This window comes from Oncorhynchus mykiss, chromosome 6, assembly GCF_013265735.2.
Source record: "Oncorhynchus mykiss isolate Arlee chromosome 6, USDA_OmykA_1.1, whole genome shotgun sequence".
Lineage (NCBI taxonomy): Eukaryota > Metazoa > Chordata > Actinopteri > Salmoniformes > Salmonidae > Oncorhynchus > Oncorhynchus mykiss.
The window spans coordinates 81689568-81911416 of record NC_048570.1 but is presented as its reverse complement, the minus strand read 5'-3'; the positions used below and the strand labels follow the sequence as shown (position 1 = coordinate 81911416).

The 221849-nt window shown below is 44.1% G+C and overlaps 7 protein-coding genes and 1 non-coding gene across 28 annotated transcripts in view; 4 read left to right on the top strand and 4 right to left on the bottom strand.

Annotated features, from left to right (window-relative positions):
• The first annotated feature begins 17251 nt into the window (after nt 1–17251).
• On the top strand, nt 17252–18408 carry LOC110519456 (cocaine- and amphetamine-regulated transcript protein). Its single transcript, XM_021596562.2, has 3 exons — nt 17252–17586; nt 17714–17797; nt 18044–18408. The coding sequence occupies exons 1-3, from the start codon at nt 17263–17265 to the stop codon at nt 18149–18151; spliced, it is 516 nt and encodes a 171-aa protein (XP_021452237.2). The 5' UTR covers nt 17252–17262; the 3' UTR covers nt 18152–18408.
• A 4309-nt stretch (nt 18409–22717) lies between these two features.
• Nucleotides 22718–28024, bottom strand: cdkn2aip (CDKN2A interacting protein). Of its 2 annotated transcripts, none has more exons than XM_036981132.1 (4): nt 27876–28024; nt 26770–27019; nt 26075–26190; nt 22718–25380 (listed from the first exon to the last, which is right to left on the bottom strand). In XM_036981132.1, exons 2-4 carry the CDS (start codon nt 27015–27017, stop codon nt 24839–24841), a joined length of 906 nt encoding a protein of 301 aa, XP_036837027.1. In that variant the 5' UTR covers nt 27018–27019; nt 27876–28024; the 3' UTR covers nt 22718–24838. The 2 variants fall into 2 exon arrangements, with proteins under 2 accessions (XP_036837027.1, XP_036837028.1); XM_036981133.1 differs by lacking the exon at nt 27876–28024 and adding an exon at nt 27287–27667.
• Nucleotides 28025–28153: 129 nt separating this feature from the next.
• LOC110506838 (tubulin, gamma complex associated protein 4) lies at nt 28154–50929 on the top strand. Of its 2 annotated transcripts, none has more exons than XM_036981128.1 (18): nt 28154–28358; nt 28725–28853; nt 30276–30398; nt 30489–30542; nt 31194–31289; nt 32432–32511; nt 32855–33056; nt 33651–33816; nt 34191–34315; nt 34523–34573; nt 34798–34903; nt 35289–35396; nt 38607–38751; nt 41839–42016; nt 42592–42726; nt 43073–43189; nt 43329–43468; nt 50581–50929. In XM_036981128.1, the coding sequence occupies exons 1-18, from the start codon at nt 28281–28283 to the stop codon at nt 50585–50587; spliced, it is 2040 nt and encodes a 679-aa protein (XP_036837023.1). In that variant the 5' UTR covers nt 28154–28280; the 3' UTR covers nt 50588–50929. The 2 variants fall into 2 exon arrangements, with proteins under 2 accessions (XP_036837023.1, XP_036837024.1); XM_036981129.1 differs by having other exon boundaries at nt 28156–28358; nt 31194–31250.
• trnap-ugg lies at nt 42094–42167 on the bottom strand. Its single transcript has one exon. It is a non-coding gene; the product is annotated as a tRNA-Pro (tRNA).
• LOC110506150 (TP53-binding protein 1) lies at nt 50919–96074 on the bottom strand. 7 transcript variants are annotated; one of them, XM_036981122.1, is made up of 29 exons: nt 96051–96074; nt 90346–90566; nt 89335–89422; nt 88680–88728; nt 88262–88329; nt 87945–88073; nt 87501–87561; nt 86450–86625; nt 86089–86215; nt 84129–84220; nt 83851–84032; nt 79837–81259; nt 75521–75637; nt 74921–75112; nt 74054–74120; nt 70517–70636; nt 66774–67131; nt 66398–66466; nt 65789–65941; nt 65449–65672; nt 64551–64721; nt 61507–61898; nt 60496–60765; nt 59374–59526; nt 55206–55394; nt 54425–54519; nt 52363–52559; nt 51690–51826; nt 50919–51377 (listed from the first exon to the last, which is right to left on the bottom strand). In XM_036981122.1, exons 2-29 carry the CDS (start codon nt 90526–90528, stop codon nt 51181–51183), a joined length of 5679 nt encoding a protein of 1892 aa, XP_036837017.1. In that variant the 5' UTR covers nt 90529–90566; nt 96051–96074; the 3' UTR covers nt 50919–51180. The 7 variants fall into 7 exon arrangements, with proteins under 7 accessions (XP_036837017.1, XP_036837019.1, XP_036837018.1 ...); XM_036981124.1 differs by having other exon boundaries at nt 90346–90563; nt 96051–96070; XM_036981123.1 differs by lacking the exon at nt 96051–96074 and adding an exon at nt 90947–91084 and having other exon boundaries at nt 90346–90563.
• Nucleotides 90426–95235, top strand: LOC110506149. 2 transcript variants are annotated; one of them, XM_036981131.1, is made up of 2 exons: nt 90426–90554; nt 92123–95235. In XM_036981131.1, the coding sequence occupies exon 2, from the start codon at nt 92524–92526 to the stop codon at nt 93778–93780; it is 1257 nt and encodes a 418-aa protein (XP_036837026.1). In that variant the 5' UTR covers nt 90426–90554; nt 92123–92523; the 3' UTR covers nt 93781–95235. The 2 variants fall into 2 exon arrangements, with proteins under 2 accessions (XP_036837026.1, XP_036837025.1); XM_036981130.1 differs by lacking the exon at nt 90426–90554 and adding an exon at nt 91164–91537.
• An 8582-nt stretch (nt 96075–104656) lies between the features above and the next one.
• On the top strand, nt 104657–168880 carry LOC110506834 (microtubule-associated protein 1B). Of its 7 annotated transcripts, none has more exons than XR_005052252.1 (8): nt 104657–104918; nt 106135–106236; nt 153490–153572; nt 153778–153918; nt 154208–162038; nt 162312–162538; nt 164099–167379; nt 167602–168880. XR_005052252.1 is itself a non-coding variant. In XM_036981085.1 (8 exons), the coding sequence occupies exons 1-8, from the start codon at nt 104666–104668 to the stop codon at nt 164252–164254; spliced, it is 8730 nt and encodes a 2909-aa protein (XP_036836980.1). In that variant the 5' UTR covers nt 104657–104665; the 3' UTR covers nt 164255–168880. The 7 variants fall into 7 exon arrangements, 3 of the variants coding, with proteins under 3 accessions (XP_036836980.1, XP_036836979.1, XP_036836981.1); XR_005052251.1 differs by having other exon boundaries at nt 167456–168880; XR_005052250.1 differs by having other exon boundaries at nt 167418–168880.
• Nucleotides 168881–176456: 7576 nt separating this feature from the next.
• The window catches only part of LOC110526974 (inositol hexakisphosphate and diphosphoinositol-pentakisphosphate kinase 2), a 53077-nt gene continuing 7684 nt past the window's right edge, over nt 176457–221849 (bottom strand). Inside the window, exons 2-32 of one of the 6 annotated variants that reach the window (XM_036981092.1) lie at nt 221503–221849; nt 219382–219577; nt 218843–218933; nt 218272–218357; nt 213148–213302; nt 208739–208840; nt 207470–207631; nt 206768–206889; nt 205778–205879; nt 205419–205505; nt 203421–203496; nt 202350–202462; nt 201718–201803; nt 200939–201064; nt 200735–200856; nt 200472–200654; nt 199633–199774; nt 198914–199137; nt 197387–197514; nt 197021–197135; nt 196806–196913; nt 196609–196725; nt 195992–196132; nt 195557–195650; nt 191648–191773; nt 189098–189160; nt 186327–186383; nt 185038–185217; nt 181761–181898; nt 181454–181567; nt 176457–180790 (exon numbers count right to left, since the gene is read on the bottom strand). The exon at nt 221503–221849 is cut by the window's right edge and continues 273 nt beyond it. In XM_036981092.1, the coding sequence (XP_036836987.1) occupies nt 180150–180790; nt 181454–181567; nt 181761–181898; nt 185038–185217; nt 186327–186383; nt 189098–189160; nt 191648–191773; nt 195557–195650; nt 195992–196132; nt 196609–196725; nt 196806–196913; nt 197021–197135; nt 197387–197514; nt 198914–199137; nt 199633–199774; nt 200472–200654; nt 200735–200856; nt 200939–201064; nt 201718–201803; nt 202350–202462; nt 203421–203496; nt 205419–205505; nt 205778–205879; nt 206768–206889; nt 207470–207631; nt 208739–208840; nt 213148–213302; nt 218272–218357; nt 218843–218933; nt 219382–219577; nt 221503–221658 (4353 nt within the window). In that variant the 5' untranslated portion in view covers nt 221659–221849 and the 3' untranslated portion in view covers nt 176457–180149. The remainder of the gene's footprint in view (nt 180791–181453; nt 181568–181760; nt 181899–185037; nt 185218–186326; nt 186384–189097; nt 189161–191647; nt 191774–195556; nt 195651–195991; nt 196133–196608; nt 196726–196805; nt 196914–197020; nt 197136–197386; nt 197515–198913; nt 199138–199632; nt 199775–200471; nt 200655–200734; nt 200857–200938; nt 201065–201717; nt 201804–202349; nt 202463–203420; nt 203497–205418; nt 205506–205777; nt 205880–206767; nt 206890–207469; nt 207632–208738; nt 208841–213147; nt 213303–218271; nt 218358–218842; nt 218934–219381; nt 219578–221502) is intronic. The other 5 variants (XM_036981093.1, XM_036981094.1, XM_036981095.1 and 2 more) reach the window with 5 other exon arrangements.

Here is a 221849-nt window from a genome sequence, read left to right as displayed (position 1 = left end):
TAACAAGTCTATCTATTCCAACAAGGCAGGCTCTTATGATATGCCATTCCATTCTTGACGAGTATTATTCTGAATAATAAAGCCTTGTCAAACACACAGCTATAAACACACTTTACCTACCCACACATTTAGTATCTCAACAGATGGTGTTTGGCTTTATTAGGCAGGCTTTAAAGATCTCAATGTTATCATTTAATGTCGGTAGCTGTCAAAGCTAAGCATTAATCATAGCCTCCACCCACTCGACTGTGAAAGAGGCCATCTTTTTCTTTCTTTCTGAATTATGCATCAGGACTGAAGACGTAGATAATGTCAAATATACAGAGGGTTTTAACGAGAGAGGGGAGAGAGAGAGAGGAGAGAGAGAACACAGAAAGAGATTACCAGATTTTGAGAGGACAGAGAGATGAGAGAGAAATTTAAAGCACAAGAAAAAAACCATCTCCAAAAAGTGAGGAGATTGGTTTTGACAGGAAGACCTTAGCAGCAGCCTGAGAACATGAAATGGGTCAGGATTCAAGGCAAAGTTATCTGAGAGAAAAGATAAAAGGGGCAGTTGGAGAAAAACAAGAGAGTAATAAACATAGTCGGGGCATGTTACGCAATCTAAAGTTTACCTCCCTCGCTTTCAAGGTCAGTTGTTGCAGAGCGCTGAGGATGTAATTGGATTAGTTCTGATGACGTCTTCTTCATGTTTTCTTTCTTTTCTTTTTTGAAAAGACGTTTGATGCTTTGTATTCAATCATTTGTTTACACTGAAGTTATTAATATCTTAAAGCCACAATCTATTATATGTTTTCCAGAAAAACAGGGGCCCCCACCCCAAAACGGGAGCCCCCATATTCTTCAGGAGTCAATGGGTATATCTTTATCATTAATTGAAATGACCATTGAACATCAGTAACTAATATAGATTGAACCTTTAATAACAGAACAATGTTAAAAATGTTGTCACTCGTCAGTAAGGTACAAGGCACAACAAACCAATCAGTCAGCAATAGTGGATGTAATCTTCTTCCCAAATGGCACCATATTACCTATGTAGTGCACTACTTTTCCCCAGGACTCATTTGGCTCTGGCCAAAAGTAGTGCACTATGTAGGGTGCCATTTGAGACACCACCCTTGTCATCATTTGCTGTTCATTAGCTATGTTCCAGCTGTTCATTAGCTAGGTTCCAGCTGTTCATTAGCTAGGTTCCAGCTGTTCATTAGCTGTGTTCCAGCTGTTCATTAGCTAGGTTCCAGCTGTTCATTAGCTGTGTTCCAGCTGTTCATTAGCTAGGTTCCAGCTGTTCATTAGCTGCGTTCCAGCTGTTCATTAGCTGTGTTCCAGCTGTTCATTAGCTAGGTTCCAGCTGTTCATTAGCTAGGTTCCAGCTGTTCATTAGCTAGGTTCCAGCTGTTCATTAGCTAGGTTCCAGCTGTTTATTAGCTAGGTTCCAGTTGTTCATTAGCTATGTTCCAACTGTTCATTAGCTATGTTCAAACTGTTCATTAGCTATGTTCCAGCTGTTCATTAGCTATGTTCCAGTTGTTCATTAGCTAGGTTCCAGCTGTTTATTAGCTAGGTTCCAGCTGTTCATTAGCTAGGTTCCAGCTGTTCATTAGCTAGGTTCAAAACGTGCCCCCAAGGGGGCTGTTTAAACTCAGCTAGTAGCCATACTGAAAACGCGCAAAATGACTTTCAAAGCTGAAATCTAAATTTAGTTTTCTTCCGTATCCGTTCTATTTGAACTACCATTTTATGGAAAAATAAATAAATATTTAAATGTTAATTATATAAAGCAGCCCATGTAATCATCTTGCCAGAGAGTAGGCACAATCGGCCCGAGCCCCAAGTAATACATTTGGGCCAGATAACTCGGCATGAGCTCAATCCCTGCATCCTAGCCATAACTAATGCTGCCGAAGGCGGGCCAGACTCTGGCCACATGACATCAGCCCAGTCTGACTCTCTGCTGGAATCAGCCCAGATCCACTGTGCTGAAACCGCGGGTTCAATGGAGAGCCAACGCGTGGCACACACCTTGGTTATCTGTAAAGGTTTCTCCCCACAGTTGATTGTCTCATATATGGTCTTGTAGGCCTCCCTGCGCTTTGGAGACACTGAAAAACAGTTATAAGTCTCTCGTACTAAGTACTCCACGCTACGAGGGATGGTGTCATTGGAAGCATGACTTACAGCAAGCTGCAGAGAGTCACACACAGCCAGATATGAGGCCATACTCCTCCTTCAGCACTTTATGGACCCCATTGTTAATCCCCGTCATAACAGAGGCATTGTCAGTCCCTCTCCCCAGGAGTTTCTCTTTTTTAAGACAACACTTCTCGAGGAAAGCCACAACAGCACGGGCTATAGATTTGGCATCTCCTCCAACTCAACAAGCCCCAGAAATGTTGATACAATTGTCTGCTTTGTGTCACTAAAGTACCTTATCACAACCCCCAGGTACTTAGAAACACTTACATCCGTGGACTCAGAGGCTGAAACGCTGGTCACCCACATCTGCGACCAACTTTTTCAGAAAGTATGGTGCTAGAACACCATTAATCATTTCTGTGCACTTTGTCCTGTGCATTTTGAAGTTGTAGCAGCAGTGGAGTCTGAGAAAGCAGGTCTACATGCTTCTCCAATATCTCCAATATCACATGTCAAGATGGAACAGTGTTCAATGATAGCTAATGCCATGGTGGCCTCAGACTTTTTTGCAGAGTCATTTTTTTTTAACCATAAATGGCAGCTTGTTTTGGGTGGAGCTGTTATAAGGCTTTGCCTTTTGAGTATGTTTTTGAGTTGTCATGTGTTTTTTTACATCACTAAGTTTGGCGTCGAAATCAGCCTTACAGTACAGGCAGTATGCCCGTGTATCATCTCCAATAAACGGCTTCAACCAGCCTTTGAATTCAGGGTTTGTAGTCTACATTCTTTTTTCTTTGTTGTATTTCTGTGTTTGGCCTGGTATGGCTCTCAATCAGAGGCAGCTGTCGATCGTTGTCTCTGATTGAGAATCATACTTAGGTAGCCTGTTTTCCCAATTTTTTTCTGTTTAGTGTGTCTAATTAGCATAATACAAAAATCCCCATAAAAATCTGTCAGCTCAAACTAGAGATACAGTATCTGTTTTTTTGGGTTGGATGCATCTCAATCCACCGCATCTGCCGATGTCGCACTTCTGCATCTGTGGTGAAAGTTGACAGTGGAGTTTGTCAAACCATGAGACATCCCGAAAATCGGTCTTCTCATAAAATCATCTGTAGAATTCCAACGGTTTGGCCTACAACTATTATGGAAAGAGGAGACTCATGAACGCGATGGCGTTCTCCGTTTTACTCTACAACCCCTACAAGCGTCTTGGGACTCGTCTGAAGTCGGTACAGATGATCTGTCAACTTCTGTCTGTAGGGTCCCAACAGTTTGGACTACACACTAATATGACCCCTCTGTGGAAAGGTGAAACTCTCACAAACATATAGAGCAGTCATTCACAGGGAGGATATGGGGGTGGGAGAGAGATAGGGAGAGAAATAGAGGGGGGAGGGAGAGAAACAGAAAGAGATGGAAAGGGGATACCTAGTCAGTTGCACAAATAAATGCATTCAACTGAAATGTGTCTTCCACATTTAACCAAACTCCTCTGAATCAAAGAGGTGTGGAGGGCTACCTTAATCAACATCCACGTCATCAGAATGAAGAGGAGGTGTGGAGGGCTACCTTAATCAACATCCACGTCATCCGAAAGAAGAGGAGGTGTGGAGGGCTACCTTAATCAACATCCACGTCATCAGAAAGAAGGGGAGGTGTGGAGGGCTACCTTAATCAACATCCACGTCATCAGAAAGAAGAGGAGGTGTGGAGGGCTACCTTAATCAACATCCACGTCATCAGAAAGAAGAGGAGGTGTGGAGGGCTACCTTAATCAACATCCACGTCATCAGAAAGAAGGGGAGGTGTGGAGGGCTACCTTAATCAACATCCACGTCATCAGAAAGAAGAGGAGTTGTGGAGGGCTACCTTAATCAACATCCACGTCATCAGAAAGAAGAGGTGTGGAGGGCTACCTTAATCAACATCCACGTCATCAGAAAGAAGGGGAGGTGTGGAGGGCTACCTTAATCAACATCCACGTCATCAGAAAGAAGAGGAGGTGTGGAGGGCTACCTTAATCAACATCCACGTCATCAGAAAGAAGAGGAGGTGTGGAGGGCTACCTTAATCAACATCCACGTCATCAGAAAGAAGAGGAGGACCCGAGAGACCATTCCGCTGCAGTCACAGAAACTATACACTGCTTTGTTTTCTATGTGTAGAGAGTGAGAGAAAGCAAGAGAAAGTGAGAGAGACAGAGAGAGAAAGAGACAGAGAGACAGAGAGACAGTGACAGAGAGAGACAGAGAGAGAAAGAGAGACAGAGAGAGAAAGAGACAGAGAGAGACAGAGAGACAGAGAGAGAAAGAGACAGAGAGAGAGAGACAGAGAGGAGGGGGATGATCCTTAAAACACTGTCTAAATCACAGCTCAAACTGGCACTAAGACAACAGGGCAGTTACTCCTATGATTCATTCATTCAGAACACAATAGACATGACAACTACTCAGAAAATAATACACACAGACACCAGGCTGTAGTTATTGCAGATGTCTGAGTAATTTGCCATCCCATTCTGGAAAAGGAAATTGTTGGCTGTCCATGTGAGCATGCCAACATAGTCGTCATTAGTGCATATATCTGCACTAATCTATCTGCACTACATCCGGTACCAACAGAGATGGCCGCCTCGCATCACATTCTTAGGAAACTATGCCGTATTTTGTCATATATATTATTTCTTACATTGTTACCCCAGGAAATCTTAAGTCTTATTACATACAGGAGGAACTATTGGATATAAGAGCAGCGTCAACTTACCAACATTATGACCAGGAATACGACTTTCCCGAAGAGGATCCTCCGTTTGGTCCACCACCCAGGACAATGGATCGGATCCCAGCAGGCGACCCAAAACAACGGCGCCGCAGAAGGGGCAGATGGAGCCGTCTTCTGGTCAGGCTCCGTAGACAGGCACATCGCCCACCGGTACCGAGTATACTACTCGCCAACGTCCAGTCTCTTGACAACAAGGTAGACGAAATCCGAGCAAGGGTTGCCTTCCAGAGAGACATCAGAGATTGCAACATTCTCTGCTTTACGGAAACATGGCTCACTCAGGATACGTTATCAGAGTCGGTACAGCCACCTGGTTTCTTCACGCATCGCGCCGACAGAAACAAACATCTCTCTGGTAAGAAGAAGGGCGGGGGTGTATGCCTTATGATTAACGAGTCATGGTATGATCATAACAACATACAGGAATTCAAGTCCTTTTGTTCACCTGACCTAGAATTCCTTACAATCAAATGCCGACCGCATTATCTACCAAGAGAATTCTCTTCGATTATAATCACAGTGGTGTATATCCCCTCCCACACCTCGACTGCCCTGAAAGAACTTCATTGGACTCTATGTAAACTGGAAACCACATATCCCAAGGCTGCATTCATTGCAGCTGGGGATTTTAACAAGGCTAATCTGAAAACAAGCCTCCCTAAATGTGATCAGTATATCAAATGTGCGACCCGGGCTGGCAAAATCCTGGATTATTGTTACTCTAAATTCCCGCGATGCATACAAAGCCCTCCCTTGCCCTCCTTTCGGGCAAATCTAACCACAACTCACTTTTGTTGCTCCCAGCCTATAGACAGAAACTAAAACAGGAAACGCCCGTGCTCAGGTCTGTTCAACGCTGGTCCGACCAATCTGATTCCATGCTTCAAGATTACTTCGATCACGTCGACTGGGATATGTTCCGGATAGCGTCGAACAACAACAATGATGTATACGCTGATTCGGTGAGCGAGTCTATTAGCAAGTGCATCGGTGATGTTGTACCCACAGCGACTATTAAAACCTTCCCAACCAGAAACCGTGGATGGATAGCAGCATTCATGCAAAATTGAAAGCACAAACCACTGCTTTTAATCAGGGCAAGGTGACCGGAAACATGACCGAATACAAACAGTGTAGCTATTCCCTCCGCAAGGCAATCAAACAAGCTAAGCATCAGTATATAGACAAAGTAGAGTCACAATTCAACGGCTCAGACACAAGAAGTATGTGGCAAGGTCTACAGTCAATCATGGACTACAAAAAGAAAACCAGCCCCGTCATGGACCCCGATGTCTTGCTCCCAGACAAACTAAATAGCTTATTTGCTCACTTTGGGGACAATACAGTGCCACCAACACAGCCCGCTACCAAAACCTGCGGGCTCTCCTTCACCGCAGCCAACGTGAGTAAAACATTTAAACGTGTTAACCCTCGCAAGACACGCCCGTCCCAGACGACATCCCTAGCCGCATGCTAAGAGCATGCGCAGACCAGCTGGCTGGTGTGTTTACGGACATATTAAATCAATCCCTATCCTAGTCTGCTGTTCCCACATGCTTCAAGAGGGCCACCATTGTTCCTGTTCCCAAGAAAGTTAAGGTAACTGAGCTAAACGACTATCGCCCGTAGCACTCACTTCCGTCATCATGAAGTGCTTTGAGAAACTAGTCAAGGATCATATCACCTCCGCCCTACCTGACACCCTAGACCCACTTCAATTTGCTTACCGCCCCATTAGGTCCACAGACGATGCAATCGCAATCACACTGCACACTGACCTAACCCATCTGGACAACAGGACTACCTATGTAAGAATGCTGTTCATCAACTGGAGCTCAGCATTTAACATGCTGAGCTCCAGTTGCATGCAGCTCAGGGGGATGCCCCCAGGTGGGTGGGAAACAACCCCCTCTGATCCTCAACACTGGGGCCCCACAAGGGTACGTTCTCAGCCCTCTCCTGTACTCCCTGTTCACCCATGACTGCGTGGCCATGCACGCCTCCAATTCAATCATCAAGTTTGCAGACTACAGTGGTAGGCTTGATTACCAACAACAACGAGACGTCCTACAGGGAGGAGGTGAGGGCCCTCGGAGTGTGGTGTCAGGAAAATAACCTCACACTCAAGTCACCAAAACAAAGGAGATCGTGGACTTCAGGAAACAGCAGAGGGAGCAGCCCCCCATCCACATTGACGGGACAGTAGTGGAGAAGGTGGAAGGTTTTAAGTTCCTCAGCGTACACATCACGGACAAACTGAAATCCACCCACACAGACAGCGTGGTGAAGAAGGCGCAACAGTGCCTCAGGAGGCTGAAGAAATTTGGCTTGTCACCAAAAACACTCACAAAATTTTACAGATGCACAATCGAGAGCATCCTGTCGCCCACAAATGTAAGGCTCTCCAGAGGGTTGTGAGGTCTGCTCAACGCATCACCCGGGGCAAACTACCTGCCCTCCAGGACACCTACACCACCCGATGTCACAGGAAGGCCAAAAAGATCATCAAGGACAACAAACACCCCAGTCACTGCCTGTTCACCTCGCTATCATCCAGAAGGCGAGGTCTGTACAGGTGCATCAAAGCTGGGACCGAGAGACTGAAAAACAGCTTCTATCTCAAACAGCCAGCTTCTATCTCAAACAGCCGTCACTAACATTGAGTGGCTGCTGCCAACATTCTGAGTCAAATCTCGAGCCACTTCATAATTCAAAATTGGATGTAATAAATGTATCACTAGTCACTTTAAACAATGCCACTTTATATAATGTTTACATACCCTACATTACTCATCTCATATGTATATACTGTACTCTATACCATATACTGCATCTTGCCTATGCCGTTCAGCCATCGCTCATCCATATATTTATATGTACATATATGTATTAATTCCTTTACAATTGTGTGTATAAGGTAGTTGTTGTGAAATCATTAGATTACTTGTTAGATAATACTGCACTGTCGGAACTAGAAGCACAAGCATTTCACTACACTCGCATTAACGTCTGTTAACCATGTGTATGTGACAAATACAATTTGATTTGATTTGATTTGGACATGGCTTCTCTTGTCTCACTTGCTATCTACCAATTAGGTGTCAGTCACAGCTGGTATCAACACAAAACCTGTGTGTGTGTGTGTGTGTGTGTGTGTGTGTGTGTGTGTGTGTGTGTGTGTGTGTGTGTGTGTGTGTGTGTGTGTGTGTGTGTGTGTGTGTGTGTGTGTGTGTGTGTGTGTGTGTGTGTGTTGATTGGCACTCTCATTGACAAAAAAAACCTTGAAGAAATTAGAGGCCTGAAGACATTAAAATTGGAGATAGAGGACGGGAGAGAGAACGGGAGAGAGAACGGGAGGGAGAGAGAAAGGAGAGAGTGAGACAGAGCACGACAGAGAAAGAGAGACAAAGACAGAATGACAGACGAGGAGAGAGATACGAGGAGAGAAAAGACAGACAGAGAGCGAGAGAGAGATAGAGAGGAAGAGAAAAAGTTAAGATCACAGACACAGAACAATTTACCGACCTGAGGAGCAGCTTCACCTTGCCCTCGTGTCCTCCTCCTCCCTCTCCTACATCAGGGTCCATTAAAGCGTGTTGTGGCAGTGATGGGCCCTGTACTAACGAAGCATGTAGGTGACAGTGGCATTGGCCAGCTGTAATTATAGCACTGGACAGAGATCACTTCTCCTCTCTTGATAAGACTAATGTTGTTTCTCTCTCCACCTCTCCCCTTCTTTTTCTCCCTCCCTCCTTTCTCCACCTTTCTCTTTCCTCTCTCCACCTACAGTGGGGCAAAAAAGTATTTAGTCAGCCACCAATTGTACAAGTTCTCCCACTTAAAAAGATGAGAGAGGCCTGTAATTTTCATCATAGGTACACTTCAACTATGACAGACAAAATGAGAAAAAAAATCCAGAAAATCACATTGTAGGATTTTTTATGAATTTATTTGCAAATGATGGTGGAAAATAAGTATTTGGTCAAAAACAAAAGTTTATCTCAATACTTTGTTATATACCCTTTGTTGGCAATGACAGAGGTCAAATGTTTTCTGTAAGTCTTCACAAGGTTTTCACACACTGTTGCTGGTATTTTGGCCCATTCCTCCATGTAGATCTCCTCTAGAGCAGTGATGTTTTGGGGCTGTTGCTGGGCAACATGGACTTTCAACTCCCTCCAAAGATTTTCTATGGGGTTGAGATCTGGAGACTGGCTAGGCCACTCCAGGACCTTGAAATGCTTCTTACGAAGCCACTCCTTCGTTGCCCGGGCGGTGTGTTTTGGTTCACTGTCATGCTGAAAGACCCAGCCACGTTTCATCTTCAATGCCCTTGCTGATGGAAGGAGGTTTTCACTCAAAATCTCACGATACATGGCCCCATTCATTGTCCTCTAAACACGACGAGTTGAGTTTTTACCAAAAAGTTATATTTTGGTTTCATCTGACCATATGACATTCTTCCAATCTTCTTTTGGATCATCCAAATGCTCTCTAGCAAACTTCAGACGGGCCTGGACATGTACTGGCTTAAGCAGGGGGACACGTCTGGCACTGCAGGATTTGAGTCCCTGGCGGCATAGTGTGTTACTGATGGTAGGCTTTGTTACTTTGGTCCCAGCTCTCTGCAGGTCATTCACTAGGTCCCCCCGTGTGGTTCTGGGATTTTTGCTCACCGTTCTTGTGATCACAGGGTGAGATCTTGCGTGGAGCCCCAGATCGAGGGAGATTATCAGTGGTCTTGTATGTCTTCCATTTCCTAATAATTGCTCCCACAGTTGATTTCTTCAAACCAAGCTGCTTACCTATTGCAGATTCAGTCTTCCCAGCCTGGTGCAGGTCTACAATTTTGTTTCTGGTGTCCTTTGACAGCTCTTTGGTCTTGGCCATAGCGGAGTTTGGAGTGTGACTGTTTGAGGTTGTGGACAGGTGTCTTTTATACTGATAACAAGTTCAAACAGGTCTCTTCACGACTGTGTGGGTGTGTGTGGACCATGTTAAGTCCTTAGTGATGTGGATGCCAAGGAACTTGAAGCTCTTGGCCCGCTCCATAACCGCTTCTATCCTCATCTCCTCTCCTTGATTGCTCTTATCTGAAAGGACTGACCAGGTGCAAGCCAGCCTAATGATGAGCAGCCACCATATTGTTTTCACCTGCCAAGTATTTTCCAATCAGTGCAGATGAAGGAGAGGAGAGGAGATGGAGAAGAGATGAGGATAGAGCAGATTTGACTTGGTGGTGCAGGTAATCACAGCTTCACCACAGCAAAGCTCAAGAGGTTCCACAGAAATAGACAGGAAGGTTATAGAGGAGACAGTCTAACTTTCTTACATATTGAAAGTCTACTTTTCCCAGAGCTTTCCAAACAAGTTGTAACTTTGGCAACTCTGCTTTTAGCTGCCATATACTACATAAAACTAAACTGAACTAAAAACTCAACTCACAGATCAGAGACGAATTGGACCCCGGCATCAGCTGATGGGGATCCAGATAAAGAAGTGTGTGTGTGTGTGTGTGTGTGTGTGCGTGTGCGTGTGCGTGTGTGTGTGTGTGTGTGTCTTTGTGTGTGTGTGTGCGTGCGCGTGCGTGTGCGCGCGTGTGTGTGTGTGTGTGTGAGCATACAGTGAACCTTCTCAAGAAAGACGTGAGGCGCAAGTCCAAGTTTATTCCCACGAAAGACCAGATTTGTAGCTTTGTTCCAACTCCCTCTGCCATGACGCAGCAGCTGGGTGCAGAGCAGGATGCTGTCTTCTCCTCTGCGTCCCAAATGGCACCACATTCCCTATACTGTATATATAGTGCTCTACTTTTGAGCAAAGCCATATAGGGAATAGGCTGCCAGTTGGGATTCAGCCATCTTCTTTGTGTTCATTTGAGCCCAGATCTTATGATTGCCCTCTACTGTGAGAGAGTAAACAACATTTAAATATCTGAGGTGAGAAGGACGTAATCATCCACTCCCACGTAGAATCAATGGCAGCATTGCAAAGTCCTTTTTGGCTTGATAATTAGACCCTACTGAAACACACACACAAACATGCACGCATGCATGCACACACACACATGCACACACACACACGCAAGCACACACACACGCAAGCACACGCACACACAGGGGAGAAAGGCTACAAAGGGAGGATTTGGGAGTCTCGATAAGACAAACAACAGCAGAAGTGGGATCTTATTAGGGAGAAAGGAGGAAGATGGGATGAAGAGAGGAGGAAGAGGGGAGGAAGAGGGGAGGAAGAGGGGAAGAAGAGGGGAAGAAGAGGGGAGGGAGATGGAAGGAAGAGGGGAGGAAGAGAGAATGAAGAAGAGAAAAAGAGGGGAGGAAGATGGAAGGAAGAGGGGAGGAAGAGAGAAGGAAGAGGGGAGGAAGAGAGAATGAAGAAAGGAAAAAGAGGGGAGGAAGATGGAAGGAAGAGGGGAGGAAGAAAGAATGAAGAAAGGAGGAAGATGGAAGGAAGAGGGGAGGAAGAGAGAAGGAAGAGGGGAGGAAGAGGGGAGGAAGGGATAATTAAGGGAGGAAATAATGAAGGATGAGATCTCCTACACAACAGCAGCGCCTTTCAGCTAGGAATTTTCTTCAAAGACAGGAAGGCAACATTGATACACAAGCAGGCAATAACACACACAGGCAGTAACACACACTCACACAAGCAGTAATACACACATGCACGCACACACACACACACACACACACACACACACACACACACACACACACACACACACACACACACACTCACACCACAGGCTGTAACACACACACACAAACAATTGTTATGGCCTTTTAATTTAGTATCTGCAACAAACATAATTATTGCTGGGTGTTGGAAACCTGGAAAGTTTTGGATTTCATTACAAGTTTTGGATTAGTGGAAAATTAACAACTTTTCTGTCAGGTCAGCAAAATGTGGACTATGAATGTGGATTGTAACTGGCTCCAGGGTGAAGTTTCCCCTAGGTACAGATCCAGTGTCCACTCCACCAATCTTAACCTTAACCATTAGTGAGGAAATGGAAAGCTGACCAAGATCAGTTTCTAGGGCAACTTCACCCTCCAACTTGGCTGCAGTTCTATCTGGAATGTGTGCATGAAGAACAGATGTAGCTATATATATATACTGAAAAACAGTAAACGCAACATGGAACAATTTCAACCATCTTACTGAGTTGCAGTTTATATAAGGAAATCAGTCAATTGAAATTAATGAATTATGCCCTAATCTATGGATTTCACAGGGCAGGGGCAAAGCCACGGATAGGCCTGGGAGGGCAAATGCCCACCCACTTGGGAGCCAGGCCCACCCACTGGGGAGCCAGGCCCAGCAAATCAGAATTAGTTTTCACCACAAAAGGACTTTATTACACACAAAAATACTGCCTAGTTTCATCAGCTGTCTGGGTGGCTGGTCTCAGATAAAGAAGCCGGATGTGGAGGCTCTAAAACGACGTTGGAGCCAGCTTATGGTAGAGAAATGAACATTCAATTCTCTGGCAACAGCTCTGGTGGACATTCCTGCAGTCATCATGCCAATTGCACGCTCCTTCAAAAGACATCCGTGGTACTTTTATTGTCCCCTGCAAAAGGTGCGCCTGTGTAATGATCACGCTGTTTAATCAGCCTTTGATATGCCACACCTGTCAGATGGATGGATAATCTTGGCAAAGGAGAAATGCTCACAAACAGAGATGTAAACAAATGTGTGCACCAGATTGGAGAGAAATAAGCTTTTTGTGCATATGGAAAATATCTGGGATCTTTTATTTCAGCTCATGAAACATGGGACAAACACTTCACATTTTGCGTTTATATTTTTGTTCAGTAAATATACAGTATATAGTGTTCTTCGTGTGGATGACAGCTGCAGTGTAGATGCATGGCTAGTGGTGTGGGGGCTGTGCTTTGGCAAAGTGGGTGGGGTTATATCCTTCCTGTTTGGCCCTGTCCGGGGGTGTCATCAGATGGGGCCACAGTGTCTCCTGACCCCTCCTGTCTCAGCCTCCAGTATTTATGCTGCAGTAGTTTATGTGTCGGGGGGCTAGGGTCAGTTTGTTATATCTGGAGTACTTCTCCTGTCTTATCCGGTGTCCTGTGTGAATTTAAGTATGCTCTCTCTAATTCTCTCTTTCTCTCTTTCTTTCTCTCTCTCTGAGGACCTGAGCCCTAGGACCATGCCTCAGGACTACCGGGCATGATGACTCCTTGCTGTCCCCAGTCCACCTGGCCATGCTGCTGCTCCAGTTTCAACTGTTCTGCCTGTGATTATTATTATTTGACCATGCTGGTCATTTATGAACATTTGAACATCTTGGCCATGTTCTGTTATAATCTCCACCCGGCACAGCCAGAAGAGGACTGGCCACCCCACATAGCCTGGTTCCTCTCTAGGTTTCTTCCTAGGTTTTGGCCTTTCTAGGGAGTTTTTCCTAGCCACCGTGCTTCTACACCTGCATTGCTTGCTGTTTGGGGTTTTAGGCTGGGTTTCTGTACAGCACTTTGAGATATCAGCTGATGTACGAAGGGCTATATAAATAATTTTGATTTGATTTGATTTGATGTCTCTTAGAAGAGCTGAGAAAGGAAGTGTGCCTTCATAACAGAATCCCTCACTCAGGGCAAACAAGTTGGATAACATTTAACCTGGATCCTGTCTCTCTCTTGTACTTTTCTACTGTATTTTCACTTGTCTCCTCCCTATTGCACTCCTAAACACAAACAAACATAAAATAAAATCAATCAATCAATATCATGGTCTGGAGCTCTTTATATGACATTGTGTGGTGTTGACTGTGTTTGTTGTGTTTGTTCTGTTTGTTGGAATTTTTGTGTTTTATGTGTGACAGATCAATACAAATATTGGAGTCTTGTCTAATGAAACTTTTCCATTCAATTGTAGATTTAAAAAAGCATATATGGAGTAACTACTGTTGTTGCACTAAAAAGTAGAGCCAGACTAAGTTTTGCAGTCAGTACCTGACGCCTTCTACATTGATGGATTGAAGTAGGCCCTATGTATACCACCAAGGTTGATTTATTTGGTCTAGACAGAAATCTGGTTCTAATTATCTGAATATCCCAGAATGTGGGTTGGCTTTGGCTGCCTCCATGATCAATAAAAAGCTTAATTTCCTTGACCCTCCATTTGTAGGTTAATTGGTGCTTTGTTGTTGGGTCTAGTTAGGAAATATATGAATGAGAGGAGAAGCTCTCCTAGCAGCTGATTTGTTGTTGAATAAGACCATGGCAACAACACAATGCAAAACATCACAACTCAACAGAAATGCAGACATCTTTGTGTAGGTCTACGTTCAATAAAAGCAAAGCAAACCGATCAAAAATAATAACAAATTAATTATTGAAATTGGCTTGAGTGGAACGGTAAGAAACCTGCACCCGACTGTCCCTGATTTTTTTTTAAACAACAAGAAAATTGAGCCAACTGGTTTGCTTATTTAAAACATTTGATGTAGCCAATATCATTTACTTTTTTCTCTTTTTTAAAAACTTTTACTCAAGTATGACAATTGTGTACTTTTTCCACCACTTTACTTAAGTACATTTAAAACCAGATACTTTTAGACTTTTACTCAAGTGGCATTTCACTGGGTGACTTTCACTTTTACTTGAGACAAAGTTGCCCATGACAAATTGGGTACGTTTCCACCACTGCTAATAAACATGTTTTTTTATCTGCTGTGAATAAAAATGTTTTAATAGGCCTATCGGCGTCTAAGTCGGTAATTGGAAAATGGAGTAGTGACTCACACAAACGCGCAGCAGCCCCAGCGCAATCAAAGCGCTCTAGTCCTCATCTCGGTCTCGGGCTGACAGACAGGAAACTGGGATATCGCGGAAATAAGAGATCAAAAGAGATGTCTCGGATGTTTCGTGAATAGCCAGCTCCGAACCCGGAGACACTTGATGCTGCCGTCAGAAACCGAGATGATCAAGAACAAAACATAATGTAACAGCAAGACAGCAACACAGTATATCCGTCTGTGATCTGTGTCAATATTTCTAATGACCATCTCTACACGATAACCATGCTTGTGTTATGGTTAATTGTCTTAATGCACCAGAATGGTTAAAGATGAGTAGGCTAGTGCGTCATGTGCAGTTCTGACCAGTTCAGTCTGTTTCCCAACCAAGTTTCTTCACAGAACGAGGGGAGAGGTGACACACAAAGACAGGGTCACATATTTGCCGTAAGATGATTTCTGAATGCCATGATTATTTGGCGAGAAAATGTGACAAACTTACAGCACCTGGCACCAGAGGTAACTAAAACTATGGTCCTACATTTTTTTTTCACGTGTAATCTGTAATGTGTCCAAAATACACTATAAAACTGGTGTAATCATTTGATAAAATCACCTACACTGATATAGCGTAACTATTTACGTACTTTAGCAGACGCTATTATTTAGGGCGACTTACAGTTGTGAGTACATACGTTTTGTACTGGTCCTGCGTGAGATTCGAACTCTCAACCCTGGCGTTGCAAGCGCCATGCTTTTTCTTCCGTCTTTCCTCTGCCAACAAATGACCCCTCTTCAAATGTACCTCGTCATCCCGCCCAACATGAATATGGGGGTGGTCTTTCTGGTACAAACAGTGGCTTCGGAAAGTATTCAGACCTCTTGGCCTTTTCCACATTTTGTTGAGCCTTATTCTACAATGGATAAATGAAATAAAAACATCTCAGCAATGTACACACAATGCTCCATAATGACGAAGCGAAAACAGGTTTTTAGACATTTTTGCAAATGCATTAAAAATTAAAAAAACAGAAATACCTTATTTACATAAGTATTCAGATCCTTTGCTATGAGACTCGAAATTGAGCTCAGGTGCATCCTGTTTCCATTGATCATCCTTGAGATGTTTCTACAACTTGATTGGAGTCCACCTGTGGTAAATTCAATTGATTGGACATGATTTGAAAAGGCACACACCTGTCTATATAAGGTCCCACAGATGGCAGTGCATGCCAGAGCAAAAAACCAAGCCATGAGGTCGAAGGAATTGTCTGTAGAGCTCCGAGACAGGATTATGTCGAGGCACAGCTCTGGGGAAGGGTACAAAAACATTTCTGTAGCATTGAAGGTCCCCAAGAACACAGTGGCCTCCATCATTCTTAAATGGAATAAGTTTTGAACCACCAAGACTCTTCCTAGAGCTGGCCACCCAGCCAAACTGAGCAATTGAGGGAGAAGGGCATTCGTTAGGGAGGTGACCAAGAACCCGATGGTTGCTCTGACAGAGCTCTAGAGTTCCTCTGTGGAGATGGGAGAATCTTCCAGAAGGACAACCATCTCTGCAGCACTCCACCAATCAGGCCTTTATGGTAGAGTGGCCAGACGAAAGCCACTCCTCAGTAAAAGGCACATGACAGCCCGCTTGGAGTTTGCCAAAAGCCACCTAAAGACTCTCAGACCAAGAGAAACAAGATTCTCTGGTCTGATGAAACCAAGATTGAACTCTTTGGCCTGAATGCCAAGTGTCACGTCTGGAGGAAACCTGGCACCATCCCTATGGTGAAGCATGGTGGTGGCAGCATCATGCCGTGAGGATGTTTTTCAGCGGCAGGGACCGGGAGACTAGTCAGGAACGAGGCAAAGATGAACGGAGCAAAGTACAGAGAGATCCTTGATGAAAACCTGTTGCAGACCGCTCAGGACCTCAGACTGGGGCGAAGGCTCACTTTCCAACAAGACAATGACCCTAAGCACACAGCAAAGGCAATGCAGGAGTGGCTTCGGGACAAGTCTCTGAATGTCCTTGAGTGGCCCAGCAAAACCAAGGCCTTGAACCCGATCGAACATCTATGAAGAGAACGGAAAATAACTGTGCAGCAACACTCCCCATCCAACCTGACAGAGCTTTAGAGGATCTGCAGAGTGCCAAGCTTTTAGCATCATACCGAAGAAGACTCAGGCTGTAATCCCTGCCAAAGGTGCTTCAACAAAGTACTGAGTAAAGGGTCTGAATACTTATGTAAATGTGATATTTAATTTTTTTTAAAGAAATGAGCAAACATTTAAAAAAAACTGTTTTTGCTTTGTCATTATGGTGTATTGTGTGTAGATTGATGAGGGGTGAAACAATTTAATCAATTTTAGAATAAGGCTGTAACGTTACAAAATGTGGAAAAAGTCAAGGGGTCTGAATTCTTTCCGAAGGCACTGTACCATCTCATAGAAAACATCTCATGTCGTCAATGAAAAAAAAGTGAGTAATCTGTGCCTTGTAGGAGCGCCCACAATTTTAAGCAATTACAAGCCATCCAACTTTACGTAATGACTCACCCACGCCATCTCTCTTACGCATGAAAAATCTATGGTTAAGGTGGCGCAACGGAAGTCACAGACTTCGGCCACGGCGGTACACAGATAAAAGGTGTTTGGATTGCGGTAACTGGAGTATTAGAACGGGACCTTTTTGGAGACGAAATATATCTTATACTGTGCGCAATCTCATTAGGACCATGGAGAGCTCCAGGCTATGGACCAGAGCGGTGGTTTGCGCGGTGTTGCTGTCCATCGTTCTTAGTGCTGAAATTGACTACTCGGATTCCGAACTGGACTTCGACACAAGAAGTGTGAGAGACTTCTACCCCAAAGATCCGAATTTGACCAACGAAAAGCAACTGGTAAGTTTCTATCTAGGCTAAAAGTAAAACCTGCGACTTTAATGGTTAATGAGCATTAGATTTTTGTCTATTTGAAAGGTCTGCTTTGGAAGGATTTCTCATTCTAATGTGTCAATATTTCCCACAGCTTGGAGCACTACATGACGTTCTTAAAAAGCTGCAGACCAAGAGACTTCCATTCTGGGAAAAGAAATTCGGCCAAGTCCCTACGGTAAATTTAACAATTTGAACGAACCTTCTAAACATGGAACGACCTATATTTCGAAAAACGGATTGCCTAAACTGGCGCGTAAAACTACATTTCAACATTTTAACTTTCACTAAATGCGTTCATGTGCCATGTTTTGGGAATGATGTGATCTGATGTGGTGACAGGTGGATATGGCCCCACAGACCTTTGCATCTGTTGGCAAAAATGTCACACACGGTCTTATTTTGTCTACCTTCTTTTTTTCAGTGCGACGTTGGAGAGCAGTGCGCAGTGAGAAAGGGCGCGAGAATCGGCAAAATGTGCGACTGTCCTCGCGGAGCTTTCTGCAACTCTTACCTGCTCAAGTGCTTGTGAATTGAATTGGTCTGAATGTAAGTTAGAAGTTGATGGCAAACTAAAACTGTTACATCAGAACGATATGTGATATAGGAATATTGTTATGATACTACAATATACGATTATCCGGAGAGTGACAGGTTGCATTCTGAGAGATTGTCCCCAAAAAGGCTTATTTTGAACTTATGAAATATTTTATTTTCAACTGGATGTTTCTGTAACCAAAAATGAGTTGTGCTATGAATAAACAGCGCTCTATCTTGTTTTGTAAAGCAGTCTGAGTGGTCTCTCTTTGCTCCAATAATTCCATGATCCACATGCATACAGATGATGCGCAATGCTGTGTGCGATAATGTTATGGGTTATTTCCTACAAACTCATTAAGTAAAAAATACCTACCGATAATATTAGTCATGAAGTACATGGATTCATGAGGGCTGAGTCTTGTCTGGACTGAGAATGAAATAGCATTTTTAGGCCAAATGGAGATATGGTCGGACAGAAACAAAACAGTAGTGTATGTACATTAGTTTAATCTAATACATAGTATTTACTTAGAGCAGTAGACATTTACACGACCTTCATTAAGATTAATACAAGTTATATAATCACAATAGTTCAACTTGTAGAGAATATTTTATGGTTTTCAAGTGAATAAAAAGTATGTTATTTAACTATTTCCCTTGTGGTGTTTTTCCATAGAAGCATTGGTGTCACTCCAGGCTTTTTTGGGGTGTCTTTGCATTGTTGTGAGGTAACCAACATTACTCGGTTAGAGGAAAGCAAACCCTTTTATTACAGTATTTCCTGAAATAACACAAAAGTAGCAGGTTTGAATTTTTCCATTCTGTTCCACCCAAAGTGGCTCACAAACCTGACAGTTGGTGTTTGCAAAACATGTTGTAAATCAAGTTGTTGTTGATGGGCTCTGGTCATAAGTAGAGCAGTGTATAGAGAATAGGTTGCCATTTGGAACACATGCTCTCACATATTATCACACCAAGGTGTGTGTATCTGATTCAAACATAGGACTGAATCGTAGGACATTGTTAGGCTGTGAGGTCATATCAGCTAATTACATAAATGCAATCGGTGACGCAGAGACAGGTGTTGTAAGGCAGGAGGTGGGATTGCTGTCATAGTTCATAGTTGTGGATTGCCTTACAACACCACATACCTAAATAGCTAAAATTTACCCATCCTCCCAGGCTCTCCCACTGCGGTTGATCTCCACCTCCATCCCTCCATCCCTCACTTCTCCAGGCTGTCTCTCTGATTCCTCTCCTCTCTCTTCTCCGATGGGCCCATGTCTCATTAATAATGAATGTGTTGCGTTCATACCCTGGTGAAGACAGTTTGCCTGTCGAAACGTTGGGCATCTGAGCTCTTAGAGTGCGGCTCTCCTTTATTTTCAAGTTTTCCACTCTGCTAGCCAGCACCTCGCCTAAATAGGTGTGTGTTTCTTTTTCCTCTAGATTGTGTTGCATTCTACAACACAGAATGTTATTTCGGTCTATTTGGCGCCTGCCTTTCAAACACACTGTCCGCCCTCCTGAATCGTCTTACCAGTCGCGCTACTGAAAAGCAAGCTCCTCAGCGGCACAACTTCAGGCTAAGGAGTGAGTTTCGACATTCACCCCCCAACTTACTCTACAGCAACCACAGTCCCCAGCATTGATCTGAGCGAAACTGCAGATCTGGGTCACCGCACCACCTGTAACGGACCTCACGCAGCTTGCCTAGCAAGTACCGCTTCCTCCTGAATCGGCTCATACCTAGGCTCAAGCCCAGGACCTTTCCTTGCAAACGTACGTGACCGCTCTGCTGAAGCATCTTACCAGTCGCGTCATAAGTGGGGCTACTTCAGTCTGGGGAGTGAGTTTCACACATACCATGTGATACACACACATGGTGTTACTTCTCTATGCGTTAGTTTCCTTTATGTTTATTCATATTGAATAGATCGCTGGAAGTGGGAACTCTCTGGTTGACAGTATAGTCTGATGGATGCACACACAGAGAAGCCCACTCGGGACAGTGATGATGAATGAGACTGGAAAAAGGACCATTATCTGAAAGTTACCTGCTGATGGCAATGTTAACAGCGTGCACTGACGCACATCAAACTTACTTTCCTGCAAAGAGCCTGGTCATAAACAACGTTAAGTCAATAGTGGAGACAAATAAAATCTAACTTCTCCAAAAAAGTCGGCCAACAACAAGCGTGATATCTGTACATGTCTCTATGATTGAACATGTTTGTGTAACAGACAGTAGCGGTTACAACCTATATGTTGTGATAATTGTGTTGTTTGCTCTATAATCTGTTGGTTCATATGCCTTGCGACCGTGATATACTGTATAGGCCTAAAGGAAAGGGACAATTTTAGCTAGCTAGCCGCTGGAGGGAATCAAAAGGAGGTGCAACAATTCAGGTTGTTTCTGTCAATGACCTATGCTCTCAATGCGATTTGATAGGAGTGAAGCCAAATCCTAACTGGCTTCCCTTGACCCTTTTTTGGAATGCCAAGACCATTCACAGTTGAGCTCACTCAGTTTAGCTCAATGCTGATTAGCTATTATTTGATTTTTTTTTATTCAAGGGTGCTCGCTGGCTTGCAGCAACATCGCCATACTCTTTTGGACCAGAGGGCATCAAATAGAGGGCCTACATATACCAAGACAGAGGGGCGCTGTTTCGAAAATTATGAAACACATAGAGACTCAAGATTTGTTTTATTTTTCTTGGTCCGTTTTTGGGGGAAGCCTGGCTTTCCTTGCCACCCATGAATACACGCCACTGGCAGCGTGCATTCAGTTCTGTCCAGGGCAATGCTCAAACTCTTCATCTTCGGTGAAAGAACACATGCCACTCAAAGCTCAAAAGTCTCACCCAACAGAGCACAGGAGTTGGCTCAGAGTGGGGAGTGTTGTTGTGCAGAAGGTTGTTTTTTGACTCCACTGGGCCTTTAAATAACTATTCGGCTGACACTTCAGATGTGAGGACAAACATGGAAGTTAATAATGGGCTGTTTAGAGCCAGAGAAATCAGGTCACATAGCAAATTATGCTGCAGCTGGCTTATTTACATAAACTTTACATAACCTAAACACAGCATTGTCTTTCATGCAGTATTTTGCTCTGTTGCTAGTTCTGGCATATCTCTTTATTTGATAGGGAGTGAGACAGGTACAATTAAAATATTTGACTCATCAAATTGACAAGGGTCAGATGCACTCATGTATGTGTGTGAGTGTTATCGCTATCTATGAAACACCATCTGTGGGTTGTACAGAAAACTTTCCCATCAGATTAAATTCCCCACCACATCCAATAATGTTCATTCCAAAGGACCCTCAACGCCTTGTTGTTACAATCACACTACATACATATGGTCTGTAACCATGCTGTGCTAAAACATCATTTTCCCTTCACTCATTAAGTATTATACACGGAGTATACCAAACATTAGGAACACCTTCCTACTATTCAGCAGGTGTTCTTAATGTTTTGTATACTCAGTGTATATCTAAAGGAACATATTCCACAGTTAACTAGCTGTGAGTAGCGTAAACACATACTAACTCTCCAGCAGTACTACAACAACCTGAAGGAAACACTATGATGGTGACACAAGACAGCGGCGGGTCAGGATGAGGTCAGCCACCAATATGCCAATTAAATCACGATTTATAAGGACTTGACTTGGCTTGTAAAGTAACTAACACCTATTAAGCGGGAACAAGAAGCTGACCAAGGGTGACTCAAAATGCATGTTGATGGGTGCATCTATTACATTATTATTACGGCTATTGAGAGAAGAACGTAATGAAGATGCCAGGGAGAGTGACTAGGCACAATTACTTGTAAATCAGTAGCAGACTCTAAGGACTGTAATGAGAAAGCAGAAGGCAAGAACATTATCTGATTATTATGAACTGGGTTGTTTCGAGCCCTGAATGCTGATTGGCTGACACCCGTGGAATATCAGACAGTATACCACAGGTATGACAAAACATTTATTTTTACTGCTCTAACTATGTTGGTAACCAGTTTATAATAGCAATAAGGCAGCACGGGTGTTTGTGGTATATGACCAATATTCCATGGCTAAGGGCTGTATCCAGGCGATGCGTCGTGCCTAAGATCAGCCCTTAGCCATGGTATATTGGCCATATACAATACCCTCTCGTGCCGTATTGCTTAAATATATCCTAGCATGTGTTTTCATTACCCTGAGTCATTATGCTTGAGACATACTACATGGGCGACAGGTAGCCTAGCGGTTAGGGAGACGATCCAGCAACCCTTGTGCCCTTGAGCAAGGCACTTTATCCCCTACAACAGCTCCCCGGGCGCCCAGTGTGGCAGGCCCCTGCACCTCTCCAAAACCTGTATGGATGAATTGAAATAATCTATCAGTCAATTATCAATAAGGCTACAACTATCAAAATTCAAACCCCAAAGACTTGATGGCAACCTAACCTTACCATAATTGGGACTTAATCTATGTTCTTGTCTTTGATAAATGTGTTTCACCCTCTTCATGTCAGTGTGGATAAGAGACAATCATTGGACGACAAACATTCTTAAATTATTTTTATTAACAAAAATATAGAAACAGGGACCGCTCATAGAAATGTAAAATGTCACTAAATATTGTGGCCATTTACACATCAATGCAACCCATTTCATATCATTCAGCTTTGAAAAGCAAAACATTACAGCAGCGATCTTCCATTGATGGTTTTTGAATGTAAAGACTCAAGCACTATCAAACATGTCATACAATTCTATGAACCTGGCTTAACGCCAATCATCTCCTTTAGAATTACTGAATCAATTCAGAAACATAACAAAAACTGACATTTTCTCAACAGCTTTCCTCACACAAAATAGAACACAGTGGTTTTAAATGAATGTCAAAGTTCCATCATCAACAAGATCTACATCATGCAGAACAACTAAACAAGATGCCTCCGTTAGTATTCAGACAAACACACTGAGTTATAATAGTGACAATGCATTCTACTGTGAACAGAAAACAACAGTTGAAATAATGATTCTGTCAGAGGACTTGTGCATTTTAAATACGAGAGCCGGTGTTAAATTATCAAAAGTATACCTCATTCTCATTCCATGACTAACTTTGTAACTTCATTAAACAAAAAAAGCATAACATTTGTAATGTGATCACTCAGGGAGATTTGAAGCATCAATAGAAAACTCGAATGACGAGCCACACAGGATTCATTAGTTGCATGTTATTAACGGTATTGATAAACGGTAGAAATGTCCCTCGTCTAGTGGTCGGGTTGTTAATCAGATAGCTGATTAAATGGCTTGAAGGTCAGACCCAGTGCAGCCGCACTATCCACCATAGTCCTGAGCTAGGTGTAGGGTTACGTTGCACCTAGAGGCTGATCCTGGGGCAGTTTAGCATTTTCCTGACTAATGGCTAAGGTTAGGATTGAGGGAGAGGAAGCTGATCCTAGATCTATGGGGAACTTCACCCCGGAGCCCTGAGCTAGAGGACGTAGAAGGAAAGTGCATGGCGTGACTATAGACCCAAGCAAAGGGAGGGAAAATGTGGTGACATTTTGTGAACCACACCCTTACGAAGTGTGTACATTTCTCCATTGTTGTAGGCAGCAGACAGGCACAACCGATACTAAAAGGGACTAAACTTCTTACCATCCCCACTCTGAAGGAATCCAAATGACCTATGGAACAAGAACTGGGTATACGCTCCTCAAGAATAATAAAAGCGTAAAAACGACTAAGTGGTGGTGATGCATTGAGTCCATCCATTCAGTGGTACTGTATGACTCATAGAGCAGCTCCATTCAAACCCACACAACTTCTAAATACCAGGGCCGTGTTCATTAGGGCACACAGTAGCAAAACGTTTCGGAACGAGAAACTGAAATTAGCATGTATTATTGGACCAGGAGAGGTAGTTCCTCCCAGTTAGGGATGTGCATGGTTATTCGAATATTCCAACAGAGTATTCGAATACTTGTGTGAGTATAACATTTTGTGAGAAATTTCAAATTATTAATTTAATAAAACTAACTTTTTTATGTTGTTTTTATAAAAAGACCGGTAGCCATGTGTAGCTTGTTGTTTATGTAGGCCAATCAACGTGGAAAAGAGGCCAAATGTGTAACAAGTGGAATGAAAGTTTACTTATGCAATGCAAGATGGAATAAAATTACTGAATTAAAATTTAGCGAAATGAGAAAGAATAACAACCAACAGGTAGGCTGTTGTTTTATCTGAATGGGGTTGGGGGAAAAGCTCAGCATGTGGCCTCAATTAGCCTAGCTAGCTATAGCTGGCTAGCTTCTCTAGGCTACTCCAGTCAAGACAGGCACTGTTATATAGGATAATAAATAACATTGAATTGCCTTGGTGTCTCTCTCTCCCTCCATCCATCTGTTCGCCCCCTCTGCAGCTGCAGCAATAGAGCGCCAGCCTCTCTCCCTCCCGCAGCAGTGCTCAGGTAAAAAAAACAACAACTAACAAACAAAATATAACAATAACACATGTATTTCGAATATCTGACAAAAATTCATTATACTATTCAAATTGTGAAATTATTTCAAACCCCCATTCCTACGTCCCTATTTTACTACATTTTGATGCCTACTGAACATGACCCTGGAAAGGCCCCCGGAGGATACTCTATGACCCATGGCTGTGCTACGACGGCCCGTCTCCCTGCTGCTCTGGCTGGAAGGGGTAGCTGATAGCGGGAGGGAAGCCCGGGTTCCTGGGCTGATCATCCAGCAGCACCAGATCCTCTACATCCCTACCATTGAACCGCCGCCGGCAGATCTTCACCATCACCTTGCGCCCCTGGAAGGCCTTGAGGGCCTCCTTGGATGCCATGGCCCTGGCGGCTGCCTCGTCACGCCCGTAGCCCGTGCCCAGATAGACTGTCTGGCAGCGCAGCTCGCACACCTGGCCCTCCTTCTGGGAGCGCGCCGCAGGCAGGTCGGGGATGTCCTTCAGGGGCACAAAGACGCAGCTCAGGCTCTCTTTGGACGACTCAGTGCAGGCACGCAGGATTTCAAAGTGGTCCAGGTTGGGGCCGAAGCCCCCTGCCGACACCAGCTTCCACGCCACAGCCTTGTAGAGGCGGTTGAAGAAGGGCTGGTGCTCGGCCGGTGCCTGCGGGGGAGGGCCTTGCTTGAAGGGGTTCCCAGGCTTGGTCCGCTTGGCGCAGCTGTCGTCGTCGCCCCCTGAGAATCAGCAAGATAAAAGACAACTGAGTAGGGATTCTTCCCGGCAACACTGGCTTCACCTGCAGAGGACAGATTCCAGCGGTGTGAGGGAGGCGTCGGATAGGCAGCGTTTACTTCAAGGCCAAAACAAAAGCAGCAGAAAAAATACTGCTGTATGATTAATCTAACCGTAACAATGTAGAGTATTTTGATGGAAAAATACAGAACTTTTCCCACTTTAATTGTCCCACAAATATACAGAAATGGATATACAGCATCACAGTAATTGCCGTTCAGTGTACTGAATCACTTCCATGAGTTAACAATACTGTACAACCCTGAAGCAAAGACAGGCCATTGGTCAAAGACAGGACATTTCTTTTTTGTAGGGCTATAATATTAGCGTCAATTAAAACGTTTAAAGTTGGACTCTCCAAACTATACAAGGAATCTAAACTTTAAATAGTTTCAAATTCAAATGAAATCAACATTTATTGATCAAGTGCACAGGATACAGGTGTAAACAGTAGAGTGAAATACTTACTTGCTACCTCTCTTCAACAATGCAGTACAATATCAATCAAGGATCAAATGTCAAACAAAGTCTTAAATAACAAGTAGTAATAAAAATTAGAAGGGGGAAAAAGTAATAAAAACTAGTTATGAGAAGTATGTACACAACTGAATATACAGTAGGATTTCAGCATCATACCTGCAGTCCTCTTTCCTTTCCCCAAGATTTCATCTCTGGTCTTTCGAACTGGAGCATCATTGACAACCACTCCCTCTGCCATTTCCTTGATCCTGTCCATGACAGGTTGAGGGTATCTGCAAAACAACACAGTCAGAAGAAGACTAAATTCCTTTTAGGACAGTTGACCCTTGTCTCCTGTTTTGTTTGTTTGTTTTTACATTGGTTTACTTTTTTGGAATACTGTAGTAGTTGTTCATTCTGGTTGGTCCAAACTGGAGAGTATATGTTCTAGTGTTGAACGATTTTAAACCAGATGCTATTGAAGAACACCAGCAGCACCCCCCATTATAACTCTAACTAATACTATTTTCACACTATCAACAGTGCAGACCCCAACCATATACTGTGCTGGCTCGGATATTTTCTTCTCACACTGTCCTTTCCAGCAGGTTTTCATGGATGCATAACCAGGCCATTGCAGCTCTGCTCGTCTCTGTAGTATACGCTAGTTAACAGATGCTTTTATCCAGATATACTTACAGTAGTATGTGCATACATTTTGTGTGAAGTGTGAAAATTATATTACAGTAACGCTCCACATCGAAATCCATAAAAAACGAAGTTCCTCTATCCATTCCTCAAACATCGCCTGTTTGAGATCTAGTTGACAAGACAGCACAAACAGATCTGGGACCAGGCTACAATACACATACCTGCAGCCCAAGAAGATGTGGTTGGCCCAGCATATGGACAGTGAGAGCAGCCTGTCCAGACTGGGGCTGGGGAAGCCCGGCTGGACTGTGGGGAACGTCTCCATGTTCCTCAGGAAAAACTCTCGTCTGGCATGCCACTGCTTGTTGGTCTCATGCCCTCCTCGGAGTGACTCCACCCACTCGACCAGGTGGGGGTTCTGGTCCAGGTACTCTGAAACAATGTCCTCTCCACTCCTCCCCTCCGCCATCACTGTAACACAGAGCAGAGACACAATGTGTTAGGCTATATCAGTGTTACAGTGACTAGAGGCAAAAACAGGCTACTCAAGACTCAAATCAAATCAGCTGATTTGATGGGAAATGATATACCACACTAAGTAAATCCAGTGTGTTTTGTGCTCTGTCTATCATGTTTTTCTAGAGGCACGGCATCAACAGATTTATCAGGCACTGGAAGCTGTTGCTGTTCTATGATAGTTATAACACCAGAAATATGGTTATAGCCAGAGTCCTTCACCTGCAATTTGTCAGCAGCGGCTTGTTAAGAGGGAATATTATAACGCTACAGAAGCTGAAGTAGTCGTCTTCTGACATCTTTTAAAGTCACTGCTGGCATCTATTCTTTGTGATTATTGTCCTCACTGCCTACCAAACAACTTCGAGATTGTGGGGAGAGGGCGATTTAGATATCATAACAAATATCACGTAACGTTAGTAGGGCCAAATCAGAAAACCGCTTGTTTACGGAAGTCAATGTTGGTTTGTTGCAATGCCAATTATCTAACATTACCGTCTCTGTTGTTACTAGCTAATTTATCATCAGACATATCATTCGGTGAGTAACTTAACATCAACCGGGTTAATATATTTTACATAGCTAGCCATCCTCCAATGTGGCTAGCTAGTTAGCTAGCATTGAATTAGCATAAGACTTTAAAACAAACGCCGGGTATTAGCCTAGCTAGCAAACACAACAAACGTATGTTGGTGGCTGCACTACGCCAACGTTAGCTTTATTTGAGCAACATATACCTTACTGGATAACTATATCAAAGAAAGTTGCAGAATATATTTTATTGATAGCAAATATACAGTTCAGAACGAACCTCAAACTGTCCAGGCAGCGCCGTTGCTGTATGAGTCATGACCAGTGATGCAAACAAGTTGACTGTCGAACTACAACTTCCACACGATTGCGCAACAACAGATACCACATGTTTTTGATCAAAGATATAGCTACTTCGAGATCATTTATATATATGTTGGGGGGGTTTAGATAGAAAAAATTGATCATTACAGTAGCTAAATCAATCGTACAAGGGAAGAAAACGTTTAATGAACTTATGTGGAAACCAAAGGAAAGACTACAATTTCCATAATTCTTCACTCTCGTCATTGAACGTCATCGGGTTGCGGCGGCGACAGAATCGGCAGTGTTGTGATTGAATGACAGGCTCAACAGTGCAATTTATGTAAACTTTGACCTGATATACGATTTTAAGTTAATTAAAATGATTCACGAGCTCTTGTTGGCGTTAAGTGGATACCCTGGGACTATATTCACATGGAACAAACGGACAGGTTTACAGGTATATCGGGATAACGTTACCTACCTAACTACAGTACAAAGCTAGCTCTACAAAGTGCAAACACCGCTGCAAGAAGCTGGCTAGCTATGTGAATGTTTTTTTTCCCTCAAGTAGCTAGTTGAGCAACAAGTAACCTTATGAATTGTTTTATTTTCTGCTTTTGTTGGCACCCATCACTATTTTTTTTCTATTGTTGCTGTATGTACACTTCACTATAGTTTTGTTTAGTGGCTGGTAGTAAGTGTGACATGCATCCTACTGAACCTTACTCCACGATGTACATATAGCTAACTGAACCATAGTTCAAGAATGCACTGTTAAGGAGTTATGAGTAAGGGGTTAACTGAACCTCTGCTACTCCTGTAGGTCTCCCAGGACCTGCCCTTTCTCCATCCCAGTGAGACCAGTGTCCTGAACCGCCTCTGCAAACTGGGATCCGATTACATTCGCTTCACAGAGTTCATAGAGCAACACACAGGCCATGTCCACCAGCAGGTGAGATAAATACCCAGAAGATGGAGTGCCAAAAGCATTTTCCTCTTCTCACTTCCTTCGTTATAACATCTGCTTAAAAATGTGAATGTGACCAATAAAATGTGATTTGATTTGGAATCGAGGAGACCGTTGAAGGATATCTGGGGTTCCGTCTCCAATGTTCTCCCTGCTTGTCTCTTACTTTTTAATAAGGTGAAGACTTGAGGAAAACTACGATTGAAGCTCGATATACTCAGGCTTTTATAAAACTAGCCAGCTTCAATTAGCTTCACATTCCAGCTCATACATCATCAGTACTACAACGGTGGATGTTGCTCGTCCGCATGCCGCTAACTCTAGCAGCGGCATGTCGCATGTTGCTGGTCGAACGCCAAACTCTTCATTGAGACAATGCTGAAACCATCAATCAATGGGAGAGTCAGTGCCACATTTTCATTTCTGCCGAAATTAACATGAAAGATAAGTTATCTTGCAAATTCAGCAGGCTATGATGTGAAATAGGCTAATAATGCTGTTTTTGATGTGCTTTGGTGTGCTTATCTATGCACACAAGCACCTTTTTTCCCCAATCCTATCAGTAAAAATGTTTTTGTCATGCAAAAGTTTTACTGTGGGTGAACCTTCAAATGCATCTTGTCATTACTAAATGTGTAATGTGATGGGTGTCTTAATATATATTTTTTTACATAAACGCTTGATTAATTACATATTTAATCGCTCAAAACAACTAGGAACTCGTAAATCTCCGACTTCAGTACATTCTAAACAACTGGAAAGTAAAAAAAATGTAGCTCCGACTGGGGAAAAATCGATTTGAATGATCATCCAACTCGGAATTCCAACTCGGGCCTTTTTCTAAAAGTCAGACTTTCTGACCTTTAGATCACTGACGTTATGATTTGACCTCATATTTATCCGTGTTCCTAGTTGTATTTAACGTGGCATCAGACACTTCATTCAGGATAAATATAGTAAGCCCTGAGTTATCCTACCCCAGAACAGGTTAGTTCTGAAGGATTCATTGCCATAGAAATGTACCTGGCTAAAAGGTGAGCCTCTTTCATCTTGACCGGTTATTCCAGGTTGAACAAAGTTACTTTGCTAACTCCTCAAACCTGATTCGTAGTATACCTCTCTGGACTAAAAAGCGAACTCAATGGAGAATCTCCATTGAAAATGGTTTTTAGTGCAGAATTACACTTAATCTGTGTCTGGGAAACCTCCCCTTAGATGGGTTTATATTTTTTATCCTGATTAACTGGTTAAATTCTGTGAGAGTCGGTGACAATGAATCTAAACCAACTTTAGAGTGAGTGCCATGTGTTGTTGTTTTTTAGATTAAGATGTACTAGTATTACAGCAAATACTAATCAGATATAGCTAAATACTATAGTCTTAACAAGCTGTGATTGTACTTTGCAGGAGCACCACTCCATTCAGACAAACCAGGCCGGACTCAATGGGGTTTACCTGCGGGCTTTCTGCACGGGACTGGACTCCATGCTACAGCCTTATAGACAGGCTCTCCTGGACCTCGAACAAGAGGTACCGAAGATCATTTACAAAATGCACTGTAGCACTAATTAATACAATGCACATTCATAATAAATCCCACTATTGTCCTCTTCATTGCAGTTTCTTGGCGACCCGCATCTCTCCATTTCTCATGTGAATTATATGTTGGATCAGGTAATGCCATGTTACTGTTTTTACTAGTTTTTCTGATTTAGATTTGCTTGTTGTACATTTGAAGTAGAATGAATTGTTTTAGACCTTTAAAGCGGTAATCCTTAATGGTGAAACAGTTTAGGATATTACAACAACAAACAAGTTACTGCAAGCTACAAACACTGTTTTTCCCCCTCAAACGTCTTTGCACGCGATAAAACAGAACAATATGTACTGCACGTTTTTTCTTTGACCACACTGCTCGACGCACCTCACCTCCATTTCATCCACAAGACAAAAACAATAACAAAGTGCTGGGGGTGTACAGTGGCGCTGCCACCCTTCCACCCCTCCCCTGATTGGAGTAAACTAACGGACAAAAATACTTAAACTGCTACTTTCGCTCACATGTACTGTACATGTAGTTTACTAATTATACATATATTCCTAATTTCCTCTTTCTCCAAGTGCTGGATTTTCATCCACAGCATCCAATTCAGACAGTGGTGCTGTTTCCTCTAATGTGGATTCCATCTTTAAATGTCAACTTCCACACCTACAGTCACAAGATCCACAGTATCTTTCAATATGTCATGAATGGAATTAGGAAATAAAATATTCATTTAACAATATACCCTAGTCATTTTATGTAATCATGTTGTTCTTCTCCAGTTTCAGTTGCTGTTTCCCTCTGTTATGGTGGTGGTGGAGACAATAAAGTCCCAGAAGGTAAGGGCATTACAATGGAGACCAATACAGTCCCAGAAGGTAAGGGCATTACAATGGAGACGATACAGTCCCAGAAGGTAAGGGCATTACAATGGAGACAATACAGTCCCAGAAGGTAAGGGCATTACAATGGAGACAATACAGTCCCAGAAGGTAAGGGCATTACAATGGAGACAATACAGTCCCAGAAGGTAAGGGCATTACAATGGAGACAATACAGTCCCAGAAGGTAAGGGCATTATAGTGGAGACAATACAGTCCCAGAAGGTAAGGGCATTACAATGGAGACAATACAGTCCCAGAAGGTAAGGGCATTACAATGGAGACAATACAGTCCCAGAAGGTAAGGGCATTACAATGGAGACAATACAGTCCCAGAAGGTAAGGGCATTACAATGGAGACGATACAGTCCCAGAAGGTAAGGGCATTACAATGGAGACAATACAGTCCCAGAAGGTAAGGGCATTACAATGGAGACAATACAGTCCCAGAAGGTAAGGGCATTACAATGGAGACAATACAGTCCCAGAAGGTTAGGGCATTACAATGGAGACAAGACAGTCCCAGAAGGTAAGGGCATTACAATGGAGACAATACAGTCCCAGAAGGTAAGGGCATTACAATGGAGACGATACAGTCCCAGAAGGTAAGGGCATTACAATGGAGACAAGACAGTCCCAGAAGGTAAGGGCATTACAATGGAGACGAGACAGTCCCAGAAGGTAAGGAAGGGCATTACAATGGAGACGAGACAGTCCCAGAAGATAAGGGCATTACAATGGAGACAAGACAAGAGTCCCAGAAGGTGAAGGCATTACAATGGAGATGAGACAATACAGTCCCAGAAGATAAGGGCATGATATGACTGAGAAATCACACAAACACAATTACTTTGGAGGAAATGATTTAAGACACTCATAAAGCACTTTTCATACACCCATAGCGCTCTACAAAAACTTTGTGTTCTCAAAGGTCAACACATTTCTGATGTGACTTAGTTTAGAATTTTTCTGTAACAATACCATCTTTCTACCAATTTAAAGTTCATCATGGTGGCTGCTGTGGTACAGGGGCGCAAAGTTGTCACAGCGCTCAGAGCAGAGTGCATCATGGGTAGGCACAGTTGAATCAATTAGTGTGGAATATGGAAATGAGGTCATATCCTGTATGTTCTAATTAGATCCACGGCTGTCAGATCCTGGAGACGGTGTACAAGCACAGCTGTGGAGGTCTGCCCCCTGTTCGCATGGCCCTGGAGAAGTAAGTTACGGCCACAACTTTTTCAATCAAATGTAAAGTTAGCCTCATATAGAAGCTTTATGCATTGTTTATGCTATTACTTGGATCTATGCTGCATGTGTGGTGTCATCCTGAAACTGATGCTGCAGAGTGAAATATGCATGCCATATTTCCAGGCAAAACCTGAAGGGGTTTTAAGATCCCAGGGTGTGTATTTTTTAAAATGAGTTATTTCTCCCCTGGATAAATCATTCCCATGACACATGTCATCCCCTCCTACACATAAACACTTGAATCTATACTGATACCTGGCTGGTGTTTCTTAGGGCAACACAACATAAATTATCTCTGTCTGTCTACACAGGATCCTGGCGGTGTGCCACGGGGTGATGTACAAGCAGCTGGCGGCGTGGATGCTGCACGGTCTGCTGCTGGACCAGAGTGAGGAGTTCTATGTGAAGCAGGGGCCCAGCGCTGGAGGGGCCGCCGCCAACCAGGAGGAGGATGAGGAGGACCTGGGGATTGGAGGCCTCAGCGGTAAACAGCTGAAAGAACTACAGGACCTGGTGAGAGCTCTTATGTTAAGATTCAGGATCAGCTTATATCTTCCTCAAATCTTAACTGGCTGATCTAAGGTAAGAGGAAAAACTGATTCTAGATCAGCATCTATTGTCAATTGCATCCATGTTTCCAGCTGAGAGAACTACAGAATCTAGCGAGATGGCGGGTAGAAGTTTCCTTAGGCACAGCTTCAGGTTCAGTTTATATCTTCCCCAAAATCCTAAACTTAAATATCGGGTGGGGAGGCAAAACTGACCTAAGATCAGTGTCTATGGGTAATTTCATCCTACTTCATACCTTGGCACTTTATCTGTCCACCTGGATTTGAAGTGCTTGCGTTAGTGTAAAGCTTGCACCACTACTGTTGGAGTAAAGATTGTAGGATGGATAAGATCTAAAAGTCTGTATGTACTTCCAGTCAGTTTCAGGAGGCTGATTTGGGTCATGTTCATAAGGCACAAAGCAGGGAAAAACTAACTGAAACAGGGAGTGAGTACCCAGACTGGTCCAATAAGACATGCTCATTTTGGTTTTCTGTTTGAAAATGTTTTCCATTGTGTTCCCTAATGAACGATGCTGTTGTCTGTATTCTGTTGTAGAGGCTGATAGAGGAAGAGAACATGCTGGCTCCGTCCCTGCAGCAGTTCTCTCTGCGGGCTGAGATGCTGCCCTCCTACGTCCCCATCCGCGTGGCTGAGAAGATCCTCTTCGTGGGGGAGTCCGTCCAGATGTTTGAGAACCACAACCACAGCCCGTCCAGAGCTGGTGAGAACCTGGTCCACACATGTACCTTTGTTATTAGCTGTAGCTACGTTTCACGTTGACTTGTTAAGGATTTAGCTACAGTAGGGAAACAGTAGAGGGAGGAGAAAGGGGGCGTTTTCTGTCTTTTCACCCTCACTCAGGTAAGCACCATTAGTACTATTGCTGATTTTGGCATCTATTTGGTTTGCTTTGGTTGCTACGCTTCTCTAAAAACTTCAACAACAAAAAAATCACGAACTATCTCGCCGAGCACTACTTCAATGTAACATATTGCGACAATATCACTTCAGGAGATCCACGTTCAACTTGGAATGAAAGATTTTGGAGGATTTGATGGATCATGTTTTCCTCCCTCTGTGTGTGTTTGTGTCCAGGCTCTATACTGAAGCACCAGGAGGACATGTTTGCAACAGAGCTGCACCGTCTCAAACAGCAGCCCCTCTTCAGCCTAGTGGACTTTGAGAACCTCATAGACGGCATCCGCAGCACCGTGGCAGAGGTGGGCTTCGCACTTCACCATATCTGAGGAAATGTCAGATATGTGTTTGTAACGTCTGCTGCAACTTCCCACTATCAGCTGGACAAAAAGGTCCTGTTCTATTCAGTTGATATTAGGGCCATATTCATCTCAATAACCCCATACATCAGTCGTCGGTATGTGAATCCAATCAACAGTTGGTGAATGAATGTATCCTTCTATTTGCAGCACCTGTGGACATTAATGGTGGAGGAATCTGATCTCCTGGGGCAACTGAAGGTTTGTATTTGGACTATCTAGCTGTGACAGTGTACAGTTGATTTCAGATTGTTAGTGGTCATGTTTGAGCTCGACTACATTGCTGTCGGACTGCTGAGAATCACGTATCTACAAATCCCCTTGCATCTCAAATAACTACTCCTTATGTGATCAAGATGAGTGATTCTGTGCCTCGCCTTGTTAAAGCTGACCCCTCAAACACGCCCGTTTCTCTTTCCCTGTAGATCATAAAGGACTTTTACCTGTTGGGCCGTGGCGAGCTGTACCAGGTGTTCATTGACCACGCTCAGCACATGCTCAAGACCCCGCCCACGGCTGTCACTGAACACGGTATGTTTACAGATCCAGGATCAGTTTACTCTAACAGACATCTAAACTTGATAGCGCATTCTACCTCCTAAGGGCCTACTTCATCTTATGGAAAATTCCCCCTTTATTCAATCACAAACCATGGTCCTTTTGGAATACTTAAAAATGCAGTTTAAACTGGATCCTAACTTCCTCCCTTTCTTGAAGTGATCACTGATCTAACACTGTGGCTAGGTCAAAGTAGGGGTTCCAGTAAATATCTTTCACCAACCCAGTCATTTCTGATTGTTGTTATTCCAAGGAAGGAAGGAAGGATGCAGTACAGAAGAATATGAACAGGTTCATGTGTATTGCAGTCATTCTTTGGATCTAACAGTGGCTGTTTTCTCCATCCCTTCTTCCACAGACGTAAATGTGGCCTTTCAGCAGGCTGCCCACAAGGTGTTGTTGGACGACGACAACCTCCTGCCTCTCCTGCACCTCACCATCGACTACCAGGGGAAGGAGAGCAAAGGTTTGTTCCTCAGAGTGGCTTTTCATTGGAGCAGAAACCCTCTACTAGGAGTCTAGGTGATCTAACTGTATGTTTAACTAGAGCTGCTTAGAGTTCTCTTTTCACTCCCTACTAGACCTGGGCTCAGTACATGTTCATATGAGTATTTGTTTTTGAAATACTTATTTTCAGTGTATTTTGTAATACATGCCAATACATTAAGTGTATTTCCAAATGCATTCCAATATTCAGCTAGTTGTATTTTCAAAGAAAAGATTTACTTTGAAATGTCTTTTGAAAGTCATTGAAATACCCTAAATAGTATTTGAACACAGGTCTGCTCCCTACTACCCCATGGCCTTAACTTAACTTCCATGTTTGCAGATCTGTAATGTGGCGGAAGGTCCACCATGACACTTCTTATACCTTTTTATACCATGCAGATCTGTAATGTGGCGGAAGGTCCACCATGACACTTCTTATACCTTTTTATACCATTCAGATCTGTAATGTGGCGGAAGGTCCACCATGACACTTCTTATACCTTTTTATACCATTCAGATCTGTAATATGGCGGAAGGTCCACCATGACACTTCTTATACCTTTTTATACCATTCAGATCTGTAATGGGGCGGAAGGTCCACCATGACACTTCTTATACCTTTTTATACCATTCAGATCTGTAATGGGGCGGAAGGTCCACCATGACACTTCTTATACCTTTTTATACCATTCAGATCTGTAATGTGGCGGAAGGTCCACCATGACACTTCTTATACCTTTTTATACCATTCAGATCTGTAATATGGCGGAAGGTCCACCATGACACTTCTTATACCTTTTTATACCATTCAGATCTGTAATATGGCGGAAGGTCCACCATGACACTTCTTATACCTTTTTATACCATTCAGATCTGTAATATGGCGGAAGGTCCACCATGACACTTCTTATACCTTTTTATACCATTCAGATCTGTAATGTGGCGGAAGGTCCACCATGACACTTCTTATACCTTTTTATACCATTCAGATCTGTAATGTGGCGGAAGGTCCACCATGACACTTCTTATACCTTTTTATACCATTCAGATCTGTAATGTGACGGAAGGTCCACCATGACACTTCTTATACCTTTTTATACCATTCAGATCTGTAATGTGGCGGAAGGTCCACCATGACACTTCTTATACCTTTTTATACCATGCAGATCTGTAATGTGACGGAAGGTCCACCATGACACTTCTTATACCTTTTTATACCATTCAGATCTGTAATATGGCGGAAGGTCCACCATGACACTTCTTATACCTTTTTATACCATTCAGATCTGTAATGGGGCGGAAGGTCCACCATGACACTTCTTATACCTTTTTATACCATTCAGATCTGTAATATGGCGGAAGGTCCACCATGACACTTCTTATACCTTTTTATACCATTCAGATCTGTAATGGGGCGGAAGGTCCACCATGACACTTCTTATACCTTTTTATACCATTCAGATCTGTAATGGGGCGGAAGGTCCACCATGACACTTCTTATACCTTTTTATACCATTCAGATCTGTAATGGGGCGGAAGGTCCACCATGACACTTCTTATACCTTTTTATACCATTCAGATCTGTAATGTGGCGGAAGGTCCACCATGACACTTCTTATACCTTTTTATACCATTCAGATCTGTAATATGGCGGAAGGTCCACCATGACACTTCTTATACCTTTTTATACCATTCAGATCTGTAATATGGCGGAAGGTCCACCATGACACTTCTTATACCTTTTTATACCATTCAGATCTGTAATGTGACGGAAGGTCCACCATGACACTTCTTATACCTTTTTATACCATTCAGATCTGTAATATGGCGGAAGGTCCACCATGACACTTCTTATACCTTTTTATACCATTCAGATCTGTAATGTGGCGGAAGGTCCACCATGACACTTCTTATACCTTTTTATACCATTCAGATCTGTAATATGGCGGAAGGTCCACCATGACACTTCTTATACCTTTTTATACCATTCAGATCTGTAAACATGGAAAGGTCAGGGCCAAGGGGAAGGGGTAAGGAACATATTGGGACCGGCGGCTGTGTGCTCCAGTATATTTTCTTGTAACCAGTTGCTGCCATCTGGTGGCTAACTGTAAGACAGTCTATGCATGCCTGTCTTGGTCATCTCTCCCTCATCTCTCCTGCTATAACCTGGGAACACCAGATGAGAGAAGGCAATCTGATGGATGTGTACTGGGAAGTCACCTGGTATCTTTTTAAAAGCAGACGAGAAAAGAAGGCTGTTGAACTTGGCACCCTAATCCACATAATAGTGCACTATTCTTCACAAAGTTCTGGTCAAAGTAGTGCACTTCATAGGGAATAGGGTGCTATTTGGGATGGTCATTCTTCTATGTCTTCTACCCAGTGTGTGCCATCTTGTGAACAATGTGATGGAGTGGATCAGAGTATGTGGAGAGAGGAATGGAGTGTGTTATTTGGCTGAATAAAAAAATAAATAAAAAATAAAAAATGTAGGATCGTTAGAGAGAATCCCAGTTGCGCTCCGGTACTGTTCAGCCACGACCTCCGGCCATGCTCTGTCCACCATTTTTAATTTCCTTCATCACCATTCTTTTATTAAGGTCTGTTCTGTTGTATTTATTTAGCCTACCCCACCACTAATGCACAGAGATGTTGATATGAGTCGACCAAGAAATCTGTCACAGGCTGTATAATTGATGACAAGACAACCAATGTGGCCATGCAGCTGCACCAGAGACGTTTTGGTTTCTATATAGGCTATTGTTAAGAAATAGTCTTAAGTTTTTAACATTACTAAAGTTGTCTATCAAGTGTAAAATTTGAGTTCAACAGAACCAGTTACAACTGACGTATCTGATCATCAATCGATTAGAGAAAAAGCTACTTGTTTTTAACACAGTGGCCACAACCTATGTTGAACCTTCTTATGACAGCCTACTTCAAAAACAAATGGTACATAGTCACAAAAGTATATGGGGTGTTTGTTAAATTCTTTTTAACCAAAAAATTAATGGGGTGAATTTGGAGCAGCAGTTTTATTTGTTTGTTCCTGTGAGCGTTTTAAAAATATTTTTTTAGCAGAGCAGGAGGAAGGATGTTGAGCGGCAGAGTGGTTAACTAAGACTCTCCTGACATACTCTGGTGTGGAGCCATCCTGTGGCTAACGGTATGATTGTGTTCTCAGATGCCACAGGGACCAGGGAAGGGGCAACTCCCCCACAGGAGTCCTCCCCCAGGGAGGTGCCCCCTACGGGCTGGGCTGCTCTGGGCTTGGCCTACAAGGTCCAGTGGCCCCTGCACATCCTCTTCACCCCTGCCGTTCTGGAGAAGTGAGTATTGTACAGCAGGCAACGTCAGCCTCCCAAATGGTCCCTTATTCCCTATATAGTGCACTACTTTTGACCAGGGTCCAATGTGATCGCTGCAGGACCCGTAACAGTGGAGAATTTTAGCCTCGTGCTTCAATGCTCTTAGTAGTTGTGGAAATCGACACAATATTGCTTTTTACTTTGTGCATTGCTGACTACCTTTAACATGAAGTGATATCCATTAGCAAATGTTTGTGCAAACAGACAATGGAATATTTAAACATTACACTCCCAACCTTATTAGGTTCACGAAAATGGATCTCCCTACAGACAGTGAGTCTGTGGCTTGCTATATAATGCAGGTAGACAGGCATTGAGGCATTCAGTTACTGTTCGATTGAACGTTAGAATGGGCAAAATGACTGACCTAAGTGACTGGTATGATCGTCGCTGCCAGGCGTGCCGGATCCAGTATCTCACAAACGGCCGCCCTCCTGGGCTTTTCACGCATAACAGTGTCTAGGGTTTACAGAGAATGGTGTGACAAACAAAAAACCATCCAGTCAGTGTCAGTCCTGTGGGCAAAAACCGCTCGTTGATGAGAGGTTGAAGGAGAATGGTAAGAATCATGCAATCTAACAGTCGGGCCACAAACAGGCAAATAACGGTGCAGTACAACAGTGGTCTGCAGTACGGCTTCTCGGAACGCAGAACTCGCCAACCTTTGTCACAGATGGGCTATTGCAGCAGACGACCACACTGGGTTCCACTCCTAACAGGTAAAAACAAGAAGAAGCGGCTCCAGTGGGCAGGCCATCACCAACACTGGACAATTGAGGAGTGGAAAAACATTGCCTGGTCCGACGAATCCCGGTTCCTGTTGCATCATGTTGATGGCAGATGTAGGATGAGTCCATGGAACCCATCCTGCCTGGTGTAAATGGTACAGTCCGATGGATGCTGGTAGACCATAGCCAATCTGCAGCAACTGCATGGTGCCATCATGTCAGCATGGATCAACATCCCTGTGGAACATTTCCGGCTTGTTTCAAGTTCAAATCCCCGAGCTGGCAAGGTACAAGTCTGTTGTTCTGCCCCTGAACAGGCAGTTAACCCACTGTTCCTAGGCCGTCATTGAAAATAAGAATTTGTTCTTAACTGACTTGCCTAGTTAAATAAAGGTAAAAAAATATACAGTGCCTTGCGAAAGTATTCGGCCCCCTTGAACTTTGCGACCTTTTGCCACATTTCAGGCTTCAAACATAAAGATATAAAACTGTATTTTTTTTGTGAAGAATCAACAACAAGTGGGACACAATCATGAAGTGGAACGACATTTATTGGATATTTCAAACTTTTTTAACAAATCAAAAACTGAAAAATTGGGTGTGCAAAATTATTCAGCCCCTTTACTTTCAGTGCAGCAAACTCTCTCCAGAAATTCAGTGAGGATCTCTGAATGATCCAATGTTGACCTAAATGACTAATGATGATAAATACAATCCACCTGTGTGTAATCAAGTCTCCGTATAAATGCACCTGCACTGTGATAGTCTCAGAGTTCCGTCAAAAGCGCAGAGAGCATCATGAAGAACAAGGAACACACCAGGCAGGTCCGAGATACTGTTGTGAAGAAGTTTAAAGCCGGATTTGGATACAAAAAGATTTCCCAAGCTTTAAACATCCCAAGGAGCACTGTGCAAGCGATAATATTGAAATGGAAGGAGTATCAGACCACTGCAAATCTACCAAGACCTGGCCGTCCCTCTAAACTTTCAGCTCATACAAGGAGAAGACTGATCAGAGATGCAGCCAAGAGGCCCATGATCACTCTGGATGAACTGCAGAGATCTACAGCTGAGGTGGGAGACTCTGTCCATAGGACAACAATCAGTCGTATATTGCACAAATCTGGCCTTTATGGAAGAGTGGCAAGAAGAAAGTCATTTCTTAAAGATATCCATAAAAAGTGTTGTTTAAAGTTTGCCACAAGCCACCTAGGAGACACACCAAACATGTGGAAGAAGGTGCTCTGGTCAGATGAAACCAAAATGGAACTTTTTGGCAACAATACAAAACGTTATGTTTGGCGTAAAAGCAACACAGCTCATCACCCTGAACACACCATCCCCACTGTCAAACATGGTGGTGGCAGCATCATGGTTTGGGCCTGCTTTTCTTCAGCAGGGACAGGGAAGATGGTTAAAATTGATGGGAAGATGGATGGAGCCAAATACAGGACCATTCTGGAAGAAAACCTGATGGAGTCTGCAAAAGACCTGAGACTGGGACGGAGATTTGTCTTCCAACAAGACAATGATCAAAAACATAAAGCAAAATCTACAATGGAATGGTTCAAAAATTAACATATCCAGGTGTTAGAATGGCCAAGTCAAAGTCCAGACCTGAATCCAATCGAGAATCTGTGGAAAGAACTGAAAACTGCTGTTCACAAATGCTCTCCATCCAACCTCACTGAGCTCGAGCTGTTTTGCAAGGAGGAATGGGAAAAAATGTCAGTCTCTCGATGTGCAAAACTGATAGAGACATACCCCAAGCGACTTACAGCTGTAATCGCAGCAAAAGGTGGCGCTACAAAGTATTAACTTAAGGGGGCTGAATAATTTTGCACGCCCAATTTTTCAGTTTTTGATTTGTTAAAAAAGTTTGAAATATCCAATAAATGTCGTTCCACTTCATGATTGTGTCCCACTTGTTGTTGATTCTTCACAAAAAAATACAGTTTTATATCTTTATGTTTGAAGCCTGAAATGTGGCAAAAGGTCGCAAAGTTCAAGGGGGCCGAATACTTTCGCAAGGCACTGTATATATAACTTGTTTTTATTTTCCTTATGATCAGTTGTGTCCGATTCAGTTTAGACTTAGCTAGTCTTCCTGAAACTGACACTATCGTCCTGTCCCCCAGGTAAAATGTAATATTCCCGACCGTGTCCTGTCTCCCAGGTATAATGTAATATCCCTGACTCTGTCCTGACTCCCAGGTATAATGTAATATCCCTGACTCTGTCCTGTCTCCCTGGTATATCCCTGACTCTGTCCTGACTCCCAAGTATAATGTAATATCCCTGACTCTGTCCTGTCTCCCAGGTATAATGTGATATTTCGTTACCTGCTTAGTGTGCGGCGGGTGCAGTCTGAGCTGCAGCACTGCTGGGCTCTACAGATGCAGAGGAAACACCTCAAATCCAACCAGACAGACGCTGTCAAGTGGAGGCTACGTAACCACATGGCTTTCCTGGTGGACAATCTGCAGTACTACCTACAGGTGATTATATCTCCAGGAAATAACAAGTGTCATTTAGCAGACACTGTCACAGTAGTGAGTGCATACTTTTTCATACTTGTCCCCCGTGGGAATCGAACCCACAACCCTGGCTTTCCAAGTGCCATGCTCTACCAACTGAGCCACACGGAACCACAACCACGTGTCATCTGTACACCCAAAGACTAAGTACTGTACAGTGCATCTGGTCTGTTTTTAAGAATAGAGAGCAGTAGTAAAGACAAGACTGTATAGTTTTTTTACCTGTTCATATTCAGCTTTGGGAGGAAATTTGAGAGGCTCAATGCACCACACTCAGTTTACCATGGCCATATTAATGCAAACAAGCATTCCTTTTTTTGTTCTACAACTACAATGCACATTTGTTTTTGCTGCTCGGGCCCTCTTTCAAAACTGGTCCCATATCTGTATAGCCAGCTCAAAGGTGGTCATAGTAGTTGGCAAGACAACACATCTATTCCTATGACCAGGCTATGAATGACCTTGTTGTTGGTGCCATATTTCTAACATGGGCTGTGCTGCTCCTCTCTCCTCCTCTCTCCTCCCTCCTCTCTCAGGTGGACGTGCTGGAGTCTCAGTTCTCTCAGCTGCTGCAGCAGATCAACTCCACCAGAGACTTTGAGAGCATCCGGCTGGCCCACGACCACTTCCTTAGCAACCTGCTAGCACAGTCCTTCATCCTGCTCAAGCCAGTTAGCGTCTCAATTTATTAGCATTTGATGTGAATACAATGTGGCAGTAATTTAAGGCCACTTCAACGTCTTCTTTATTGCAGTAACGTTATGCAGATGATCAGATTGCCATGTCACTTTGATATGGTTCCTGACAAGGTAACCACTTACCTGACCAGGTAACCACTTACTTGACCCAATGGCACAACGCGACTGAAATGAAGACAACCTTGAACGTGTTATTGTGTGTTGAGTGCTAATCATGCATAACAACACTATCAAATTAGGATTCAGCCTTGAATGACCACTTAGCTATGGTTTCCCATTCATTTTTGAATTTTGTCTAATGTCTTCTCTCCTATCCCAGGTGTTCCACTGTCTGAATGAGATCCTGGAGCTGTGTCACAACTTCTGCTCATTGGTCAGCCAGAACGTGGCTCCGCTGGATGAGAGAGGAACAGCCCAACTGGACATCTTGGTCAAGGTAAGGCTGTCTGCTAGAACTGCTAACAATAACCTTTCACCCATTGTCACGCCTATATTACTATATTATAGTAATTGCTTGTAGTCTTTGGTGCTAAATGGCCAATGCAAACAATGAAGTACTTCATATGTAATTTCAGGGTTTCAGTCGTCAGTCCTTCCTGCTCTTCAAGATCCTGTCAGGTGTCAGAAACCACCAGATCAACTCTGACCTGGCTCAGCTGCTGCTCAGGCTGGACTACAACAAGTACTACACCCAGTCAGGAGGCACCCTGGGCAGGTAGGGACCTGACATGACACTACACTACACCCTGGGCAGGTAGGGACCAGACATGACACTACACTACACCCTGGGCAGGTAGGGACCAGACATGACACCACTGCACCCTGGGCAGGTAGGGACCAGACATGACACTACACTACACCCTGGGCAGGTAGGGACCAGACATGACACTACACTACACCCTGGGCAGGTAGGGACCAGACATGACACTACACTACACCCTGGGCAGGTAGGGACCTGACATGACACTACACCCTGGGCAGGGAGGGACCTGACATGACACTACACTACACCCTGGGCAGGTAGGGACCAGACATGACACCACTGCACCCTGGGCAGGTAGGGACCTGACATGACACTACACTACACCCTGGGCAGGTAGGGACCAGACATGACACTACACTACACCCTGGGCAGGTAGGGACCAGACATGACACTACACTACACCCTGGGCAGGTAGGGACCAGACATGACACTACACTACACCCTGGGCAGGTAGGGACCAGACATGACACTACACTACACCCTGGGCAGGTAGGGACCTGACATGACACTACACTACACCCTGGGCAGGTAGGGACCAGACATGACACCACTGCACCCTGGGCAGGGAGGGACCAGACATGACACTACACTGCACCCTGGGCAGGTAGGGACCAGACATGACACTACACTACACCCTGGGCAGGTAGGGACCAGACATGACACTACACTACACCCTGGGCAGGTAGGGACCAGACATGACATGACACTACACCCTGGGCAGGGAGGGACCTGACATGACACTACACTACACCCTGGGCAGGTAGGGACCAGACATGACACCACTGCACCCTGGGCAGGTAGGGAGGGACCTGACATGACACTACACTGCACCCTGGGCAGGTAGGGACCAGACATGACACTACACCCTGGGCAGGTAGGGACCAGACATGACACTACACTACACCCTGGGCAGGTAGGGACCAGACATGACACTACACTACACCCTGGGCAGGTAGGGACCAGACATGACACTACACCCTGGGCAGGTAGGGACCAGACATGACACTACACCCTGGGCAGGTAGGGACCAGACATGACACTACACTACACCCTGGGCAGGTAGGGACCAGACATGACACTACACTACACCCTGGGCAGGTAGGGACCAGACATGACACTACACTGCACCCTGGGCAGGTAGGGACCAGACATGACACTACACTACACCCTGGGCAGGTATTGACCTGGCATGACACTACACTACACCCTGGGCAGGTAGGGACCAGACATGACACTACACTACACCCTGGGCAGGTAGGGACCAGACATGACACTACACTACACCCTGGGCAGGTAGGGACCAGACATGACACTACACTACACCCTGGGCAGGTAAGGACCAGACATGACACTACACTGCACCCTGGGCAGGTAGGGACCAGACATGACACTACACCCTGGGCAGGTAGGGACCAGACATGACACTACACTACACCCTGGGCAGGTAGGGACCAGACATGACACTACACTGCACCCTGGGCAGGTAGGGACCAGACATGACACTACACCCTGGGCAGGTAGGGACCAGACATGACACTACACTACACCCTGGGCAGGTAGGGACCAGACATGACACTACACTGCACCCTGGGCAGGTAGGGACCTGACATGATGCGATCACCTCCCCCTCTACCAATCCTAACCAATCGTGGGGAACAGAGCCGGTCCTGTCCTCCCTGGGGCCCTAAGCAAAATTCTGCTAAGGGCCCCTCCTACCTGACCTGTAAACCATTTGCCATTGTCACACCTGACACCCCAGTGCTCCCACTACAATCCTCCCTCCTTTAAAACAGTTTGCTCCATCTGTCAGTCTAAGAATAAGTAGACCTATACAGAACAGAATGAGGTATAAACAAACAATATTTAATTAATATATGTTCTATAGAATCTTATGATAATTGAATATTAACGTAAATAAGAAATTGTAGAAAATAATCCAATATAACAGTGACCTTTGGCTCTGCTGCCTGGTAATTAGTCCAGTCCTCACATGTAGCTTTGTCTATACAATGTAAACATAAGCCTATAGGCTCTGGCTGCAGCTATATGTCTTAAAATAGTCAAATAAAACCTATACAGCTGTGTGATTAACTTTGGTTCGTTCTACAGCCTGGGCATTTTCAGCATCAGCATGGACACCAGTCTATCTGGACTGTCTGGAAGACATGGAGAAAGTATGTCACATAGTTATGTAAGCAGTCATTTACACACATGCACTTCTGACATACAATCTGACAATGTTACTAAGTGTCCAAACATTTGAATTCAAATCTTACCATCAAAATATTCCTCTTCTGCTCATTCTTGATGCGAAGTCATCAAAGGACATGTGTTTCCCCACATCATGATGGCCAGACCACCCAAACCTTCCTGAGACATGGAAGACCTCAGGTAGCTTTCGATGAGCTTTTATTTTGAAAAGCTCCTCTCTGCCGATTCTACTGTTACTGGTAGAGTGACTGCAGTACTTAGGGCCGTCCAGAGGTTAGGATAGAGCTCCTCCAGGTTGTTCTCACAGAGAAAGGAAAGGCAGTCATCTGATGGCAGATCAGGTACATTCTGAATCTCATGTGCCAGATCCATTCCACTGATGTCACAGACATCTCTGAAGGTTAGAGAGTTTAACTTCCATGCACTGAGCCTTAAGATTCACTGGACATCTGAGAGGCAGTACTGAAGTTCAGCAATACTCCATATTTGGTTTTCACCTGGTTGAGTGTTTCAAATCTCTCATCCGTGGATGTCACAGCAGAGTCGATCACAATGTTGAAGTAGTTGACTTCAAGGTTTTTCAGTGCGTCAGTCACTGGTTCATCAGGAGCCTCGTAGCTGAAATATCTCTTGCTGTCTCTTCTCTTTCAGAAAAGCCCCCACATTAATTTCTTCACAAATAATGTTGTCTGGGCCTCAGAGAATCCAGTTTCCCGGTGTGAAGTGAGGGAGGCCTTTGCATTTGAGATTAAATTCACGGCGATATTCAACTGCATTGAGGCGGATTGGAGGAGGTTGTTCACTTTGTTTGTTATTGTCAGTATCTCACACCATACGACACAGCAAATCAAGAAGCGGTAGGACCCAACTTCCTCTGCAAGTGCTTGTGCCTCCACTTTGGCCATAGGATCGTTGATCGTCTGTCTGGCTTCCAGTAATGCCTCCCGAACCTCAGAAGTCTGATACCTGATTGCATGAACACTTTGGAGCCTACTCTCCCATCTTGTGAAGCCTGATACCTGATTGCATGAAGACTTTGGAACCTACTCTCCCATCTTGTGAAGCCTGATACCTGATTGCATGAAGACTTTGGAGCCTACTCTCCCATCTTGTGAAGCCTGATACCTGATTGCATGAAGACTTTGGAGCCTACTCTCCCATCTTGTGAAGCCTGATTCCTGATTGCATGAAGACTTTGGAGCCTACTCTCCCATCTTGTGAAGCCTGATACCTGATTGCATGAACGCTTTGGAGCCTACTCTCCCATCTTGTGAAGCCTGATACCTGATTGCATGAAGACTTTGGAGCCTACTCTCCCATCTTGTGAAGCCTGATACCTGATTGCATGAAGACTTTGGAGCCTACTCTCCCATCTTGTGAAGCCTGATACCTGATTGCATGAAGACTTTGGAGCCTACTCTCCCATCTTGTGAAGCCTGATACCTGATTGCATGAAGACTTTGGAGCCTACTCTCCCATCTTGTGAAGCCTGATACCTGATTGCATGAAGACTTTGGAGCCTACTCTCCCATCTTGTGAAGCCTGATACCTGATTGCATGATGACTTTGGAGCCTACTCTCCCATCTTGTGAAGCCTGATACCTGATTGCATGAAGACTTTGGAGCCTACTCTCCCATCTTGTGTCACTCGGTTATGTTCATGTGTTTCTTCAAAACACTCCATCTTTGTGTGCCAGCTGAAAATAAGATGAAGAGCTTTTGCACATGCCCAAATGTTTAGAGTAGGTGCGCCACATGGGATGAACACGACTCTGGGATTTTTTTGGAGCAGTCTGGCTTTACTCCTTGGTGCTTGCCCTTCATGTTGCCCCCATTATCATAAGCTTGCCCTCTGCAATCTTCAAATGGAATCTTCAGCTCGTTCAGCTTATCTAAGATGACAGTGCACAGATTCAAGCCTGTTGTAACCTCAACGTTCACAAAGCCAAGGAAGTGCACCTTGATCTCTGGCTTTCCCTTAAAGCCACGCTTCTCAGAATAATGGACATTTGCTCCTGGTGACTAATGTCAGGTTCAAGATAATGGAGAAGTACTTTGAGTCATCATTGCTTCTAGAATCTTGTCACTCACAATCTGTATCAGCTCATTCTGTGTGCGCTTCCCAAGGTAATGAACATGTGTCTCTCCATCTTTAATTTTGCTGAGATGATTTTCCATAACGGGGTCAAATTTTGCCAGTAATTCAACCTCCTTTTAGGAAGTTTCCATTCTGGTTGGAAGAGTTTGTCTGATGAACCACAGAATGCTAGGTTTCTTTCAGCCAGAGACTGGGTGATACTTATTAAACGTGTAAAGACATCTCGCCATCTCTTTCTTTCAGCCTCCAAAATTGTCATTTGTATCTGGTCAAGAGTCTGTCCCCGACTTAGGCGCAGATCAAGTTCTCTCCACTTAATCATATTGTTTGTGTTCAGGACTATCCTCACGGTGTTTCAGAATGGCGTTGATATTTGACCAGTCATTCACGCCTTCCTTTATTATTTTGTAGTCTTTAGTTAAAAAGAATTTACAGCTAAAACAATGCAGTGTTTTTGGTTATGAAAGCCAGCTCCTGGTAATCTTTTCCCCATTTAGCCAGCTCCTGGTAATCTTTTCCCCATTTAGCCAGCTCCTGGTAATCTTTTCCCCATTTAGCCAGCTCCTGGTAATCTTTTCCCCATTTAGCCAGCTCCTGGTAATCTTTTCCCCATTTAGCCAGCTCCTGGTAATCTTTTCCCCATTTAGCCAGCTCCTGGTAATCTTTTCCCCATTTAGCCAGCTCCTGGTAATCTTTTCCCCATTTAGCCAGCTCCTGGTAATCTTTTCCCCATTTAGCCAGCTCCTGGTAATCTTTTCCCCATTTAGCCAGCTCCTGGTAATCTTTTCCCCATTTAGCCAGCTCCTGGTAATCTTTTCCCCATTTAGCCAGCTCCTGGTAATCTTTTCCCCATTTAGCCAGCTCCTGGTAATCTTTTACCCATTTAGCCAGCTCCTGGTAATCTTTCCCCATTTAGCCAGCTCCTGGTAATCTTTCCCCATTTAGCCAGCTCCTGGTAATCTTTTCCCCATTTAGCCAGCTCCTGGTAATCTTTTCCCCATTTAGCCAGCTCCTGGTAATCTTTTCCCCATTTAGCCAGCTCCTGGTAATCTTTTCCCCAATTAGCCAGCTCCTGGTAATCTTTTCCCCATTTAGCCAGCTCCTGGTAATCTTTTCCCCATTTAGCCAGCTCCTGGTAATCTTTTCCCCATTTAGCCAGCTCCTGGTAATCTTTTCCCCATTTAGCCAGCTCCTGGTAATCTTTTCCCCATTTAGCCAGCTCCTGGTAATCTTTTCCCCATTTAGCCAGCTCCTGGTAATCTTTTCCCCATTTAGCCAGCTCCTGGTCATCTTTCCCCATTTGACATCTGTCTCTGTAATAAGCCTGATGGAAACCTCTTCTAGACTTGTCTTTAGGTTAAGAAAAATCCAGTCCTAGTTTGAATGGACCTCAGCGCACCAACTCAGTCCTCATAAAGTCTGTTAAGACTGGGGGCCAATCTGCTGGGTTATTTGGTGGAGCATCAACTGTTCTATTATGGTCTGAGCTGCTTGTATCTGATGCTGGCTGTACACCTCTGGTTGTGCTAGTACTGGCTGAGGCTGCCTGTACTTCACCTGGGTCTGTGTTAGTGCTTGTCGACGACGGCTGTATTGGGTCTGTGTTAGTGCTTGTCGAAGACTGCTGTATTGGGTCTGTGTTAGTGCTTGTCGAAGACGGCTGTATTGGGTCTGTGTTAGTACTTGTCGAAGACGGCTGTATTGGGTCTGTGTTAGTACTTGCAGAAGACGGCAGTACTGGGTCTGTGTTTGTATTTGCTGAAGACGGCAGTACTGGGTCTGTGTTTGTATTTGCTGAAGACGGCTGTACAGGGTCTAGTTCTGGCTGAGGCTGGATGTGGATCAACGGAGTCTGTGCTTGTACTGACTGATGATCCAGCATCTCCACTACTGACAAACTTAAGCATAGCACCTGTAAATTATAGATGAATACTATTCATTTTATCTTCTGCATCAGGCTCATTCAAACTGGCTTCCCCAGATTTCCTTTTATACATTTTCAAATAGAAAATACTATTTATACTATGGCTTGGCTGAATACTTGGTTATTATTACTGAGAGATGTGCATCCATATTGCCCAGTATATCAACTTTTAAATTCAATATATACATCAATAGTCCAGAGTTGTAACTAAACCTTGACTGAGAGACTAGATAATCATTGTCTTGTTTTAAAATTGTGTGCCTATGAGGAGTGCCATCACACCCATATATTGTCTGGACTGGCTTTTACAGAGGTTGCTGCTGGAAAGCGCAAGTTTAATTTCGTGCACATCTTTTCTGAGCTGCAGTTTATAAACACTGTTTTCCTTTGCATTTCACTCTCACATTTGTCAGGCACAAAGTCACAGAACACATTCCTGGAAGTGTCTGGCAAGCAACAGACAGACCAGGAGATGCACTGCCCAGCAAGGTTAGCAAGACAGACTAGAGAGAGATGCACTGCAAGCTAGTACATCAACGTTACTGTTATTTGGAGAGCACACAAGTTTACCCGATTGCTGATCCCGCAATTCACTCTCATGGTGTTTTCTCCTTTCGTGACCAGAAGGATAGTTCCACTTCATCCTCTCATCGAAGTTGTAAACATTGACACCCGCTTTGACACGAGGGGAGGCGGGGCCCTATGCAACTTGCGTAGTGCTGCTCGGCTCTGGTGGGGGAGATGCTAAACTGACCCAAGATCAGCGTCTAGGGGGAACTTAACCCTGCACACCCCTCAACACTGATACCTGTATTTTGCCTTCCTTTGCAGTTTCTGATTGGGAGAGAAAATGGAGGATGATTTCCAGATGAGGTCTTCAGTAACAAGCGTTCCAGACCATTTATCTTCAAGTCGGATGGAAGGACTTGAAAATCAGTATGTTGTTGCATAACCCCATTGTGTCCTGAAACGTCTTTGATTCTATGATTATTCTGTATGGTCCCAGATCTGTTTGCTCTGTATGAGTTGGCTATACAGCACAAACCGATTTGAGAACAGGCTGTTTCAATCAGATACAATAGGGTAAGTAACAGAGCTTGTATAAATTGTAAATACTGTATCATTAATGTGTGTGCCTTTTCATGAAGAAACAGACAAATAAACCATAATTAAAATGAAAGTCAGTTTATTATTCCATAAAAACAGACAGGTTAAAACTATATACAGTAGCATGCAATAGAACTGACACAATACATTTAACGTGGTTGACGGTGTGTATGTAGGTACAAGTTGCTCCTAAGCACTGACACAGGGTCAGATATCACCCCTCATAATGGTTATGATTGCGAGTTGGGAAACTGATTCCAGATCTGAGGATAAGGGCATCTTCTACCTACAATAAACCTGTATGTGCGCGAAGGGAGGCTTGGATTAGGATGAGGGTGGGGATGTGTAGTCATGACGATATTGGGGGTTGCTATGGTATCCCAGGCGCTCCCCACAGATCAGACTGTGGATTAGCCACTCGGGCGACACCATGGGTACTTCCTGTGATGTCACACTCTTCAGAACCAATGGCGGACAGGTGTGGTCTGTGACCACCACATCAAACTTGCCCACAGGAATGTCTGTTGACGCAAACATGACGCGTTATGAAAGCAGACATCCAGAAAATGCATTTGTCATCTTTTTGGCTTTTACTCTAGAATGTTACCTAGTGATCATCTTGAACTACTTGTTGTGTAGGGATCAAGATTAGAAACATTAGCTTGACAAAAATGTAATGCAGGAGAACAGAAAGTGGAAAAGGTGGATTGAACCCGTGACCTTCAGGGCTAATAAGTGTTAGGGGTGTTACCATACAGACACACCAACATGTTTGTTTTGATAGTTAATTTGCAAGCACAGTGCTGGGACAGGAGAACATGTATTGTACGTACCAGAGCTGTCCTTTTCTGCTTGATGCTGTCTCACAGAGGAAGCTCCACTCATCATCAGCAGCTCAGACCACAGCTCCGCCGGCTCCTCAAATACCAACAGGACCCGCAGGGCCTTAAACGGGCTGCAGCGCGGATGCCTGATCAAAATAAACAAAAGCACTCAATGCATTCCCCTCAGCACCAGGACCATATTCATTCTTGAAGTGTTTTGTTCAGTTTGAATGCAGGACTCTATAGCCACCGTGATTATTTGTTTTGACCTGCTGGTCATCTAGGAACAGTTGAACACATCTGGCACAAGTACTCTTAAAATCTCCACCTGGTACATCCAGAGGACTGGCCACCCCTCAGAGCCTGGTTCCTCTCTAGGTTCCTTCCTAGGTTCCTGCCTTTCCAGGGAGTTTTTCCTAGCCACGGTGCTTATGCATTGCTTGCTCTAAGGGGTTTTAGGCTGGGTATCTGTAAAGCACTTTGTGACAACTGCTATTGTTAAAAGGGTTTTATAAAATGTGGTTGATTGATAGACTGTGGATGCCATTATAATAGTAGACTACCAGTGTTTACATTTGTGTCACTTGAGAGGGCCGACTTAAATTGCCTGCATTAATATTCCTATATGATAGGGGCAGGTGTAGTCTGACAATTTTTGGACATAAACAACTACAATCCCCACCATTCCACTATGCGCTCGTCAGGGCCCACTCCGGCGGGCAGCAGGTAGTTCCTGTAGTTGAGCAGCTTGCCCTCCTTGCAACAGTCCCTCACCCAGATGTGAGACACACACGGCACACCACTGGCCACACACAGCAGGTACTTCCTGGTTCGGCTATGCTGGTCGGTGATCAGCAGGCTCTGATAGGCCGCCTTGCACTGCGGTGGGAGGGAATCACAAGAGAGGACACTTCACGATGGGCAATATTAGAAATTGTATATGTAGAAGGAAAGCTAAACATTGTATTCTTTTAGTGGAACAAGGGAAGAATGCTGAAATGGAACTTGAACCAGTGACCTTTTGTTTACAGAGCAAGTGCACTACCTCCTGTGACATATACAGTTGAAGTCAGAAGTATACATACACCTTAGCCAAATACATTTAACTCAGTTTTTCACAATTCCTGACATTTAATCCTAGTAAAAATTCCCTGTCTTAGGTCAGATAGGATCACCACTTCATTTTAAGAATGTGAAATATCAGAATAATAGTAGAGTGATTTATTTAAGCTTTTATTTCTTTCATCACATTTCCAGTAGGTCAGAAGTTTACATACACTCAATTAGTATTTGGTAGCATTGCCTTTAAATTGTTTAACTTGGGTCAAACGTTTTGGGTAGCCTTCCACAAGCTTCCCACAATAAGTTGGGGCAATTTGGCCCATTCCTCCTGACAGAGCTGGTGTAACTGAGTCAGGTTTGTAGGCCTCCTTGCTCACACACGCTTTTTCAGTTCTGCTCACAAATTTTCTATGGGATTGAGGTCAGGGCATTGTGATGGCCACTCCAATACCTTGACTTTGTTGTCCTTAAGCCATTTTGCCACAACTTTGGAAGTATGCTTGGTGTCATTGTCCATTTGGAAGACCCATTTGAGACCAAGCTTTAACTTGGTCTCTGATGTCTTGAGATGTTGCTTCAATATATCCACATAATTTTCCTGCCTCATGATGCCATCTATTTTGTGAAGTGCATCAGTCCCTCCTGCAGCAAAGCACCCTCAACAACATGATGCTGCCACCCTCGTGCTTCACAGTTGGGATGGTGTTCTTTGGCTTGCAAGCATCCCCCTTTTTCCTCCTAACATAACGATGGTCATTATGGCCAAACAGTTCTATTTTTTTTCCCCATCAGACCAGAGGACATTTCTTTAAAAAGTACGGTCTTTGTCCCCATATGCATTTGCTAACCCTATTCTGGCTTATTTTATGGCAGTTTTGGAGCAGTGGCTTCTTCCTTGCTGAGCGGCTTTTCAGGTCATGTCGATATAGGACTCATTTTATTGTGGATATACAGAACACGTCTCCTTCTTGAGCAGTATGACTGCTGCGTTGTCCCATGGTGTTTGTTCAGATGAAAGTGGTACCTTCAGGCGTTTGGAAATTGCTCCCAAGGATGAACCAGATTTGTGGAAGTCTACAATTTTTCTTCTGAGGTCTTGGGTGATTTATTTTGATTTTTCCATGATGTCAAGTAAAGAGGTACTGAGTTTAAAGGTAGGCCTTGAAATACATCCACAGGTACACCTCCAATTGACTCAAATTATGTCAATTAGCCTATCAGAAGCTTCTAAAGCCATGACATAATTTTCTGGAATTTTCCAAGCTGTTTAAATCCACAATCAACTTAGTGTAGGTAAACTTCTGACCCACTGAAATTGTGATACAGTGAATTATAAGTGAAATAATTTGTCTGTTGGGAAAATGACTAGTCATGCACAAAGTAGATGTCCTAACCGACTTGCCAAAACTATAGTTTGTTAACAAGAAATTTGTGGAGTGGTTGAAAAACAAGTTTATGACTCCAACCCAAGTGTAGGCTTCATCATAAACTTCCAACTACAACTGTAGGTGCAGAGGATGTAGTGTGCCTACATACAGTAATGCCTCCCTACTGTCGCTTCTCTCTCCATATTCCATGAGAACTGACATGGCTGTAGAAGTGTGCTCATAGAAATAGAATTGCAGTGAAATGAGAGGCTTTGTCCCTCTAGTAATTCTCTCTCTATGGGTGTTCCATGTCACCTGTTCCTCGTTGAAGTCGTTGAGGATGAAGCCTGCTCCGGCCTCCAGCTGTGTCTCAGTGTAGCGTTTGTGATAGGGGGCCGTCTGCACATACTCTATTGGAGGGAAAGGACAACATAAAACATGTTAACATACACAATCAGAGAGATCTTTAGCTGTCATTTAGATAAACAAAAAAGGATGTCGGTGTGTCTTAAATGAATTAAATACATTTCATTGAGGCTGCACAGACCACTGTGGAAGACCTTTGCCTAAAACTAACCAGATTCCTGGGCAGAATTTTTACTTGATCCACACACTCAGTCATTTGTTTCTTGGAAACTTCCCATTGACATCAATTATTAACACCAAAGTCTCAAAGTTAGGATTCCGCCGATTTATGAAGATCTGTCAAACTTTAACATTGGAATGAACATCAAATTAGAGACCCCATAATAATTCAAATATAAATGTGTGGCTCCCCCAAAAGGTCAAAGATTTCAATGTTGTGGACACCCAAAAGACAATGTATAATTTGAACACTGGAATGAACTATCACTTTAAGGGGTGTTCCACAGTCTGGGAATACACAAGGGTCCCATCCAGAATCAACCCCTGGACCCTATGCATGTGGAGATCTGACTGGATTTGAGAGGTGTTTGCAATTTGATAGTACTATAGCTCCACCCTGTCCTCTGATAGGGCAGATGGAGTTTCACCATATTGCTTATACCAATCAAATCCTCTCCCATCTCCACAAGGGTTTAGGGGTAGATTTGGGATTGGGCCATAGCCTTCTCACCCTCCTCGCCATCACTGATTGGCTGGTTGGTCTGGCGGTCGCTCTCTGATGATGCGGTCAGCATGAAGACAAAGCCCACGAAGAGAGATGCACTCTGGGGCAGCGGGCCGTGAGTCTCCGCCAGGTCACTATGGTCCCAGGGCAGGTCGGTGCCACTGCCTGAGGTGTTACACACACCAACCCGCTGACCTGTGGAGAAAAATGAATGGATGGACACATACAGACGCCCAATCAGAGACACATACACAGAGAGAGCGAGAGAGAAATAAAAGAGAAAGAGAGAGACGGCAGAAATTAGAACCCATCAATGAAACAGCTGGAATTGTGTATTTCAAGAGAGAAAAGGTCTATGAAGAAAAAGAGCTTTATAACAGACTGAGGAAGAAAACGAACACCACCGGTGCAGTAAAACATGAGGTTCAGCCCTTCAAACACCACCAGTACAGTAAAACATGAGGTTCAGCTCTTCAAACACCACCAGTACAGTAAAACATGAGGTTCAGCCCTTCAAACACCACCAGTACAGTAAAACATGAGGTTCAGCCCTTCAAACACCACCAGTACAGTAAAACATGAGGTTCAGCCCTTCAAACACCACCAGTACAGTAAAACATGAGGTTCAGTCCTTCAAACACCACCAGTACAGTAAAACATGAGGTTCAGCCCTTCAAACACCACCGGTGCAGTAAAACATGAGGTTCAGCCCTTCAAACACCACCAGTACAGTAAAACATGAGGTTCAGCCCTTCAAACACCACCGGTGCAGTAAAACATGAGGTTCAGCCCTTCAAACACCACCAGTACAGTAAAACATGAGGTTCAGCTCTTCAAACACCACCAGTACAGTAAAACATGAGGTTCAGTCCTTCAAACACCACCGGTACAGTAAAACATGAGGTTCAGCTCTTCAAACACCACCGGTACAGTAAAACATGAGGTTCAGCCCTTCAAACACCACCGGTACAGTAAAACATGAGGTTCAGCTCTTCAAACACCACCAGTACAGTAAAACATGAGGTTCAGCCCTTCAAACACCACCAGTACAGTAAAACATGAGGTTCAGCCCTTCAAACACCACCAGTACAGTAAAACATGAGGTTCAGCCCTTCAAACACCACCAGTACAGTAAAACATGAGGTTCAGCCCTTCAAACACCACCGGTACAGTAAAACATGAGGTTCAGCCCTTCAAACACCACCAGTACAGTAAAACATGAGGTTCAGCCCTTCAAACACCACCAGTACAGTACAACATGAGGTTCAGCCCTTCAAACACCACCGGTGCAGTAAAACATGAGGTTCAGCCCTTCAAACACCACCGGTACAGTAAAACATGAGGTTCAGTCCTTCAAACACCACCAGTACAGTAAAACATGAGGTTCAGCCCTTCAAACACCACCAGTGCAGTAAAACATGAGGTTCAGCCCTTCAAACACCACCGGTACAGTAAAACATGAGGTTCAGCCCTTCAAACACCACCAGTACAGTAAAACATGAGGTTCAGTCCTTCAAACACCACCAGTACAGTAAAACATGAGGTTCAGTCCTTCAAACACCACCAGTACAGTAAAACATGAGGTTCAGCTCTTCAAACACCACCGGTGCAGTAAAACATGAGGTTCAGTCCTTCAAACACCACCAGTGCAGTAAAACATGAGGTTCAGCCCTTCAAACACCACCAGTGCAGTAAAACATGAGGTTCAGCCCTTCAAACACCACCGGTACAGTAAAACATGAGGTTCAGCCCTTCAAACACCACCAGTACAGTAAAACATGAGGTTCAGTCCTTCAAACACCACCAGTACAGTAAAACATGAGGTTCAGTCCTTCAAACACCACCAGTACAGTAAAACATGAGGTTCAGCTCTTCAAACACCACCGGTGCAGTAAAACATGAGGTTCAGTCCTTCAAACACCACCAGTGCAGTAAAACATGAGGTTCAGCCCTTCAAACACCACCAGTGCAGTAAAACATGAGGTTCAGTCCTTCAAACACCACCAGTACAGTAAAACATGAGGTTCAGTCCTTCAAACACCACCACCAGTACAGTAAAACATGAGGTTCAGCTCTTCAAACACCACCAGTACAGTAAAACATGAGGTTCAGTCCTTCAAACACCACCAGTACAGTAAAACATGAGGTTCAGCCCTTCAAACACCACCAGTACAGTAAAACATGAGGTTCAGCCCTTCAAACACCACCAGTACAGTAAAACATGAGGTTCAGTCCTTCAAACACCACCAGTACAGTAAAACATGAGGTTCAGCCCTTCAAACACCACCGGTGCAGTAAAACATGAGGTTCAGCTCTTCAAACACCACCAGTACAGTAAAACATGAGGTTCAGCTCTTCAAACACCACCAGTACAGTAAAACATGAGGTTCAGCTCTTCAAACACCACCAGTACAGTAAAACATGAGGTTCAGCTCTTCAAACACCACCAGTACAGTAAAACATGAGGTTCAGCTCTTCAAACACCACCAGTACAGTAAAACATGAGGTTCAGCTCTTCAAACACCACCGGTGCAGTAAAACATGAGGTTCAGTCCTTCAAACACCACCGGTACAGTAAAACATGAGGTTCAGCTCTTCAAACACCACCAGTACAGTAAAACATGAGGTTCAGCTCTTCAAACACCACCAGTACAGTAAAACATGAGGTTCAGCCCTTCAAACACCACCGGTGCAGTAAAACATGAGGTTCAGTCCTTCAAACACCACCAGTACAGTAAAACATGAGGTTCAGCCCTTCAAACACCACCAGTACAGTAAAACATGAGGTTCAGCTCTTCAAACACCACCAGTACAGTAAAACATGAGGTTCAGCTCTTCAAACACCACCAGTACAGTAAAACATGAGGTTCAGCTCTTCAAACAACTAAAGGAAAACAGGTTTGACTTGACACTTCTCTCAATGTCATGAAACATTGTCTGCCGTCACTCAAAACAAGTTTTTGGGATCCGTGCGCGGTTCAAAGGAGTGAAAGGTTTATGGAGACACCCCTCTGATATTCAGTGGATAATACAAAAACACACCTTTACACATGTGGACCAACACCAAGTCTATTAATAGTTATTCACATACCAACTCAGCCTAAGGTCCTCTGTCGCTCCGTTGGTAAAGCATAGCACTTGCAACGCCAGGATAGTGGTTTCAATTCCCAGGACCACCCGTTTTAAAGAAAACATATTTTTACTTGACCTTTAACTAGGAAAGTCAGTTAAGAACAAATTCTTATTTTCAATGACAGCCTAGGAACAGTGGGTTAACTGCCTTGTTCTTGGGCAGAACGACAGAGTTTTTACCTTGTCAGCTCAGGGATTCGATCTTGCAACCTTTCGGTTACTAGTCCAACACTCTACCACCAGGCTACCTGCCACCTCGTACATAAAATGTATGCAGTATGCACGCATGACTAAGTGGCTTTGGATAAAAGCGTCTACTAAATGGCATATATTATTATATTATAAGGAGAGGGTGGTGGTTGCAGTGCACTGTAGTAGTCAAAAATGTCTGTGGGTCTGAATACAAACTCAAAGGCTTTATGACTGGTTATGTACTGTAATCTCTATAGAGAGCTAGCAATACTAAGAATACTCTTTACAGAAAATCATTTCAAATATCCAAATCTTTATTTAAAAAAATGGTGTTAAAAAAACCATTACATTTTCAATGCGTGCCCTGCTCTTATAGTTCATAATTACATTCATAAAAACGACCAATACTGACTAAAACCAATTGTATTAATAAATAGTTAAAATGTACATTGCAGCAGTCTAAAAATTCTGCACCCCACTGAGACCAATTATGTTAATAAATATAGAAATACATTTCTAGAATGTATAAAATGCCTCCACCTATCCAAACCATCACCAAGGGCTCTCAGTCCACGGTTCTGGGGTCAGGTCTGTATGGTTTGCTCAGTGATCTATGCTCCGAGGTTGAGGTTAGGGCTGTGGCTTAGTGTTACTGAGGTTGAGGTTAGGGCTGTGGCTTAGTGTTAAATAGACTGGGGTTGGAGGTGGGCATTTTAGGTTTTGGGTTGACATTTAAGTTGAACCTAAATGTTAGAGGTTACAGTTGAGAGTTTAGGCTTGGACACAGAGGTTAGGTGTAGGGTCAGGGTTAAGGTATGGTGTCAAATTTAGGGTGACTTGGTCTCCGTACCGGCTCTGGCTCCCCCTCTGCGGCCTCGCTTAGCCGGGGTCCTGTCCCTGTCCTCAGAGCTGATCAGCTTCCTCTTCCCAGAGGGGCCAGGGGTGAGGGGGCTGGCCCCCCCTGTGATCCCCCTGCGTCTCCTCTTCCCCTCCACCAGGTTATCTGTGGAAGACAGCGCCATAGAATGTACTCATGATATCTCTACTTCAATCTGTGGGGGCGGGCACAGCAATGTCACACGTCATCACACTTGACACGGAAATGACTAACATTTAACCCCACTTCTGTTTGATGAAACACTCAGCAGATTCTTCCTGTATGAAGGAATCACTGTTTTCACAGGGACTTGGGAGTCTTTATCAAGCTATGTGAAACGTAGAGATGACTCAACTCAAACTTAAGAGGAGTAATGTAATATATTTCCTTATTGGGCGGTGCTCACATTATACCATTTTAACATTATCATGCCAACCCAACCTGTACTGTTTTTATTTAACCGGGTAAGTTGACTGAGAACACATTCTCATCTACAGCAACGACCAGGGTAATAGTTACAGGGGAGAGAAGTGGAGATGAATGAGCCAATTGGAAGCTGGGGATGATTAGGTGGTCATGATGGTATGAGGGTCAGATTGGGAATTTAGCCAGGACACCAGGGTTAACACCCCTACTCTTATAATAAGTGCCATGGGATCTTTTAGTGACCACAGAGAGTCAGGACACCCGTTTAACGTCCCATCCGAAAGACGGCACCCTACACTACACAGGGCAATGTCCCCAATCACTGCCCTGTGGCATTGGGATATTTTTTATTATTTCTTTAGACCAGAGAAAAGAGTACCTCCTACTAGCCCTCTTACACCACTTCGTCGCATGTGGTCTCCCATCCAGGGACCACCCAGGACCAACCCTGCCAGCAGTGGGATGCTGGGTGGTATGCTACTGTGCTAGGTCCAATCATTTAGTTTCACACTGTCCTTTCCAGAAGAGTTCCAGCAACTATTGTGTTAGCGTAACCAGGCCAGTGGAGTACATCTCGGCTCAGTGTGGAAAGGGTACTTGTGGTTCTTGCCAGGGCACGGCTATATGGTTCTCACTTAGTCAATCCTCAAAGCTTTGTGGTTGTCTTACCCAGGCTGATATCAGAGGCCTTGGCAAGGGGTGTGGAGGGCTCGTAGGGTCCCAGGCCGTACTGTTCTCTCAGCCTGTTGCCTTGCTCCATGGTCAGGATGACAGAACTGCGGCTGTACCACTGCCTCTCTACAGCTGTAGTGGCTGTAGTCTGGCCCTCCCTCTCTACAGCTGTAGTCTGGCCCTCCCTCTCTACAGCTGTAGTCTGGCCCTGCTTCTCCACACTGTAGAACAAGTCCTCGCCCTCCTTCTTGTAGTCCTTCACTCGACCTGGGGAGACAACGCAAAGCCAGAGAAGGGTTGATAAGCAGTCAAATTTGCATCATATCAGCTACATGGAGAAAAACAACAGTCAATTGAAGAGAGACTACAGTACACTGACGTTAACATTCCACTGAAGATCCATTACATTTGTGGAGAGTCAGGATCACCAATTTATTTTCCATTTAAAGACAGAATTGGGAAAAGGGCCAACCACATGAAGGGAAATTAGTTTCCAGTGACAGCCTGACCTCTTCTCAGCCATGGGTCTGTGTTGAGACTCGAATTGTCTTATTTCTCTATCCTCCACTCCAAACCCATTCCAACCCCATTCTCTCTTCTCCTGTCCTCTCCTGTCCTGCGTCCAGATTCTCCACACGTGTTTTCACACTCCCCGTCATGCGTTTAACCATGGGAGAAAGCTTACACCAAACCAATCATATGCTTTTACATCCATGTCAGGGATTGTTCAAGTGGAAACTTTGGGAGTGCAAACAATCTGTCCTCTCTTTTCCCCTTCTCATGCCGCTTTCAAAACAACTGGGAACTCTCTGACTTCCGACTTTATTGCTTTCAAAACTACTGGGAAGGAGGAAAGAAAACGAGCTTGGACTGGGAAAAATCTATTTGAACGGTCATTCCAACTCAGGTCTATTTCTAGAGCTCCGACTTTCCGACCTGAAGATCACTGACGTCATGATTTGACCTCATATTTTTCAGAGTTCCCAGTTGTTTTGAACGCAGAATCACCTGTGCTGAAGTACTCGTCCTCCAGCAGTGCCGTGACCTCAGTGTCCAGGGGGATGGGGTCGCACAGCAGGATGTCCTTGCCCGTGACCTCGCACTCATAGCTGTCATCGAAGAGCAGCCGGTAACGCCCCTCGCCCAGGTCCTTGGTGATGCGGCCTGAGTAGAAGTAGCCGTTGCTGGACCACTTGGCCACCACGCGAAGCCCCACGAAGCTGCTCCCAGCTGGGCTGCTTTCATCTTGGGAAATGGTAGTGAGGAGAGACGTGGAGGAGTGGCTGGGGACCGCTGGGCTGTCTGGGATGTGCGGGGTGGGACACAGACGGGTGTAGGGCTCATCCTCGGAGGAGGACAGTGGTTGGCCGCGGGCATTGGTACGAGGGACGCCGGCACCCCTGAGAGAGTCAATAGGACAAAGAGCACCATCAACATTTTGAACATTACAGACATATGTTTAGAAACGTTATGTAAAGAATAGATCAGCGTTACTCCTCCAGTGGAACAGACCAGTCATGTTCTATATACTGCACATTTCTTCAAGTAGTGCTTTAAAGTCTGGGCTCCTTTTAGTCAATAAGAAACATACATGTTAGACAGGGACAGCTGTGTTGCATTGAGATGATAGGTGAAGACAGGAAAAGGAGACAGCTGTGTTGCATTGAGATGATAGGTGAAGACAGGAAAAGGAGACAGCTGTGTTGCATTGAGACGATTAGTGAAGACAGGAAAAGGAGACAGCTGTGTTGCATTGAGACGATTGGTGAAGACAGGAAAAGGAGACAGCTGTGTTGCATTGAGATGATTGGTGAAGACAGGAAAAGGAGACAGCTGTGTTGCATTGAGATGATTGGTGAAGACAGGAAAAGGAGACAGCTGTGTTGCATTGAGATGATTGGTGAAGACAGGAAAAGGAGACAGCTGTGTTGCATTGAGATGATTGGTGAAGACAGGAAAAGGAGACAGCTGTGTTGCATTGAGATGATTGGTGAAGACAGGAAAAGGAGACAGCTGTGTTGCATTGAGATGATTGGTGACGACAGGAAAAGGAGACAGCTGTGTTGCATTGAGATGATAGGTGAAGACAGGAAAAGGAGACAGCTGTGTTGCATTGAGACGATTAGTGAAGACAGGAAAAGGAGACAGCTGTGTTGCATTGAGATGATTGGTGAAGACAGGAAAAGGAGACAGCTGTGTTGCATTGAGATGATTGGTGAAGACAGGAAAAGGAGACAGCTGTGTTGCATTGAGATGATTGGTGAAGACAGGAAAAGGAGACAGCTGTGTTGCATTGAGATGATTGGTGAAGACAGGAAAAGGAGACAGCTGTGTTGCATTGAGATGATTGGTGAAGACAGGAAAAGGAGACAGCTGTGTTGCATTGAGATGATTGGTGAAGACAGGAAAAGGAGACAGCTGTGTTGCATTGAGATGATTGGTGAAGACAGGAAAAGGAGACAGCTGTGTTGCATTGAGATGATTGGTGAAGACAGGAAAAGGAGACAGCTGTGTTGCATTGAGATGATTGGTGAAGACAGGAAAAGGAGACAGCTGTGTTGCATTGAGATGATTGGTGAAGACAGGAAAAGGAGACAGCTGTGTTGCATTGAGATGATTGGTGAAGACAGGAAAAGGAGACAGCTGTGTTGCATTGAGATGATTGGTGAAGACAGGAAAAGGAGACAGCTGTGTTGCATTGAGATGATTGGTGAAGACAGGAAAAGGAGACAGCTGTGTTGCATTGAGATGATTGGTGAAGACAGGAAAAGGAGACAGCTGTGTTGCATTGAGATGATTGGTGAAGACAGGAAAAGGAGACAGCTGTGTTGCATTGAGATGATTGGTGAAGACAGGAAAAGGAGACAGCTGTGTTGCATTGAGATGATTGGTGAAGACAGGAAAAGGAGACAGCTGTGTTGCATTGAGATGATTGGTGAAGACAGGAAAAGGAGACAGCTGTGTTGCATTGAGATGATTGGTGAAGACAGGAAAAGGAGACAGCTGTGTTGCATTGAGATGATTGGTGAAGACAGGAAAAGGAGACAGCTGTGTTGCATTGAGATGATTGGTGAAGACAGGAAAAGGAGACAGCTGTGTTGCATTGAGATGATTGGTGAAGACAGGAAAAGCAGACAGCTGTGTTGCATTGAGATGATTGGTGAAGACAGGAAAAGCAGACAGCTGTGTTGCATTGAGATGATTGGTGAAGACAGGAAAAGGAGACAGCTGTGTTGCATTGAGATGATTGGTGAAGACAGGAAAAGGAGACAGCTGTGTTGCATTGAGATGATTGGTGAAGACAGGAAAAGGAGACAGCTGTGTTGCATTGAGATGATAGGTGAAGACAGGAAAAGGAGACAGCTGTGTTGCATTGAGATGATTGGTGAAGACAGGAAAAGGAGACAGCTGTGTTGCATTGAGATGATAGGTGAAGACAGGAAAAGGAGACAGCTGTGTTGCATTGAGATGATTAGTGAAGACAGGAAAAGGAGACAGCTGTGTTGCATTGAGATGATAGGTGAAGACAGGAAAAGGAGACAGCTGTGTTGCGTTGAGATGATTAGTGAAGACAGGAAAAGGATAATGTCAGCAGGGACCCTGTGGGATTGGAGAGACAATGGTCTGGAACAAATACCTGGGCTACTGCAGCTCTCTAGAAACAGCAGGATGGAGGATCCTTGTTCTAAAGCTAGGAACCCAAAATGTTCAATTTCTGTACTCAATTCTAAGGTTTCATTAAACTATCTCAGTGTCTCATCTCAGGTTGACTTGTTTTCAAAATGGAAGCATAAAGGTTGGAAAAAACGTACACGCACCCACACGTTTTAGAATGCTGAATGATGTCGGGAAGCAACCAACTCCCATGCGTTGCACACTGGTTGAATCGCGTTGCATTACTATTTTGGGAAGGCACAATTGGCTACGTACGTGCTGGCGTGGATGTAGTTGTGTTTGTTCATGCACCTAATGTCTGCTTTTGATGATGTCACTAAGTGTTTCTGAAACTCTGACCCACTACAGCTCCAGTGGCGTCCCTAGACAGGGCTCACCTGGACAGGGGTGAGCGGGACGGAGGTCTGCCCCTCCTGGCTCTTCCGCGGGGCGTCAATGGGGTGAATGCCCGTGACCCATGGAGTCCTTGAACTCTCTCGCTCATGAACTCTGACCCTGCCGTTTGACCCCTGTGGCCCCTCTGCTGTGGCCCACTCCCCCTCCTGGGGCTGCAGACAGAGAGGAAAGGGACAGGGAAGGATGAATCATCCCATAAAAGCTGAACTAAGGTCAGTTTTATATTTTTCCTTATGATGGTTGAGGTTAGGGTTGGGGAGGGTTAGCTGATCCTAGATCTATGCCCAGGCCAAGTTCTACCAAGAGAAGGACGGTCAGTACAGCAGAAATGGGGCAGCTGATGGATACCCCTATTGTGACCATATGGGTTGGTCCATCTAGGGGAGCAGTTGTGGATAGGGCCTTAGAATAACTTATCTGGGTGTTGGGTTGGGGGGTTGTGGCGGAGGGGTAGTTAGACAGTGGACAAAGTCAAAGACTGACATATGCATGCATACCTGTCAACACGTAAGAGTGGTTAAAAGCATAGACATAGAATGTCACTTCTAGTAATTCTATTTCTATGGTTAAGAGGGTACTTAGATACTGAACCCTTGTTAGTATAGGAATTATTTTGTTTCTCTGATGTTTGTTGTTGACAGGTGTGAAAATGTGCGTGCAAAGACAACAGAGATTAAGACTAAGAAATAAGCACAATAAATAGTGTTAGAGCATGGATATAGATAGATCATGTTACAGAAGACTAGACTGAGGGCCACTCATTACAAGAAGGCAGAAGGCAGTCACTAGACGGAAAAGGTCAATTCAGATCAGGAAATTAACTGCATGCATCATTTAAATAAAATACAATCCAATTCAAACCCATGTCCATTACAGTACCTGACAGACTTGGCCCCTCGGCTGGGTGGCATGACAAACTCGGGGCCCCTCTGGGCAGGACCCGTGACTATGCTGGTGCCCCCGGAGCTGTGCTGCAGGCTGGAAGCTTTGGAGGACAGAGAGCTGACATCACCCAGGTCACCGGAGGTCATGGAGCTGCCGGTGCGACACGGAGAGATGTCGCTTTCCAACACACGGCTGTCCACCACCGGCTCCTCCGACTCCTGAGGAAGAGAACGAACACACGAACACACACACACACACACAGCAACAGTGAGGCGTAATCAATGTCAAAAAGAAAGAGTTGAAAGGTCTATGAGCTAAATGGCTTGGTCCCCACCTCAGTGACCTTACAGTCCACCTCTCTCCCGTCCTCGTAGTACACGTCTGTGATGATGCGTGTGACCGTCGTCCGCACTTCCTGAATGGTCCGCACGTGTCTGCGATGGGCGGGACCAGCAGCTGCCCTCGAGGGTGGGGTCTCTGGCTCGCCCTGTCACACAGAAGGGGGTGGAGTTAACCCTTGACCCTCAGAATGCGTTCTTCGCTTACAGCCCCTGATGGGTGTATGTATCAAGTATCTCAGAGCAGAAGTGCTGATCTAGGATCAGTTGTGCCTCAGAGATCATAATGAATAAGATTACATGGGCAGGTTGGACCAGATCCTAGATCAGCACCCCTGAGACGTTTGATACATTCAGCCCTTGATCTGCTACAAGGTCACTCCAGTTTTATATTCTGTCAGAGATAAAAATCATAAAATACAATAAGCAATTGTCAATTTATGAATTGAATTTCAAACAGGATGCCAATCTTGATCTGCTAACCGTTAAGGAGTAGGGGCTAGCAGGAGGGACAATGGTTGTTTCTGTTATTCGGACATGTTATTATTGTTCCATTTTGACATTGTAAGAAGGACAGGAGGTGTGAGGTAACTAAGGACCCTTACGCTGGCTGCTGGAGACCTGGGGCCAGCCGCTTCAAAACTGGTCTGCTGAAACGCCACTCTCTGACAAAGCTAGAGTCAGAGAGGAGGAAGCAAAAGGACACATGAGACAAGCAAGTTTGGATGAAGAGAGTGTAAGAAAGAGGGAGGGGGGCGACAAAACAGCAGGACATGAGACAGGCAAGGTGGATGAAGGGAGTGAGAGAGAAACAACAAAACAGGAGAACATGAGACAAGTAAGATTGATGAAAAGAAAGAGAGAGAACAAGGGGGGGAAATGTTGGTTAGGCTAGAAGAATAACGGACAGGAATCTCATCACTTTCTATCCCCTTGCAATATGATCAACCATATCCTTGTAGCTAACCCAGTGGCTCTTACCTTACTGGGTGAACTGGGAGCGATGGTGTTGTCAAAGCTTGTCTGCTGGGACACGGCCCTCTGTCTGATGGCAGCGGCTCTGGTGGGGGTGGATGGCTCCGGGGGCCCACACGGCTCTCTATCCCCAGCTGCGGTGCCTTTTTGTGGTGTTTTCACTGCTGGACGGCCTGGGGTGGATGGTTCAGCAGGAGGCTCTTTCTCTCTGAGCCCCAATGGCAACGTATGCTTCACTTCCTGGCGGGGGCTGGAGAGGGGCTCGGATTGGCTGTTGGGGAGGCTGATGCATTCCAGGGAGAGAGAGGGGATGGAGGGTCTTTGGGAGCTTTTCTGCTGTGAGGGTGAGCTGAACAGTTCCCCTCTGTGAAAGGTGAGAGAGACATTTCATATGTCAATGTCACAATCAACCACTTTCATTGTGTGGTGAGCGTTCAAGAGCCAAAATGGCTGCCGTGCATCACCCAGAGGGGCGCTACACATGGATGGGGTGAGTCCCTACACTGTAAAGCACTTTCAGGACTAATAGAAATACATGTATGCACATATAAATATACCGTGCCTTCAGAAAGTATTCATATCCCTTAAATTATTCCACATGTTGTTGTGTTACAGCCGGAAATACAAATGGATTAAATACATTTGTTTTCTCACCCATCTACACACAATACTCCATAATGACAAAGCCCAAACATATTTTTTGAAACTTTTGAAAATTAAAAACAGACAGCTCTCATTTCCATAAGTACTCACACCCCTGAGTCAATACTTTGTAGAAGCACCGTTGGAAGTGATTACATCTGTGAGTCGTTCTGGGTAAATCTCTAAGAGCTTTCCACACCTGGATTGTGAAACATTTGCCTATTATTATTTTCATAATTCTTCAAGCTCCGTCAAATTGGTTGTTGATCATTGCTAGACAACCATTTTTCAGGTCTTGCCGTAGATTTAAGTTAAAACTGTAACTCGGCCACTCAGGAACATTCACTGTCTTCTTGGTAAGCAACTCCGATGTAGATTTGGCCTTGTATTTTAGGTTATTGTCCTGCTGAAAGGTGAATTCATCTCCCAGTGTCTGGTGGAAAGCAGACTGAACCAGGTTTTCCTCTAGGATTTTCCCTGTGCTTAGCTTCATTACGTTTATTTTTTATCCTGAAAAACTCCCCAGTCCTGAAGCATACCCATAACAGCCAGCACTATGCCTGAAATAGAGTGGTACTCTAATGTGTTGTATTGGATTTGCCCCAAATATATCACTTTGTATTCAGGACAAACAGTGAATTGCTTTGCCACATTTTTAGCAGTATTACTTTAGTACCTTGTTGCAAAGAGGATGCATGTTTTGGAATATTTGTATTCTGTACAGGCTTCCTATTTTTCACTCTGTCATTTAGGTTAGTATTGTGGAGTAACTACAATGTTGTTGGTCCATCCTCAGTTTTCTATCACAGCCATGAAACTAACTGTTTTAAAGTCAACATTGGCCTCCCCATGGTGAAATCCCTGAGCAGTTTCCTTCCTATCCGGAAACTGAGTTAGGAAGGACAGCTATATCTTTGTAGTGACTGGATGTATTGATACACCATCCAAAGTGTAATTAATAACTTCACCATGCTCAAAGGGATATTCAATGTCTGCTTTTTTCTTTATTTTTTTTACCCATCTACCAATAGGTGACCTTGGCGAGGCATTGGAAAACCTCCCTGGTGGTTGAATCTGTCTGAAATGTTATGCTCAACTGAGGGACCTTACAGACAATTGTATGAGTGGGGTACAGAGATGAGGTAGTCATTAAAAATTATGTTCACCACTATTATTGCACACAGAGTGAGCCCATGCAACTTATTATGTGAGTTGTTCAGCACATTTTTACTCCTGAACTTATTTAGGCTTTCCATAACAAAGGGGTTGAATACTTATTGACTCAAGACATTTCAGCTTTCCATTTTTAATGAATTTGTTAAAATGTAAAAAGTCAGAATTCCCCTTTGACATTACGGGGTATTGCGTGTAGGCTGGTGACAAAAAAGATACATTTAATTAATTTTAAATTCAAGCTGTAACACAACATAATGTGGAGAAAGTCAAGGGGTTTGAATACTTTCTGAAGGCAATGTATATAAACTTATAGAAGGGCTGATATCATCCTTTGCCAAACGTTAATAAAGGTTTCAATATTGCCTCTGTAGTCCTGTAATGGTAGGACAGAGAAGCAGGTCCAACTAGGGCTGTGGTGTGTTGTGTGGACACCTTGAAAAAGACCTTGTTATAACACCTCGACAGGACAAAACCAAACAGAGCCTCCATCTCTCTAAGGGGGCATGAATGGTACCCAAAATAGCAGAGAAGTAGGTCTCTCTCACACGCACGCACACACACTCAACCTACTTCCTGAATTCTAAAGATATACCAGGACAGGTAGAGGGTTGTCAAGGTCAAATGGACACAAGATTGGAGCAGACAATTAATGTCCCTTGTTTATCCCAATCGGACATACCATGAAACTCTAATTAATAGAGTCTAACCACTAGGCTACGGCAGGGTAGCCTAGTGGTTAGAGCGTTGGACTAGTAACCGGAAGGTTGTGAGTTCAAACCCCCGAGCTGACAAGGTACAAATCTGTCGTTCTGCCCCTGAACAGGCAGTTAACCCACTGTTCCCAGGCCGTCATTGAAAATAAGAATTTGTTCTTAACTTAACTGGTTAAATAAAGGTAAAATTAAAAAAATAAAATTATTTGCTTAAAATCACTCAACACAACAGGCGACTATTTGAGCTAAACAACTATTTCCTTAATAATGCACACAGCTTTTGCTCACTTGCATAGTTAATTCACTTCTAGCATTTTAATAAATGTTCTTCATTTTCTGCACTAATGTGTTATCATTTACACACTGTCACATTTCTGTCTTAGTATGCCTCTATTTTAAGAAAAAAAAAGTATAATTATTCTCCTATTTGACTGTGCAATTTTGGCAGTTCTTACTTTCGCCACTAGTGTGCGATCAGCCGATTTCTAGGGTTCTGTACTCCAGGAGTTGACTGTTTTTGTGTTTGCCAGTTAGCTAGCAGTTCTCAGCGGGTTGCAGCCAACGGCTAGCAGTTTCTTACTGCTGATTAAAACAGATGACTGACATAACTTTTTCTAGTCATTACTGAATTATTCAATGTAACAAATCAAACATGAAACCTTGTAAACAATTCATTTAGACCCAGCGTTCAGCGTTCATTTGAAACAGGCGTATATTTGAAACAGGCGTATATTTGAAACAGGCGTATATTTGAAACAGCCGTATATTTGAAACAGGCGTATATTTGCTGAAATGTGTGCCACTGCCCGGCTTTTAAAATGGACAAGCTGCTATTTGAGACTAGGTTTAATTGAAGTTTTACAGGACTTTAAAACAGAAGGGATACTCTGAGGCCACAATAGACATTTGGCTTGTGTTACTATAAGGCTCTCATTTCAGCCAGCAGGGGGAGCTATTATACTGGGAATCAACTGACTATACTTCAGGTTGGCACCAAATGCTCAGAGACAAACGTTAGATTTCGAAGGCGTGCTGAAAAGAACTATCCTTATCATGCAACCGAAGAGATCAGTCCGAAACTGGGAGGTAGCCTACAATCCAAATTTGTCCACTAAGAAACGCTCGTTTTAAGGTTTGCATTGCGCAACATTTTTTAAATGTTGTGCCACACTGACCTGATGAACACAACCCATGTCAGAGGCCATACACGTTGTTTACCTGACAGGGGTTCCAGGGTCACTGGGATGGGCCTCGGTCTGGTCCTCCATCACCTGTCTGTGGGCCTCCCTCACCCTGCTGAACACAGAGGGGCTGGGCAGGGGGCTGGGGACAGGGACACTGGTCATACAACAAGCCAATAGTATGTCATGAAATTGCCTTGCAATGCAGTATTCTCCATTTCCTTGGGGAAGAACGGAAATGTGTCTTTATACTAGAACCAAACCCCCTGAGACACACACGCGGAGACACCCTGAGCAGTCCCTTACCAGAAGGCAAAACGTCAGGAGTCGGCATCTAGGATACTGACACCAGCAACCCCCCAGCGAATTCAAAACTACTTTCGTAACCCGAGTGTCAACTCAACTGTGCATGGTAAAAGGATGAGCACTCACCACTCACCCAGAGACGGCGCTCCTAGTGGCTGGAGACTAATGCAGAGAAACTTAAATCAGTTCCACCAAATTTCTATCAACATGTTAAATGTGCAACCAGAGGGGGAAAAAAATTCTAGATCACCTGTACTCCACACACAGAGGCGTGTACCAAGCTCTCCCTCCATTTGGTAAATCCGACCACAACTCTATCCTCCTGATTCCTGCTTACAAGCAAAAATTAAAGCAGGAAGCACCAGTGACTCAGTCTATAAAAAAAAGTGGTCAGATGAAGCAAATGCTAAACTACAGGACTGTTTTGCTATCACAGACTGGAACATGTTCCAGGATTCTTGCGATGGCATTGAGGAGTACACCACATCAGTCACTGGCTTTATCAATAAGTGCATCGAGGATGTCGTCCCCAGTGACTGTACGTACATACCCCAACCAGAAGCCATGGATTACAGGCAACATTCGCGCTGAGCTAAAGGGTAGAGCTGCCGCTTTCAAGGTGCGGGACTCTAACCCGGAAGCTTACAAGAAATCCTGCTATGCCCTGCAACGAACCATCAAACAGGCAAAGCGTCAATACAAGGCTAAGATTGAATCATACTACACCGGCTCCGACACTTGTCTTATGTGGCAGGGCTTGCAAACTACTACAGACTACAAAGGGAAGCACAACTGCGAGCTGCCCAGTGACCCAAGCCTACCAGACAAGCTAAATCACTTCTATGCTCGCTTCGAAGCATGCATGAGAGCATCAGCTGTTCCGGACGACTGTGTGATCACGCTCTCCGTAGCCGACGTGAGCAAGACCTTTAAACAGGTCAACATACACAAGACTGCGGGGCCAGACGGTTTACCAGGACGTGTGCTCCGGGCATGTGCTGGCCAACTGACAGGTGTCTTCACTAACATTTTCAACATGCCCCTGATTGAGTGTGTAATACCAACATGTTTCAAGCAGACCACCATAGTCCCTGTGCCCAAGATCACAAAGGCAACCTGCCTAAACGACTACAGACCCGTAGCACTCACGTCCGTAGCCACGAAATGCTTTGAAAGGTTGGTAATGGCTCACATCAACACCATTATCCCAGAAACATTAGACCCACTCCAATTTGCATACCGCCCAAACAGATCCACAGAATATACAATCTCTATTGCACTCCACACTGCCCTTTCCCACCTCGACAAAAGGAACACTTATGTGAGAATGCTATTCATTGACTACAGCTCAGCATTCAACACCACAGTACCCTCAAAGCTCATCACTAAGCTAAGGATCCTGGGACTAAACACCTCCCTCTGCAACTGGATCCTGGACATCCTGACGGGACGCCCCCAGGTGGTGAGGGTAGGTAGCAACACATCTGCCAAGCTGATCCTCAACACTGGAGTTCCACAGGGGTACGTGCTCAGTCCCCTCCTGTACTACCTGTTCACCCACGACTGCACGGCCAGGCACAACTCCAAAACCCTCATTAAGTTTGCAGATAACACAACAGTGAACACCTGATCACCGACAACGACGAGACAGCCTATAGGGAGGTCAGAGACCTGACCGGGTGGTGCCAGAATAACAACCTATCCCTCAACATAACCAAGACTAAGGAGATGATTGTGGACTACAGGAAAAGGAGGACCGAGCACGCCCCCATTCTCATCGACGGGGCTGTAGTGGAGAAGGTTCCTTGGTGTCCATCCACATCAACAACAAACTAGAATGGTCCAAACACACCAAGACAGTCGTGAAGAGGGCACGACAAACCTATTCCCCCTCAGGAAACTAAAAAGATATGGCATGGGTCCTCAGATCCTAAAAAGGTTCTACAGCTGCAACATCAAGAGCATCCTGACTTGACTGGTTGCATCACTGCCTGGTACGGCAATTGCTCAGCCTCTGCCTGCAAGACACTTTCAGAGGGTAGTGCGTACGGCCCAGCACATCACTGGGGCTAAGCTGCCTGCCATCCAGGAACTCTACACCAGGCGGTGTCAGAGGAAGGCCCTAAAAATGGTCAAAGACCCCAGTCATAGACTGTTCTCTCTACTACTGCATGGCAAGCGGTACCGAAGTGCCAAGTCTACACCCCCAAGCCATAAGACTCATGAACAGGTCATCAAATGGCTACCCGGACTATTTGCATTGTGTGTCCCCCCCAAACCCCCTTTTTATGCTGCTACTACCCTCTGTTTATCATATATGCATAGTCACTTTAACTACAGTGGGGCAAAAAAGTTGTGTGTTTATTTTTTTTTCTTCTCCCGGAGAACTTGCACAATTGTTGGCTGACTAAATACATTTTTGCCCCACTGTATATATTCATGTACATACTACCTCAATTGGGCCGACCAACCAGTGCTCCTGCACATTGGCTAACCAGGCGATCTGCATTGTGTCCCGCCACCCACCAACCCTTCTTTTACACCACTGCTACTCTCTGTTCATCATATGTGCATAGTCACTTTAACCATATGTACATACTACCTCAATCAGCCTGACTAACAGGTGTCTGTATGTAGCCTCGCTACTTTTATGGCCTCGCTACTGTATATAGCCTGTCTTTTTACTGTTGTTTTATTTCTTTACCTACCCATTGTTCACCTAACACCTTTTTTGCACTATTGGTTAAAGCCTGTAAGTAAGCATTTCCCTGTAAGGTCTACAGTGAAATGTTGTATTCGACGCACGTGACAAATAAACTTTGGTTTGAGTTGATACAAACCATGGAAACCAAATGACCTGACAAAGTCAGGTAATACATGTATACGTAAATACATTTACATATATGCAAATAAATGCAAATGTCAGCCATGATCATTCACTGACAGTTGTAACATACTGTATTAAGCATCTTTGTATATATACACATTATTCTATAATATTCTCAACAGTGCTCTTATTTGGGGTACAGAGTTGTGAACAAAAAGGCATCCCAGTATGAAAAAAGTATGAAAATGTATGCACACACACTACTGTAAGTGGCTCTGGATAAGAGTGTCTGCTAAATGACTAAAATGTAAACTAAATAATATTAAATGAAGCTGAATCGTGATAATGAGATGTAGGAATCCATTTGGGACACAGTCAAATCCCAGGCAGGGGAAAAAGCCTGAAATCGGGCTGCTTTGCATAGAAACCAAAGCGGGTTACCTGGTTACAGCCTTGACAACGGTGGTAACCTTGGAGACAGAGCCTTCCTCGTCTGATTGCGGTGGCTCTGGGAGGAAAAGAAAAGTGTTTAATTTGGTGTTTTGGGGGGTTGAACAAAAGAAATCAACAAACAAACTGAGACGTCTATTCTTGCAGTAAAGGTGTGAGAGTCAGCAGATGTCACATTTCTATACATCAATGGATACGCTTCAGTAGTCACATGAAACCCTTTTAATTCTATGTACACAGTTGTTGGATATTGTTTGATGCTGTTTGCATTTTCTATGGACCACCGTACCATCTGAAAGATAGTCCCTTGTCCCTCCATGGTATCAACACACAGATTCACAAGAAAATAACATACAGATGTCTTGAACATCCATAGGCAAACAAAAAGGTCACATACGTGGTCATATCACGTTTATAAGCAGACATTGGAATATAAACCATTACAACAGCTATAATTCCTATTCCATTGGTAATAACGTGGTAACCCAGCAGGCCTTAATGAGGAATGTTATTTTTATTGTCTTTTGTAGGTTCTAAACAGGCCAAACACTTAGGCAATGACACCATAATGTCTTTGTCTTGTGGATCTTTATTTGATTGTCATGTTTCCCCCACAGCTCCCTCTGCTGGGATCTCCACTGGGCCAGTACTGACTGGCAATTTAGAATTACACCCACCTGTGTGGTCTTGTTGTGACATTGATTGCCATTGCCTTGCACGCTGAAGGGCTCATACCCCAAACGTTTGTGCGGCAATAAAAATGTAAATGTAAGTTTATTTACCGGAGTGCTGTCCTATTTCTGTTCTTTGAATAATGTGGTAACAACACATTAATAATCGGCCTATAACAGCTCTTACTCTGCAGGCTGAAGTGTTCTGAGCTGCCCTCCTCCACAGGGGTCACCAGCTTCATCCGCAAACTCAGTTTCCCATCAGCCCCGTCGGCCGTGTCCTCGCCACTCTCCCCCGCCGTGATTTCACTGGTCGCCATCGCCGTCTCCGTGGAAACATCACCCACCGCCGCGGACTTCTCAGAGAAGGAAGTCATGTCTGAGGAAAACAAAAAGAGCCAACAACCACCACGATGTAATCTGGCTCAGATTAGAGCCTCTCTGGGGGATCCTACTAGCGAACCATGATTTTGGAATGAGGTGAGGTGACTGGGAGAACAACTGTGTTTGTGTAAAGGGGGTGGGTGCGACAAAGAGAGAGAGTATGTGTGTGTGTGTGTGTACCTGAATGGGTGAATCGGAGAGAGAGGGTGAGTGTGTGTTGATGTATGAGGGCGAGTGTGAGTGTGAGTGTGTGTGTGTGTGTGTGTGTGGGATAGAGAGTGAGTGTGAAGTGATGTGTGAGACTATATAGGTTGGTGGTTAGAATACTTTGCTTCAGTTCACATGGTAAAGCTGGCTATGGAGAGAGCCAGTTGATAGTATTTCTTCAGGGGGAGGAACCCACCAATCGGAGTGCTGTGTCTTGGTGTCTGCTTCAACTGGCTGATCAGAGGGGGAGTGGCACTCACAGGAGGGCCAATCAGCTCGCCTTCTTTGGGGAGAGTGAAGTGGAATGGAATCTCTGCAGAGGACAAATATTAATACAAACAAAAACCATTACGATCTCTGAACAGACTGAAATTACGACAGGCTCCTGGTAGCCCAATGGATTTACTGCAGGGACAAAACACTTTGAATTCAATAGAGTTGGCTGAGTCTTTTATCACCACCTTCCCTTCATGGCCACTGATCTGAAGGGACTAGGACACATGAAAGCAAACTAGATGAAAATCTATCAAATCTTTCAGCTATCAGTGGTCAGCAAGCAAGCACATGGGGGGGGGGGAGTGTCTACTTATTTATGGAATCACTTCAAAAGCTGTTAAATCAATAAGCTAAAATACACGTTTTTGAACAACCCCCCCATCCCACACAGCAAGAGCAACACCCCATCCCACACAGCAAGAGCAACACCCCATCCCACACATACCCCTGGTGACCTACCCCACCCCATCCCACACAGCAAGAGCAACACCCCATCCCACACATACCCCTGGTGACCTACCCCACCCCATCCAACACAGCAAGAGCAACACCCCATCCCACACATACCCCTGGTGACCTACCCCACCCCATCCCACACATACGCCTGGTGACCTACCCCACCCCATCCCACACATATGCCTGGTGACCTACCCCACCCCATCCCACACATACCCCTGGTGTTCCCCGCCACCCCATCGAAAACATACCCCTGGTGTTCCCCACCACCCCATCCTAAACATACCCCTGGTGTTCCACCCCATCCCAAACATACCCCTGGTGTTCCACCCCATCCTAAACATACCCCTGGTGTTCCACCCCATCCTAAACATACCCCTGGTGTTCCACCCCATCCCAAACATACCCCTGGTGTTCCACCCCATCCTAAACATACCCCTGGTGACCTACCCCACCCCATCCCACACAGCAAGAGCAACACCCCATCCCACACATACCCTTGGTGACCTACCCCACCCCATCCCACACAGCAAGAGCAACACCCCATCCCACACAGCAAGAGCAACACCCCATCCCACACATACCCCTGGTGACCTACCCCACCCCATCCCACACAGCAAGAGCAACACCCCATCCCACACATACCCTTGGTGACCTACCCCACCCCATCCCACACAGCAAGAGCAACACCCCATCCCACACATACCCCTGGTGACCTACCCCACCCCATCCCACACATACGCCTGGTGACCTACCCCACCCCATCCCACACATACGCCTGGTGACCTACCCCACCCCATCCCACACATACCCCTGGTGTTCCCCGCCACCCCATCGAAAACATACCCCTGGTGTTCCCCGCCACCCCATCGAAAACATACCCCTGGTGTTCCCCACCACCCCATCCTAAACATACCCCTGGTGTTCCCCACCACCCCATCGAAAACATACCCCTGGTGTTCCCCACCACCCCATCCTAAACATACCCCTGGTGTTCCCCACCACCCCATCGAAAACATACCCCTGGTGTTCCCCACCACCCCATCGAAAACATACCCCTGGTGTTCCCCACCACCCCATCCTAAACATACCCCTGGTGTTCCCCACCACCCCATCGAAAACATACCCCTGGTGTTCCCCACCACCCCATCGAAAACATACCCCTGGTGTTCCCCACCACCCCATCCTAAACATACCCCTGGTGTTCCCCACCACCCCATCCTAAACATACCACTGGTGTTCCACCCCATCCCAAACATACCCCTGGTGTTCCCCACCACCCCATCGAAAAAATACCCCTGGTGTTCCCCACCACCCCATCCTAAACATACCCCTGGTGTTCCCCACCACCCCATCCTAAACATACCACTGGTGTTCCACCCCATCCCAAACATACCCCTGGTGTTCCCCACCACCCCATCGAAAAAATACCCCTGGTGTTCCCCACCACCCCATCCTAAACATACCCCTGGTGTTCCACCCCATCCTAAACATACCACTGGTGTTCCACCCCATCCTAAACATACCCCTGGTGTTCCACCCCATCCTAAACATACCCCTGGTGTTCCACCCCATCCTAAACATACCCCTGGTGTTCCACCCCATCCCAAACATACCCCTGGTGTTCCACCCCATCCTAAACATACCCCTGGTGACCTACCCCACCCCATCCCACACAGCAAGAGCAACACCCCATCCCACACATACCCCTGGTGACCTACCCCACCCCATCCCACACAGCAAGAGCAACACCCCATCCCACACATACCCTTGGTGACCTACCCCACCCCATCCCACACAGCAAGAGCAACACCCCATCCCACACATACCCCTGGTGACCTACCCCACCCCATCCCACACATACGCCTGGTGACCTACCCCACCCCATCCCACACATACGCCTGGTGACCTACCCCACCCCATCCCACACATACCCCTGGTGTTCCCCGCCACCCCATCGAAAACATACCCCTGGTGTTCCCCACCACCCCATCCTAAACATACCCCTGGTGTTCCCCGCCACCCCATCGAAAACATACCCCTGGTGTTCCCCGCCACCCCATCGAAAACATACCCCTGGTGTTCCCCACCACCCCATCCTAAACATACCCCTGGTGTTCCCCACCACCCCATCGAAAACATACCCCTGGTGTTCCCCACCACCCCATCCTAAACATACCCCTGGTGTTCCCCACCACCCCATCGAAAACATACCCCTGGTGTTCCCCACCACCCCATCGAAAACATACCCCTGGTGTTCCCCACCACCCCATCCTAAACATACCCCTGGTGTTCCCCACCACCCCATCGAAAACATACCCCTGGTGTTCCCCACCACCCCATCGAAAACATACCCCTGGTGTTCCCCACCACCCCATCCTAAACATACCCCTGGTGTTCCCCACCACCCCATCGAAAACATACCCCTGGTGTTCCCCACCACCCCATCCTAAACATACCACTGGTGTTCCACCCCATCCCAAACATACCCCTGGTGTTCCACCCCATCCTAAACATACCCCTGGTGTTCCACCCCATCCCAAACATACCCCTGGTGTTCCCCACCACCCCATCCTAAACATACCACTGGTGTTCCACCCCATCCTAAACATACCCCTGGTGTTCCCCACCACCCCATCCTAAACATACCCCTGGTGTTCCACCCCATCCTAAACATACCCCTGGTGTTCCCCACCACCCCATCCTAAACATACCCCTGGTGTTCCACCCCATCCTAAACATACCCCTGGTGTTCCACCCCATCCTAAACATACCACTGGTGTTCCACCCCATCCTAAACATACCACTGGTGTTCCACCCCATCCTAAACATACCCCTGGTGTTCCACCCCATCCTAAACATACCCCTGGTGTTCCCCACCACCCCATCCTAAACATACCCCTGGTGTTCCCCACCACCCCATCCTAAACATACCACTGGTGTTCCACCCCATCCTAAACATACCCCTGGTGTTCCCCACCACCCCATCCTAAACATACCACTGGTGTTCCACCCCATCCCAAACATACCCCTGGTGTTCCCCACCACCCCATCCTAAACATACCCCTGGTGTTCCACCCCATCCCAAACATACCCCTGGTGTTCCCCACCACCCCATCCTAAACATACCCCTGGTGTTCCCCACCACCCCATCCTAAACATACCACTGGTGTTCCACCCCATCCCAAACATACCCCTGGTGTTCCCCACCACCCCAACGAAAACATACCCCTGGTGTTCCCCACCACCCCATCGAAAACATACCCCTGGTGTTCCACCCCACCCCATCCTAAACATACCCCTGGTGTTCCCCACCACCCCATCCTAAACATACCACTGGTGTTCCACCCCATCCCAAACATACCCCTGGTGTTCCCCACCACCCCATCGAAAAAATACCCCTGGTGTTCCCCACCACCCCATCCTAAACATACCCCTGGTGTTCCCCCCCACCACCATCCCAAACATACCCCTGATGCCCCCCCATCCCCCAACATACCCCTGGTGACCCACCCCATCCCCCAACCTCGGTCTACACGTAATATATTGGACAAAAACAAACTTCTATCTAATTAATGTATTCTTAATAGTCTTTCATCGTTTCCTTGTGTCCTCGCTCCTCAAAACGCATTGGAGGTGAGGGAAGAAGGTCTGAGGTTCCTCCCCTCTGATCTTTTCCTACAATGTGTTTTGAGAAGGAAAGAAAGAAGAGAGGACACAAGGAATCAAGGAAATGCTATTGAGTCACCTGATATCTCCACAGGCATCTAGGCCTCTCACCTCCAGAGCTGTCACTGAGGCTCTTGTCTCGGAGCCCCTCTGCTTCCCTAGACCCTTCCTTATCAGCCTGGGTGAGTCCGATTGGTACCAGCTGGGTGTCCTTCAGCTGTGACCCTGTGCCATTGGACGACACTGACCCCCGCCGGCTTGCCACTGGCTGAGACGTGCCCATGTTAGACGGCGACTTCACTTCCTTCTCCAGTAGCTGGGAGCTCCTCTCACTCTCCTCCAGCACAATGATGCTGCTGCAGCTCTCCTCCTCTCCTACTCCTCCCTCGCTACTGGAGTGCGAGACAGGGAACTTCCCTATTTTTTCCTCCTCTTCTTCCTCCATGGGCTCTGGAGAAAGCACCTGGCTCTGAGAGAGAGACAGATAGAGGCCTGAGCCCTCGGGCCCCAACGTGCTGTCGTGCTGCTTCTCTCCCCCCTCCTCCATCCCTTCTTCATCTGCTTTGTTTTTCTCCTTTGGGCTGTTGGTAGCAGTGCCTCCATGCTCCTGCGATAAAGACTGTATGGATTTAGACGGGTCCCGGTTTTTCTGTGAGCTCGTCGGGCTTCCCCCTCCTCCTGCTTCTCCTATGTCTCTCCTTCCTCCTCCATCTCTTCTGGAGTCTACACAAACACCTGGACTCGGAGAGAGAGCCTTCACTGATCCCACGTGAGACCTCTGTGGGAAAACAGACTGGGATTGAGACTGAGACAGGGAGGCTAAACTACAGGCAGCGCTATTCGAGGAAGAAGGCGTCTCCTGCACACAGCTGCTAGGGGTGAATAAGTCTATGGTTTCAAGCTTCTGTTGGGAGGAAGGAGAGGGGGAAGAGGCCTTGGCATCCTGCTTCTGAGAACTATCTGTTTTGGTCACATTGATACCATCGTCGCCTATATTCACGTTGCGTACATTCAAGGTTGTCTGTTTGTGCGTGTCAGACTTCTGTGATGTGCTACATTCCTCTCTCCTGGTACTTTCCCCGCTAGTCTTCAGTAAGTCAGGCACCTGAGGAACTTTAGGCAAAATAGCAGGTGTTTTTGGGTCGGAGGGGACCCCGTTACTTTCCCTCTTCTGGCTGTTACGTGAAATCACAGAGTCACTGGTGTCTATCCGTAGGCGTCCGTCCAGACCTTCTATCTGTGTAGCCTGACTGTCCTCCTCGACATCCTTCCCCCCAGCCTGCATGGAAGCCTGCTGGGCCAGACTACAGCTCTGAGTATTCAGAGACAGCTCTAGTTGGAAAGAATCAATCACAGAGTGTTCTCGGTCAGTTGTTGTGGGTGCTTTGGACTGGGCGGGTGCAGCGGCCATCTTGGGTGAGCTTGAATCCAGGGCTGTGGGTTGGGATGATGATGTCACTTTCCTGCTGTGCGTCTCTTGTGGAGCTATGCTACTGCTTCCAGCCTCTTGGCTCTGGGTTGGGACAAATACATCCTTTGGAAAGGGAAAAAGAAGAAACTAAATTGGTGTTTTATGAACCTATAGGACTTAACCTGATTGAATAATGAGATTCTTGATCATCATAAAAAAAAAACATAATCCATAATAAGGGAAGAATAAAGAGAGATAAGGGTAGATCCCTGGTCTCCATTTATGTGGTACCATGTGGCTCAGTTGGTAGAGCACGGCACTTGCAACGCCAGGGTTGTGGGTTCAATTGCCACAAGAGGACTAGTAGGAGAAAAAAATTGTAGGAAAATGCACTATGCACTCAATACTGTGAGTCACTCTGGACAAGTGTGTCTGCTAAACCACTAACATTTAAATAAAAAAAATATATAGATATACAGATATACAGAAAGTATTCGCCCCCCTTGAACTTTGCGACCTTTTGCCACATTTCAGGCTTCAAACATAAAGATATAAAACTGTATTTTTTTGTGAAGAATCAACAACAAGTGGGACACAATCATGAAGTGGAACGACATTTATTGGATATTTCAAACTTTTTTAACAAATCAAAAACTGAAAAATTGGGCGTGCAAAATTATTCAGTCCCCTTAAATTAATACTTTGTAGCGCCACCTTTTGCTGCGATTACAGCTGTAAGTTGCTGGGGGTATGTCTCTATCAGTTTTGCACATCGAGAGACTGACATTTTTTCCCATTCCTCCTTGAAAAACAGCTCGAGCTCAGTGAGGTTGGATGGAGAGCATTTGTGAACAGCAGTTTTCAGTTCTTTCCACAGATTCTCGATTGGATTCAGGTCTGGACTTTGACTTGGCCATTCTAACACCTGGATATGTTTATTTTTGAACCATTCCATTGTAGATTTTGCTTTATGTTTTTGATCATTGTCTTGTTGGAAGACAAATCTCCGTCCCAGTCTCAGGTCTTTTGCAGACTCCATCAGGTTTTCTTCCAGAATGGTCCTGTATTTGGCTCCATCCATCTTCTCATCAATTTTAACCATCTTCCCTGTCCCTGCTGAAGAAAAGCAGGCCCAAACCATGATGCTGCCACCACCATGTTTGACAGTGGGGATGGTGTGTTCAGGGTGATGAGCTGTGTTGCTTTTACGCCAAACATAACGTTTTGCATTGTTGCCAAAAAGTTCCATTTTGGTTTCATCTGACCAGAGCACCTTCTTCCACATGTTTGGTGTGTCTCCCAGGTGGCTTGTGGCAAACTTTAAACAACACTTTTTTATGGATATCTTTAAGAAATGGCTTTCTTCTTGCCACTCTTCCATAAAGGTCAGATTTGTGCAATATACGACTGATTGTTGTCCTATGGACAGAGTCTCCCACCTCAGCTGTAGATCTCTGCAGTTCATCCAGAGTGATCATGGGCCTCTTGGCTGCATCTCTGATCAGTCTTCTCCTTGTATGAGCTGAAAGTTTAGAGGGACGGCCAGGTCTTGGTAGATTTGCAGTGGTCTGATACTCCTTCCATTTCAATATTATCGCTTGCACAGTGCTCCTTGGGATGTTTAAAGCTTGGGAAATCTTTTTGTATCCAAATCCGGCTTTAAACTTCTTCACAACAGTATCTCGGACCTGCCTGGTGTGTTCCTTGTTCTTCATGATGCTCTCTGCGCTTTTAACGGACCTCTGAGACTATCACAGTGCAGGTGCATTTATACGGAGACTTGATTACACACAGGTGGATTGTATTTATCATCATTAGTCATTTAGGTCAACATTGGATCATTCAGAGATCCTCACTGAACTTCTGGAGAGAGTTTGCTGCACTGAAAGTAAAGGGGCTGAATAATTTTGCACGCCCAATTTTTCAGTTTTTGATTTGTTAAAAAAGTTTGAAATATCCAATAAATGTCGTTCCACTTCATGATTGTGTCCCACTTGTTGTTGATTCTTCACAAAGAAATACAGTTTTATATCTTTATGTTTGAAGCCTGAAATGTGGCAAAAGGTCGCAAAGTTCAAGGGGGCCGAATACTTTCGCAAGGCACTGTAGTTACATTCAAAGGTGAAAGTTGTGTACAGAAAAATGTAAAGACTTCATTCTTGCCTAATACTCTCTAAAAGTATATAATCATACTATTTAGAACAAACTGTTTAGTAAAAACATACGCCGTAAGCAACATACTGTGTGTCAGACTTTGAGGAAACATGTACTTGTGGTTGTTCCACCTAGCTATCCTAAGATGAATCCACTAACTGTATGTCACTCTGGACAAGAGCGTCTGCTAAATGACTAAACTGTCAAAAAATAATACTAGGCTCATCCATACTGAGAAGACGTCATCTAATGCACAATTTGGTTGTTCCCCACCATGCTTTCATTTTGGTACAGCCCAAACCCTTACATGATTATCAGCTGTTGTCAAACACATTGTTCTGAGTTCCTACTACATGAAAAGCCATGCATATGACATCCAGGCATTTAAAGCAAACTACATTTTCGAAATGACTCATACTATAAAATATGATATTTTTCACATTCCCAAACAGCCTACTATTTAGTACGCAAAAACGGATAACCGGACACGGCCATTGAGTTCAGTGCTAACTGAATCTATTTTTTCCCCACTGTCTGGTCAATGGATTAAAGATACGTACATGAGATAACTCAGGCTGGGTAGGCAGAGAGAGGGTCCTCTCCAACACAAAACCTGGGGAGTTCTGGGATACTGGGGTGGATGCCGAGGGGTGTGACTTAGGAGCTGGGTCCATTGGCTCCTCCTCCTTACCATCCGATTGGTCCTCCGGAGGCATAGACGTGTCCATTGATTCGTCGGCACCTGCGGGGTTACCAGAAGTCTATCACTGAGTTCTATTTTTCAGAATAGAAACTAAAACAACTGACATGTCAACTGGATAAAAGAAAGTTTAGTTACCCAGTTCATTTTCTTGTCCTGTCGGTGAATTGGGGACGATGAAAGGTGTTTGGCTCAAGTTTTCCTGGGTGGGTGCTACAAACTCAGAGTTTCTATAGGAAGGGAAGGCAAAGATGAATGCAACAATCATTCTTCCTCTGATGAGGACAAAACAGAATCGCTGGCTGTGTTCAGTAGGGACAAAACGTTTTGAAATGGTAAAGTACTACCTCAACTTGACCAATTGGAACACAGATGTTCCTATCGTCCTACTGAACACAACCCAGGCCAACCCAAACAACAGGGCAACTGCTCCAGGGATGCAAACTCGTGATGGGCCCAAAAAGGTGACACTTTTTATTTGCACTGAAACATGCAAAAAAAAATCCCTGCCAGGGGGAAATGCAGGTTTTAACTAATTAAAAACAACAAATAATATGATCTACATGATCAGTATAAATATTGCACTTGGGAAAAAATCTGCTTAAAGTAGAAATATAATGCCTGTTTGTTTCATTTGATTTTTGCTCTATTATAGTGGCCAATATATACATCGATCAAGTGATCAAGTGCACAAGGTTATGTGTGCAAAAATAACTTTCACTGAGTAAAAAAATATAGGATCCTCCCTCACTCACACACATGTGTTACTGTCAAGTTCAACACAACAAAAACAATATCTTTGGGCTACACTGAATAGTGTTACATTGTACACTTTCTGCCTGTGGACATCTGTTCTACAATGTGCCAGGAAAAGTGAGAGGGAAAGTGTCGTGTTCCTTTCACCTCTATTTTCATTCTGAAAATTAACCACATACTGTAGAGGAGAAACATTAGTTAACATTTCACAGATTTCCAGGGTCCAGTAAGCAACTAACGCGTTATAATTTGAGGAACGGCAAGGAGTCGAATATCAGTTAATACTATAGCGAATTGGTTAGGTTACTAATGTTAGCTAGCTAACGTTAGCTGTCTGACTTTATTAGCAAGCTAATTTTCACACCATAAACTCAATTGCTTGATCAGATGAGTTGACTAATGTTTCTCAATATTTATCTGGCTAGTGTTGGTAAAGTAGGGATAGAGCTTTAAAACACAGACGTGCATTATGGGTAACGTAGTAAGTTAACTTTCGGTTTTCAATGCAATTGTGTGTGACGGGGATGTAGCCGGACTGTTTTGCTCCGTTTGCCCACTATTTTGTTTTGTCATTCGGACTACCTCAAATGATGTACAAGTTTTAATAAAAGCTAACTACTTCAGTGGAATTCCTGGCTAACACGTCATTAGCAGAGGATAAGATCCCCAAATGTGAGAATTACCCCAGAGCATCCATACATTGCTCTGGCCTTGGAGCTAGCAAGTGAAGGCTCCCCTGAGCCGTCCCGACTACGGTCTGGAGGGGAGGCAAGAAAGGTAACACTAGCTAACGGATAATTCGATCCAGCTAGCAAGATACATAATACTAATACTTATTCCACCACACTCTCTCCCTCACCTCAAACTTTCCAAATGCCAGTTGTTTTCCGGTTACAGCTCATGAAATACGCTTCATCACCTTCTCACCCCGTGATCAGGCTTCTTGCCTAACGTACCTCTTCTTTCTCGTTCAGGGGGCGCGCTGCTATAATTGACGCGCTGCTGTAACTGGCTCGCTGCCTTTCCAGAGCGCGCGCCGATGCTGTAACTAGTAAATTGTTTGTCTCCTCTTTCTTCAGTCGCGTGCTGCGCTGCATTCTATTGTTATGTAAACGATCTGCTGAGCCTTGGATACAGACAGTATTGCTCCAAACGCGCATCACTCGATCGTTACAGCCAGTAGTGATCCAACCCCCCCCAAACTTTTCTCATCTGATCTACATGAATCATGTAGGTCACCTATTTTGGCTTCAAAACGGCGAATTTCACCGAAAGGTGACTAGCTTGCATCCCTGCAACTCAGTGGGAGTGTGCAGTATAGTGTTGAGGCGAGAGGTCTTACTGGGAGAGGCTCTCCTGCACCAGGGTGCCCTGCCCAGAGAGGTGCAGCAGACGCAGGGTGTGGGCAGGGGTCAGGGTGGGCACACCTTGGTTCTCTGCCTCTGACATTGTGCTGTCCACCCCTGTGCCTACAGAGAGAGAGAGAACTCCATTATCATCTGTTAATTTTGTGATCAATTGTTCATGTCAACTGTTGATAAGTTGTGACTGCTCGCCTTAATTGTTTTGTGAACAACAGACTACACTTGTTTTAACCTCTTCCAACAAGAGCTGCTCAAACTGGAGAAGTGCTGTAAGCCCTGGCAGTATATGTCTATAACACAGACAGATAGTTTGGATGGGTGGATAGATGGATGGCCCACCTGTCTTGTCAGTGTCGAAGAGGTCCTCCTGAGAGGACAGCAGCTCAGAGTCTTCCCCTTTGGGATCCTGGTCCTCGGAGGCCTGCAGGCCCTGGGAGTGGAGCAAAGCCTGGACACTCAGTTCCCGGCCGGCACGACCCAGGGGCTCCGACGAGCTGCTAGAGCTCACCTCCGACCTGGGGCAAGAACCAGACACTTTATTTAACTCACGCACAATTCCAAATCAACGCTTAGACCTTTTATTTACTTCTGGAGATGTGAGAGAAGTTGATGTGTAAAGCAATATGGTGAACATTCCACCTAGCCTATTGGGCAACTTAGACTCATTACCATATTGCTTACATCTATCAAATCTTCCCAGAGCTCCACATGTGCATAAGATATTGTCTAGGAGTCGATTTGGGATTGAGCAACAGAACTAGCATGTGTAAATCTGTGAGGTATGGATCGATCATTTTGGGGCCGAATCCTAGCTTTATAAAATGACTACCAATGTCCCACTAACATCAATGTGTGATTCACGTGAATCTTCCAATTAAGGTGTGTACTTTTCATGTTCAGATTCAGCCCTTCTTATTAAAAGGCCCAATGCAGCCGTTTTGATCTCAATATCAAATAATTTCTGGGTAACAATTAAGTATCTTACTGTGAATGTTTTCAATTAAAATGGTCAGAAGAAACAAAAATGGCTTTTCAGAAAAAAAGCTATTTCCCAGCTAGGACTGTCTGGGCAGGGAAAACTGAAAACTAGCTGTTAATGGTAGAGAGGTTTGGAACTCTTATTGGTCTATTAACTAATTAACCGCCCGGTGATGTCACCAGGCAGGTGAAAACTCCATCCCACCAAAACAGGCAGAAATTTCAGGCGGCCTTTTCAAACAACTCTTACGCTAAAAGGGCATCATCATAATTTTCACAATCTCAGGATTATTCAAACCAGACAATGATGAAATGTATATAAAACACAGGAAATCATATTTTGGACTGCACTGGAGGCTTTATGACGAAATATGATCTTGTAGGTACGCATCCTGGATATGGATATTCTCACCTCTTGGATTTTCTGTCCTGACTGCCTGAAGTCAAGCCCCTGGTTGTGTTCTTCTGTTCACCTAGTGACAACAAAACAATGACAAGTCAACAAAATATGTTTCACTTTGGTCAAGATTTCAACTGGGTCCAATTCACTGTAGCAAAACATTTTGCAATGTAAAATAAAAATAAGTCTGTGTTCTTATTCTTCATGGACATGTTCAGGGTCATATTCATTAGGCACACTGTAGCAAAACATTTTGCAACAGAAAATGAAATAAAAGCTAATTTCTTACTGGACAAGTTCAGGTAGTTCCTTTCCTATTTCCTCAGAAGTTCAGTTTGTTGCCTAATGAATACGACCCAGGTAGTACCACCCTGTTTCTCCCCATTTAAAATGGTTTTCCACCTACTAAACATGACCATGGACTCAAGAGAAGTAAAGATAACTTAGTATTGGTACCTGGCTGGTTGTGTCTCTGGCTGTCTGTCTGGGCAGCAGTAGGGCCCTCCTCCTCCTGACTGTTCCCCACCACTTCACCCGGACCCTGGCTCTCAGAAAGCTCCAGAAAATCTAACTTGGACACTCCCCCTAAAATACACACAACATACAGCTCAAAATCATGATTCATAAAATGCAATACTGATCTGGTGATTCTGATCTCTTGTTTCCAACAAGAGCATTTGATGGAGCATTTCAAAACTTACACAGCTACAGTATATTATCTCAGAGACATGTCTCAGATGGTTATTTCTTTCTCTGTTAAAAACTGCTCATACCTTCAGGCTGGGCGCAGTGTGTAGTGGAGTCCGCCCCAGACTCCGTGGCCATGTCTTCTGTAGAACACCTGATGGTTTCAGGGATCAAGATGTCAACGTAAAGCAGACTATTGCTGAATTCCAAACCGACCCCTAGCCTGCCCCCTACAACCTAGCTACCTCTGTAGATTGGAGGTGATTGGAAAGATATAAGCGTTATAGAGTCATCTTGCCTTCTGATTGGTTAGGTGGAAATATCACCATATTGCGTCCACCTATCCAATCCTCTCAGATCTACAGTATTGTCTAGGTAGTAGACAGGGGCCAGGGTCCATTTGGAATGCAGCATACTTCTCAAACATCTCAGCTGGCTGTCTCAATGCTCTTACAAACGCTTCAATTCACTGCATCTTGGTGACAATGTTATCCTAGTACCTACCTCCTTGTATTGGAGCAAACTTCTAGGACTTGACTTTCCTCCTGGTTGACTAAAGGAAATACATTCAATAGGTTTAAGACAGAATACAATGTCTGCTATGGGGAGACAAATGCTATCAACTGCTTTCAATGTTACCAGCGCTATCAATAGGCTATATGATTGTTATTACTCTGATAATGGCTGCAATGGTTGAAACCAGAGTTTACATTTCACACTTAATATTTTCTGTGCCCTTAACTTAGCAGCCTGGACTTTTAGTGTTTGTGAGGGTACATTAGTTTGCTATAGGAGTGACCAACACCCCACTAAATGTTCCAAATCTATGTAAGCGGCAGGGTTCGAACACGAGTTTTCTGCACACCATAAGAGTGTATTATCCCACTAAAAAACCCAATGCAACTCTTCAGGTCCCAGGCAAGGATACTCATCACAGCAGTCACATACAGAGAACCACAGCTTCAAATGGTGAGGTGTCGTATGTATCAAACGTGTCAGAGTAGGAGTGCTTATTTAGGATCAGTTTGGCCTTTTAGATCCCAGTGAATAGGATTACATGGAGAGGGGGGGGAACAGCACTCGTTCTCTGAGATGCCTTATACATACGGCCCCAGGTATCCAATCTCTGTCCTTTGTGGTCACAGTTTGAGAGACCAACCTGGCCCGTTGTGATTGTTGTTCTGGACCCTCTCTGATTGGCTGTCTGTCTCGGAGTATCGGTTTCCTGCCGGAGAGGACATCAGCTCCTGGGGAGAGAGAAGGCTGGATTCAGTGGCCCTGTTCATATTAGAACAACAGGTATCACTCCTTCCCATGAAGTAGGCCAAGTACTGATCTGACATGACTGGATTATTTGATGAAAACCCTGCTGTCACCTATCCAATTGTGTCAGTATTGACTCCATGGCAGGTAGGATGGAGGGATGCATCTTAAATGGATTCAAATTGAGCCAAGTGATATTTTTTGCTTTTGACAACTGACTTGAGATCTGTTATCCCCACACTTCTAACATGAATGAATATGAGCTTCACAACAAAACCAGTCCTAGATCAGTTGTAAAGACTTATAGAGGTAAGTAATGTCAAGTTGATATGCCCCAAAGTTCCATTGAGGTCATCAGACAACAAACTAAGGTAGCAGGAGGAACTTAGCCTGGGTGACAGTCTATTTCTGCTCTCTTGCTTGACAATGGAGTGGGCAAAAACACAAACTGATCTGTTACCAGGCTAGGAGGAACTGACAAAAACAATACCCCTATCGTCTCCCCTCCCTGTATGACTGGAAAGCATATTACCGCCTCTCAAAAGATCTCTAGACCTTTATGTTACAGGATGCAACGTTGGCTGTCCTCGGGGGCTACTCTCCCGATACCCACGCTGCAGTCAGAAATGACCATCTTTGCATAGAATTATGGATACATCAAGTGACATTGGTGCAAGTAGGGCAAAGTAATTCTACAGATGGGCAACCTCCCAAGCCCCCAGTCATATATATCCTAGAGATATTTTAATCTAACGTTATGGCTCTCTCTCTTCATCTACGGTACTACTCCTGCCAGTAGACATGGAACATTTTGGCACAGGAGGTTTACTGTAACTGTAACCACAGCTGCTGGTTCAAGCCCATCTTCACTCGTTACCTCCCGCTGTCTCTACACGGTGCTACTCACCAGTACAGGGCTGTGGGAGGTGGCAGGCTGCAGGCTGGACAAGCGGCGGGCGAGCAAGGCGCGGTAGCTACTGTCCGGGTCGTCCTCCAGTGCCGCACTGTCGGGCTGGGAGTCCTCCACGATCAGGCAAGGGTTCTCTGCATGGGGCAGACTCGAATCCAGGTCACTTCCGCTAGGATCCATCGGGTTATGGCATGCAAGGACAGCAGGTAGCGTAGCTGCTGCGCCAAAACAAAGAGCGAATGCAGATATTATAGGAACAACTGCCCGAGTGTTAGGTAAACATGATCAATATAATAACTGAATCGATCCGTCTGGTGCCATGGACTTGCAGTCCTCTTTCCGATAAATAGCTAGTTAGAAGACCATAACAGAATTTGCTAGTCTTACAAGCTAGCTACCGATAACGAGTTAGCCTAGCTACGTTTAGGAAGTGAGAGCACAGCACATGACTGAGAGCAAAACGTTGAGCACACTAGTTAGTCCGTAAAAAAACAGCCATGTATAATATTTATTCACTTAGCTAGCTAGTCTGCTAAAAATTACGAATTACGATTGCAACCACAATTTGAGCTGGTGTCCTTTTGGCATAGCTAGTTACCTTGGTGGTCCAACAACTAGCCCAATCATTTCATTAGCCCATCCCCCTTTCGCCGTAAAACTACACATAAGGATGGTTATGGTTGATCTGGGACGCTTCTGGCTCTGTCGTCATACCAAAACAGTTTGAATACGCGGTTTGAGACGCTTGCTGAGTAAAACATAAAACAGCAAAACTACTAGCGTCATACTCTACAGCTAGCTATATTTCACGAAATCGGAAACCCGCAAACGCATTCACAGGGGAAATATTTGGCATAAACATACGACAGCTTAGCTAACCATCTAATGCTAGTTAGTTAACGTCGTTTTCCAGAATTGAACACCTAGCTACGGACCTTCAAAATGCAATGTTGTGTTTGGGGGTGCAAGGCCCAATATCGGAAAGGAGGAGGGTTAGGGTTTTTCCGATTCCCTACTGAAGAGAACGAAATTGCTCAAAGTCAAAGGAAAACTTGGATAAAAATGGTGAAGATTGAAAACCCCGAACCAGATCTGCCTTCCCGTTTGGGTGGTAAATTGGTACTCCAAATGGGAAACGACTGGCACCCTACTACCTCCTCTCGCATTTGTGGGAGGCACTTTGTTTTAAGTAAGTTGATGGTCAGTTCGTAGCCAACAGACCCTACCTGCTTGCTTACAGCTGCGCTAGGATAGGACAGGCTTCCGGTGTAGATTAAGACAATTGAGGGGGGTGAGGTATGGCAAGGAAAACATACCTCAATCCAGGGATGAGAAATGCGTTGTTCTCCGAATTGGCCCATTATCCCAACTGTTACACCTAAAAGATTGAACAAATGCAAAAAAAAAATAGCAGCTCAAACTTCTCGGTGTAACAGTTGGGATGATGGGACAATTCGGAGAACAACTCATTTTCCATCCCTGGATTGAGGTACATTATACAAGCCATTTCTAATCTAAACAAGCCTGTCTGACCCTAGTGCAGCTGTAAGCAAGCTGGTCGATCTGCTGGCCAGTCAATTTGATGCATTTCCTATGACAGTGGTTGGCTTCCCGACAAAGAGCTAGCAAGCTACAGAGTTTTCATGAAGGAAGTGATGTACGGTAAACTGTCAGACAGTTCACACAGGCAACTGCATAGAACACCACATTTCCAGTGCAATAATTTAAGTGTCTGTCTGAAGAGACTGAAATCTAATTTGAGTTCATATTTCAGAAAAACCAAACCTACATCCGGACCACCCTGACTTTGCCCCATCCCTCTTCCTTCGCCCAGAGGACGATGCCTTGAGTCCGAACACAGCTCAGACAGAAGGGAAAAGAAACCTGCAGAGCTATGACAGGGCAGTGAAGAAGAAGAAGTGCCTTGACCTTAGTGAGGTTGGAGGTGCTGACCTGAGGGACAGTTATGCTGACACCACAGAAGAAACTGAAGAGCAGGACCTGGGCACCTGTGTATCGTGTGAGGTCCTGAGGAAGTCCTTAAATTATTTGCAGTCCAGGCATGATGCTCTGCAAGTCGAAGCTGTCAATCTCAGGGCGGAGAGAGACTTTTACAAATATAACACATCTCAATCCTCTCTCTTTGTTGACACCTTTACAGACAGAGACAATCAAATGCATACAGTGAGAGAAGTGCCAAGCATGGCTAAACCAAATGGTATGAACCAACAATGTACTGGGATGGTTGAGGAGCCCTGTCTTATGGAGGTTGAGGGGTTATGTTCTGTGAAGGTTGAGGAGCTTTGTCCTGTGAAGGTTGAGGGGGACTATGATCAAGTGTTGATTAAGGAAGAGGAACAACAGGTCCAAATAGAACTTTGTAGCCCCTTGGCTAGTCAGGACAAAGTGACCCATGTCTCCCAGGATAAACCTACCCAGCATAGCAACATTATGAAGGCCACCAGGCGACCATGTCTGTTAGCTCAGCATAAACCCATCCAGATAGTCAACACAATGTCACTCACCGGGGTGGTAGCCCCCAGGCCCCCAAGTCAGGTAACCAAGGATAAACCTATCCAGCTTGCCAAAACCAACGACCAATGTTCTGTGAAGGTTGAGGAGTCATGTTTTGTGAAGGTTGAGGTGGACTATGATCAAATGTCGATTAAGGAAGCAGAGCAACAGGTCCAAATAGAAATCTGTAGCCCCTTGGCTAGTCAAGACAAAGTGACCAATGTCTCTCGCAGGTTGCCAATTCATGTCCCCAAGGATAAAACTATCCAGCTTGCCAAAGCCGTGGTAGAAAGCCACCTAATGACGAACCATCTGCCTGGCAGCCAAACCACTGCTGAGCCTTTACAGAAGACTCCTCTGTCAGCTCAAAGGACACCTGTTGCAGGCAAACAAATTCAGAGAAGCATAACACACACAGAGAGGGATGAGTTGCTTTGGCTGGGCTACATGAAGTGGAATGTGCGTCTTCCTGCAAGCACAATTAGAACCGCACACAAGTTTCAGACGCCTAGGGCAACAGTGCAATACCTTCTACACGCGGTCTTCTCCCAATGTGAACTCGCCACCAGCAATCTCAAGGGCATTCCTGCACTGGGCCTTAACAAACTGGACCCGGACAAACTTTCTGCCATAAGACAGTTTGTCACCACCAAGTTTCGTCGTTTAGACATGCGTCAATGTGGTAAAGACTGGGTCAAGTGCCGGCGCCAGATAACCAGCATGCTCAGGAACATTCGGAAGGAGGACAGGAAGACGAGGGGGCTCTCAGGAAACCTTTGTATGATAGAGAAGGTGTTAACGGATCAGAGTTTACCCCGTCAGCCATCGCCTCCCTCATTCCCCTCGATCTCCCAACAGCACACAGCTGCCTTCTACAACCCAACAGAAGAAGAAGAGATCCTCTGTCTGGAGAGTTAGGTTACACAATATCTGCAATGATGTTTGCATTTTCTTGTAATAAACAGTTTGTTGGGAGTAAAAAAATATAATATGACTGACAATGTATATTTGAACTTTGGTTGATGTATCGGCTACATGTGGTAGAGTGGAGCTTTGAAGGAGTGATGTGTGGATACTGGGTTAGGTTAGGGTTAGTCACAGGCTGTGTTCAATAGCAGTTGTATAGATGGGGTGAGCTGCCCCCAGAATATGAAGTGCTTGAGACACTGGTAAAAAACCTAAATGCAATCCATCATTATAACATGGCCCTCCAATCAGACCTGTCGGTGGCTATGAAAGGGCCTCTTTTTCCTCATCTCCTTCCTGCTGGCTCTCCCCGTTATGAGCACGTTAGAAGTGAATTCCTGCTGGCTCTCTCCATTATGAGCACGTTAGAAGTGAATTCCTGCTGGCTCTCCCCGTTATGAGCACGTTAGAAGTGAATTCCTGCTGGCTCTCCCCGTTATGAGCACGTTAGAAGTGAATTCCTGCTGGCTCTCCCCATTATGACCACGTTAGAAGTGAATTCCTGCTGGCTCTCTCCATTATGAGCACGTTAGAAGTGAATTCCTGCTGGCTCTCCCCATTATGAGCATGTTAGAAGTGAAACCAAAGGTGGATAGTCTTTCCATAAGGGAGCTGAGTGAAATAACTCATACACACATTTTGAGCATAATATACTAGGTATATAATCTGTACATAGATGAATTATTTTATTTCAAGTTATTTTAACAGGATTCCTGTATGCCTGGAGTTCATTCACTCAGCCAGTTTGTTAGGGTAAAGATTGCCAACGTTTGCATCTGGTGGCACCGTGGCAGCCCTGGCTATGTAAACAAAATCAATGTGTGGATTGCTGTCTCGTCTAACATGGACTTGTTTTCATTTAATTTCATGACATAGGTGAACTATCTGTTTAATCAAACCAGTCCCATGGATACTCAGGACTACTTTAACCTCCCTCTGTTTCTATGGTGACGCCACAATCTGTTCCTCACAAAAGTAGGGCGGCATTAGAAAATATTTCTCATGCATCAAGACCCAGGACATTTAGCATTTATCTCTAACCAAGTATGTAATCAGCATGCAGTTGCTTACCTATGTGTGCCTAATGAAATCAATTGGATCAGATGTAGGATGGTACATTACGGTTACTGATAGTTTCCACTATATAATCTACTATCATCTACCCAGACATGTGCTGTGTCTGAAATGGCTAGGGAATAGGGTGCCATTTAAAATGCTGCCATAGGCACATTTGTATCTCATTCTAAGAGAGGCCACAGAAAAGGGCTTGATGTTTGAATGTAGGAAAACGCTTTATACAAATTCCCACATCCTCAGTGAATTGACTCTGAAATGTCTCACTTATTTTTTGTCAGAGGACACCAAGTCCATTAGTGATGCTATGGCAACTATTGAAATAAGTATTTATAACAAGGTTATAGTCTTTACATCTTAACACAGAGAACCTTGAGTCTAGTTGACCCACTGGCACTCTGAGTCTTCATAAACCACCTCAGCTGAGAAAGAACAGCGTATGATCGTTCCCTTAGTGTAGCATGGGAATGAATAGCTTAGGCTGAGATAGTTTATTCAAATTATTAGATTTGTTTAAACGTGTATCTACATGCAGCACAGAAATGTTTTTGAGCCAGTACAACTCAATAGCAATCACAAGTAGGCTATCTTTGGCACATTATTGAGGCACCCATAATACACTCCTACCCTGCAATGAAGATGACACATTTTGGGTTGTCCTTGGACAGCATTCAACCTCATGAGCTGATATCATTTATAGCCTAATTTCGTTGATAAACAATATATAATATATGCATAAAATGTTTAATCAAAATGTTTCAAATAAGCTAGGCTATACATAAATATGATTTACCTATTTTAATTAAAACAAATAAAATAACGGAACAACAGCATTAGATCGTGCATACTTTTCTTCAAGCCCAACCCTAAACACATACTGATATGGAAATCATATGGCTATAGGCGACACATACGTACACGGTGCGGTGCATCGTGCTGGCGCGTCATATCGCCAAGCTGACCAGTTGAGTTGGAACCGAAAATATGAAATGCGCAGCAGCTGGAGAACGAAAATCCAAACGCAAGACACTATTCTGAACCTGTCCTTGAACACGAACCAGTGACATTGATGCTCAAATAGGCCTATATGATGACACGTTTCCCTCCAAAATGTATTAGGCGCTAGAAAGTACAAACTATTGCTTTACCTGAAAAGTTGATTTCCTCTTTTGCAAGCAGAAAGTATGAGATTTGTTTTGCCCCCTTTGCAGCAATAACGGTGCGCGTTGACTGCGTTCACATCTCTCTCTCTCGCCCCCCCCCCCCCCCCCCCCCCCCCTCCTCCTCTCTTTTCCAGGAAGACAGGGTGTGGATACAGACACTACCACTTAAAGATGCAATGGCATTTTTAACATGTTGGCATAATTAGTGCATGTAGGTGCTGAGGTGCGCACACTCTTAGAAAAAAAGGTGCCATCTAGAACTTAAAAGGGGTATTCGACTGTCCCCATAGGAAAACACTTTGAATAACCCTTTTTGGTTCTAGGTATAACCCTTTTGGGTTCAATCTAGAACTATTCCCACGGAGGGTTCTACCTGGAACAAAAAAGGGTTCTCCTATGTGGCCAGCCAAAGACCCCTTTTGGAACTTTGTTTCTTCTAAAAGTGCAGGACAACACGTGTGTTATTTATTGTGGGACTGGGATTACTTTTAATACATCTAAAATGTTGATCATGTAATTATGTTAGGCTATATTTTCATCACTTTTGGCAAAGTCAGCATTAACAAAAATGTGCACTAAAATAATACAAGTAGGGTAATGCTGTGGTTGGTTCTATATTGTGGTTGGTTCTATAACTATTCTGTACTGTCATTAGCTGTATGGTACAGGTTTATGGAATATCTAATCCAGAAGAAAATATGATGTAGCCTACTGGGACAGCTCAAGTTTGAGAATCCAATTTATTCAATGTATTTAGGCTGTCTGATTCACTGATTTTAGAATTGTAAAATCTAGGGTGCTCAACCAGGGGTACTAGGACCCTGGGGGTACTTGGCATATCCACAGGGGTACTTGAGGGTCCTCACACAGTTCCAACTCCATCATCAAGTTCGCTGACGACACAACAGTAGTAGGCGTGATTACCAACAACGACAATACAGCCAACAGGGAGGAGGTAGGCACTCTGACGGTGTGGTGCCAGGTAAACAACCTCTCCCTCAATGTTAGCTGAACAAAGGAGCTGAGTCTGGACTTCGGGAGGAACCAGGCTGGACACGCCCCCATCCTCATCAACGGGTCCACAGTGGAGACTGTTAATAACTTCAGATTCCTTGGCGTACATATCTCAGAGAAGGTCAAATGCTCTAACCACATGGACACCGTGGTGAAGAAGGCACGACAGCAACTCTTCAACCTCAGGATGCTGAAGAAATACGTCCTGTCCCTGAGGATCCTCATAGTGTTCTACATGAGCACCATCGAGAGCATACTGTCGGGCTATATCACAGTCTGGTACAGCAACTGTACCACCGCGGACCGCAAGGCTTTTCAGAGGGTGATACATGTAGCCGAACACACCATTGGATGCACACTGCCTGCCCTACAGGACACCTACGACACCAGGTGTCGCAGAAAAGCTAAGAACATCACCAGAGACCCCAGACATCCAAGCCATGCCCTGTTCTCCCCTCTTCAATCACTCAGACACGGGCAGTACAGGAGCATCATGACAAGGTGCACCTGTGTAATGATCATACTGTTTAATCAGCTTCTTGATATGCCACACCTGTCAGGTGGATGGATTATCTTGGCAAAGGAGAAATGCTCACTAACAGGGATGTAATTAAATTTGTGCTCAACATTTTTGAGAAATAAGCTATTCTTTTTTTTTGTTGCAAATGGACAATTTCTGGGATCTTTTATTTCAGCTCATGAAACATGGGACCATGTTGCATTTATATTTTTGCTCAGTATATATTCTAGATTTTTGTTATAATAATTTGTATTGTTTTTTTTTCACTTGTTCCCCACACCCCCTCAATGATCATGCTGCTGCTCCCCCTATGGTCATTCCCCACACACCCTCAATGATCATGCTGCTGCTCCCCCTATGGTCATTCCCCACACCCCCTCAATGATCATGCTGCTGCTCCCCCTATGGTCATTCCCCACACGCCCTCAATGATCATGCTGCTGCTCCCCCTGTGGTCATTCCCCACACGCCCTCAATGATCATGTTGCTGCTCCCCCTGTGGTCATTCCCCACACCCCCTCAATGATCATGCTGCTGCTCCCCCTATGGTCATTCCCCACACCCCCTCAATGATCATGCTGCTGCTCCCCCTATGGTCATTCCCCACACGCCCTCAATGATCATGCTGCTGCTCCCCCTGTGGTCATTCCCCACACGCCCTCAATGATCATGTTGCTGCTCCCCCTGTGGTCATTCCCCACACCCCCTCAATGATCATGCTGCAGCTCCCCCTGTGGTCATTCCCCACACCCCCTCAATGATCATGTTGCTGCTCCCCCTGTGGTCATTCCCCACACACCCTCAACAGTCTTTACTCTGCCGCCAACCCATGGACATTTATTTATTCATCACTGCTACAGTTGTTATTATTATATAGTGCTATTTCTATTACTATTGTTGTTGTTTTATTACCATTTTCGTTATTGTATTTTACTTAGTCCTGCATGTTGGAGCTTGAAGCCTAAGATATTCACTGTACCCTGCCATCACACCTGTAACCCTGTACATGTGACTATTAAAGACTCTGAATCTGAATCTGTATCTGTATCATGAGACCATGGGTCTACTGGTAAAATGCACATGACGGGGTACTTCAGGGGTACTCCTGGCAGAGCAAAATTCAGTTGGTTGTACAGTAACTGAAAAAGGTTGGGAACCACTGGCCTACTAGCCTCGTACGAACCATCCTGATCTCACAAGCTAAGAGCTTATAAGAGTCTACTGGCCTATGGGACTGTTTTAAAAACATTTTAACTTGTCACACCAATATGTTGGTTTTGGTCTGTGCTTTAACTGTGTACAACCTAAACCACATTCTGAAACATCCTGCATACCAATCAACATTGTAACAGTCGTTTACTTCATTTAGAGAAATGATGTAAGAAAATGAACATTAATATTTTAATTTACGGTACTGATTTGTCTATTAGTAAACCAATGGACTTAATATTACACTTATTCTTAAGAAATCTTTTTAAAGCAATCAAACCAAAAGGGTTCTCATTTAGTCCTACAGAGGGCAGTAGATACTCTTGTTCTCAAGCACAGCAGGTTCAGTTTTAGAGGATCTTTGGCTCAGGCCTGTCTCAGTGTGAGATCGATAGGAGTGCTGACTCATTGAGGGATGTAACACTGGCAGGCTGTGTCCCAAATGGAAACCTATTTCCTACATAGTGCACTACTTTTCACCAGGGCCCATAGGGCTCTGGTTAAAAGTAGTACACTAAATAGGGAATAGGGTACCATTTGGGACACAAACACTGTCCTGCTGAGAGGAGGGAGATGTACTCCAGAGCAGGGACGTGGCGTATTAACAACCCCAGCCATCTCTCACTGCTGTGGGAGACGTCACCATCTGACAGGCACCTCCCAAACACAGCAGCCTTAGAGTAACCTAAAGCACACTGTGGTGTGCTTGGTAGATATATAAGGTGAGAGCATCCATGCACATGTAAATGTGTCGAAGAAGGAAGGCTAGGGTGAATAAAATGCCACCATGTGAAAAGACAGTGAATGGCTATAGGCCTACTGCTTCCTGTTTACTAATTGTTTACAAATATTGCTTTCTTTGTATTTAAATTCTCACTTCACCATCAACAAACTTTTTCTGATCATACTTCATGTCAAAGTAAGATCAAAAGACACACACACACACATTTAAAAAATGGTATTGTTGTAATATTGTACATTTGATATTGTACATTTGTAATGGTGGAGTGGTGAACATGTGTATATTGCACAATGTCTTGTGTGATGTGATGTTTTATTTATGATGTAGACTATTGATTTGTTGTGATGTGTTGTTTTATTTATGATGTAGACTATTGTTTTGTTGTGATGTGTTGTTTTATTTATGATGTAGACTATTGTTTTGTTGTGATGTGTTGTTTTATTTATGATGTAGACTTGTTTTGTTGTGATGTGTTGTTTTATTTATGATGTAGACTATTGTTTTGTTGTGATGTGATGTTTTATTTATGATGTAGACTATTGTTTTGTTGTGATGTGTTGTTTTATTTATGATGTAGACTTGTTTTGTTGTGATGTGTTGTTTTATTTATGATGTAGACTATTGTTTTGTTGTGATGTGTTGTTTTATTTATGATGACTATTGTTTTGTTGTGATGTATTGTTTTATTTATGATGTAGACTTGTTTTGTTGTGATGTATTGTTTTATTTATGATGTAGACTATTGTTTTGTTGTGATGTGTTGTTTTATTTATGATGTAGACTATTGTTTTGTTGTGATGTGTTGTTTTATTTATGATGTAGACTTGTTTTGTTGTGATGTGATGTTTTATTTATGATGTAGACTTGTTTTGTTGTGATGTGATGTTTTATTTATGATGTAGACTATTGTTTTGTTGTGATGTGTTGTTTTATTTATGATGTAGACTATTGTTTTGTTGTGATGTGATGTTTTATTTATGATGTAGACTATTGTTTTGTTTTGTTGTGATGTTTTATTTATGATGTAGACTATTGTTTTGATGTGTTGTTTTATTTATGATGTAGACTGTTGTTTTGTTGTGATGTATTGTTTTATTTATGATGTAGACTATTGTTTTGTTGTGATGTATTGTTTTATTTATGATGTAGACTATTGTTTTGTTTTGATGTTTTATTTATGATGTAGACTATTGTTTTGTTGTGATGTGTTGTTTTATTTATGATGTAGACTATTGTTTTGTTGTGATGTGATGTTTTATTTATGATGTAGACTATTGTTTTGTTGTGATGTGTTGTTTTATTTATGATGTAGACTATTGTTTTGTTGTGATGTGTTGTTTTATTTATGATGTAGACTATTGTTTTGTTGTGATGTGTTGTTTTATTTATGATGTAGACTTGTTTTGTTGTGATGTATTGTTTTATTTATGATGTAGACTGTTGTTTTGTTTTGTTGTGATGTGTTGTTTTATTTATGATGTAGACTTGTTTTGTTGTGATGTGTTGTTTTATTTATGATGTAGACTGTTGTTTTGTTGTGATGTGTTGTTTTATTTATGATGTAGACTTGTTTTGTTGTGATGTGTTGTTTTATTTATGATGTAGACTATTGTTTTGTTGTGATGTGTTGTTTTATTTATGATGTAGACTATTGTTTTGTTGTGATGTGTTGTTTTATTTATGATGTAGACTTGTTTTGTTGTGATGTGATGTTTTATTTATGATGTAGACTATTGTTTTGTTGTGATGTGTTGTTTTATTTATGATGTAGACTATTGTTTTGTTGTGATGTGTTGTTTTATTTATGATGTAGACTATTGTTTTGTTTTGTTGTGATGTGTTGTTTTATTTATGATGTAGACTATTGTTTTGTTTTGTTGTGATGTATTGTTTTATTTATGATGTAGACTATTGTTTTGTTTTGTTGTGATGTGTTGTTTTATTTATGATGTAGACTATTGTTTTGTTGTGATGTGTTGTTTTATTTATGATGTAGACTTGTTTTGTTGTGATGTGTTGTTTTATTTATGATGTAGACTTGTTTTGTTGTGATGTGATGTTTTATTTATGATGTAGACTATTGTTTTGTTTTGTTGTGATGTATTGTTTTATTTATGATGTAGACTATTGTTTTGTTTTGTTGTGATGTGTTGTTTTATTTATGATGTAGACTTGTTTTGTTGTGATGTATTGTTTTATTTATGATGTAGACTTGTTTTGTTGTGATGTGTTGTTTTATTTATGATGTAGACTGTTGTTTTGTTGTGATGTTTTGTTTTATTTATGATGTAGACTGTTGTTTTGTTGTGATGTGTTGTTTCATTTATGATGTAGACTGTTATTTTGTTTTGTTGTGATGTTTTGTTTTATTTATGATGTAGACTATTGTTTAGATTTTTTGTGATGTGTTGATTTGTTCCTGTTTGGACCTCAGGAAGAGTAGCAGCTGCCTTGGCAACAGCTAATGGAGATACTTATAAAATACTAAATACTAATACAATCTCTTCCCGATTTGCTGTGTCCTTTCAACGCTCAATGTTCAACTATTCATACGTGTATAATACAGTCAGATATTGAACGTCAGATCAGAGACCAATCAAGTGAATGATGAAAAAACGAGACGTCCCTTCATATTCAGATTAGGTCATGTGGTATAGGTTGTCAAACAAAACCTCCATGGGGAGAATGTATTTATAACTCAGCAATTATTTATGTTCTGAGATAGCTGTTCAAATGCTGAGTATGACATCACAAATTGTGTAAATCTTTGTTTTACTCCCCAAATCTCTCCAGTCCTGTCCTCCACCCTCTCTCTCCTGTTCTTTCTTGGATAATTGCCCAGATTGGTCTGTTTGGTACAGTGCATAGTACTCTCCGGGGAGATTATATGACGTAAAGCTCCTGGTCATATAGCTCCTAAACCACCTATACGCTGTAATTACCAGACATAGAAACTGCACCTATAGTACAATAGTGTCAACTATAAGGGTCAAAGTCAAACAGTGATTTTGGTCTTTAAATTATAATTTCAAAATGGCCTTAAAATGACAATCAAACAGATCGAAATCTGAAATAAATGTTCATATTCTGGCGCTGAATTTCATCTCTACCTGAATGTTTCTGTCATAGGGTGACTATATGAGTTACACAATCTACTATCAGGACAAACAACCCTTTTAATTCATTGTCGTCAATCAAAGGTGAAAAGAATGAAGTCTTACTATTCATTTAGTTCTCAGTTTCCAAAGTAAAGGTCAATGTACTTCAACTGTATATGTAGGCTAATATGCATCCTGATTCAAGATCATTTATGTCCCACAACAACTGAGTTTCCTGTTATAAAACATGGCAAGTGGAGAACTCAATGAACATTCTCCAATTTTCAGGTAATTTCATGCCAGCTTTTCCCCTCTGTAGCTAATTTGGTTATTTTCCAGCTATTTTAGGAGATAATCAAATACATTAACATTGTACAAAAACATATTCTATTCCACTTTGTCTCTGAGGCCTTTTGTTGTGAACGTCTCTGCACAGATGAAGGGTTGTTGTGTTCAGGGAGGGAACAAAGAGGTGTCAGTGTGGAAGCCTACTGGAAACATCTCCTGGTGGTACATCCAGAGACAGGGATATAAATACACCTATTTATTCCAGAGAAACAACTTCAGTTCCTCTAGATCCAGATATATCAAAGACAGTCTTACAGGAACACCTGTTCCCTGAGATATTTGATGAGTAGGCCTATTAGGAAACTACAGGACTAGTTGTAGTAGCCTATTAGGAAACTACAGGACTGGTTGTAGTAGGCCTATTAGGAAACTACAGGACTAGTTGTAGTAGGCCTATTAGGAAACTACAGGACTAGTTGTAGTAGGCCTATTAGGAAACTACAGCACTAGTTGTAGTAGGTCTATTAGGAATCTACAGGATTAGTTGTAGTAGGCCTATTAGGAATCTACAGGACTAGTTGTAGTAGGCCTATTAGGAATCTACAGGACTAGTTGTAGTAGCCCTATTAGGAAACTACAGGACTAGTTGTAGTAGGCCTATTAGGAATCTACAGCACTAGTTGTAGTAGGCCTATTAGGAAACTACAGGACTAGTTGTAGTAGGCCTATTAATAAACTACAGGACTAGTTGTAGTAGGCCTATTAGGAAACTACAGCACTAGTTGTAGTAGGCCTATTAGGAAACTACAGGACTAGTTGTAGTAGGCCTATTAGGAAACTACAGGACTAGTTGTAGTAGGCCTATTAGGAAACTACAGGACTAGTTGTAGTAGGCCTATTAATAAACTACAGGACTAGTTGTAGTAGGCCTATTAGGAAACTACAGCACTAGTTGTAGTAGGCCTATTAGGAAACTACAGGACTAGTTGTAGTAGGCCTATTAGGAAACTACAGCACTAGTTGTAGTAGGCCTATTAGGAAACTACAGGACTAGTTGTAGTAGGCCTATTAGGAAACTACAGGACTAGTTGTAGTAGGCCTATTAGGAAACTACAGGACTGGTTGTAGTAGGCCTATTAGGAAACTACAGCACTAGTTGTAGTAGGCCTATTAGGAAACTACAGCACTAGTTGTAGTAGGCCTATTAGGAAACTACAGGACTAGTTGTAGTAGGCCTATTAGGAAACTACAGGACTAGTTGTAGTAGGCCTATTAGGAAACTACAGCACTAGTTGTAGTAGGCCTATTAGGAATCTACAGCACTAGTTGTAGTAGGCCTATTAGGAAACTACATGACTAGTTGTAGTAGGCCTATTAGGAAACTACAGGACTAGTTGTAGTATGCCTATTAGGAAACTACAGCACTAGTTGTAGTAGGCCTAATGCTGGTGGTTTACAGCTATGTAAGAAATGAGGAGGACCATGTAGTATACCACTCATCATCATCATCATCATCATCACAACCATTACCTGTACAAGACAGTCGATTCAGATAAACTTGATAAACATTATCATAATCCCCATGTCGGATTTGGCCAATGGCGTGCTGTGACATCAAATAGCCACATAACCCTGCACCAATCAAATCGCGTTCCTCTCACGAGCCACACCCACTGGTCCTCCCCCCAGCCATCCCTCATGCACTGTGCTGCTACCGGATGCAGTTGTCATGGAGATGGAAAAGGACCCAGCTTACACTCGTCGTGCTGTTGCCATGGAAATCCCCGTGGCAGCAGCATCGCTCTCTGTAGCGCCAGGAGAGCCGGAGGAGCAGCGCGAGCCCGCCCTACCCTTTCAGCACCGTGGACAGCACCATAGGACCAGACCGCCGTTCAACCACGGGAGATTTTATATGCTGATAGTTATCGGAGAAATCTCAACGGACCACCACCTTCAGTCTGCCAAAAAACACATAAAACAGGGTGAGTGGGCTACTTGACTGGGGATTATAAGTCTTTACACATCTTTCTAAACTGTTGAAGTTCAAGATTGCCCACAAAGATTTTGTTTTATGTAAAAATGTAGTTTGTTTAAATGTCAGAGGCTTGACCCCTATGCATTGGCCTGCACTTGCAATATTCAAATGTACGACAAAAGTCAAACCAAAGAGTTTTTTAGAACAAGCTGTGACTGTTAGGAATATTGTCATCTAATTCATCCGTTGCAGCGGATCTAAAAGGGAGCGGATGACGACTACATCTCTAACGTAGGCTGCAGCATGAGTGGGTTGGATTTCACATTGAACAGAGCTGTTTGGTAACGCATACATAGAGGACACTGCACCAGATGTATAGCCCCCTATATGGCTGAATATAGCAATACGCAACACAAAACTATTCTACTGTATGTGAGATCCTGAATGGTTTCTGGTATAAAGGGTTGAATTACTCTTTATAGTTTGCAATGGATTATTCTCCATAGTTATTACAGTTGACTAGAATAACTAAGAATTTGCAAATGTGCAATCAGTAGGCCCTACTGGGTTATCTGAAACACTGGAATATAGATGAAAGGAAATCATTCCAGACAAAAAAAACATGATGTGAATGTGATGTTAAATTATTCTAGAGAAAAGTGTGACGGGTCATTGAATACTGTTGTGCATGGAGGCAACACACTGGCCAATCAAGACAAAAAACAAACCCTGCCCTGATGTCTCTTCCTGACTCAATAGACACTCTATTAAATAAGAACTGGCATCATTCAGGGAAACAGCTTGCATACTGAGTAGCTCACTGTTTACAGTGGGCGTAATTAGGTTCATCATATAACTGCCAATATTAATAACAATCATCTTCCTACAAGAGGTTATTTCCCAACCCAGTCATTTTCCGATGTTATTGTACATTAGGGGTTATCAGCTCAGTGCTCGAAGGCCATGGTGTTTCATGGTTTTTATTCCATGCCTTTGATTCAGCAGATGGTGAAAGACAGGTGTGTTCCCTCTCCAGCCTATTAGTAGAAATCTACCAATCAGTGCCAAGGAGCAATAACAACCAGCAGGGTCATGTTCATTTGGTCACGCAATAGAAATCAGACCCTAGACAGGCCCCTCCACTCCAACAGTTTGTTGTATAGTTACAGAGCATTATGGGTCATGTAGTGCATCATGCTACATTTGTTATTGTGTGTTAACAGGACTGCGGTCGTGGGACATCGATCTGACTCTGTGCGACCTGAACAGAGAGCTACAGCTCTTCGCGACGCGACACTCTGCCCAGTTCTCCTCAGAGGTCAAAGGTCAGTCCTGTTCAGGATCAAAGGTGACAGTTTGGGGTTGCACAACTCACATAGACAAACGGACCTTGCAATAAATTAGCACGTTCAAAGGGATCGAGGCGAGGCGCAGAATCACTCATCTTGATCACATAATGAGTCGTTTTTCAGGATGCAAGGGAATTTGTCGATCAGTGATTCTGAGCAGTCCGACTGCAATATAGTCAGTCAATCTCAAACATACATACTAACGAGAGGAGAGGAACTGACGAACAGTGTCATCCCATCGTCTTGAGTCTAGTGTTTCTGTGTGTCATGTCTGCTTGGTTTGTGTGTTTACCACATTTTACAGAAAAAGCTGAAAAACAGATGTAACGTTTCCTCATATTTCCTCCTTATGAGCCTAATCGATAAAAAGTTGATACATCAGCCCTGATGCCGTCTGGACAGCTTTGCTCTGTTATTACACTAACTAGCTTTTGAAAGGTTTTGCTCCTGGTGACAGGAGCCGTTTGAGAATTCATGGGTTACGTCCCAAATAGTACCCTATTCCCTATTTGGTGCGCTACTTTTGACCAGAGCCCTGGTTCCTTAAAGGGCTCTAAAGGAAGTCGCACACTCATCTCTACTGCTGTGGGGTTTTTTTTACCAACACTTCGGCCAAAGAACAGGGTTCTTTCAGAGCTGTAGTTAGTTGCTGCAAGAACTTGCAGGGGGCCTTATCATTGACATCCACCTGGCTGTCTGTCTGCGGTTATGACTGCTGAAGGACACATATACACATCTACAGTGCCTAGTGAAAGTCTACACACTCCTTGCACAGTTGTCACAATTTGCTGACTTAAAATTAAATCTAAAAAATGAATCTACACAACCTGCTTAACATTTTCAAAGTGAAGGAAAAAGGATAGAACATTATTGAAATTAATAACAAATAAAAAATGCCTTGATTACGTACAGTTGAAGTCGGAAGTTTACATACACCTTAGCCAAATACATTTAAACTCAGTTTTTCACAATTCCTGATACTTAATCCTAGTAAAAATACCCTGTTTTAGGTCAGTTAGGATCACCACTTTATTTTAAGAATGTGAAATGTCAGAATAATAGTAGAGAGAATGATTTATTTCAGCTTTTATTTCTTTCATCACATTCCCAGTGGGTCAGAAGTTTACATACACTCAGTTAGTATTTATTAGCATTACCTTTAAATTGTTTAACTTGGGTCAAACATATCAGGTAGCCTTCCACAAGCTTCCTACAATAAATGGGGTGAATTTTGGCCCATTCCTCCTGACAGAGCTGGTGTAACTGAGTAAGGTTTGTAGGCCTCCTTGCTCGCACACGTTTTTTCAGTTCTGCCCACAGTCACGACTTCCGCCGAAGACTGTCCCTCTCCTTGTTCCGGCGGCATTCGGCGGTCGACGTCACCGGCCTTCTAGCCATCGCCGATCCACTTTTCATTTTCCATTTGGTTTGTCTTCGTCTTACACACCTGGTTTCAATTCCCCTATTACTTGTTCATTATTTAAGCCTCTGTTCCCCCCATGTCTGTTTGTGAGTAATTGTTTGTATGTAGTACGGTCCGTTAATGTGGGCTCTCTTTATTGTATCGCATTTGTATATTTTGAGTAAAGTAAGTTTATTTACTCATATCTGCTGTCCTGCGACCTGACTCCTCTACACCAGCTACACACAGACCGCATGACAGAATTACTCACCTGGAATGGAGTTAGCAGGAGCAGACGCCCTCCCTGTGGCAGTAGAGGAGCGCGTCCAGCAGCACGCCACCATGTTGCAACGTCTGGGCACAGCCATGGATCGCGTGCTGCAAACGATGGATTGTTGTGAGAGAGGAGGAGGTCGTCCAGCGCCTCCACCAGCCCCACTACAGCAGGCCCCACTGTCCACCCCTCCTTCACCCGGTTCCAGCGGGATTCGGCTCACGCTCCCGAGGGAGTATGATGGGACGGCTGCCGGATGCCAGGGGTTCCTACTCCAGCTGGAGCTCTACCTTGCGACTGTCCACCCGGCTCCTTCGGGACGTGAGAGCGTGTCCGCCCTCTTCACCTGTCTCTCAGGCAAAGCCCTGGAATAAGAAATGCCGTATGGAGTGAAGGAGACGCAGCATTGGACCATTACGCAGAGTTCACCCGCCGCTTTCGGTTAGTTTTTGACCACCCGCCTGAGGGTCGAGCAGCGGGTGAACGTCTGTTCCACCTGACGTAGAGGGCAAGCAGCGCGCAGGATTTCGCTTTGGACTTCCGGACCCTGGCCGCCAGCGCGGTATGGAACGACAGTGACCTGATCGATCACTACCGGTGCAGTCTGCACGAGGACGTCCATCGGGGGTTGGCCTGCCGAGACTCCACCCTCACGTTGGACCAGCTGGTGGACCTGTCCATCAGCTGCACTACTTTGGTGCACTACTCAAATCAGAGAGCCCTGATCAAAATAAGTGCACTATAAAAGGAATAAAGTGCCACTTGGGACACAGCTCTGTCTAAAGGGGTTGGAATATGAATGATGGGGGTATCAAAAATATGTCTTACCTAAAAATAAATACCATAACCATGCAAGGCTTTGATAAAAAATTCATATATTGAGAACTGAAGTGAAACCTAAAGCAAGTCATACACACAACCCTATCCTACTGAGGTGAATATAAAAGGTGTGTGAGTGGGGGGGCATACATGACAAACACATTTTTACATGGGGAAAGATGATAGCCTCTGTCCCTCAGGAAGTGGATTTGAATACTGAGCACAGCGACGTTCTAGTTTGGTATGCCAGACTACATGTCTTGTCTGACAGCTCACCATTTGCATACCGCTGTTTGATCCTCCATCTCTACATAATCTCACATCAGGTTGCTATTGGACCAATCCACCAATCCAAATCCATTTGATTAGGATGCACTGTGCCTGTTTTGGGTACTCTGTCAACACCTGACAAACACTTATTCCTTTACTTGACTGTTTTACCTACCTGGATCTCTCTGTCTCTCTGACAGTTTTATCTCCTATATTTTCCTTGCTTGTTGTCCCCCTCTATCTTACATCCCTACATTATTACTCTCCCTCTATACTTGCAGCTCTCTCATGAACAAAACAATGTCCTACACTAATGATGATTTTACCAGTAATTAAATGCCTCCTTCTCACCTCTCTCTTTCTGTCATCCTCCCTCCATCTCACCACCTCATTTGATTTATTCTCACAGTCCCTCTCTCTTTGCACACTCCCTACTTTCTCTCTCTCCCTCTTACATACCATCTCTCCTCTCCCTCCCACCTCCCATCTCTCTCTTCTCTCTCTCTCTCTCTTCTACTCTCTCACTGCCCACCTCCTCTATATCTCTGTCTTTATCTCTACTCTCACTTCCTAACATCTTTCATCTCCCTCTCTCACTCCTCACCCTCTCTCTCCTACCTCCATGCCCCCCCCCCCCTCTCTCTCTCTGTCTCTCTGTCTCTCTCTCACTCTGTCTCTCTCTTCTACACTCTCTCTCTCTCTCTCTCTTTGGGTGAGTGAAGCTTGACTAAAGCACGATGGGGCTTGTAGGCGCCAGTGCTGAGGTCTGCATAAAATAGCATCGCTCACCCTGAGCCCCCTGTTTTCAGGCAGAGAGCAATAACTCAGACCTGCTCCAGCCCAGCCTTGGATCCAGGCTTTGCTTTGAGAAAGACACCATATTTCTGAGGTTGGCAGGTGGCATTACCATTAACCCTTGCCAGCACTGAATAAGACCTCAACTCAGCGGTGGGTTCCTGTGTTGTTACTGCTTAGTGTTCTGTTACATTCAGACCCCTATAGACGGCTACTGGCAGACCCCCATAGACTGTTACCGGCAGACCACCATAGATTGTTACTGGCAGACCCCCAGACTGCTACTGGTAGAACCCCATAGACGGCTACTGGTAGACCCCCATAGACTACTACTGGCAGACCCCAATAGACTACTACTGGCAGACCCTAATAGACGGCTACTGGTAGACCCCCATAGACTACTACTGGCAGACCCCCATAGACTACTACTGGCAGAACCCCATAGACTGTTACTGGCAGACCACCATAGATTGTTACTGGCGGACTCCAACAAACTGCTACTGTTAGACCACCATAGACTACTACTGGCAGACCCCCATAGACGGCTACTGGCAGACCCCCATAGACTGATACTGGCAGACCCCCATAGACTACTACTGGCAGACCACCATAGATTGTTACTGGCGGACTCCAATAAACTGCTACTGTTAGACCCCCATAGACTACTACTGGCAGACCACCATAGATTGTTACTGGCGGACTCCAACAAACTGCTACTGTTAGACCACCATATACTACTACTGGCAGACCCCCATAGATTGTTACTGGCAGACCCCCATAGACTGTTACTGGCAGACCCCCATAGACTACTACTGGCAGACCACCATAGATTGTTACTGGCGGACTCCAACAAACTGCTACTGTTAGACCACCATATACTACTACTGGCAGACCCCCATAGACTGATACTGGCAGACCCCCATAGATTGTTACTGGCAGACCCCCAGACTGCTACTGGTAGAACCCCATAGACGGCTACTGGTAGACCCCCATAGACGGCTACTGGTAGACCCCCATAGACTACTACTGGCAGACCCTAATAGACGGCTACTGGTAGACCCCCATAGACGGCTACTGGTAGACTCCCATAGACTACTACTGGTAGACCCCCATATACTACTACTGGCAGACCCCCATAGACTGCTACTGGCAGACCCCCATAGACTACTACTGGCAAACCACCATAGATTGTTACTGGCAGACTCCAATAAACTGCTACTGTTAGACCACCATAAACTGTTGCTGGCAGACCCCCATAGACTGTTACTGGCAGACTCCCATAGACTGTTACTGGCAGACCCCCATAGACTGTTACTGGCAGACCCCCATAGACTGTTACTGGCAAGTGCCAGAACACAGCAGGGACAATAAGAGAGAGCTTCTATATTATTCAGTTTGTCACCTTGTATGTTCTTCAGTTTATCACCTTGTATGTTCTTCAGTTTGTCACCTTGTATGTTCTTCAGTTTATCACCTTGTATGTTCTTCAGTTTATCACCTTGTATGTTCTTCAGTTTGTCACCTTGTATGTTCTTCAGTTTATCACCTTGTATGTTCTTCAGTTTATCACCTTGTATGTTCTTCAGTTTATCACATTGTATGTTCTTCAGTTTATCACCTTGTATGTTCTTCAGTTTATCACCTTGTATGTTCTTCAGTTTATCACATTGTATGTTCTTCAGTTTATCACCTTGTATGTTCTTCAGTTTATCACCTTGTATGTTCTTCAGTTTATCACCTTGTACGTCAGTGTTTCCAAACTCAGTCCTAGGGTTTTGCTCTAACACGACACAGCTGATTCCAATAATGAACTCATCATCATGCTTTGATTATTTGAATGAGATGTGTACAGTAGTGCTAGGGAATAACAAACAGAAGGTTTGGGCTCCCCAGGACTGTGTTTGGTAACTGCTGTATATTAAATGTGTTGTCTCATGTGTACAGTATGCAGGTTAGCTGTATCATCTGACTAGAACTAGTCAAGCTAACTAACTGAAATGATGCTTAGTGCTGCATTAATGCTCAGTATAGGTCCCTCAAATGATCATTTATACCTCGAAGCCAGTTCCACAGCTTTTCTTTCATTCTTCCCCTCTAATCAGGGAGTAGGACTGATTTAGACCTGGGCTACCAGGTGGGTGCAAGTCATTTTCAGGTACACTCTTAGAAAAAAGGTTTCCAAAGGGGTTCTTCAGCTGTCCCCATAGAAGAACCTCAGGTAGAAACCTTTTTGGTTCCATGTAGAACCCTTTGTGGTTTTACATGGAACCCAAGAAGGTTCTACATGGAACCAAAAATGGTGCTTCAAAGGGTTCTCCTATGTGGACAGACGAAGAACCCGTTTAGGTTTTAGATAGCACCTTTTTGAACAGAAAAGCAGCAGTTGTCCGGACGTCGTAGGGTAAGATTTGAACACCCCTGTCAAAGGTTCTGATCTGTTTTCTGATGTATTTCTTGATTCCATTCCTCTTCTACCACTAAATATGTTATAGGAACTAGTGTTCACTGATGATCATCCTAAAGAATACATCATGTGGCACACACCGTCATAACTACAACCTCTCAGTTCATTGGTTCCTTTTAGACAACCAGATAAAGTACATGAACGAGGGCCTCACTCAGGTGAATTGTCATCTAATATATTCTCAGGTTTGATAGAAAATGCAGTTGAATACATGCCATGCTAAACAGTTCATCACCCGTGTGAATGGAGGTGTGTTTGCTCTAGCAGAGTTAAATCAACACTGCCAGGAAATTGAAGTGTGTAGTTTAATCACTGCACCAGAAGCGCTGGCCAAATATAGAAAGTGAGAATCTGAGGATTTGGTTCAGATTGTGTTTGGATGTGTACAGAGATTAAGAGCACCAATGCTTGCCTGTTTTGTTAAAGATGATCATATTGTTATAATAAATTGTGTTTATAGTTGATCCTTCTAAATGATTTAAGTAGCACTGCGGATGACCACACTACAGCCTTGCACTCGTTAAAACGTTGTGCAACACTTTGTATGACCATTCAGCCCTTCTTTTCTTTTGATTGAATATGAACCATGTTTTCTTACCCCCCCCCTCCCCCCAACTCCAGAGAATGTGAGAGGACTCAAATGGTAGAAAGCATAAACTACAGATGAATGAGATGAGTGTCCAGAATGAGGCAGGAAGAAACAGAGTCTGAGTGCAGAGTCCCAGAGGACTATGGGACTTTAAAGCCAGGGAGAGGCGCTGTGCGGCTGTCTCTGTCACTTGGCAGTGGGAAAAGACCCTGTGGTGTGTGTAAAAGAGAGGAAGAGGGAGGGAAGGACCAACTTCTGGAGGAAGAAAGAGAAGAGGATACAGAGGGAGTGAGGGAGAGAAAGAGAGCAAGGGACGGGGTAGAGAGAGAAAGAGACATACAGACAATGTGAGGCTACAGGGAAGTCTCTAATGTTTAAGTAGAGAGAGAACTATGGATATTCAGCCTTTAAGGGTCCCTACAGATCTCTCAACATAAAATGGGTTTAGAAGGTCAGGTTCAAAGGCTTTGCCCCACAGTCAGCACTTCAAATAGGCCAACAACATCAAGAGATACCTAAGAATAAGTGTCTGTTCCAAACCAGCTCTTATAAGACACACATTTACATTTAGTCATTTAGCAGACGCTCTCATCCAGAATTATCTGTGAATACAAAACATGTGTTGTATGTATTGGAGGCTAACAATGATCCTGACACCAAAAGAAAACAGATAATTCCAGAAATATCAGATGTGTTTCTTTAACTGTCATCATGATTTGGATCCCTGCAGAGATGTTGGTTAAAGGGTTAGGGGGAATCAATTCATCACAATGACTAATTTCTTCTGGGTTGGGACAGTGCTCCCCTAAGGTGATGTTACCACGGTGACCGAAAATCTCAGGCGAGTCTGACTCACTCCACTGGTTTGGATGAATATGAGAGAGGGATCAATCAAAGCTTCAAGTTCCTTGGCGTGCACATCACTGACAAACTGAAATGGACCACCCACACAGACAGTGTGGTGAAGAAGGCGCAACAGAGCCTCTTCAACCTCAGGAGGCTAAAGAAATTTGTCTTGTCACCTAAAACCCTCACAAACTTTTACAGATGCACAATTGAAAGCATCCTGTCGGGCTTTATCACCGCTTGGTACGGCAACTGCACCGCCCACAACCGCAAGGCTCTCCAGAGGGTGGTGCGATCTGCCCAGCGCATCACCAGGGGCAAACTACCCGCCCTCCATGACACCTACAGCAACCGATGTCACAGGAAGGCCAAAAATATCATCAAGGACATCAACAACCCAAACCACTGCCTGTTCACCCCGCTATCATCCAGAAGGTGAGGTCAGTACAGGTGCATCAAAGCTGGGACCGAGAGACTGAAACACAGCTTCTATCTCAAGGCCATCAGACTATTAAACAGCCATCACTAGCACATTAGAGGCTGCTGCCTATAGGCATAGACTAGTAATCACTGGCCACTTTACGGAATGGAACACTAGTCACTTTAATAATGTTCACATATCTGGCATTTCTCATCTCATATGTATATACAGTATTCTATACTATTCTATGGTATCTTAGTCACTTAATGTTTACATATCTGGTATTACTCATCTCATGTGTATATACTGTATTCTATACTATTCTATGTTATCTTAGTCACTTAATGTTCACATATCTGGCATTTCTCATCTCATATGTATATACAGTATTCTATACTATTCTATGGTATCTTAGTCACTTAATAATGTTTACATATCTTTCATTACTCATCTCATATGTATATACTGTATTCTATACTATTCTATGGTATCTTAGTCACTTAATGTTTACATATCTGGTATTACTCATCTCATGTGTATATACTGTTTTCTATACTATTCTACAGTATCTCATTCACTTAATAATGTTTACATATCTTGTATTACTCATCTCATATGTACATACTGTTTTTGAAACTATTCTACTGTATCTTAGTCCGTTCCGCTCTGACATCGCTCGTCCATATGTACAGTATATAGTCTTAATTCATTCCTACTTCAATTTGTGTGTATTGGGTATATGTTGTGTAATTTGTTAGATATTACTTGTTAGATATTACTGCACTGTCAGAGCTAGAAGAACAAGCGTTTCGCTACACCCGCAATAACATCTGCTAATCACGTGAATGTGACCAATACAATTTGAAGGCGCTGAGCAAATGACATAATAATGAATATAGTAATACATATCTATATAGCAGTAAATGGGTGCTTGTTTCAGTCAGAAGTATGTTCTGCTTCCTATAGGTCATTTACTGTACCCAGAAATGTATTGTGTTTTATTTCATGGTGTATTGGTTTTTCGTATTGTGTGTGAAGTTGACTGGGTCTCCATTAGACCCTTAGGAAAGTCCTTTCACAGACCAGTAAGCAGTGAGCCTTGTGGGAAGAAGGTGGGAATTGCGTGAAATGACTCTCATTGGCTTAGAAAGGTCACAGAGGATAAATCGATTTGACGTTGAATGCAGTGAAACTAGGAGAGAGAGAGAGAGTGTGTGTGTCTGTGTTTGTGTGTGTGTCACTGCTCTTCAGTAGTCCTCTGCCGAGCTATCGCTCCTTTCCTGTCAACCCCACCCTAACCAGGATGGACTCTCTAAGGTCATGATGGGGTGCAACTCAATAGTCTAAATATAGTCTAAATATGCCTCCTCTCCTTCGTATCTTTCCCTTCATCCACACTCATGTGGAAGAAGATGTTACTGTAGATCATAATTATACAGACAAGACAGTGATCATCAATGCCTAAACCATATGTAAGACCTTACTGAGGTAAATAAAAAACTAACTGGGACAAGAGATTTCTATTCATGCCAAAATGTTCAATGTCTATTTCCCTTTTCAAACTACTGGGCTGAACCGAGCTGAGCTGAGCTGAACCGAGCTGAGCTGAACCGAGCTGAGCTGAGCTGAACCGAGCTGAACCGAGCTGAGCTGAGCTGAACCGAGCTGAGCTGAGCTGAACCGAGCTGAGCTGAACCGAGCTGAGCTGAACTGAACCGAGCTGAGCTGAGCTGAACCGAGCTGAGCTGAACCGAGCTGAGCTGAACTGAACCGAGCTGAGCTGAACCGAGCTGAGCTGAGCTGAACCGAGCTGAACCGAGCTGAGCTGAGCTGAGCTGAACCGAGCTGAGCTGAGCTGAGCTGAACCGAGCTGAGCTGAGCTGAACCGAGCTGAGCTGAGCTGAACCAAGCTGAGCTGAGCTGAGCTGAGCTGAACTGAGCTGAGCTGAGCTGAACCGAGCTGAGCTGAGCTGAACCGAGCTGAGCTGAACCGAGCTGAGCTGAGCTGAACCGAGCTGAGCTGAGCTGAACCGAGCTGAGCTGAACCGAGCTGAGCTGAGCTGAGCTGAGCTGAACCGAGCTGAGCTGAGCTGAACCGAGCTGAGCTGAGCTGAACCGAGCTGAGCTGAACAAAGCTGAGCTGAGCTGAACAAAGCTGAGCTGGACTTTAGTGCTTTACTGAGCTGGTTACATATCCACCATTGTTGCTAAAGTAGAACCATTCTGTAAAGGACAAGGCGAAATGAAAATATCTGAGACAGCACAGTACAGTTTGGGTCGACGCTGTGATAGACTGCATCACATTTGCTGAGTAGAGTGTTGGAGACTATTTTGTAAATGACATCGCCAAAGTCAAGGATCGGTAGGATAGTCAGTTTTACGAGGGTATGTTTGGCAGCATGAGTGAAGGAGGCTTTGTTGCTAAATAGGAAGCCAATTCTTGATTTAACTTTGGATTGGAGATGCGAAATGTGAGTCTGGAAGGAGATTTTACAGTCTAGCCAGACACCTAGGTATTTATAGTTGTCCACGTATTCTAAGTCAGAACAGTCTAGAGTCATCTTCCTGAGAATCATCTTGCTAATAAACACATCACACATAGGATGATTGACAGAGAGAGACGTAGAAGTGTCTGCCTCGATCATCTCTAACCAAAAGAACATGCCAGGTCCCATTACTGAGAGCTACTCCATGCTCACACAAACTTTCAATTAGATTTTTATTTGTCAGTGTTGTTTGTTATGCTCTTTTCAGTGTCACCTGTGCTAGTAATTCAGCTTGTTGCCATTTGTTGTTGCAATTCAATTGGTCCACTGCATTTCAGACAATTAAAACTATTGTCAACTTGCCTTAACCTGTTGGACAGAAGAGAGACTGCTACTTCTTTTGTGGAAAATCACTCTCTGTGCTTTCAAGATAATGCAGGAGCAGTCAATAGCTTATGTTGCTTGTGCCCCCCTTCTCTCCCTCCTCCTTCCTCTCCTCCTCTCCCTCATTCTCTCCCTCCCTCGTCTGTGACTAGAATACTAATACTGAGCTGCCTGGTAGAGTAGTGCATAGTCATCATGGCCGTCTCGACTGTCTCAGGCATGTGTAAATACCCAGCCTCTCATGGAGGACAATGGCAATTCAATATAAAGCAAATGCTTCATTATTATTGGCTTTGGCATTTTGGCATTTCAGTTTTGAACTGTAAATCTGCAGATTAATACAATCATTATGCTAACAAGGGGCTGAAGGAAGCACACTTCACTTGTGATTGGCTATCAACTGAAGTGTGTACTAAGGTCTGAAGGGTCTTACCCAAAAGATTGTGGTTTCTCAAATAAATTGTTGATTTTGCTGGACAGATAGAATCAACATCAGTGTAGCCTAATCATTCCCCGATTTCTGGATAAATCTATTGCCCCTATATATTTGTTGTGCATCTCTTTTCCTCATTTTAGTATTACTTCGCCCATAGAATATTTTCTGAAGAGCGTGTATGGAGGACTGAAACAGCTGGACAACTCCAGTTCCTGAGAAAAGAGAGATGGATTTAGATCCAGATCATACCATTCCCAGGTCAGAGCCTTCATACCTGTAGTATGGTGGGAGAAAGATACAGTACATCGATGCTTCCACACTGGTACCATTTTAAAATATATATATATTTCACTTTTATTTAACCAGGTAGGCCAGTTGATAACAAGTTCTCATTTAAAACTGCGACCTGGCCAAGATAAAGTAAAGCAGTGTGAACAGACAACACAGAGTTACACATGGGACAAACAAACGTACAGTCAATAACACAATAGAAACATCTGTATACAGCGTGTGCAAATGAAGTAAGGAGGTAAGGCAATAAATAGGCTAATAGTGGCGAAGTAATTACAATTTAGCAATTTACACTGGAGTGATATATGTGCAGATGAGGATGTGCAAGTAGAAATACTGGTGTGCAAAAGTGCAGAAAAACAAAACAAATATGGGGATGAGGTAGGTAATTGGTTGGATGGGCTATTTACAGATGGGCTGTGTACAGCTGCAGTGATCGGTAAGCTGCTCTGACAGCTGACACTTAAAGTTAGTGAGGGAGATATAAGTCTCCAACTTCAGTGATTTTTGCAATTCGTTCCACTCATTGGCAGCAGAGAACTGGAAAGAAACGGAGGCAAAAGGCAGTGTTGGCTTTGGGGATGACCAGTGAAATAGAACTGCTGGAGAGTGTGCTACGAGTAGTTGTTGCTATGGTGACCAGTGAGCTGAGATAAGGTGGAGCTTTACCTAGCAAAGACTTATAGATGACCTGGAGCCAGTGGGTTTGGCGACAAATATGTAGAGAGGACCAGCCAACGAGAGCATACAGGTCGCAGTGGTGGGTAGTGTATGGGGCTTTGGTGACAAAACAGATGGCACTGTGATAGACTGCATCAAATTTGCTATTTTGTAAATGACATCGCCGTAGTGAAGGATTGGTAGGATAGACAGTTTTACGAGGGTATGTTTGGCAGCATGAGTGAAGGAGGCTTTGTTGATTTGGAGATGCTTAATGTGAGTCTGGAAGGAGAGTTTACAGTCTAACCAGACATCTAATAGCAACAAGAGATGTAGAGATGTAAAATAAGGACACCTAGACAGGCCACTGACTCAACTAGATAGGACTGCTGACTCAATTAGACAGGACTGCTGACACACCTAGACAGGCCACTGACTCAACTAGATAGGACTGCTGACTCAATTAGACAGGACTGCTGACACACCTAGACAGGCCACTGACTCAACTAGATAGGACTGCTGACTCAATTAGACAGGACTGCTGACACACCTAGACAGGACCACTAACTCAACTAGATAGGACTGCTGACTCAATTAGACGGGACTGCTGACACACCTAGACAGGACCACTGACTCAACTAGATAAGACTGCTGACTCAATTAGACAGGACTGCTGACACACCTAGACAAGACCATTGACTCAACTAGACAGGACTGCTGACACACCTAGACAGGACCACTGACTCAACTCGATATGACCACTGACTCAACTAGACAGGACCGCTGACACAGCTGGCGCTACATGGTACAAGGATACCAAGGAACACAGCTATATCAGTCGAGGCCCTTCCTCACCAGATATCACCAGATATCCAGTTTGGCTGAGTGCTACCTTTTTAATTCAGCTAAAGCAGATCCTGTCACGTCCTGATCTGTTTCACCTGTCCTTGTGATTGTCTCCACCCCCTCCAGGTGCTGATTATTTTCCCCAGTGTATTTATCCCTGTGTCTCCTGTCTCTCTGTGCCAGTGTATTTATCCCTGTGTCTCCTGTCTCTCTGTGCCAGTCGTCTGGACTCTCATCTGGTTTTGACCTTTTTGCCTGTCCACGACCATTCTCTTGCCTACCCCTTTGGATTAATAAAGATTGTAAGACTCCAACCATTTGCCTCCTGTGTCTGCATCTGGGTCTCATCTTGTGTCGTGATAGATCCAGTTTAAAGCAGTACTTAGGAATGTTTGTTTTCTGTGTGAGATTTCTGTCTTGCAGCATGTGGAGTGGTGTGGTCGCAGTGACAGAAACAGAAAGGTTTTCTCCTACTGACTAACGTGTCTGTATTTATCCCTCACTGCCAAACATACATCTGAAAAATGGACTCAGAGTCAGAGTCAGAGTCAGAATTGCAACATAGTGTTTACTGTAACAGCACTAGTGACTATAGTTTACCTGCATGACTATGCTTTAACCATTGGTTGATCCATGAATACCCCACTGCCTTACAGACAGACTCCCCCAGGCTAAGGTTCTCCCTGGCAGACATGGAAGGCTGGCTAGTCTTGGTAGGGACCATGGAGGATCACGGAGGGCAGGGGGAGATGGCACTGGCCCTCTGTTGTGGGACATATGTCCTGAAAGGGAGCCAGCGTCCTTCTTGCTCTAGACCCAGATTTATTTTCACTCTGCCTCACTGCATTAGAGGAGCCACACACACAGGCACACACAGACATGCTCTCGCTCTTTCTCTCACACACACACACACACACACACACACACACACACACACACACACACACACACACACACACACACACACACACACACACACACACACACACACACACACACACACACACACACACACACACACACGCTCAACTAGATAGGACTGCTGACACACCTAGACAGGACCACTGACACTGTTAATCTTATTTCTTATTCTTATTCATATTTTTTTAAACTGCATTGTTGTTTAGGGGCTCGTAAGTAAGCATTTCACTGTAAGGTCTGTTATTTTTTTAAACTGCATTGTTGGTTAGGGGCTCGTAAGTAAGCATTTCATTGTAAGGTCTGTTATTTTTTTAAACTGCATTGTTGGTTAGGGGCTCGTAAGTAAGCATTTCACTGTAAGGTCTGTTATTTTTTTAAACTGCATTGTTGGTTAGGGGCTCGTAAGTAAGCATTTCATTGTAAGGTCTGTTATTTTTTTAAACTGCATTGTTGGTTAGGGGCTCGTAAGTAAGCATTTCACTGTAAGGTCTGTTATTTTTTTAAACTGCATTGTTGGTTAGGGGCTCGTAAGTAAGCATTTCATTGTAAGGTCTGTTATTTTTTTAAACTGCATTGTTGGTTAGGGGCTCGTAAGTAAGCATTTCATTGTAAGGTCTGTTATTTTTTAAAACTGCATTGTTGGTTAGGGGCTCGTAAGTAAGCATTTCATTGTAAGGTCTGTTATTTTTTTAAACTGCATTGTTGTTTAGGGGCTCGTAAGTAAGCATTTCACTGTAAGGTCTGTTATTTTTTTAAACTGCATTGTTGGTTAGGGGCTCGTAAGTAAGCATTTCATTGTAAGGTCTGTTATTTTTTTAAACTGCATTGTTGGTTAGGGGCTCGTAAGTAAGCATTTCATTGTAAGGTCTGTTATTTTTTTAAACTGCATTGTTGGTTAGGGGCTCGTGAGTAAGCATTTCACTGTAAGGTCTGTTATTTTTTTAAACTGCATTGTTGGTTAGGGGCTCGTAAGTAAGCATTTCACTGTAAGGTCTGTTATTTTTTTAAACTGCATTGTTGGTTAGGGGCTCGTAAGTAAGCATTTCATTTTAAGGTCTGTTATTTTTTTTAACTGCATTGTTAGTTAGGGGCTCGTAAGTAAGCATTTCATTTTAAGGTCTGTTATTTTTTAAACTGCATTGTTGGTTAGGGGCTCGTAAGTAAGCATTTCATTGTAAGGTCTGTTGTTTTCGGCACGTGACTAATACAATTTGATTTGAAATCAGCCACGGTTTCCAAAACACACAGACACACAGAGAGAGAGAGAGAGAGAGAGAGACAGACAGACAGACAGACAGACAGACAGACAGACAGACAGACAGACAGACAGACAGACAGACAGACAGACAGACAGACAGACAGAGAGAGAGAGCGAGAGAGAGAGAGAGAGAGAGAAAGAGAGAGAGACAGACAGACAGACAGACAGACAGACAGACAGACTCCTAGAGACAGAGAGGTCAGTGGTGTCTCTGTGTGGAGATGTAATGATCTGCTTCAGTGTGACAGTAGAGGTCATGCTGGTGATGGACTCTGTTGGCTAGTGAGACAACCAGGCGTTAAACGAAAACCCACATCACATTTGATTAATTCCTTATTGAGTTCGTTATTTTTATTATGTCAAGCCTCGGGCGCTGTCTTTGAGATGCAACCAGCAAGGAAGTGGCCAAACATGATTAAGGGGACATAGTTCCTTGTCTCCTCTTACCGACCATTTGTTGTCATTCTTTCTACTTCGGCTTGTAACGTCTAGGAGTGTTCCATGAGATAGCATAAACAACACCCCCTCATTTCAAATGGTTTAGATTCATTTTAATTGACAGACAGCATAACGTCACGATGAAATGGACACCAGCACATTCACGTATGTAATCAACCTACCCGTCATCGTCTGCTCATTAGTAAGTGAATATCAGTCTACTGTATTACTTCCTTTACCATGGACTGACTGTCTGTGTCCCAAATGGAACCATATTCTCTATATTGTGCACTACTTTTGACCAGGGCCCATATGGCTCTGCTTGTCAAAAGTAGTGCACTATATAGGGAATAGGGTGCCATTTGGGACACAACCTCTGACTGATGTTGCTCAGGGAGAATCTGGTAACATAGACAATCACTTACTGTCCTGGAGGAGAAGAGGGTAGAGGAGGGGAGGCAGGGGAGAGAGGAGAGGAGAAGATGGTAAGCAGGGGGAGAGGAGGGGGACGTAGGGGGGAGAAGAAGGGAGAGGAGGGTAGGCAAGGGGGAGAGGAGGGGGAGGCAGGGGGAGAGGAGGGGAGAGGAGGGTAGGCAAGGGGGAGAGGAGGGGGAGGCAGGGGGAGAGGAGGGGAAAGGAGCGAGGGCCAGGGGAGGCAGGGGCGGTCTTCACACACACAGCTGTCACCACCACACCGCTCAATGAATTAAGGATCAACAGTGCTACAGTACAGACTGATGGCGTAAACACAAAGCCGGGCTGTCTCCATCCTCACCGTTCTGGAGGAGCTCTCAGGGGAACTGGAGCCAATAGTGGCAGTGGAGCTCAATGCTGTTGGAGACGACATGTCTGGAACTCCTTCCCTATGTTATCCACTAACTGATTGCATATTGAGGGATTGAGAGATCGACTGATCGACTGTCTCTCTCTCTGTCTGTCCATCTGCCTCTCTGTCCGTCTGTCTGTCTCTCTGTCTGTCCGTCTCTCTGTCTCTCTGTTTGTCTGTCTGTCGGTCTCTCTGTCTGTCCGTCTCTCTGTCTGTCTGTCTATCGGTCTCTCTGTCTGTCCGTCTCTCTGTCTCTCTGTCTCTCTGTTTGTCCGTCCGTCCGTCCGTCCGTCTGTCTGTCTGTCCGTCTCTCTGTCTGTCCGTCTGTCTGTCTCTCTGTCTGTCCATCTCTCTGTCTCTCTGTCTGTCTGTCGGTCTCTCTGTCTCTCTGTTTGGCCGCCCGTCCGTCCGTCTGTCTCGGTCCGTCTGTCTGTCTGTTCGTCTGTATGTCTGTCTCTCTTTCTGTCTGTCAGTTTGTCTCTCTGTCTGTCTGTTTCTGCCTGTTTGTCTCTATATCTATCCGTCTGTCTTTCTGGGAAATAAGGACCACTAAATCAGTGAGGAAGCATCTTTAAAATGTTGAGATGCTACGCAATATGACACACACACACAGCACCTGCAGTGCTGACTGGGCGTCTGAGGAATAACGGACACTGTAACCAGGGGAAGCGACAGGCAGGAAGTGATGAGGGATGGATGGCCGCCAGAGAAGAGAGGCTGACACAGAAGAGCTGAGCTCCACATTTAAACCCCAGCTCATTAGAACACACACACACACACACACACACACACACACACACACACACACACACACACACACACACACACACACACACACACACACACATAAACACACACACACACACACACACACATAAACACACACACACACACACACACACACCCACAGCCTTTAGTGAGGCTGCTGTGTATGAATTCACATATGCACGCATGCACGCACGTACACTCACGTACACACACAGACACGCACAGACACAAACAAACACCCTCCTTTGGGAACGCAGACAAACCTCACTATGTAACATGGTATCACGGTGTCAGTAAAGCTGTCTTTCTCTGGCTTTGAGATGTCATTTTATAACACCATGATCACACTTTCCTTCTACCTCTCCCTCCATTCTACTGTTTGATCATAATGCTGACCGGGTAGAACGCCAGAATGATTCCTGTTCTATAGTGGCCGGTTCTTGGTTTTTCTATACAACATCTACATAGTGGTGTAAAGTACTTAAGTAAAAATACTTTAAAGTACTACTTAAGTTGTTTTTTGGGGTATCTTTACTTTACTATTTTTATTTTTGACAACTTTTACTTTTACTTTACTACATTCCTAATGACAATGATGTAGTTTTAGCTACATACATTTTCCCTGACACCCAAAAGTACTATTACATTTTGTATTCTTAGCAGGACAAAAACATTGTCTAATTCACACACCTATGAAGAGGACCTCCCTTACTGTCTCTGATCTCTGATTCAATAAACACACATGCTTCATTTGTAATGTTGTCAGTGTTGAAGTGTACCCCTGGCTATCCGTAATACAAATAATACAAAATAAAATGGTGCCATCTGGTTTGCGTAATATTAGGAATTTTAAATGATTATAATTGTACTTTTACTTTTGATACTTAAGTATATTTTAGCAATAACATTTACTTTTGATACTTAAGTATATTTAAAATCCGATACTTTTAGAATTTTAATCAAGTAATATTTCCTGAGTGACGTTCACTTTTACTTGAGTCATTTTCTATCAAGGTATCTTTACTTTTACTCAAGTATGACATTTGGGTACTTTTTCCACCACTGCATCTACAGCTACATTGATTTCTATTCTAGTTTATTCACACTTCAAATCACCATGGCTCTTTTTCGATGTATCCTTCCTCGATTCCTCACATCCTCTCGTCTTGCCTCCTTCTCAAAAGGCATTGGATGAGAAGGTCTGAGGGACTTTCTCCTCCACTACAGTTGAAAAGGAGGCAAGGAGATAGGAAGCAGAAAAATGGACTAACAAAGAGCCCATGCCTTAGCTATTCATTCAAATACATGATTTAAAAAATGTAATGTAAAGCTCACTCATATCCACACAGTGTATTTAGTGCTCAATTACAATCATATAAATCTACTTACCTCTACATTACCATTACTGTAAGTTATTGACTACAGGCTAAGGGAAAAAAACCTGGTCTAAGTAGTGCACTATAGGAAATAGGTTGCTATTTGGGACAAAGACATAGAGTCATTATAGAGCATGCCGTTAGGTTTTTAATCATTGCTAAGTGCCGTACTGTCAAAAACGTATCACTCTGGTAAAATCCCAGTCCTCGTGAAGACATCATCAGTCTTTTCAGCATTATAACGTCTGATTAATAATTCAGAGTCCGGTTATTGATCTGCTCCTCTGGTCCCCTGCAGTTGACACATGAGGAGGACCGAGGACCGTAGATCAGCAGAGAGAGTCTCCTCTGGTCCGGTCCCTTTGATCTGTTGCTCTGCTGGGTGCTGCACCATGCACACACACACACACACACACACACACACACACACACGCTAAAGTACGCATACACACATGCAGGAAGGCACACATGGATATACACACACACACAAATCCTACCCAGGTTCTGATGTCAGCCAGAGGATCTGGGCCCAGTCAATAGAGAAATCTGATGGAAACAGAAGTTAAGATGTCTTTAGAGAAGGACAAGACCATTCAGACAGACAATAGGATCTGAGCTCAGAAATAGCAGCTTAAGGGTCCTGGGGACGCATTTATAAAAACCTTCATCCATAGCAACAATGTGAATGAAATTGTGTGAAAAATGTCAATTAAATTGTGTAATTTATAAATGCTAATTTGTGAACAACACAACTTTATTCATCGGTGTATCCATTAGATAAACCTGATTTTCTCATATTTTAAGAAACTATTGTACACAGAAAAGGTTGTATAAGTCTAAGAACATTTCATAAAGGAGACCCTGGGACAGTTGAACAATGGGATATTCTATTCTGACTAAAGAATCTCCATGAGTAACACCCACTTCGGTCAGTGACACTCTCTACAGAAGAAAAGACTAAAAGACTTCAGATTACAAAATTAATAGTTAACTAATGGTTAACTAGTAGTTAACTAATGGTTAACGAATTATTAACTAATAGTTTACTAATGGCTAACTAATGGTCAACTCATAATTAATGAATGGTTAACTAATGGTTAACTAATGATTAACTAATAGTTAGTTAGTGGTTAACTAATGATTAACTAATGTTAACTAATCAATAACTAATTATTAACTAATGGTTAACTAAAGGTTATCACCAGAGTTGTATTTATAGTATATGGCTCTGGATAATGCACATATCTTTAAATATATTTATCTTGGGATTGTAAAATAAAGAATATCACACCACCCTGCCCCTTAACTCTCTGACCTGTATACTTGGAAGAGACAAATGACAGTAATTCCCCCATGGAATCCCAGTTAATAGGATCCAATTACAAAACAACAGTTGAAAACTATTCTGATTTGACTCTACTGTTTATAGAGAGGGTGTTAATGCTTCAGCCTCTCAGAAACACATACACGCTGTGGACAGCCCACTGACCTTGGCCAGCTGCCGTGTGTGTGTGTGTGTGTGTGTGTGTGTGTGTGTGTGTGTGTGTGTGTGTGTGTGTGTGTGTATGTGTGTGTGTATGTGTGTGTGTGTGTGTGTGTGTGTGTGTGTGTGTGTGTGTGTGTGTGTGTGTGTGTGTGTGTGTGTCTGTCTGTCTGTCTGTCTGTCTGTCTGTCTGTCTGTCTGTCTGTCTGTCTGTCTGTCTGTGTCTGTCTGTCTGTCTGTCTGTCTGTCTGGGCATGCAGAAGTGTGTATGTTGGAGGGATTGAGGGATGGTAAGGAGGGGAGGGATGGTTGGAAGGTTGGAATAGCTGAGATAATTCATAAAGGAGAGAAGCAGCATGTCTGTCTGGAGGAAAGGGTGTGGCGGGCAGGTTGATCTGTGCTCTAACAGTTGTCTGAGGTTAGAACTAGCACATAACTCATTTGAGGTGATGCAGTTGTACGGTATTGTAGCCTATAGCCAGCCCTGGGTGTTGTTTGTACGCTGCATGAATTTCAATCGGGAGCGAGATGGGGTTATAGCAAAAGATTTGGTCCTACTGCTCACAACATACAATGTATATAAAATACTTTAACTGTAATTAACATTAAGTTACAGGCTACAGTAATAGTAATACCTCACTATTCTTTGCATCGATACTGGGGTGATCTGCTGATAAAATACAGGAAGAACCGATAGAGATATTCATTGTAATTCCCAAGTAGTAATATAATTTAATATTGTCCCTCTGTAGGATTGCTTTTATTTCCCAGAACCCATTGTTGAAGGCTATTTTTACATCAGAGAATAGTCATGTTATAATCCAGTCAAAACAGAGACAGTGTACAATGTCAAAACTGCCTTTCCTACTGTGAGACAGAGGCACTTCAAATTGGTCCAAGGAATTGTATTATCTCTCTCTCTTTCTTACACACACTCACACGTGAACACATACACAAACCCTCTCTCTCTAGTGTTATCTATCTCCTGCCTATGCTTATCTTTCTCTCTCTCTTTCTTTCCCACTCTCTCTCTCTCTTTCCCACTCTCTCTCTTTCCCATACATCGCTCTCTCGCACTCTTTCCCATACTCTCTCTCTCTCTTTCCCACTCTCTCTCTCTCTTTCCCACTCTCTCTCTTTCCCATATATCACTCTCTCTCTCTTTCCCATACATCTCTCTCTCTCTCTTTCCCACTCTCTCTCTTTCCTATACATCGCTCTCTCTCCCTTTCCCATACTCTCTCTCTCTCTTTCCCATACTCTCTCTCTCTCTTTCCTATACATCGCTCTCTCTCCCTTTCCCATACTCTCTCTCTCTCTTTCCCATACTCTCTCTCTCTCTCTTTCCTATACATCGCTCTCTCTCCCTTTCCCATACTCTCTCTCTCTCTTTCCCATACTCTCTCTCTCTCTCTCCCCCTCTATGCCAAGTGTAAGTGTGGATGTTGTGGCACTGTGAGTCTATTTCAGTCTGGGCTGTCCCACCCAGCAGCTGCTGCTTGAGTCACAGCTGAAAGTCCCTTCACACTAGTCCAGCCCATCCCCTCCCTTCAGCATCACTCTACCCACGACAGGCCATTTCCACTAGTCCAGCCCATCCCCTCCCTTCAGCATCACTCTACCCACAACAGGCCATTTCCACTAGTCCAGGTCATCCCCTCCCTTCAGCATCACACTACCCACAACAGACCATTTCCACTAGTCCAGCTCATCCCCTCCCTTCAGCATCACTCTACCCACGACAGGCCATTTACACTGGTCCAGCCCATCCCCTCCCTTCAGCAACACTCTACCCACGACAGGCCATTTCCACTAGTCCAGCCCATCCCCTCCCTTCAGCATCACTCTACCCACGACAGGCCATTTCCACTAGTCCAGGTCATCCCCTCCCATTCAGCATCACACTACCCACGACAGGACATTTCCACTAGTCCAGCCCATCCCCTCCCTTCAGCAACACTCTACCCACGACAGGCCATTTCCACTAGTCCAGCCCATCCCCTCCCATTCAGCATCACTCTACCCACGACAGGCCATTTACACTGGTCCAGCCCATCCCCTCCCTTCAGCAACACTCTACCCACGACAGGCCATTTCCACTAGTCCAGCCCATCCCCTCCCTTCAGCATCACTCTACCCACGACAGGCCATTTACACTGGTCCAGCCCATCCCCTCCCTTCAGCAACACTCTACCCACGACAGGCCATTTCCACTAGTCCAGCCCATCCCCTCCCTTCAGCATCACTCTACCCCCGACAGGCCATTTACACTGGTCCAGCCCATCCCCTCCCTTCAGCATCACACTAACCACGACAGACCATTTCCACTAGTCCAGCCCATCCCCTCCCATCAGCATCACTCTACCCACGACAGACCATTTCCACTAGTCTAGCTCATCCCCTCCCTTCAGCATCACACTACCCACGACAGGCCATTTCCACTAGTCCAGCTAATCCCCTCCCATCAGCATCACACTACCCACGACAGGCCATTTCCACTAGTCCAGCCCATCCCCTCCCATCAGCATCACTCTACCCACGACAGACCATTTCCACTAGTCCAGCCCATCCCCTCCCTTCAGCATCACTCTACCCACGACAGACCATTTCCACTAGTCCAGCTCATCCCCTCCCATCAGCATCACACTACCCACGACAGACCATTTCTACTAGTCCAGCTAATCCCCTCCCATCAGCATCACACTACCCACGACAGACCATTTCCACTAGTCCAGCTAATCCCCTCCCATCAGCATCACACTACCCACGACAGACCATTTCCACTAGTCCAGCTCATCCCCTCCCTTCAGCATCATTCTACCCATGACAGACCATTTCCACTAGTCCAGCTAATCCCCTCCCATCAGCATCACACTACCCACGACAGACCATTTCCACTAGTCCAGCCCATCCCCTCCCATCAGCATCACACTACCCACGACAGACCATTTCCACTGGTCCAGCCCATCCCCTCCAATCAGCATCATTCTACCCACGACAGGCCATTTCCACTAGTCTAGCTCATCCCCTCCCATCAGCATCATTCTACCCACGACAGGCCATTTACACTGGTCCAGCCCATCCCCTCCCTTCAGCAACACTCTACTCACGACAGACCATTTCCACTGGTCCAGCTCATCCCCTCCCATCAGCATCATTCTACCCAGAAAAGGAGTCCGGACTCTTAGGTTATTGAGGTGATCATTATGTTTTTATTGAATATTATGTATTACTTATTTGTATTTTATCCAACACATGTGTACCATATGTGTATCATTTAGATGATTATATATGAGCCAATCGCAGTGCAGGCTTTTCTCCTCCCCCCACCTAGACCCACCCATCCAGTTCAACCGAGTGGTGTGGGTAGGGTCGCTGCAATAACCAATAAGATGGTAATCAAGCCACCATGTTGCTGGGATGGGAAATTAAATGATGACCAGAGCCACCTGGGACTGGGAGCATTCATCAACAGGCAGATTGGATGTTTGGATATAAACAGGGTCAGTGCTCAGGGCAGATTGGATGTTTGGATATAAACATGGTCAGGGCTCAGGGTAGATTGGATATAAACAGGGTCAGTGCTCAGGGCAGATTGGATGTTTAGATATAAACAGGCTCAGGGTAGATTGGATGTTTGGATATCAACAGGGTCAGGGCTCAGGGTAGATTGGATGTTTGGATATAAACAGGCTCAGGGTAGATTGGATGTTTGGATATAAACAGGGTCAGGGCTCAGGGTAGGTTGGATGTTTGGATATAAACAGGGTCAGGGCTCAGGGTAGGTTGGATGTTTGGATATAAACAGGGTCAGGGCTCAGGGTAGATTGGATGTTTGGATATAAACAGGGTCAGGGCTCAGGGTAGATTGGATGTTTGGTTATAAACAGGCTCAGGGCAGATTGGATGTTTGGATATAAACAGGGTCAGTGCTCAGGGTAGATTGGATGTTTGGATATAAACAGGGTCAGTGCTCAGGGTAGATTGGATGTTTGGATATAAACAGGGTCAGTGCTCATGGTAGATTGGATGTTTGGATATAAACAGGGTCAGGGCTCAGGGCAGATTGGATGTTTGGATATAAATGGGGTCAGGGCAGATTGGATGTTTGGATATAAACGGGGTCAGGGCTCAGGGTAGATTGGATGTTTGGATATGAACAGGGTCAGGGCTCAGGGCAGATTGGATGTTTGGATATAAACGGGGTCAGGGTAGATTGGATGTTTGGATATAACAGGGCCAGGGCTCAGGGTAGATTGGATGTTTGGATATAAACAGGGTCAGGGCTCAGGGCAGATTGGATGTTTGGATATAACAGGGCCAGGGCTCAGGGTAGATTGGATGTTTGGATATAAACAGGCTCAGGGCTCAGGGTAGACTGGATGTTTGGATATAACAGGGCCAGGGCTCAGGGTAGATTGGATGTTTGGATATAACAGGGCCAAGGCTCAGGGTAGATTGGATGTTTGGATATAACAGGGCCAGGGCTCAGGGTAGATTGGATGTTTGGATATAAATGGGGTCAGGGCAGATTGGATGTTTGGATATAAACGGGGTCAGGGCTCAGGGTAGATTGGATGTTTGGATATGAACAGGGTCAGGGCTCAGGGCAGATTGGATGTTTGGATATAAACGGGGTCAGGGTAGATTGGATGTTTGGATATAACAGGGCCAGGGCTCAGGGTAGATTGGATGTTTGGATATAAACAGGGTCAGGGCTCAGGGCAGATTGGATGTTTGGATATAACAGGGCCAGGGCTCAGGGTAGATTGGATGTTTGGATATAACAGGGCCAGGGCTCAGGGTAGATTGGATGTTTGGATATAAACAGGCTCAGGGCTCAGGGTAGACTGGATGTTTGGATATAACAGGGCCAGGGCTCAGGGTAGATTGGATGTTTGGATATAACAGGGCCAGGGCTCAGGGTAGATTGGATGTTTGGATATAACAGGGCCAGGGCTCAGGGTAGATTGGATGTTTGGATATAAACAGGGTCAGGGCTCTGGGTAGATTGGATGTTTGGATATAACAGGGCCAGGGCTCAGGGTAGATTGGATGTTTGGATATAACAGGGCCAGGGCTCAGGGTAGATTGGGAGATATTTTGAAGCTTGATGACCAATCTTGTTTTCAGGTCCTTCAGCAGTTGTGTGTACCCACTCCAGCAGCTGATGCATACCAGCCATTTAGGGGTAATGAGAATGGTTGTGTCCCAAATCACACCCTATTCCTTATATAGTGCACTACTTTAGACCTGGTCAAAGTAGTGCACTGGTCAAAAGTAGTGCACTACATAGCTAGGGAATAGGGTGCGATTTGGGACGCATCCAAAGATTGTTAATCTGACAGGGAGTTGGAGAGCTGGTTTGTGAGGGGTTTGTCTGTCTCACACCCCTCTCTCCTCTCCATCCAGCCCAACATTTCATTGGCTGTATTGATCCAAGACTGACACACACACACCAATACGAACACACAGACACATTTGCTCACTTGCATGCACTCACTTACCCACAGACAGACACATACAGACACACACACACAACACTGATTACTGAGCCTGTGGACTAATGCTAAATCCCCATCAGAAAGGGAATTGGCTGCCAACAGCACATCTGAGCAGATACGGCCTTCAGTACAGTAGCACACATACATTCAGGCTGATGGAGGGAAACTAAAACACAGATATGAATACAGCAGATCAGACCCTTTGACTGGATCTGAAATGGGTGTCTCTGTTTCTCAGTATTTTTGCTACTTGTAATTGTCATCTTTGAAAAGCACCCTTACGGCAGATTATGAATGGTTCTCGATGGCGATTCACTAACCTATAATTTAATATTTGATTGCCTCCCCTTTAGATCTTGGACCTGTGTTTGTTTCAGTGTGTTATAAAATGAGAGCCAGTACCACTAATGAGTTCCAGACTGTCATGTCCAAGACAAAACAAGAACGTGATGTTTAGTATATGGAAAGGAGGGACACCTTAACAGAAGTGTGTACTAAAAATGTGCCAGGGTCTGAGCTCATCTCTGATGGCCAGATTCTGACTAAATTACTCTAGGTTTTAGTTCTGGGTTAACCGGGCACACTGGTCTGATGCTCTGATCGAGCCCTAGATACGAGACAGATAAGAATATATTTCTGAAAATACTGGCTAGTCAATGGCCACACTCCTCTCTCTGCCAGTGAAAAGGGTTAAATGTCTGCTGGGGCACTGAGCTTGTCCCTGACCATCGGCCGAACACCGGCTCGGTTGTGCCAATGTTTTACCATACCGTACAGCCTTCTATCGACAAATTCAATATTCTCTCACATTGGTGCCCCTCCCACTCACTCACTCGCCCACAGCCCCACGCACACTCAAATGACACTACGAGATTTCTCACTCCCCGTTCGCTACCCTTCGTGCCGCGCTCTCTCCCCAGCATCACAGAAGGTAGGTGTCAGTGGAATATGTATTTTACCTCCATAGCCTATTTGTGTCATGTCATATTTCCGATGTTCTATACCTCGCGGGACTGCATGGTTCCTTCCTAAAAAAAGGAATTAGCCTACTGGACTGTAATGGTAGGCTAGTATATTCTGCATTGGTTTGGATTGCGTGTCAGTGAAGATGCCTTGTGTTCTCTATTTGTACGATCAAAATGAAATACAACAGAATTATATTTTGTAGGTTATTGTAGTAGTCTAAATTTGAAAAAGCAATCGCTACTCTGGCCCTGCGTATAGAGACCGTGGAGGAATCCCGAATCCGATTGCATAGGAAAGGAAGGATTAACACATTTGGGTATTTGCCAGTTTGTTAATGTTACCCCCGGTTTTAAGAGCTAAAGGCCTGTATGAAAAACACAGACTAGGATGAAGCAGCTCTGTATGGAAATGTGAATGATAGCCTATTTCACATAACAGGTAGATTTTAAAAGGGATAAAACGATGGCGATGTAGTTTAGGCTATGTGAAATATACCGATTTTGAAAAGCACAAAAATAGGCATATTCACCACCCTTATTAGACACGAGCACTAGAATATGTCGAAGATGTTGGTCCACAGCATGATTAACGAAGTGTCAAGATATGGCGCTGTCTTGCGGGTAATTCGGACGAGAAGAATTGGGTGACCCAAATCTCGATGCGATTTATCCAACCGTCTATAAACAGCGTATCTGCCGACCTGTAGGCCCTGGCAGCAGCGGAGTTTCATAACCAAAATAAAACCCGAATGGTCTATGAGTCACAAACCAAAGTAACCCACTGTGCATCAAAATGCAGTGTAGATGCTTCTTGACATGCTGCCGTTCCTTTCATTCCACAGAAAGAATGTTACGTCAACACAGCAGCACATTTGTAGGTCTACACTACACGACAAGGCTACATGAATAGATATGTCTTTGAGTAAGACAGGGCGCTTTGAATGACACTCAAATGCAACAATCACAGTGAAAACAAGGATGTGCATGGCTGAAGTTTCATTCTAGGTCTGGTACTGTAGTTATAGAGCTTGGATAATACTTTAGTATATACTAAGAATCATATCATTGTTATTATTGGAATTTAGACTGCATATCAATTCTGAATAGGCTTCTGAAACCAGAAGAAACCAATAGTGAAAATGTCTATTTCCCAAAGGCAGAGACACACCTGAGGATCATACATCGCAGAGTCCATGTAGTCATATTAAATACAATGAGCAGGCCTAGTGTATTGCATACATTTACTCATTAAACATTTTCTTGCTTTTAGTGGAATTACCTTTTTTGGACATACATGGTTCATATCAGTTATGGGTTCTTTCTCTTCTTAATAGAACCATCATCTCAGGCCTATCTCAGTGTCCAATAACCAGATACCATGACAGAGAACATAGTGACCTCCATAGGTGTAGGATCTTAATTTGATCACTCTTTTTTCACTGACAATTTTCCTGCAGATGAACTTCATGATTTACATAAATTCACTGAAAACCTGCACTTACACATAGTATTGCACTTTTCATGTAGCCTAATTTTGGCCAGCTAATAGCCTAACCACCGATCAAACAATGTTATGGACTAAACATTAAAATCCTGTTGCAGAAGTTTTCTTTTGCTGCTACAATACTGGTCAAATTAAGATCCAACATCTGTAGGTGTGTCCCATTTGGTGCCCTATATGAAAGCTATTAACTCTTGAGTATGCCACACCTGTGACACTGGGTCAGTGTTTCCTAGTCTACATCCCAAATGGCACCATATTCCCTAGTGCATCATCAAAAGAAGTGTACTACATAGGGAATAGGGTGCCATTTGCCACACAGACATACTTTCAGTTCCAAAACCAAGATCTTTAAGGAGGGGCAAGATGTGCTAACTGGTTTTATATGTCTCATATTCAGAAACTTTGCAGCCTATCAACAGTTTTATTCTCTCTGAGCTATCCCACTAAGTGTCTTTCATGATATAAATGTCTGGTAAGTGCACTCTGACAAGAAAAATCATTGTAAACAATATTGTAATCCCCAGCACAGCTGATCTCAATTGCTTGCTTCCAACATTTCCTGCTCCCTAAAAGCTGAGCTTTACATTTTCACCCTCTACAGGGAATTATCTTTTAAATTATCAATAAAAAAAACCTGGTGATTGAGCAGACTCAAAGGTGATTTAAATGTACAACTAAAAAAAAGTAATTTCTCATTTAAGACAGCATTTATACTGTGGCAATATCATCATACAGGTTATATCAATATCATCATGCAGGTTATATCAATATATCATACAGGTTATATCAATATATCATACAGGTTATATCAATATATCATACAGGTTATATCAATATCATCATACAGGTTATATCAATATATCATACAGGTTATATCAATATATCATACAGGTTATATCAATATCATCATACAGGTTATATCAATATATCATACAGGTTATATCAATATATCATACAGGTTATATCAATATCATCATACAGGTTATATCAATATCATCATACAGGTTATATCAATATCATCATACAGGTTATATCAATATATCATACAGGTTATATCAATATCATCATACAGGTTATATCAATATATCATACAGGTTATATCAATATATCATACAGGTTATATCAATATCATCATACAGGTTATATCAATATCATCATACAGGTTATATCAATATATCATACAGGTTATATCAATATCATACAGGTTATATCAATATCATCATACAGGTTATATCAATATCATCATACAGGTTATATCAATATATCATACAGGTTATATCAATATCATCATACAGGTTATATCAATATCATCATACAGGTTATATCAATATATCATACAGGTTATATCAATATATCATACAGGTTATATCAATATCATCATACAGGTTATATCAATATATCATACAGGTTATATCAACATATCATACAGGTTATATCAATATATCATACAGGTTATATCAACATATCATACAGGTTATATCAATATATCATACAGGTTATATCAATATCATCATACAGGTTATATCAATATCATCATACAGGTTATATCAATATCATCATACAGGTTATATCAATATATCATACAGGTGATATCAATATATCATACAGGTTATATCAATATATCATACAGGTTATATCAATATCATCATACAGGTTATATCAATATCATCATACAGGTTATATCAATATCATCATACAGGTTATATCAATATCATCATACAGGTTATATCAATATCATCATACAGGTTATATCAATATATCATACAGGTTATATCAATATCATCATACAGGTTACATCAATATATCATACAGGTTATATCAATATCATCATACAGGTTATATCAATATCATCATACAGGTTATATCAATATCATCATACAGGTTATATCAATATATCATACAGGTTATATCAATATCATCATACAGGTTATATCAATATATCATACAGGTTATATCAATATATCATACAGGTTATATCAATATCATACAGGTTATATCAATATATCATACAGGTTATATCAATATCATCATACAGGTTATATCAATATCATCATACAGGTTATATCAATATCATCATACAGGTTATATCAATATATCATACAGGTTATATCAATATATCATACAGGTTATATCAATATCATCATACAGGTTATATCAATATATCATACAGGTTATATCAATATCATCATACAGGTTATATCAATATATCATACAGGTTATATCAATATATCATACAGGTTATATCAATATATCATACAGGTTATATCAATATATCATACAGGTTATATCAATATATCATACAGGTTATATCAATATATCATACAGGTTATATCAATATCATACAGGTTATATCAATATATCATACAGGTTATATCAATATCATCATACAGGTTATATCAATATATCATACAGGTTATATCAATATATCATACAGGTTATATCAATATATCATACAGGTTATATCAATATATCATACAGGTTATATCAATATATCATACAGGTTATATCAATATCATCATACAGGTTATATCAATATCATCATACAGGTTATATCAATATCATCATACAGGTTATATCAATATATCATACAGGTTATATCAATATCATCATACAGGTTATATCAATATCATCATACAGGTTATATCAATATCATCATACAGGTTATATCAATATATCATACAGGTTATATCAATATCATCATACAGGTTATATCAATGGAAAACTCATATTACTTTTTAATTTGTCATTTATGTAATCCATGAATTACAACTTGTCTAATAAAGCAGGCCATTCAAAAAGGAAAATAAAATATCCCTGAACTGTCCACATATAAAATGTGGAACTAGATCAAGCCAATCGTGATTGAGTTATATAATCTATTTTCTAATCAAATTAAATTGTAGTCTAATCAAGTAGCATGGCAACAACAGGAGATCAGCTCATCTGATACTTAATTTTTGTGGGTTTTTGGTTGAAATCAAGATGATTTTAGCATGCAGGTGCATGTAATCCCCTGTTAGTTGGGTTTTAAAAAAATCAGCGATAACACATAGTTTGGGTTAAATTCTGCCTGTTGGTTGCAATTGCCTCGCTTAGTTTTCGTTGAGCGGTGATTAAGGTGAGATGCGTGGTTGTTGCCCACAGCCTCTTCACACTGACGGTGTTTGAGTTATTGATCTCTTACAGATATTAATCTAATCAGGATTATCGACACTAGGTCTGTGTTTATTCCATTTAAAGATGCACTATGCAGAAATCGTCCACCATTTCCTGTTTGCTAAAATTCTAATAACAAGTATATTAAATCATTGTACCTTCTAAGCCGCTGTGAAATATATTTTCAACAACCCAAAATATTGTACTTCCAGCTGTTTGAAACTGGTGTACAAATCCGAAAAAGATGCAAAAACAAAACTTAAGAACAGGTACCATAGAAATTGTACACATAGAACAGATATACCACTTCTTAGACTTGCTTTCAATAAGTATGCAGATCTATAACTCACATTTCTATGTGAATTTGGAGGGTCACCCAAAAAGTCACATATTGCAGCTTTAAGAATATAACAATTATGTCTGGAACAATTAATTTCTAATCCTGTAACAGACGGTTATGGATGAAGATCGTCATTAAAATAAAATAACCATCATGACGGCCGGGCATTCATGAGGATGAGTCCGTTTCTGCTGTAACGTGAACTCTACAACGTTGCTCCTTGCTGAAACAAGCAAGTTGTTGTAGAAAACAAGTCTTTGGCTGCCTAGGCGATGCCCCCCTCCCTGACGCAGCAGCACATGCCGTCACGAGCAGAGAAGAGGAGAAAATGTGCATGTTTTTGTTGTTGTTGCTATTCGAATGGTTATTACAGTGACCGGATCATTTGGGGAAAAGGAGATACCTAGTAGTTGTACAACTGAATGCATTCAACCGAAATGTGTCTTCCGCATTTAACCCAGCCATTCTGGGGAGCTGCCTTAATCAACGTCCATGTCATCGGTGCCCAGGGAACAGTTGTTGTTGGGGGTTAACTTGCCTTCGCTGACCAATTAGTTGACTGAAGTGTGTGAGTGCTGGGGGGAGTACACTCCTTTGTTTACACTTGCAGTCCATCATTGCTTTGCGTCCTAGTATGTGATTTCCCTGATAGTAGTCTCCCCGAGCTGTGTGTCCCCTATAGGTTCTCCTGAGCCAGCTAGTTATATGACAGGGTGATGGAGCAGGGGTCTAATTGATTAAGCAGAGAACAGGAGAGAATTATCAGGTACTCTGAATTATCCTGCTCCATACTGCCACTAAGAGCACCTTACCTCTGGTAGTGTGACACTTAGTAGGGGGTAAACCCAATGACTGTATGGATCCACCCCCTCATTCTTTACCCCCATTCCTCTCCCATCAACCCCATATGGGCAGTGATGGACCCCTCAGGACCCCTCAGGTCATATCAAGGGCATGCCATTCATCAATGCTGCTAGTGTTATGATATAATATGTGACTGGAATATTAAGTATTTGAAAGGCATACCCACACACTGATATAGGGAATGTTAATGGGAATTTCACCTAATGTCCAGGGAATGTTTTTGGTTTGCTAGGTATGCTGCCAAAAAGTGTCATTTTCTTTTTGATTTAGTGAGCAATGGCAATGTTTTGATCTATGCCTGGTTTTCTGAGTATTGTATTCATTCAGCAAATATTGTCATTGTCCTCTATGTTATCTGTACCATTTATTCAGAGTTATGTAAATCCTTCTCTGGAATGTCCGCAAGCAACGTTTCTCACCCACTCAACATTGCATGCAATGTGTGGTGAAGCAGGGTTCTAGGAGAATCCTGCCCACGGAGTCAGAGAACATTACATACAATACATTGGACATGGCCTAGTGTTGCCACTGCAGTTCACACACACACACACACACACACACACACACACACACACACACACACACACACACACACACACACACACACACACACACACACACACACACACACACACACACACACACACACACACTCACACACACACACACACACACACACACTCACAAATGTAGACATACACACAAATGTATATACCCTGAGCATACCAAATATTAGGAACACCTTCCTAATTGAATTGTATGCCCCTTTTGCCCTCAGAACAGCATGGACTCTACAAGGTGTCCGAAGCATTCCACAGGGATGCAGGCCCATGTTGACTCCAATGCTTCCCACAGTTGTGTCAATTTGGCTGGATGTCCTTTGGGTGGTGGACCATTCTTGATGCACATGGGAAATTGTTGAGCATGAAAAACCCAGCAGCGTTGCAGTTCTTGACACAAAACGTTGTGCCTGGCACCTTTCGTCTTGCCCATTCACCCTCTGAATGCACACTATAGACAATCCATGTCTCAATTGTCTCAAGGCTTAAAAATACTTATTTATCCTGTCTCCTCCCCTTCATCTACACTGGTTGGAGTGGATTTCACAAGTGACATCAATAAGGGATCATAGCTTTGACCTGGATTCACCTGGTCAGTCTATGTCATAGAAAGAGCAGATGTTCTTAATGTTTTGTATACTCAGTGTACAAATGCACACACAAATCCTCTTGCCTTTGCTGCCAGGCCAAATGCTCACAGTTGACATCGCTCAGGTGGCATAAGAGCACATCAAGAGTTGCTGGACTCAACTCAGCGATGAGTGGGCAGAAAAAATGCATCTCTGCCAGCTAGCCAGGCATCTTGTTATTGTTGTGCATTCCAAAAGGCCCTATTCCCTATATAGTGCACTACTTTAGACCAGAGCGCTATGCACCCTGTTCAATAGAGGTGCACTATAAAGAGAATAGAGTGTAATTTGAGATGCAGCCTGAAGCTCACCCATCACCCATCAGTCAGAGGCTGAGCTATCTCTCTCTCTCTCTCTCTCTCTCTCTCTCTCTCTCTCTCTATCTCTCTCTCTCTCTCTCTCTGTATCTCTTTCTCTCTCTCTCTCTTACTCTGTCTCTCTCTCTCTGTCTCTCCCCCTCTCTCTCTCTCTCTCTCTCTCTCTCTCTCTCTCTCTCTCTCTCTCTCTCTCTCCCCCTCTCTCTCTCTCTCTCTCTGTGTCTCTCTCTCTCTCTCTCTGTCTCTCTCTCATCTTTTATCCCTTGACGCCTTGTGGAGGGCCGTTGCTCACTCCCCCACCCACCTTCCCATCACCCATCAGCCATCACCCATCAGCCATCAGTCAGAGGCTGAGTTATCTCTCTCTCTCTCTCTCTCTCTCTCTCTCTCTCTCTCTCTCTCTCTCTTATTCCTTGACGCCTTGTGGAGGGCCGTTGCTGACTCCCCCACCCGCCTTCCCATCACCCACTCACTCTTAGACATCTCACTTGTGTTTATCAAGTGGTGAGTCCAAGGCTTTGGCTGGATTTTATTGCTCTTTTAAAAAGAAAAGGGCATGAGATGGAGCCAGCAAAACGTTGTTTTGGTAACACATCCTTTTTATGTCCATCAGCATGGCAGCGAAGACACAAAATGGCTTCCTGCCTGGCCTGTAATTTACTGGATGAATTAGGGCAATAATTAGCTAGAATGAGATTGATCATTTGCAGCTTTTATGAAAGGAATGTTATGGAAGTCTGACTGTGTAGAGTTCTTTCAGAATGATTGCATTGCTACTCAACTCAAATATAAACCTCTATCACCAACAAGGATATATGTCTGTGTTTGTAAGCATTTGTATACAATACTTAATTGCTAAATATTATTTCAGCTTTTGTCACAGTAGAAAATGACACAATCTTTGCATGAATTATTTAGTAATAGAGCCCAGTGTCTTTCACATAAAGGTATGTCTCCTTCACACTTTGACTCAGCAAAATAGCCTAAACTGCTTCCTTGGCTATATTCTATTATGTTTAGTCATCAAACAACTCTGGCAAACAACACACTGTCACATCAGAAAAGCCTTACACGTGGCCTAGTACAGTCACCCTGTGCTCACCCTGTCACGTTCTGACCTTAGTTCTGTTGTTATATCTTTGTTCTAGTATGGTCAGGGTGTGAGTTGGGTGGGTTGTCTATGTTAGTTTTTCTATAATTTGGGATTTCTGTGTTCGGCCTAGAATGGTTCTCAATCAGAGGCAGCTGTCAATCGTTGTCCCTGATTGAGAATCATACTTAGGTAGCCTGGTTTCACTTTTGAGTTGTGGGTGTTTATTGTCAGTGTTTGTGCCACACGGGACTGTTTCGTTTGTGTCGTTTATTGTTTGTTTGTTGTTTTGTATTTCAGTGTTGATTTTGATGAAACATTATGGACTCTTACCACGCTGCGCATTGGTCCTCCGATCCTTCTCGCTACTCCTCCTCAGAAGAGGAGGGTGAGATCCATTACACACCCTCCAGTTCCTGAACATTAAATAAATATCTGCTCACTATTTGGCTCATTTCAGAATAGAGTACCTTTTGGGCAGAGTAATTTTATAAAATAACTCTTTATTTCACCTAATTTTAACATTCTGTCATAAAGAGCACATGTTCAACTTCATAAAAACATTTCCATCTCAAGAGGTTAAATGAAGAAAATGGCGATAAAAAGTGACTATGAAAGTGATAGGGTTGAACGTAACAATGTTGACTTTAATCAGCCATAACTTCCCTTGTGATGCGACGTAAAGAATGTTGCAAATGCCGCTGTCCATGGTTCTGAAAGTGAGAGGAGCAATATCTAATGAGGGGCATTTTGTTATTTACAACAAAAGTACTCATGTTATGATTGGGGAATAAACTAATGCAGAAACCTTAAGCTGCCCTCGAAAAGCAATTTATCTGGATCCCACAAATGATGATAATCATTTTTTATGGACTTCAGATGCGCAGATAATGCAGTTTTGAGGGATTAAATGTTTACCTACTAGAAGGCCAGCTATTGCTCTTTGGGGATGGATTAGGAAGAGCTTGGCACTGAGCTTTACATCTCTGGATATACAGCAGTATGGCTGTGTCTTTCAATCAGAAAAAAAGATTGAATCTCCAACCCACTAATCTGGCCAACCCAGAACCAAAATCTTGCGCCAGCTACACGATTTAGTTCTGGGGGGGGGGGGGGGGGGTGACATATTACAAAATATACTAGAACAAGCAGCAGAAGCAGGGCCTTAGCACCACCCCCCTCTCTCTGCATGTTTCTGGAAAGTCTATGGGCCAAATGTTCCCTTCCCTTCTGAAATTCAAAATTGTGATTTGTCCAAATGATCAGTGACGAAAATCCAGCGGAACAATGTTCCTCGTTAGTTGTTGCATCGCACAATCTGTTGAGAGACGCTAAAATATGCTACGTGTGTCTGTCCACGAGAGATTAACAACCCCAAAACATCCAAAATGAATACTGGCAGTGGCATAAGTAGGCTATGGTAGATATGCAGGTAACTTCCAAAATAAAGTAAACACTTGAGTAAATGAGGGATGCAAAGTATATTGAAAGCAGGTGCTTCGATACAGGTGTGGTTCCTGAGTTAATTAAGCAATTTAAACATCCCATGTGTCATGTAAGAAAATGCCCAGTTGATCGTTATTTTGGCTACCATGGCTAGAAAAGACATTTAAGTGACTTTAAAAGAGGGGTCTCAAAGAAGCATAGAGGGTTTAAAGGGTGTGTGTGTGTGTGTGTGTGTGTGTGTGTGTGTGTGTGTGTGTGTGTGTGTGTGTGTGTGTGTGTGTGTGTGTGTGTGTGTGTGTGTGTGTGTGTGTGTGTGTGTGTGTGTGTGTGTGTGTGTGTGTGTGTGTGTGTGCGTGTGTGTGTGTGTGAGTGTGTGTCTCAGTCACCAGATCTCAACCCAAATGAACACATATGGGAGAATCTGGATCAGTGCCTGAGACAGCGTTTTACATCACCATGAACAAAACAACAAAATGAAGGAATTTCTTGTGGAAGAATAGGTTCGTATCCTTCCAATAGAGTTCCAGACACTTGTAGAATCTATGCCAAGGCACACTGAAGCTGTTCTGTTTCTGTTGGCTCGTTGTGGCCCAACGCCCTATTAAGTCACTATGTTGGTGTTTCCTTTATTCTGGCAGTTACCTGTATTTTAGGTTGTATAAGACCTTAGCTATATATCATTGTTACACTGTCCATATCATGTGTCATGATGTGACAACACAGTGAGCGGAGGAATAGAATCATGCATATACAGTTAATCAAAACACCCTCAGTGTGTTTACTATACAGTGTTAGAGTAGGATGTTAGCTGGACAATAGGATCAGCTCTGAGCCTGACACCATTCTAATTAGACCCTCAGTACATCCCAAATGGCCCCCTATTCCATACATAGTGCACTACTTGTGACCAGAGCTCTATGGCCCATGTTAAAAGTAGTGCACTATATAGAGGATATGGTGCAATTTGGACACAGACATGTTTTTCCAGAGCCATAAGAGGCTTTGGCCTATAGAATGGACCCACTACAACCCACCCCATATTTACATATCATTTATTTAACAGATGCTCTCTTCCAGGGTGAGTTATCAAGCTACGGAAGGATGAAAGCATCTGCTAAACATAGTCAAGAGTTCCAACTGAGTAATAAAAGCATAAGAGTATTCACCTGTAGAACAAATACTGTTGTACTCCATCTAACAGTTGTACTCCTTGCTTTACTATGATGCTCTGGGTGACAGTCACCCACATGGACTATGATCTATCTATGATCAACTTACTCTTCCACAATCCCAACCTTAACCATTAGATGGGACAATTGAAAGCTGACCACAGATCATCATACAGATGTAGGATCTTAATTTGATGACTCTTTTTTTGTTGAGAAGTTTCCTTGCAAACTTGTAGTGTATTTTAATTTAAAGTTCTAAAGTTTGTTATTTTCCATTTCAGACTTGATATAGCCCAAAGAAAAATGTATCAACCCTTACAAAAATGTGCATTATTTATAATCCACATATTAATTCAAATGTCCTGTTGCTGCAGGATTATTTCCCTGCTGTGGCAAACTAGCTGAAATGAAGATCCTACATCTGTATAAGGGTTACTTCATCCTACCCTTTATTAATATCAGACCGAATATCTGAGCCTGAAGAATGTGTTTGATGGGCTGTGTGAGTCTGTATGCTCCCTTCCTCCCTTCATTGAAGTAATCATGTATTAAACATGGTTTTACAGGTGAACGCAAGGACTTCACCACAGATTTCACCTGTCCAGTCCTTTCTAGTCAGTGGTTATGTCAAAGAAGGGGGAGGAAGGATACACTTTCAAATAATGTGGCTGTCCCTGCAGGCTGGTGTGGGGGGCGAGACCTGGGTTCGAATTCTATTTGATATCTTTTGCTCTAGCCTGCCTAAGGTGCCAGATGGGCAGGTATAGCAGTTCTGGGACTATTCTATTGGTCCATTAAGCCAGACAAGGTCAAAGAAGCATAGATAACGTATCTGAAATTATTTGAAATAGAATCTGAACCCAGGTCTGATGTGGGCTCACAGGCCCATTTTCCATGAAGAGGAAGAGGCTTAGCTGGAGATTGTCCTTGGACTTGATAATTATTGGGTTGGAAATGTTAATTAGTCTTTTGGACTAATCAGAGCACGACATCTTTCAGTAGCCCTTCACATCTGTATGCGGGTTCAAAATGGCAGATTTGGAACATAGTGGCTGTACAGAGCTCAGACTCTGCCCTTCACACCCGTATGCGGGTTCAAAATGGCAGATTTGGAACATAGTGGCTGTACAGAGCTCAGGCTCTGCCCTTCACAGCTCTGTATGTGTTTTGACTGACTGCTGTTCTGAACTTGAGCAACGCGCCTCCCGCTAATTGGGCAACGTTTTATTGTCTGTGTGAGGGTAAATGCTGTAAATGAAGAGGACTCGATGTATTTTGAAAGATGAGACGTTGAGGATTATAATAAATACTGCTTTGATGTCATACAGTCCAAATGTGCACTTCACATTTCTGAATAAAAAACTAATGTCATATACAGTGTCAACGTTTATAATCACTATGTTTGATGTTCAGTTACAAGATGACATGGCATCATACCCTGGGTTGTTCTGAACAGAACAAACCAATGTTTGTTTGTTTGTTTTGTTTTGTGAGAGAACCTGAATGCACTCATGACATGACTCATTTCTATGTGCACCAAAATTACCATCTGTTTCTCTGAATTTAGTATTTTCTGATTTCGTTATCAACAAAATTCTGCAAAAAGTACAGAAAAGGTAAAATGCCCATAAAATCATGTTTGGATCAATGTTTGGATTCAGTCTCGTGTCAGGTGAACTGTTGTGTACTCACCTTTGGTCTAATCATTTCCCCATAATCTCCAAACTGTTCCCTTTCAATTGCTACCATGGTTATGCATTTGCTTTTCATATTTCTTCTGTAAGAAACATTTCAATTTATTCCTATCCATATAGGTCAATTCACAGGAGTGTAAAAGGTTAACATCAGTATGATGTTATTATGATTTTAAGCAGGTCCTTGTTTTTTTGCGTTATATAAGTGTTCTCCTCAGTAAGCATATTTTTTTGTCGAGAGACGTTTTGGCAATCAGCATATCAAGTAGATCCAGCTGGGGGAGGAAGTTGAATGTTAATGTTTGAATATTCAGACAGTCAGCTCAGCCTCAGTACCTGTTGAATCTCAGTCGGAGGCACTTCTAACACAAAGGAAAGAAGAGGGAGACAGTGGTCGTCTCGCCTATTACACTCCCATGTTTGTTACAGCAGCTGAATTCGTTACAGCCAACAGCGCCATTGTCAGGCTTCTCTGCCTCCCCTGCAGCCAAGCCGAGAGAAAATGGAAACCGGCATTTGAAAGGATATAGAACTGGGGCTGTTGCGGTGGCCGTATTACCGCCACACCGGCAGTCATGAGTCATGACCGCAGAAAAATTCCATGTGACTGTTGAGTCACGGTAATTTCCTCTTATGCATTCTGGACATGCGTTGGTAGCACACAACTTGCTAATGACCGTCAGGTTGCTAATGGCCTGGTACTCAGGGCTCTATTGTCCCTCCATCAGGTCCTAATGGCCGGGTACTCGGGCTCTATTGTCCCTCCATCAGGTCCTAATGGCCTGGTACTCAGGGCTCTATTGTATGGTACTCAGGGCTCTATTGTCCCTCCATCAGGTCCTAATGGCTTGGTACTCAGGGCTCTATTGTCCCTCCATCAGGTCCTAATGGCCTGGTACTAAGGGCTCTATTGTCTGGTACTCAGGGCTCTATTATCCCTCCATCAGGTCCTAATAGCCTGGTACTCAGGGCTCTATTGTCCCTCCATCAGGTCCTAATGGCCTGGTTCTCAGGGCTCTATTGTCCCCCCATCAGGTCCTAATGGCCTGGTACTCAGGGCTCTATTGTATGGTACTCAGGGCTCTATTGTCCCTCCATCGGGTCCTAATGGCTTGGTACTCAGGGCTCTATTGTCCCTCCATCAGGTCCTAATGGCCTGGTACTAAGGGCTCTATTGTATGGTACTCAGGGCTCTATTGTCCCTCCATCAGGTCCTAATGGCTTGGTACTCAGGGCTCTATTATCCCTCCATCAGGTCCTAATAGCCTGGTTCTCAGGGCTCTATTGTCCCTCCATCAGGTCCTAATGGCCTGGTACTCAGGGCTCTATTGTATGGTACTCAGGGCTCTATTGTCCCTCCATCAGGTCCTAATGGCTTGGTACTCAGGGCTCTATTGTCCCTCTATCAGGTCCTAATGGCCTGGTACTCAGGGCTCTATTGTCCCTCCATCAGGTCCTAATGGCCTGGTACTCAGGGCTCTATTGTCCCTCCATCAGCTCCTAATGGCCTGGTTCTCAGGGCTCTATTGTCCCTCCATCAGGTCCTAATGGGCGGGAACTCAGGGCTCTATTGTCCCTCCATCAGGTCCTAATGGCCTGGTACCCAGGGCTCTATTGTCCCTCCATCAGGTCCTAATGGCCTGGTACCCAGGGCTCTATTGTCCCTCCATCAGGTCCTAATGGCCTGGTACCCAGGGCTCTATTGTCCCTCTAACCACCTCTAACCACTCTGACATCAATGCAAATGCAATTCAGAATCACATCAAACACTTATCATCACAACCGTATTTTACTTATAAAACTCACCTTTCTGTGATTGATCCATTTGAAGAAAGATGTTCAGTAACGGGTTGAAACTGAGAGGAAAACATGGTCGTTATGGTCGTTATGGACGCTGTTTCAGAGCCTAACTAAATAAAATGGATAGTGCTTTCTAAGTTGATGATTCATTCAAAACACACATACGTACATACGCACAGGCCTATCTATGAGCCCAGGGAAAAAACGGAATTGAAATAACGATTGTGCCGTTATACAATACATACCCTACCGCATATTATGCACGGCAGAAAAACATTACAAAAAACTGATTTAAGATGTCATTGGTACATAATTGGTCTAACGTACTCCAAAATGAAACAAATTCTAGTAATCGCCTTTGAGTGTGGACTGTATTATTCTGCATACTGGATGGACCTTGTGCTACCCTCCAAACCTTCTATCCATGAGTCTGGGAAAGAACGTATAGGCCAAGGCGATGCTGTTGGTTCATTGATTGTGCAGGGCGGCTTACAGAGTTAGCCTACAATTGCCTTTAACTAAAGAATATCTCACCACCGTGTGTTTCCATCTCCTCCCATCTCTCCTTCATTCCTGTCACGGATCCCTCCGGAACTGTGTCATTACGCACACCTGGTCCCAATTTCCCTGATTGTAGTTGTATAAATTTGCCCTTTGGTTTCCATTGGGCTGTCGATTATTCTTCCAATGTCTGTTTTGCCTGTGAGTACCTGTGCCTTGTTGTTTTGGCTTTCGTGCTGCTTGTTTTGCGCAGATGATTACGGGTCTCGTCCCGTGTGGTATCATTGTGCGCTTGTGTATTTATTCGAGCTACTCCTCTTTTTTGGGGGTCTGTATACGTGTTTGTTTGGTCTTCGTCCCCGTGCTTTTACATGGCACGCTGTCATTTGGGTGAAATAAAACAAATAATACGCATTCCTGCGCCTGTCTCCCGATCCTTCACCCAACGTGACAATTCCTTTCTCAAGCACGCAGAGAGAGGGTCTGTCAACAGTTTAATGAAATATGTTTTGTTGTGAAAACATGTTACCATCGATGTTCACAAACAGATTTAACTTGGTTTCCCAAATGAAGCACTGTGTAGTTGCAGTAACATGGTTGGAGAGCCCATGGCATACAGAGTGTGGGTGGAATATCACCTGAACCATCCCTCTGATTTGATTACAGCAAAAACATTCCACTGACATGACTGACCAGTGGCTCAATGCTATGGATAATGGCAGATAATGGCAGGTATGTGGGTGTACTATTTTTAGATTTCAGTGCAGCATTTCATTTGATTTAGTGGATCATGAAATACTTTTGACAAAAATATTGCATTATGGGTTTAGGGAGGCAGCATTGAATTGGGTACAGTCATATCTAACTAACAGGAAACAGTTAACCTATATCACTGGGTCGTTTTCTTCCCCTCGTGCTTTACCATGTGGAATAACGCAGGGCAGCTGCCTTGGGCCACTTCTTTACTTAATACAGTGTATATACCAACAATCTTCCTTATGCCTTATCTCAAGCTACTATATTTACAGATGATACAACAACTTATACAGTAAGACAATTGGTTCAACAGGTACAGCAAGGTCTACAAGTAGATATGGGAAATATCAGGGAGTGGGTTTGCTGGAACAAACTTTTTTGAACGCCAAGAAAACCAAAGTTATGTTGGTCTGTTCCACCGGGAAAAGGCCAACACAACATGGGATGCAAATAAGTATGGGGGAGTACAAATTGAGGAAGTGGCAGAAACCAAACTACTAGGCGTGCAGCTAGACAACTGCTTATCATGGTCGTCTCAAATAACTAATCTATGTAAAAAAAAATATATATATGCATGCATGATCAGAAGGATAGCTAAATATTTACCGGGAAAGATTCTTAAGCAAATAACCCAAGCATTAATTGGGAGTCAGGTGACCACTGTTCTGTGTTCTGGGAAAATGCATCAGCAAGTGAAATTAGGAGGCTGCAGATTGCACAGAATAAAGCAGCAAGGATTGCTTTAAGGTGGAGATATGATTATTCTGTTGTAGTCATGCACAATGCTCTTGGGTGCTCATTAATCAACAAGATAATACAAAAAAACATGTTTCTTTCCCCCATTTAAAACGGCCAAACTCCATTCACAACAGTATTCAGTTGGTAAGAGACAGACAATATTAGGAATAGATTGTTAGTCATCTACTGTATGTGTTATCCCAGGAGAAAAGAGAAGTGGGCAAAATAACATTTAGATTCAGAGCATTAAAGAAATGGAAGAATTTAGCAAACCAGAAACGTTTCAATATATACATTCAAACAATACTTTAGAAGCATTTAAATATAATACATTGGAAGGTTGTGCAGGACCATGGTAGATGAAGGAACCAATCTTTTCACACTGTTAGAGTATTTATCTGATCAGTAAGGCAGGGTATTATGTCTGCTGTTTGTAACACTTTGTTATATGAGAAAATGTGATTGTATTATAAATTGTATTTTAATGTTCGAGGACTCTTGGAAGATTAGTCAGAATGAGGACTAAAAGAGATCCTAATCAAATCAAATCTCTGCTGTGTCTGTGGATTACATTGTTGGACATTTCTATCTCTGTGTTGTCTTCATTCTCAATGTCAGTGGGTGAGAGTGTTTTTCCGAGATCAGGAAGTGATGCTATTGTGCGCTTTCTATTATTCTCTGTGAAGAAGACACATCTGGAGGTCATACAGTGGCCGAGCTATCCTGGTGATTTTCAATTTGATTGTAGAGATAAGGTTGATCCTCTCAGATACAGGGCCCTGCTCATTGAATGAGACCCCTGGGCAGAATAACAGACAGGGAATTTTATAGACCCTATGTGGGTGAGGAAAAGGCTCAAAGCATGATTGTGTTTCCTCATGCAGCTTAACCTCTTGGACCCCTGGTATGTCCCTTGTAAGAGAAGACACAACAGGAACAGCTTTTTAGAAATAGTGAATACATTTTGCCTCTAATGTAAACTCACGTAAACTCGTACATCGCCTTGGTCCGTACAATTGCCCTTATTCTAGCAACCCAAAAACGTAATACTTCCAGATCAACTGTAATGTCAATACCATTGTAAAGCACAATTTCTCCCCTTTCCAACAGAATCAATTACATGACCTAAACACTGCCCGTTTCTGCATAATTCAAGCAGGCAATGAGCCCCGTCGGGTCTTTTTAAAAATGGCGGGTGGGGAAGCGAAACTAATGCGTGGTAGTGAGAAGGAGAGGAGATGTGTGGGAAAACTGCTTTTTTTCACTCGATCTGTCCAACTTATCACCTTATTGCCTCTAAAATGTAAATAAAACACTATAAAGAGTTTATATAATCTGTCATTACATACCTATTTGAAGGTTTGTGTCGGATTTGAATCGGGTTTTTAGGGCGGTGCTAAAGTGATCTTAGAAGTAAACAGCGGCTTTGAGAATGATGATCACATGCAATGATGACGCAAAAAAATGACTAGGTATCCCCCTTACCCCCGTCACTGTCCATTTCTTGTTTTTAAAGGATGAGAGAAGTGCTACACCTGGTGGAGAGAGATTGTAAGACAGAAATAGTTGTTTTATGCGTGCTGTACGTTACGACATGACACGTCTAGATGTAACGGAGGGTCTGTTTTTTCAACTTTTCTCCAATACTATAGAGCCGTTACCATGTCGATCAACGCTTGAATAGAAACCTAGTTCACACCCCCGATTTTGAAGTCAACAGAGTCGCTACAGTCCCATTAGTTTTCTTTGAAGCCTCGTTTGGATGTTGCGGTTAAGCACATTTGTACGGAATGGGGTGAGTTTACGTTATATACTGTACCTTGAGTTCGTGAGCCCTTTGTAACAGAAAAAGGTGTGTGTGTGGGTGCATGTGTATTTGTGTAAGGTGGGTGCGTAATATTGCGTATGTGATTTAAACATTTACCAGTTAACTCAATCCCCAAAGACATTGCCACTCGTAGTCAAAAACTGTAGTCTATTGTATCCAGCGTTAGTGTATTGAGAGTTTGGTGGGTAGTTTTTGAGAATTAGCCCTCAGTGAACATTACCAGGCTCCTCCAGTATCATTGACATTCACATTAGAGAAGTTCCACGCTTCATTTGAAAAAGTAAAAATGTCTGATTTGCCACTGTTGTTCTTCCTGTAGTGTATTCATCCAGCATGAAAATGTACACACATTGGCCTTTCCGCTGGCATTGTTATTCTAACACTCACAATCCCAACATAAGTCCCAAATGGCTCCCTTTTCCCTATTTACTACTTTTGACCAGAGCCTTAAGCCTGGTCAAAAGTAGTCAACTATATAGGGAATAGGGTACCATTTTGGACGGAACCCCAGTCTCCTGAGGTTCAACACAATTCATTCCACTCTATTTACTTTCTCGGCAGCTGAGCAAATTACAGCAGTTAGCCTTTTTTGGAGCCGAACGTGAAACTAAAACTACAAATAAATCTCCAAAACTAGGCCAATATGTGCTGCTTACTTGCTAAGTACACACTACAGAGCACATTCTGGTCATTTGTAAGCACAAACTAGCTCATAATTTGAGGAAGTCATCAGCTGGTACTAGGCACAGATGCTGAAAAAGCTATTAGTGTTAAATGTCACCCGTGGCGGTAGCTTGTGCATCTCGTTTATGTGGGTGAGGCGTATTTTTTTGACCTTACACGTAACCCCTGGATAACAAGACGTCATTCTCCTTCCGTCTTCCATCTATTTCCCTCATAATGCCCTTGCTTCCCCTCTGCAGTGAAGAAAAAAACACCCATGATATTAAACCCCTCTCATATTCTTCCAGTTGGAGATGAGCCAGTAAACCATTTTGTGCTAAAAATAGTTTCCCTGATGAAGCACCTGCATGCAGGATCAGGATGCTGCTTCTACTGCTGCCTTGGCAGTTGCTGTCTCCTCCTGTGTTACTCTGCTGTCTATTCTCCCATGCAGCACGTCTGGCCCTCCCTCCCTCCTGTCCCTCCCTCCCTCCCCCTCAGAAATGCTGCAATGCGTCTCCCATAGCCAAGAGTGGGTCAGTGTAACTCAGCCAGCGGCAACATAGCTAGCTAGCTTAGCATCCCCATGGCAACAGCCAATGGGGTTTGCAGGCTGCAGCTAATCAGGCTTTTGCAATATTGTTGTTGTTTACGTGGCATGGAAGAGAATGTATATACGGGTTCAAGACATTAACAGAGAAGAAATAGGATGGCGAGTGAGGGGACCTTGGAGGGAGGGGAAGCCTGTGTATGGCTCACAGTGTTAGTCTGCAGCTAATTGTGTTTGACTAATGCTAGAAGCCCAGATGTTGTATTATCAGTAATCGGTTTCAGCCAAGTTTTCATACAGCCCCAGCGTTTTGGTGTTTTTGTTAATTGGCTTGTCTAATATGCGAAATTCACAGACAGCCCTGTCTGCCGTGATGCCGCTGTAGACTTGCAGTGCACCCTGGAAGTGTCCCTGTCAGACACTGTAGGAACACTCATCTTATAGCAAGAATAATAATCATCGTCATTATCATAATCATAATAATCACAATAATTATTATAATAATAATGGTAATACTACTACTACTAATAATAACAATAATGATGGGCCACAATACTTATGGCGTCTACGCTTCCAATAATATTAAAGCACGGTTGCAGAGGATCATTCTGATCCATGTTCTCTGGTTTTGCTTTCCAATGGTTTTGTACTGTCATTTGACTAAGTTACTCATCACTGCAGTACATTTCTAGCTATCTCCTTATCATGGAAAACATGAGGTCTCACATGTTAAACTGCTGGTCATGTTCCTTAATGGACCCTCAATGCTTAAGGCTTATCACATCACCACATAATACAATTCCTCAATTATAAGTCTAGTCTATTTTCACATGCAGCATTCTAAGCAGTATTATAGTGAACAGTGGTGCAGGGGAGCGAACCCAGGTCACTGGCGAGAAAGGCAAACACCCTACCCATTGCATCATTAGGGTTAAGCCACTTGGTGGGAATTGTAACATGCCTTATGTAGCGAGGATCGTTACAATATTTAGTATTTCCACGCACAGAAATATTGTAGGAACGTCGACTACTGACTGAACTGTTGTTTTAGTTGTTTAATCATTCTTATCCCTGTGTTTTGTTGTGTTTGTTTCCTCTCCAGGACAGAGGACCCTGCAGTACAAGAGTGATGTCCTTGAGACAGTTGTGTTGGTGAACCCGTCAGAGGAAACTACTGCTTCAGAGGTAGGTGTGACCCAGACATATCTGACAACTGACGGCTTTTGCCTTCACAGAAACCACCTTTATACACAAAATATGGTACGGTTGAAGTTTCTCAATGGAAACCTTTTTTGAAAAGATACTGCTTACTGATGAGGTCAATCAACTGTGATGATAATCCACTAATGTCATTTATTCTTCTATTTGTCCCTCTCCTCCTCCCGTCCAGATCCGTTCTCTGATCACTGACTCTGCTGGACACAAGCTACTAGTCCTAAGTGGCCAGAGCTCTGAGCAGGGAGGTGACATCACACTGCAGGGTGGAGCCTTCACCTGGAGACACTTCTCTGACATCATCTCTGATCCTGGAGTAAGATCAACTGTTCATCATTACTTTACTATAAGTTTACGCTACACTGTATAGACTACATTGTTTAGTTACTCTGTTGTTATGTTAGTAGTATCCAGACTTGACTCTCTCAATCAATATGTGTGATTCTTTTATTTTAGGGAGGGGTTGATTCATTTAAATATGTTCTTGTTATATGCTCAAATAAAATATTGTTTTGATGAATAGGTATACTTGCTATTAAAATATGTTTCTTTACATAAGCTATGTCTAACAGTATGTTTATGTTGTGTTGTGGTCCGACCTCCAGGTGACTGAGGTCCTGTCCAACTCAGCATCGGACCAGCGGCCCAGGCTAACAGTATCGTGCCTGGGAGACGGGGGCTGGAGCTCACTGGGCCACAGCCAGGAGCAGCAGCACCTCCAGAACCTTCTGGAATACCGCCTAAACCCTGAGCCCACGCTTCCTGACATGGAGGGAGTCGCGGAGTTCACAGAGTACGTCTCGGAGACGGTGGACGTCCCGTCACCCTTTGACAACCTGGAACCGCCCACCTCGGGTGGTTTCCTGAAGCTATCCAAGCCCTGCTGCTACATCTTCCCCGGAGGGAGGGGTGACTCTGCCCTGTTCGCCGTGAACGGATTCAACATCCTGGTGGATGGAGGGTCCGAACGCAGGTCCTGTTTCTGGAAGCTGGTCAGGCACTTGGACAGGATAGACTCAGTCCTGCTGACCCACATTGGGGCGGACAACCTCCCAGGCATCAACGGGCTGCTCCAGAGGAAGATCGCTGAGCAGGAGGAGGAGCAGTCCCAGGGATCTGGCGGCTCCAACACATACGGTGACTGGATGAAGAACCTGATCTCGCCCGAGCTCGGTGTGGTGTTCTTCAACGTCCCCGAGAAGCTACGAATGCCTGAGTCCACGCTAAAGGTCAAACGGAGCATCGAGGAGGCATCCCTCACACTGCAGTATCTCAACAAGCTTGGCATCAAGTCAGAACCTCTTTACAGGGTCGTTAGCAACACCATTGAGCCCATCACGCTTTTCCACAAGCTGGGCGTTGGCAAGCTAGACATGTACATTCTGAACCCTGTGAAGGAAAGCAAGGAGATGCAGTTCCTTATGCAGAAGTGGGCTGGGAACAGTAAGGCCAAGACTGGGATTGTGATGTCCAATGGCAAAGAAGGAGAAATATCCGTCCCTTACTTGACCTCAGTAACAGCTCTTATCGTATGGATCCCGCATAGTCCAACAGAGAAGATAGTCAGGGTGCTGTTCCCTGGAAATGCACCGCAGAACAAAATCTTGGAGGGGCTTGAAAAGCTGAAGCACCTGGACTTCCTGCGCTACCCAGTAGCCACTCAGAAAGACATATCCTCTGGGGCCCCGCCTCCAATCATAAAACAAACAAAGATGAGATCAAGAACAGAAAGCAAGGAGAGCCTGAAATCTTCCACCAAAACACAGTTGGCCTCAAAAGCCAGCAAGAAGGAAGCTAAAGGGCAGGAAGAGGAGTCCAAGAATGACTCGGCTAAAGAGAACAAAATTGAAAAGAAAGAGGAGAAGAAGGAAAAGAAGGTGAAGAGTGAGAGCGCCAAAGCTACCAAATCCACCAAAGCCACCAAACAACAACAAAACAGTGAGGCAGTACCCGAAGCAGCCAAACTGGAGAGAAAGAAGCTGTCCAAGGAGAAAACACTGAGGAAACACTCCAAGGAACGACCATCTAAGATGGAGGAGAAAAAGGACAAAGAGAAGAAAGAGATCAGTAAAGTAAAGAAAGAGGACAACAAACGCGAAGTGAAGAAAGATGATACTGCTAAAAAAGAGGAGAAAAAAGAAACAAAAGCAGTGAAGGAGGAGAAAAAGAAGGATCTGAGTAAGCCAGAGCTGAGGAAGATCACCAAACCAGACCTGAAACCCTTTACCCCAGAAGTCAGGAAAACCCTCCATAAGGCAAACAAGACACAGGCCAAACCCAAGACGGACAAGACTGACAAAAACATAACAGCCAAACCGGTCAAAGAGAAAACAGCTGAGAAAAAGTCTGTCCCAAAGAAAGCCCCCCCAAAATCCGCTGCTGCTTTGGCAGACGGGTCCGTTGTATCCTCTCCAGAAGACCTCACCAAGGACTTCGTATCTTTAAAACGAGATGAGCTCTCGAAGCTAGGGAGTGAACCCATTCAGAATGATGTCATGTCTGGAAGTCCAGCTTTCACAGACTCCAAACTCCCTGATGAGGGAATAACAACTAAATCCCCAGCCAATCTTGGAGAGAAGTTTGAGGATGAGGGTGCTGACATGGATGATGGTGATGATGATGGGGAAGAGTACAATAAAGAGAGTGATGTACTAAAGAAAGGTGCAGATGTCGGAAAATGGCAGGACATTAAAATAAATGCTGGCATGGATAGGAAATATGAGGATGAAATGGAGAAAGACGACGACGACTACTCTACTAAGGGAGACATGAATTCGAAGAAGAGTGTCAGCTCAGAAGAGGAGGGTGACGTTATCGAAAAAGCAGATCTGGAGGGAATTGAGGATTATGAGGATAAATACAACTCAGAAAAAGATAAAAAAGAATGGGACACCAAGTCAACCGACTTTAAATCGTTTTCAACCGCAGTCGCCTCTGGACAAACCACTACCGCTGCCTCTGAGCAAGTGTCCTTCATCCAAGATGAGACTATTCCCGCTTATTCCGAAACGGAGCAGACCATCTCCGATGAGGAGATCCATGAAGAACCCGAGGACAGGATCCCACACCTCCGCTACGACGTTGCTTCCTGCGACATCACCGTTCCCGACGTTCCAGGATCCTTTGACTCTGTGTATGGTGTTAGGGAGATGAGAGCCTCGGCTACGTCTGACGCCTCAGACTTCAAAGCCAAAGGCTTTGTGGGAAGACATGACCCAGTGTTGGCAGCCTATCCAAGCATCATCACAGCTCCGCTCGCCGAGGAAGAGCACATCTCCTCAGCCACGTCCATCACAGAGTACGATAAACTGTCCTCGTTCGCCACTTCCATGGCGGACGACCAGTCCATCGCATCTGTGACCGCCCCGCAGACAGAGACAGAGACAGGGAGGAGCTCTCTTCACCTGGACACGGTCAATAGCATCCCCTACCGCACCGAGGCCACCCACGGGAAGGAATACCTCCACTCGGCTGGAACCATCTCTCCCACCTCCTCCCTGGAGGAGGACAAGAACTTTAGTTCTCCTCCTTCAAAGGAGTACCAGCCTTTTGTTACTGAGATGGAGGCTGGGAGGAAGACCAAACCCGTCCATGAGGAGTATGACGAAGAGGAGGATGAAGACGAGGATCAGACTCCCAACGTTGATATCCCCTTGGGGAAACTCCAAGAGGGCTACGAGCAGGCGACGGCAGCCATGTTGCTCCAGGACAAGGATAAATCCCCCTCCACTGCCTTTGCACCTCCCTCTCCTCCCTCTTTCTCCAGCGGGTTTAAGCCTAGTACCATGTTTGAAGGTGAAGAGAGATGTCTTAGCCCAGGCGACAGCACCGGGAAGCTGGCCTCACCCACCCAGTCGGTCCCCATCAGCAGTGGCTACTCCCCCACAGAGGAGAAGAAAAACAACAAAATGGACAACACTGAAACTGAGCTCCATAAAATGGGGCTTTCTGGTGACAAGACCCCCTTTGAAGAATCAGATGAGGATGATGATGATGATGACTATTATGAGAAAAGGGATCTCAAACCCTGTGTTAAAGCTAAGTATTTGGAACAGAAGGAGGGTAGGTTCTTGGACGATGAATCACCTCAAGAAGAGAAGCTGTCTGAGAGGGACAAAGGACTAGCAGAGGATGACATCAAGTCCAAGTATCTGCAGAATAAACCGGGGTTGACAGACGAGACACAGTTCTCTGGTTACATGGAGCAAACAACCAAACCCCAGATCATGCACTCCGACGAGCAAGACGAGGTGGAGGAAGATGATGAAGATGATGTTGTTCAACCAAGTGGAACAGGGTCTAGAGCTTTATCAGTAGAGCAAAGTAAATTGGACTCTGAAGATGACAAAAAGGATGCAGCAATATCCAGAAAAAAGAACCATATAACTTTGAAAGAGCCAGAGAAAAGTGTCCAGTTCAATCTGTATGACTTCCCGGAGCGAGAGGGTAGAGAGAAACGCTCAGAAGAAGAAATAAGACAGGACACCCCATATGTACACGGCAAGACTTTCTCTTACAGTGATATCTATGACAACAAAACCAGTTATCAGAAGGACCAGTCAGAAAAAATGGGGAAGGACAGTATGAAGGAGATGGACACACAGAAAAAGGACTCCGCTTTCCCCTCAGACAAGGAGGGTTTCACTAGCTCTCATGGAAAAGATGTATCTTCCTCCTCCTCTTCCTCTTCCCCCTTTCCATGGCTCCATGGCTCTGAATCAATAGAGAAGATAAGTGAGCCACGTGGATACAGCAGAGAGAGCAGATTCCCATCAATGGCTGATAGACCAGAGGCTTCAACCACATCCTTATCATCAGAGAGAGACTCCTCCCCTTATAAAGTTCACAGTGATTACACCTCTGTAACAGGTAGTGCTGCAGCCAAACCCTCTTCAATGAGCTACCATGACAAAGAGGTGGAACTGGAGATAGACATGAGGAAGCTAACAGCCAGGGATGAGGAAGACTACGATGATTATGATGAAGAAGATGATGAAGAAGAGGATGAGGACGATGAAGAGGAGGATGCTATTGACTCAGACATGGAGAAAGGTGCCAAAGAGAAATCGGAAAAGGAAGTCAAAAGTCCATTCATCGATGGTGTGAGCTCAAAACAGCCCCAGTTTATGGTTTCGATGGCTGGCTACGGTTACAACAGTCAGACAAAGCCGACTTCACCAGACAGCATGAGCACAGAAGAGCCAGAGTTTATGGTTTCCATGGCCGGCTATGGTTACAACAGTCAGGCAAAACCGACTTCACCAGACTGTGTGAGCTCAAAAGAGACAGATTTCACAGACTCCAAACTCCCTGATGAGGGGATAACAACTAAATCCCCAGCCAAACTTGGAGAGACGTTTGAGGACGAGGGTGCCGACATGGATGATGATGAGGATGATGATGACGATGATGAGGAGGAGTACAACAAAGAGAGGGATGTACTAAAGAAATGTGCAGATGGTTACAGTAGTCAGGCAAAGCCGACTTCACCAGACCGCTTGAGCTCGAAAGAGCCAGAGTTTATGGTTTCCATGGCCGGCTATGGTTACAACAGCCAGGCGAAGCCGACTTCACCAGACGGAATGAGCTCAAAAGAGACAGATTTCACAGACTCCAAACTCCCTGATGAGGTGATAACAACTAAATCCCCAGCCAAACTTGGAGAGAAGTCTGAGGATGAGGGTGCCGACATGGATGATGATGACGATGATGACGATGATGAGGAGTACAACAAAGAGCGTGACACACACAGCCAGGCAAAGCCGATTTCACCAGACGGCATGAGCTCGAATGAGCCAGAGTTTATGGTTTCCATGGCAGGCTACGGTTACAACAGCCAGGCGAAGCCGACTACGCCACCTTCTTCCACCACCTGCAAAGGTGACATGGGCGCCACAGCGTTCTCTGGGTACTCCTCTGGGTTTGATTATTCTTACGGTGGGGAGAAAGACACATTTCAGTCCAGCCAGATGAAGGACAAAGAGGGAAAAGATGACTATTTCCACAGTGAGAGAGCTGACGGTGGTAAGAAAACAGGAGACACAGTAGGAGTCTCATCAGGCTTCCACTACACCACCACCTCTGCCACGGCATATTCGTCCTCCTCTTCCTACAGCTACTCCTCCTCTACGTCCGGTCCGTCACTCTCCACCAGCCGGCAGTTTGGCGAGGAGCTGGAGACCCCAGCCAACGCCTCCGACCACATCTTCAAACACGATACAGACAGTGCCGGCTTCGAGTACTCCTCCTTTAAAGATGAACACGGCTCCTTTAAAGATGAACATGCCTCCTTTAAAGATGAACACATCTCCTTTAAAGATGAACACGGCTCCTTTAAAGATGAACACGCCTCCTTTAAAGATGAACACGCCTCCTTTAAAGATGAACACGCCTCCTTTAAAGATGAACACATCTCCTTTAAAGATGAACACGGCTCCTTTAAAGATGAACACGCCTCCTTTAAAGATGAACACACCTCCTTTAAAGATGAACACGGCTCCTTTAAAGATGAACACGCCTCCTTTAAAGATGAACACGCCTCCTTTAAAGACAAACACGCTTCCTTTAAAGATGAACACTCCTCCTTTAAAGAGGAACACTCCCCGGCCATGGACTCCTCCCCCTTTTCCAGTTCCTGCGGGATGGTTAAGAACGAGTACCTGGAGGTTTCGGAGAAGCAGATGACGATGGCCACCACCACCACCGCAGAATCCACCTCCAGGCTGGCCCACTTCTCTCCTCACAGCCCCTTTGAGGAGATCAAACCTTTCCACTCACACTCCTCCGCTTCCTCCTCGGAAGACAAAAAGGAGCATGTTGCCTCGATGGAAGGAAGTGTTGTGAACAAAAGCCCCCAGTCGGACTGCTTCTATAAACCGGAATGGGCGGACGAGTCCAAGCTGCAGGCTGCAGGGGGTTATGGGCCTTTCTCCCAGTCACCCAAGGAGAAGGATGCCATCGCCATGGGTTTGTTTGGTGTCACCTCGTCCCCACGGCCTGACTCAACAGGCAAACATTACTTTGAAAACTCTGACAGTACTGAGGAAGAGGATGACGAGGAAGGTTACATGCGTGAGATGGGCCTGTCCTTCTCCGAAAAACACGGCAGCAGCATCACCACCTCAGGTAAGATAGATGGCGCTGGTCTCCCTGATGTGCTCACCTCGTACATACCCTCCTCTCTGCTACCCACCAAGCCAGACACAGTCAATGGTCCCATGGAGGTCAGCAGCATGAGCTCCCCCATCAGTGCAGGGCCGGCAGCCAGCTGCGTGAGCCCAGGTCTGGGTACAGCTGAGGAGAAAAAGGTGAGGGGCTCCTATGAGTGGAACATGCAGAAGCCCCAGATGGACATGGTTCCTGGCGACTCCCCGCCTCATTACCGCCACGAGGACGAGTTTGAGGAGGAATGCGAAATGGAACCTGAGTGCCCCGCCCGCCCGCTCTCCCTCTCCTCCACTGATCACACCTTCGGCTCCCCCTTCTACACGGAGGCGTCGTGCCGAGGAGAAGCAGGAGGAAGAGATGATGATGATGAGAGCGACCTGGAACTCCCTCCTGAAATGGGCGCCTCCTCCTCCACGTTCTCCTCCAAAGCCTCCCCTGGCTACTCCTCCTCGGAACACAGGCACCGCAAGGGAGACCTCTCGCCCTCCTTCATCAATCCCAGTATGCAACAGCAGTCCAGCGATGAGGAAGACGAGGAGCGGGGACGCAGGAGCGACCAATCGCAGGAAGGGGACGAACATGACCTGTCAGTCAAGAAGAGAGCCAACAAACAGCCCCACCACCCCCACTTCCAGGGCGGCTCGGTCCCCCACGCCGGGACGGCTGGGCTGGGGTTAGCCAGAGAAGACACCCCCCCAACCTCCGACAGCGAGTCTATACCGTCGCAGTCAGATTCAGACGTTCCCCCAGGGACAAAGGAGTGCCCCTTCATCACAGGCAACAGCAACATGGACTCGGACGAGGACACTGAGTACCTGCCTGTGGATAAGTTCTCCACGATGGGAGGGGGCCACCATCACTCCTCTTCCTCCTCCTCCTCCAGGATTAGCCCCCGGGACCCCCCTCCCGCCCCCCTCATGGACCCCTTCCCCAACCCCCCTCACCCCGACGTCTGCATGGTGGACCCCGACGCTCTGGCCAATGACCAGAACCGGGCAACCTCAGAGTCGCCCCTCAAGAAGGACCCCAAGATGAAAGGCGTGCGGAAGACAGGGAAACCCAAGTCGGCATCTCCGGCTCGCCGCAAGCGGTCCCCCATGCCAGTGAAGCAGTTGCCATCCCCTCGCAGCGCCTCGCTGAAGAAGAAGGAGACAGAGAAGAGCTTGAGGATGTCCCATCTGTCAGACGGACAGGGCTCCAGAGACGATGACCTATCCAGGTCCAGCTACAACGCCGGCAGGGTGGCCAACGGAGTTAAGAGCACCTCAGGTAACAATGGTTCCCATTATACAGTATATTTATTCAACAATTGTATTATTATGTTATTCATAAAATGACTAGTAGTATACAGCACAGTGCATTACACATTGCACAACATAGCACAAACAGATCTGGGACCAGGCTAAGTCAAGGCTGCTAGGCTGTGGAAAGTGATTGAGGAAAGGAGGGGAGAGAGAGGAAATAAGCTGTTGGAGCAGAGTTTAAACCAGCGATCTTGTGGAAAGCATCAAATTGCATGGAAACATCTTTCCTTCCCCCTAGGCTCTCAGAGGTCCAGTTCCGTGGTTCCCCAAGGCCCTCCTATCTACGTAGACTTGGCCTACATCCCCAACCACTGCAGTTCTAAGAACGTGGACCAGGAGTTCTTCAAACGCGTCCGTTCTGCATACTACGTGGTGAGCGGGAACGATGTGGGCAATGACGAGCCCAGCCGAGTGGTCCTGGATGCTCTACTGGAGGGCAAAGCCCAGTGGGGATCCAACCTACAGGTAACAAATCACTACCATAGAATTAGATGGAGCTCAATCATTCAGTTGATGGATCAATACATCACCTGTGCATGACATTCACTCCCTATGCATCTTAATGAACTAACTAACTAGCACACCTGACTACCTGTGGCGCTCAACTCAAACAGCGGAGTGTAGCCTACTGTTGCTCCTTGCAAATGAATTCAAAGCCTCTAATTTATTACTCAGGATGGAACCAGTGCTACTATTTCTGCCATGTAATGGTGTTGTTAAAACAATCAGACAACCCCATAGTAGAATAGTTTACCTATTTACCTGGACGGCTTGTTGTTGTGTGTTCTATGCGGGAGAAATATTCCTCTCGATGAGCATTTAAGTTGCGAGAGCCATAGGGAGGGAAACGTATTCTGACAAGCAGTCAATGCACAACCATTGTTAATGCAAGCGTGGGGAAAACACTTCAGAAAGCAGTTTGGGCTTTTGTTTAAAGAGAGGGGAATCCCAGCTTTCCATTGCTGCCACATTTATTTCCCTACTCCCACAATTGCCAGTGTGGCATCATTTAAAAAATGCAGTTACAACCTGAGTTTCAAGCATGTTTTAGGCACAGCTGTGCAACAGAGCTCTTATGGTTTAGGCACAGCTGTGCAACAGAGCTCTTATGGTTTAGGCACAGCTGTGCAACAGAGCTCTTATGGTTTAGCCACAGCTGTGCAACAGAGCTCTTATGGTTTAGGCACAGCTGTGCAACAGAGCTCTTATGGTTTAGGCACAGCTGTGCAACAGAGCTCTTATGGTTTAGGCACAGCTGTGCAACAGAGCTCTTATGGTTTAGCCACAGCTGTGCAACAGAGCTCTTATGGTTTAGGCACAGCTGTGCAACAGAGCTCTTATGGTTTAGGCACAGCTGTGCAACAGAGCTCTTATGGTTTAGGCACAGCTGTGCAACAGAGCTCTTAAAGGGACAATGACATACTTTGCAATAGAAACCAAGAAATAAAACAGATTTTTCCGATTTAATAATAATGAATAATTATTAACAATAATTATAAATAATAATAATATCAATCAGGATGTTGTGTCCAATGGGGTAAATACAGATGATAAACCCCATACTTCAGCCTATGTATGTGTAGACACTATGCTGCATCAGGTGGGCCACAGGTGATAAAGCTTATTGTTAATAGCACATCTGGTAATATAGACCAAGGGACAGGACCTTTTATGGGCCTGCAGATCAAGGGGACTAGAATTGATCAAACTCGTAGTTTAATACATGTTCAAAATGATCCTCTTTCCATAAAAGCACGATGGTCATGACTTTTTTCATGAAAGGGGAAATGAACTTGGCCCCAGACAATCCATCTGAGATGGACTTCAGTTTCAGTCATGGGATTTTTTTGTCTGCTTTAACACCTGATTAAATCACCATCTCCCATCTTTCCCCCTACTCCTTTTCATCTCTCCCTTCTCTCTCTAATGCTCTCCCCATCTTCTTCTCCTCTGATTTTCCTCCTTTCTTCCTCCTACCTCTATCCATTACCTCAATCTCTCTGCCTCTCACTCTCTCTCTTGCAGGTGACGTTGATTCCCACCCATGACACAGATGTGACTCGGGAGTGGTACCAGCAAACCCATGAACGGCAACAGGAGCTAAACATCATGGTCCTGGCCTCCAGCAGCACCGTGGTCATGCAGGATGAGTCTTTCCCCGCCTGCAAGATCGAATTTTAAGCCCCACCCCCCTCTCTTCCCCTCTGTAATGGGACAACACACAGCTCCCCTGGTTCAGTCTGTCTGTTTAAATATTTTGGATCTGCCTTTTCTAGGGATTTATTTCTTACGGTAAATCATAACAGTACATCTCAAATTACACCCTATTGGTCTTACAGCTACCATCTCTGGTCTAAAGTAGTGCACTGGACTGTATGTGGAGTAGGGTGTCATTTTAGACACAGAGATATTCAACAACCACACATTTGATTATGGTTAGTGTCATTGTTTGTATTATAAAGGTGCTCTTCAGACTTTAACGCTCCTCTACTATAATTATAAGGTTTATTCAAGGAAACAAGTATGGTTGTGCATACGGTAGAAATCCAGGCAAAATGTCCAGGCAATGGTTACTGTTTCCTTCAAGGTAAGACAGATTTTCTTCTAATAGGCATAACTCATGCACAAGTATGCCCTATTATAATGTTAGAGTCATCAACAACAGACTTAATCTTTGTTTAAAGAAGTTACAACATCAAAACACATTTTGTACTTTAGTGTTTATATGTTTTGTAGAACTGAATACACCATGCTAATGCCAATGGTACTTTTCTCATCCACGTGCCACTCATTGAACTTTGTGCCTAATATTGACACATTGACATAGATGATATTCTAAGTAGATTGTCTCTAAGAGTCTTTTAGATGTCGAATAATTATGTTTGTAGTAGAATAGGGTGGAAAAAACAAATCGAGTCATACTCAAAGGTTTTGTGTGTGCCATTCAGTTTTCATGTAATTTCTGCAAGGTGAAATTCACTTTGAATGGATTTCTCAAGCGCCATACTGCGTACAGTAAATCATAACTATCAGTGTTGTCTGGTTGTAAAGTGAAGTCTTTTGAGAATGTTCCCAGCCAGAACACATCCGGATCTGTTGAACAGGGCTGGTGTATATTGTACAATATACAACATGCACAGTAGATTTCCCTTGCATTTATTTTCCAAGCTTGCATCCACAAACATATCTTGGACCAAGCCAACGTATGCTATTGTGTGAAAGGAAAGGAGAATACTCTCATTGCAACATTTTAATGACTGTATGTCAGGTTGCAATGTTGCTACATTCAATGTACTACTTCCTCGTCATAGCATTTATACGCATGTATAACATACTGTAAGCATTACACATTGGCTTTGAATAGTGTGGCTTTCTAAATGACAAATAGCTTAAGCAGCTTGTTTGTGTTCATGAACTCATTGATAGAAAGGAGGCTGTCAGGTTAAAAGATGTTACGCAACGTAAAGACAACAACCCTCCGCTATTTAACTGCAGAGCTACAGAGCGACACTGTCTGGGAACTGGAGTAGGTCCACACTTTGGGAAGGTATCACAGATCATATGATTATTCTCACATTTAGTATTGACCCTTTAAGAGACATGGGTGTGATTTGGGATTTGTGTAAGGTGAAGATAGTGTAGACTAGTGGTATGTACTCCAGCTATGACCATCATGGTATCGTCCCAAACGGCACCCTATTCCCTATGTAGTGTACTTCTTTTGACCAGAGCCTTACGGTAGTGTACTGTATAGGGAATAGGGTGCCATTTGGAGCAGTCATACCTAACCTGGTTATGACTACAGCAATAGGACCATGTGGTTGTGAGCTCATGGCCCATCACCTGTACAGGGTAATAGTTTGATTGAGTGTCTGAAGACTTGTCTGTGAGGTGTTTGCGCCGTGTATTAAGACCACGTTGATGAAACGTTGATGAACATTGTGGGGCGGTTCCATAGATGATAGAGGTTTGACTGTCACCCACATGTGCCTTTCTGTCCTGTCGTATGTTCAAGGAAGACTCAGATGCTTGAAATGGCCCTTGTGGCAAAGCCATAGATATTCAGTGTTCGGCAAACACCGTTTCAGTCTCAGAATTTGAACGAACGCCATGTTGGCACTGAAAGCTTCAAGATGCAGATTAGAATGTTCTCATCATGGCATGTTTGGTGCAGACATGGAGGATGGGTTGCCATGGTAAAGTAGTGGCTAGGTGGGCAGGTCAGTGTTGTAGTATGATCACTAAACTAAAAGCAAAGGTCCAAAAATATGATTTGCACATCCTACTTAGCAAACTAACATGGTTCGTTTACCAGTCAGTGATCACAGGGTCTGATATTCTCTGTCGGCGATAGTGAACATGAAGCACAAATGATCAAACAACTTAACAAGAACCAACTGTGATCAAACCCTTATTCTAAGAACTTTTAGGCCTCATCATATGAAAATACTCTAATTTGGGATTTCTACCAATTGTGTTTATGTTCTTTAACACAAAAGCAGTCATTTTTAAATCAGAAAAAGAGAGAGCTTTGTTGGAAATGTGAACTCACAGACAGACGTGTTATTTCCTATTGAGTCGTATTATTTTCTTCATCCTTATGATGCCCATGGAAAGGGAAATAGGTGTTCTGCTCTAGGGCTGTTTTAGAATCGTTAACTTTGGGACCAGAGGCCAAAAGGTTTTTGCTCTACCACATTCACCTTGACTCAATGCCTTGGAATGTTTTTAAAGACAAAATGTACAATTTGCTTTTGATTTTATGTGATTATAGTCAGTGTGTCTAGAATGTAATTTTCAGTGTTATTTAAGATGGGTTTTCATTTGTGTGCACAGTTTAATTGTATCCTTTAGTTTTACTGTGAATTGGGACTAACTAAGTAGATTGTTAGAAACTAACTGTTAGAAAACGAGACAAAGAGACATGTTTTAATTCCATTTTATTGCATCATGACATTGAGTTGAGGCTTACAAAGAACAAATTATAACATGCCTTGTTCGAGGGTCTAGACAAATTGTACCATTGCGCAATCTTTGAGGCCAATCAGAATATTCAGCAATGTATTCCAGTTTTTCTGAGACACATATGGCACACACCCGTAAGTAATATCATAGAGACAAAGAAAATAGAATGAATTGTCAAATGCTTTCAGTAAACATGCTTTGAATCCAGCAATGTCTTTTTCTTCTCGTTGCCGATGCTCAAATGTACCGGACCATGTAGATTATCAGAGAGAGTAGTTCTGAGACAGAACTGCTCTGTCTGTTAACCAGGCTGCGATAACAATACTGAGAGGTTTAACCAGGTTAGTTCTGAGACAGAACTGCTCTGTCTGTTAACCAGGCTAGTTCTGAGACAGAACTGCTCTGTCTGTTAACCAGGCTAGTTCTGAGACAGAACTGCTCTGTCTGTTAACCAGGCTAGTTCTGAGACAGAACTGCTCTGTCTGTTAACCAGGCTGCGATAACAATACTGAGAGGTTTAACCAGGTTAGTTCTGAGACAGAACTGCTCTGTCTGTTAACCAGGCTAGTTCTGAGTGATCCAGCTGATCCGAATGTGAAGAAGCAGATTAACCTTTACGTTCTCCGTGGAGGACATTGATATCTTGGTTGCCTTGGTGACATACTAGTTAGTAGTTGTATATATTTCTGCTCCATCAACTCAAAAGGGTTGTCAGTCAAAGTCAGACTGTCTCCTCTATTGTGTGTGAATACAGTGCATATCAAACTTATTTTTAGGGCAGAATGTCTGTTATTTTATTTCCTTACTCTTGTCTGAAGTCTGTCTATTTCTAATGGTTGCCCTGAGAAACGAGGGGAATTAATTAGTCAGCGATTGATTAAAGAAAACTGGACAAGTTCTACATTTTAAGAGACTGATTTTTGACCGTACAGGTAACTAACTGTCTTACTAACAGTCAAAGGGAAACTAACATGCCTGCTATATTGTTTAGCTGAGAGAACATTCTGTATAACAAAGATTGGATCATTTTCCAGTGCTTGCAATTGGCTTTCATGTAGAGAATGGGATTCAGAACAACAGTATCCCTTTATATCTCAGCAACTATATGAGAAGATGCTCAATCTTCTTGTGCTGTAATTTAACCAGTTTTCCTGTGGTCTTTGACTTCAAGGTTGTCTTAACAGAGACATCAACTGTTAACTCATGTCAGCGTCATTCTGAAGACTAGAATTAACATTGTATTCATAGACATACACAAACCACAACACACAAAACTGACTGCCAGATAGTGACTCGGATCACTATATCAATACATTTTATATCTAGGGTATTTATAATGGTTCACACAGTGAATTTTTCCAAATAAAAAAAACTAAGAACAAAAACAGTAACAATGTATTGTGCAAAAATAATAATTCAGTTGAATTCTCCAAAACTCCTCAGAATCCTGATGTAGAAAATCCTCATGAAGATTGTCCATCATTCCAATAAACTCTGCTTGTCTGTGCATGCTACCTTATTGGTTCTAATCCTGTAGGTAATAGTTTAAAAATGAATAAAATAGAAAGGCTATTTTAAAAGATGCATATTTAAAAAGCTAACTGTGGATGGTATGGGGAAGGCTGGTGCAAGGTCGTCGTCTTGCCTCCACTGGCTGTGCTGGAAGGAAGGCGTTGGGATCGCTTTCCTCTTTCTTTTTGCAAGCTTCATGACTGTTCTTAAATCTTTTGTTTTAAGTGCAATATACTTCTCTATCTATCTTTAGGAACATAGAACTTCAGCAGATTTATTGTCAAAGGGGGAAAGTGTGGTGATCATCAATAAAACATGTATTGAAGAATACAAAAAGCCTCAACTGTGTCTGATTTCAGGTAACTTCTGAAATGAGTGCCAGGATACCTTGGCAGTAGCTAATGAGGATCCATAATAAATACAAATGTTGAATTCAATGCCTAGGTTTACCTCCACTGTACTCACATCCTACCATACCCTTTTCAGTACATTATGCCCTGAATCTATTCCACCACGTCCAGAAATCTGCTCCTTTTATTCTCTGTTCCCAACGCACTAGACGACCAGTTCTTATAGCCTTTAGCCGTACCCTTATGCTACTCCTCCTCTGGTGATGTAGAGGTTAACCCAGGTCCTGTAACTCCCAGTACTACACCTATTCCCCAGGCGCTCTCATATGTTGACTTCTGTAACCGCAAAAGCCTTGGTTTCATGCATGTTAACATCAGAAGCGTCCTCCCTAAGTTTGTTTTGTTCACTGCTTTAGCACACTCCACCAACCCGGATGTCCTTGCCTGGTCTGAATCCTGGCTTAGGAAGGCCACCAAAAATTCTGAAATTTCTATCCCCAACTACAACATTTTCCATCAAGATAGAACTGGTAAAGGGGGCGGAGTTGCAATCTACTGCAGAGATAGCCTGAAGAGTTCTGTCTTACTATCCAGGTCTGTGCCCAAACAGTTAGAACTTCTAGTTTTAAAAATCCACCTTTCCAGAAATAAGTCTCTCACTGTTGCCACTTGTTATAGACCCCCCTCAGCCCCCAGCTGTGCCCTGGACACCATATGTGAATTGATTGCCCCCCATCTATCTTCAGAGTTCGTACTGTTAGGTGACCTAAACTGGGATATGCTTAACACCCCGGTTGTCCTACAATCTAAGCTAGATGCCCTCAATCTCTCACAAATGATCAAGGAACCCACCAGGTACAACCCTAAATCCGTACACATGGGCCCCGCATAGATATCCTCCTGACCAATTTGCCCTCCAAATACACCTCTGCTGTCTTCAACCAGGATCTCAGCGATCACTGCCTCATTGCCTGCGTCCGTAATGGGTCCGCGGTGAAACGACCACACCTCATCACTGTCAAACACTCCCTAAAATACTTCAGCGAGCAGGCCTTTCTAATCGACCTGGCCGGGGTATCCTGGAAGGATATTGACCTCATCCCGTAAGTAGAGGATGCCTGGTTGTTCTTTAAAAGTGCTTTCCTCACCATCTTAAATAAGCATGCCCCATTCAAAAAATTTAGAACTAAGAACAGATATAGCCCCTGGTTCACTCCTGACTTGACTGCCCTTGACCAGCACAAAAACATCCTGTGGCTTACTGCATTAGCATCGAATAGCCCCCGCGATATACAACTTTTCAGGAAAGTCAGGAACCAATCAGTTTGAAAAAGCTAGCCTTTGCTTTCCTAACAGAAATGTGCATCCTGTATGACTAATTCCCCAAATTGTCCCAGCTGCCCACTGCACTGAGGTTAGGAAACACTGTCGCCACAGATAAATCTACGATAATCGAGAATTTCAATAAGCATTTTTCTACAGCCGGCCATGCTTTCCACCTGGCTACCCCTACCCCGGCCAACAGCTCTGCACCCCCTGGATCAACTAGTCCAAGCTCCCCCCGCTTCTCCTTCACCCAAATCCAGATAGCTGATGTTCTAAAAGAGCTGCAAAATCTTGACCCCTACAAATCAGCTGGGCTAGACAATCTGTACCCTCTCTTTCTAAAATTATCCGCCGCAACTGTTGCAACCCCTATTACAAGCCTGTTCAACCTCTCTTTTGTATCATCTGAGATCCCTAAAGCTCTTCAAAAGGAGGAGACTGCTGATCGATGGTAAACTGGTGGAGCTTTCCACCTCTCACACACACAAAGAGAAGGAGCTGGGTGGAACTAGACCCATACTGTTACAGACCTATATCCATCCTGCCCTGCCTTTCTAAAGTCTTCGAAAGCCAAGTTAAACAGATCACTGACCATTTCGAATCTCACCGTATCTTCTCCGATCTGCAATCTGGTTTCCGAGCTGGTCATGGGTGCACCTCAGCCACGCACAAGGTCCTAAACGATACCATAACCGCCATCAATAAAAGACAGTACTGTGCAGCCGTCTTCATCGACCTGGCCAAGGCTTTCGACTCTGTCAATTACTGCATTCTTATCGGCAGACTGAATAGCCTTGGTTTCTCAAATGACTGCCTCACCTGGTTTACCAACTACTTCTCAGATAGAGTTCAGTGTGTCATATCGGAGGGCCTGTTGTCCGGACCTCTGGCAGTCTCTCGGGTGCCACAGGGTTCAATTCTTGGGCCGACTCTTTTCTCTGTATATATCAATGATGATGTCGCTCTTGCTGCTGGTGATTCTCTGATCCACCTCTACGCATACGACACCATTCTGTATACATCTGGCTCTTCCTTGGACACTGTGTTAACAAATCTCCAAACGAGCTTCAATGCCATACAACACTCCTTCCGTGGCCTCCAACTGCTCTTAAATGCTAGTAAAACTAAATGCATGCTCTTCAACCAATCGCTGCCTGCACCCACCCGCCCGACTAGCATCACTACTCTGGACGGTTCTGACTTAGAATATGTGGACAACTACAAATACCTAGGTGTCTGGTTAGACTGTAAACTCTCCTTCCAGACTCACATTAAGCATCTCCAATCAAAAATGTAATTTAGAATCGGCTTCCTATTTCGCAACAAAGCATCTTTCACTCATGCTGCCAAACATACCCTCATAAGACTATCCTACCGATCCTCGACTTCGGCGATGTCATTTACAAAATAGCCTCCGAAACTCTACCCAGCAAATTTGATGTAGTCTATCACAGTGCCATCCGTTTTGTCACTAAAGCCTCATATACTACCCACCACTGCGACCTGTATGCTCTCATTGGCTGGCCCTCGCTACATATCCATTGCCAAACTCACTGGCTCCAGGTAATCTTTACTAGGTAAAGCCCCGCCTTATCTCAGCTCACTGGCCACCTGTTGCACGCGCTACAGCAGTTATATTTCACTGGTCATCCCCAAAGCCAACAGCTATTTTGGCCGCCTTTCCTTACAGTTCTCTGCTGCCAATGACTGGAACGAATTGCAAAAGTCACTGAAGCTTCCAGAGCAGCTTACCGATCACTGCAACTGTACACAAGCCCATCTTTAAATAGCCCACCCAACTACCTCCTCCCCATATTGTTATTTTTTTGCTCTTTTGCACCCCAGTATCTCTTCTTGCACATCATCATCTGCACATCTATCACCCCAGTGTTAATGCTAAATTGTAATTATTTCACCACTATGGCCTATTTATTGCCTTACCTCCCTAGTCTTACTATATTTGCACACACTGTATATAGATGTTTCTATTGTGTTATTGACTGTACGTTTATTTATCCCATGTGTAACTCTGTGTTGTTTTTGTCGCACTGCTTTGCTTTATCTTGACCAGGTCGCAGTTGTAAATGAAAACTTGTTCTCAACTGGCCTACCTGGTTAAATAAAAGGTGAAATAATTAATTTTTTTAAATGGCGCAAATCTGACCTTGTTAAATCCATGTGAGAAAGTGCACATTTCAGGAGATGGGGGAGAATTGGGACACAGCCATAGCCTTGTGTATAATAGCACTGGCTGAGGACCCCACGTCTGTATCCCAACATGCCTGTGAATTTGGGGATGATGTCATGGTGAATTCAGGATGATGTCATGGTGAATTTGGGGATTATGTCACAGTGAATTTAGGGATGATGTCATGCTGTGGTGAAGAAGGGGAGACTGAACCCTGAATAATCTCCCTCTGCATATGAAAGGAGGTCTGGACAGGGGGACAATGTGCAGATTGGCCAGCCTTGGCAGCACATCAGTGTCTGTCTTTAGGAGGGTGGGGGGAATTTCCACAATTTGGGCAAGGGATGTAATGTTGAAGGCAGTAAGGCCCTTTTTTTCTACTGTCACTGAGATCAGTTAAAGTGATGAGTATTTACATTGTAAAACTGACATGGTGGAAAGATACAGTTAATCTACAACAGAGCAGTTATTCGATCTGTATAATTAGTATTTGGAATAGGTCTAGATTGTGCCTGAATTGATCTGATCAAATACTCTGCCACTGTGCTTACACAATTTATCAGCCATTGTCTTGAGGCGAACTCGGGGTACAATCCGTGCTTTGAGCGGCTGGCGAATGAGCAGCGATCTGTTGAATACCCCAGCTGGCACACGCTGAATGGCAACGATTATGACATCATCCGCAAGGTCACATGAGCTCGATGTAGTAGGACCAACAGATGTAGCCGGAGCCTGTTCTTCCTTTTCTCCTCTCTTTTCTGAAATTGAATGAATGTGGAGCAGTGTTCCTGTGTGTTTGTGTTCCAACTGTCAGTACTGGGCAATGGGGTAATGTCGGATGGCCGCCATTTGGTCCAACAGTAGCATTTCAGATGGTTATCTATACCATGGTTGGCCCAAATCTCACTGAACTGTTACAATGCCATTTTGAAGGAGTTTGTTTAATTCACGTTTTTAGAACGCTCTGTCTTAGTCTCCTAGAGGTTTTTTTTTTAATCTAGTTCCCAGCTCAGGATGTCCCTAAAGACCTTTTTAGGATGTTTCCAACATCATTTTTTCCTGCTGAACAGAGTATTGAACTGGTTATCAATGATAAAACATAATGCAAGTCCTTTATACTGCTAAACTTTGTTTATGCATTGTTAAAAGAAAGTCATTTTGCTACCATATTTGGAATTGGAAAAGTAAGTACATTTCTTTCAAAATTCCATAGCAATTGAAGAACGACCCACCTGACTACTCTCAATGGAGCAATGAGGACAATACAGAGCACTAGACGGAAACTAACTCACCTCCCCTGCTGTTAACACTTATACAGTTAAATGCATTGGACTGCTGAGTCAGCAGCTGACAGCATTTCAAGGGATAAAGGCTTTTATTGATATTAAATTGGACGATGTCGTGGTTATTTTTAATGTAACCTTTATTTAACTAGGCAAGTCAGTTAAGAACACATTCTTATTTACAATGACGGCTCAGGAACAGTGGGTTAACTGCCTTGAGGGGCAGAACAACAGATTTTTACCTTGTTGCTAGATCGAATCCCCGAGCTGACCTTTCGGTTACTGACCCAACACTAACCACTAGGCTACCTGCTGGTTACTAGCCCAACACTAACCACTAGGCCACCTGCTGGTTACTGTCCCAACGCTCTAACCACTAGGCTACCTGCTGGTTACTGTCCCAACGCTCTAACCACTAGGCTACCTGCTGGTTACTGGCCCAATGCTCTAACCACTAGGCTACCTGCTGGTTACTGTCCCAACGCTCTAACCACTAGGCTACCTGCTGGTTACTGGCCCAATGCTCTAACCACTAGGCTACCTGCTGGTTACTGTCCCAACGCTCTAACCACTAGGCTACCTGCCGCACCTAATAACATGTTATTACTTTCCCTCCCTCCAGCGTTTGTACAGCGGTCTACTCCGACCTCTATAGTGGCAGAAACGAGCGAGGGTTAATGTCATAGCAACAGATTAATGCTGGATTGGTTTCTGAGTCATCATTGAACTTGTGTAAAGAACAAAGAGCTAGCTACAGACAGTAGCTAGCTAGCGCTGCTGGCCTTTCCCACCAGATGGCCTCTCTCCACCCCTTTCTCGCCATTTCTCTCAGGCAGGAGACAGACACAGCCTTAGTGGAAATCATTATGAGCAGTCTGTCTCCTGCTAACACAATCACAGCCTCACAGATAGACAAAGGGAGCAGAGGCAATCAATAGAATCCCTACTGCAGCGTTCGTGATTTGCACTTCGATTAAAGAACGTCTCACAAGCTTCCACTTTCTTTTTCAGCCAAGTCACTGAGGCCTTATTCAATCAAATCTGCATATGGAGGCTAACGGGGTAAAGCACACAACAAAAATGGTCTTCGCACTGCCAGCATGCAGTGTTTGAATGAGTTCACATGTTGGGTTATTGGTTTTACCAGCCTCCTCACTTCCGTGGACACAGCTCTGTAGAATGTATCTGATAAATTTTCGGCTCTATTCTGGGAGGTTGCATTCAGAATGAGACAAAATGTTGCTTTTTTTAAAGATAGTTTGCTGCAATTCTACACATTTCTACACATTTTGTGAAAGTCAGTTGCCCAACAATGTATTCAAGTGAAATATGTCTTCCGCATTCAACCCAACCCCTCTGAATCACAGAGGTGCGAGGGAGCTGCCATAATCAACATCCACGTCTTCGGCCCCTGGGGAACAGTGCCTTGCTCAGGGGCAGAACAACAGATTTTGACCTGGTCAGCTCAGGGATTTGATCCAGCAACCTTCCAGTTACTGTCCCCACGCTCTAACCACTAGGCTACCTGCTGGTTACTGTCCCCACGCTCTAACCACTAGGCTACCTGCTGGTTACTGTCCCCACGCTCTAACCACTAGGCTACCTGCTGGTTACTGTCCCAACGCTCTAACCACTAGGCTACCTGCTGGTTACTGGCCCAATGCTCTAACCACTAGACTACCTGCTGGTTACTGTCCCAACGCTCTAACCACTAGGCTACCTGCTGGTTACTGGCCCAATGCTCTAACCACTAGACTACCTGCTGGTTACTGTCCCAACGCTCTAACCACTAGGCTACCTGCTGGTTACTGGCCCAATGCTCTAACCACTAGGCTACCTGCTGGTTACTGTCCCCACGCTCTAACCACTAGGCTACCTGCTGGTTACTGTCCCCACGCTCTAACCACTAGGCTACCTGCCGCACCATGCGGCTGAGAACACATTCAGTTTTAAAGCCAATTTTCTTCAATAATACAAATTTTCTCGTGGCTTTGCCTTGTTCTTAGAGTATCTGAGTGACTCAAATATTGGAACAAATTCAATGCCATTTCTTACATTTTAGAAGAACCCTGATCGTTTGTTCTCTAAGACTATCGTATTTAAAACATTTATTGTTCCATTACTTTTTTATCTGGTTTTAGTTGTTTCATTTCAGCTCATGAAAATGGGACCAACACTTTACATGTTGCGTTTATATTTTTGTTTGGTATACATGACAATGGTACATGAGACAACACATTTTTATCAGAACATTCTGTTTCATTGAACAGGCCCCTGTTGCACGAGGCATCTGGCAGTTGTTGCCCCAATGACATTACTGGGCTGTATGACACCATTAACAAAATGCTAGTGCTCACGTCACTGACCTACTGGGGGATGGGAAATACTGTCAACGTAAAAAGGGGTGAGGATGCACCCCTGTAGACCCAATCAGTCAATAACCCACCGCTCGCTGCCACCAACATACCAATTCAAATCACAATTTAGATGACATTTTTATGAATATATGATTTGAGCCATGTTATCTAGACAAAAGCATTGTCAATGTAAACCATATTGTTATCTGCTGGTAAAGGGTTGCTATGTACTGCAAGTACAATCCACCATACTGTCTTTTGGTTGCTGTGGAATCGTTGTGTACCGTCCAGATGCTCACAAATATAAAACAGGAAAAGCCTGGTTATATGAAAAGGCCAGTCATTCCTCAGACAGCCATGTACTCACATGCCATGCAAGTCAAATCCACACAGAGGGAGAAATATCATTTCACAGGACATTTTATTCAGAACATCATTGAGAGAAATAAAGCTGCATTTGTAGAAACCATAGAGCCATTGAGCCGATTACCCCACACAGCAAATAGCATAGAAATTAAAGCAGAGTGCGTTTTCTCAGCTGAATCTTTTAAGTTAAAAGGCTGAAATCACTGAGAGCTCCAAAAGCATTTAAGTGCATTTTTCATTCGTAAAGCCTTCATGAAGAGTTTAGAAGTGCATAGCAGCTAAACAGGGAATTCTTCATTATGCTATTTCATTTTATCTACTCACTTTCCATCTCCTTCAAAAAGTTGACTCAAAATGAATCACACTTTCCAAACCAAACAGATATAGCATTTCAGTGTAGTTTAGCATCCTGAATTGCAGATGAAAGTTGCAAACACTTTACAACAGACAACACTAACCACTACTGTAGGCCAGAGACACAGACCAGAGGTATTACACACAATCAGATATAGTTTCATTGTTTAGATTGACACATCTGTACATGTCCACTGAAACAATGACAGATTACAGTGTTAATGTTGCTTCTATGCAGCAGCAGTGTTGTTCATTCTTTGACTGACATGAAATTGTGTTACGTGACAGAAATAATCATCTCTACAGTACATCACAATACGACTGTACCAACCCCAATAGTCAAATACAGAATCTCATTTACTCTCTCTCTCACACACACACACACAGATAACAGTCCACAGGCCCTGCAACAAAAACTGTCTAACGCAATGGAACCACAGAGAACCATCCAAAAATACCCCGACCTCCTTTGTTCAGTGAAAAAAAAAGATTGCTTAATACAGTAATGTTTGAGGTGATCTTTTACAAAAATATACAGTTGCTATGATACAAGTTAAAACTGTTAATAAATCTGATGGCTCTGCATTAAAAATATCACCTCACTAGGAGTCATTCAAAGTTAAATATAGATCTCTCCTCATATGGTTTCTATATGATTACTTATATTAAAGTGGTAGTTAAGGTTTAAGGAATTTGGCAAAAAAAAAAAGCAGTGCACAAGTTGTGATCGAATCAAACGTGGATTATTTTTTACAGTCAGTAGAGTACTGCTCCCTCCTATGCAGGTCCTTCAGGGGCTAGGGAAAGTGACTAGGGGCTAGGGAAAGTGACTAGGGGCTACAGGGATAGTAGCCTGGTGCTCCAGTCCGTTTGTGCTTTAGCCAACTCCTGTGTGTTTCCGTTCATTGTCGTGACAACATGTATGGCTTGACAACAATAGAAGAGCTAGCTACAGCACATAGATGTAAGATCTTCATTTGATCACGATGTTGCAGGAGAACTTTCCTGCAATGCAGGAAATGTAAATTGTGTAGTGTATTTGATGTTTAAAAGGGATTCTGACGTTTGTGATTTCCACCTAAAATGTATCAAATGACTCCCTACACAAATGTCCATTAATAATAATCCACATTTCCAGTTCCTGCAGGATGATTTTCCTGCTGTAGCAAACTGGTTCAAATTAAGATCCTACATCTGTGCAGTGGGGGACCAGGCTCGGATGAGTATATTGAATCTCAAAAGAGGAAACGGAAATAATAAATCTCACCACACATGTAGTGGAGATCTTCTTTACCCCTAAGAAAAGACCTCAGCTGCTAGTCAGGAGTTTCTAAGGCCTGTTCACTTGATTGGCACAAGGTGTGGAGCGCTGCTTGGTCGGGTGCAGCGCAAGAACAGAGTAACAAGAAAGAGCCTACCGTGGCTATTGTTGGCTCGATGCAATACAGTTGTGGTGCATATCAAGTGAACAGACCTTTACGGTGTTACAGACCATCACAGGGAGAGGAGAGCCTAGAATAGGAGAACTGGGGAGACACACAGGGTGACATCTTCTGTTTGATGAAATGTCACAGACCAGTCATGTGGTGCATTTATCATTTCAATGTGTGACAAGACCATGATTTCAATATACTGCAATAAAGTTGCCAACTGAAAATGCATTTCAAAACGACTTGATGACATTTTGACATGTACATTTCCCAGCAGGAAAAATAAACGTATTACTCACACTACTTGAAATGAGATGTCTCTCAAACCATCTTATTTTACAATGTCCATGAGTTGGTGGACATGCTGCAATTCTAGCTATAGTAAACGGTATGTATGTAGCGATGTACATGATGCAATATGCAAGCCCACCTGTCAAATTGAAATGTTGTTTCAGTTATTTTTGGCGAGATCTCCACAATGGTGTACACTGAGGGCTGTTCAGTGGATAGAAGATGGTGCACACTGAGGGCTGTTCAGTGGATAGAAGATGGTGCACACTGAGGGCTGTTCAGTGGATAGAAGATGGTGCACACTGAGGGCTGTTCAGTGGATAGAAGATGGTGCACACTGAGGGCTGTTCAGTGGATAGAAGATGGTGTACACTGAGGGCTGTTCAGTGGATAGAAGATGGTGTACACTGAGGGCTGTTCAGTGGATAGAAGATGGTGCACACTGAGTGCTGTTCAGTGGATAGAAGATGGTGCACACTGAGGGCTGTTCAGTGGATAGAAGATGGTGTACACTGAGGGCTGTTCAGTGGATAGAAGATGGTGCACACTGAGGGCTGTTCAGTGGATAGAAGATGGGGCACACTGAGGGCTGTTCAGTGGATAGAAGATGGGGCACACTGAGGGCTGTTCAGTGGATAGAAGATGGGGCACACTGAGGGCTGTTCAGTGGATAGAAGATGGGGCACACTGAGGGCTGTTCAGTGGATAGAAGATGGGGCACACTGAGGGCTGTTCAGTGGATAGAAGATGGGGCACACTGAGGGCTGTTCAGTGGATAGAAGATGGGGCACACTGAGGGCTGTTCAGTGGATAGAAGATGGGGCACACTGAGGGCTGTTCAGTGGATAGAAGATGGGGCACACTGAGGGCTGTTCAGTGGATAGAAGATGGGGCACACTGAGGGCTGTTCAGTGGATAGAAGATGGGGAACACTGAGGGCTGTTCAGTGGATAGAAGATGGGGAACACTGAGGGCTGTTCAGTGGATAGAAGATGGGGAACACTGAGGGCTGTTCAGTGGATAGAAGATGGGGCACACTGAGGGCTGTTCAGTGGATAGAAGATGGGGCACACTGAGGGCTGTTCAGTGGATAGAAGATGTCACCCATTATAGACTGTTTACACCAGCAACAAAGGTTCACTTCAGAACAAGTGGCTTTCTATCGGACACAGGGACAAAAACATCCATACATGACAGTCATGATAAGGATGTTGTACTGTACTCTGTGGTAGTTCTATGGTCACACTGAGTTCTCCTACAACGGCTGGTTCACAGACAGCTGTGGGATAGGGACTGGGGTCGTGTTCATTATGTAACGGAAATGGAAAATGTGCGTATCTTAATGGACAAGTCAAAGGAAGTCCTCTCCCTTTTTCTCAGTTTCTGTGCCTCATGAACACGACCAGGGTAGAGAAGCACTAAGAAGCAGCAGCCCGATCCACTATTCACCAGACATAAGTTACAAGCCACAGGGCCTTGGTCTAAGACTAGGTCACTAGAATGCTCCACTGGGGGTTCACCATATGGAACTGGCAGAGGAGAGTTTTTGAAGGGCTTCCTGGAAGCCTCCTTCCAGCCCCCTAGAAGTTCTACCTTACTTCCTTCTAGCCTCTTAGAAGACCTAGGCTCCTTCTCTGGTTCTCTGAGCCCCCACCTAGGGCTCTGACGCGTGAGGGGCTCCCACCTCCAGTGGCGTCCCAGGATGGGGGAGGCTCCCCGTGCTGCCCCTCCACATCTCCACTGTCTCCTGGGTGTCAAAGAACTCATCAGGCCCCTCTGGGGACTGGGGCGTCTGTGCGCTGGATCCTGCCTCACTGCCGCTCTCCCTGAGCTCCAGGAGCACCGGGAGAGAACCGGGGAGGTATCCATCCAAAAGGCCCAGAGAGAGGTCTGCCAGGGGGGAAGATGACGGGCTCAATGGGCTGAGGTCTGGAACTTCACCGCAAGTCGCCTCAGTTGAAGCAGGGGACTCGCCTGGCTCCTCCTGCCTTGATTCAGAGTTTCCACTCAGGGGCAGGTGGCTGGGGGTGGCTGGTGCCTCAGGATTGTCTTCTGGGGGTGTCTGGCAGGGGGTGGTCGGGTCCTCCATGGGGCTGGTGGGATTGGAGAATTTGGGGGTTTGGGGGCCAGCAGTAGAGGCCTGCTGAACTGTGTTGTGATGGCAGGAGTGGATCTCCTCGCTGTTCTCGGGGGTGAAGGGCGTCTTGTCGCTGAAGCTAAAATGGGGGGAGGCGTCTGCCGTGGTGGGGGAGGAGGGGCCAGCGCTGGACACTGTACTGGACGGACCGCTGCTGTCTGCAGAGACCAAACAAATGATCAATTAATCAATGTACCAAGCAATCAGTCATCTATCAATTCAATTATGTTTACTAAGGTAATGTTAATCATATTGAAATTGTGGCTAATAGGTTACAATTGAGTGCAGGGAAAGACATGACCAGAGAGGAAAGAACTGTGAGCTAGTTAGCACATATAAAAGCCAAACCTACCCACCGCTAAGGAAAATGGTACCTGGGGATTTCACTTAGAACAAAACCACCATTAAAACACAGAACGTTTCTGTCCTTGATCACACCTCTGAAAATCAGGAAATAAGTGGTTTACAGAAGAGGATAGAAGACAGCGGTGGGAGAGGGTTGGAAACCCAGATAGTCAACACAGGCTGTGGTGGGCCACTGTAGTAGTAAATCACTTTAAATAGCCCACAGACAGTGGAGTCTACGGATACTGTGGTAGGCAATTACATGTAAGCCTTAAAATGAGAAATTTCAACTCCAACTTCTAATAAACACTTTTTGGAATGTACATACACCAGAATAAGACCTACTGACAGTCATTTGATGCTAGATACCAACCCAAATCAACACTCTCAAATACTCCCCATTGCAACTCTAAAAACAACTTAACCGGTCAAACTAAAAAGGTAAATGAATTACATGAAAGAGAATGGACACTCACACCAGGGAGGTCTGTCAGAGCGCTGTCGGGGGGATACGGAGGAGGAGAGGACTCTCTGAGGCATGTAGGAGTCCACCGACGGCTGGTTCTGAGAGTCAAACATGGCCGACAGAGCTGTGAGGAGAGAGGAGAGCGGTTGACACAGGACTGTGAGGAGGAGAGCGGTTGACACAGGACAGTGAGGAGGAGAGCGGTTGACACAGGACTGTGATCCAGTAAGCATTTCATTAACCAGTGATATCTTATATCTGTCAAGTCAAGACATTTCCATGTGGTTTTCCTGTGTGTGTGTGTAACAGTCCATTACCTCTTGTGGTCCTGGAGTGGGCATCTCCACCAGTCTCACACACGGCGGTGATGAACTCATCCACCTGCTTGAGGGACAGCGAGTTGTGCAACGTCTCCAGTGGGTAGATGGAGGGCACCATGGAGCAGCCTTCAAAGCCTGCAGTCAGAGAGGGGAAAGACCCAGGCCCGCAGCCCCACCATCCTTCAGTCAGACTGGGCTAGGAGAGGTGGTTAGAGGGGTCTCTGGAGCAGGCAGGACCACTACTACAGCCAAAACCACCTCCCCAGTCCCCAAGGCCAGTCACTCACCCTACTGCAGTCATCACCGGCCGTCCTAGTTCTTTGTTCCAGCCCTGCACTATCATCAGCTGATCACAAAGAGTTCCATTTACTTGTTAGTGATGGGCTGGAACCAAAGCCTGCACACCGGGTAACTCTCTGGAACTAGAGGTGGAAGGTGAACACTGCCCTAATATTATGGTGTATTTCTGCTACGGTTGGTTTCCACACAAACAATACTGGGGGCAGACACTGGACCTGTCTGATTCATGTAACCACATACAGGATGAGTCAAAAGTTTGGACACACCTTATTCCAGGGTTTTTATTTTTTACATTGTAGAATAATAGTAATAGTAATAGACATTAAAACTATGAAATAACACATATGGGATCATGTAGCAACCAAAAAAGTGTTGAACAAATTAAAATGTATTTTATGTTTGAGATTCTTCAAAGTAGCCACTCTGTCTTGATGACAACTTTGCACACTCTTGGCATTCTGCCAACCAGATTCATGAGGTAGTCACCTGGAATGCATTTCAATTAACAGGTGTGCCTTGTTAAAAAGTTCATTTGTGGAATTTCTTTCCTTCTTAACGCATTTGAGCCAATCAGTTGTTTTGTGACAAGGTAGGAGAGGTATACAGAAGATAGCCCTATTTGGCAAAAGACCAATTCCATATTATGGCAAGAACAGCTCAAATAAGCAAAGAGAAACGACAGTCCCCATCGTTACCTTAAGACATGAAGGCCAGTCAATGCGGAAAATTTCAAGAACTTAGAAAGTTTCTTCAAGTGCTGTCGCAAAAACCATCAAGCGCTATGGTGAAACTGGCTCTCATGAGGACCGCCACAGGAAAGCAAGATCCAGAGTTACCTCTGCTGCAGAGGATAAGTTCATAAGAGTTACCAGGCTCCGAAATTGCAGCCCAAATAAATGCTTCACATAGTTCAAGTAACAGACACATCTCAACATTGACTGTTCAGAGGTGACTGCGTGAATCAGGCCTTCATGGTCGAATTGCTGCAAAGAAACCACTACTAATGGACACCAATAATAATAATAATAATAATAATAATAAGAGACTTGCTTGGGACAAGAAACACAAGCAATAGACATTAGACCAGTGGAAATATGCCCTTTGGTCTGATGAGTCCAAATTTAAGATTTTTGGTTCTAACCGCAGTGTCTTTGTGAGAAGCAGATTAGGTGAACAGATGATCCCTGCATGTGTGGTTCCCACTGTGAAGCATGGAGGAGGTGGTGTGGGTTGCTTTACTTGTGACACTGTCTGTGATAAATGTAGAATTCAAGGCACACTTAACCAGCATGGCTACCACAGCATTCTGCAGCGACATCTGGTTTGCGCTTAGTGGGACTATAATTTGTTTTTCAACAGGACAATGACCCAGGCCACACCTCCGGGCTGTGTAGGGGCTATTTAACCAAGAAAGAGAGTGATGAAGTGCTGCATCAGATGACCTGGCCTCCACAACCCCCCGACCTCAAACCAATTGAGATGGTTTGGGATGAGTTGGACAGCAGAATAAAGAAAAACCCTTGAATGAGTAGGTGTGTTCAAACCTTTGACTGCTACTGTACAAGACACATCTCATTCAAGACGACTGTACAACACAAAAAGCATCCCTTACCCCAGGACACTAACAGGAGAGTAAAGATGCGATCACACGGCACTACGTGAGTATTAATCATGGCTCAGCTATATAGGTGGGTTTCCTACCCAAGTCTCTGAAGAAGGCGCCCAAAGCCGACGTATGTCCCATAAATAAATACATACTCAGATCAATGCAGACACAGAGCGCTCCTTTTTATATATTGTCACCTGCTGAAGTGTCCTGGGGTAAGAAAAGCTATTTGGGATTTTCCAGTCCCTCAGTCGAGCACTCGATTCCCTTTTTTGTCCAGGCTGGGTTGAAGCGAGTTTGGGTACGCTTTCTGTCTACTGTACAACACATTTTTATCCATTGTAGTGACACACGACTCTAACCATATCCAGGAAGCAGGACAGACATGCACGCTGTCTTTCACACTACTGCACCGACCCCAACTGTACTGGTTTGAATATTTTTGAATACTTTTTCGGCCACTATGGTGGATGTGTAACCAGGGCAGTACAGTTCAGCTCGACTCAGTAGTGTGAAACGGGTCTTATTGACAGTCAGTAAAGCACCGGAACACTTCAGATCATACAGCCCAAGGTGTCTACAAAGCATCAAATCAGTCCAGTTGATAGACCATCCATTCACTGTTCACTGCAATCCGTGTACATTTCACATCAATCGCGAAAAACAGTTTACAACCAAGTTCACTCTATTGGATAGAAAAGCATTAACCAAAGTCTACACCAACCAGACAGGGATGCCGTTACTATGCAAAATTGAACTGCCACACGGTTTGAGTATGTTGTATCAGGAACATCCTAGTGGGCAAAACTGGTTGAACTAATGTCATTATAACCAGAAACTAGTTGATATGTAATTGCCATTTTCTAGTAATACCTCGGTAGTTGTTTAATCTCAGACAAGTGATCTAGTCACAGGCTGTGCAGTTTTATACAACACAATGGGTTTAATTTCAGACAAACAGCATCTGACAACATCCATCCACTAGCTCAGCTACATTCCAAACTGCAGCCAGGTCCTGGTTCAAAAGATCTACGTTGGCAACAGTCACTCAAATTAAGACCATTAGCACTAAAAAGAAGCAAGATCAAATAAGAACTGAACTGCAGGGAGGAAATAAGATTCAGTTAAGATAACTAATGCAAGACACCTGAAAAAGCCAAACCACACCAATGACAAGCCGCTCTCCCAAAAGTCTCAGGCAAGCATGCGTCAAACAAACCCCCGAAGGCAAAGCGGCAAAAGTCAACTGCGGCGGCAGTAACTAGCAGCACACCAGTACCAAACCAAACCTCAGATCTGCAAGCAGTACAGCAGAGGGTTTAAAGGGCATAGGAGGGCAGGGGGTTGAAGAGGGGCTGGGGGGCTGACCGTAGAAGTACTCTAGGGGGTCTTGGCCAGAGATGAGCCAGTTACGGAAGAGGCGGAGGTGGTAGGAGCACTGGTTGAGGTGGTGGGCCAGCGCCCCGTCCAGAGAGAGAGGGCGGCACAGGCTGGCATCAGTGGAGAAGCGCCTCAACAGCTGGGCCACGTGGTGCTCCTCCAAGGGCTCTGGGGAAGGAGGAACAGGAGGAGAGAGGATAGGACGGATGGAGCAGGGGAGGCGGAGATGGAAGGAGGAGGGGAGGCAGAGGATGACCATAAAGGATGAGGGAAGAAGATGAGAGGAATAGGAGGATAGAAAGTAGAGGGGGAAGAGAGGAATAGGAGGATAGAAAGTAGAGGGGGAAGAGAGGAAAGAAGGACAGTAAGGGGGGGGTAAAATTAGGAGAGGGAGTGGATGAATGACACAGCAGAGGTAATGGGGGGGAAGGACAAAGAAGAGGTATCACCCATTGTGTGGACAGAGGGGGAGACTGGCAGGAGGGGGAGAGGTATCACCCATTGTGCGGACAGAAAGGAGTGACTGGGAGGGAGGAGAGGTATCACCCATTGTGTGGACAGAGATGGGTGACTTGGAGGTACAGTAAATTACTGCTATTTCTAACAGCCAACCTTCTCCTGTCAACCATTCCATTCCTCCATGCTCTGGACCAGCTACCAGAAATGGCAAAAAGCTTCAAGCAACATTCAGCAGACCCCATCCAACCCAATCATCCCACAGGTTTGCACAAAGACCTCAGCAAAATCTGCTCCATCCAACTGTCCCCAGCATTGACAGAGAGAAACGCCTCAAACTCCAAAAGACAGAATAGCGTATCACATGGCTCCACTGCAATCTCATCTTGGTTACGGAAAAAGCTCTGGGATACAATCTATAGGTTTAGAAGACAGAAAAACAAATCCAATGAAAATCCACAGAGGAAATGTCAATATTGCGTTTGTATTTAATGCATTTCATTTTTTAACAGCATTGACTAGTTTCAAGTTGAGAGACCACATAGGAGCATTTGTGATAGAACTGAAGATGTTCAAAACGCTGAGACGTGGAGCGACACATGCTTAGATATGTCAAATATGTTTGTGTCATTGTGAATACATTCAAATCCTAGAGAGAAAAGAACTCAATCTGGTGTCCAATAAAAACACACTACACGAAAGCGGTCCAGCGTGCATAGCGTTTTCTGCCGTGTCACAATCATTTTGTACAATCAATCCTGTTTGACAGGTTGCATAAAGCTGCAGTTGGATGTAAACCTTAGCCTCATTCATTACTGTACCTGACACAGGCCACCACAGAGGGGGAACAGCCACAGCACACGTGTCATCCTGTGTCCCTATCAAAGTCAATATATACACACAGTTGTGAATTGACATGCTTCAAGTTGCTTAAAATGAAATGACTGTCATTAAAAAAAATCCCATAAAAGCAATTAGGTGCTGTGTTCATGTACTGGAATTACATTTTAGGGCCCTCATTTATAAACGTTTGGTATGCACAAAATATACCCCGAAATATGAGTGAGAGTTTTCCTTACCTCCCCGCAAACTTTAGGCCATGCATACACACATTTTCTAGTGGTTGTATAGCAAGCAGACAAGTATTTTGTGCAAATACAGGATATGATGACGCTCTTATCCAAAAAACTACTAAAAAACTGGAAAATATAACAAGAGGCAGACATTTTCCATTAGTGAAAAGAGCAGAAAATCTTTTTTTATTTTTGGAATCCAAAACAAAAATCGGACATAGGAATGCATTTCTTTTTTATAACCATTGCAGAATATATTCCTCACCTTTTCTGGCTGTGATGGGTTCCTATTCCCTAAGTAGCCATACAACAAAGGACCACGGCCATCTCTCATTGAACTGGACTGAATATCCTAGTAGTCCTAAACAGACAGACTATGTACAGTATTTCAACTTCTGCTTTGAGATCCCATAGGCAGCGCAGTATATAATACACAGTCCAAATGAACAGGTGGTCTTCTCCAGAACCTGCTACTCTCCAGAAGTGGCTCTGCTCTCCAGCAGCGTTGGCTCCAATGGTGGCAGTTACCCATGTACACCTGTCCCTAACCAACATCCCCTACAGTCAGTGGCAAAGTACACCTGTCCCTAACCAACATCCCTACAGTCAGAATACTGGACCCCACAGGCAGTTACCAAAGTACAACCTGTCCCTAACCAACATCCCCTACAGTCAGAATACTGGACCCCACAGGCAGTGGCAAAGTACACCTGTCCCTAACCAACATCCCCTACAGTCAGAATACTGGACACCACAGGCAGTGGCAAAGTACACCTGTCCCTAACCAACATCCCCTACAGTCAGAATACTGGACCCCACAGGCAGTGGCAAAGTACACCTGTCCCTAACCAACATCCCTACAGTCAGAATAATGGACCCCACAGGCAGTGGCAAAGTACACCTGTCCCTAACCAACATCCCTACAGTCAGAATACTGGACCCCACAGGCAGTGGCAAAGTACACCTGTCCCTAACCAACATCCCCTACAGTCAGAATACTGGACCCCACAGGCAGTGGCAAAGTACACCTGTCCCTAACCAACATCCCCTACAGTCAGAATACTGGACCCCACAGGCAGTGGCAAAGTACACCTGTCCCTAACCAACATCCCTACAGTCAGAATACTGGACCCCACAGGCAGTGGCAAAGTACACCTGTCCCTAACCAACATCCCCTACAGTCAGAATACTGGACCCCACAGGCAGTTACCCAAGTACACCTGTCCCTAACCAACATCCCTACAGTCAGAATACTGGACCCCAGAGTGTGAAGTGTGCTCAGAGCAGGTAATCTACTGTTTTCATGTGTCAATCTAATTATCATTTTTCAGCATTGGACATGGAGTTCCTCCTGACTGCAACGAATGCAAGACTGTAAATACAAGCCTTAATTCCAGGTGTGTTATATTAGGGTTGGAATGAAAACCTACAGCAGGGTTGGAGAGCCCTGCAGTATACACTACATAGACCCTCTGAAATATACAGTTGATACACAGCAGTCTGTTTTGTGTTGTAGTTGCCTGTGTGGCTTATTTGGTAGAGCATGGTGCCTGGAGTGTGGGTTTGATTCTTCCTGGGGGTACTTGCACAAAAAATTATGCACACTTTGGATAAAGGAGCTTCCAAAATGTATCTTGAAAACCAGTTCTTCCTTGACAGTGTTGCAAAGAAAATGTCTAAACCCCTCCAATATAATGATCATGTTTAAACGTTCACTACATAGCTCGTAGACCCAACCAGGAGGAACATATTTTCAGAAAACAGAAGAGTGATTAGAATTCTCGTTTTCTGTTTAAAAACATTTGACTTCTGTTTGGTGCCCACTACCCAGTGAATATAACCGGTGTCTCAAGGAAAGTGTTCAAAAGCCCAAGGTACTGAAAAAGGTCCTGGAAAACAATGAGCTAGGTATTTCAATCAAAACACATTGGTCATATGCAGATTCATCCATATCATGACAACCATACCTGGTACAAAACAAAAAACTAAAAAACCACATGAACCCTTTCCCCGTTTAGCAGTAACCGCCAATCGTTCTGTCCCAGTCAAGACAGTTTATTCAGTTATCCAGTCACCTATTCAAAAGTGTAGGGTATAAGTTGTAGCTTAGGTTGCCAATGCAGAATATTACATGAGAATAGTGGGGACTGAAGTCACAAGAAACAGGGGAAGGGTTAGGAGTTGGTGAGGGTTTTTGGTTGGTGTTTTCAAGAGATGGTTTCAATACACATCGTCAACATAAATAATAGATGTGTGTGTGTATACACACACACACACTTCACTGACAAACTTTGAATCATTAGGTGAGGGTGACCATGTTGTAACAAAGAGAATGTGGGGTAGTGATAAAGTGAATGGGAAGGCAGCAGAAAAACTAAAAACCCCAGAGGGTTGGGAAACATGGTAGTAACGGCCACGTGAAGTAGAACCGAAATGTACAAATAAAGAGAGATTTCCAAAGACATGCAAGACAAACGGAGGTGGAGAAGTGGAAATATACCGGAAAGAAGCAGACGTACCATTAGTCGGATGCTTTGCAAACGACACAGAAAATCTCTTTACTGCCGGCATAGACAACAACTCTGAGGAAATAGAGAAAGGTCACTAGTGTTACCATCGGTCACAGAACACCTGCAAAGGGTTTGTGTGTGTACACTGGAGGTCTTGGTGGGAGGGGTGTTAACTATTTCAAGAAGAGTTTCTGGCGTTCGGTACAGTAGGAAGCAGTTAGGGGCCATAGCAGAAAAGTCCACAAGTTACTCCATGTGAAGTGTTTGTGGTTCTAAGAGGAGTTAAGATTAAAAAGGGACATAAGAGGGACAGACAGGATCTTTTGTAGGAACATGCTAGATGGGCTATAATTGACATGTGTGTTTGAAGTGCGGACACTTTCAAGGTCAAATTACAGGCACATTGGATGAAAATCTCTCATGGTGACAGGACGAAATGAGACGGCTGGAAATGTAGGAGATGGAAGACAAAAAAGGAAGACAAAAACCCATTTCCCATCTTGACAACTTCTCAACAATTATGATGTAGGCCTATACACGCCCCCAACACCAACCACTCCCTTCAGATGTGTTGCATCCCAAATACAGGAGGAGATATGGTGCATTTGATTTAGCTTGCCCATTCCATTGTGAATTAGGTTATCAGCCCTCCAGGTGTGCCACGGTGCTGGGCAAACTATATCAAAAGCTTGGAGTATTGTTCGAAGTAACAAAGCATCAAGACTGACAGCAGCAAAGTACTGCTCAACAACATCATGTTTCTGGAAGGCCAGCTTCACAAACACATGCACGCACACACAAGCACTAATCATGTCAATATAGGTTCTTCAAAAGGGACTATGTATGAGAACACCAAAGATCACAGTGATCTCCGATTCAGATGTTTTCATGATCAGTAACAAGAGTAAGGACGCAAATGATAGACTTAATGGAACAGCAGACATGATGAGTGTGACTCGACACTGAGTGAGACGCAACAAGACAACCGAGAAGATGGCAGCCCAATAGGAAAACAGCTATGACAACATCACAGTGACACCATGTGGACAGCCAACTACAGACAGCTTTGTCGTCCCATGTCTGCTGGTTTAGACAACACAAAAGACAATGAACAACTCAAAAGCTTGAGCGCTACGTAAAGTTGGTATGTACAGGTAAACACAAAATGGCATCTCTTGACCGTCAATGACAGCAATTAATGACGAGGGCGTCCTCTCCATAAAAAAACAAAAAAAAAAACTGTCATTTAGGCTCAAACAGATCCAAATACAGAATGGCCTAATCACTCATATGTGTGCGTCGTGATATCAGCGCAAATATGTGCATATATGCAAATATGTGCATATTGTAAGAGCAAACATGGCCAAGTAAGAGTATGGACAATGGCATACTGTGCTCATCATTGAATGGGACTTCTGCTAAATCAACTACTGGGACTTTCTACTAGAGCTCCAGAGCCACCTGCTGACCGAGTCTCATAAATACATTCAACTCTGATCAGGAAACCATGGGAACGTTCTAGAAATAATTTGAAAACATACATATTTATATAAATAAATCTTACAAGTCCATTTAGAATGTCTTACAAGTCAACATTATAAATAGGCCTACAGATTATTTTTTTCTCCATTCAACTGAAGATAATTTATACAGCTTTGACATTTAGCCTAGTTTCTACTGGACACTTGATATGGAAGCACTACAGATATTTCACATGAAGTCTATACAGATATTTCTTAATTATACTGCAGCACTATGTGCCAGCAGGTTGATATTGAAGGAGGCAGGATACCTACAGTAGTGAGTTAGATAAGTGTTCCGTTAGCCTTATTGCGTGTAAATAGTTGTAAGACCATGTGAAACATATATGAACCATGCAACAAATATGAGATCACACCAGTGGTATAACATGTGGTTTAGGTCAGGGTTTCTAAGGGAATATGTTCAGCTGTGGCTACTACCTTGTGGCCCCAATTGATCTTTTCAGGCTTTGTGCTTTGCTAGTCTTTAAGGAAGAAATGCCATCGTCATCTGACAAACTTATGTTCCATATTCCAAAAATGTCAAAGCTCCTTAACCTGGGTGCCACACCGTTTCTACGTGTATCAATGCAGGCTGCATCGTGGTCTTGGCAAGACAACAACAACTTGGCTACTGGCTAGAAATGACCATTTTCACACTATCGTGCCGACCCGAACTGTGCTGGCTTGGATAATTTATTTTCATATTTCTCCTTTACAGCATGGTTCCAGCAACTACGGTGGATGTGACCAGCTCAGCTTAGTTTGGCTCAGTACGGTTCAGCTCAGTAGTGTGAAAAGAACCAAGGTGCATTACAAGCATGAAGGGAATCCTGCCCTGCTTGGTGTGCGACTATGCAATGTGAGGGATGGTATGGAGGTCTGGTGGCCAGCAGTCTAATGCAGGGTTAGACAACCATGGTCCTAGATAGCCACAGGGTATGCAGGACCAGGGTTGCCCACCCCAGGTCTAACAATACCCATCCACTGTGTCGCTCTCTAGGCTAGAGGAATTAGAAACAGGATCTTGGCCACATACCGTCTTTATAGGACAGGCTGCCTGAGGAGAACTTTTTCCGGTGTGTGCGTGCGTAGTCCTGCAGGTTGGGGGCGCTAGAGGAGCCTCCCAGGACAGTGGTGCTGAAGAGTCCCGCACACTGAGATCCTGTGGGAGCGGTGGGGGATTTAGTCACCACAACACAACATGCAGTTATTCAAACAATGCTCTGACTCAGTTAGCATGAGGGGAGAGAGGTACTTAGCAGAGCTGGGTTGAAATCCTATCAAATACGGTATCTGGGCTTGTTGAGCTTGTCTGGCGCAAAGGAACCAACAGAACCATTTTAAAGTGGAAACCGTGGGCGGCAGGTAGCCTAGTGGTTAGAGCATTGGGCCAGTAACCAAAGATTGATAGATTGAATCCCAGAGCTAACAAGGTAAAGATCTGTCGTTCTACCCCCAAACAAGGCACAAGGCACTGTTCCTAGGCCGTCATTGTAAATAAGAATTTGTTCTTAACTGACTTGCCTAGTTAAATAAAGATTAAATTTAAAAAATGTATAAATACAACCGCGTACATCTCTAGGCAGACTAGAGCTAACACCACAAGTATTTGCAAGATTTCAAATAGTGTTTGAACCCAGGTGTAGTAGTCACATGACTCCCCATACCAAGGTCATTCAACATCCCGACTCCTAACCTATGCAAGGCCAAGGGAACTACTGTAAATAGACTTATTATGAGCCACTAGGCTTATTTAATACCCTTTTCACAATAGCGCTCCGACCAGACCTTACTGGCTCTGATAATATATGGTTCAGCTGGTAAGGGAGTGACGCTAGCAATGTCAAGGTCGTAGGATCAATTCCTAAAGGTATCACACACACGCATTAGAAATGGAGGCACTCACTGTACTGTAAGTCACCTTGGATAAAATCTGCTAAATGGAATATTATCATTATATTTAGATTGTGATGTTCTTTTCCAGCACAGTTCCAGCAACTATGGTGGGTGCGTAAACCAGGCCAGCATGGCTCAGCTTGGCTCAGATGAGTGGTGTGAAATGGGTTTAAGTCGGTACATGTCACTTCCTAGTTACACAGATGCGGTCAAATATATTGGCAGCTTTGCACGCTTCACTATTTCTTCTAAAATAAGTTGACATTTTTTGTGCACACGTGTTTTTGTTTAGTTTACAACTGCACATAATTTTACTTTGAAGTGAAAAATCTAATTGTCTTCTTTTGTAAAATAAATAATTATGGCCTGGACTAAATTACACAATTCTAATTAAATTGGTTGGAGGCAAGTGATTCTTGGTTATGTGTAATTTATTTACTTAAGTTGCTGGTGCCTACCTGGTAAAAATAGCCATTCAATCAGTTTTAAAAATCTTTCTCCATTGACCTCCATTTAAAAAGCAGGAAAACACCATTGAGCAAATTGAACCCTATTCCTTCCTAATATGGTGTTCATGACCGTGGCCCAGCTGATTCAATGTTATGAAGCTAATATTAGCATTCAAACCAGTAAGTTCAAAGTAAGTTTCTCAATTGTTAGAAAATCCTAAATTTGAGTAGATGCACTTGGAAACTCAAAAGAATTGTCATTAGGATGGTTAATCATAAAAACATACATTTTTACCAAAACTCTGATAAAAAAAGAAAAGAAAATCAGTGACAAGATAACTACACATCCCTACAATCTTAAAACCAAAAACCTGGCTACCACTTGAATAGGCCTCTAGAATGGTCCGTATGTACCTACAGTAGCTAGGCCTCTAGCATGGTCCGTATGTACCTACAGTAGCTAGGCCTCTAGCATGGTCCGTATGTACCTACAGTAGCTAGGCCTCGAGCATGGTCCGTATGTACCTACAGTAGCTAGGCCTCTAGCATGGTCCGTATGTACCTACAGTAGCTAGGCCTCTAGCATGGTCCGTATGTACCTACAGTAGCTAGGCCTCTAGCATGGTCCGTATGTACCTACAGTAGCTAGGCCTCTAGGATGGTCCGTATGTACCTACAGTAGCTAGGCCTCTAGCATGGTCCGTATGTACCTACAGTAGCTAGGCCTCGAGCATGGTCCGTATGTACCTACAGTAGCTAGGCCTCTAGCATGGTCCGTATGTACCTACAGTAGCTAGGCCTCTAGCATGGTCCGTATGTACCTACAGTAGCTAGGCCTCTAGCATGGTCCGTATGTACCTACAGTAGCTAGGCCTCTAGCATGGTCCGTATGTACCTAGCTAGGCCTCTAGCATGGTCCGTATGTACCTACAGTAGCTAGGCCTCTAGGATGGTCCGTATGTACCTACAGTAGCTAGGCCTCTAGCATGGTCCGTATGTACCTACAGTAGCTAGGCCTCTAGCATGGTCCGTATGTACCTACAGTAGCTAGGCCTCTAGCATGGTCCGTATGTACCTACAGTAGCTAGGCCTCTAGCATGGTCCGTATGTACCTACAGTAGCTAGGCCTCTAGCATGGTCCGTATGTACCTACAGTAGCTAGGCCTCGAGCATGGTCCGTATGTACCTACAGTAGCTAGGCCTCTAGCATGGTCCGTATGTAGCTAGGCCTCTAGCATGGTCCGTATGTACCTAGCTAGGCCTCTAGCATGGTCCGTATGTACCTACAGTAGCTAGGCCTCTAGCATGGTCCGTATGTACCTACAGTAGCTAGGCCTCTAGCATGGGCCGTATGTACCTACAGTAGCTAGGCCTCTAGCATGGTCCGTATGTACCTACAGTAGCTAGGCCTCTAGCATGGTCCGTATGTACCTACAGTAGCTAGGCCTCTAGCATGGTCTGTATGTACCTACAGTAGCAAGGCCTCTAGCATGGTCCGTATGTACCTACAGTAGCTAGGCCTCTAGCATGGTCCGTATGTACCTACAGTAGCTAGGCCTCTAGCATGGTCCGTATGTACCTAGCTAGGCCTCTAGCATGGTCCGTATGTACCTACAGTAGCTAGGCCTCTAGCATGGTCCGTATGTACCTACAGTAGCTAGGCCTCGAGCATGGTCCGTATGTACCTACAGTAGCTAGGCCTCTAGCATGGTCCGTATGTACCTACAGTAGCTAGGCCTCTAGCATGGTCCGTATGTACCTACAGTAGCTAGGCCTCTAGCATGGTCCGTATGTACCTAGCTAGGCCTCTAGGATGGTCCGTATGTACCTAGCTAGGCCTCTAGGATGGTCCGTATGTACCTACAGTAGATAGGCCTCAAGGATGGTCCATATGTACCTACAGTAGCTAGGCCTCTAGAATGGTCCATATGTACCTACAGTAGCTAGGCCTCTAGAATGGTCCGTATGTACTTACAGTAGCTATGCCTCTAGAATGGTCCGTATGTACCTACAGTAGCTAGGCCTCTAGCATGGTCCGTATGTACCTACAGTAGCTAGGCCTCTAGCATGGTCCGTATGTACCTACAGTAGCTAGGCCTCTAGCATGGTCCGTATGTGCCTAGCTAGGCCTGTACTATTGTCCATAGTACATTTGACATTTTAGTAATTTAGCAGACGCTCTTATCCAGAGCAGTAGTGAGTGCATACATTTTCATACCGGTCCCCCGTGGGAATCAAACCCACAACACTAGCGTTGCAAGCGCCATGCTCTACCAACAGAGATACACGGGACTAGTACCTAGCTAGGCCTCTAGCACAGTATCTAACTCCAGGTTGATTTCTATCAGAAATAGACAGTGAGAGCACCAATGCCACCCCTCCCTCTACCACCATAGGTTTTAATGACAGTTGGGGTGATATAGGTAAACACAGTTGCCATAGCTACAGTGTAAGGGAAGGATTGGGTAAAGTTGCCCTTAGACGCTGCTCTTAGGTTCATTTTGCATTCCCCCCACTAACGGTTAAGGCTAGGATTGGGGGAGGGGAAACTAATCCTAGATCTGAGCGTGTTAGGGAGCAGGGAGGAAGGAGACACCCACCTAGACCACTCTGCTTCATCTCAGGGGACTGGCGAGAGCAGGAGGGGAAAAGACGGTAGCTGCCTGCTTTGGATGAAGATGTCTCCGACAGGACCTGGGGTGACACACACATTATATGGTAAGGAGCAAATTCAGAGCATTTGACACCATACACAGATCTCCATCACTGGCTGCCAGACTGAAGGACCACATGTGACCTCTGCCAGACAGAGGTAACTCAGAGCAACAACACAGCAGGAAAGCCCTGGCTTATGGCTGCATCCTAACTCACGGAACACAAAAGTCTTATAGTATATCTCTATAGTCAAAATATGCTTGCAATCCTTGTCTCATCTTTCACTGCTGCTGCCACTAATATCACTACAACTACTCCTACCTCTGGCTTTATTGACAATAGAAGGTTGTGTATGTGTGTGTGTGAGAGAGAGATTTTACCTCCATAGACCCAGTCTTGCGGTTGCGAATCAGAGGGGATCTCCGGTGGATGCCCATTGGCTCAGAGAGTGGTAGTGCCCGGTCGGGCTCGTCACGTGATAGATCCTCCAAGCTGCCGGGGTCTGTCTGTTTCTGATCATTCTGAACCAGGAAGAAGGGTGCCACAGACATGGGGCGCGTGCACACAACACATTTAAAAAACACAATATACCATACCCACACACTTCACAGGGCATTGATGTACCCCTATGGGCACTTTCACATTTCCCTGTATGATCCGGAAGCTAGATTGGTTGGTACCCTGATCCGCGCTATAAAGCATGTGTGAAACTCAAACAAACCTTGGTTGAATGAATCCAGGACCAGAGTACCAGGCTTTGTGCCACGGCAGCCCGAGTAGGGTTAAACTTCTGCCCATTGTAAACAAGCTAGCTTGCTAAGTCATGTAGAATGTACATCTTGCAAATTGCACCGTGAAACGGTTATTTTCAGTTCTTGTTAAACCATAACATTTTGTAGAATTTTCAGAAATTCCTCAAAACCAAACCAGGGTAGTGACTTTCATATGTGAAAACATCCTATTAGATTAACATTAGGACCAGACATTAAACACTTACCTCTGCGGAAGCGGGGCGGAAGCCGAAGCCCATTGGTGCTTTCTCCTCCTCCTCGCAACCTTTGACCCCAGGGCTGAAGTGAAGCTCCACATGGAAACGCTCCTCTGACGACGGGTCCTGAGGGACAGCACAGAGAGGGCTTAGTGAAAGAAAGGGAAACAGACACACACCTACTACAGAAACACACACACCACTACCTTGTTGTTGTCCTCATACAGCATGATAACTATCTGGGTCATGTAGTTGAGTTCAGAAACGGCACCAAGGTAGTCCATCGCCCGCTTCCACTGCTGATCCTTCTCCTCCTGTCACACACACACCAATTATTGGATCAAATGTAGTTCTGTTGCTGTTGTTCAGGGAAATGTAGTTCTAGGTAACCGTAGTTCCTCTGTGGTAGTTGTGTGCTTACGTCGAGCAGGCCTCCGTAGCGGAAGGTGCTGAGTAGAGAATGGACGTGACTCTCGCTGGTGAAGTACAGACGTGTCCGCACGTGGCGACCTGGTGACATCACTCCTCGAGAGTACCTGAGTCGCCAGAGAAACAGAACATCAATGTTTTATTTAAGTTGCCGTCAAACATGGGCCGTGTGAACAAAGACATATGTGGGACATAATTGAGTGAGCTACAACTTCATGTTGCAGTTGCCTTTAGATGCAGATCTAGGATCAGCTCACCCTTTCCAAATCTTAACCATTCAGAGAGAGGAAACGCAACTGACCTTAAATCAGCGTCTAGGTGCAACTTGACTATTGCTGCCCTGCGAGTCAAGACTCACAGTGGATGGAGTTTGTTGACTGACTCATCCTCGTGGGTCCTCTGGAGGTCCAGCTGGATCTTCTTGACCAGAGGTAGGCAGTAGGCGTACGCTATGTCCAGCTTCTCCACTTTGTTAATGCCGTATTCCTGAGGAGAATACAAGTCGTGAGAATTACTCCCTGCCTAAGACACACAGTGGTCAGAGCGTTGCTATATACAAAGTCTGGGAGCATATAAACAGTGACTGGTATCCATCAACAGTAGGTATGAGGATGTCAGCCAGAGCCTCTGACAGCCTGTGGAGTTCCATAGTATCCATCTACCGCTTACAACTGACCCACCCAACTCTCTCCCTCTCATCTGTGGTATGATAATATCAGTGAGGGCGTGTGACAATCTGAACAGCTCCAGAGTATCCATCTACCGCTTAGAACTGACCCACCCAACTCTCCCTCTCTCATCTGTGGTATGATAATATCAGTGAGGGCGTGTGACAATCTGAACAGCTCCAGAGTATCCATCTACCGCTTAGAACTGACCCACCCAACTCTCCCTCTCTCATCTGTGGTATGATAATATCAGTGAGGGCATGTGACAATCTGAACAGCTCCAGAGTATCCATCTACCGCTTAGAACTGACCCACCCAACTCTCCCTCTCTCATCTGTGGTATGATAATATCAGCGAGGGCGTGTGACAATCTGAACAGCTCCAGAGTATCCATCTACCGCTTAGAACTGACCCACCCAACTCTCCCTCTCTCATCTGTGGTATGATAATATCAGTGAGGGCGTGTGACAATCTGAACAGCTCCAGAGTATCCACCTACAACTGACCCACCCAACTCTCCCTCTCTCATCTGTGGTATGATAATATCAGTGAGGGCGTGTGACAATCTGAACAGCTGCAGAGTATCCATCTACCGCTTAGAACTGACCCACCCAACTCTCCCTCTCTCATCTGTGGTATGATAATATCAGTGAGGGCGTGTGCCAATCTGAACAGCTGCAGAGTATCCATCCATCCATCCATCTTTCCAAACATCCATGCACGCACCCTCCCACCCAGTTCTCTCCACTCCATCTATCCACCCCTCTCTTCACTCACCATTCCATCCATCCATCTTTCCAAACATCCATGCACCCACCCTCCCACCCAGTTCTCTCCACTCCATCCACCCACCCCTCTCTCCACTCACCATTCCATCCATCCATCTTTCCAAACATCCATGCACGCACCCTCCCACCCAGTTCTCTCCACTCCATCTACCCACCCCTCTCTCCACTCACCATTCCATCCATCCATCTTTCCAAACATCCATGCACCCTCCCTCCCACCCAGTTCTCTCCACTCCATCTACCCACCCCTCTCTCCACTCACCATTCCATCCATCCATCTTTCCACTCACCATTCCATCCATCCATCTTTCCAAACACCCATGCACCCACCCTCCCACCCAGTTCTCTCCACTCCATCCACCCACCCCTCTCTCCACTCACCATTCCATCCATCCATCCACTCCACCCCTCCTTTCCTCCCTCCCTCACCTGTGGTATGATGATGTCGGCGAGGGCTCGGGACAGCCTGAACAGCTCCAGTGTGTCCTCCAGACCCAGCGTGGCGTTGTGCTGCACGTCGTACTTCACGCAGTCATAGATATCCGGGATCTTGCTGATGTCGTAGCGGCCGCTCTTCATCCGGAAGTCCCGCTCCAGCTTGGACCAGCGTTGGAGCATCAGCTCCAGAGTCTCACTGTGGTACAGCTGCAGGTCTGACGGTCAGGAGGAGAGGAAGAAAAGGAGATGGAGGAGAAGAGGAAGTAGAGGGCAGGTAGGAGAAACACAGTAGTCTGGGATTGGTACAGATCAAATCAAATTGTATTAGTCACATGCATTGAATACAACAGGTGTAGGTAGACCTTACAGTGAAATGCTTACTTACAAGACCCAAACCAACAACGCGGTTAAAAAATAAAAAAAACGAATAAGAAATAAAAGTAATTAAAGAGCAGCAGTAAAATAACAATAGTGAAACTATATACAGGGGGTACTGGTAAAGAGTCAAGGTGCGGGGGCACCGGTTACTCGAGGAAATATGTACATGTAGGTAGAGTTAAAGTGACTATGCATAGATGATAACAGAGAGTAGCAGCAGATCCACCTCGCCTTGTGCTGTATTGATTGCCAATGTATGGTTAGCGTTCAACATTGTACCGAGCTGAAATAACACCATCACAGTGCTATACTATGTTAACATAAGGGTGTACCTGCAGATTTGGGGTCCTCTAGTCTCTTGCGTATCTGGGAGGTGAGACTCTGGATGAGTGTGTAGACCTGGTCACATGTCATCACAGGGTTCTCCACAATTCTCATAGAGTTAACCACAGAGGATGCACCTGTAGGGGCCAGCTGGATGGATGGACACACACACACACACAACTCGCTAAAGAACATTATGCAATAATGAACAGCTTAAAACATCTAAATCTGCTTTGCTTTCATTACAACCAATTACAAAGCCCAGAATGACCAAAGAGCAGAGCAATAACATTGTAGAACAATTTCCACCCTCCTGTAGCAATTACTAGTTTCTATACATCATCTCACTCATGTATGATTTAGCCTAGCTCCAGCTTGATTTTGCCTAGCTCCAGCTTGATTTAGCCTAGCTCTAGCTTGATTTAGCCTAGCTTCTGTCCCTTCCCATTCAGTAAGACGCATTAAAAAGCTTCAGAAAGGATTTGTGGAAAAGGGAGTTTGTTCCGTTTCCAAACCTCATTAGGAATAAGCCCTTCCGGAGGCTAGATTTACTTTAGACTTTGTAACAATGCCTTTTTCTTTTTCACAGCTTGTGTCTGTAATGGAGGTAAGTATGGTGATCTACCCATGCTTTCCTGATAAGACTCATGTCAGCACCCCAAGTTAATGCCTAGGCCTGATAACACTCATGTTAGCTCCCCAAGCTAATGCCTAGGCTAGGGCACACAGACGACCTGAGTTTGATACCTGAGGCACAAAAGCAGTTTTGCTACGGTGTGCCATGAACACTACCCAGGTCAGTTCCACTTGGTGATTGGCTGAGCAGGAATTCAATAAAATCAATTACCCTATCGTAGTCCTCCTCTGTGAACTCCTGGTCTTTCTGCATGATCTCGTGGAGACGGGCCTTGACGCGGTGCTGGCAGCCGCTAAGCGAGTCACTGTCGTTGTCCAGCAGGCCGTTCATGTTGGCACTCTTCACCATCTGCACAAGGATGGGCGTCAACTCTCCCTCTAACGCCAGCAGACCCTGCCAGGCAAACACTCAGGTAAACACATTTACACACAAAGAGCTTTGACCTCTAACCTCTGTGACGCTTAAGTGGTTACCTTGGCGAAAGCTGCGGCAGTCATCTGCACTCGGCCCTCGTCAGACGCATAGATCTTGAGGTCGTGTCGGTACGTGCTGTGTAACCGTAGCAACCCGCAGCCAGGGAACCCAGCATAGTCTCCTAGAACGACAGACAATGATCAAATGTTTTTTTTCAGAGAACATAGTTGGCAACAGTGTTTTGGTGTGTGTGTGTCTCTCACCTTGTCCTCCGGGGTACATGCAGCGGAAGGCCCTGCCCAGCTCTTCAGCCTGTACCCTGCCTGCTGGGGTCAGCTCCCCTCCCCACTTCAACACCAGCAGCAGAGAAGGGCACTCCTTACGTGTGTCTGTGGAACAACACATCAGCTTAACTAGCAATCAATTCAATCCTACGTATCGTAAAACCTCAATTGAATGCCCAGGCTGGCTTTAACTGTGTGTGAAGTTGAGTTTGGTTGGAGACCAGTACGTATTGTACTCAGGCATTTAATACAGTTCCTATCACTGATAGCACAGTTTAAAATTGACAACACTTTTGTTACAATTAGCACACAAAGCATTTGTTACAAAATGAAAAAAATGAAGATTACGCAAAAGTAACTACAGATAACCTACCTACCACTCTGTGATAAAACTCACTAATTGGCAATACCGACAGTGTTTTTGTCATGCAGGGCTCAAACGTCTAGCGCTAGATAGAGAAACAATGACTATGAACTGGAGCAGAGTCGCAATTTGATGTGTTCATGTGAGGAGAAACTGATACCCAGCTCTTACTAGAGACCAGTGTTTATGCTGGAATGTCAAGTGATATCTGGCTACCATAAGACACTGATGCTTGCTGGAGGCTTGGCGCGTAAGGGACGTTTTACGATGGAACACTTTTTCCACAAATGCAACTCAGACATATAGTACATGGTGCTGGGGGAAAGCTGCCCCCTTATGATCTAAGCAGTAGAGGTGTAATGCTTCCTCCGTTTCCCCGTTTTCTGCTTCCTACCTTCCTCCTCGCTGGATGTTTTGGGCTGCCCGTGGGGCAGGTAGGTGATCTGCACTTTTCTGTTGATCCCAGAAAAGTGGCCATACCTGGAAAAGACAGGAATAGAAAAAAAGGGAGAACCATGTGTTATGACTGTCATCCATGTTCAGTCAATCATGCATTGAATAGCCTGGGTGTCAGTCTGTCTGCTTCAGCCAACTTGCCATTGTCTAGCTAGCCAAAACATGCCTGGAAATCAGGGACTACGCAATGATAGTGTTGTTGAATGCAGAACCAGTTAGTCACTGACATTTTTTTTTAACAGCCTCAACTTTGTTCTGGCTGCTTGTAGATCATTTGTCATTATCATAAACTGGTTACCAGTTCAAAGAGAACTGATTCACTCTTCCTCAATCTTTCAAATGTCTAAGAATTACATCTGATTGGACTAACCTACAGGTTCCATACACTACGTTACAGCTTTGTGATTGCACAGACAAAACTGGACATTATGTGCGTTGTCCAGTTCATATTTTTCCGCAATCTAGTTTTGATGACATTTCGATAGAACTACGATGGCCCAGAAAGTCAAGAAGCCCCAGGTGAGATTGTGTGCCTAATAACACGTTGGCCTAGTTAGACATGTCACTCACATCTCCAGAACGGTCTTCAGCTGCTCCAGCTTGGATTTCTTCTCTTCGATCTCGCAGTCTTCTCTTCCATCACCCAGTTCTAGCAACAGTTGCCGAGCTATGTCCAGTACCTCCTAACCACACAAAGGAAATGGACAAAATGACAAAGCCATCAGAGAGATGGAATAGAATGTATTACTTTGAGGAAATTATTTGAACAGTCTTGTGGTTTACACAAACAAAATGGGATTCCTACATACAGCTTCGACCATCTAAACACAGGAATTGATACATTTGCGATCAAAGAGCGGTGCGATGGCTAACTAAGTGAGTGAATTCTTTCAACCCACATTTAGCCAAGTTAGTTATATCTTACTAAGTACAGATGTAGTCAAATGAAGACAAAAATCGCAATTTACAATTGTTTTCTTCTTCTTGATCCTATGCAGTTGTTAATCAAACACACACATGTAAACAAAACAACAATTAACAGATTTTAGAAGAAAGTGAATCATGCAAGAGTGCCAATATATTTGACCGCATCTGTAAGTAAGCTAGCCAGATGTATTATTTACAGTTAGTTAACAATCCCTCCTACACTCATGCGCTAGCTACCGTAACACGTTACACTCATGCGCTAGCTACCGTAACACGTTTCCAAAAATGACGAAGTGGCCACAGTTGTGTTTACATTTGACCAAAATGTGACGTACACTAATCCACTTTCCATGCGTATTGTCCTCCTCCAAGGAGGAAATTATTTCCACAGTCTCGTGGTTAACACAAACACATGGACAAGTACAGTTAAAAAGTTACGTAAAGTCAGCCATGTAAAATGAGATTCACACAAACATGTGACAGGAATTGATTTATTACTTGGCTAAAGTGAGTAAAATAAAGATAAACAGTGAAGTATATCCCCTAAAGGGCTACATACAATAGAAGAAACAAGGAAAGAGGATATAGTTTGTATAATATCAACCTTCCAGTACAAAAGCCTCTCAAGACCAGAAAGGCCTTTGTACTGAAACGTTGAAACTATAATGCCCTCTTCTCGTGTGGCTTTGTTGGTCGCTCATTCTATTTAGTTACCTGCAGTTGTTTTGGCTTCTTCAGCTTCAATTTCCCTGTCTTGTAACCCCCGTATTTGTCAAACAATTCAAAAAACCTATTGAAGAGAGAAAGACATTGTATTTTATACCAATATATATATATATATAGTGCCTTGCGAAAGTATTCGGCCCCCTTGAACTTTGCGACCTTTTGCCACATTTCAGGCTTCAAACATAAAGATATGAAACTGTATTTTTTTTTAGAAGAATCAACAACAAGTGGGACACAATCATGAAGTGGAACGACATTTATTGGATATTTCAAACTTTTTTAACAAATCAAAAACTGAAAAATTGGGCGTGCAAAATTATTCAGCCCCTTTACTTTCAGTGCAGCAAACTCTCTCCAGAAGCTCAGTGAGGATCTCTGAATGATCCAATGTTGACTTAAATGACTAATGATGATAAATACAATCCACCTGTGTGTAATCAAGTCTCCGTATAAATGCACCTGCACTGTGATAGTCTCAGAGGTCCGTTAAAAGCGCAGAGAGCATCATGAAGAACAAGGAACACACCAGGCAGGTCCGAGATACTGTTGTGAAGAAGTTTAAAGCCGGATTTGGATACAAAAAGATATCCCAAGCTTTAAACATCCCAAGGAGCACTGTGCAAGCGATAATATTGAAATGGAAGGAGTACCAGACCACTGCAAATCTACCAAGACCTGTCCGTCCCTCTAAACTTTCAGCTCATACAAGGAGAAGACTGATCAGAGATGCAGCCAAGAGGCCCATGTTCACTCTGGCTGAACTGCAGAGATCTACAGCTGAGGTGGGAGACTCTGTCCATAGGACAACAATCAGTCGTATATTGCACAAATCTGGCCTTTATGGAAGAGTGGCAAGAAGAAAGCCATTTCTTAAAGATATCCATAAAAAGTGTCGTTTAAAGTTTGCCACAAGCCACCTGGGAGACACACCAAACATATGGAAGAGGGTGCTCTGGTCAGATGAAACCAAAATTGAACTTTTTGGCAACAATGCAAAACGTTATGTTTGGCATAAAAGCAACACAGCTCATCACACCATCCCCACTGTCAAACATGGTGGTGGCAGCATCATGGTTTGGGCCTGCTTTTCTTCTGCAGGGACAGGGAAGATGGTTAAAATTGATGGGAAGATGGATGGAGCCAAATACAGGACCATTCTGGAAGAACCTGATGGAGTCTGCAAAAGACCTGAGACTGGGACGGAGATTTGTCTTCCAACAAGACAATGATCCAAAACATAAAGCAAAATCTACAATGGAATGGTTCAAAAATAAACATATCCAGGTGTTAGAATGGCCAAGTCAAAGTCCAGACCTGAATCCAATCGAGAATCTGTGGAAAGAACTGAAAACTGCTGTTCACAAATGCTCTCCATCCAACCTCAGAACTCGAGCTGTTTTGCAAGGAGGAATGGGAAAAAATGTCAGTCTCTCGATGTGCAAAACTGATAGACATACCCCAAGCGACTTACAGCTGTAATCGCAGCAAAAGGTGGCGCTACAAAGTATTAACTTAAGGGGGCTGAATAATCTTGCACGCCCAATTTTTCAGTTTTTGATTTGTTAAAAAAGTTTGAAATATCCAATAAATGTCGTTCCACTTCATGATTGTCTCCCACTTGTTGATTCTTCACAAAAAAATACAGTTTTATATCTTTATGTTTTAAGCCTGAAATGTGGCAAAAGGTCGCAAAGTTGAAGGGGGCCGAATACTTTCGCAAGGCACTGTAAATGTCAAAAACAAATTATTTATTTATATGTTTCGGTTAATGGCCAATAGGCTACCTGCTGAGTCGTCATGGAACAGTGGATGTCATGAAACTTAATGACTGGTAATTTGTCAGGATTAATGACACGGTTTAAAGATTTAAAAGAGTTAAATAAAGATTCAATTAAAAATGTTAAACACAATTAAGGGGTCCTTGACGATCATGACATCTAAGGCATTACACCTAGACTTTACATACAGGGTTACCAAAGAACTCACATGGGATTCCGCACTTCCATCTTCATCTTTTGTTTAGGAGTTCGGTCTCCGTGGCGGATTATTGCGATGACACAGCGTAACTCCATCCTGATTGGAAGGAATGTGACAGTAAAAAGGAATATGAGTGAACAATGATGGTAAGTCGGGGTAATGACTTTTACCCCATCACTGGCATGTCTAAATAAGCAGAAACTTCACAGTGAAGCCAAATATCTTTGAGACAGCAGTGGTTTTGATGTTGCGGCTACAGTAAAACTGTACATTTGTCTACCTCAAAGTTTTTGCGCCTACAAGTTTGTCTTGGCAACGTTTTACCGATCATATGCACTTACATACTAGTCTGTGTGTGTAAGACTCACATGGTGCCAGATGTGGTTGGGACGATGGGGATGTCCTCAGCCTCAGTGGGGATGGACCAGGGGATGTGGAACTGAGGAGCTAGCTCCCTCATCACTATATTACTGCAGAAGACAAGGAAACACAGTTCACATCATAGAAATACATTATGGTTAACATACAGTCAACATTTACCAACATCTGGATCTTCTGACGGATTATTAACTTCTATGTAACTAGTGAGATAATAATAGCAAGTCATCTGTAGTACCATTTGTTTCCCCACTGACATTGCTGATAGCTACTTTATTGAGGAAACATGTTCTTACTATGACTGAAATGTGGTTGTTCTACCTAGCTATCTCAAGATGAATTCACTAACTACATGTCGCTCTGGACAAGAGCGTCTGCTAAAAATCACAACAAAAAAAAACTTGAAATGATTCAGGATCAGCTGTCCCAAACACCCTAGGCTACCTTTAATCAGTTTGTGCTGATCTGGACTAGTTGTTATTGGCTTACAGAAGGGGGTGGGGCAACCTTGATCCTGGAGGGTGCCAGGTTAATTTACAAACTAGCACCAACACTAAACTCAAATAACCAGTCTTCAACAAAGACCACAATTAGTCTAATCAGTTGTGCTACAGCAGGGGTGGATCTGAAGTCTGCCCCTGTTGGACCAAGAGTCAGACCACTATGCCCCTGTTGGACAAGGACTCAAACCACTATGCCCCTGTTGGACAAGGACTCAAACCACTATGCCCCTGTTGGACCAGGAGTCAGAACACTATGCCCCTGTTGGACCAGGAGTCAGAACACTATGCCCCTGTTGGACCAGGAGTCAGAACACTATGCCCCTGTTGGACCAGGACTCAGAACACTATGCCCCTGTTGGACCAGGACTCAGAACACTATGCCCCTGTTGGACCAGGAGTCAGAACCGGCATAGCCCTGGCATAATGTAACCCTATGAAAACACAATATGACCGAAATAGCCCTCTGGCACATCGTACCCCAGGATCTTGGCACAGTCGTCGTAGTACTTCATGGAGTTCTTGACGAAGCTGAAGCCGTTGACGTCACAGACGTAGGAGTGACCGTTGGCTCGGAGAAGGTCAAAGCCACACACTGTTTGCTGCAGGGGGAAAAGACAGTCAGATAGTAATGACATGTAGTGTAATTGGGGGTGGCATTATCAAGAATATAAATCAGGGTAATAGGGGGAAAATGTACTTATTGAGGGTCTGTATTTGTTGATTCTCCTTTATATGACCTCAGCCTCTGTTCTGTTTTCTCTTGTCACTTCCCTTATCAAAGTGATCGATCAAGTTGAGAGTGCACTCAACAGGCTGCCTGGAGCTACAGTACGTCAGACATGGGTTCTTTTTTTTAAGTCCTTTCTTTAGCCTGCCTGGGGTGCTAGGTGGGTGGGGTTTGCACTTTTCTATTGGTTCCATTGCAACAGGCAAGCACAGATAGGGTATCTAAAATAGCATTTGAATCCAGGTCTGAACTGTGTACCAGCTCATTAAATAGAAGAGGGGCAAATCAATGACCAATTGCACGTCGACCCATAGCCCCTACCCAGAGGCACTTGATGTAGATTTTATCCAGAGCAGTAAATAGTTCACACCTATCGGCTATTCAGTATAATGTGGCAATCTATTCAGCACCACATGGGAATCGAACCCACAACCAACTGAGACATAACTGACCTTGAATGCCAGGCAGACCTTGCGGGCCACTAGTTTCTCCATGGCGGTGAGCATGACGGGGTAGCGGATCTCCTTCCCCTCGCTGTCTCTCTCCACCTTCCCGTCCAGGGCAGGAGACTTCCTGGCCTCAGCGTGGGCATAGTCAGGCCCCACCGTATACACCTGAGGACACATACACATACACATCACAGACAAACTGAATTGGTCCACTCACACAGACAGCATCGTGAAGAAGGCGCAGCAGCGCCTCTTCAACCTCAGGAGGCTGAAGAAATTCGGCTTGTCACCAAAAGCACTCACAAACTTCTACAGATGCACAATCGAGAGCATCCTGGCGGGCTGTATCACCGCCTGGTATGGCAACTGCACCGCCCTCAACCGTAAGGCTCTCCAGAGGGTAGTGAGGTCTGCACAACGCATCACCGGGGGCAAACTACCTGCCCTCCAGGACACCTACACCACCCGATGTCACAGGAAGGCCATAAAGATCATCAAGGACATCAACCACCCGAGCCACTGCCTGTTCACCCCGCTATCATCCAGAAGGCGAGGTCAGTACAGGTGCATCAAAGCTGGGACCGAGAGACTGAAAAACAGCTTCTATCTCAAGGCCATCAGACTGTTAAACAGCCACCACTAACACTGAGTGGCTGCTGCCAACACACTGACACTGACTCAACTCCAGCCACTTTAATAATGGGAATTGATGGGAAATGTAAATATATCACTAGCCACTTTAAACAATGCTACCTTATATAAATGTTACTTACCCTACATTATTCATCTCATATGCATACGTATATACTGTAATCTATATCATCGACGGTATCCTTATGTAATACATGTATCACTAGCCACTTTATACTATACTATGCCACTTTGTTTACATACTCATCTCATTTGTACATACTGTACCCGAAACCATCTACTGTATCTTGCCTATACTGCTCTGTACCATCACTCATTCATATATCCTTATGTACATATTCTTTATCCCCTTACACTGTGTACAAGACAGTAGTTTTGGAATTGTTAGTTAGATTACTTGTTATTACTGCATTGTCGGAACTAGAAGCACAAGCATTTCGCTACACTCGCATTAACATCTGCTAACCATGTGTATGTGACAAATAAAATTTGATTTGATTTGATTTGACATGGAGATTTAGTACACACACACACAGTGCACTCGCATAAGACAAATAAACAAACATGCATAGATACAGACAGACACACAGAAATACAGACTGACAATCGCATAACACACACCTTAACGTCCGTCCCGTCCGTTGGCATGAACTCTTCGTAGATGTAGGAGCCAGTCTTCCTCACGTTGCTCTCTGGTGAGTACACACTGCTCCGGCTCCCGATCTACAGGACAGAGGCAACAGCGTCAGAACTGGGAGAACTACGTACTGTCTACAGCAGTGGTTCCCAAACTCCTTTAGCTCTGTGATCAACTGAAAGCTGTTGGTGTGAACCACCAACTAAACAGACCAATTATTCTACAACTCAGAATAAAACCACCCACCAACAGGCGCCCAGTGGACTAAACACTTGGGAAACGCTGCTCTTCACACGATAGGATAACATTAGGACTGAATGAACGTCCGCCATAATACTCAACTGTAACCAGAGTCAAAGAAAGAGACTAGGGTTCATTCATCAGTAGACAGTGTTGCACATCACTTATGATCTATTCCATTTCAGAGGAAGAACACAGAGCAGCTTACTACAGTCGACTGGGATGCTAATAATGTGTGTGATAAAATCAGCTATTGGGATCGAATGGTTATAAATCCTGACAAAAAAACATTGGTCCGTTTTATGAAAGTCCCAAAAGCCCTCTGAGAATGTTAGGTGAGATCACAGTGAATAAAACAGACTGAGTCAAATATAATTTCAATGTGCTGTTGTATATTTGGAGGACTATGTATTACTATTGTAAGGGGAAGACGCTGATCTTGGGTCAGTTTAGCATTTTCCCCACTAATGGTTAAGGTTATGATTGGGGAGTTGATCCAAGATCTGTACCTAGATGACGTTTCACCTCAGAGCCTGTTAATAGAGCAGGAGGTAAGCCTGGCAGTTGTCATAATCAAGCAACTGGTGTGTACAGTTAAACCCATACAAATAGAATATGGAACATATAGAGCCAATCACGATAGCTATATTCTATCGGGACGTTTTTCCAGACGAAACCTAGTCCTGGGGTGAATTCATTAGTTGCACACCGTAGCAAAGTGTCGGACGATGTTTTGAAACTAAAGGTTGGTCCATCCCAGTTTCGTTCCATTCCAGTCGGCTTGGTTCCGTTTCATTCCTAGTGAATACATCCTTGGATTAAAAAGTGCTTGCTCTTTAGTTCAGGACAAGGCTTAATCTGTGTCTGGGAAACAGACCAATAGAATATAGCTAGATATAGAAAACATAATAGTTGACTGGAAGTATCACAGTTCAGGCAGTATTTAAAACAACTGTGAGGGACGGGATACTTTGGTAATGAAACCCTTTATCTAATTCCCCAGAGTCAGATGAACTCATGGATACCATTTTTAAAAGTCTCTACATCAAGTATGAAAGAAATTCAAGAGACTAGCATTAGCACAATGACTAAAAGTCTATGGTATAACCTAGCATGCTATCAGTTACCATAGACTTCCAGTCATTGCGCTAAAACTATATTGGTAATGTTAGCAAGTTCCTTCAAAATGCATGCAGAGAATGTTTTTTTCATCCACAAGTTCATCTGAAAAAGGGCTTCATTGCCAAAATCTTGAAGTACCCCTTTAAGAATGTTATGACTAAAGACACAAAAAACTAAACCATCTTTACATGACCTTTAGTTCTATCATCTACAGTGCATTCGGAAAGTATTCAGACCCCTTGACTTTTTCCACGTTTTCTTAGGTAACGGCTTCATTCTAAAATAGATTTTTTTAAACTCCCCTCAATCTACACACAATACCCCATAATGACAAAGAAAAAAGTTTAATAATAAAAAAATGAAATATCACAATTGCATAAGTATTCAGACCCCTAACTTTGTTGAAGTTCCTTTGGCAGCGATTACAGCCTCGAGTCTTATTGGGTATGATGCTACAAGCGTGGCACACCAGTATTTGGAGAGTTTCTCCCATTATTCTCTGCAGATCCTCTCAAGCTCTGTCAGGTTGGATGGGGAGCATTGCTACACAGCTATTTTCAGGTCTCTCCAGGCTGTGTGCTTAGGGTCTTTGTCCTGTTGGAAGGTGAACCGTCGCCCCAGTCTGAGGTCCTAAGCACTCTGGAGTAGGTTTTCATCAAGGATCTCTGTACTTTGCTCCGTTTATCTTTCCCTCGATCCTGACTAGACTCCCAATCCTTGCCACTGAAAAACATCCCCACAGCATGATGCTGCTACCACCATACTTTACCGTAGGGATGGTGCCAGGTTTCCTACAGACGTGATGCTTGGCACTCAGGCCAAAGAGTTCAATCTGGTTTCTCATGGTCAGAGTCATTTAGGTGCCTTTTGGCAAACTCCAAGCGGGCTGTCATGTGCCTTTTACTGAGGAGTAGCTTCCATCTGGCCACTCTACCATAAAGGCCTTATCGGTGGAGTGCTGCAGAAATGGTTGTCCTTCTGGAAGGTTCTCCCATCTACACAGAGGAACTCTGGAGCTCTGTCAGAGTGACCATCGGGTTCTTGGTCACCTCCCTGACCAAGACCGTTCTCCCCCGATTGCTAAGTTTGGCCAGGCAGCCAGGTCTAGGAAGAGTCTTGGTTCCAAACTTCATCCAGAAATATTTTGGTACCCTTCCCCAGATCTGTGCCTTGAAACAATCCTACCTCAGAGCTCTACGAACAATTCCTTCAACCTAATGGCTAAGCTTTTGCTCTGACATGTACTGTCAACTGTAGGACCTTGTATAGACAGGCGTGTGCCTTTCCAAATCATGTCCAATAAATGGAATTTACGACAGGTGGACTCCAATCAAGTTGTAGAGACATCTCATGGATGATCAACGGAAACAGGATGCACCAGAGCTCAATTTCGAGTCTTATAGCAAAGGGTCTGCATACTTGTAAATAAAGCACATTTTTTTATACATTTGCAAAAATGTCTAAAAACCTGTTTTTACTATGTCATTATGGGGCAGTGTGTAGATTGATGGGGGGGGGAAAGTATTTAATCCATTTTAGAATATGGTTGCAAGATAACAAAATGTGGTAAAAGTCAAGGGGTCTGAATACTTTCCGAATGCACGGTGTGTGTTATACCCTACTGGCAGTAGCATAACAAGTGATAACTGAATCCGGACCATCCGTCAGATCAGAAAATAACAGGTTCCGTTTCTTCGTTTGAAAATACTGTTGTAGTAAAGTGATGGTTGTTCTCCTCCCACTGTCAGAATAGGAGGTCTGCATAACAAATGGCACCCTGCTTCCCTATGTAGTGCACTACAGGGGCCCATAGGGCTCTGGTCATAAGTGTCGCACTATATTGGGAATAGGGTGCCATTTGGGACGCAGACTAGATAAAACCTAGGCCGTGTCTACACTTGACAGTTCATGTGTAACGGATGTGAAACGGCTAGCTTAGTTAGCAGTGTGCGCTAAATAGCGTTTCAATCGGTGACGTCACTTGCTCTGAGACCTTGAAGTAGTTGTTCCCCTTGCTCTGCAAGGGCCGCGGCTTTTGTGGAGCGATGGGTAACGATGCTTCGTGGGTGACTGTTGTTGATGTGTGCAGAGGGTCCCTGGTTCGCGCCCGGGTATGGGCGAGGGGACGGTCTAAACTTATACTGTTACACATGCAGCTTTTGTATTCTGATTAGAGTTCTGACCATGGAATTCTAGACCTCCATTTAAATGTGTCTACCGTGTCCACATTGTGTCTGGATTCCCTTTTCCCACGTAATATTCAAAAGCATGTATTAATTCTGCAAACGGTGGAACTGGCTAAATCTGATAACAACAACTGGACGGCAGTAGCCAACTACTGTAGCTAACCTCTAACTAGCCAGAAAGCAACGTTAAAGGGATTGCAAAGAGGTTAGCATAACTCTAGCCAAACCAAAAATATGTTTTCTAAATAAGCTAGCTGGCTAGCATTTGAAGCCAGCAAACACGTTCCTCACATGCTAAGAATGCATTTCCTCCAATGTTTAATGAAAAAAGGTGCCTCTCGCTCCAAAAAACACACCATTTCTGGAGACCTGTGGGCAGACTGCTGATGACGTTACCCACTGTATGCGCTTTCGGTAGCCTGATTGCGTCCAGACTGAGGAGAAATCCACCCACAATACATCCCTGACCAACTCCTGAAGTGGTCAGCCAGATCTGAACGCAATCTGACCACACGACCACCTGTCTTTTCAATGCGATCTTCGTAATCTGATAGCAGAGGTTGCATGTCAAGTGTCGACACAGCTCTAATGTTATCGTGTTCCTGCCTTGTTGATGAGCCCAGCCAGAGTGAGTGCCTATTTAAGTACCCTTAATGTGCTTTAGAATAAGTGCTATTATGGCTATGAGGAACTCTTCAGTTGGGGCTGAGGGAGGAGAGGAAGTGTGAGGGAGAAAGAAGCCTGGTCAAAAAGCTACCCCAGGGGCTTTACCATGTGGGTTAGACAGAGGAACGTATTGGGGTCATTTTTTTAAGGGTTTAACGGCTTAGGGATCAGAATGTGACCTTTCTGAAGAGGCGCTGGCTTCCCCCTCCCGCTGAGGTGGGGTAGTAGATGTAGACGTTGTGGTCTTCAGCACAGACGGGTTTCTCCACAAAGGGTTTAGGGAACACCTCCCCATTCACCTCCACATGGTCTTCTCCCTCGACCAGGTTACACTCTGGGGAAGACACACCAACACAAAGTTGTTTTCATTATTGCACAATGTTTTGCAACAGAAAACATTGTACAAAGAAAATGTGTTTTTTTGGTTCAGGTAGTTCAGGTAGCCCCTCTTAGTTTCGGTCCACTTCTTCCATTCAGTTTGTAGTAAATACGAACCAGGTGCATATTGTCAGTTCATCGTCATATTCAGACGATGGTCAACCCTTTCAACTGTAAATAGTAGGATTCAACCAGTTGAACCTGTACATTATAGTACCCGTTTCAAAAACAGACAATTACATGTCTTAGTATACCATTGACAGTCCGTACAACCATGCCCTCATACACTGAATAGTGTTGTTTTATCAGAATTCTCAAAGTATCATGGCAAGCAAACAAAACATTGAGCAGACTGAATTCCCTGAGGAAATCAGAGTCCTAATGTTAGAAACTAACAGCTGGTCACATGTTTACTCTTCAAGCTACAGCACACAGTATTTGACAAAAAGCAGGTTCTTAAAAGGACCATTGAGTGGAGTCTGCTTCATGTTCTTTTTTTGACATTGAAAATCAAGTATCATGATAACACTAACTAACTCACTACCTTTACTGAGAAAGGGTTGTAACATTTTAGAAGCATTAGACCAGAACCTTGATAGACTAAGTTCAAACATTAGTCATGAAGGTCAAGCTCGTTGTTACATCTACTGGCGTGACTTTTAAACTGTAAATTGAGGTCGCTATTCTACCGCCATTACACCCATCAGGGATGAAGAAGACCTAACCCATCTAGTGAACTCTACCTTGCGGGACTGTGTTCAATCAGAGCATTAAAAGAGAAAATGAATGGCCTCCAAGTCACGTCACCACACTCAGATATAATCACAGAATGCTCAACCTCAACCAAAGTAAATCAAGTCAGTGTCCCAAATGGCACCCTATTCCCTATATAGTGCACTACCTTTGACCAGGGCCCATTGGGATGAAGGGAAAAGGGTGCCATTTGGGACATTGTCCGACATCCTCCCAAGGCAGTGTTGTTCTAAGGCTGGAGAAGTCTGTCTGGTGTTTAAGAGAGAAAAACCGAGACCTCACTGGAAAGTGGTTTTATTCTTTCTCTGACTATAACCAGGTTTCCATCCAACCTTTTTATGCGAGTAAAGTATGTCAGACAAATTTAAAAAAAAGTCACAACAGGCCTGAAGAAAACTGTTAATTTGTTGGTTCATTTTTCAAATGTCGACAAAACAAGATTCGCTAGACAAAGTGAGATATTTGTATGTCTGTAAAATGTATTATGCGAGAAATTGCAGAGGAAAAACCTTTATGCGCAAACATATAATACCCATCATTTGAAGTCACAATGACTGTGTGGTCCTCCCACTACGACATGGGAAAGCCTGCAGTGTATTAGGCTACAGATGAAATAAGTTGATGAATTTCACAGGGTGGTGAAAGTGCAGTGATGCGCTTGATGCTCCTTTCCAATAAATATTGAGGGTCTTTTTCTGGTGACATGATGACCGGCTTCCGTTTTCAAAATGAATCTTGCTCTTTTGTTTAAAAAAGGCACATGTAGCCTACATATCAGTGCACACACAAACTATTTAGGTCAAATAGGGGAAAGGCGTTCCTTTAATCGTTTATAAAAAATAAAAATAATAAATAAAAAGGTTTGCTGTTTATTTGAGCAATATGAGATGGAACAGAGTTCCATGCAATAATGGCTCTCCATAATGCTATACACTTTTAATTTTGTCTTGATTTAAGGGACTGTGAAAAGACCCCTGGTGGCATGTCTGGTGGGTAAAGTGTGTGTGTGTAAGTCGACTATGCAAACAATTTGGAATTTTCAACACATTGTTTCACATAAAAATAAGTAATGCAGTCAGTCTACCCTTAATTCTTAGCCAAGAGAGACTGGCATGCATAATATTTATATCAGCCCTCTGGTTACAATGAAGAGCAAAACGTGCCGCTCTGTTCTGGGCCAGCTGCAGCTTAACTAGGTCTTTCCTTGCAGCACTGGACAATAATCAAGATTAGACTAAACTAGAGCCTGCAGAACTGTCTTTTTAGAGTGTGGTGTCAAAAAAGTAGAGCATCTCTTTATTACAGACAAACCTCTCACCATCTTTACAACCATTGAATCTACAGGTTTTGACTATAACAGTTTACAATATAAGGTAGCGCCAAGTAATTTAGTCTCCTCAACAACCACACCATTCATTACCAGATTCAGTTGAGGTCTAGAACTTAGGGAATGAGTTGTACCAAATACAATGCGCTAAGTTGTAGAGATGTCCAGGACCAGTTTATTACTGGCCACCCATTCCAAAACAGACTGCAACTCTTTGCTAAGCGTTTCAGTGACTTCATTAGCTGTGGTTGCTGAGGTGTATATGGTTGAATCATCAGCATACATGGACACACATGCTTTGTTTAATGCCAGTGGCAGGTCATTGGAAAAATTAGAAAAGAGTAAAGGGCCTAGAGAGCTGCCCTGCGGTACACCACACTTTACATGTTTTCTTTAATGGAAGTGTCAAACCCTTTGAGTTCTATTAGATAGCTCTGAATCCACAATATGGCAATCTAAGGTTGAAAGCCATAACACATATTTTTTTCAACAGGTTAGGGTCAATAATATCAAAAGGCTGCACTGAAATCTAACATTACAGCTCCCATAATCTTCTTATTATCAACTTATTTCAACCAATCAGTCATTTGGGGAACGTTGAAAAAAATGTGTCAGAAATGGAGCTTACATGATTCCTTATTCCACATGTCAGAGATGTGATGTTTGTTCTATATGATATACTGTATAAGTTCCTGGGGAGAATACAACACTACGTAAGTAGTGAGAAATACATCCTGCCTAAGACGCACAGGGGTAAGTAAGGGAGCATCTGAACTGTGAGACAACGGGCCAGCATTCCTGTGGAACGCTTTAGACACCTTGTAGAGTCCATGGCTCGATGAATTGGGAGGTGTGTGTGTGTGGGGGGGGGGATGCTGGCATTCTAGGCAGAGTTCCTCTGTCCAGTGTCTGTTCGGGGGTATCATCGGATGGGGCCACAGTGTCTCCTGACCCCTCCCGTCTCAGCCTCCAGTATTTATGCTGCAGTAGATTGTGTCGGGGCCAAGGGTCAGTTTGTTATATCTGGAGTACTTCTCCTGTCTTATCCGGTATCCTGTATGAATTTAAGTATGCTCTCTCTAATTCTCTCTTTCTCTCTCTCGGAGGACCTGAGCCCTAGGACCATGCCTCAGGAATACCTGGCATGATGACTCCTTGCTGTCCCCAGTCCACCTGGCAGTGCTGCTGCTCCAGTTTCAACTGTTCTGCCTGTGGCTATGGAATCCTGACCTGTTCACCGGACGTGCTACCTGTCCCAGACCTATTATTTGACCATGCTGGTAGCCTAGTGGGACCATGCTGGTAGCCGAGCTGACAAGCTAGTGGTTAGAGCGCTGGACTAGTAACTGCCTGAACAGGCAGTTAACCCACTGTTCCTAGGCCGTCATTGAAAATAAGAATTTGTTCTTAACTGACTTGCCTAGTTAAATAAAGGTAAAATAAAAATAAAAAAATTAACATTTTGGCCATGTTCTGTTATAATCTCCACCCGGCACAGCCAGAAGAGGACTGGCCACCCCTCATTGCCTGGTTCCTCTCTAGGTTTCTTCCTAGGTTTTGGCCTTTCTAGGGAGTTTTTTCTAGCCAACGTGCTTCAACACCTGCATTGCTTGCTGTTTGGGGTTTTAGGCTGGGTTTCTGTACAGCACTTTGAGATATCAGCTGATGTACGAAGGGTTATATAAATACATTTGATTTTGATTTGTTATTTTGCCCGTCTTAATCTTTTATTTTTATTGGCCAGTCTGAGACATGGCTTTTTCTTTGCAACGCTGCCTAGAAGGCCAGCATCCCAGAGTCGCCTCTTCACTGTTGCCATTGAGACTGGTGTTTTGCAGGTACTAATTAATGAAGCTGCCAGTTGAGGACTTGTGAGGTGTCTGTTTCTCAAACTAGACACTAATGTACTTGTCCTCTTGCTCAGTTGTGCACCGGGGCCTCCCAATCCTCTTTCTATTCTGGTTATAGCCCGTTTGCGGTGTTCTGTGAAGGGAGTAGTACACAGCGTTGTACGAGATCTTCAGTTTCTTGGCAATTTCTCGCATGGAATAGCCTTCATTTCTCAGAACAAAAAGAGACTGACGAGTTTCAGAAGAAAGAAAGATGCTCTAAATACTCAACTAGTCTAAAGAAGGCCAGTTCTATTGCTTCTTTAAACAGCACAACAGTTTTCAGCTGTGCTAACAATTGCAAAAGGGTTTTCTAATGATCAATTAGCCTTTTCAAATACTAAACTTGGATTAGCTAACAACGTGGCATTGGAACACAGGAGTGATGGTTGCTGATAATGGGCCTCTGTACGCCTATGTAGATATTCCATTTATTTATTTTTTAAACATGTAAATAACATTTCCAGCTACAATAGTCATTTACAACATTAACAATGTCTACACTGTATTTCTGATCAATTTTATGTTATTTTAAATGGACAAAAAAATGGCTTTCCTTTCAAAAAAACAAGGACATTTCTAAGTGACCCCAAACTTTTGAACGGAAGTGTATGTATTTCTATCAAAACGTTCTAAAACATAGTGCCCTGCTGAACACGCCCAGTTATCTTCGAACCCTAATGACTGATTTACACTACAGGGCCGAGAACAAGAACTGTACTGGCTCAGTTATTTTATTTTCACATTGTCCTTTCCAGCAGAGTTCCAGCAACTGTGGTGGATGGATAACCAGGCCAGCCCAACACAGTACAGTACAGCTTGGCTCAGTATTGTGAAAACAGTACAAAGTTAAGAGTGACAAGAAAGCTATAGCACCAGTAGAGGCGACAGGGACAGAATATTGACCATTCCTGATGGGACAGTCAACGCTTGACCTATGGGGAACACACACTGACCGTCTGGTTTATCTGGGTCGCGGTTCAGCACAGCGTAGCGTGGCAGATCGATGCCTTCCTGCTGCAGGATACGATATACCTCCCTCCTACAAAACAGACAAAACATAACATTCAGCATTCAAGTGAGAGAGTCAGCCATCTCACTTAACATGAACGCTATATATCGAAGGCAGCACACATCACCACGTGACACCAGTCCAAACAATGCTGGTCACACATCACCACCAGTAATCACCATAATATAACATCATTATTCCACATAAGACCTCCAGAACAGCACAGTATTAACCATGATGCTCTGTGATAGCTACACCCCTCTATATAGAACGCTAGGGTTGTCCCGATACATGGCAAATATGGTAAATATTGTGTCTTATTACTTGGATAATAAACACGTGACTCTGGGTAACAGAATAAGGCCGTTTGTTTCCCAACATCAGGACTGTTTTCCTCAAGAAATGAAGTCTGCTTCTTGTTTTATTAGCTTGCCATGATACTTCTAAATCAGAGTATTGTGATACTGTTGTCGTCATGACAACCCTACAGTATGCATCTCTAGTTTTGGTTGTACCTGTCCTGTATGTAGTACTGTGTGTTCAGGTCATTGATGAGCAGTGGGTTTCGGAGATTGGCGTAGCTCACTGCCTTGTCCAGCGGAAATCCTACAAATTCAAATGCAACACCAACTGTTAGCAAATCCTATACGCAGGCTACACAGTATGTGTAAACTTCGCCAGGGGCAAGAATGGGACACATTAATGAAGACAGACAAGTGAAAGAAATTTAAATGAGTGGGCAAACATTGTTCAACTGGGTTTCTCCAACACTTTGCTAAAATCAATGGTAGCAAATTTAGTCACATTAGTCAAAACAGGCTGTTTGTGGTGTCAGACAGAATTACTCAAGATGGGTTGAAGACGAGTAATGCTGACACAGCGTGGTACGAGAACGGGCTGTCTGTGTGTGTGTATGATGTAGTGTGCATGTGACTGTGTTTAAATATGTGTAATCACTTTTTGGACTATAGAATAATGGGTGGGGTAATTAAGTTGAATACAGTTATTTCATCAGCGAACAGAGTTGGTGTGTGTGTGTGTGTGTGTGTTCCACCTTTGGAGTGGAAGGAGACGAGGCAGTCACACAGGGGCCATTTGTCCACGGGCTCGTTGAGAATGACGTCCTCAGGGAAGATGACCACAGTGATGTACTCAAACCTGCACAGACGCTCCAGAATCTGGGTCATGGGCTTTGACTTGGACTTCTTCATCATGGAACAGATGCCCACCACGATCTGTCGCTCCGGAGGCTGAGAGGGGGGGGAGATCACTTTATTGAGTTAGGCTACTTTGTCTATTGACGACAGTCTTGAGTAGCTTTACAACCAGTCAACCAACTAGTCAATGAAATGGTTCAACAGTTGTCACAAAAGTGCTTTACAGTTGAGTAGTCTCATGATGTCTTACATGATCTTGTGCTGTGGAATTAGCCAAAATATCTGTAGCCTCCAATGTGATGGTATCTACAGTTGAAGTCAGAAGTTTAAATACACCTTAGCCAAATACATTTAAACTCAGTTTTTCACAATTCCTGACATTTAATCCTAGTAAATTATTCCCTGGTCAGCTAGGATCACCACTTTATTTTAAGAATGTGATATGCCAGAATAATAATAGAGAGAATTATTTATTTCAGCTTTTATTTCTTTCATCAAATTCCCAGTGGGTCAGAAGTTGACATACGATCAATTAGTATTTGGTAGAATTGCCTTTAAATTGTTTAACTTGTGTCAAACGTTTCAGGTAGCCTCAAAACAAACTTCCCACAATAAGTTGTGTCCCATTCCTCCTGACAGAGCTGGTGTAACTGAGTCAGGTTTGTAGGTCTCCTTGCTCGCACACGCTTTCTCAGTTCTGACCACAAATTTACTATAGGATTGAGGTCAGGACTGTGTGATGGCCACTCCAATACCATGACTTTGTTGTCCTTAAGCCATTTTGCCACAACTTTGGAAGTATGCTTGGAGTCATTGTCCATTTGGAAGATCCATTTGTGACCAAGCTTTAACTTCCTGACTGATGTCTTGAGATGTTGCTTCAATATATCCACATAATTTCCCTTCCTCATGATGCAATCTATTTTGTGAAGAGCACCAGTCCCTCCTGCAGCAAAGCACCCCCACAACATGATGCTGCCACCCACGTGCTTCACGGTTGGAATGGTGTTCTTTAACTTGCAAGCCTCCCCCTTTTCCTCCAAACATAACAATGGTAATTATGGCCAAACAGTTCTATTTTTGTTTCACCAGACCAGAGGACATTTCTACAAAAAGTACAATCTTTGTCCCCATGTGCAGTTGCAAACCGTAGTCTGGCATTTTTAATGACGGTTTTGGAGCAGTGGCATCCTCCTTGCTGAGCGGTTATGTCGATATAGAACTCGTTTTACTGTGGATAGAAATACTTTTGTACCTGTTCCTCCAGCATCTTCACAAGGTTCTTTGCTGTTGTTCTGGGATTGATTTGCACTTTTCGCACCAAAGTACATTTATCTCTAAGAGACAGAACGCATCTCCTTCCTGAGCGGTATGACGGCTGCGTGGTCCCATGGTGTTTATACTTGCGTACTATTGTTTGTACAGATGAACGTGATACCTTCAGGAAGAAATTGCTCCCAAGCATGAACCAGACTTTTTTCCCCCTGAGGTCTTGGCTTTTTTCTTGTGGTTTTCCCATGATGTCAAGCAAAGAGGCACCGAGTTTGAAGGTAGACCTTGAAATACATCCACAGGTACACCTCCAATTGACTCAAATGATGTCAATTAGCCTATCAGAAGCTTATGAAGCCATGACATCATTTTCTGGAATTTCCAAGCTGTTTAAAGGCACAGTCAACTTAGTTTATGTAAACTTCTGACCCCCTGGAATTGTGATACAGTAAGTGAAATAATGTCTGTAAACAATTGTTGGAAAAATTACTTGTGTCATGCACAAAGTAGATGTCCTGACCGACTTGCCAAAATTATAGTTTGTAAACAAGAAATTTGTGGAGTGGTTGAAAAACGAGTTTTAATGACTCCAACCAAAGTGTATGTAAACTTCTGACTTATCTGTAATAGTAATAGAGGTTACCATATCAGGGCCAGTTGTCTAATGTACTTTCATGCGGGTGATTCATGTGTGACATCATGAGGCCTGATGTAATCTTGTGTCGTCTCGTCTCATGCGGTCTCACCGAGTCTGTGTCCTCGTCGTCCTCGTACAGCTCCATGTCGGTCCTCATGCTGCAGCCGTCGTAGTCCTCCAGGCCCTCGCTCTCATCGTCCTCGCAGCCCACGAAGAATCTGGGAGCGCCGCGCTGGCTCTCGCCCGGGCTGGCGGGCTCTGACATCACAATCCCCGGCGGCAGCCCTCAGCGTCCCGCCGCGCCATCGCACACCAACACACCGCCGGGGAAGGCCGCCGATGGAGGCGCACAAGGCCTACTAGGAGCTGATTGGCTGGTGACTCAAGTCTCGAGGTGGGCTAAACTGCTCTGTGGGGTGTATTGGGTTGGGGGTGGTAGGGGGTTGGGTGAGGAAG

Bases quoted from the DNA above. Each gene is read 5' to 3' on its own strand.
- LOC110519456 (XM_021596562.2), top strand. From the start codon at position 17,263: ATGAAAAATCTATGGTTAAGGTGGCGCAACGGAAGTCACAGACTTCGG. The intron at 17,587-17,713 runs GTAAGTTTCTAT...TATTTCCCACAG, and splicing joins TGACCAACGAAAAGCAACTG to CTTGGAGCACTACATGACGT. The intron at 17,798-18,043 runs GTAAATTTAACA...TCTTTTTTTCAG, and splicing joins AATTCGGCCAAGTCCCTACG to TGCGACGTTGGAGAGCAGTG.
- cdkn2aip (XM_036981132.1), bottom strand. From the start codon at position 27,017: ATGGCGGAGGGGAGGAGTGGAGAGGACATTGTTTCAGAGTACCTGGAC. The intron at 26,191-26,769 runs GTATGTGTATTG...GTTGTTTTGCAG, and splicing joins CACATCTTCTTGGGCTGCAG to ATACCCTCAACCTGTCATGG. The intron at 25,381-26,074 runs GTATGATGCTGA...GCTGATTCTCAG, and splicing joins GAAAGGAAAGAGGACTGCAG to GGGGCGACGACGACAGCTGC.
- LOC110506838 (XM_036981128.1), top strand. From the start codon at position 28,281: ATGATTCACGAGCTCTTGTTGGCGTTAAGTGGATACCCTGGGACTATA. The intron at 28,854-30,275 runs GTGAGATAAATA...TGTACTTTGCAG, and splicing joins CAGGCCATGTCCACCAGCAG to GAGCACCACTCCATTCAGAC. The intron at 34,316-34,522 runs GTGGGCTTCGCA...TTCTATTTGCAG, and splicing joins TCCGCAGCACCGTGGCAGAG to CACCTGTGGACATTAATGGT.
- LOC110506150 (XM_036981122.1), bottom strand. From the start codon at position 90,528: ATGGATCCTAGCGGAAGTGACCTGGATTCGAGTCTGCCCCATGCAGAG. The intron at 88,330-88,679 runs GTAGGTACTAGG...TGAAACCATCAG, and splicing joins GTTTGCTCCAATACAAGGAG to GTGTTCTACAGAAGACATGG. The intron at 61,899-64,550 runs GTGAGCCCTGTC...TGACTCTCTCAG, and splicing joins TCCCGCTCACCCCTGTCCAG to GGGTGCCGGCGTCCCTCGTA.
- LOC110506149 (XM_036981130.1), top strand. From the start codon at position 91,291: ATGCAATGTTGTGTTTGGGGGTGCAAGGCCCAATATCGGAAAGGAGGA. The intron at 91,538-92,122 runs GTAAGTTGATGG...TTCATATTTCAG, and splicing joins TGGGAGGCACTTTGTTTTAA to AAAAACCAAACCTACATCCG.
- LOC110506834 (XM_036981084.1), top strand. From the start codon at position 104,666: ATGGAGATGGAAAAGGACCCAGCTTACACTCGTCGTGCTGTTGCCATG. The intron at 104,919-106,134 runs GTGAGTGGGCTA...GTGTGTTAACAG, and splicing joins CAAAAAACACATAAAACAGG to GACTGCGGTCGTGGGACATC. The intron at 162,039-162,311 runs GTAACAATGGTT...CCTTCCCCCTAG, and splicing joins CGGAGTTAAGAGCACCTCAG to GCTCTCAGAGGTCCAGTTCC.